The following is a 288,358-nucleotide window of genomic DNA, read 5'->3' as shown; positions in this document are numbered from 1 at the left end:
AAACAGCTTCACTTCCTTCATATTGTTCATTTTTATCAGAAAAGCAATGAAACCACTGATTACAACAAAATCTTCCTATAATTAACATTATCACACTGACTATGCATATAGCTTGTAATTTATTTATTCGTATGGAGTTTCCTCCCTTTTGCTCCCCTTCCCTATTGGGGCGAGTTGAGCCCCCTCATGGGGGTTAAGTATTTATGGCTGTAGATCTGCGTGTGTTCACTGGACCAGTTTGCCTACTTGCGGGATGAAAAACGCTAGATAAACTGGTGGAAAAAACCCTACTGCCAGTGCCCAAGACCGGCTAACTTGGCTATGGCTGAGGAAGATCATCAAATTCCTCACGTCTTCGATGGGAATCGAACCTGGGAAATTTTCTCCCAGTCATATGGTTGCGAAGTGCACAGCCAGTAGGCTAACCGAGCTTGTAATTGATTTTTGGTGATAAGCTATAATTATTAAAACTGAGCTCAGTGTAGTTTTCATAATGGAATTCATTGGTCTAATGAGTACCATGTTAGTACTAGTCAAACATCTGAAATCATTAAAAAACCCAGGTGCTTAATCTATCAGTCAATTCAGGTAGTAGATTAATCAATGCAGTATCACTTTTCATAACTGAAGCTTTGATTTGATAAAAAGTCAATCCAGAACTTTTTTTTTAAATCAGTTTTTATATTATGTGTATGAAAATTACATGTGTAACAACTGTATTGAACATTTTAGGAAACAGTTAACAACCAAAAGTAACTGATGACAATACATTTTTTAAATCAGAAACATTTAAAGATGATGCAATATTGAATTTTTGAACTTACTGAAGGACCAATCCTCATCAAAAATATTTCCAAATTCATTTAAAATAATTTTTTATTATTTTTCATTACAACTTGTAAATATGTAAAACTATACATAAAAACTGAAAATTTTCCAGATCTGCATCATTAATTTTTCTTTATCCAAGGGGGGAAAGAAAAAGAAAACCAATAACAGCTTCAAATTACAGCCAGAATTAATAATAATATTAATAAATAATTTAAACCATTAACAATCAAGGAAATTAGCGGCCATCAGCAGTTCGAGTGCAATTTCTGGGGCAATGGGAAATTCTGGAATTTCTGTGGAACTGTTGGTATATCGTACTTTGTATATGAAGTACTGACATACTTTCTGCAGCACGTGTGACCTGAAAATAAAAAAATGATAAGTTTGAAACATTTTAAACTGATGAAAAAAAGTTAGGAATAATCATGTTAATGCACCATACTAATAAGAGAAGTAGCACTCATACATTATCAAGATATGAACATAAAGCAGCTTTCATATACCTAATATTTAATTTACCATTAAAACTTTCCCCTTAACCCTCTAAGGAATGATTCTCACTGCCATTATAATAAATTCACTCATACACCTATTGGCACAATTTTAAAGAAAATTCATTATAGCAGCTATACACTATAAACTATTCTTGTGGTCTCTATAAGTTTGCAACAGCACTAGTTGACAGTATAAGCATGGAATTGGGAGGTTGTACTTGTTTAAATAACATCATATTTGTCTAATCATACTATAATAATCATAGCGCGCACACACACACACACACAGAGCTTGGAAAGAAGTCAGCAGACGCTCTCACATGCAAGGTACATTGTGCCATGTAACAAGTCATTTGTTTGTAGCTGGCATAAATTGGACGAATATGATGCTCCCAAGTCAGTGCAACTGCATCCGGGTGAAATGGCCACAAAAAAGGGAACTGATGGAGTTTGAAAGAGGCATTGTGATAGAATACCATGCTGCAGGCCTATAAGTTTAGCAAATTGTTGACAAATTGGGCTACCCCAGGTCAATAATCAGTGATACCATACTGCTATAGAAAAACAGGGAGTCAACTGCAAGTACTACTCGCAATGGACGAACCACCACCACTCACCAAACATGACCTAAGGGTACTACCAAGCATAATGTAAAATCTGCTATTCGTCAACCAATACATCTGTGGAATGTGTCACCACTGAACATCTGTGGGATGAACTGGAGCATCAGATGAGGTCAAGGTATGTCTCCCCCCCCACACACACAACAGTCCAGGACCTCATTACACGCCTACAGGAAGAATGGTCCAAAATTCCCCTTGATCCCTATTGTGCACCTGTGGAAAGTATGCTAAACAAAATTGCTGCAGTCATTGCAACGAAAGGAGATCCTACATCTTATTAAGGTAGGCACCATGACTGTATGTTTCTCACATTATAGTTTCCATTGAATCCCTTCCAACAGTGTATATATAATCAATTGCTTTGGTCTTGATCCATCAACTTTTAAAAACTGACAAAAGAATATAAATTTTCACATTGCAATACAGAGACTATTTGTAATTCTTTTATGTTTAGTTCTGTAGTGTTGGTACTAAATGGTCCACTAAATGCAATTAGCACCAGTTGAAACATAAGTATGAATTCCACACTGCAAAGATTAAAGGTCAAAATAAGCCTGGCTCAGAATGTTAGATGATGGGATAGTATTATGTTGCTCATTGTACCAATATATAATTATCATCATCTTCTTTATACCCTCTTTTACCTTGCGGTGTCGAGGGTCCATTGATCATCGGACCTCACTCCGTTTACAGGATAAGGTGGTCAGCCCTATGCCCCGGTGTATCCTATGGCCTGTAGTGTTAAGTTCTCAAGGCCAGTTTGCCTGCTTTTGCGGGATGAAAAACCCCAGAATAAACTGGGGAAAAAACCCTGCTGTTCACGCCCAAGACTGGCTAACTTGGCTATGGCTGAGGAAGATCCTTCAGCTCCTCACGTCACCGACGGGAATTGAACCTAGGACACTCCTTCCCCAGGCATATGGTTGCGAGGCGCATAGCCACTAGGCTAACCGCGCGGACATATATAATTATACTGTTAATATTCTTCTCTACCATAGGTAGTATAGTGTACTATAATGTACTAATATTCTCTACCATAGGTAGTGTACCCCCATAGGGTACACTCCCTACAAGGATGCTAATGGACCTCTGTGAAGAACAACGTACAAATCAGTGGAAGAGGATTTGTATCCCAACAGTGAAATGTGCGGAAGAATCTTCAGAGGAGCAGACCTCTATAAACAACCCGGGCGCAGCTGGCTCCGGCTGTCAGTACCCAGTTAGGGGCACCTACCTAGGGTTACAAGGAAAAATAAAGGATTCAATCCTCTGGCAAAGGGAAGCAGCTTTGTCAGTACTGACACAAGGTTGAAGTCTCATGATGACGGTAAAGCTTGTGATTAGAAAATTGCAGATGGCAATACAGTTTATTGTGTACATCTGTAATACTGCAGAGCAGAAAGCAAATGGAGAAACTACTGCTCTATTCTCTTTCCAGACTAACCACCATGGCGAGCAAATCTACACAAATGGCCCCGAGTTACCGGCGTCCTTTAAATGGGACAGGGGTGTGAAGAATCCCCGGGCTCAACATGGTGCGCTCAGTAAAACTAGGAACCTGGAGTATCAGAACCTTGTATGAAGCAGGTAAGCTAAGAAATGCTATCCAAGAAATGAAAAGACTTGAAATTGGAATTTTAGGAATGAGTGAAGTTAGGTGGCCAGGATCAGGCAAAACTCAAGTCAATGACATGACAATGTATCACTCTGGAAGTTGTGAAAACAACCATCAAAACAGAGTTGGAATAATAATAAAGAGATCGATAAGTCACTGTTGAGCTTCATCCCTTACCCAGATAGGATGATGTTATTAAAACTGAAAGGACAACCACTAGATGTTAATCTTATACAAGTCTATGCCCCTACTGTTGACAAGAGTGATACCGAGATTGAAGAATTTTATGATCAATTAAAAGAACTAATGAAAAATACAAAAAAGCATGATATTAACATAGTCATGGGTGATTTCAATGCTAAAGTTGGGAAAGGTAGAAGTGGAGATGTAGTTGCAAACACATGGTTTAAGCTACCACCTCGAAGATTGTATACTTGGCGATCACCACAGGATAATAATGGGAATATAGTCAGAAACCAAATTGATTACTTACTAATTAATCAACGATTTCGAAGTTCTATAAAAAGTACAAAAACCTATCCTAGTGCAGATATTGCTTCTGATCATAACCTACTGGTGGCAGAGTTACAACTTAGACTGAAAGCTATGCTTAAGAAACATCAACAAAAAAGGTTTGATTTGGGAAAATTAAAATACACAGAGATAAGAAGCAAATTGAGTCAAGATCTGAATCAAGAGCTAGCACTTATCAAGAATGATGACATCATGAGGGTTGATGAATCGTGGGACAAATTGAAATCTGTCTTCATAGAGAAATGTACCAATACCTTATGTCCTAATAGAGCAGTAAAAAAGAAAGATTGGATGACTGATGAAATTCTTTCTCTCATGGATCAACGCAGATCATATAAAAATCATAATCCAACAAAATATACAGAAGTTCAGAAAATTATTAAACACAAGATCAAAAAAGCAAAAGAAATCTGGATGAATGAAAAATGTAAAGAAATAGAAATTCTACAGGAAAAACATGACAATTTATCTACACAAAAAGATGAAAGAGACCTCAGGTATATATAAGAAAAAACAATTCTGTATCCTTCGAAACAAAAAGGGAGAAATTATATCCAAAAAGGATGACAAAATACAAGAATGGGTGAAATATATAGAAGAACTCTTTACTGATGACAGACAGAACCCAGAAAATAGTTATGAACATACGGAAGGTCCATGCATTCTAAAATCATAGGTAGAATGTGCATTGAACTCAGCTAAAAATGGTAAAGCCCTAGGACCAGATAGAATACCGGCAGAAATAGTAAAGTTATTAGAAGGTGACAACATTAACATATTAGTAAAACTATTTAATAAGATCTACAATACAGGCATAATCCTTCAAGACTGGTTACAGTCGACCTTCATCATGCTACCTAAAAAAGTAAATGCAAAAACTTGTAATGACTATAGAATGATCAGCCTAATGAGTCACGTTCTCAAAATGTTTCTGAAAATAATTAAAAAAAGAATATACAGAAAATGTGAAGACACCATCAGTGATACCCAATTCGGCTTTAGAAACGGCTTGGGAACAAGAGAGGCCCTTTTCTGTTCTCAGATCTTATTTCAAAAATGTATTGACCAAAACAAGGTAATATTCATTTGCTTCATCAACGATGAAAGCATTTGACAAAGTCCAACATGATAAAATGATTGTACTATTAAAAAGAATTGGATTAGATGGTAAAGACATCAGGATCATTGAAAACTTATGTTGGAACCAAAAGGCATCTGTTCAAGTTGGTGACATTATTACAGACTCCATTAACATCAAACGAGGAGTAAGGCAAGGATGTGTGCTGTCACCTCTTCTTTTTAACATCTACTCAGAAGCCATATTTCAAAAAATCTTGGAAGGAAGAAAGGAAGGGATTAGTGTAAATGGTGAAATCATCAGTAACATCCGATATGCCAATGATACAGCTCTTCTGGCTGACAATATTCAGGATCTTCAAAATCTTTTGGAGCTAATAAATGCAGAGAGTGAAAAAAGGAGATTAAAAATAAATATCACCAAAACTAAATTCATGGTCATAAGTAAGAAACCAATTCTTAATTTAGCACTTTCCTTAAATAGGAAACAAATAGAAAGAGTGGCAAAGTTTAAATATCTCGGATGCTGGTTAAATGAAGATTGCAATCCAGAAATGGAAATAAAAGTTAGAATTGAAATGGCAAGAAAAAATTTTCTCTTGATGAAATCAACACTGTGTAACTGCAGTTTAAACTTAGAGCACGCATGGTTAAATGCTATGTACGGTCTGTACTGCTGTATGGTGCAGAAACTTGGACCTTGAAGACAACATCAATAAAAAGACTTGAAGCCTTTAAGATGTGGTTATACAGACGAATGTTAAAAATCCCATGGACAGCAAAAACGTCCAATCAGAAAGTACTGAAACAAATGGGGAAAGCACGTGAACTTTTAGATACCATAAAAAGAAGGAAAACTGCATATCTTGGTCACCTACTTCGTAATGGAAAATATAAGATACTTCAATTGATTATAAAAGGGAAGATAAATGGAAGAGGACAAGGAAGACAAAGAAAATCTTGGCTGGCAGATATCAGACAGTGGACTGGTATGAACTCTGACGGACTGCTGAGAATCGCTCAAAATTTGTCAAGGTGGTCGCCGACCTCCGATAGGAGATGGCACTCAAAGAAAGAAAATATTCTCAACAGAGGGCACACTTGCTGGCAACTAAAGATACATTAATGTAGATTTCAAGGGCAATAAAAGTGTCAATTTGTTTGAGGACCATCCTTTTATTCAAAATATAACAGGCTATTCATAACATGTCAGACAAACTTATACTAAATTCAAAAAATTTTTCATGCTTTTAAAAATATACATATATGATATAAAATCTTTTATCTCTGACATTATTATTAAAAAACTTTGCTATTAAATAATTAAAGACACTCGCATTTCTTAGGTCTTGTTACACAAAAGTAAAATAGGAGTAAAATTATAACTACAGTATTCAAGAGATGAAGTAATCGTCATATATTTTGATATATTTTGATAATAGCCAATTTCCTTGGAGCAGAAAGAAACATTGACATTGGTGATAAGAATTTATTTTTAATGTGAATTCCATTCAAAGTAGGCAGAGGGCAGGATAATTAGGAACTGCTCTAAAAGTAACATTTTCAAACTACTTTTCATCTCCAAAAGAGCAGGATAGCCATCTCATACCAGGCAATGAAATTCATTTATCAACAATGATATCAAAGTGAATCAAAACCTATGCCATGGAAAGCAGAAATGCTCTCCTCTCAGCAGACCAGGCCAGCCTAGTTTTCAAGTGGATATAAGCCCATAATCAAACATTTTTCATATAAAAATATGGCTTGGATTCTTGAATTATTCTTACAATATCTTGACACAGCATTGCAATAAAATGTAAAATCTTACTTGAAGTCAGTAAAACAATTACTGACAAACAAAAGTTTGTATGTATACAGAACAGCCATCTATATTCAAGATATATACTGTATATACAGAAAATACTACTATAAAATAGTTAATAAAAATGCAATTTTTACTTAGTGGGGTTTACTAAAGGAAAATCATGTTTTAGCAACTTGCTCACATTCTATAATAATGTTACCACTGAGTTGGAAATGGATGCGCTATGATACCGAGGCTTTTGACAGAATACAGCATGGAAGACTGCTGCATAAATTGGAGAATATGGGACTGGATTATAAACTATTTGCATGGATAAGAAGATGGCTGACGGACAGATATCAAAAAGAGGTATATGGGGGATGCGAGTCTGCAAGATTCAAGGTAATCAGTGGTGTGCCTCAAGGATCAGTCCTTGGTCCATTGTTGTTCAATCTGAATTAATGACATTAGGAATGATTTGACATGGAACATACAGCTATTTGCTGATGATGCAAAGACAGATAGGTAGAGTAATCAGGAGTGCTGCTGATATGCAGAATGATTTGAATAGGCTGGAATTGTCGGCACGTGAAAATGGCTGTCATTTCAATATTAATAAATGTAAGAACTTTGGTATGATTAGATATCCAATGTCATTTTATATTGGTGGGATATTGGAGTTTTAGTAGACAGAAAGTTGAAGTTTAAGGGTCATATATGACAGCAAAAATAACTCAGAGAATAATGGCAATGCTGAAACAAACAGTGAAATGTAAATATAAACTATTTTGCCTCTTTGCAAGGCCTTAATGAGACCTCACCTGGATTATTGTGTGCAGCTCTGGTCTTCTGGTTTCCATTGTGATATATAAAATATAATAATAATAACATTTCTTTTATCACACCCGTAAACAGAAGAACAATGAGACACTGTGCCCTTCGATTGGAAGACATCAGTTCAATTCTCATCATGACGAGAGGAATCTTTGACTTTTTCAAATGAAGATGAGTAAAACAACTTCACAGAGCTAGCAGGGTTTTTCAACCCACATGCTGACAAATTTGCCAGGAAAGCGCACACAATTTACAGACAAAAACTATGTTGGTAATGGACACTAGATAGCATCCTATGTTGATGGCAATAGTGTTCCTTCACCACCTGGTACTGGACCAGTTAATCAGTGACCACCAATATGGAATCTACTATGCCTAATAACATCTCCTTACCAACAAGCATCACCCATCTATGGACAGAGGTTTTGGTGAAATCAGCATGGTTGTTCTAGGTATTTCCATAGCATTCGAATGAGTCTGGCTTAAAGGTCTACTTGCCAAATTACCATATTATAGTTTGCTGTTCATTCTGCAAATGGATTGTCCCAGGGAGTAGGGCAATAAATAATCCCAGATATCAAAAATGTTATTTAATACTAAAAGATTACATAAGTTTTTTTTCATCTGAGAAAATCAGGAGGGAAAAATAACCTCTGCCTTCTTTGGGCCCCTTTTGTGTGGTGTGAAGTGTGTGTGTACACAGACATATCTGCACCACACAAGCTACTGTTTATACTACTTAATCCTCTATCTACACACTCAATTACTATCCACTATTTACTGATAGTATTAGTGTTAACTGCATGTATTCTCTGGCCGGTTTGCCTGTATGTTGGGTGAAAATGAAAAACCCAAGATTACCAGAGGTGAGAACCCAACTATTTCCATATGAGATTGGCTAATTCACCTTCTATTGAAAAAGCCCATGTAAAAATTCCTCATCATGATAAGAATCCTATGCTATCCATCTGTCCCTTAGGACAGGTTGAGCCCCCCCCCCCCCCCCCCAATGAGGGGGCTTATGACTAATTTGTCACAGCATCCCCTAAGGGCAATATTCATGACTATATTTCGTGTGTGTTCATAGGGCCAGTTTATCTGATCTGGGGGACAAAAAAAAAACCCTACCTTTGTATGAGACTACCTAACTCACCTTTTGTTGAAAGAGACTAGTATGAAGGACCACGCTAGTCACTAGTGTGGAATCGAACCCAGATCTTTCCGACCAAAGGGCTTTGTCAATGACCAAGCTACAGAGACCAATGTTAACATATGTTTGCACAAATAAACCAGTCCAACCTGGTTTCAAAAACAATTAGTAATTTTCTGGTGTGCATGGAAATAACTTTCTTTCTCATTAATGTGTTAACTGGCAAATCTCCAATATGGTCAAGCTCCTACATTTCATATTCCTCTGAATACTTCTTTTAATATCTTCATTTTTAATGTGGTGTTAGTAACATAATAAGTATCACATTAATGACAGTGATGCCTAATGTGATAACTGATAGTAATATTTTAGTAATAAAAGATTTTTGTTGACCATCACCCCCACTCACTAGTGCTGTTTTCAAACTGCATTCATGACCTGAGGAGTACTATGTTTAGTCTCTTGAGCAAGGTTTCCAGATTATCTAAAACTTAGCCTAGCCACCACATTAATGATGTTACTTGTTCATTTCCTTTCTTGGGTGGGATTCACAAAAAAAAAACATTTCCTGTTTTGAAATCCCACACAGATGCATTCTTGATTATTCTGAAAATACAGGTATTAGGCGATTACTAAAATAATGATCAAACAAACTGAATATACATTAACCTGGAAAGAATAAGTCTTATTTACATTACTGGTGATATCTATAAGATATAAAGGATTATTAATTCAAATATATCATACTGAACTAGAAAAAAAAATTGCATTAAGTTCTTAACAGTTAAATAAAACATAATATTTAACTTTTATATTCTACAAAACTATATTTTAATTAAATATTACAGTATCCAATATTTTAATCTACATTAAAAACTGATTACTCACGGAATTTCTTTGAAATTAACTTCATTTGTTTCATTTTCAGAAAACTGACCTAAAAAAAATATATTCCTGAGCTTAACAAACAATAATTAAAATAATTTATAAGCAACTATGTTAGGCTACATTAAAACTGGTTATAAAAACATTCATCAGAGAAATTTCAAGTCATGCTAGATGTGAATATTATATGAGGGTGGTCTGAAAAGTTCTCAGCTTAAGTAAAAATGAATTTATAATTTCAAAATTATTTTCAAGTCCTATTTTTCAGCATAATCTCCCTTAAGACTAATACATTTATTCCAGCGATGCTCCAGTGCCATTATCCCATCCCTGTCCCTGTAGTGGTTCTCAGTAAGAGCAGCAAAATACCCCCCCTCTACAGCTGCAATCAGGTTCGAAGAAAAACGCTCACCAACGAGGAGTTTTAGTTTTGGGAAGAGATAGAATTCAGAGGGAACCAAATCTGGAGTAGGGTGGATGTTCCAACAATTCATAGTGCAGATTCCCTTAATTTTCCTATTGCCAAAACACCTTTGTGGACAAGTGCATTGTCCTGATGAAAGATGATTTTTTTTCTTCTGCAAACTGGGTCTTTTCTCACAAAAAATTTTTTTTCGTCTAATCTGTTAAAAAATAGGAATAATATTTCCTGGTTATTGTTTTACCCTTTTCAAGATAATTAATAAACAAAATGCCTTTAGCATCCCAAAACACCGATGCCATGACCTTTCCTGCTGATAGAAATGATTTTGTCTTCTTTGGCAATGAACAACCAGCTTCTGTATACTGTTTTGACATTAGACATCAACAAAACACTCCAAGCACTGTTCAGAGATTTTCATGCGAGTACATTTTTGATTTGCTGTGAGCAAGCGTGGCACCCATCATGCACAAAGCTTTCTCATTTGCAATTTTTCATACAAAATATATCCTGCACGTTCTTTTGAAATGCCTATAGTCTCAGCAATTTCCTGCACTTTGACTTGCCAGTCATCCAATACCATATCGTGCACTTGATCAATGATTTCTAGTGTTTATTACACTTTTTGGACGTCCTTCACATGGATCATCTTCAAGGCTGGTATGGCCACGTTTAAACTCGACAACCCATTTCTTAATTGGTGAAAATGAAGAAGTGTGCCCATAAACTATTAGAACTTCAAATGAATTTCTTTTGCCGTTAAACCTTCTTTTACAAAAAATTTTATAACTATATAATTTTATACTCAATTTTTTCCATTTCAAGGAACACAGACAGCTGTATAAAACAAACTACTTGATAGAATGACTTGCAATTTCACATGGATGCTTATGACAGATGTACCAACCACCATGCAAAATGCAATTTTTTCCATTTCAAGGAACACAGACAGCTGTATAAAACAAACTACTTGATAGAATGACTTGCAATTTCACATGGATGCTTATGACAGATGTACCAACCACCATGCAAAATGCAATTTTTTCCATTTCAAGGAACACAGACAGCTGTATAAAACAAACTACTTGATAGAATGACTTGCAATTTCACATGGATGCTTATGACAGATGTACCAACCACTATGCGAAATGCAAAATTTACAGTTACATAAAGTACATTCCACATTTTCATCTACACCTTTAATGAAAGGAAATTCTCTTCTAATATTATCATTAATACTGCACTTACGTTTTGGCATTATAGGGGTAGAAAACGATAAAAATTATAACATGCAAAGTATTGATCAAGTAAGATACTGTTATAACAGAAGCATGGGAAAAAAGAACAGCCATTAGTTAGCCTACATTCATCATCCTCACCTGAACAAAAATGACAGTCTTTCCAGTTTTAGGAAATTATTTTAAACACTATTTCTCATGAGTGTGTGTGTTAAGCAATTTACCAATCTCATGGGAAGTAGAGAGTAATAAGTGAGTCAATATATTCTTCTGTATTTTGTCTCTAACTGCTCATACTGAAAATGATCTGAAACAAGACTAAGAATTCTGTTTGTAATAAATATCTCTTTCCAATGTAAGTTTATTGCACAGAAGACGGATATCTGAACTTGGTTAATACCAGCAGTTGAAACAAGTGGAAGTGTGAATATTTTTTATACAATTACAACCTGTGACTTTTGTTTTCATTCTTTTGTAACATGAATTTCCTGTGGTTTTGGTCAAAAACAGCCTCTATGAATGAGATGGCAGTAACATTAAATACTTTGATAATTATTTCTCAAACCAGTTAAAAAAAAAAATGTTGCCAAAAGATAAGCTTACATAGGGGGAATATAATATTCATATGTGAGGAAAAAAATACAAATATTTTCTCCTCCTTTAAACCACACCATAGAAAATTCTAAGCTCTACTTATTGAATGCAGTTTGAAGCCACTTTCCTAACTAGACATAATAGGAGATATTAATGCATACTATCTTTGCAAAGGTAATCATTGATGAAACAGCTAATTAACAGGACTAATATCAAGAATTCCAATTGAGATATATAATAGTTTGCTGCTATCAGCACAAAATATTTACTGAAGAGTAAATAATATCTAGACATTTGAAAAACCCACAAAACTTGTAAACATATCACAGCAAAGTAACAAACATGCAAACATACAGATCTTTACTAATTAATCAGTATAGAAATATACTGATATTGCATGCTGTGTTTTAAATATAAGATGAGCTATTCTCAGCAAAAAAAAAGCTTGTATGCTTATTTATTGACTGTGTATCTTTTATAAAAGAATAAAGCTCAACATTTTCTAGCAACTGAAATGTGCACTATCAAACAGGAGTAATACCTAAGAAGAAAAGGAATCTGTCCAAGGATTAAAATCTCTGTGGATGAAGTAGTTTCATAATGCATTACTGTCTGGGAAAGAGAAGGTTAAAATCTGTGATGGAGTAACTTTATTAAGCCTTTTTCCAGAAAGAGAGAGAGAAGGAATCAGATTTGGCAGGAAAACAAAACAGATTTCTTTTGCAAAATATAACATTGCCTATATTGTATTTTTATAGCAACTAGTATGGCTATGGCCCTTAGTTATACACAGGGCTTTTTTTCAGCCAGAACAGTCCGGAAAAGTTTACCAGAATGCGTTCCAGCTGAAAAAAAGCCAATATATATATATATATATATATATATACATACATACACAGAGCCTTTTTTTCCAGCCAGAATGGTCTGGAAAAGTTTACTGGAACAAGTTCTGGACCGTTCCGGCTGAAAAAAAGCCCTGGTTACACACATTATATAGATATTTTTATTCACCATATAGATATTCTATTCATATAGATATTTTATTCACCATATTTATTCACCACATTATATAGATATTTTATTCACCCTGTCACATTATATATGTGACAGGGTGAATAAAAAGGGGGGAGGAGTGTTATTGATGGTAGCTGATGATCTTCAGCCAAGGAGTATAGAAGTTGAACTGCATGATGGGGAAAAAAGCACATTTGAGGCTTTTGGTGTGAGATACAATCCAGCAGAACAAAATATACAATTGGGTGCTGCTATAGACCAGGTGATGGAGTGGATGGTGGGGATAGTATGCATAAGCAAATAGAAGAAATGAGTGGAAGGAGGGTAATTATTATGGGTGATTTCAATTATGGTAACATTGACTGGAAAGAGGAGAGGGCACATGGGAGGATGGAATTGGATTTTATGCGGTTATTAAGGGACAACTATCTACGGCAACATGTATTGGAAAATACCAGGGGGCAGAGAGTGCTGGACCTAGTAATTGCAACCGAGAATGTGGCTGTAATGAACATGACCATGTTGCCACCAATTGGTGAGAGTGACCATAAAGTCATGACTTGGGAGGTGGCTAAAGGAGTCGAATTTAAAATTAAGACAGGGTACATGTGGAATTACCGGGCTGGTAAGTATGACAAGCTTAGGTGTGTGCTTGGCTCAATGCCATGGCATGTAAAACTGCAAGGGCTGGATGTTGATAGTGCATGGGAGGTGGTTAAGAACTGTTTGCAGGAGGCAATGGTTGACTGTATACCAAGAGTCCGAATAATAAATCAATTAGGGGTTAAATGGATGAATAACACTATTAAGCTTGAGCTGCAAAAAAAGAAACAATTGTGGAGGAATTTTAAGGAGAAGGGTGACCATCAGGCGCAGGAACAGTATAAAGCTCAGGCCAGGATGGTAACAAGGGTGGTAAGAAAAGCAAAAGCAGATTACGAAAGGAAATTGGCCACGCAGGCTAAAGAGAATCCCAAACAGTTTTTTCAATATGTTGCAAGTAAAAGGAAAAATGCTCATGGTAGAATGATCTTAAAAAATGCTGAGGGTAGGGAGGTAACCGAATCAGTCGATATTGTGGAATTACTGAGCGAGCACTTTGCAAGAGTATATCATCCAGGTGGTGACTTTGCAGGAATGGAAGAACCAACAGCTTATACTGGAATTGTGATGAATGAAGTAGAGGTAACTAGTCTATTACAGAACCTCAATGTCAATACATCTGTGGGATTGGATGGTATACCAGCTCGTGTCGTACGTGAAGTGGCCAAAGAATTGTCAGTGCCCTTGACCATTTTGTTTAATTTGAGCCTCAGGACTGGGTCAGTCCCAAGGGGGTGGAAAGAGGGGAAAATAGTTCCACTGCACAAAGGTGGTTCCAAGGCTGCTGTTGAAAATTACCGGCCAATCAGCATAACATAACAGGAATCATTATCAAGGTCTTAGAGAAAATAGTCAAGAGGAAAATACAAGATTGGATAGAAGAAAATGGGATACTGTATCGGGGACAGCATGGTTTTGTGAAGAGTAGGCCATGCCTCAGTAACTTGCTCACGTATTATAACACAGTGACGGCTGAACTGGATAAGGGTAATGGGTTTACGGTGATTCTACTGGACCTTGCCAAGGCCTTTGACAGGATACCACATGGAATTCTAATCAGTAAATTGGGGCATATGGGGATGGACATAGGGTTGGTGAGATGGATAGGAGGGTGGTTGACGGAGAGATATCAGAGAGTGGTTTACTCAGGAGTAGAATCCACAAGACGGCCTGTGACTAGTGGTGTGCCACAAGGATCTGTTCTTGGACCACTGCTGTTTAATTTGTTCATAAATGATATAGGGAAGGATCTGAGAGGAACAGTTCATTTGTTTGCGGATGATGCGAAGTTGGGTAGGGCAATAGTGAATGCAGATGACGTCAAAATTTTGCAGGATGATTTGGATAGATTGGAGGTCTGGGCTAAGGAGAATGGATGTCAGTTTAATGTGGCAAAATGTAAGGTTATGCATTTTGGGGTGAAAAGATTGCGGGCAGTTTACTGCATTGGTGGAACCGTGCTCCAGGAAGTTGATGAGGCACGAGATTTAGGAGTGTTGGTAGATAAGGAATTGAAATTTAGGGGACACATTGCAAAAGTGGCCAAATCAGCTCATCAAATCACTTGGTTGCTGAAGAATACATTGACAAGCAGGTTATTGTTCCTCTGTATCGAGCCTTGATAAGACCCCATCTAGACTACTGTGCTCAGATTTGGTCACCTAGGTTTCTTCTTGATGGGGAGGAGGTGGAGAGGATCCAGAGACGAGTGACCAAGATGATAGCAGGTCTGTGGAATGAACCATATGAGAACAGGTTGAGGATTTGTGGGTTGCAAAAATTGGTTGATAGGCAGAGGAGGGGAGATATGATTGAGACATTCAAATTACTGAAAGGTTTCTATAAAATTAATTCAGAAGATATTTTTGAGAACAGGGCTGGTTGTGGGAGGACTAGGGGACATCCATGGAAACTGGGCAAAAGTGTGGTTAGTAAAGGTGTTAGAGCTGGGTTCTTTAGTTTTAGAGTAGTGAATGAGTGGAATGTGCTCCCTGAGTCTGTGGTGGATGCTATGACAGTGAATGAGTTTAAGGCAAGGTATGATAGATATTGTATGAATGTCAAATAGTTGTGATGAATATGATTTGGGGCCTCCCTCGATGAGTCTAATGACTCCCTGGAGTTGCCCGTAATAATAGTAATAATAATAGTAATATAGTTCTTTCTAATCATTTCCACTTTCTGCTCTTTATTCCTGAGTCTTTTCTTTTACTACCAATCTCTATATTACTACTTGGAAAATAATTGTCCATGTGATATTACTCTTTTTATTAATCTGTTATTATCACTTGTAATGTTCTAAATATTTATTTTATTTTATTTATAAATAAAATAGGAAAAAAATGCAAGAATCCAAGCACATAATAAGTATACCACTAAGAATCCCACTTAGAAACCATAAATATAAGGTTGCTAGATAAGAGTCAACTAATGCAAGTGGAAAACAACCTAATGAGGATAAGATAGGACAGGACCTATATAATACAGCAATCTATTCAAGAATTACTTATAATTGACAAACTTACCTGGCCCGCTCAACATCGCTTTAATAGTACCAGATGTTAGGGCATGTTCCCTTTTTATTATGAATTCATGTCCATCTGATGATCGTAATTTAACATACATAGCCTCTGGCCCTTCACAGCCACCATATACTCTTTCTTCTTCCTTTTCATTATCATCAGACATGGCTGTTATTTTGGATACACCAATAATACCTTCAAAAACAAAAATGTATATCTTAAAACTTTGCAAATGTGTGTGTGTGTGTATATATATACACACACACACACAGACATACACATATTATAATAATTATAATAAGATTAAAAGTCTATTTAAATATGGGGAAATTTCACTACTATTGAACTCCACATAAATGATAAATTTTCCATCGATTTTCAAAACAAAATATCACAAAAGTATATATCTGAGTGTGGTTCTGTGCTATGTTTTATACTGTGCAATTAGGTACAAATGTAAATGTGAAGAATATGTAGAGTTTATGTTATTGCCAACCTAGATGGATTCTCTGGTGAAGGGCAATAACAATCACCTAATTCCTTACCAGTCCTAATAAGCAGGTAATAAAATTGCAGTATTCAGGTCAGTTTTTTTTTTTTTTTTTTTTTTTTTTTTTTTATATGCCAGTTTCACCCAGGAAGGATTTTAGAACCAATAATAAATTAGTTCTGTATGTGGAAAAAGGTTAAGAGAGAAGAAAGAAAGTCTTAATGTTTGTTATCAAAAGTTGCAGGCTGGTCACAGGAAAAACTTCACGAGAATGGATGCTTTAGGAAAAAGATGGAGTAAAAGAGGCAAGTTTGTCAGGTTAACAGTTGAACTATAAGTAGATGTTGGGCAGTTGTTGCTTCTGATAAATAGAGCAGAGATGCAGCAACAATGGCAGATATGATTTGAATGACACAGTGCCTCCAGGAGAATTTATAGAAAAGGCACACGTCAGGAACAGATAAGTTATGAGACAATGGTTTAAGTGAATCTGTCTCCTTAAAAATTCTTAATACTTTTATGGAGAATACCAAGAATTTTTAGAAGTTTTTGGAACACCATCCCAAACATGAAAGCAATATTCTCAAGGTTGGGAGGGGGAACAGATCTGGAATTGGCACAGATTCCAAGAGGGATGGGCAAAAATGTTTCGAGTAGTACAGTATAAAACTTTTTTTTTTGGCACCACAGATGTGATGTGTTTTTCAGGAAATGTTTTGGATGACAGAACTGTGTTTTGGAAATAGTGAAGGTGAATGAGGTTGTCATCACCCTCAATGAAGAACTGTATGGAGATCAGTGTATAGAGTATTCTACCTACTAAGGATATGAGGTCAGTAAGAGATTGTCCCTGAGACATCTCTGCATTAGTTAAAAATCTGAAGAAAAAACGCTTTGTACCATTATATGGTACAAAGAATTTATGTACAATTTGCTGAGCAAAGGTTGCTCAGCTGAACAATTTGAGGGCTGCTCAGCAATTTGTTGAGTAGCCCTCAAATGCCCTGCAATTTTTTATATAAATATTTATTCCCATAATGAGGCAGATGAACCTATAAGTCAGTGCTACATATAAGATGAAGGTGAGGAATAAGAAAGAAGAAATCTACTTGGAGTTTTCTTTAAAAGGTGGAAGTTATACCTGTTGGAAAATACTTTGAGGAAGGCTGTGTTCCAGAGGGCAGACAAAGATGAGGAGAAGCATATTCATTATGTTGGCAGTTGTAGTGGAAAGGGATGCTGGACAGCTGCCGCTCTTGTTTTACCAAGCCCTACAGAAGAGATGAAGCACTGTCACTACTTCAGTTCATTGAAGCAGTGACAATGGAAGTAACAGGAAAAAAGATAACAGTTAATATAGTGCATCAGTGAGATAGAAATTGAAGTAAATGTGTAAAAAGAGAGAGAGATCACTATGGGATGAACTGCACTCATCAGGATAACAATGAGAATTTTTAGGGATGTTTTACATGCACCATTCCAGATGTGAACAGCATTCTAAGAATAGGTGGATTTGGGATTTGTATCGTTAATAGTTGGGTGAGTAAAAAATAGCACCTTCAGTGGAAGAGGCATCCTTGAAGAGGCTAAGAAAGCTAATGATGATCTGTTTATGTCAGGAGAGGCCAGAGATCAATGTCAGTCTGAAGGGAGAGGTGGGGCGAGAAACCTTTTGCAAGCGAAAAGCTAGACTGCATATTGATGGCATTGAAGATGGCAAGGTTATCTCTGCTCCATCAAAGGATGGTATGAAAATCATTGTCCAGCACTATGCAGTTTGTTAAAAAAGGAGGGTGAATGGAGTATACCATCATCAAAGTGCTATGTGATAGTCTGCTCTCCAATGTTGATAGGATTCGTGGTGATTGAGATTAGGTTGTTTATGTATAGTTGAAAGAGAGTAGGCAACAAAGTAATCATGAGACACCCCCCCCCCCATGCACTGGTGCCAAAGCTTGAGAAGGAGCCACCCATAATGACAAACAATGAACACCCAGAGAGAAAGCTGGCAGGCAGACCAGAGGTGATAGGCCTTGATGTCCAACATGATCAAAAGATTGGAAATATGAAAAACAGTACATGTTACTTTGAACCTTCCAGGGAAAGTGTCCAGTGGTGGGAAGTGTTGGATCAAGACTGGCAGAATCCAGATGGGTTTTTGCTGATTAAATGGAAGATTCTAGATAGTGAAGTTGAATGTAGCTGTCTATTATTTGAAGAGGACTGAAGTGATGTTAACTGGAACCTTCATGGAAGGTTCACTCTCTAAACAACATATTTATCATATTGAATCTTAAATTCCGCAGCACCTCTCTGCATTCTGCTAATGTGTTCGTCATCCACAACTCTCCATGTAAAAAATCTCCTCCTGATACTCTTCTCCACCACACCCTTATACAACTTCTAGATGGCCTATTGTGCTTCCACTTGTACTCTTTATAATCCCCTCTCTGTATTAATGAAATAAAACCTAGTAATGTGGAAGGCACCAGGAAAGAAATGAATATGCAAACTGGTCTGGCTAATAAGAAAAGGGCAATTATAGGCAATTTCAATTATGGTAATATAGACTAGAATAAAGAGACATCCGGAACCAAGAGAATGAATTACTAGTTTTTAAGGGACAACTGCTTTAAACAGAAGCTACACGTGGATTGAGGATCCTGGATTTGATTATCTCATCAGAAGATACTAGATGATGGCCAGCCATATCACAACTTTTGTGAAAAAGAGTGGAACTATTAAGCCAGGTGATTATGACAAACTCAGGAAGCAGCTTGCAGAGATATCATGAAATGAGGAATTGGATAGGAAGGAAATCAATGCTGCTTGGTTTCTACTCAGGAAGTATCTGGCAGAGGCAATGACTTCTAAAGGTCAGCAGATTAAAGTAAGTATGAAATGGATGCCTGAAGAGGTGAGACATGCAATATGGAAGAAAAAGGCATTGTGGAGGTGGCACAAGATGAGTGGAGATAATCAGTTAGACGAGGAGTACAAAGAGCAAGCAAAGAAGGTAAGGTTAGTAAGGGTAGCAGAAGTGCACTCAGTGTCGGCTCTTGGGTTCCTGGCACCCTGATGCAATTTTAAGATGAGAGCCATTACTTTTTTTTTTTTTTTTTTAATGTACTTAAAATTTAAAGGTTAAAAAAATCAAAACACATATGTAAAATTTTGTACAAAAATACATATATTAAACCTCCCAAATGGCCAGGACATCTATGTCCAGCAAAATCTGGATATGACGTATGCTATTTGAAAGAACATGGATAAGAAGTGCAATTTGGCCATCATGTCCATTAGGTGCAATAATCCTTCAGGCTGAACTGAACACTTAACCATATTATCTTACAATCGTAACTGCATCTCAGTTGCCTATAACAAGAAATGCAGTTCCTTGTTCTATGCTGGGTAACTGGACTTTTAATTAAATTATTTTTATTTTTGTTTTCTCTTTTTATTGTACAATTTTTAATACCAGGACAAAATAAGAGATCCTTGCATACTTTCTTCACTTAAATATTGCATTACCTTGGAGAACAAATGTCATTTTTAATTTTTTATCTAATCGCTTAGTCGACAATACATTTTACTTGCTCTCGAAGAATTTAATTCAATTGTCTGAAATATTTTCAGGAAAAAAAAAAATGGATTATCAACTTATCAGATTATGTTAATTTCATTTTTGTTCAAAATCAAATTTCATAGAATACTTCACACATTGCCTAAAGGATGCACTTTGACGACTTTGCTTTATAGTTAATATGAAAACCTTTAATCATATCCAATGTGAAGCGTACATACTGTGAAAAGTATGAAATACAAAATTTGAAGAAGGTAGATATTCACAATCCAGTTAACTATGAGTGGTTGTGGTAGCGGGGTTACAATACTTCAAAACTTTCACAAATTAGTGAAACATGGCTGACGAAAGATGATATAGTTAGTGGGATAGAATGTGTAGATTATAGAGTGTTTAGGAGGGACAGGGAGAATAAAATCGGGGAGGAGTGTTATTGATGATAGCTGATGAACTGCAGCCAAGGAGAATTGAAGTTGTATTGCAGGATAGTGAAAAGAGCTCATTTGAGGCTATTTGGTGTGAGATTGAGACTGGCAGAACAAAATATACAGTTGGGTGCTGCTATAGACCAGGTGATGGAATAGATGGTGGAGATAGTATGCATAAACAAATTGATGAAATGAGTGGAAGGAGGGTAATTATTATGGGGGATTTCAACTATGGAAACACTGATTGGAAGGAGAAGAGGACACGTGAGGAAGGAAATGCATTTTATTCAATTATTAAGGGATAACTATCTGAGACAGCATGTAATTGAAAATACTAGAGGTTTGAGAGTGCTTGACCTGGTAATAGCATCTGAGAATTTGACTGTAATGAATGACCATGTTGCCACCTACTGGTGAGAGTGATCATAAGGTCTTGACCAGAGAGGTGGCTAAAGGTGTGGAATTTTCGATTAAGACAGGGTATATGTGGAATTACTGTGCTGGCAAGAATGACAAGCTTAGGAGATTGCTTGGATCAGTGCCATGGCATGTACAACTGCAAGGGCTGGGTGTCGATACAGCATGGGAAGTGGTCAAGGAGCATTTACAGAAAGTTATGGCTGATTGTATACCTAGGGTCCGAATAGTAAAACAAGTAGGGGTTAAATGGATGAATAACACTATTAAGCTTGAGCTGCAAAAAAAGAAACAACTGTGGAGGGAATTTAATGAAAGGTGACCTGCAGGCACGCAAATGGTATAAAGCACAGGCCAGAAGGATAACGAGTGTGGTAAAAAAGCAAAAGCGGATTATGAAGGGAAACTAGCTATGCAAGCTAAAGAGAATCCCAAACAGTTCTTTCAATATGATGCGAGCAAAAAAAAAACTGCATACAGCAGAATGATTTTAAGAAATGATGATGGTAAGGAGGTCACTGAATCAGTCGACATAGTGGAATTACTGAGCGAGCACTTTGCAAGAGTGACATTGGAAAAATGAAGGAATCATTAGTTTATATGGGAATTGTGATGAATGAAATGGAGGTGAATAGTCTATTACATAACCTATGTAAATACATCTGTGGGATTGGATGGTATACCAGCACGGGTCTTCCATGAAGCGGCTAAAGAATTATCAGTGCCCTTGATCATGTTCTTTAGTCTGAGTCTCTGGTTTAGTCCCGAAGGTGTGGAAAGAGGGGAAAATAGTTCCACTGCATAAAGGAGGATCCAAGATTACTGTTGCAAATTACCGACCGATCAGCATATCAGGAGTCATTGTCAAGGTCTTGGAGAAAGTAGTCAAGGGAAAAATACAGGAATGGATTGATGAAAATAAGATACTGTATGGGGAACAGCATGGCTTTGTGAAGGGTAGATCATGCTTCAGTAACTTGCTCAAGTTTTATAACACAGTGACGGCTGAACTGGATAAGGATAATGGGTTTACAGTGATACTGCTGGACCTGGCTAAGGCATTTGAAAGGATACCACATGGAATTCTAATCCATAAACTGCAACATATGGGAATGGATACAGGATTGGTGAGATGGATAGGTGGGTGGTTGATGGAGAGATATCAGAGAGTAATTTATTCAGGAGTAGAGTCCAAAAGACGGCCTGTGATTAGTGGTGAGACGCAGGGTTCTGTTCTTGGACCACTGCTGTTTAATTTGTTCATTAATGATATATGGAAGGATCTAAGAGGAACAGTTCATTTGTTCGCTGATGATGCAAAGTTGGGTAGGGCAATAGTGAATGCAGAAGATGTCAAAATCTTGCAGGATGACTTGGATAGATTGCAGTTCTGGGCTAAGGAAAATGGATGTCAATTGAATGTGACAAAATGTAAGGTTATGCATTTTGGAGTGAAGAGATTAGCAGCAGTATACCACAATGGTGGAACCGTACTCCAGGAGATTGATGAGGCCAGGGACTTGGGAGTGTTGGTGGATAGGGAGATGAAGTTTAGGGGGGACATTCCAAAAGTAGCTAAATCAGCTCATCAACTCACTTGGTTGTTGAAAAATACCTTGACGAGCAGAGACAAGCAAGTTATTGTACCTCTGTACCGAGCCTTGATAAGATCTGATCTCGACTACTGTGCCCAGATTTGGTCACCTTGGTTCCTTCTTGATGGGGAGGAGGTGGAGAGGATCCAGAGGCAAGTGACCAAGATGATAGCAGGTCTATGGAATGAACCTTATGAGAACAGGTTGAAGATTTGTGGGTTGCAGAAATTAGTTGATAGGCAGAAAAGGGGAGATGTGATTGAGACATTCAAATTGCTAAAGGGTTTCTATAGGATTAATTCAGAGGATATTTTTCAGATCAGGACTGATGGTGGGAGAACTAGGGAACACCTATGGAAGCTTGGGAAGAGTGTGGTTAGCAAGGGTGTTAGAGCTGGGTTCTTTACTTTTAGAGTGGTAAATGAGTGGAATAAGCTGCCAGAGTCTGCTTATTCCACTGCTATGACAGTGAGTGAGTTCAAGGCAAGGTATGATAGATACTGTGAGAATGTCGTATAGTTGTGTGGACATGATGTTATGGGCCTCCCTCGATGAGTCTAAGGACTCCCTGGAGTCGCCCGTAATAATAATAATAATAATAAATGAAAAAACACAATTTTAATCAATTCCGTATGGGACATGTTGCTTCCACTCATGAAAGGTTATTTTACAACAGTAAAGAAAAAATTATTATTATTGAAATGGGCACTCCATAAATAAAAATGTTTTTCAACTGCGAATTCATTTGAAATATAATTTTGCAATATTTTAAAATCATTCTTTAAATAAGAATGTAAAAGCAGATATACTTACCTGTAAGCATAACGTCAGTTGCATATTTACATACATCATAGTTGTGCAAGATTTATTGCAATAAATTTTGCTTGATGACGTTTTTTTTAGAATATTTTGAAACAAAAAATTGTTTAACACAAGTGCAGAAATTATTCTTATAAGGTGCCTCCATGGAGTCAAAAAAACTCATCGCATGAATGAATATATATATATATATATATATATATATATATATATACACACAGGTGTAAATATCTTGGAAACAACCAACATGTTTACTTGAAATTTACTAATGGAGGGGAGGAAACTCCAGGTAACACAGGTTCACTCTTCTAAGCCAAGAAGTCATAACTGTTACAAATCTGCTAGTTAGTCATTCTCATTATTTTTGATGTTCAGTTGACAAAAATAGCAAGAATATAATCAGGTGAACTTTTCAAGGAAAAAAAAAAAAAAAGTACATTATAAAGCACACTTCGTCCTGAAATCTTCATTCAATGAAAAAGAAAACATTACTTAATATCTTCTTATGATAATTAGCTATACTTTAACTACAATTTTACACTAAAATGTATGAGTATACTTCCCAAGTGATTTAAGTTTGTAACAATTGTCTTGTGAACGGTTTTAAAAATAAATAATTTCAAACATCAGCAGAATGAATATTCTGATGGTGGATCCTCTTTTCTCTCCCCCCCCCCACAAAAAAAGCTGAAGCCTTGTGCAATACATGCACCTATTTTTTAATTCAAATATTTCTTTCTTTCTAAAATAACTGCATCAAATAATATTGTATTTTCCCTTTTGGAATGTCTTTATTTTCCAATTAGAGAAATCTCATTAGTTATCCAAGATTTTTTTTATTCTTTTAGCTCTTACATATCCAATTTCTTCTTCTGCAATCTTCTTTATTTTCTCTTTAACTTGTTTCCATATATATAAATATATATAAAAAGAAAGTCAATCAAGGTTAGGAGTAGTAAGGCATAAGCAAGAAGAGTTGAGTCATTATGGTAAAAAAAAAGGGAAAAGCAGACAAAAGGAATATCAGCAGGTCAAAGAAAATCCCAAAGAGATCTTGTTACTGAGTGATCATTTTGTAAGAGGTTACCTTCCAAGGTGAAGATGCTGCTACACCTTTTGACACAGACTGATGAGAGAACAGAGACAGATGAATTAGAGGTGCTTAGTATCTTACAGGACATTAATGCAAACATAGCCATTGGATTAGATGGGATATCAGCCAGTGTATAATGAGAATGTGCATGGGAATTGACAGCTCCTCTGACCAAGCTATTGCATTAAAACTTCAGTTCTGGGAAGTTTAAATGAAATAGTCTGTAGAAGAAAGTATTTTGACAAACAATGTCAACAAACTGCTACAACTCCAAAGAAAATTTCAAACTTCTTTCCCTTATGGTAGATGGGTGAGTTGAGTATTCAATTTTTTGCTTGGAGGGCAGTGAATAGGTTGTTAGAGGTAATTGGTGAATGAGTTTGTGGGAAATGTATGATTGGTATTGTGCAAAATATGGATAAGAGGATAGCTGATGGATAGATATCAAATAGCATATGGGGAAACTGCATCCACAATACCAGGTGACTACTGTTACTTCAGAGCTCTATATACTTGGAATTTTGATATTTAATTTGTGCATAAATGATTTAAGAGGAAATATCCAATTCTTGGACAACAAAACTTGAAAGAACAGCAATCAATAAAGACAATACAGAAAGTGCACGGATGACTTAAATAGGCAGGCAGTATGGACAAAGGATAACTGCCACTAGTTTAATGTGTCAAAGTGTAAGGTAGTGCACTTTGGCAAGAAGAGATTAAACTTCTTAATACACTGATAGTTCTACAGAATGTTTCCTATTAGGGCAGATTGATTGTCTATGAGATACAAAGACAATCAATGTGCCTTGATCAAACGGTTCTTAAGAATTAGTATTCTTTACTATACTACACTAATATACTTTGCTAATACAGTCATCCCTCGACTTGTGTCCGTTCAAGTTACGTCCTTTCGAAGATAGGTCAGTGATCCGATAAGGGAATAAATAACATTTTCGGCTATATGTAGAGGACCTGAACCAAAAGCGCATACCCCTTAGCACTGTGACTATAACCGCTAAGGCACTAAGTCTCTTCAACATGTTGAAGGAGAAAGCAGAACCCGATTATGACTACGAATTCAACGCTTCTTCTGGTTGGTTAATGAAATTCAAGCAGAGTTTTGTGCTGCATAATGTGAAAATGTATGGGAATCTGCAAGTGCTGAGAAGGCTGCCAAGGAGTTTTTGGAAAAATTTGTTAAATTATTACGGAGGAAAATTATTTGCCACAGCAATTATTTAATATGGATGAGACGTCCTTGTTTCGGAAAAAAATGCCAGAGCGAACATTCATCCACAAAAAGCTGAAATCTATACCTAGTTTCAAAGCTCTTAATGCCCATATTATGATTCTGTTATGGGTAATGTAGCTGGATATAAATTGAAACCATTTATGATATGGCACAGTGAGAATCCAGGAATCTTCAAAAACATTAGGAAGCATACTCTCAGTTCATTATTGGAGCAATAAGAAGTCGTGGATGACTCAAAAATTGTTTGAAGATGCCTTAATCAATTGTTATGAAAGCTATTGTGGAAAAGAAAATGTAGAATTTAAAATTTTATTAATTCTAGATAATGCTCCAGGTTCTCTCTTATAGCGATGATCTTCAAGTTCAAGGGCATGTTTCTTACTCCAGACACTACTTCATTGATCCAAACAATAGATCAGGGAGTTCTTGTAGTATTTAAAACTTATTATTTGCAGAGTACTTTTTCACAAGCCATTTCTTCTACTGAAGGAAATGACCAGACTCTCATGCAATTCTGGAAAACATTCAATATTTATCATGCTATTAAAAATTTGGCTTGGGATGAAGTGATCTCAATGTATGAGTGGCATATGGAAAAAGATATTAAAAGGTTTGTGTATGATTTTGGAAGTTTGAAATAGTGGGCCTAGCAAACAATCTGAATCTTGAAATGAATGATGAAGACATAATTCAACTCATAGAAAGTTCCCCTGAAGAGTTGACTGGCGAGGAATTGATCGAACTGGAGGAACATGGCAGAAGAGGGAAAAGAGAAACAAGGAGAGATAGTTAAACAATTCACAGTGAAGGATCTTGCAGAAATGTTCTCTGCAGTTAGTGATGTTCTCAAAATGGTTGAAGACATGGACCATAATGTTGGCTACTTATTAGTAGAAACGAAAGAAAGTACATGATGCGTTTGCTTGCTATGAACAAATTTATGATGAAAAGAAGAAGAGGAATAAGCAAAGCACATTGGAATATGGCAGTAACATACAGCACAGTTTTATAATAAGGTTTAAAAATTAAAATGACAGTATACTTATTACAATGAAGTCCCTAGTAACCCCTATAACTCTGTTGATTTAATGTATTGACTTATGTCCTGCCGGATGGAACGGAACCCAGACGTGAGTCGAGGGATGACTGTACTTTCATTGACAGGAGGTTTGATGCCTCTCATGCATTCAATGTCAAAATTCACAATGCATGCACTCACTGATTTAATCTATGATTAACATATACTTAAGATAACTTTAAACTTTGCAAGAATAATTTTAATAATTGCTTTTATTGTTAAAATTCAGGAAAATAAGATAGAAAAATGGCATTAATGAATGCAATGTTTAACACTGACAAATACAAAAAAAGGTTTCAGACTTCTATGTGACATGAATAAAAGAAAAGTTTAAATTTTAAAAAAAGTAATCGTTAATTACTTATATTTTGCTTATGTCATTTTAGCTATCATCATCTGAACAAGATTGACATGTATAGAAATATATGAAAAATAAAGCATCCCCCCCCCCTTGGTTACAAATTAAATTCCCTCACCAAGAAATCATATTCTTGTTTTATCCTTTACCAAAGTGTAAGCAAATGAAGTTTGCACACGAAATCCATTCACCACAAGGCTACTTGTATATAGAGGCTAAATGACTTCACATTAATAGCCTTTGTATCCTATAATGCAAAGCACACATCCTTTTGGATGTGCATAATGCTATGCATTATGGGGAAGGGCCACTACCCATACTGGTTGCTGGCAAGTTTAATTTAATGTGCAACCAAATGAGGAAAAACACTTCTCACATCTATCTCTAATACAGAAAATCTTAATAACAAGATAATACACCTTTTACTTGTATATGAAAAATATATGGCCTTTGCATTAAATTCAACCTTGGCATCTCCTCTGGGCCTGGCGCTCCCATTTCTGTTAACTCAATAAACATCAAAACCAGTCTGTGTAATGGCCCTTCCCATAAGGTATAACATTATACACACCTGAAAGGGTGTGTGCATTATGAGATACAAAGGCAATTAATGTGAAGTCATTTAGCCTCTATATTTTAGTAATCTACTTACTTATTACAATAATATGACTGCTTCCTTGGACAGAAGAGAGGGATACACAGTAATATACTTCGATTTTGCAAAGGCTTTTGATACATTACCACATGAAAAGTTGGAAGTCAAACCAGAGCAGATAGGATTGGATATTAGATTAGTGCATTGGATTGGAGACTGCTATCAGATAGGTATCAGCAAGTTGTATATGGGGGGGGGGGGGGGAACAATATCTAGGAAAAGGAAAGTCACTAGTGGTGTGCCTCAGGGGGGGGGATCTGTTTTAGGGCCACTGCTGTTTATCTTATATATTAATGATATTGGCGAAGATTTGGATGGAGATATTCAATACTTTGCAGATGATGCAAAGTTGGGACGACCATGAAGGGTAGGGAAGATGTTGTGGCCTTACAAGAAGATGAATAAATTGAGTGATTGGGCACAGGAATGGGGATGTGAGTTCAATGTTGCAAAATGCAAAGTTTTAAAATTTGGGAAACAAAGATGGAATGCAGAATTTACGCTTGGTGAGGATATACAGTAATCCCTCGATTAGTGCATCATTTTTTTTCGATAACCAAATTCGATTAGTCTGCCTATATACATCTTAAAAATAAATGTTACAGATTTTAAAAATTTTCTATCCATACATTTTTATGACTAACTATTTTTTTAGAAAATCACTTACTAGAATGAAATAATTTAGTTACCTATTTAAAACATTTTACAAAGTTATTTTTAATGGCCTACTACACTACTTTTACTGCCAACATTTATGTCGTCTGCTATAGTACATCCACAGATTTGAAACCCTTCGACACTTCTGCGCATGTCACAAAAAGGAGAATCTATTTCGATAATAGGGTAATCGATCTGTCTTCTGGGAAGTTGTTTATTATTACGCATTGAAAAATTAACTTCCCTTTTATGATCACTGTAGTTTTTAAAGTGCTAACTATTTTGCTTGTATAACCGTTGGGAAATTTTATCTATAAAGCATGTGACTTCGCGTGTTGGCAACCGTTCGTACATCCTTCATTTCTTTCTCCCCTTCAGCATGAATCAACTATTCTTGACACCAAGACAAGAGAAGCTTACAAAAGCATGGGCGTACTATAATTACATAGCGCTTTGATGGTCATATCTCGTGCCTCCTTTGCAATGTTATACGAGTGTTTTTTCCTTACTTTTTTAATTTTAAAGTATTTTCCCAAGCTTTAATCATGAGTAAAAGAATTAGTGAGCAAAAAAGTGGATGTGTGAAAAAGATTCAATGATGAAGAGAGAAGCAGTAAAATTTGCAGAAGAGTAGAAGAGGCAATAGGGCCATACTGTTGGTTGTATAAAAAAAAGAAACAAAATGCCTGCCAAACTATGTTAGCTCAATTCTTTGTTAAGAAGTAGAATAATAAAATTTATATTCTGAATATGTTCTATTTCCTTAAATTTGAGGAATGAATTATACTGTTTCCCATAGGTTCAGAGGTGGAGAAAATAAAAGATCTTGGGATGATAGTGGATAAGGATCTGAAATTCAGGGGACGCATTGTCAAAATTGTGAAGACAATACAAAGACTTCTGGAAATGATGCAGAGGACACTGACTTGTAGAAGTAGGGAGATTCTTGTTCCATTGTATAATATTTTGATTAGGCAACACATGAACTACTGTGCCCAGATTTGGTCACCTGGTTTTCAAAAGGATGAAGAGATGTTGGATAGGATCCAGAGGCAACTGAATAAGGTAGTTTCTGACCTCTGGAATGTCGAATATGAGAAGATGCAGTTTACAGAGTCTAGTGAATAGGAGGAAGAAGAGAGAGAGATATGATAGACACCTAAAAATTAGTAAGGGGTTGCTATAGGATCAATGTTGGAGAGGTTTTACAGAAAACAGTGGGAGATCAGGGAAGAACCAGAGGTCATCCCTGGAAACTGTATAAAGAGAGCGTGAGCAGGTTTTCTGCATGCAGAGCTGTGAATGATTGGAATGCCTTGTCTGAGAGTGTGGTGTCTGCAGAGAATTTGAGTGTGTTTAAGGCATGGTATGATGAGTTGTGTGTATGATAAAAGGACCTCCTAGATGAGTCTGACTCCACGGGGTCTCGGATAGTAATAATAATAATAATAGTATATACAATTAACATGGTCATGAATGTATTTCATATGCAAACTTGGTTTGCTTACCCTTAGATCAACAATAAAACAAGAATATAATTTCTTAGCAAGTTTAATTTATTTGGGGTTAAGGAAATTCAACAAAGCTTAATACATTGATGGGAATGTGCTGGAGGAAATATGAGGCTAGGGATCTTGAAATGGCACTAACATTCACAGGGACCACCTTACAAAGGCAGTGAGAGCAAAAGGAATGATAATAGTGCACAGGACAGCGACATCATATCAGTACTCTGCAAAGACAGTGATATCATTCTTATTTTTGGAGAATGGCATGATTTGTACAAAATACTTGGAAGAATGTAGCATACAATACAATAAGCATACAGGTTGAAAAGAGAGAAATAAGAATAGAGTTAGTTAAAGAATTTTATAGGACTGGAGTGGATGAAATTTTTCCCTGTGGTAGAAGGAGAAAGAACTAGGGTTGTAAGAGCTTTTCCCCTCCCCTTTCTTTTTCATGGAGTGAAGCACCTTGTCTGGGAATGGATTTAAGGCAAGGTATAGGTGCATGAGTTGAATGACTTTCTCTAGAAGTTCACACATGGTAGTTGCAATTAAGTTTTAATTATACATATATATATATATAAAAACAATGCCATCAGAATCAAGTCATCATCAGCAGATATTAGGACTTGCAATGGTAGTTGCTGTCAACTAAACTATTCCAGTTCTTTTGGTCAATGCAAACAAATGCATATTCCCAAAACACAGAATAGGCATCCTCATATGAGTAAGGAGTCATCATCTGGCATTAAAATTTAAAGAATCTATACTCTATCACATCTTTTCCCCTCTCTCTACTAGCCAAATTTATATGGCAAACATGAGAAACAGTTACGACAAGTATAGAAATGTTAAAAAGTATATGATAAGGTAACACTGAAAAATTATGACTTCTGAGCATTTTATTTATTTACAGTATTACTGTGATATAGTGCTCTTATAGGGAATATAAATGAGGTGTCTTAAGCAAGTGGTGATGTACCATGAATTGTTTTCAGCTAGTTTAAAATAAATACAGAGTGGTGAGTCCTGCAGCTGTTTTAAATTTGGATAAATTTATAAAATGACTGATGTATTTAGTAAAAATTACATGAAAGTTCAAGTCTTAAAGTTTTTTATATAATAATTACATCCATGTAAACCTGATTTTAATATTTGTTGTATTTTTTTACTTGAAGATAATAAAGACCTCAATTGAAAAAAAAGTTACCTGTACATGCTTCAGCATGCACAGTTCAAATCAATAACAGGTGTGAGAACCCACAATAAGTGAGAAGACTGTGGCTGAAGTTGCAAAGCTTTTGGGGAGGAAAAATCCCCACAGTATGCAACTAATGAGCTAATTATTCCTAAAATAACATTGCTTAAAATTCTAAAAGCCAAACTTCATAAGCCTGCCTACAAAATCCAGATGGTTCAAAAGTTACAAGAGGAAGATGACTGTGCAAGATTAGATATCTGCCATAAGATGAAATCACCAATTGAGAATTTCTGTAAATTTCTTAACATGCATAATAAATAACAGCATAATAAATTATAATTTATTTTGTTTTTATATAGCATGGTGAATTAAAAATGTTTACATTTTTAATTCACCATTTTAATTCACATTTAAACACTTAAAAATGTTTACATTAGATATGTGAACATTTTGGCTTTATGCTCAAAAGGTGGAAACAGGCAAGATAATTTTATTTTTCATAAAAACTAGTTGTATGCACATGTATTAAAAACAAAGGCTAATCTACAAGCCTTTATAGAATTTTATGTCATCTGTATTTGACAGAATACTAAATGCAAAACTATTACCAAAGTTGAAGTAAATCGAAATGGATATGAAGCTGGTGGCATGGATTATGGTGGAATGGAATCAAAGCAAACAAGGGTGAGTGTTTCAGGGCTCTGTACTAGACCACTACTCTAATTTGTATATTAATGATATAGAGAATGATTTAAAGGAGTATGTTCAGTTACTGAATGATATATGCACATAAACACAAGAAAGATATTTAATTAACCAAATATTTCGGTCTGGAAATAGCGGACCATCTTCAGTGGTATTACAAGAACAGTTTTAAAAAATACAAGCTAGAATACTAACAATAGTTCATTAAAAATAGAACACGGCGCGTGATGTTATATCACTAAGTATTAAGTATAAAACAGAATATTTTGAAGTAGAGACATGATTGGAAAAAAAAAAAAAAATTAATGAGTAATCTTGATTAGACTTTCCCAGATTTTTGATATAGATATACAGTCATTACGATTCAGGTTGAGACGATGGAGCAAGGCCTCCAAGCTTTCCTTGAACAAACATTCGAACCTATAATGGGATCTATGTAAGAGGTGAGTCCTGGACCAAAAGATGCTGTGGTCAGTTTCAGCAAATTACAGAAGAAAACTTTCTCTTTTGCTTGGAGATCGCTCCACATATCAAGAAATTGATTATAATCCAACCAACAGACAACTAAAGAAATTAAATTCTCTTTTAGATGAAGTCATCAGTTTAGATAAAGACAAGATTGAAAGACTTAAAACTCATTTTGCAAGACCTCCTAGATTTTATGGCCTTCCAAAAATCCATAAGATTGACTATCCTCTTCGTCCAATAGTAGATTGTATTGATTCTCCTACTTACCGCATAGCCAAATTTCTAGCTAAATTATTGAAATCTTACATTGGAAACTCTAATTCTTTTTTAAAAAACTCCTCAGATTTCTTAGAAAAATTAAAGAATGTCTCATTACAACCTACAGATCTTATGGTTAGCTTTGATATAGAATCTTTATATACCAATGTACCTCTCAAGGAAACTTTAAAATTACTTACTGACATCTTTCCTCAAGACATTATAAAGCTATTCAATTTATTATTCTATTCCATTCTATTTTTAACGATCTATTGTTAGTATTCTAGCTTGTATTTTTTAAAACTGTTCTTATAATACCACTGAAGATGGTCTGCTATTTCCAGACCAAAATATTTGGTTAATTAAATATCTTTCTTGTGTTTACATGCATATATCATTCAGTCTTATGTCACAAGTATCCTTAAAACAGCATGTTCAGTTACTGATGAGTGATGTAGATATCCTGCAGGATGATTTAATAAATTGGCAGTACGGGCAAAGGACAATGACTTGTCAATTTAATGTTGCAAAAGTATGAAAAGATTACATAATTTGTATCATATTGATGGTACTGGATTGCAGAAATTACCCTTTATGAGGTTATAATTTGGCCATGTCTTAAATACTGTGCACAGATTTTGTCATATGGGTTTCTTGGAGATCAGGAGGTGATGGAGTGAATTCAGAGACAAGTGATCAAGCAGGTAACAGGTCTGCAGAATGTTTCATATAAAGATAGAGTGAAAGTGTGTGGATTAATTGGCAGGTGAAGGAGAGGGGACATTATAAATATGAGTTAATAAAGGGATTCTATAAGAATGACAAAAATTTTTCAATACACGATGAGTAGGAAGAAAAAACAAGGAGTCACTCCTGGAAGTTATGCAAGAGTGAGGTTAGTAAAGGTGTGCAGAAAAAATTTTTTGCTTGGTGAGTGGTGAATGAGTGGGATAGACTGCCAGTGGTGGTTGAGAGTGCCCTAACAGTGAATGAGTTTAAGGAGATGTATGATAATAGTATGTGAATAATGGTTAGTGATGCATCTTCTGACTCCATGGAAATAGCCATATAACAATAATCAATTAAACAAATTTTGAGCAAAATCAATTTAAACAAACAAAAAAAAAAAAAAAAAATATATATATATATATATATATATATATATAATGGATATCCATATGGACACATAGACAAACATTTTTGAAGGCAAGATTTTTTTTTATCCTCTGCATACTTTTTTTGCACATCTGGGTTGCTTACCCTTCGTTCATCTGTGTGGTGCATGCTACCTATCCTATCACACTACATGCTTTTCTAGCCTTTTTTTTTTAATATATTAAAACACTTCTATCATAATGACATTGTTGACATGCATATACTTATAAATAAATGCACTCCTTTCTGCCAATTTCTGTTAAAAAAAAAAATAATAATAATAATAATAATAATAATGACCTAAATAAGTTGCAGGCCAGTCTTGTGGGATGTCAATGCCTAGTTTACATAATAAATAAAAGCTCACGCCTTATTATTCCCTACTACTCTTATCAATTATCTACAAGAATGTGCAAGAAATGGAACAGTTTAAATGAAATCACAAGAAAAGCAACGTCTGTTCATCTGCAGCAGATGAACAGACTCTTGCTTGCTTCTTTACATAATGTGTTATTACCCATAATTTATGAAATGTAACAGTTCCCTTGGTACTAGGTGCAGATGTGATATCCACATTGTTGGTGTATTACCAACAATGTGGTAATACATCAACACTTATCAAGTCTTAACCCAGTACAGCCATTACCTGTAGGATGCCAAGAGGCTTCCACACATACACACATTAATGGGATGGTAATGCACAGATGATAAGGCATTATTATCAAACACTGAGGAAGGATCACAACATCTGTTGAACAGATTACTGGAATCCTGTATTGTATCAACTATGGAATGAAAATCAACATAAGCAAAACAAAAGTAATGAAAATAAGAAGGAGAGAGACAACTATGGATGTAAGAATAAATGGAGAAAAATTGAATCAAGTAAGGACATTTAAATATCTAGGAAGTGTGATTAGCAGCAAAGGAAGATGTACAAGTGACATAAAAGCAAGAATAGCAATGGGAAGACATGAGTTTAACAGAAAATGGAATTTATTCAAAAGTAAAATGGATAGAAATTTAAAGAAAACACTAATAAAAGAAAAATAGAAGGAAAAAGACCTAGAGGAAGGGTGGGGAAAACAATGCTAGATTATATGCTGAATGGAGACAGATACACAACCTTGAAAGAGAAGGCTCATAAAAGTTTTCGCTACTAAAAGAAGAGCCTGCTCATTTGCAAAATACTTAAGAAGAATACCACCAGATGATCTAGTCATCCCATATAAGAATATAACTTATATGGGATGCCTCCAAAGGGAGGAAAAACTATCTGACAAGGATAATCATCCAGATAATGAAAACTGGTATGACTGAAAAACATGTTACAATATTTTAAAAAAATAAATAAATAAAACATGCCTATGGGAAGCCTGTTTTTTTTATAATACATAACTCATAAATTCTATTAAATGGAACAGCTTCCGAAAGTTTTTACATCAAAACTGGTGTTAACAAAGTTGTGTCATGTCTGGAACACTTTTCATCATTGTCATAGATTGTATAATGCAGCATACCCTGAAAAACCTGAAAACTGAAATAAGATAGTACATTTGCCACCACATTAGAAAATTTGAACTATGCTGACAACATTGTACTACTATCATCTAGATTTGAAGACATGAAAATTAATACAGCAAAGTTAGAGGAAACTGATAAACAAATAGGCTTACACATCAATGAGAAGAAAACCAAAATATTAAAAATCAACAGTAAAAAGAATGACCCAATCTTTATAAATGGAAATCAAGTAGAAGTGACAAACACTTTTAATTACCTCGGAGCAACTGTCAACACAGAAGGTGGTACCAACGAAGGCATTGCAATATGAATAAAAAATCTTGCTACGCATTTAAAACTTCCTTCTTAAAACTTGACAGAAATTTTGGAACTCATCCAATATAAAAACAAACTTAAAGCTGCAAATTTTTAACTCAACTGTTAAATCTGTATTACTTTATGGAAGTGAATCATGGAAATTAACCAAGCAACAAGAAAATAAAATAGATGCCTTCCAAACAAAATGTCTTCACAGAGTTCTCAAAATTTACTGGTCAAATAAAATCTCAAATATTGAAATTTACACCAAAACCAAACCCATTACAATAGAGTTAAAGAAACACAGATGGACATGGATAGGCCATATATTGAGAATGGCAACATCAGAACACACAAGAATAGCATTGGCATGGATGCCTGATGGTAAAAGGAAGAGGGGAAGACCCAAATGACATGGCTCAGGATGGTAATCCAAGAATGAAACAAACTAGGATGGTCAAGCTGGGGGAAAGCAAGAGAAGCAGCTGGACAGAAGAGGATGGCACGCTAAACTCATGGCCTCATGCACCTCATAGATGCAAAGAGCAATAAGTAAAGGTATCTATTGATAGGCAATAGACATCAGGATAATTGATTGTGAATTCAACTGCTCTCCATCCACCCACACACACAGTCAGTTTGTGAAGATATTCGCATACAAACTTTTGTTAGCATACTTGGGATGCTTAAGGGTCAAAGCTGTAAAACTTGGGAGGAGACCTCCATGTGGCCTTTTAAGGAATACAGAGAACCAACACAGGCTTCTGAACTAATGTCCAATTCTCACCTTCCCATGGTGCACCCTGTTAGGTATATACTTGGATACTGAATGAACAAGGATGGGCTGGCAATTTGGGATTTATCAACCAAATTGTATTCTTATTGGCTTTTACCACAATGTAAAATGATGGTACAACATGATAGAATTGCATGCCAGCTGGGACTGCCCAGTTTAACAAAAATCTTCATCGTTTTTTTTATCAGGGAACGAACAAACAGCACAGAGTCAGCTATTCAAACAAATCCCAGAACACATCCAGATTTCAAGATTGGTACTATCAACACGAGAAGCATCAATGGAAAAGAAATCAAACTAGCAGAAGTCTGTAAACCCCATGAGGGTATATATCTGAAATTTGATGACTTATGCCAGCTGGGGCTGACAAGTTTAAGAAAATCTTCATTGTTTTTTATCAGGGAACCAGAACAAAACAGCACAGAGTCAGCTATTCAAACAAATCCTAGAACACATCCAGATTTCAAGATTGGTACTATCGACACGAGAAGCATCAATGGAAAAGAAATCGAACTAGCAGAAGTCTGTACACCCCATGAGGGTATATATCAGAAATTTGATGACTTATGTTGGTTCTGAAAACAAGAGTGCCTTATTCATTATTTGGAGCTGCCCAAGCGGGCAGCTCCGAATAATGAATAAGGAGCCATGGACCAAAGGCGCACTTCAGAACCATGGTCAGGAGAAGTGCTGTAGACCACTGTAAAGATGCCAGCAAGTAGAAGAAGAAAAAGGCCCTCAGTTCTGTGCGGCTCTTTGCAATTCCACCAAGGTGGTGGTGAGAAATCTGCAAGGGCAGGGGGGGGGGTTCTAAGAATCTCACAGAGGAAAAGGTAGACCACCATCTGGAAATTCGATCCTAATTGGTTCCTTCAACACTCGAACTGTCTTCTGACTCCCATATTGATTTCCTGCTTCAAGAACTGCAAAACGTAAAGTTTGATGTCCTCGCTATCTGTGAAACCCGGAGAATCTCTGATTTAACAGCAAAATGGAACAATGGCAACGAAATTTTCCTGGGAGCCTCAGATAACACTACAAGGGCTGGAGGAGTTGGCTTCATCATAAATGAAAAGCTAACTAAAAATATTATTTCTTGTACAATTCATTCTGAACGAGGAACACTAATATTAAAAATTGGAGAATCCATAGCAATAAAAATAATAGTAGCCTATGCACCCACCTCAACAGCTGACAAAGAAGAAAATTTCTATGAACACCTAAGAGAAACATTACTAAAAAAAAACAACATACACAATAGTGTGTGGAGATTTCAACGCAAAGATTGGTACAGGATTTATTGAAGAAAAATACATTGGACCGTGGGGGAAAGAAATGAACGAGGTGAACTCCTGGCAGAATTTGTAGAAGCAGAAAGGCTGTACATTACGAATAGTTTCTTTAAAAAGAGAACTGGAAAAAGATGGACTTGGCAATCTCCAAATGGAGAGACAAGAAATGAAATTGATTTTATCCTAACAGATTGCAAAAGAATAATAAAAAATGTCGAAGTCATTGGGGAAATTTACTGCGATATTCATTCAGACCACCGTCCAATAAGAGCCACTCTCAAAATACATAAAAAAAAAATGAAGAACGCATATGAGCACAGTCCAACCATAAAAAACGCTCAAAACAGATAAACCCAGAAGAATTTAGAAAAAAGGTGGAAGAAACCGACTGGAAATTAAAAAATGACATCGACGAAGATTTAACAAACTTGAACAATAAATTAATGAACTGCAAAGAAAGAACCTCGTATGAACTTCCTCCTAAGACCAGGGAACTCTTATCCACAAGAACAATAGAACTATTGAAGAAAAGAAGAATACTGAAAGATACAGGAAAAGATAGTCTAGAATATAAAATTATTTGTAAACAACTGAGGCAGAATATCAAAGACGACTATAACATATATAGAACAACAAAATTGGCAGAAGCAGCTAAGCTCCACAGTAGCCTAAAAAAAAGTAGAAAAAGAAATAAATCTAAAGCAACCACTACCGTCAGCCTTCATAGATAATCAAGGAAACAGACACAAACTGAGGTGAAATGGAAAAAATAGTAAAATCGTTTTATGAGAACTTTTACTCATCTAAACAAGTAATCACAGCTCCAGTACCAGACGAAAATTTGGAAAATCTGGAAATATCATCTGTCCTACCTGAAGAAATAAAAATGGCTATCCACCATATGAAAAATGACCAATCACCAGGAATTAACAGTATAAAATCTGATGAATTAAAAATGGATGGACAAACTCTTTAAAGCTCTAGCAGAAAGGTTTACCCAATATATACAATTAAGGAAAGTACCTACTGAACGGAAAACATCAAAACCATAATTCTGCATAAAAAAGGTAATAAAGAAGACATCAGTAACTACAGACCTATCTGTCTATACATATAAAATATTCGCCAGAATCATCCTAAACCTAAATCATCCTAAATACAAACCTCCATCAACGAAAATAGCTGCAAAGAACAGGCTGGTTTCAAAAAAAGGCTTTACAACAATAGATCACATTCAAACTATTACTCAGCTAACAGAAAGATGCAGAGAATACCAGATCCCACTTTGTCTTATTTTTATAGATTTTAAAAAGGCATTTGACACTGTTGAGCATAACGCAGTATTCTAAGCTTTAATAGAACAAGGTGTAGAAAAAGCATACATCCAACTCATAAAAGATATCTACAAAGAAAGCACAACAAATATCACCCTTTTCAATCACCCGATTAAAATTAACATAAGTAGAGGAGTACGTCACAGTGATGTCTTATCACCTAAACTCTTCACATTGATGGAGAAATATTAAATATCCTATTATTCACTGATGATGTGGTATTAATATCTCACTCACATAAACTCTTAGAATCAATGCTGAATAACATAAGCCAAAACTGCCAAAAAATTGGATTGGAAATACACCCTGACAAAACAAGATGGATGAAAAACAAATACTGTAAAGATCATACAATCACTCTAGAAGCTCACACCATCGAAAAAGTTGAAGAAAAATGAATAATGGTATATCAAATGAAATAGCAAGGAGAAAAAGAGCTGATTGGATAGCCTTCAACAAAATAAAATCAACAATTACCAACCAAAACATAGATATAGACATAAGAGCCCATCTTTGCATTAGTCACATCTTACCAGCATTAACACATGGCAGTGAAACATGGAACACAACTTTAAAAGAACAAAGCTTAATAACAACTCAACTTGCAATAGAAAGAAGAATATGCAATATAAACAAAACAGACCACATAAGACACACAGAAATCAGGAAGAAGTCTGGACTCACAGATATAATAAAAACAATCTACAACAGCAAAAGAAGATGGGCAGGACATCTTGCCAGAATGAGAGACAACAGATGGACAGTCAGAGTTACAAACCGGTGTCCGAGAGATACCAAATGGAAACCTGGAAGACCAGCTTTAAGGTGGGAAGACCCAATTATTAAGAAAGTTGGAAGAAAATGGAGAAGAAAGGCCCAAGACAGGAATAGCAGGACTCTTTACGACCTGCAGTCAAGGAGAAATCTGAACTGAAACCACAGTTCCATCAAGGTAATCAAAGGTAATATGGAAATAAGACTGCCATATAGAAAATTATAGGGTGCTTAAGGGTCAAAGCTATATAACTGAGAGGAGACCTCCACATAGCCTTCAAAGGAATGAGAAGAACCGACCAGGGCTTCTGAACTAATATCCAATCCTCACCTCCTCGTGGTGCACCCTGTTAGGTATCTACCTGGATACTGAACAGACGAGGATGGGCTCACAACTTGGGATTTAGCAGACCAAATTGTATTCTTATTGGGTTAAACAAAAATTTCAAATGATGGTACAACATGACAGAATTTCATGCCGGATAGGGCATTGCCTGATTAAACAAGGCCCCCATTGTTTTCACCAGGGAACCAGGGCGAACAGCGAAAAGTCAGCTACTGGAACAAACCCTAAAACACATGCCAACTCAATATCACCAGAGTTGAAGATCAGGATTATCAACATAAAAAGCCTGAAGGGCAAAGAAATGGAGCTAGCTGAGGAATTAGATAAGCACCAGATCGACATAATAGGGGTGACTGAAACAAAAAAGACAAAAACTGGTGAGATCTTTCTGAGCAATAAATACAAAATGTTATATTCAGGAAATGAATCAAGGAAAAGGAGTAGCCATAGTATTCAATACAAAATATGAATGGCAGGCAGTCTCAAGTAGAGTGACGTGGGCTAATATTAGAATGGGGAAATGGACAATGAGACTTATTTGTGCCTATGGTCCCACAGAAGGTTCTACTAATGTAGAAGTGGAGGAATTTTTTGATGCTTTAGAAAAAGCAACTGACACAATGAAAAAGGAAAAGTTGGTCGTTGTTGGGGATCTAAATAGCAGAGTAGGAAATGATTGTCAGACATACAAAAATATTTTGGGAAAATTAGGAGAAAAGAGCAAAGCTAATAATAATGGCAAATACCTGTTGGATTTCTAAAGATGTGCACAAATTATAATTTGTGCACAATTAAAATTACAAAAAATAAAAATGTGCACATTCACATGAAGAGAAGAGGCAAGGAATAAGAAAGTCTCATTGACTATGTTATTGTTGATAGTGATGACTTCTTCCTGGTGCAGGACACCAGAGTGTACAGAGGATTTGAAATTGGAAGTGATCACTATTTAGTCTTGAGCAGGATAAAATTGAATTCCATATTGAAAAGAATAACATGTAAGAAAGTTTTAAAGCGAATAAAAGTTGAGCAGCTCTCAGATGTCAACTGAGACTAAAATACACAAAGATGATTGAAGAAAAAATGAAATAGTTTGAGAACAGGAATCAAACCTTGGAGATTCAGCGGCAAGCCTTGAAGAAAACCCTGATTGATTCAGCCAGAGAGGCATGTGGTGAGGTTGTCTGCAAGGATAGAAAAATCAGAACTCAATGGTGGACACAGGAAGTTAAAGAGGTAGTGAAGGAAAAGAAGAAAGCATATCAAAAGTTCCTGGTGAATAAGTCTTCTCTCTTAGAGAATACAGAGACAAATGTAAGAAAGCTAAACACTATGTAAAACTAGCTAAACAAAAGTCATGGGAGGACTCTGGCAAGAACATAGAAAATAAATATGAAGAAGGTGGTAAGATATTCTGGAGGTTGTTGAAGAAGCTTAGAAATGGAGGAAAGTGCTGTAAAAGGAGTTAGAGATGATAAAGGTGACATGAAAACGGGAGTAGATGATATCCTTTAAGTATGGAGTAATTACTTCAAAAAATTGCTAAATGCAACAAGCAGTGATGACAGCACAGTGGTAAAAAACACTGACCAGGCATGCAGTCAGGGATACATATCCATACTTGAAGTAAAAAAAAAGCCATCAAAAGCCTGAAATGTGGAAAGGCAGCAGGAGTAGATGATATTCGACTAGAAATGCTCAAGTATGGACAGTCTTACAGTGGCTGCACTGCATAGTTGAGAAGGCTTGGAGAGAGAGAGATGAATTCCAGATAATTGGAGTAGAGCTCTCATAGTACCCATATATAAAAAGGGAAATAAAACTGAATGTGAGAATTACAGAGGTTCATGACTGAGTGTTCCTATAGGATGGTGGAAGAGAAGCTTGAAGAACAAGCTGGATTCAAGCCAAATAGAGGCTGCCAGGATCAGTTTTTCACTTTACAACAGATAGTTGAGAAATCATGGGAATACAACAAAGATCTGTATTTAAGTTTTGTAGATCTGGAAAAGGCATATGACAAGGTGCGAAGAGAGAAGCTATTCGAAATGCTACAGTTATATGGTGTTACTGGGGCATTATATCAAGCAATACTTCGTCTTATTTGAGTTGTACGTCAGCAGTAAGAATTGAAAAGGTACAGGAAGGTAGTTTAATGTTAAATCTGGTGTCAGACAAGGATGTACATTATCCCTCTGTTATTCATTATCTATATGGATCATATTATGAAGAAAAGTGGTATTAAACCTGATATCAAAACTGGAGGTGTTAATCTCAGATGATGTTATACTTCTAAATAAATCTGCTACAAGTCTGCAAGATTCCCTGACTAAACTGAATAACTGCTGTAATAGATACGGTATGAAGGTCAGCATTAAAAAGACAAAGAAAATAGGCAGACACATTGAAAATATCAACTGCATTGTGAATGGAGAACCTATAGAACAAGTAAAACATTTCAGCTACTTAGGCCCGATTTTTAGCAAAGATGGTAAATAAAATATGGAAATAGACAACAGAATCAACAAAGCTGGTATGGTAGGAAGTCAAATGAATAAATTTATATGGAATAGGAGAGAAATTAGTCGAAACACTAAATTAGCTGTATACAAGTTGATGGTCAAATTTTAACTTATGGATCTGAGAGCTGGGTTAGAAGTAAAAAACTTAACCAAAGACTAGAGACCGCAGATATGAGTCCTGAGAAAGGTTACAGGCATGAACAGATGACATCAATGACAATATCATTTTAAAAAGGAGAATATTATGAAAGAACTTTATATTGTCAGCAGCCAGGAATGTATGATCAACCCAATTCAAATTAGAGTATTTAATCTAAAATTGAAAATCTTGTGTTACTAGAGCCAATGGTCATATTTCTTTACTGATTAGCTAAAATAAATAAATAAAAAATCTGCTATAAAATTCCTTACATGCTTCTTTTAATATCACAGCAAAGATCAGAAAAATGTTTCTTGATGTGGGGATATTACATTATTTTCAAAACCTGCATTGTCTTGTGTGGCTCCTTCCACCAGATACCACTCTCCCTTTCTAGTAATATATGTCCTGTATCCTAATACAAATTCGTTACTATCACATCCAGTCTTTCCAACATAACTGTTAGGTTGCTTTTTCTATATGATGAAAAATCTAAGTTTCTTCGGAAAATACTGATCTTTTTCTGTTATCTTGCATTAGCCACTAATGTGATTTTTTTTTTTTTTTAGAATTTTCTGTTATTTAATTGCTGTTCTATTTTGTATTGAGGATGCCTGTGGAGCATAGGTGAAAATTTTACAAATAAATATGATTTCTCATGTGAGTTTTCTATTTTCATATTTTATCGTTAACATGGCATGTTACTCATAGCATTCCAATTATTCTGAAATTAAAAATTTAGCAACTAACCTTTGCCCTGTTCCACTTCCCATTTGATCATTTTTTTTTAATATAAATTCCATACATGAGATATTACAAAACTTATAACACCAGTGCTGCATGTAGACAAGTGATTATGACGAAATCAGTTAATGTATTTCTTGTATAGGTGGAGGTTGTCACCAGAGAAAAGTAGAGGAAGGATAGTTGCAAATCCCATGAAAATACCCAAAGAAATGTAGAAATAAATATATATTTCCAAATAAGCAATTGGAAGGAATTTCAAGTACAGATTCTGCCATTCCACAATCTTGCTTTATATCACCAAACTCTGGATAAGTGCAATAATATTAAATGAAGTTTTAGAGCTATAAGCTGAAATGAAGCAATAATCTAGAATGTTAAAGTAACAAGATAACATTTCATCTTATTCTGTGGTATTTCGGTATATATGAAAAGAACAATTGCTATCCCACATTACCACAGGATCATAAATCTTATAAAAATCTCCTGTGGAATTCGCAATCAAAAGACTTATTATGTATATTGTGTACAAGAAAAATAAAGTTGGAATATCTTTTAATCCCTGCTATGAATAATAGCAACTAGTATACTAAAAGCTTTGTCTGCGGCTGATTTGTTGGATCTAATGCTGACGTATTATGTTTTCATCTACAGCTGTAATTTTGTATCAAAATAAAATAGTTGTCCTCTTAAATCTACTACTAAAGTTATATTAGAATGATTCACATTTCATAATACAGAAATTAACAGGATATCTATAGTTTTGTATCAACGAAATGAAAACTGGAAAGTACGAAGACGCTTTACGTATGATTACAAACAAGTTAGAAAATTCAAAAACGAATCCGCCGATATAACAAACAAACAAAAAAAAAAATCACACATTATCGCTATATATATATATATATACACACATCAAACTTCTGCAAAGTATAATAAAAAAATCTTAACAGCTGACCGACAAAAAAATAAATAAAATAAAATAGAACGCAACAAGCATTACTACGAAGCCTAATCTTCAATATTAAAATAAAATTTTATCCTGTTTGTATATCATAATCAAAATAATTAATTTATTCCAAATAAACCATAAATTGCAGAAAAAAAGAAAAACAAAATTATTACCTGAAAATGTTTCTATTATATATAACGGAGGTCAAAATACAACACCAGTACCCCAAAAGCTATACCTGCCAATGACTTTGAATTATCAGGAACAAAAGTGACACCTATTTCCTAATCGAAGTACGTTAATAATAACGTTCCAAAATACAAATTAAGAAAGTAAATTAAAGCTCCTGCAGAATGACGTCATAGAGTGAAAATATGTTCGAATTATAATATAACTAAAGGCGCAAAAACTAAAGTGCAAAAAAGTGATTGTTATTTATTAATCAATATTCAGAAATCATATGATGCACGCTATGTTATTACAATTATTCAAGTGCGAAACTTGGAAATTAGGTGCCAGATATGCTGTTATCAAGAAAGTATGTAAATGAACGGATGCTCTTTTCAGGTTCTATTTTATTCCCTGATAGGAGATGGCGGCAATCTTAACGTCTTAACTTTTGGTCTAGTCAGTTGTTTGCGGTATTGAATGATAACACTGTCAAGAATAAAATATCATGGAGCAAACATAAATCCTTAGATAACTGGCAAAAGAAACACTGTAGGATGAAAATATCTCATAGTGTTTACAATGCCCGCCGATTCCATCAAGACCGCTAGTGGAAAGATTCCTCATTGAAAGCCTCATGCAAGTGAGAATTCCTGGCTGGTGGCTGATAACAGTGCATACATATTCAATACCTTCCTGAAGTTCATCAATATTCCCGACTGGGGTACATCATTAATTCAGAAGGCCACTCAGTCTCCAAAAGCGAGATAGGGCATAAAGGCCTCACCTACTTCCTATAAGAAAATAAAGGGCGTTAGCTGATTTATTATATATATATATATATATATATATATATATATATATATATATATATATGTATATATATATATAATTTATAAACCTATGGAAAAAGCTTCTCTAAAAGAAAGGATTAAAATCGATAGGATTTAGTTCACTTGACCGAGAAGTCAGTGTAATTAACCTGTCTCCACTGTCCATCGTTCAGAAAATCTTTGGTCAATATATCTTTGGACCTCATGATTAATTTGCGATGGATCTGAATTATGCATGTAGCCTACATGGAAGATATATATTTTTCTTCCAGGTTTTACAAGATGTCATGTGTATAAAGGTCCCATAACCCTGTTTGGCAAAACATACTGCCCTAATAATTATTCGCTAAAGATTCTCACCTATCCATACAATAGTAAATTGTTGCTGATATCTTGAATGTGAATTCAAGAACGGTTTCAACCTGTATTGAGATCTCATAGGGAGGAATCAAATCAAGAAAGAAATCAAGTTAAATTAATGCACAAGTCATCTATTTTATATATATGTAAGTAGCAAAATAGTGTATCAATATATTATTAATTCTGGATCAGAGGCAAATAATGTAAAATCCACAACCTCTATATACACGTAGATTATTATTGAATATACTTTATACTCATGATCTCCATACGATTGGGTAAAGGATTGAAACAAATATAATTTCTTCTGTATAATATATATTATAATCCAGCGGTAAGTTTTATACCTATAAGTATTGTGGTAACCGAAAATATCATTTCCAGTTCACATTAGCTCGTGTGAGAAAAGTTAGATGGCACATAAGACTTCGGTCTTGAATACATTCTACAACCACAGACAAAATACCAGTGGATGATTATGATCATTGTCTGGTAAAAGTATTTTAACTTACTAACAATTGTGCAATGAAAGAAGATAGTTCACGATCCACCGTTCAAATGCTTGAGAAAGGCCTTTTCACGTTGTAATTCTCCATGTGACAGTTTGTACATGACCTATCACGAGACGCAATAAATTTTCTTCAGTATCTGGTGTTTCACCCCTTCATCATTTCATACTGAATGCACGCACGCAAACACACACATTTTTTCCTTACCTCTCCTTACTAGTCTATTATAAAATGTATGAAAATAAATGATCTAACCCCATTTTATCCCCAAAACGAATAGCTCTAGTGTTTCAATTATTGGCACAGAGAGTCTCTACACACTACAGCGTTCGAGCGAGCTCAAGACAATTAATAAATTACTGTTTTCAAGAAAGAGATTTTAGGAAACAAGTGCAGACATATCCCTCGTCGTGGTCTTTAGAACCACAAATGATCGATTATGATATACATATTAATTCTGAAACAGTGAGTGTTCTATGGTCTATTTTAATATGCAGCTTAAGAGCCAAAATTTCTAGGAAGAAAAACCTTACCTATCAGTGCAAAAGATCGATTTACTCTGAGGCCTGCTGAAAAAGGGCACAAAAAGTTCCTCTACTCTGCAATTAGAATAAAAACCTATAAGGAGCTTTCTTTCGGTGATTTAGTGCTGGCGAAGCAAATACCATTTTCACAGACCTACACATCCATCTCTGATCTATGACATATAAATAATGCTTCTGTAGCTCTGTAGAAACGAAAATAGGTTCGAAAGCTCTTTCTTTGGAAAGATCTGTGATCAAAACCGATCTTTGATCCGAAACACTTTTATCGTGGATTTTGTGGCGCTTGCACCCCAGTATTAGGCCAGCCGACGAATAGAGGCACATTTTGCTTAGTTTTCTTTCGAAGGGTTCACAAGTTATTCGATCTTTAGGGGAGAGCGGATTTTTTCTTGAAAAACTCGTGATTTTTTGGTCCCATAGGGAGGAATCATGATCTCCTTACCACCTCCACTATTTCCATACCGTGATCTCGACACCATGATCTCCATGCCACTTCCATAGCACCTCCACTATTTCAGACAATAACTATAGCGTTGGGATTAGAAAGCACAACATGGTGGGAATTGTCAGCCGTTATAATTAGTGATAGATTTGGACCAGCTATCTCTAATTGGCAACTGGTGGAGAGTGAACTGCCCACCCAGATTCCAAAAGTTAGATGGGTTCAAAATGGCCTTGCCTACTCTCTATTAGGGAATAACAGGCGTTAGTATATAAAGGGAAATAGAAGGGTTCTTCTGAAAGGAAGGTAAAAGCATAACTTCCCCTAAATACATTTGAGGATGTTGAAAAATATTAGATGCCGAATATTGAGAGAAATAATAACTGTTTCATCAAGTGGGGAAATATATCAGTTCTCCACATGCAGGAGTTATAATTAAAATAAATTGCAGACCTGCTCGAAAGTTAGTCAACCAAGTCTTAGAGATATCATTCGTTTTATTCATGAAAAGAGCACAGATTCATATTTGTGGTGCACATTAAAAATATGGTGAATGTACAATCTACAGGAAAGCATTTTCTCTTTGATGATGTTCATTCCGTAGTTCATTGTTCTCAGCTAACGCCTTTTTATTCCCGTATACGGGAGTAGGCGAGGCCATTTAGCCCTATCTAACCTTAGAGACTCTAGTTTATTGTTTCATTAACATAATCTTTGAAATTCACCACAGTACAATGAAAGTAGTCCCTCCTTTTCACATTCAAATTGGACCCAAACCTCCGGAACTTTTCTGACAGGTAGAACAATTACAATTATGTCTACAGTCATATAATGCACACTCTTCTGAACAATAGTCATTAAAAATTATTTCCCTGTGCGGGCCAGCTACCGATGGAGATTGAACTGCCCACTCAGTCTCCAAAAGCTACAGGGTGTCCCAAAATTCACGCAAGATTTAAATTTAGCGCCATTTGTGCGGTAAAGGTGTTGCCAACGAGAAAAAAAAAGACAGCCTGACAGCTGCCAGTTCAGGATTATTAAAAATGGAGCGCTACACGAAAGAACAACGCATTTTGTTGAGCAATATCTTAAAAATAATGAAGGTTTGGCAGTTACAGTTCGCAATTTCCGTACAAAATATGGTCGGAATAGTGATTTAACTTCATCAACTGTGAAAAGATTAATTTAAAAATTCAAGGAAACTGGATCAATTAGTGATCTTATACACTCTGGCCGTCCTTCAACAAGTCGTTCAACAGAAAACATCGAAGCCGTTCGTGAGAGTGGTGCTGAGAGTCCAGGAACATCAATTCGGCACCGTGGTCTTGAATTGGGCATTTCGAGAAGCTCTCTACAGCGTATTCTCACGAAAGATTTGCATCTTTATGCTTACAAAGTTCAATTGACTCAAGAACTGAAGCCTACTGACCACACACAGCGAAGAGAGTTCGTTGAATGGATTATGGAACAACAACAAGTGGATGCTTATTTTTCAAACAAAATCATCTTCAGCGATGAGGCTCATTTTCATCTTGATGGCTTCGTTAATCGACAAAATTGTCGCATTTGGGGTTCAGAAAATCCACGAGTGGTTGTTGAGAAACAAATGCATCCACAACGTGTCACTGTTTGGTGCGGATTTTGGGCTGGAGGCATCATCGGTCCATTCTTTTTCGAAAATGCGGCTAGTAAGGCAATAACAGTTAATGGTGCTCGCTATCGCTACATGATAATCCAGTTTTTTGTGTCTAAATTGCAAGATATGGATGTGGACGACATGTGGTTTCAACAAGACGGTGCCACATGCCATACAGCCCAAGAAACAATTCAATTACTGCATGAGTCATTTCCTGGTCGTGTAATTTCCCGTTTTGGTGATCAGAATTGGCCGCCCAGATCATGTGACTTAACACCGTTGGACTTTTTTCTTTGGGGTTTTTTGAAGTCTAAGGTTTATGCCAACAAGCCCACGACCACCGACGCCTTGAAGGAGGAAATTGAGCGCTGTATCAACGAAATTCAGCCACATTTATGCAAAACGGTCATGGAAAATTTCGACAAAAGAGTGCGTATGTGCCAGCAAAGCCGTGGAGGCCATTTACCCGATATGCTATTCCATGCATAACCCTATAGTGTATACTTTATGAATCAATAAGAAATTACAATTTTTAATTAAAAACTTGTGTTTTCTATCAAAATTACTTTTTGCGTGAATTTTGGGACACTCTGTAGATAGGGTTTAAAGGCCTCGCCTTCTCCCTGTAAGGAAATAAAAGGCTTTTGGCTCATTCAAAGAAACAATGCGTATGTTTACAGTTGAGTACACAGAATTTGAGGAGCACACGGTTGTTATCAGGCTTTTATTTATTTATACTTTTTTAAGTGATGAAAAACCTACATTGTCTTGTTATATCCTTGGAATTCAACTTTTTTTCTCTTTTTTATTACTTGATAATAAACTCATTCATTGCAGTTAGTTTTGTTTCATTTATATACCTGTCACTTAAATATTCTCCATGAATTTCCAGATTTAGTATTCTCGTAAAAAGTGTGTGCATGATCACAGCATGCTGTGGGACTGTTTGTAAAAGCATGTTATCAACAATGCCTATCTATGTGTAACCAAACTAATTCGATTTCCTCCTCAGAGAATGGTCCTATATTCCTATTTAATAAAGAGCACGACCGCTTTGAGGACCGTGTCACATCACATCCATAGGAGAATTTTCTATAAGCAAGGTATACAACAGCCTATGAATGTCATAATTGTAAACGTGAAATTTCTTTTAAAATTGAAGAAAACCTAATACGTTTCAAGATTACAGATTGTGGAATTAGAAAGATAAAAATAATATTAATCAGACTCAGGCGACTTTCATGACACTAAGCCTGCAGAAGAATGTTATTTTCTGCAGTGCTAGTTACCAACTGTAGGAACTTTTTCTAGGCTTTTTTTATGCGATTCCAGAGTGAACCAATCACTATTATAAAGGGCTAGGTCTTTTCTAGAACAACTTTGAGTTTTTAATTGATCACTTCAGCAAAATCTACCATAAAATATGAATATCATACCAGCCACTGAATTGGAAACTTTTATGGAGATGCAACTTAACATCACTTACGCAGCGTATATGCAAAATACTTTGTCACGTGCTTCACCACGTGTTCTAGACAACTATTTAAGAATGCCGCTGATCAGTTCTTGTCAACAGTGTTGATCACAATGGGGAATACAAACGATCTTTCTGAGTTCGATAAAGCGCTTATTGTGGGTGCCCGATTGACTGGAGCCACGATTTTGAAAACAAGAAAACTGATTGTTTTCTCAATCCTAAGATAGTCTTTCAGGATTGAGATCGTCGTCGTCTGAGAAGGCTTGTACTTATATGCAGCAGTTGACCATAGCATTTAATGAAGACTGTTACCGACTCATATCTCACTGAACTATGCGCAGAGAATTGAAGACGATCGGTATTAGCAGTGGGTTGCCTGTACGGAAACTACTGATTTCTGAGAAGTTTCTAATTAAGTAGTCAGTATGTGTACATGCAAATAAATACTACTTAGGATTAGTATCACCGCTTTACAACTAGCATGTTTGTATAAATACACGGAACTGATGATGAAACATGGAGACTAATCTCAAAATATACTGGGCTAAAAAGTGTGCCAACCGCTCCCTTTGGGAAATTGAAGCACATTAGATAATTTAATTTCTATCACAAAATATCCGATTAAATCATCAGCTATAAATAATGGGGCAGTAAGATCCTGCCATGAAATGTGCGATATGTAAATTCAGCCTACTACTATGCGTGTTTTCCTACTTACATGCAAAACTCCTCGTACCAATTATTATTAGTTTTTTTTTTTTCACTTTTATGTCCAATACGTATTAATGCATTAATTCCATAGTAAAGTCATTATTGCTATCTGCAAGCGTTAGCTTTAAATATATATAGATAGATAGATCTAAGTGCTGATAATTACTGTACTCTACTCTGTTTCCAAGATTATTCTTTAAAGACATTTTTCCAATGATTTTTCTACCTGAAACTGGATGTTCAACCATGTAGTCAGAAATATCGACACAGAATTCACATCATATCAGACAGTAATATACGTGTTAGGGTTTAAGATATGTAGGCAACTGCTGCCATCTTGCGATGGCAGCAGTTGCCTATATTCTTCCCCTGATATCTCTTTAAGAGATAATTATCAGCTGTTTTGATGATGAGTAAGAGTAACAACTGGCTCTCCACTGATTTCCAAAAATTAGAGCTAAAATATTTAAAAAATAAATAAGCGTTAGAAGAAGAGTATGAGATTGTGAAGGCATTTCACTGGTGCTTGGTTATATCTACTTTTATCAAACGTGATGTTTTTCATCCCTCTTAATTGGTCACCATGATAAGGATCGTGAGAAGTTTCTCTAATGAAGAGAACTATTTTTATAGAGGAAAGAAGTTCTGTAATAGAATAGTGTCAATTCCAGCGGTCTATTTTCACTGGCAGCTGAGTTTATTATTATTATTATTCGCGACACCTCCAAGGAGTCCGAAGACTCATCGCGAGAGGACACCTACTATACAACTGTCTCCGCCACTACACTGAACCTCTACTAACAATCACCTCCATCAACGCCATCTACCGCCCACCACCACCACCACAACTAGTATTTTTTGTCTATAAATTGCGTGTGTTCTGAAGGGCCGATTTGTCTGTATGCGGGATGAAAAACCAGAGTTTCTGGGAGAAAAGACCCTGCTACCTCTGTATGAAATCAGCCAACTCACCTTCGATTGAAAAAAGTCCACATAAGGATTCCTCCGGTCACGACAAGAATCCAACTTAGGCCTGTTCCAATCGAAGGTAGCAATGTACCATCGTTCTTCCAATTGCGCTATGGAGGAGTTAATGACTAGCAATGATTTGTAGGCTAATGGTGATAGAACGCATCAGACAACTACTGATGTCTCGTATGCCTAAACTCTGATATTATTGTCTGGAATTCTGTGAATTATATAGTCGTTTTTATTGAGTTTAGGGAAGAAATCGAATTTGTAGAAGGCAAAACCCTACTTGCCTGTAACAATGATCGATTAACTCGGTAATCGTAAAAATTTCATATTTTTACTGCAAAAGAGCCTGTGTAGCTCAGTAAAAGTGGAGTTTGCACTCTATGACAAAACGGTTCCCGAGTTAATCGACCGGGTTTTTTCTCTCGGGTTTTTCGTCCCATAAACCCAAGAAAATCGGCCGTCGAAACCACACTATTTTCAGACATTAAAAATATTGTGTTAGGTCAGGGACCACGAGATAGCGGCACTTGCTAGCCGCCTTCTTCACTGCATACCAATTAATTAGTGATAGCCTTGGGCCAGCTATCTCCGATTGGCTAGTGGAGATTGAACTGTCCACTCAGTCTCCAAATATTAGATAGGGTTAAAATGGCCTCGTCTTTTTGTTCCCGTATAGGGAACAAAAAGACATTAGCTGATTTTTTTATTTGATTTTAACTGCAAAATATATAAATGAATTATTAATGATAATAATAATACTCTCACCTTGCAAGGCACAAAGTGTGTGAAACAGTGTGTAAAACAATGCATTATAAATTTGTAATCATGCATATTAATGGAGAAAAGAAATAAAATAACAATTTAATACTACACTAGCTTCCATAAATTAAGGAACAGAGGAAAAAAACTATGATAACTCAAAAAAAGTGTATCATGAAATTTTTATGCGGTATGGTACAAAAGCAGTATATGAAATATGAAAGAAATACAAATTACGAAAATTATAAATGAATATATTAATTCAGTAAAATATCAGTACATGAAAACAATGGTCGAAAACAAGAGGGGGAATTGAGATTGTCGAAGTGCCTCAATAAGTAATGTGGTCATCTCCCACAAATATGAAATACGAGTACAGCATCACAAATTTTTATACTGTTTATAATGTAATGATGTCTAAGTGCTCAGTTAGTAATAACAATTGCTCTTGCAAAGACTCAAAGTTTTGGGAGGGAGTGATCGAGAACAGCAACAAATCAGCCTAGAGAATCCTAGACATGCTCAATATTATTAAGATCATGATATCCAGCTGATCATTCCATACGTATGATATAGTGTCTTCTTGGAGATACTGATCCATGAGCTTCTCTAGATAATGACGAGCATCATCGTCTTGTAGGATAAATATCGCCCCTCTCGCACCTGTTATGGACTAATGCAGAGGTTCAATACTTCTCCATAAGTTGCGACATTCATGATTCCACTGGAAGCACATACAGGTTGATGTGTCCATATATCAAGATGCCTCCCCAGACCATCATACTACATTCACCATGTCCTTTCCATGGATATTATAGGGATGATAACGTGTCCCTTGTTCTTTCCACGTTAGAAGTCGCTTTATATTGCAAATTGGGAGTCGTCTGTGAACAATACCGACCTTCGTTGGTCTTGGGTTTAGTTGACATGTAACTTGGTCCATTTCAAATGTTCTCTCCTGTGGTGTGGGAACAGGAGCATGTAGACTACCGGTTGTTTAGCATGCAGATCACCTTCGTGAAGCTTTTTTGAGTATATAATATAAGGAGATACTAATGTTCCGGTAGCCAACGAGAAATCAGATGATAGCTGATTTGGAGGTTTCGGCAAGCAGATAATAAGAGATATGCATCACTAACTGTAGTTATAGCTCATAGATTTCTTTCATTCTATCTTCAAAATATTGTTTGTGAACCACAGAACGACTCATATACAACGATCTGGCTATCTCTTCTCTCTCTGACTGGCTGGCCTCTGTTCTCAAGATGGCTCGCTGCCTGAATTCATTGATTAAATGGGCTTGCAGCCATGTCCAAGAATTTTGCTGTCATGAAATGGAAAACCACTTCAAAATGCCTGGTTTTATTATGCCTTGGTGCATTTGCATATATCACTGAGAACGCCACTCATTTGTATACAACTAGACTTAGCGTCACTTTGTACATAATGTATCTTTCATTCCCCCCCCTTTTCCTGCCGGGGGTTATCGCGATTTTTCTCTTTGTTCTAATTTATGAAAACCAGTGTATTAAGACATTGCATTACTGAAGAAGTATCTTACTCCCTTCTGAGAATATAGATAATGGAAGATACTTATTGAAATTTTTTTTAACCAATTAGTCGTTTTTTTTTTTTGTTTGATATGTCTTGTCACAAAACATAGTTTAACAACTTTGTTTAATCTCGCTACGTAACAATTTAAGTAATGATTTATGAAACATATCTCACCCATATTAGACCATGGTGCCTGTGTAGCCTTATGGACATGGCGCTTGTATCCACACCACTAGGTCCTCTGATGAAAGATTGTTCAAGTTTTGTTCTAGTCGTTAACTAGAGCAAGTCTTTTTTTTTTTTTTTTTGTCTTTCTTTGGTCAGTTCTGAGTTAGTCATTTCTCTGGCATGGACAAGTAATTGTTTTTTTTTAATCTCCCGGAAACTAGAATTTTTAATCCCAATCTCAAGAAATCTAGTGTAGAACTCTCACTATTACACATAATAAGAATGTTAAGATTTAGGACCACAAGATGACAGCAGTTATCCACCATTCTCTCTCTCTCTCTCTCTTGAAAAGCTTTCATTTATTGATAGTTTACTATCATAAATGTTTGAAGGATAGAGACTGACTGCAAACTAGTCTTCAAAAAGTTAGGATTAAATAATCTCTTGTCAACTTCTTTTGGGGAATAAAAAGGCATTTTAGAATTTATTTTTCTTTATATATAAAAAATCAGCTAGGTTAGCCCTATATAACGTTTGGAAACTGAGTGGGCAGTTCAATCTCCACTGACAGCCGATCAGAGATAGCTGGCCCAAGGCTATCACTAATTCAGCAGCACGCAGTGAGGAGAGACGGCTGAGCAAGTGCCGCCATCTCGTGGTCTCTAACCCTAACACAATATATTTAATGTCTGAAATAATGGGGTTCAACGATCGATTTTCTTGTGTTTCCGGGAGAAAAAACCCACTTGCCCGTGCCAGAGATCGATTAACTCGAGAACCGTTCGAAAAAAGGCTTAGAAAAATTTCCTCTAGCCAATGACTAGATTCGAAACAAAGTCTTCCTTCGTGCGCCGTGGTATGCAAACGCAACATCCACTGAACTAAACAGGCTGTTTGTCAACCTAATGTTAATAATAACATTAGATTTATAAAATAAATTTAGAGAAATAAAATAATTTATAGAAGTTATTTCTGTAAATCATTTCTGCGGGCTCCATTAGTTTTCAAACTTCTGTACTACATAATTGTGTAGTACAACAAAAAGATTTGTATTGTGAGTTTGGATTCCAATTAAAGCTTTAATAAATGAAACTAAAGTTTTTCTATGTTTGAAAACGCATCTAAAAAAAAAGTCTTCCGAATGTTTTAGACATTCCAAGTGAGGTTTGTTTTCGGTTAGAGCTGCCAAGCAATATGAAAAAGAAAAGAAAAAATAGCTTTCAGAATAATGGAGAAAATTTCTTCATAAATGTTGGTGGTTTACAGTTTGCTTTATTTTAAAATAAACGCTACAGAGAAAATGTTAAAACCGTACATATAAAACCCTTAATATCTGCATTTATAGAATAATCAAGAAATGTACAAGAACAATCAAACGAAATAAAATGCCTTCCTACAAAGTTCGTATATTTTATTCGAAGTTATGAGGCATTGACAATACTTGTAATTAATTTACAATACAAAACTGCAGTAGTAAATTCACATAAATCCAGTAACTTGTTTATTTTCACAAAATACAGCTAAAATTTACAATGTAAAATATTTATCCAGAATAAATACAGCACTGAAGAAAAGAGAAAAAAAAACGGAGTTGTGCTCCTTAAATGATAAATTTGAAATATTACTTATAACATATTTGTTTATACAAACATTGTTACAGAAAGAACAAACATCAAATTTTAAATACAGTATCTTAAGTTATTCAAAGACAACTTTTGTCACACTGAATAAATCATTTTGATCAACAAAGAAATACTGTTCTTATCTGTACTAGTTGGGAAAATTGGAGGGAATTTTTTAGGACAATATATAACTACATTGGAATTAATTGCTTCTTTCTTTTTTTTCCTTTGAAGAATCGTTACCTCTATAAATGCCACTTACAATAACCAAAATTTTCTCGCTATTCCTTGATGTATATATGCATGACAATAAAACTGAACTTATTTCACAACATAATGTTAGATTTAATTGGTTTTAGATATAATGGTACAATATTGCCCTCTTGTATTCAAGAACACCATAAAGAAATACTTAGAAAATCCCTCCTCTTCTAGACAGTTCCAAGAACAAACAAAAAGAATATTTTCAATGGGGTGAATGTGAAACTGCTAATGACAAGGTTTAAATAAATATTTGTACAATAAAATGATAGCAGTATACAGTGTTCTTAAATCAAATTATTTGCACTAAATTAAAATAGGAACAGGAGTCTGTGTAACTCAGTGGAGGTGACACATGAATCCTCTGTACTAGACCGCCCGAAGATAGACTTAAGTTCAAGTCTAGTCACCGACTGGAGAAACGTTTTCTAAACCTTTCTTTGATCGATTCCAGAGTTAGTTGACCTCTGGTATGGATAAGCAGGTTTTTTCTCCCAGAAACCCGGGTTTTTCGAGTTTCCGGGAGAAACTCAAGAAAATTGACCGTAGAACCCACATTATTTCAGAGTCACATATCTGTTAGGGTTAGTTACCAAGATGGCAGCACTTGTTTGCCCGTCTCTTCATAGGTTGCTGCTTATGTGATAGACATGGGCCAGCTAACTCTGATTGTCTACCAGTGGAGATTGAACGGCCCATTCAGTCTCCAAAAGTTAGATGGGGTTAAAAGAGGCATCGCCTACTCCCTACAAGGGAATAAAAGGCGTTAGTTGATTTATTTTTATTTATTTTAAAATCGAAACATTCCGAGATGCCTCTGAATATTAAAAATATTGAATTCTCATATTCATTTCTGGAAAAAAAAAAGTTGAATTTTCTAGGAAACGGATTGGTTTCTTTCATGGGAAAGACTATTTATGGACAGCTTCCCATATCATGAATAAAAAAATAGGGTTCAAAATTGAACTAGGTTATGCGTGTGCAGTCTTCATGGAGAGCATATCTATTTCTGGGACTTTTGTAAAACCCCTTCCCTTCTTTCCGGATTTTGCCTTTCAAATTTCTAGATAATTTTTTGGCAAATATATCCATCATTTTCTTAGAAAAATTAAAAATGTTTCGGATTAGAGACATTTCATATTTATATTTTAAAAATATAAAAAGAAGTATAATTTTGAAGCCTTCTATCATTGGATACTAGTGAATAGCAATAGAACATAGTTATTTTTTTTTTTTACTTTAAAACAGAGTACTGTTTTGAAGTAAAAAAAAAAAAAAATTAATAACTATGTTCTATTGCTATTCACTAGTGTCCAAATGAGTAGAAGGCTTCAAAATTATACTTTTTATATTTTTAAAATATAAATATGAAATGTCTCTAATCCGAAACATTTTTAATTTTTCTAAGAAAATTCTTCCTTCTTTGAATCTCTTTGTATCATGCCAACTTTCCAGATATACACTCGGCACTCTGTTACAAACTCCCATTTCCTATATAAGACAGAAGAAGCATTAAAGGATTGAATGTTTCTCACAATTTTATACAATGTGTTATTAAAGCTAAGAAGTTTCTTCTGATATCAAAAATTTCGACATCACATAGAGCATAAACGTAGTACATAAAACTGTGTCCAACAGTTGGGTCTATGTTACGACCGAGCGCATGAAAAAAAAAAAGGATTCTCAACACAAACATTTCTTAAGAAACCGATGCTACATTGCTCTGATCAGTTGGATACAATGGCTTGCATCATTCATATTGAAAAGCAATATGTTATGATAATGCAAACAGAAAGCAGAGAGATGTCTCATTAATCGAAAAATCGAAAAATTCCAGCAAGAACCAAGTTAAGGAAAATAATATTGTCCGACTGTTGTTTTTGACTAGGGATATTCTTTTTTTAGCATCCCTTTCAGAATAAAAGTCATTGTATAGTACCACTGCTAGTTTCTTCAGCAGTATCTGCGACTTTAAAATACATCGCAAGGAGAAACAAAGTTGAAGTTGGCGAGTTTAGTTAGTAGGGTGAACCAACAGACGGCAGGTGCGAATCCTGTTGTAGATATAAATATTTGCGAACCTCTTTCAGTAGTAATTGAATTTCATCACCAGGTGTGAGATCACCATTTCACTTACAGATGGCCTGAAGTGCTTGAAAAGTTCCATGTTTGGTTCCTATAGCAAGGTTTCAGGATCACGAAAACCATAGCGCGCGCGCGCACACACACACACAGTGGGTGGATTTTATGGGGAAAAAAATTGTGGTTGGCACAGTTTGTTCCTATACTGGACTTTAGCAATATTTTCAAAAGGAATTTTTTGGCTCTTTAATGTTACTGGTGTCCTACACGTGCTTGCAGCTGTAGTAGCATCATAACCAAAGGCTTGCGCAGTGAGATCTGAAGAGCCTTGCAATAATTTTTGAAGAAAATTTCTGCTGAGTTAAAAAGCGCATCATCCTTCATGCAGGCAGCTTAAAAATTCCTTGTCACTGAAGAAATAATTATTTTTGATAACAGTCGCAAACCATCACAAAGAAAGCATTTAATATAAAATGTTAGATGCAGTGCCACTGCTTGTAGCTAAAATAATACAGACTATATACATGAGAGAAAGAGACAGACAGTCAATGCGGCCTTTTCCTTAATGCTAGAGTTAAAAGAAAGATCGAACTATAATGGTCCTAAAAACTAGCTCTAGTCAATGGCTATAGGACCGAATTAGTCGATCTATCGCGTAGGCGAGCAGGGTTACCTCTTCGCTGACAAGGGTTTTAATTCGGTAATTCAGAAATATCAACCGCAGAACTCACTATTTCAGATAACAGTACGAATCATGGTCGACAATCACGAGATGACAGCAGTTTTCTGAGGCACTCTTGTCCCACTTGTTTGAAAATCATCAGTTCCAGTGAGCTCAGCTATCCAATGACTTCCTAAATTACGTAAAGCATAAAGGAGCTCTGCTTAACCCCACGCATTGTTCGAAAATCCACGTATAACTTTTGACTCTCCAAAAACTTTACTAATAGTACTGTTGACCGGAAGCCTTACCGATAACATAAACAGTCGATTAATACATACTTTGTATGGTGTGTATGTATTATATATTATATTCTTACAATAAAGTAAGCTAGAGAAAAGAAAATGTTAATACAGAAAATCATGAGGAAGTGAAAATACATTTACAGTAATGTACTGTAAATGCATTTTCTGTAATGTACTGTATGGTCTTAAATGTACACTCAATTTATCGATACCGCAAGTTTACGTTGTAGGTTTACAAGATGAATCGTATGTACCTACATCTATATTGTCTTATATGATATAGAACACTGTAGATGTTATATGTATTACTAACGCTAGACGTCAAAAATGAAAAGATAATGTGAAAAATAAATTATTCATATTTATAGGTATAACGATTTATGCATTAATTAGGAAGAAGCAGCAATATGATTGCTTTATGGTAGCTTAGTGCACGATTGCTTTGCGGTAGCCTAGCCTATACACTAATGAATGAATTGTTATATATTTTTTTTATTTTACGCTAATTTAACTAATTAACAATCATTTTATGCAGGTATGATTTAAAAAATACTGCATCTTTACGTTTGTTAACATTTCTCTCGACTGCGAATGGCCATGTATGGTCTGTAAGTGTTTGTGTGCGTAAGTTTTGATAAATTTTAACTTTTTTATAATAGATTTGTGTATATTTTATGATAGTAAATGATAAAACAGACTAGTATCTACATGTTAGTTGTATAGATATAAACAAGAAAAGCTTTTTTATTTGTTTTTTATAATAGTTCATGATGTGTTATTTTATCTTACATTAGAACAAAAATCAATGATAAAATAGCAATAATATGCTTACTTATTGGTTCTTCATTTTCAATATTTTTTTTCTCTCTCCCAAATCTCATACTATATCAGTACAATCATGAAGTTCCGTATCAAATATTATGTCATTCCTACCTTCAAAAAATGCATACGCAATTGTGTCCAATTCTCTTTCTAATATAATACATTTTTACACGAATAATTCCTTAGTTTTAAATTAAATAATTTAATTATCAGTTGATCATTTAATTAGTTATTAAGTTAATTTTAAAATAATAAGTTAATTCCGCTGTATTCAAACCTACAGGTATGCATAAAGTGGAAACTCTATTACCATAAAAATCAGCAACTTCATAAATATTAATATGCGTGTATCATTTCATTGAAATTTACGATTGGGAAGAGGTGAGGGAGCATAAGTTTCTTAATTCGAGTTTGGTGTTTTCCATAATTTAAAATTTCAGGATATCTAGCTAGTTATAGGAATTGATAATTTTGTGTGAAGTGAAATGCGTCATATTTGATTATTATTATTATATATCTGACAACAACCTAGTATAAATAACTGCCTTCTTACCTAGCATAACTATGTTTAAACCAAATGATATTCATCGGTGCAATGTTATTAAAAAATGTTTTTTTTTTTTAAACTATCAGAGTTTTTTCAGATTTTCAATTTCAAAATAGGACACTGTAATTCCAATCTATAGGAATGAGATTAAACATACAAATGTAGTATTCTTATGTTATCGAGAAATCAGAAACAAATATTGTCCCCTAAGCTGCCTAAATTTAATTTTATCAATATTACTTAAATATTAATTAATAATTACAATCAACGCCAATGTGTTGATTTTAGTACTGTAAAAGCAAGTCACCAAATTTCGCTACAATTAAATTATCTTTATGCCTAAAAAGGAGCACGGAAATTTTACGAAGGAGTTAAAATTTTTGTGTTATTATTATTATTATAATATTCTAATTACTGCTATTTAAGAATATTCAAGTTGACGATGTTCTGGACGAAGTTCAAGGCATTTTGCACAGTCCTAAATTGGTCATAACCAGTTCTTCGCGTTCTTCCCGTTTTGGCTGAACTACGGCCAATTCTTCGGTAGCAGGTATTTTTTTCTCCGTAGGTGTTTGGGGTGGTTCCAGCTCACTGGCAATCTTAAAATTTTCTTGATTTACATCTTCTTCATTGAATCGATTAAAAATTGTAGAGAGTAAGAGCACGCAGGCGATTATAAGGCCTCCTACACAGAAGACAACCAGTCCAATGATCTTGCAAAGATCCAAGTTTCTATTAAAAGTCAGGGCCGTGCGGTCAATAATCTGAATTTCTTCTCGATGCCCTACAACGACCTGTCGCCTATTGACCAAATGACCAACCAGGAGCGCCACAAGACCAAAAATCAGAAGATTTATGCCAAACCATAAGAATCCTTTCCAGAAAATTGATGTTCTGCGTCTTTTCCTCGGTCCAATGAGATATCGGTAATCTCCTGTTTCGTAATCTTCAGAGGATTGTGAATTTCTTGTCGTAACAGCGTCGTAGAAGTTATGGAGATAAGATTTTATTCCGAAGAAATTTTCACACTTTCCTTTTAAATTTTTTTCTTCACTATTGTCGCCATTGAGTTCAACAACAGGTTTTTCATCGTCTGCTCTATCTTTAGGATTTTCCGTTTGGATTTCTTCTTCTTCATTCTCGTCATCTTTATCAGTTTCAGATACGCTTTCTAATAGCATCCCTCTAGACTGGCCTTGAGCTTTTTTCATCATGGCGATTCGGTGTCTTTTTTTTGACTCGATTGAATCGCGTATCTTAGGACGGGCTCCTCTGTATACATTGGAAAGCACCTATGAATATATATAAAAAAATAAAAAATAAATTATTGTACTGAGAGAATAAGACGTTCGGCATCATTAAAACACTACGTGAAGTACACTATATCGAAAAAGTACTGGGACAGCACTATATTTCTGAGAAATCTAAGTCGCATTCACATCTCCATAGAATGTGGGTCATCCTTTGAATCTGATGGCAATTATCACGAATATTATCCATCAGTTAGTGATGAATCAAGTATTTTGGACTATTCTTGTTTACATGTCGCTATTCGTAATACTGAAGGAAGACGGGGGTTCATAACTCGACCTTCCCATTCGTTTAAGATCGGAATTCTCTGCAACCACACAAGTTTCCACACACCATCTTCATCAATCGTCGGGGAAATTATGCATAGCATTACCATAAATCATGAAATGAATTATTACGTTTGCGAACTGCATGCATTATATTATCCATGCTGGTTTGAATGTCTTGCGGGAAGAAAAAATCTTTTCATACTCAGGGATGCCAGATATTTGTGCCACTTTCATACGAAATGTAATTATAAACGTTCTATAGTTGTTTGTATAATAATAAATTCTCTATATAAACTTTTTATTATTATTATTCATTTAGTTTCTTTTGCAACATTAAAAGTGTACAATTTGGGCATAAATGGAAAAGTTTACATATATTATTTATTTACATATTGACTATGCCTCCGTAGCGCAATTGGAAGAACGACGGTACATTGCGCCCTTCGATTGGAATAGGCCTAAGTTCGATTCTCGTCGCGACGGGAGGAATCTTTATCTGGTCGATTTCAATCGATGGTGAGTTAGCCGATCTCATACGGAGGTAGCAGGGTTTTTTTCTCCCGGAAAACTCGGGTTTTTCATCCCGCATACATGCAAATCGGCCCTTCAGAACACACGCAATTTACAGACAGAAATTACTAGTTGTGGTGGTGTTGGAGGTGGGTGGTAGATGGCGTTGATTCGTAGTAGAGGTAAGGTGTAGAGATAGTTGAAGATGTCCTCCCGCGATGAGTCTTCGGACTCCTTGGAGGTATCAGGAATAATAATAATAATAATAATTATTTGAAACTACCGGCAGATGGCGATGGTGCACTGCCTGCAACAGAGTCCCACATGTATATGGCATTTCTTTTACGCATCTAAGCTAGACAAAAACGAAATGGCAGTTAGCCGGATGAAATTTTTTTTTTTCTTTTTACTTGTTGCTTTGGGTTGGAGCGCAGCCCATCCATTCACAACTGGAATCATTAGTGTGCGATGCCAAACGACTGATTCAATTCTCTCTTCACTGCAACTTTTGAATAATTATTTAATAATAAAAATAAAAAAAAAATCAGCTAACGCGATTTTTTTTTTTTTTTGTATACTGCATTAATTTTAGTGCAAATAAGCTTTATTATTATTAAAAAAAAAAAAAGAAAGAAAAGAAATTCACTCAATATTTCCGATGTACATTAACAGGAGTGTTCCTAAAATAGGAAAAAAAAAGTTTATACTGTATATATGGATAAAAAGAGAATAAGATTTCAATTAATTAATATTATATTTAAAAAAGTCAAAAGGTGCCTTTATTAAAATAGTTAAACAAAAATACTATTCATCAAAATATGAATACATATGAAATGTGAAGAGATTCAATCCCTTTTCACTTATGTTCTCCCGGTTCCAACCTGTGCAGTATGCTGAGGCGCCAATTCGAACAAGATGGATCCATTACTGATGGTATTCTCTTGAGTGTTGAATTACACTAATGAGAAAAGTTAGAGTGGGGGAAAAAAGACGAGAGAGAGAGAGAGAAGTATTTTTTTAGTTTATTGCCACAGACGTCATTTGTCTTGCCGTCAGAAGTAAAAGAGAATTTCGATCTTATGAAGATGATAGTTTCAAAATGCAAACACGAAATTCACACTGAAGTTGTCAATACCATTGACCGACACTTTTAGAGAGAGGTTTCTGCTTTATTTCTTATCATATTATAAATTCCATACTCAAAATTAGGCTGAAAGATTTTCGAGTTTCCCAAAAGTGTTATTAATGGGAATGTTATATAATAGGAATGGCAATTATATTTTCTCTCTTTTTATCCATATATAAATATCTCTTTTTATCCATATATTTTTTTTTTTAATTTGAAGGACTTACTAGAAAAACATAATTCTAAATAGTAATTTAGTGGTTCCCGAGATAGTCGATCTTTGGCACGAGCTAGTTTTCTCTCTCTCTCTCTCTCTCTCGGAAACTTGGGTTTTGATCCTGTATTTCAAAAATCGACCTAGATTTCATGATGACAGACAATGTAAGTTTTAGGATCACAAGATGACCGCAGTTTGTTGCTTTACCCTCCCGAATGCCTTGGTTCACTGATAGCTTGGACTCATTATCAATGGACGCTGAAGAATGAAGACTGGCTGATCACTATCTTCAAAAAAGTTAAGCTAAAAATTTCCGCCTTCTCTTTTTGGGAATAAAAAGGCACTAGAGGATTTATGTTTTCACTTCTTATAGAAATACTTCTTTTACTTCTCTCAATGTTAGGCATTTGAGAAGGTAATAAGAATCTTTTTTTTCATGCACGTAAGTTTTCCAAGGGATTCTACTGCACAAGAATTCCTTTAACTTTAGAATGCGGGTCTGCAGAACAAAATTGCCATAATTTCGTGACTAATTTCTACCGCAGATGGAGTCTATGTGTTCACGTTCATCTCATTATTATTACTATTAAGAAAATATGATGAGGTAAAAAATACGAAAACACAGAATAAAACAGTATAGTTAACTAACCAGAATAAGAGACTAGCTTACCAAGTTTTCTTCGCTCTTACTGTTATCAGAAGTCAGTTGAGGACATTTATTTTCTCGAGGAAATGTTGCTTTTTCTTTATCAGATGTCATGGACCTCCTGTTTATATACCAGAATAGACTGCCTTCAAGATATTAGCGACATGAAAATCTTATGAAAAAAAATAAAGTTTATTAGGAGTACACATGATTTTTTGGCATTAACAGATAGACATGAAAATATGAGAAAAACCAGGAGAGATATTAACTATTTACTATGTTATAATAGCAACAATATTTGCATGTTAAATTTTACAAGTTTCGACAGTGATTGAAGGTGACTGTTTTCGAAAGTCCACTGGTTCAAAGAAGTATGTCACTAAGGCAGTAACCCATGTTTCGTCTCAACGACTATGTTCACCCTCAGCATTCATTTAATTTTTGCAAGGTTTCGTCTCACTACCTCTTATGTGTTAGACCCAACAGATTAATGGTATCTCACGGCCAAGTGACTTGGCTTTATAGAAACCTAATAAATACCGTTAGGGCGATTAATTCTATCTGCAAAATCTGTATTTGTGTGAACTGTATGCATTATCTGGTTCAGTTTGTCTATTTTGAGGGCAGAAAACCCGATTTTTCAAGAAAAGAAAGAAAATACTGCCATCTCTCTATATAAGACTAACTAACTCATCTTCAGGTAAAAAGCCCTTATAACGTGTTTTTTTTTTTATTATTTTTTTATTAGATGGAAGTCGAACTTAAGTCTTTCCAGCCAAAGGGGTACTCTCGTCAGCAGTGACTGCGGTATCGCAAGCTCTGCACAAATCATGTTGTCAGTGAAAGTTAAGTTTCCGAAAGGTACGACAATTAAGAAAAAGAAAGAAAGAAAGCATATGAACAATAAGAATATTCAACCAAAATAAAATTGGCCATACCAGTAAAATATAAAGATTAAAACATATCTTTTCCCTAAACGTATTACGTTCACTGGCTTGTATGGCTTATTTATATGAAGCGCTAAGTTACTCGGCTTTCATGATTGAACGATGATTTTTATCTACTCTCTGTGTGTGTGTATGTGTGTTTCGGTCGATTTGTAAGAAGAAAATTCTTCCTCCACTACCGTAATGATCTTTAGCTGAATAGCTCTCATAAAAAGGTTTCCGTTTCCTGGATGGATTCGAACCCAGATTTTTCCAGTCAAAGAACCTTACCATTACCGACCGCGCTGGTGCTTGATGCAGAAGCGTAAATTAGACTAGCTGACTGAATGGAATGAAACCTTGGCTAAGTCCGTTTAGTAGGACACTTCGCATGTTATCGACGGCAATAACATAATAACGTCGGTCCTAAATCAAGAGTTGGAAAGCCAGCTTCTCTATCAAATTTGCTTTGGACTAGAAACGACCACATTAACAGCTAATTGTTTTGAACTAAATTACACGAAACATAATATGAAGTTAGAGCATCCGCATAGGACGAAATATTATCCATAATTCCGAGGGGGGGGAGACATCTAGAAATTATCCGATTAAAGAGTTACAGAGGAGGAATGGTAACCCGATGCGCAGTAGTTACTGATGGCTACTGTTATGCTGTTCAAGCGTGCTCTTAATTCAATGTCGATGATTAGTTTCTCTGATACTGAGAAAGCGTATGTTGGGGCCTCATCAAAAGAGAAGCACTATCTGCACCCACCAAATTCGCCGATATGAAAATACAGTACCTTGAGCGCATGACATAGCATATCTTGAACACTCTTTTGTTTGGTATACTTTTTAGGATCCATACTGTCTATATTAAGATTATATAATTGTCGATTAAGAGTATATATCAGATAAGCAAACATTATGCTGGCATTATATAGCGCTATATTGTTGGAATACTTATTATTACATTAAATTGGATGTTGATATTATGCAGAGCAGCTCGAGCCAGTTTTGCAGCGAGTTCTACCACCAAAGTAACACCTGACAGAGACAACCGAAGCTCGTGAAAATACTCGTTTCCCTTTGCTTAGATGTGCCTCTGTTATGAAGTTGAGAAGGGCGATGGACATTTTGTTTTTTAATTGGAAAAAGCTTGGTTTGAATCCCTTCTAGTACGAGGACCCTCTCTAAGAGCTTTTCAACTGAAGGTGGGTTAGCTGATCTCATGAGAATTTGCCTTGTTTTCTTCTGTAAAACAGACAAACCTACCAAAGAACGCAGTTGCAATCATCGAATCGGCCTCTGCTCAAAATTAAAATATAGATATTAATCCATTTTTTCTGCATGTTATATACTACACACATATAAAATTTATTTCACAGCTGGCGCTACAGATAGCTTTGGACAAAGGTAGTTTAATTTTAGTAATTCAGAAGATTGATCCGGAGAAAAGAGAGGTATAGCGACAAAAATAATAAAATTGAAATGCAAATGACAGCAGGAATGCGCTGTTCAGCTCTGAATAAATTAACATGCTAACTAAATAAGGCTAAAAATATAATGATCGACAGGGGAATTACTCCGAAAAAAATACTTCTCTCATTGGGAGGAACTCGCTCCTTCCTGATTATGTAATGTCGGATGACAAATTCAGCATACAATGAAAAGCTTGCTGTTTTTAGTTTGTTTTTCAGTAAAAAATGTGAGACTCGGTTTCTCTTATATCTCCTTCTTATCATTTCTTCTTATTATTATTCTTCTTGCTAAGTTACAGACTTTATTTTAGTTCCAGTAATTAGAAGAGGGGGGGGAAATAAATTTTATATGCTAACGAGTAAAGAAATGCAATAACTACAGATCTTTTTTCTTTCCATCTCCGAATCTGGGGTTTAACATCCACCATAGCCACCACTCAGTATAATAATCTTGTAGCTCTGATGTAATAATCGAAACACACACAACCAAATCTCACGAATCACAATCCTTTTTAAATAATGAAGACTGAACTAGTTCCTCTCACTCTCATCACATAATTTAAAAATTAAATAAGGGACTGGCGGCCTCTACTATGTCTATGATAAATTACGATTCATTATATTGATATTTTCAGAGAAGGGAAATTCATTAAAAACATCCAGCTTTTTAGCACCAGAATGTACGTAGGTCCAAATTTACAAATAGGCAATTAGTTTGGACATGTTCAGCACTACCTTGATTACTGGGGAGAGAAGTGATTTCCTAAATAAGTAAGGTAAAGAATATTGTGCGTGTGTGTGACAGCAAATCGACATCCCTTCCCTTTTCACAAAATAACCTTATGATGTTTCTCTTTCTCATTATCCACAGATGTTTTTTTATTATCATTTATTATTATTTTATTGCGAGCTGTTTTTCCATCATTTATTCCACGTTTCTTTCTATTAGACGAACTAATCCAAAGATGAATCGTATTAAAAAAAAAAAAAAATCATAATTCAAGAAAAAAAAAAAACTATTGACATGATAAGAGTAAACACAGATAAGAAACACTCTTATTTACTTCTGATTGGGTAAATCAAATTTGCCATGTTCTTAAGTTGCATAAAGCCGACAGCTTACATCATCTTACAAGAAAAAACGTGTTTTTTCAAATGAGACAGGAAATGAGGGGAAGAAAAATGTGTCTTTGAGAAATAAGGTGTGTGTGTGTGTGTGTGTGTGTGTGTGTGTGTGTGTGTGTGTGTGTGTGTGTGTGTGTGTGTGTGTGTGTGTGTGTGTGTAGTACACACATCTACAGTTGCTATACCATGAAACATTGCAATGGAATTTCACTATCACTCCCATTTTCATACGTCAAAAACTTGATTACTGCATGCTGATTCATACACTTAGACAAACATTCCTAAGACTTGTCCCTTAACACAAGAAAACAACTTCGATCTTCACTTGTATATGAAATTGTTTCGGAAATGGAGACACATTTGAAAGCTACTCATATTCCAAGCTCTATGAGCACGCAAACATTTTTTTTCGGAACTCCCCTCTTAAAACAATCAAGTTGAATGATCTTGAGTGGATTACACGATGGAAAAACCGAAAATATTTACGAGTCTGCGCGAAAATTGGTGTAATTTTTATTTTATATTTAGATTTATATTATTATGCTATATCATTTTCATAGTTTTGCTCCTTTCTTTTTATTTACGAATTAAGAAATATATTACACATATATAAATGCTTTCCCACATCTATCCATCCATCTATTCCGGTTCTTGGAAATTTGAATTTACCAACCACCCCTTCACTGCGACCGCCTTATTATTATTTTCCTTTCATCACCAATTTTAAGTCCGTCCAGAGTTAGTTAAAGCATAAACTGACTCAAACTTATATCTTTATAGGATATGTAGCTGCTTCCAAATATGTTCTATGTTGGTTTTAATTTTTGCAAGGGAAACTGGTGCACAGGAAAGAAAATCAACCTTATGACCTTCCAACAAGTAACAAGTACAAATACACAAATGAATACAAAGAAAATAAATGTTGAGTTAGGATTAGGAACTGTGTCCAGCATGTTGCAGAAATTTACTTAACTGCGGCCATGTCGGAAGACTAAGACCGGCACCTGCCAATTTACAAACGTTAGGACTAAAAAAAAAAAAAAAGTACCTACTTCCTTTGGAAAAAAAAAAAAGGCATTAGAGATTTTTTTTTTCTTTTATGATTTTGTTATTAAATCCGAAATAAGTGAAATAGGCTGAAAAACAGCCTATTCTTTTAATCACGAACTCAATCACCAACTATCAAGTCTATATAAAAAAAGTATCCAAAAGTGCCTATAAGCACTTAAAACTAAATTCGGCCCCGCCTACAACTAAAAATAATACAACAATAAGTGCAAAGAAATAATATTTATATTAAAAAAACAGTAGGTGGTAGATGATGTTTGGTTTTCAATAACCTTTCGTGGGTGATGAGACAAATTTCAAGAGGCATTCATTCATCTTTCAGTTATAATTAAGACAAATGGGCGTCCATTTTATATTATGTATGTATGTGTGCGTGTCTATCCAAGTAGGTGGGAGTGAAGTGCTAGACTTTATCACTAGTCCATGGCACTTTCTGGAACAAAGCATTCGCGTATTTCATTAGTAAAACCTTAAGTCATTAAATCTATTTCTTTTTCAAAAACATTCGAACAACCTACCGAAAGAACATGGAAACCTAGTTGATTTCGTTAATAGCTGGTATAGTCCACAACATGACGTCATAAATTCTTCATATGGCATAAATAAATTCTTACTTTTCCATCTATTCATATCATATTTTCTTCGAATAGTTCGAAAAGAAAACAGTTGAATATATTCAGTAAATGAACAAGAGACAAACGTTACCGAAGAATGAGCATAAATATTTTCGGAATGACAACGTCCTTTGATTGCCTACAAGCACGCTTAAGATTCTGTCCAACGTCTTCAGCGACAAGGAAGTACAGTTTCTTATCGAAATTTCCTTTTCAGCGAAATATTTTCTCTCAGAAATCAGACACACCACATCCTCAGCTTAGCCTTTTCCTGAAATATGCGCGTCGTAACTACCAAAATTGCTAGCAAAACCTTTTTAGTCATTATATATTTTTGACAGGCTGAAATTTACATTCTCTCTTTCCCTCTCTCTATTTCTTTTATTATTATAATTTTTTAAAATTTTATCCCCTCTGTATACGTATATGTAGAGTATTTAATAATGGACACAAATGAATACAAATGAATAGTAGGGTATTAAAGGTTCGCTAATATTAAAACTTTTTTTTTTACGTTTCATTATATAATATGAAAGCAAAATTCAAGTTTCAGAGCTACTTAATATTTTTACGGGAAGGAACATAATATGTGAATTAAATATATATATATATATATATATATATATATATATAATACTCGACGTTTACATCAGTAAATTGATTAGCATAACAGAAAGCATTTCAACTTGGAGAAAACTAATCGAAAGAGGAGGAGTAAAGAAACAGTGAAGTTTAATTAATACAAATTCCATAAAGGTAATAAATATGCAAATATAGCTTTTGTGCTGACATCCATTGTTAGTTTTATAATATTTTGGATAAGAAGAAACATCTGAATAGGTACGTGAAGTGAAAATTACCATCTCGCATATTTATGAATAATTTTCAACCAAAAAAAAAGGCCTTTTTTTTTTTTTTTTTTTTGTTAGCCTTCTGCACCAATCAAAAGAAGTTACTTGTCCGTATTTCCTACATCGGAGAAACGGACATATTGCAATATGAGAATGCAAAAAAATCTTAATGAATTGATCTGTTGGTCATAAAAACGATCAAATTCCCCCCCCCTCAAAAAAAGATATTAAAAAAAAAAAAAAACGGGAAAAACAGTCGTAAAGCTGTTAAGCCATTTTTTTTAAGGTAGATAATTCTTCTCCCCCGTCCCCAAACGTATTGGAAAACATTCACGATGGTCATCATACCTGTAGAGTGGTCGTGTGATATAGTATAAAAGCATAAGGGAGTGGGGGGGGGGGAATTAAAGCGGATCAATTTATTTCCCTATAGCAACTTTTATTTTGTGGGAATATTAAAAATAATTTCAACACTGGGAAATGTTAGAAATCAACCTCCACTTACATTTAAACTTTTAGCAGGGCAAAAATAAATAAAAATTAATATATCTACCCTATAGATATAAAATGATAAGCCTTTTTATGAAACGTTTTTTATCAAGTTATTTGAAACGTTTTGAAACTCAGGGGCTACCCTGAGTGTCGAGTCTTCAAAATTCGAGTCATCGGAATTCAAGGAGAACCGGCCTACCAGTGAGGAACTCGGGGGTTGGGCGCCCTAGGCGCCAGGGGAGGGGGGTCCCCTAGTGTGTGTGTGTGTGTATATATATATATATATATATATATATATATATATTTTTTTTTTTTTTTTTTTTCAAAAATGCATCTATAGTAAAAATCGGAATACGGAAGTCTTCCTTTCGGTTAGGATTCGAATACTGTCGAGTACATTCCTGACATCATTCCTGAAGCTGGGTTTCAACTTAATTTGTGTTGATAGGATCGAAAAAAGTTTCTCCACGAAATGTGGGTTTTCGCGTCCCGTGAAAGGTACCAACTGGATTGAGAGTAAAATTAACAAGCATCATGTACCGATTTTTTTTTTTTTTAATATTTTTTGGCTTTAACTTCTGGGCATTCATTTTAAAACAACGCAGACACATTATTAAATGCAGTAGTTAGCGATAAAAGATTTAAAAAATAATATTTCGAAGAAAAAAAAAAAAAAAAAGTATGAACATCTCGACTTAAGTTACTATACTTAATATTTCTTCCTTGGGAAGAAATAAGAATATTTCTACCATGTTGATCATGTAAAGTACATTTTATAAATTTGTTCTTTAAATGCATTTGTATGAATATTTATGAAGGCAGTGGCGTAGCTAGAGCTTTTGCCGCCCCTCTCAATACACACCAAAAATACTACAAAAAGTCAAAACGACGTATAGGGAAATAAATTAAAACACTATGTTTATTTTTGAAGTGAAACTTTAATTTCAACATTCTAAAATGTTATTTTAGAATGTTGAAATTTTATTTAGAAAAAATTCAATCAATTTTATCTAGAAAAAATCCTCTCACAACTAGCAACAATTACAGCAATTGTGAAGAAAATTCGCAGTAGTATTACATTAGTTGGAAATGAGTTCTCGAGACTGTATTTTAGAATTAACTGCAAAAGTTCAAAGTACCACACGGGGCGGACCACCCCCCTCCGCCTCTGTATGAAGGAAATGTCCGTTTTCTTTGATGTAAAGATTAAGAATGACTTAGCGGTTGGGCAGCTCTTTTGCAAATGACCTTGGGTTGTATTCGGACAAGGAGATTTTTCCAGAAATTTGATTACAATCTGGAGAGATTGTGATCAAATTTACAATACCATTGTAAATACTGAAAAATGTACAATACTATTGGGTAGGAATGAACAAGAGTCTCTTAGATATTGACCAATGATATAACCGCTCATTTTCCATCAATGAAAGTGTAATTGTGGTCTTGAGAAGGATCTGTCAAAGATCAATGCTAGAATATCGTCTTGTTTGATCTGGTCGTGTTTAAGAATACTTAAAGACGACCAGATTTAACCAATTTTTTAGAATTCCTCTTCGGTTTGTTATTTCGTATACTTTTCTTTAATATATCGGATTTATTCACTGAAATGACGTTAAGTATTTATAATAATAGAAAGTCTGAGAAGTCTTCGTATACTGAATACCCTAGGTAATCTCTGAATTGCTGCTCTTTCCCTTAATCTGTGAGAGCGTGGAGAGTGAGAGATCGAGATCACATGTGCGTGAGTTTTGTCTTTCTTAATAAGACTTAAATCACACTCTTCGTTGAGTACCGTGAATATTCAACCTTCCAAACTAAATAATTTAAACGGCTGCTGACTTATGTAATTAACTTTGGAAAACATTTTTTTTTTTTTAGCATGGAAGACAAATCACAATTCCTCTTTCTCAAGATACCGCTGGCTTCTACGTATCATTTCGTTATGTAACGTGTGTGCGTGTGTGTTCTTGATGGCTGTTCATTAGTTGGATTACTTGCACAGTACCTCAACCGATGAAACTTCGTGACATACAAAGGATAGATAACGAAAGAAATTGGCTCTGAAAGAAGCAGTGCACAAGACTAAGAAACTATGCTATAAAACACCGGAAGTCGCTATCTCATTCGGCTGGACAACAAAATAGTGATAAACTAGCACTGAGTTCCCTTCTAACTTCCTCCTCCTCATCCGAAAGGCATTCAAAACCGTTTCTATTTAACCCTATCAATTGTCCATTGATGTGTTATTAGGTTAAAAGGAGAACACGATAATTGCCCTCGTGATTGTAAACATAAGAAAAGCAGAGAATACATAATACTTTGTTTATTTGGAATTTCGTGAGCTTAAAATACAGACCCAGAAATATGTTGATTGAATTGGATGTACATACAAAGATGATGAAAAAGACTAATCTCTAAGTTGCCAAAAGATGAAAACATGACATGTTTGTAATAATGACTTAAATTTTCGTAATTTCCTCTTTTTTAAACGGTTATAAAATTCAAACAATTTGGTTCTAGATAATTTTTCTCCCAGCTATGTTTTTTTTTTTTTTTGTATATAAAATAAAAAATAGCATATTGGTTAAAGTAATATTCGATTGACAACAATACTAATCAAGGGAATGATAAGAGTGATAGCCTGATGCAAGTGCACAAGGTAATTTTCCTTGTCTTTTTACTCAGATGGATTCAGACTTTGTATGTTTGGCGTTTTCCTCCCAATAGTAACCTTACCAGGAAGTAATTTATTTCCCACATGCTCCATTGCATACAATGCATATATTATATGTAGCTTCCAAGTACTGATTAACATTTTTATTTATATTTTTGCATCTATATTCATACTTACATTTATATTTCACATCTATATGTACGTATTCTTCACACAATATCAGTAATTTATGTTGCATAACAACGACTGGAAGTTGCTCTTATTGGCAAAATTAAATAATTCTGGGTAATACTTTTGGATAAGTCTCTGTTTTGACACTGGCCACTCGTCTCCAGAAGTGATGATGCGTTGCATTAAGGGCATCCGGATGGAGTCCAATAGCTGACAGTCATAAAGTAAGTGATCGACAGTCTGTTGAAGGTATGGACAACAAATACATGATGGCGATTCCAGGATATGGAATCTGTGTAGGTAGTGTCTTAATTTTCTATGTTCAATTAGTAGCGTCGTGGTTAAACCTGGATGGTGTGTATTTTCAGCCGGAGTCTGCTTCTGATACTTGGCAAGAATTCTTTTGTTGTTCATCCTTAGATGCTTTCTATAAGTTTAGGCTTATTTCTTCTGCAAGTGTTTTTATTGCAGATTTTGAGTGCTTTTGGTAACTTGTTTCTAACCGTTCGTTTATAGCTGCTTCTTTAGCCAGCTGATCCGCTCTCTCGTTTCCTGCTACCTCACTATGCGCCTTCGCCTAGCAGAACTTGATTTCCCATCCCGATAGAGTGAGATTCCAAACCAGATTTCTTGTCTGTTCTGTGAACGCTCTCAGATTGTTCTGGTTTTGTATGCCATCCATAGTGCTTCTATTATCACTGTAAATTGTTGCTGTCTTTTGATGAAAAGTGTTGAGTTCTAATTTCCGGAGATATATGCAAGTGAATGACCTAGAGCAAGTTGTTCTGCTTGGTAATTGGAACAGAGTGATGCAGTCGTCACTTTCAGAGCTGTCCTTCTCCTTGATATATGTTCTCCTTGCTGGGTGAGGCCACCTACTGTAGTGAAGAGAACGTTCGTAGCAATTTGGATCAATGTTGGCATTTCCGTTATATCTTCCGGAAGTGACTTCATGTATAAGAGAGAATTCTTGTATTTTCTTGTATTTATTAGTATGGCTATAAGGCGTTGAACTCTGTTCAGCTTTTGTCGGTTTTTCTTAGATTTTAGTGCATTTTTCCAAGCAGGTGCAGCATAAGATATCAGTGGTAGTATAGCTCCGGTATATATTGTTTTCAGCGCTCGTTGGCCTAATCCCCACTTAATCCTTGCCGACTTATCTAGAAGGTTTATTATTTGTAAGGTTTTTTTTTTTCTCTCTCTCTCTCTCCAGCAACATATGAGATGTGCTTGTCGAAGGAGTAAATTTTTCATCTATTGTTACTCCTAGGTATTTTAGCTGACTGGGTACCTCGAGAACTTCTCCGTTTAGGAAGACCGTTACAGGTTGTTTTGATTTTTTACGTGAGATGTGGGGCACACTTTAGGCTTGGTGCTATTGAAGGTAACTTTCTTCTCACGCGCCCACTCTGCAATTTGAAAGCCTTCGCTGGTTTCATTACTTCTAATTTTTAACTGTGCGTGTGTGTGTGTTTTGCTGTTGAAAAGGGAGAAGGAACGATTAACCAATAAGCAATTTAACGTTTCTTATTTTGGTATATTATATATTATTCTTTGTTTTTAACTCGTTATGGTACAACTGCATTATGCTTCTAGAGACACTAAGAGCAGCTGAAGTAATAAATATTTTAATTATGCCGAAGTTCCGTTGGTCATATTAGCATCATCTGGGTTGAGTAATATCACTGGATATCAAAAAACCTAGCATGTAAGTTACTTGAATCCCAAATTTTAAATCTTTGGGGGATACCGTAGATTACAATTGAGGTACTAAATCTTACTGTTGTTGTTGAGGATTTTGGGCTGAAATCACAAGAACTATTTGACATAAATGTATTATGGGTTTCTTTTTTGTCTACTTTTAACCAAGGACAAACTAAAAAAAAAAGTGGCTTATGTAAAAAATAAATAAAAATATGCTTAAGATTTTGGAAATTGTTGAAATTCAAAGGGGAAAATTTTCTAAAACAATCCTTCGGGGGAATTTACTTATATAAACGTCAGTGTTCAGTAATTATTCCAATAAATACATAATTATTATATGTAGAAATTATTCAGTAATAAATAATTCCTACAGACCACAAAGCTGTAATAGACAGCATAAAATATGTATGTTCCTAAATATATTCAATTAGCTAACGTAAATAATTACAAATAGTTATTTTGATTGCGTTAGCTAAGAAATTATCACCAGATGTGTACCGAATTTCTGAAAACCTCAGAATTCTATAACCCTTCTTACTATGAGGGGAATGCAACTATTAATTGCCCTACATATCAAGAAGGAAAAAAAAATCAGCATTTCAAGAGTAATAAAATATAAGTAAAATAAACATAGGCAATTATTAGGGAACTTACGTAGCTGTCGGTATAGACAAGCTCTTTAGTTGGAAAGACCTCGGTCTATCAGGACTTTCAATTCAAAAGTGAGTTAGCCAGTGTCATACGGTGGTGGCGGGTTTTCTCCTTCAAAAATAGGCAAACCGACCCTGTGAACACCCATATCTACAGTACTCACCTTTAGATGCAGCAGAGGAATGGCAAACTGGCTGCATTAAACTGTCTAAAACCCCTAATTGAGGAATCAATCTGTCTAAGAACGGATAAGAACTGGTTGGATGGAAAAATAATTAGTAAATAATCTAAGACTCTTCAAAGGACAAGACAATAACATTAGTAAATAATATTTTGCATTAAGAAGTGATCGCAAAGGTATAGGAAGTTTGTAGTGATCTGCCCGATTCACTTTAAGTTTATTTAAATAGGAAATGCAATAAATGATTGCGACGGATGCAGAGAAGGCACTAGTTGCTTGTAGATTATCATTTTATTTATTTTATTTATTTATTTATTTTTTGTTCCGTGGATGAGACTGGGATTAGATTCGATTATCTAGAAACTCTGTTCTAGAAACCAAACACAGAACTATTTTTCAAGTCACTTCAAGTTGGACGATGGTAAAAGAATTTCGTCGTCCAGTATTAGAAGCTTGAACGATGAAATTGCTGAAGGGCAGAAAATATTATATTAGTAACATGAAAAGAATATTGCTAGGAGATCTGACGAGACCATCAAGCAAAAAAAAAAAAATAAATAAAATATGGAATACGTGCAGCGATTGTTAGTTGGAGAGAGTGGTAATAAGTGCTCTTGGGAAAAGGAAATGAGAAAAGATCTCGGACAGAGAGAAAAACACACCTCTTCTCCAAAAAAATCTGCATTTATCATGTGACTGTCATTCTTACGTCTCATGAATAAGCCTTTCAAGCAAAAAACAAAGCAGGGATCTGTTCTCTCTCTTTCCCCGCTCATGAAAGGGATCGAGAAAGCCTAGAGCATTCAGTTTTTCTCCATCACTTTCATCTTTGTGTTCTTTGCGGATACGAAAGGAAGTGTACTAACTGTGTGCCTGGCTAACTCATAATAACTTCAGCAAACACATCTTTCTTTATCAACACCGATGGAATAGTAACGGTAAGACGCTAAGGATTATACAGCTGATAAACCCGGACTTCGAGGGATGTTTTTCATTGTCGTTTTAGAAATAAGAGAAAGAAACAGTTAAATCAGGTAAGGCTGCTGAAATGTAAAAAGATAAGTTGCTTATATTACAGGAAGCGAGAAAAGATGGATCAAGATTATCCGATATAAGTATGAAAACCGACACGGGATTTTTTATTTTTATTTTTTTATTTTTAATGTGCGTCATTGGAATGGTTAAACTTTTGTTTGATGTTTGCAGTTTATTATAAATTAACTATATATAGTGCAACGAAACTTCACCATGATCTTCAAGCATCAGTTATTTTAATATCGTACTACTCAGAAGACCCGATATCCGTGATATTCCATGTGTTTGCCTTTTATTAGTGCTTTTGATAGAATTTCACTGCACAGACGGTACCGTTTTGACTTTAAAGATTTTTAATGTACGACTCAAATTGCTAGTTTATGTCCCATATAAATTTTCAATTTAAGTTACTACAGGTATTTCAAACTTGGTTCTAAGAAGAATCAGAAAAAGTAAAATAATGCTATTTCTTCATGGGAGCCGGGCAGGGCTGTACTTATGCACAAGCGCACGAGGCTCTAGCTCGGGGGGAGGGCGAAAAATTAGGATCAATTTAAGGGCCCACCAAACAATAAGATGGTGTCCCGGCGCACTCTAGCGCCTGGGTCACCCCCCCCCCCCCGCCTCGGGAAAAGTGTAAGTACGGTTCTGGAACCCGGAAATAACGCGGTAAGAGAAAGCACTGGTAAAGAGAAACACTTCGGGGAAGTATGCTTTAAACCAGGGATGGGGAACCCCTCGCCCGCGAGTCTATTTCAATTCCCCCCTCTGCTGGTGTACTCGTATGTTCATGTAAATAAAATTTTATAATAGTTTAAATTTATTATAATTAAATTTATTTAAATTTAAATAATTAAATATACAAAATCAAAAATAACTATATTACATAAAATATGATCGTCATACGTCTGGCAACCATCAAATCGAGACCAGTTCTTTCGTAAAAAGAAATCAGGAGCATTTCTCGCGGGCAAAGTCGCACGCAGAAGTTTTTAAATTAGCAATTTTCGCCTTGATACTAAAAAGGTTCCCCACCCCTGCTTTAAACTGTTCAATACGAGGCAACTCGTAGTGAAAAACAAACAAAACAAACTGTTTGCATATTTGGAAAGAAATGAACAGCTAAGACATGCTAAAGGTTTTATTTCCAAAAAAAAAAAGTAATTAGAAGTCAGAATGTAGAGTTGATATTTAATGGGATTTCAAATCCCATAAGTAAGAACTCAGCATTGGTATCTGAAGGTGAGAGGTCAAACGCTATAAGCGAGAATTCGTTGAAAACATATCCAACATTCTACAAAAACAAATCGTTTTGGAAGGAATGTGATTAGGAAAAACTGATTTTAGATTTCAGCTTTAAAGATACAGAAGGAAAAAAAAAAAGAAATAAAAAATCTCTCTCTCTCTCTCTCCACAATTTACAAACAAAAATTACTGTTGGTGGTGTCGATGGGTGTTAGTAGTTGTGTGTAGTAGGAGAGACGGTTAGATATGTGTAGTGGAGTGGAGTGACCTTCCGCGATGGATTCCTTGGAAGTGTCACGTAATAATAATAAAATACAGAACCCGGACAAAATTCAAAGAAAAACTATAATCTTGCATGTCAGAAATAAAGAAGTATATTGTCTTGTTTTAAATATTAATAAACCGACGTTCTCATTTAAGGATTAACCATTTGAATTAAAAACAATACAATATTAATAATCTCAAGAAAAAAAACGTATCGTAACAATATAGAGAACTGAGGCCAGACTCACTTGATGTACACTGATGCAATGAAAAAGTACTTATGCAATGATGCCTCTGTTATGACAGATTTTCTTTTCGTGAATGACAACCGAGTCTAATATGTTGTCTGGTAACTTTATGGACAGACTGAAGTGAAAAGATGACAGAGTGATCTGTAGGAGGAATTCGAAAGATAAAGATGTTAGGAAGCTTCTATTTAAAAGCTAACTGCATATTGTCATGTGGCGGAGAAGGGGGTTCTGTTCTTTTTGTTTAGCTTTTACTCTTATATGTTAGTTTTCGTAACTTGTGTCATGGATTTTTTGGACTATAATTCCGACTTTAGAGACAATGCTAACTGTGAGGCGACTGTTTTTCTGCTTCACGTTTAAAAACGCAGACTCAGTACCAAAGTAAATATTGGGATAATTCTTTGTCCACATTCTGGTGCTCCAATTAGCCACTCTCTGCAGTTTGTCAGATGCCAAGATGACATCTATTCCGATAGGGTAAAATTATGTGGATGTTTATTATAAAATGTGACACACACTTCTTATCGTAAGATGAAGCATCAAAATGAGACCATAATTCTCCTCGATGCTGATAACATTACTTTTGTTTGCAATTTAAAAAAAAAAAAAAGTTCTTTTTATTCAAAAAGAATATGGATTATTCCTACATTAGATTAAAACAGAATGACTGTATTGTGTATTTTAAAACACAATACAGTTCTGTTAACCAATTAAAGAAAACTGTTTTAGTTGACGTGAACAGGAATAAAAGAATAGCGGAATTAAAAACTACCAGACAGAGGAGTGTTGGGAATTGTTAGGAAGAACCAGTGCCTTCGTAGTTCAACAGATGGTTAACCCAACTGTTGAACTACGAAAACTCTGGAAACTATGCCCTCACTATCTGACAATTTGATTCACAAAAGGTCTGGAGTTACGGGACTATGCTCAGTGTATAATGTATATTAATTGCGAGTATGAAAAACTCGTTTTTCCGAGAATAAAAAGTCTTTCCATCTCCACATGAGACTAACTAACTCACCATCAGCTGAAAAATTTTATAAAGGTTCGTTGCGTCCTAGACAGGATTCGAACCCGGGTATTTTTGACCAAAGGACATTCATCGTTTTTACCATCTGACTGTGGAAGGCTCAGCAGGATACAAGCCAATCGCACAATACTGCAGGTAAGCTAAGGGATAGATGATCAAAATTCTGCTCATGAGACCAAACATTAAAATTTTTCGAGCTATTTCAGAACTCGAATAAGCATTCTAATGGACAACTCACGGTGAAGTCATCTACTACCTACAGGATGCACATCGTTAACTGCAATACAATGTACATTGTCTTCTCATATTTATTCATTAATAAGATTTAAATGAACCAGATCTATAACTCAAATTTTCTGTTTGCCTAGAAGCAGGAATTTATAACCTTAATCCTCAAACAAATATAAATTAAACACAACAAACTGAGTTTTAAATATCAATTAGCACTATTCGGAGTTTTATAAATTTTAACCACTCCATCCGTATGAACGACATTCAAATCTACCCATCGAACTAATTTTCGAACGTTGTGTATAAGTTAAGATTATCGCACTGGAGATACTTTGCACTGAAAAAAGTTCCAAATTTAACATATATTTAAAAATAATATAAATGATAAATTGATTTAATCTTACAGTTAACAGATTATTTGAAATATAGGATGTGACAGTTTTTACGCATTAGTCTTTTGTATATTTTAAAACAACCTTAGATCCATGTATTAAATTTAATGAGTTTTTAGACAAATAAAATACTTAATTTGGTAAAAAAATAATAACGAAAGAAATGAGGACCAATCAAAAGGTGTCCAAGGAAGATGTTTGATATATATCAAATTTAAACACGAACTATTACAACCTGTGCCACAATTCGTGCGGTTGTGCAAGCGAAATTAAGCTGACGTGTATTGATAATATTCTTGAATAGCTAAAGATTGTAACCGCCGGTGGAATATTTCGTGAGGAAAACATTTCCAGATAATAGAGTGCAACCGAAGGAGAAGCAGGTTCGGTGGATTAGCAGTTGAAATGTAAAAATAATAATTCGCCACAGCTGCTCGTGTTATAACAGGCTTAGTGGAAAGTGACGGAATGATAATCCACTGGATCAGCATCCATGAAATTAGCCTAGAAAAGATCGAAAGCAAACAAACAAATCGTCTGTGAAAGAGGGACCATCCATTAGCCGAAATGCCCTCTTCGGAACAGCATATATATGTAGAAAGTTTTTTTTACCTTGGGTGTACTATACATTAAAGATACCAAGAAATTTTCTTAATAAATTTCTTATTATCGTATAGTACACTCAAGGTAAAAAAACTTTCTACATCTTTCTCTCATCGGGAGATTTTTATTTAACAAAGTCAAAGCACCTTGTGGCAACTCGTATAGGTAAATATAAGTTATGCATTACTTCAATCTTGATATCACCACCTCTGGGTCTGGCTCCCTCTGATGTGCTTTAGCGCAGAAGTGGTTGCTTTCAAAGACAGGTGCCGCCACTGAGATTATGGATCTGCTTGGTGGTGTGAGCCTGTCACTGAGTGGAGTCACCGCAGAGTTGGACAGTCTGGTCACTCGTAGGGAGTGGTCTGGGGAACCGCCTAATTTTTAGAGAGGTCTTTACTTAAACAGCACCTCAATAAAGGTCGAAACTGGTCTAGGTAGTAACCTTTCCCATAATACACAGCATTATACATGTCCGTAAGGATATGTGTGCTCTGTATTATGGGATACTTGGCAACTACTCAGAGTACGTGGTAAAGGTGGCAAGTGATCAGAGCTTATGCCACCTTTACCACGAGTTGCCTCAGACCTAAAAATACTTCAGGCGCAAACTTAGCTTACTTGGGAAAAAAGGATTAAACCCAAGTTTATAAAATTTTTTGGTATCTTTAACACACACACACACACACACACACACGAGAGAGAGAGAGAGAGAGAGAGAGAGAGAGAGAGAATTAATTAATAAAGTATTATTTAATTAATATTAATAAATAATTAATAACGTATATAAAATTTACGGAGATTTTTGGTGAAGCATCTCAAATGTGAGAACAGTATTCTAAGGTCGGACAGAATATAAGAAGAGATTTCTGAAGATTTAATAACCGAACAGGTGAAAACTAATACCGAGTCGAGGACACAGTTTTTTTTTTTTTTTTTTTTTTTTTTCCTACGACTGAGAAAGACATGAATGTGATTCGTTACACCAGAAAAAAGTACAAAGTAAAGGATAGCTCAAGAAAAAAGTCCTGATCTTGTCTGACGGTCTAGAAAGGTAAGGAAGATGAATTTTGTTTCTCTCTTTCTTCTACGAGAAAGTAAACAGGACTGTGTTTTAAGGGACGAGAACTAGTTTAAAAACCAAAACCTCAACAGTGAGTAGGATTAATTTTGAATGGAACAGCAAGAATAATTTCTGTAATTCGATCACATCAAGTATTTGAATCATGAGAGTTGAAAATAGTAATGTGACAATGCAAAGAAGTCCCAAAGGCCATCCACCTGGTGGCGTTGTAATGACAACGAACAAGGGCGTCGAAAGCTGATGAACGACAAATGTTCCATAGGAAAGGCGCATCTTTGTACGTACTGTAGATGGTTATTATGGGAGTGACCGAGAAGAGGTTACATCTATGATATATATATAATAGGGGAACTGTTTTTTTTTTTGTTTTTTTTTAAGGACAAATAAACGAAAAAGAAAAAGGTTTTAAAAAAAGGCATTTGACAGAGCGGAGATGACTGTGTAATATTCTAGTTAGCAGAGGGATGATTTGTATTACCTTGCTGTAAATACAGTGGCGTAGCTAGGGGGGGGGGGATGCGGAGGGGACGGTCCGCCCCGGGAGGCACTTTGAACCTTTGCAGTTAATTCTAAAATACATTCTCGAGAACTCAGTTCCAAATATTGTAATACCACTGCAAATTTTTCCTCACAATTGCTGTAAGTGTTGCTAGTTGTGAGAGGAGGTTTTCTAAATAAAACTGATTAAGAATTACCTACATTACTACGAAATAGACTTCTCCAATGTCATCGACGATTTTGCTAACAGAAAAGCAAGAAAAATAACATTTCAGAATATTGAAATTAAAATTTTAATTCAAAAATAAACGTAGTGTTTTAATTTATTTCCCTATACGTCGTTTTGAATTTTTGTAGTATTTTTGATGTGCATTGAGAGGGGGGGGGGTGAGAGTAGTTGTGGCGAAGCTACAGCTTTTGCCGCCCGGCAAAAGCTGTAGCTACGCCACTGTGTGAATACCTCAACATTTTTCAAACTTAAGTCAGCGGAACTGGAAAAAAGACTCCAAATGGAACTGTGTACGTATTAAAGTCAAAGAAGGCGACTTCACTGTTTGAATAGTTACACTCAATGCACAAAATCAAACATCAGAAATAAGGGTGATTTTCAGAATTTGAAAAACGATAGAGATAGTAGATAATTATTGCAACATGGGAAAAGAAGACTAAGCCCGACAAGGTCAGAAACAGAAGATATTAGATTTGACATTTTCTGGCACGGAATATCACATTATCCAAATACACAAATGCCCTTATAGTAGACGGTTTGAGGTTTGAATTTCAGCCAAACACAAGAGGTCAGGTCTGGGTGTCAGTAAGTGTGTATACATTTATATTTGCCTTCGAAAATGCACATAAAAGTTTTTTTTTTTTTTTTTCAGTCAGATAAAGAGTTAACAGGAGAGTAGGCAAACGAGTAGGAGGAAATAGGCTTATTGCAACATAAAAGATGCTTTTTTGTGTGCTGCAATGTGAAGAAACTCGAAGTCTGTGAGAAGGGTTTTTGTCATCCAGAGCGGCATGTCTATCGGCTGCCTTGAAAGCACTCAAAGCTTTTATGTATCCCCATCAAGTTAAGTGTTGTCACTACAAGGCTACTACACTGATCGTCTGTAGTGCTTGCTGTCAAGAGTTCATGGAAAAAAAAGTAATCTAAGTAGATGAAGAGTGATTTCATTTATATGGTACATCCTAGATTTGTCGAACAGGGCTAATAAAAAAATCCTGTACATTTACATTAGCACTATACTTGCTGAATGTTGGAATTTAATGTACATTTTTAATGTGGCGACGCGGTTCGACAAAGAATTTTTTCGTAAAACATAATTTCAACAAGACGATATGACTTTGAACATATTTTCTTGGTCTAGAAGGTTACCGTGTATTTGAAATATATTCCAGAAATACAATTTTATTAATACAGACCAGTTTACAATAAAACTTATATTAAAACCTACCAGTTTCGCCAGTGAAACTAGTAGGTTTCATAGGTTTCATTGGCAGCGATGAAAATATTTCATCGCTGCCAATGAAATATATTCCATTGGCAGCGATTTCAGGGCAGTATGGTCACCAAAAATCAGTTCAATTTGCAAGCTGATGTTAATCTTCGCCGTTGAATCCATTACATCTGAGACTAATTCTCATACCGTACTGCTAATATTTTATTTTATTTTTCGCTTTTTTTGTAATATTTTAAATAACATTTTATTTTATTTTTCTCTAGTAATTTTGAAGTTTTTCACTCCAGTTTGCTTTTGATTTGAGTTTCCCTTCCCCCCCCCCTCTCTCTCTCTCACACACACACACACACAGTACATTGGTTGTACTGAAGGAGTGGCAGAAATTTCAAGTGGCATTTGTTTGACGTCACTTCTGAGACTATCGATCTTGAAGTGATGCTTGCACGACTATTGACTACTCTGCGTGTTCAGCGAGTGTTTTTTCAGGTATCTTGGACATCTTGAGATATTTCTAATTCAGTTTTGTGTATCATGATTTCCGATTTATTTCAAGTCATAGACATGGGTTCAATCGGTTAGCATGCAACTATAGTGGCAGATTCGATTGCTGTTTTGTTTACATTTGGGGGCGCTTTCTTAGATATGGAATTATCTTAAAGATATTTTTTTATTGGTGCACAAGTGCAACCAGTCTTTCAGCGTAGAAAATACGATTGCTAAGAGCTCATCTCAGACCTTATGACAACGAATAACGATATCCAATATTTGTGTTGTCTTGAGTGGAATAATGTTCTACTGTTCTCGTGGATTTAGCTATGTAGGGAAACATTTAAATACAGTATATCAAACATCGAAACCACACATTTTGTCTTCGGTGCAATGTAAAGCAATCCAGATGATTCATATCTTAGAACGCAAGTTCTAATCCAAATCTGGAAGGTTTAACTATAAATAAAATAAATCTTCTTAACTTTTTCGTTGAGAAGTTGACCTTGAGAGCTCACAGTAGGTATACAAGAGGCTTACGCTTTTACAAGAACTTGCATCCTAGCGTTGCCATAATCTTCGCGACCCTGAACATAACAGCTGGCAGTAGGAAGTGACATTTCGCGCATGCGCTTACACACTGTGAATTTTTCGGAACTATTCCTATTAGCTAAATCCAATCGATGTAATCTGGTTGCCTTAGTAATTATCTGCTCGCGCTATTGCCTAAAGAGAAATGTACAAATATAGCCAACAAATGGGAATAATATATAAACTTATAGGAGGGAGGGAAGCATCTAGTGATTGATCGAGTGTAAGATTTTTGGAGATTAGATTGGTAGCGAGTGTCGGATCAAGAACGGACTACGCGATTAACATTGGATTACATCATATACAGTGAAAATATCATAGTGGTTCAAAAACGGACCTCCATGACCAAGGACTAAAGTGGAATGAAAGAACCTACCAAGGTAAGGTTTAGTAACTTTATTTATTTCAAGCGATATACAAATAGCAACAAAACCGCAACGGAAAAACCATACACGCACCAAAATGGAAAGCTTCGAAGATTTACTACAACACCTAAACAGAGATCAAGCACTAGAGTTATTTAAGTTAATCCTTAAAAAATTCGACACCGAGTGGCCAGGTTTTCTAAACTTGTACGCACACACAGATGAACCAGAAGACATCGAAGATGACGAGAGAGAAACAAACAACACGACCTCCAGCCCACCCGAGAACTTAAAACAGACAAACGTCACAGAAGAACACACAGGGAAAAGACGCAGAACCACGGACGACCACATGGAAGACGCCGCACCCTCACAAACAGCCCCGGAAAAGAAGGAAAAGGTCCCCCCTGTAATTCTCCGGGAAAAAGAAAAATGGACCACAGTAGCACAAAACCTTAGAGATCACAATATTGATTACTCCTGGGCCAGAAACACAGACGAAGGGGTTAAAATACAGCCAACAACAGTAACAGACTACAGAGGTATAACAAAAATAATGGACAACAACAAACTACAATATCACACTTTTGCACTAAGCAGCGAAAAAAATCTTAAAGTTGTACTCAGAGGAGTCACAGAAGGCATCACCTCTGAGGAGATTGCAGCAGACCTCACCCAACACGGACTAACACCTATCAAGGTCAGCAGAATGACCCGATCAGACAAGCGACCAATGCCACTAGTCCTAGTGGAAGTCCCCAACACACAGAAACACATCTATGAAATAACCGCCGTCTGCGGTCTAAGAATAACCCCAGAACCACTAAGAAATAGAGCATCAGCAGGGCAATGTCATCGCTGCCAAAAGTTTGGCCATGCACAAAAACTCTGCAAAGCTGAGTACAGATGCCTCAAATGTGGCGAAAAACACCCAACTATTACCTGTTCCAAACCAAGAACCACGCCAGCCACATGTGCCAACTGCGGTGGCCCCCATCCTGCCAACTATAAAGGATGCATTCATCATCCGAAAAACCGTGGGGCAACAAGACCCCCCCAATCACCTGCTCTGATTAGCACCCAAAGATCGCAGATTGAGACTGATCAAAGAAAACTAAACCAAACAAGTCAGGAAAGACCACAATTCCCCACCAAAACCTACGCAGAAGCAGCTCGCCCCAAGAATGCAGCACATACCACTCAGAAAACCTCCAACATAGCAGCAATTCTGACCTCCTCATTAGCCACTATGCTGCAAGAATTTAGCCAAACAAACCCATCGTCATCCTCAACGAAGAGATTCCTTCAAGGAACCCACTCCATACTAGCAGCTCTCAATGAACACAACTAAAATACAACCAAACTCACTCCTGATAACTGCCTGGAATGCCAATGGCCTCACCAACAAAACACTTGAGTTACAAGAGTTCGCACTCAGAAGAAACCCCGATATTATGCTGATTAGCGAGACTCACCTGAGACCTGCTAACAACCCCAAAATAAGGGGGTACACCATGTACAGAACAGACAGACTAGGTGCCAGAGGGGGAGGCACAGCCATCTACATCAAGCCCTACCTCAACCACAATACCATACCCAACCCACCAACCACCAACCTGGAGATTACCGGAGTAGAAGTACACACGAGAAATGCAGGAAGCATCAAGATATATGCAGCCTACAACCCACCAAGCAAACACCTATTAATATCAGATCTAGATTCCATCCTAGGCTCCACAGACCCCATTCTTATGGCAGGAGATTTGAATGCGAAGCACACTGCCTGGTACAGCTCCACAGTTAATACAAGTGGCCACACTCTACACAACTACACAGCAGCCAACTCAGCCACAGTTGTGGGACCTGTCGAGCCTACCCATCACAGCCCAATTGGCAGATCAGACGTGCTAGACATCATTATTTTAAAGAATATCAAATATCAGTACCAGCTGGAAACAGTAAATGAATTGTCATCAGATCATAATCCCCTAGTACTCAAACTAGGTACACTAGATCAATTCTCCCCACTACACTCATTCTTAGCATGGGACAAACTGTCCCATGTCCTACCAGAGCACATCGGCCCAGTACCTATCATACATAAAAAAGAAGAGATAGACACTGCAGTAAAAAGCTTAACAGACCAAATCAAGAAAGCAATTGCTTCAGTCACCAGAACTACACTCATCCATTCAACCAGCAGAATCCCAGAGGAGATTACCAACTTAATCAAGTCCAAAAATAAAGCCAGGAAGAGGTACCATAACACTAGAGCCCCACAAGACAAAACTATCCTAAATAACCTAAACAGAAAAGTAAGAGATGCACTACAAAATCATAGAAACCAGGAATGGGAAAAGAAGTTAACATCCCTAAACCAAGCTGATCATACTTTATGGAAATTTTTGAAGATCCTCCGTAGAAAAAATCAACCCTTACCCCCCATGCAGACCAAGCACGGAATAACACACATGGATAGAGACAAAGCTGATGCACTGGCTGACAGTCTGGAGGAGCAGTGCAGACCTGCATATGACAACCTGAATATTAGTCATATATATAATATTCATATGCAGGTCAGGCATACTTTAAAGCAAACAGAGAACTGCCCAGACCACATCACTCCTACCACCCCAACAGAAATATATAACATCATCAAGCATTTAAATTCAAAAAAAGCCCCAGGACCAGATGGAATCACCAATAAAATCATAAAAATTCTTCCCAGAAAGGCCATAATCCATATAGTCAACATAACAAATGCAATAATCAGACTACAACATTTTCCCATAGCCTGGAAAATTGCTGATATAACACCGATAAAAAAGCCTGGAAATGACCCACATCTTCCCCAAAGTTACAGGCCCATTAGTCTAATATCCAGCCTTGGCAAAATAGCAGAGAGAGTTATCCTTACCAGACTACAAGACGCCACAGAGAAACTTAAAATCATCCCTAATGAACAATTTGGTTTCCGGAAGGAGCACAGTACCACTCAACAAATACACCGCCTGGTAGAACACATCACAGTCGGCTTTAATTGGAACCAGCACACTGCAGCCGTTTTCTTGGATCTAGCAAAGGCATTTGACAAAGTATGGCACCAGGGCCTACTCTACAAGCTTATAAAAGCCAACATACCCATAAACATCATCAGACTGATCAAATCCTATCTCTCAGACAGATACATGCAAATAAAAATCAATGGAATTGTATCATCCAGAAGAAAAATTCTGGCAGGCGTACCCCAAGGCTCTCTTCTGGCCCCCCTACTCTTCTCAATCTATGTAGCCGATATCCCACAAAACCCAAGAACAACCATCACTGCCTTATATGCCGATGATACGGCAATATTGTCCAGATCTCTCAGTCCCAAGCTGGCAACCAAAAGACTACAGGATAGCATCTCCACTCTTGCAAAGTGGTTCTCAGATTGGAGGATTCAGGTCAATCCACACAAAAGCTCGGCGATGCTTTTCACCAGAAGAAAAGTACTCATCAGTGATGACATCCAACTCTATGGGAAAAAGATTCCATGGCAAGCAGAAACCACATATCTGGGAGTTAGATTGGACAAAAGACTTAGATTCAACAGTCACATTAAACACATCTGCAGCAAGACAGCCAGAGCCATAGCACAGCTATACCCCATGATCAACCGCCGAAGTAAACTTCACACACAAAATAAACTACTAATATACAAGATGGTATTACGCCCGGTAATCACGTATGCCTCCCCAGCGTGGAGCCACACCTCACAGTCTAATATCCTAAAACTCCAGAGAATACAAAATAAATGCCTTCGGATGATCTTGGACGCACCGTGGTACGTCAGAAACGCACAGATCCATCGGGAGACCAAAATACCATACATAGCCCCCCTACTACACGACCTAGCAGAGAAGTATTTCACCAGAGCAATCACTCATCCTAACCCACTGATCAGTCAAGCTTCAGAATACGATGAGACAGTCTACAATAAGCACAAAAGACCGAAAACAATTCTACTCCCAGCTGATATCAACTAACTACACTGCCCACAAAGGGAGAGCATAAAGCTCAAAACTACCCCATTCACCTGTACACCAACCCAGACAAAGGGGAATATAAAAGCATATTTGCTTCGCCCATCCAGTCAGTAGCGTTGAGCGTTTGAGCGAATATATAAACTTCAACTGATATGAAATGGTGGATAAAATTTTCAAACTTTCAACCCAAATTAAACGCTGCGATTATATTTCAGAAATGATCTCACACCAGAATTCAATTGTTTTTATTTAAAAAGAAGAAATTGCAGATACTTTTCCCCACCTTTCCTCACACGACAGAAACAGGATGTAGTCATAAGGCAGTGTAATTATCAGCTTTACCGCTAAAAAACTCCTATTTTAAAAAGGCCACTTTCAGAATAAGCAGTTTGAGATTTTTATTATGTATTTTTAATATTCTGTTGTAACTAAACTCGAAAAGCTCCATTATATAAAATAATTTTCTGGCAAACCACGAAAAAATCAAGTGAGTGAACAAATTCTATAGAAAAAGCATTTTAGTATAGGAAACACAGTTGCCGTGGAAACCGTGCACATGCACAAGAATTCTTTGATATTTCCTTTGACATTCCTTACTCCCGGAATGAAGCAAAGAAGGTGAAATTCGGTGAATTCACTTTACGAAAGAAGGCGTTATGTTGTAAGATGTTGGGAGTTTCAAAAAAATTTCGTATTATGTTATCCCTTTTGTCATTTTGATATCCCTTAGCGAAGAGTAAATTGACAGCAAAGAGATTAAAAGTGTCTTCAAATTTCTTGAAGTCTTCCGGTGAATTAAACTAAGACTGTTCATAATGGGTAGATTATGAACGGTCTTATTTATTAGAAGGGAAATTATGCAAATTTGATTTGGAAAAGAAATACACCATCATATAAATGAACATAGAGGAGGATACATAAAGTAAAATATAAACTCGTGAGCTTTTTTTTTTTTTTTTTTTAAGAGGAGGATACATAAAGAAGAATATAAACTCGTGAGCTTTTTTTTTTCTTTAATTAAAAGATGTTTGCGACACGATCAAGTAACGAGACTGATTCTATTAAGTCTCCGGACAACACCGGATCGAGTGGCGGTTGAGATAGATTTTTATAAACTGAATTCTGTCTAAAAGTAAAGATAGACATAAAAAACGGTACAGCTTTCACTCTGGTAGTGTTTCTAGTAGAAATACAATACAAAATGCCTTGTAAAGAAAGTTTTTTTTTTTTTCATGAGAAAAAAAAAAAGAAAACAGAATCCAAAATTACTCAAATCCTAAACCAAGTTTATGGAGTTAACGAAATGTGCAGAAATTTTGTTTTAGGATAAGTTAAGCGGTGCCGAAAGCAGAGATGATGGTTAATAGTAGCAATTGTCCGACAATGTCACATTGTAATGAAAATGTTGAAAAACATGTTCATAAGAAACAATGGGTTTAAGTGGGAGGAGGAGGAGCAGCTGAATAAAATTCATTCTCATCTCATTTTCCTTTTACCCTCTTTTTACCTTGTGGTGTCGATGGTTTATTAATCATCGGACCTCAAACCGTTCACAGAATAAGGTGGTCAGCCCTATGCCTCGATGTATTCTATGTCCTGCAATGTCGAGTTCTCAAGGCCGGTTTGCCTGCTTTGCGGGATGAAAAACCCCAGGATAAACCGGGGGAAGAACTCTACTGTCCACGCCCAAGATAGGCTAACTTGGCTATGGCTGAGGAAGATCCTTCAGTTCCTTACGTCACCGACGGGAATCGAACCTAGGACACTCCTTCCCCAGGCATATGGTTGCAAAGCGCACAGTCAACCGCGCGGACATAAGATTCATTTCTACTGGAAATTTTGGTGTGAAAGTGTGCGCAAAGATGGCTTCCAAAAATGTTTCTAAATCAGAGGAATTGCAGATAAAAATGAATAAATGCCGGCTTGGTTGGACTAGTGGGTAGTGTATGCACTCTCCAACCAGCAGGCAACTGGTTCAAATCCCGCCGTGGCCATGGATGTTTGTGATTGTCTTTAGGTGGGCGATGAACTTCATCACTGGGTGTGAGACCACACTACTTATTGGAAGCCTGAAGTGGTTTGAAAAAAAAAAAAAATTCCATGTTTAGCGCTGGCGGCCGGTGCAATTTTAAGTGGGGGGTGTTGCCTATACAAATTAAAAAAAAAATTTTTTTTTCCCTAATCAGTAACCAATTTATTAATAAATAAATCTGTAGATTTATTTACTGATTAGAAAAAAATATTATTTTTTTATTTTGTATGGGCAGCACCCCCACTTAAAATTTCACCGGCCGCCACTGATGTTCAGTCTCTGGAGCAAAGTTTTCGAATGATGTTAAATACAAAAGATATAGATTTAAAAAATAAATAAAAACAGGGGGGAAATCCTTAGTCCCCTCGCGGTACTAGCGTGCCAACATTTCGTAGGTGGGAGTCGCATAAAAAATAAAATAAAAAAGTCACTGTCCTACAATCTGCTATATTCACTAGATTCTGCATCTTTTTTTTTTTTTTTTAAGCGATAAGTCAATACTTATACAGTGTTAGACTTAATTAAAATTCCAGAAGCTGTTTATCCAGCTTACGGATGTTTTAATGAATTCAAGTTGGAAGTGTGCCTCAATAGCTTAGCTCAGTGGATTTCGAAGACTGCCCTTTGGATGGAAGAACTTTCATTTGAATCTCGTCTACGAGGAGAAAAACCCTTAAAGGTTTTTCGTCTAAAGGTGAACTAACCGGTTTCATATTCCGGAAGCGAAAGTTTTTTTTTCTTCCTTTAACATACAAATCTTAATTTAAGAAGAAAGAAAGAAAGAAAGAAAAAAAAAAGATTTCAGGTTCGATACTTATCGCGAGACCATCGTATTATGTCTATCAGTTGCTAGTGCTGTTCACCGCTGTTTTGACGCGGTTTCTCTCTCGCAAAACACACACGTCGACCTTACTTGTCTCGTCATAACTCAGTTTCTCAGACTTATCTGAACATTTTTAGCCGAATTTAAGCAAGCTCCAGTTGAAAAGCCCTTAAGTTCCTCTCTTTCAATCACTCATTTCCTCTCCTTGACGATATCGAACTTAGATCTTTTCAATCGAAGGGCATCTATCCCTTTGAATTAAAGTTGGTTTAAGTAAGCTTGCCCATTAAAAAGATTGAGAAACTAATATTAATTAAGTCACTCGAATGGAGCGTTCGCTTTTATCTTGTGTACGTGGTGAAATCACGATTTAACAAGAGCCATCATTCTACATGCAAATACCATGTTCGTGAGTCTTATCTTTGTTGTACGTGCAGGTGCATAATTTTAATTCACGCTAGGGGGATCAATCCAACTTATGAAAAGGCATGCATGCAAAGAAACAAAGGGGAACACGTGAATTCGAATAAGACCAACAGATCTAAATTATTGAGAGTTGAGTTTTTAAATTAGAGTGCATTAATCGGAATATTTTACATTTCATTCTTGGACAAATTAGATAAAGTTCCCTCTAAGCCAGGGAAGTAAATGCGCACGTTATGGTGTCTTCTGAGCAGCAATCGGACAGACTTGGATCAGGGCAGCGATTTTCGAAAAACGTGCATAATATACTTTACATTTATAAGCTCCCAAAATTATTTAACAAAATTATGACGTTACATATTTTCGATCATCTGAAAATGTACGTAAACATATCAATCTTTGTACTGTGCGCTTCGGCATCTTGGTGCGATGGCTGCCGCACGGCTGCGCATGCGTGCAGTTTATAGCGAACATTCCCCACCCTCCAATACTTTTGAATATTTTAAGATTAAGAAATGAAAATTACACTGCCATGATCTTAACGTTTCCCCCCGCTTTTAGAGCTACCCACAAAGCCTATCATAATAAAATCTTTCTATCAATGAGCGTGAGTTAGCCGATCTCATACGGAGGTAGCAGGGTTCTTCTTCCGGAAACCGGTAAAGGGAACACACGCAATTTACAAACAAAAAAATATTATGGGTGGCTGTAGTGGACGTTCTTGTAGTAGATGGCGTTCTTTGTAGGGGCTGTTGGAGATATTCAGTGTTGTGGATTAAGTAGTGGAGATGGTCAGTTGTGTATAGTGGAATTGGCTTCGCTTCTTATAAATTTTTATATTATCTAAAACTAATATTTTGCAAATCAGTAAACTGGAACTTTCAGATGCATATCATCCCTACATACTCGTAGGCACCTATTAATGCCTCTGCGCCTACCTTATAATAATAATAATAATAATAATAATAATAATAAGTAGTAGTAGTAGTATTAGTAGTACTTACAGGTCCTTAAAGTCAAAGACCAGTCAAGTATCTTTGGTTTTCGTACCCGCACTAGTCTTTTGCTAAATATATATGTTTGTGCGTGTGTCTGCGCAGCTTTGCCGACAAATTAGTGGACCCAAATCACGAAAGGTCTTCCTTGCTGAACGAATTGTATGAGTTTATGGTTAATAAGATCTGATAGTCAGGATCATAAGTAAAATATGTTGAGACACACACACACACACACACACACACACACACACACACACACACACACACACACACACACACACACACACACACACACACACACAAAAAGCGAAATTAAGAAATCAAAGTGTAACATTACCAAAACACAGCTTTGTAACAATCGCATGCTATTAACATGCTAATTATGACTGGACTAGAATTGCGTTAAAACCAAGACCATAAAGGGAGTATGCCTATTAATGCATGTGCTCTCCGGAGTTTGTTTGTAGCAGTTATATAAACCAGTCTCATATCTGTCGTGTGAGTTTTGTTTCCTAAAGAAAAAAAATCTTCCACCATTGTCCGACGTAGACCAACTGAAACAAACGAATTTAGTATTTAATGAGGATAAAATGGACTCTGTTTCGAATCAGCTCAATACTTGTTTTATAGGAAAAAGCTAGTGTACATAATACACTAGCTTTTTCCTATTTTTTCCTATTATTTTGTTTAATGGAGGCCTGAAGTTGTAAAGCTACTGTATGTTTAATATTATCTTCCGAACGGAGTTAGATTCATGTCGTTATTGAAGAGAAGCTTAAGATATAACAGGATATTGTTATCCTATTGTCAACATTTCTTCTGTGGTAAGTTTTGCGCAAAAAGAGTAGTTCTTGAAACTCGTACAGTTAAAATGTTCGTGTAGCACAATTGAAAACTGACATATTTTACATTGTATTTTATACACGGATATCCCCTCCCCTTTTTTAAAAAAAATTCATGTTCCAGCTATTGGATTTCGGTCTGAAAATGGTTCAACGACTAAGGCTATGAGGGCAATGTATTTATGTCTTCAGACATAATAAGTACGTTAAGTATTTGTGTCTGAGATATTCCTTCATGTCTTTGAGACATGAAAAACCCGAGTTTTCGGGAGCCATTCAACTGACAGTGAGCTAGCCGATACGGCTAACTCGCTCTCGGTTGAATGGCTATTATAAATGTTTTTCGCATTCTAGACGGAATTCGAACCCAAGTTTTTCCAGCTAAAGTTTCTAACTACATACATTGAAAAAATTGGAACATTTTTCATGGAAACTACAGTCATAAGAAATATTAAATTTCATAACTGATTCACTTCAAATGGCTTAAATGTATTTTCATGATTGAAGTATTTCCTTATCCATAAACCAATTTTAAAAAATAAACGAAACACCTGTTGAATGAAAATCCTCAGCATAAGCCTTAAAAATAAAAATAAAAAAAAATTTAAATATATATATATATATTAAAATATCGAACGATTTACCTTTGTTATTTTTTGAAAATAAAATGCAAGCTAAATTATTTATACATTTATAACTGCATGGTTTTGTTTGTTTCTTGCTAGAAAAATTGATTTTTTTTTCAATTTCCGTCATTTTTTGTTGATATATATATATATATATATATATATATATATATATATATATATATATATATATAAATAAAGGCAAAAGCAACCCATCCTCAATTCCGTGAATGCAATTTAGAAAGAATGACCTCGCAAAAATTTAAACGTGTAATTTATTAAGATCACCGATGCTTTGGAGTAATTCAATATATGAATTACTATATTGAATTAAATAATAAAGAGGATGCAAAACAGACAAAAATACTGTTGGTGGTGGAGGTGGGAGATAGATGACGTTGTGCGTTGATGGTAGTAGCGTCGTTGTGTAGTAGGAGGAATCAGAGCTGACAGTGAGTGTATAGTGGAGTGGTGTGCCCCCCCCCCCCCCCCACGATGAATCCTTAGACTCCTCGGAGGTGTCAGGTAATAATAATGTTCAAATCCTGAGTTCTTAGATTACGAAACGAAGAAGCCGTTATTCCAGGCTTCCTTGCTAAATTGCAGTTCTACCTCCTACCATTTTATGTGGGGTTCCTGATCAAAGAGAAGATCTATAAAATATACACGGTTGAGACCCCATTAAAAATGAATAAACTCATCTAAAACAAAACTGATATTCCACCTCGCATTTTGGCTTATCTTTCACCCAGCCGTTGAGAGGACTGCCCCTCCCATTCTCTTATGTTTACTTTCTGTGATTACTTTTTCAATAATGGCAGGTGATGATATTATAAAGGCTGATCCATTTTACCACCTTCAGCTTTCACACTTATCATTGTATTCGTATGTGACTTCAAACCCTTGAATTTAATTTTTATGACAGTCCCTTATTCGGATTTATGACAAGATTGTGGCAAGATGCATATGTAATTGAGCATTTGCTTTTTAATTCTTGTTTCAACTATTCAGGTAGCACCAAATGAAAATTCACAAACCTTCTAGATTGTATTTCTCTCTCTCTCTCCCTCTAAGGGTATATACCAGCTATTCTATGCTGTCCCCCCCCCTTTAGTAGCTTTTCTACGACTTGCTGCGTTCTGAACTCAGCAAGTATACTGCTTACGATTTCTTTTTTTGAATCATAAAAAATGTTGCAGGAATGCCATATGTAGGGAGTAAAGAGGATGCAAAACAATTCTCGAGAGTCTACATTATCCACTTTCTGCTAAGCCTATCTATAATAACACAAGCGAGAACTAGCCATCCATTCAACTGTAAACCTACCGAATCTATTTCTCCTAATATTACATTTTTCATCTATGCCACAAAACAGCCTTCCCAATAACTACGAGTAAAACCTCCAGCGGTTCAAGAAGAATAAAGTCTGTATATTAATCTCTGCACATCCCACTTATGGCATTCATGTGCTATAAGTTCTGCAGTCATCGTGTGATTGAACACACAATTTCAAGAGTTAGACACCTAACAGCAACTAACATCTTATTCGCATAAAGCAGTTCTTTGATAAAATCACGGACTAAAATTTTAGTTTTTTCTTAACTTTATTTGAAAGCAATTATCTGATTTCCTTCTTATAATTTCTTACTTCAAAATAGTTAGAGTTAATTTTAATTAAAAAAAAAGTGTAAATTTATTATTCCAGTTATATAGGCTCTCAATATCCTAAAAGGACATTCCAAAGCCATTTTAGAAGTGGATAAACAAATCAAGTCATAAATAGACGAAGGGGGAAGAGGAGAGTTCCTTCGTGTAATCTATGAAGGGATTCATAGGTAAATAAGCAGAATTATGCAGTAATCTGATTAATGAGAACGAAATCAATTCGTTACGTTAAGAAGCATTACACGTTGTTATTGTCAAAACTTTGTTTGCCCTGCTGTTTAGACAAGCAAATGATGTCTGTCTGACCAGTTTGGTATTCACAACTGGTCACAAGCTTCTATTTAACTGCATTACAAAATCCATATTAACACACAAACAAACAAAAGTACATCTAAAACACATTATAGAAAGCAGTCGTTATTCAGTAAATATTATGATGAAGTGATATGTCATAGAAATTCGTATTCTTTAACATATAAAAGGCATACTTCTGTGTGCAATTTTTCCACCAACAATTCTATACAAAAAAATAATAATAATAAATAAACTAAAATAAATTTAATTTAATTCTAGCTTGAAAATATTTTTTTATGAATTAATGAATGTTTAATCTATAAGATCACAGTCTAACCTTTGTGTGTGTGTGTGTGTGTGTCAATGCAATATATTCCTAAGATTGACATGCACTGTACTTCTTGTACAATTGTGAGAACACTAAAAACTGATCACGGCCATGTTGTCACCAACTTATATGCTCTCTACACTAAGTGATAACTTATTAAATTTAAAGCTTCTAAGAAATTATCTTAGGTTGTGCGATCTTGAGACCAACTTACTCGATACAGAAAGAGTGCGGTAAAACTCCGTGTAAGCACTTTCCTGAGATAGAGGATAGGGGACGAATCATGCAATCCAATCGACTGTTCAAGATTCAATCGACTTTTTAAATTAAAAAAAAATTTTTTTTTTTATCAAACTGTCAATAAAGACAACAGTGTATTTATTACCCAGCTGAATTCAACCGTGGCAATTTATTTATTCATTTATTCATATGGAGTTTCCTCCTTTTTCTCCCCCGTCCCTATTGGGGCGAGTTGAGGCCCCCTCAAGGGGGGGATTAGGTATTCATGGATGTAGATCCGTGTGTTCACAGGGCCGGTTTGCCTGCTTGCAGGATGAAAAACCCCAGATAAACTGGGGGGTAAAACCCTGCTGTCCAAGCCCAAGACCGGCTAACTTGGCTATGGCTGAGGAAGATCCTTAAACTCCTCACGTCGGCGACGGGAATCGAACCCAGGACACTCCTTCCCCAGGCATATGGTTACGAAGCGCAAAGCCACGGCGAAGACCGACTGGGTGATGAATTTAAAAGCATGACTAAATCAAGGAAACCGTATAAATAACAGAAGAAAAAATTTTTTTTTAATCTCGCAACTCAACAAAATGGATGGTAGAAGGCACCGAGTACACGCAAATGATACTAGTTATGATTAGGAAATAGCCTCTAATCTAGCATGCCGCGAAATGTACCGAACTTTGGCGAAGCTACTTACCGATTTCCAAAAACGTCAGGGCTAAGGGACTGTCACCTACTCCCTTTTAAATAAAAAGAGTTAGAAGATTTATTTAGAAAAAGACCACAGCCATCTTAAAAGTATAGTGGATGAAGGTTTTGTGCACGTTATTGAATCCAAACAATAACGTGCACAATCGGTAAACCTCCATGCATAATATCTCAAAACTAAATAAACCCGAACTACTGTATAATACTGTGTGTCTGACGTCCCATACCTTTCATTCTATCTATATAGACCTTGATTTTTTGAAGTTTAGTACAGCCTGTCCTACCAACAGGTCTCATTCAGTTTGATCGCAAATGAACATTTTTATATCACTTTCACACATGAACGGTCACAAGGCCTATAGCAGATAAATGCTGTGTGTGTATGTGTGTGTGAGATTGGGGGGAGGGGGGGGGTCAGGAGCAAAACGTCTGTTGGTGTTCTTCTTGAAAAACACCAACTGGAGGTTGTAGTCCTTGAGAAATAGTTCATGGGGAAAGCTGTTCCATAGAACTGAGATAGATGGAATAAAAGACGACAGGGAGTAACAGGTTCGGTGAGTCTGCAGTTCAACTTTAAAAGGACGTCGGGCAATTACTGCTCATGCTGTAGGTTTAGCAGAAATGTTGTCATATCCCAACGTGCCCCGAGGGCACAGAGGTCTGACATACGTCAGTTTACAGGCCGAAGTTAACCCTGTGAGAGTGGCCAGTCCTCAGCAGGGTGCCAACAGCATCGAACGATTGTTCCACTTCCAACCGACCAACCTTTGCTGGCAAGGGTTTAGCAGAAATGGTAGGGCATAATGGATGATAGTTCAGCTGAACAGTGACTATGGAAATATCTGTAGAAGAGACAGTGTGGAAACTGACCGTCAATGACATAGCGGCTGAAGAGCGTCTGCAAGAGAGGAGCCATCAATCAACCGAAATGTTCTCTTCTGGAGTGCATCAATAATTTTTAGAAATGGCTTAGGTGCACCATCTCAAATATAAAAGCAGTAATCGAAAGTTGGGTGGATGTGAGATTCGTACAGACAACAACTGTAAGAGCTTCCAAAGCTTAGTCGGTTTCGGTGATGTCCTTTGGTTGGAAAGACCTGGGTTCAGTTCAGTTTAAATAAGATACTACCAGCTCTCTTTACACCTTCTTGAATACCAATAATATAAAGATTTTTTTTTTCATTTTCAATATCTTCATTTTAGCATGATTCTATTTGAAGTTATCTGCTCATTCTCCTGAATTTTTCTATTATTGTGGTTTTCACTCTTGATCAAGTTATTTGTTTCTGACGCAACTTTTTGCTCCATATGGCAGGCGTTGCTTCGTACAAACACTGCCACAGAAAAGTAGACATTGAAAAATTACACAACAAGAATTATCGGCTGATGCGTTACAAGAACACTTAAACGGAGAATGCTTCTGGCTTATACTGACTGAGGATGATAGATAATTACGGCAACCGCAGCATATTGGGGATCAGTGAAATTCTTTGTCATTATTGCTTGATATCTTCAGCAATGGCAGGCTTTTCTGCATATTCTTTCACGAGCAAGAAGTAGTTCTGTCTTAAAAGAAAATATTTAGGAAGATATTCCATCTTTTGGAATATTTGACATCACTTATTATTATTTTAATTTTCTGCTGGCTCATGATTTAGAATTTAGCGTTTTCGGTACAATTTCTTTTTAACTGAAAAGGAGAAGTATAGTTGTGTTGAATATGCATGATTGGAGGAAATGAATCAACGAAGAATGGTGCTAACAGTAGCTGTTTGTTTTCAAAATATGTTGCATTATCAAGTAAGGACGACTGAGCAGGCTTTTGTTAAAAGTCTCCTCACTCATTATAATCATACCACATGAGTTTCAACAAATGTTCAGGAACCTGGCTAGTTTAATTTATATAAATACATTTTTTATGCTGCTCATATTATGAGCCTTATGAAAGCTTTATTCCTGGGTCTAGTGACCTTGAACTTTCTCTTTCTTCTCCAGGGATTAATAGAAACGATAGAAACCTGCTTTGCTTTGTTTTAGCGGTAACATAGTTCACAGAAGAAAAATTGCTTGTTAGGAAACTGCACTGTTTGAACAGCATGCAATAACTCATTAAAAATTTTTGTCACGGAAAGACCGCACGTATTTAGAATGGAAACATCATAGAATGAAGCATTCATTTACTTAAACTTTAAATAAAAACAGAGAAGAAAAAAAACGTGCTCAGCCACTGTAACCATATCGTGTGAACTTCAATGATTAGCTGCAGATGGTAGATGGTTCAACAAGACTAGTGGAATGATTAAGTATTGCATTTAAATCTGCGAGTCTAGCTACGATGTCAGTTATTCATTTTTATATCATCTAATTCACGATCAAATCTTCATATGTTTGCAGTTTATTAAAGTTTTTTTATTGTAACTATTTTCACCATTCATTGCACGAGACTCTCCCTAATAGTTTTTTAAATGATTACATAAAACTGAATTTAGTTAGAACTGCAAAATCCAAGAATGACATTGCCATTGATATGATCATATACGTGCAAAACTGCACTTAAAGAAAAGGATCTAGAAATTTAACATTAGTGATGACACATGCACTGAAATATCTCTATATAAAAACGACCTTATTTACAAACAAACAAACACATTTTTCTTGGCTCATTCACCCCGGTGCGCTTTCAACTAACTGTTGCTATATTTACAGAATAGGTACGCAACGAACAATCTCGAGTCATTGTAACAATATGTTGAGAAAGTCTTACCTCACATTGCTTGTGGAGGCTGGATAGTCTGCTGTCATTGCATCAATCCCTGGACTTTTTTTTTTCTATTTTTTTTTCTTTTTTTTTTTTTCCTTATCGCCGCTCGGCTGGAAAGAAGTGTGTATGTGTGTGCCCGTCTCCAATGCTTAATTTGCGGATGGTGGCAGCATGCACACAGTGGTAGTTTCTGATGCCAGTTCTGCGCATGGGTGTTGTGGAGATGTATGCGTCGTTTGTTTGCGTGATAGAACAAGGCAAATAAGGGGGTGGGGGATGTAAAACAAGGAATTGTTACACCACTACACTGAAACCCCTCTCTTCCCTACCATCCTGGAGATGATGAAGAGTGTGTAATTTATGAAATTGTCGAATTTATGGGGTTAATACTATCAATTTGTCAATTTTGCATCAGCCGGCCTATTTGAGCTCTCCTCTTCTCCACCGTTTCCTAGGTGACCACTATTGTGAATGCATATCGTACGGTGCCTTGTGGAACTGACGTAAATTGTATTTGCTATTTGGAATGGAAGCATTCAGCAAAGAAGCAAGATGCTTTCTTATATTACAGGAATTTGAAAGTGCTTTATAAATTTTCATGAAATGGATTTTTGATATTTTGCTTTTTTTTTTTTTTTCTTTTCCGTCTTTTTGACATAACAAGCCATTCATACTGCAGTTTAATGGACAATCGTAATATAAAAATTCAACTATTTGGATTTATTGCGTAGTATGTATAGTATAAATAATTATACGAATGGTATTGAAAATCATTTATAAATTACTTGACAATCTTGGGGGGGGGGAGGCAGGGTGTCACTTTATTATATCTCACAATAAGCGTGGAAGGTAAAAATATCAATAACTGATTTTTTTTCCCTAATTCAAATATTATTTCTCATATTTGATTTCTCCAATATACTCACGAACACGTCAATTTGGATATATGTTTTTTTTTTTTTAATTTGTTTAAAGTTAAAGAGTAGGTTAGGTAGGTAGTCTACCTACCTTAACCCTATTGATCGATTAAAGATTCACTGTTAAATTACAGCAAATGAGCTTCGTTACAAGGCCAGTGTATTTTATCAATTGCATGCGTTCTCCGGCTGGTTTTCAAGATATGTAGGGGGGGGGGGATCGAATTTTTTAAACATTTCTTTATTCTTTTTTTATCCCACGAGACCAAGTAACTCACCATTTTAAGACCAAAATATTAATATAAGTTAAGTTTATTATTATTATTATTAACTTTTGTCTATTACGTAATTTTTGAGGATGAGGAGACATCTAAAAAAAACCTGGATAGGCTTTTCATAATCGGTATGATTCCATTGCTCTGCTTAGGCCACATCTGGATGACTGTACTGAAATCTGGGCTTGGAGAGATTGAAGATACGTACTTTGGAAAGGGTACAGAGACAATTGACAAAAATGATTTCAGGATTATGGACTCTTTAGCTATGAGGACAGATTGAAGTCATGTAATCTGCAGAGTTTGGCCGATGGAAGGCAAAGGAATGAGATGATCGAGACGTTTAAGCTTTTGAGAGGTAATTACCGAATGGATACACAGAGATTTCTCAGATTGTGGAAAATAAAGAAGGGACAAGAACTAGAGGTTATCTCTGGAAAATGTGCAAGGGAGTGGTGATTTTTATTTTATTTATTTTTTTTTTTATTACGTGGAAAGTGGTGGAATGCATGATCTGAGTACGCTGTGAATGCTAAGAGTGTGGATTAGTTTAAGCTTCGTATGATAGATATGTTACAGGCAGGAAAGTTTTCCGTAAGTCTGTAAACTTTTATTATATTATATTACATTACAATGTAATATAATATAATAATATTATTATATTACAATATATTACATTATATTACGTTGTAATGTAATATAATGTATAGTTCTTATATAAAAACTGTGATTATTAATAGAATAAACCTCACTATCTCAGAAAAACAAGGGAACAACATCTCTCTTGGAAGACTTTACAGACGTAATTAATACCGCCTTAGGCAAAAACAAAATTGCCATGGTAGTCTTTATTGATCTAACTAAAGCATTCGATACACTCACACATCAAACCTTGTTAGAAAAGCTGAGGCATGTTGAAATAGACGGGCCTCTTCACAGGTGGTTTAAAAACTACCTTCAAAATAGAAAGTATATCACACGTATCGGGTCAAACCGAAGCAGAGCTACCAGTAACCTGTGGAGTACCACAGGGAGATATGAAAGGTCTCTGTGTATGCTGTGAGTTTCTTCAGTATGATCCGCTGATTAAATTTCTTTTTCCATGTTTGTATATGGGTGTGATTATGGCGGTCTTTAGCATACTTGGTATCTATCCTGTTTTAAATATTTTATTTATTAATTTTAGTAGGATAGGAATTAAACTAGTTGCATGTTGCTTTATATCTTTAGGTTTTATACCATCTATTCCTGGGCCTTTGTTTGGTTTGATTTGATGATATTGCAGAGAGAAGTTCTGCTTCTTTTATGGTTGGGAACCATAATGTCTGTTTTGATTGTGGTCCAAGTGGAGGGTCACGTTTTGTGATTGGGGGAATATTTCTGTGCAGTTCCTGGATGGAGTCTGCAAAGTATTGGTTAAAGTCATTTGCTAGTTGTTGGATAGGTTTTGCGTCTTTCATGGAGCTGTGTTTTATGGTTTCAGAGGCGGTGGCGTTGGGAACACAATCTAGCATCTCATTGATCAGATGCCAGGTTTGTTTGTGTTGTTTTGTGCAGAGGTTATTTTGTATAGTAGCTTCTTTTTGCATTTCTGATTTGTGTTGTAAGGCGATTCCTTGTTATCTTATATTCAGTTTTTAAAGCTGTGTTATTTGGATATCGCTTTAATTCTTTCCATAAAGCGTCCTTTCTGCGTATTTCTAGGATTAAGTCTTGTGTTATCCAAGGATTTTGTGTTGTTTTTGAACGAATTCTGACTTTCTTTGTAGCTTTCTTATATATTTCCTCCAGTGTGAGTTTAATGTTGTTGTATAAGATATCTGCTGAATCTGATGCCAGGTGTTCCCAGTCTGTTTTTCTTATTTTTTGGTTGATTATTTCTTCGTCTATTATTGTTTTCTATCGCTTTTCTTCTGTGGGACACTGCATGGATATTGTCTTGGTGTGCAAGTTTATAATAATAATACTTAATAATAATAATAATAATAATAATAATAATAATAATAATAATAATACGTTGCGCATGTATAAGTTGATAGTAAATAGTGAACGAGTGTGCCACATTTTGAAAGAACGGTGTGCATTTTAAATGAAGGCTTGGCGAGCAATATTTTCATATTTTTGTCCTATAATTCACAGGGTTGACTGAACATTATCCAACCTAAAATGTCTGATGCATATAAGTAAAAGCATGAATCTAATTATGACAAAAGAAAACACAAAGAGGAAACAGAAAAGGCTTTGATTTAAATTAAAAATTCATTGGTTAAATATAAATGTCTCAAGGCAATTCAGCAATATTTGTCATTAAGATTTCGGTGATGGCATTCGTAGGCCTAGCTCAAAAGATGAAGGAGCTTTAGATTTATTTTTTTTCTAAAATGACCATTTTGTCAATTATTTTGTGAATTGAAATAGTAAATTGAATATTGGCACGCAGCACACAGCCCATAAAAACTTGAAATTATCATTTCACAGGCACTCGCTAGTGGCGCAACATATATGGCTGCTTCGTTGATGTGCGTGTGTATATGTTGTTATGTCACCAGTGAAAAGATCGAAGAATGGGACAAAATGACGAGTCCTGCCAAAGTAGATGGGCTGAAATTTTTAAATATTTCACAGATAAACAGGTATCTTTTAAAAACCGTTGAATTTTGCTTCTGTCTTCCTGGATCTAATGCCCCCACTGAAAACATCCAATTAAAAATCGAAATATTGAAAGCATGCATTTATACCAAATGCTTTGACATGAATTGTATACAGTTTTAGGAATTTTTAAAACACAAACCTGATTTATTAAAAAAAGTTCATTCTTGTGAAAAGTATCAAAATTAAAAATTTTTGAGTAATAATATGATTGTTTAAAATGCTATATATATATGTATGCTTATATTTTATTATACATATATTATATTATACATCTATGTTATTTAGAGGCAGGCCGCAGGCTTAATGAGTTATGTAAACAGTTTCAAGCTGGGTTTGATTACTGGAGAAACACATATTTTCAATGGGCAACAGTGTTCACGATCTACTGAATGTCCCGTTTTCTCTCAGTGCTTTAACAGATTGTATGATTATAATCGAAGATTGGAACTTGTGTATAAATAAGTAAAACGAATTATTTCAGCCTTTCTTTGGTTCAAAAGGAAAATATAATATAATATAATATAATAATTTCCTACGTGATTACTTTTTCCGATTTCTGTGCGTATTATATGGCTGCATTTAAAATCGTATCAAAATTCAAATTATCCGTGTCTCACTCTAGTATTTGCCATCTAATGGGTGAGATAATCTAATCTCACCACGAAGCGTAAACCCTTTGTGCCTCTCACATAAACGGCGTAGGTGAAGCATAGCTATTCATACAGTCAAATTGACGTGAATTTTGTAGTGCAGGTTGCATAAGCCACACGACAGCCCACCCAACCGAAATGGACACACGAAGCCATTGATATAGTGGCGTAGCTAGGGGGAAGCGAAGGAGGCAGTCTGTCCCGGGCGGCACTTTGAACCTTTTTGAAGTTTTGCAGTTAATTCTAAAATACAGTCTCGAGAACTCAGTTCCAAATATTGTAATACTACTGCGAATTTTCTCACAATTGCTGTAAGTGTTGCTAGTTGTGAGAGGAGTTTTTCTAAATAAAATTGATTAAGAATTACCTACGTTACTATGAAATAGACTTCGCCAATGTCATCGACGATATTGCTAACAGAATAGCAAGAAAAATAACATTTTAGAATGTTGGAATTAAAGTTTTACTTCAAAACTAAACATAGTGTTTTAATTTATTTCCCTATATGTCGTTTTGACTTTTTGTAGTATTTTTGGTGTGTATTGAGAGGGGCGACAACAGCTCCAGCTACGCCACTGCATTGATATGTGTACAGATATACTGTATATGTGTGTGTGTGTGTATGTGTGTGTATCAGTCATCCCTCGAGTTACGTCCGCGCGAAGAAACGTCCGTGATCCCATAAAGGAAAAAATAACATTTTCGACTATACTTTCGAACAAGACGCAAGCGAACGTCAAGTAAAAAGATTTCTATTTAGCAATGCATCATGTGCAGTGGCAATAGCGCATTCAGTGGCAACCTCCCTCGGCAGTCGGCACGTGTCTTCAATATCTGTTGATTTTGTGTTTGAGAAATACGTTATTTGTGTATTTATCGTTAAATATTTGGTGATATTTTGTGTAACATGGTCCCTACACGCCCAATCAAAAACCCTGGTGAAGAATCACAGAAAAAGAGGCGAGCAATTGATCTTGAAACGAAGTTGCAAGTTATAAAGCAACACGAAGCTAGTAAGCCCGTCAGTGTGATCGCACATGACTTCGGATGGTGTCATCCTACAGTGACGACCATTTTAAAAAATAAGGATAAAATCGTAGAGGTTATGAAAGGATCTACTTTCATTAAATCGACGATAGTGACGAAGCGACAAGGTCCTATCGGTGATATGGAAAAAAAGCTATTTGTATCATGGATAGAGGATCTGAACCAAAAGCGCATCCTCCTTAGCACTGTGACCATAACCGCTAAGGAGGCACTAAGTCTCTTCAACATGTTGAAAGGAGAAAGCAGGACCCGATTACTACTACGAATTCAACGCTTCTTCCGGTTGGTTCATGAGATTCAAGCAGCGTTTTGTGCTGCATAATGTGAAAATGTATGGGAATCTGCAAGTGCCGATGAGAGGCTGCCAAGGAGTATGTGGAGAAATTGGATAAAATTATTAGGGAGGAAAATTATTTGCCACAGCAAATATTTAATATGGATGACCTCCTTGTTTTGGTGGGGGAGGGGAGGGGGAATTAAATCTATTTTTGGTTTCAAAGTTCTTAGAGACAGTATTACGATTCTGTTGGGGGGGGGGGTAATGTGGCTGGATATAAACTGAAATCATTTGTGATATGGCACAGTGAGCATCCATGAGCCTTCAAAAACATTAAGAAGCATACTCTTCCAGTTCATTATCGGAGCAATAAGAAGTCCTGGATGACTCAAAAATTGTTTGAGATGCCTTAATCAACTTTATGCAAGTGAAATGAAAAGCTATTGTGTGAAAGAAAATGTAGAATTTAAAACTTTATTCATTCTAGAGCCTGCCATGGGGTAGAGCCAACGCTCAGAGTTCTTCTCAGTGGCAGGGTGAGCCTGTTACTGAGGGAAACAACGCTGAGTTTTTTGATCCTGCGGGTCGCTCACTGTTGAGTGATCCGGGAGATCTCACGAGTTTTTGGAGAGGTAACCCCTATATATATATATACATAGGGGTAACCCCTATGTATATATATATATACATATATATATATATATATATATATATATATATATATATATATGCATATATATATATATATGCGTTGTATTTGCTGCTATTTGTAAGCAACTGCAGCGATGTAGGAAAGAATCGAGACATTATTCGAAATTGTTATCAAAGAAATGACGTGAACTAAAGATATATGAAGTGGACTAAACTTAAGAACGAATTTTTTAATATACTCGTACCATTATGTACTGAACTATTCGCAAAAAGAACAATATCTTCTATCACTAGTAGCTACTACGACACAATCTGGCCAAAACAGGTTCAAGTACATTTAATAATTTATTCTACCTGAAAAAAAAATTGGCAGTAATTTACTGAACTGTAAGTTCTACTTACAATTCCTCAGACTACTTCACGACTAATTTCATTGTTTTAACTATATTTTAAAAAAAATTGGCAGTAATTTACTGAACTGTAAGTTCTACTTACAATTCCTCACAGACTACTTCACGACTAATTTCATTGTTTTAACTATAAACAATGACGTTTTCTCGCTATAGTTTTCTTTGCTGCGTTAACCTAGGTGCGGTTGGTGCATTGTACTTACCCATTATCCACACAGCCTCTGATAGCACACATTCAGGAACAATCCCAAGTGCGATTGATCATAGAGCAAAAGAGATTTTCTAGATTTCACCCTTGTTATTGAAACTGCATAAGGCATTTAGTCAAATTTTACAGAGAATAAATAATAACATGAAAGTCTTGGTCCGCGCGGTTAGCCTAGTGGCTTTGCGCTTCGCAACCATATGCCTGGGAAAGAGTGTCCCAGGTTCGATTCCCGTCGAAGACGTCAGGAACTTGAGGATCTTCCTTAGGCTTAGCCACGTTAGCCGGTCTTGGGCGTGGGAAGTAGGGTTTTCTCCGGCAGTTTATCTGGCGTTTTTCATCCCGCAAGCAGGCAAACCGGCCCCGTGAATATACGCTTCTACAGTCAAAAATATATCCCCCCAAGCGGCAGACTAGGCAACAGGTCGGTTGGGAGTGGTACTAACAAGTAGTCGCATCTAAGTAACACGCGGACCCTGCATAGGAAGCGGGAATAACGCGTAGTGAAAGAAGAGTCAGTGAAAGTCTTGCTAAGAAACGCCTACCATGGAACCGATGGTGTCGGTTCTGAATGTTTTTGTGCAGATGTTCCAGTCGATGCTCGAAACTCTGCATTTAACGTGTCATATTATCTACATTTACCGCCAATATGGCATCCTATCACAACGCCGGTTTCGAACTCCGTCAGTTCCTTTCTCACAGCTATTTCACCCGGACACAGTTGCACTAACTTGGGAGCATTATATTCATCCAATTTTTACCAATTCAGCCACGTGACTCGTTACATGGCGCGATGCATCTTGCCCATGATGACCTCTTTGTTTTTCGCTGGCCTAGTTGGCCGAGCGGTTAGTGCATCCGCTCTCCAACCAAGAGACTGCAGGTTCGAATCCCGCCTAGGGCATGGTTGTTTGTGATTATGTGACTTCATAGGGTCATTCAATCAAATATGTATACACTCTCCCAAGATGGACCGGGTCGCCATGGGAAGAAGTAGACCCAACTCTCCCGCAATGGGAGAGGCCTTTCCCTTGTAGTGGGTGAAAATACAGGCTGATTATCATCTTCGTTTTCACCCGGATTACTAACATACAGGCAATGGACAACAACAAAAAAAAAAAAAAAAAAAGGGAAGCACTGAGGTATTGGTAGTTGCAATGCAGCGTCTACGATGCACCAAACACAGATGCAGTTGATATGCAAATGTTCTGCCGACATTCCTAGGGACGTGTGTATAAAGGTAAAACGGAAACCTGCCACTGTTTATTGCATGTTAGAATGGAATCCAGAGAGGATCTCAGTGACCTTGAAACGAGCGTGATTGTTGGAGTCCGGCCGGCAGGTGAATCTGTGACCAAAACAGCTGAAATTGCACATGCTAGTAACAGTCTCTAAGGTTATGTCAGCATGGCAGTGGACAAACATCATCAGCAAAATGCAATAGTGGACGAAAGCGCTCACTGCAAGAGAGGGACGTTCGAGCATTAGTGCGCTGTACCACGAAAAACAGGCAGGCTACTGCTGAGCAGTTGTATGAACAATTCGACAAGTCATGAGAAACCCATTTGAACAAAAACTCCGCACCAGGAACTACACAGAGCTGGATATCATGGTCAGGTTGCACAAGCCCTTGATCACTCTCTACAACGCACGTGGCCTCATTCGATGGTGAAAAGGTCACAGGCAGTGGACTACACAATAGTAGAGGGATGTGATACAGTCTGATGAATCCACGTCCACATCCTTTGCTGCAAACGGACGAATACGTGTGTGGCGCCACCCGCAGGAAACTTACCAGTCACAGTGCTTGTTTCCAACTGTGAAAAGTTTTGGTGGTTCTGCAAAATTTGGTGGTTACGTAAAATTCCGCCTGTTGAGTTCCAAGCACTGACAGTGTCTCCCTCGAAGAATACAGGCTGTACTAGACGCCCCTGGCGGACTAACGCCTTATTAATCTAAACGTGTTACTGTTTAAATTTTTTTTTTGGCCATTACCTGTATATCCTGCAGTTCTCATAAATTTCATTTCAACGGATGTACGTTGAAATTTCATTTCAACGGATTCATTCATCAGTGGCATAACAGGAACTTAAGTGCCCACGGCCTTCCAAGTATCCTTGGATTTCCTAACCGTAATACGAGGATAAGACGGTTACATCTATGCTTCTAAGTATTCTTGTCTGTAAATTGCGTGTTCTACTTTAAGGGACAAGAAAATCCGAATTTCCGGGAGAAAAAAAAAAAAACACGCTCTTTCTTCGTATGGGATCAAATAACTCATCATTTGTCGAAAGAGACCAGATAAATATTCCTCACGCCACCGACTGGAATCGAACTAACTTTTTCCGACTAAAGGGCTTCGTCTATACCGACTGAGCTACGGAGGCTCAACTGATACATTATGCTGTTGGAAGTTTTTCCAGTTGGTTATACTATAAATTAAAGATATCAAGAAATTATAGAGTAGATATATAGAGTACTTGGTTTAATCCTTTATCCAAATGTAAGCAAACAAAATACCTCCTGAAAATACTTCAGGTGCAAACTTTTGATTTCTGTTCCCATGGTCAAAGGCTATACTCTGTACCTGCTATATGTGCAGTTCATTGAATTTTTTTGTGCTTTTCCATTAATATTTTCAAAGAGTAACCATTTGCGCAGGATCTGCCCTTGCGGAATGCATTTTGTTCATCAATCATCTTATCTATAATGACTTTCTAGGCATTTTCTTTTTTAAAGAATATTTTGTAACGACTATTGAGAAGACTTATTATACTATGATTTTCAGTCTTTGCCGTTGCCTTTTTTTGTAAACTGGAATAATGCCTTCTGCATGGATTCTGGTGGTTGTTCTCCATCCCATAGTCTATTTATGAAACTTGTAGGTCCTGATCTGAGAGTCATTAGTATATTTGCACAGTTGCATATTATTACCATCTTTTTCAGTTAGTTATTTAATATATCATTGAATCCTATACAGAAATGAGATTATTTTTGGATTACGGTATTTGTAATTGCAGTATGACCACCAATCCTGTAGCCATACAGTTTTATCAATCACGATTCTTACATTCACCCATTTCTTGATTCAGATTATTTAAAATTTTATAAGTTATTGGAGAATTAACACCTTTCGCTAAATTAGGTATGAAATTATTCCATGATGTGATTTGGTCTCATATTATTATTATAATTTAAGGTAACCAGTGGTGTACCACAAGAATCAGTTCATGGTCCACTGTTGTTCAATCTATACATTAATGACATTGGGATTTGACAGGTGACATATAGCCATTTGCTGATGATACAAAGATAGATAGTGTAATCAGGAATGCGACTAATATGCTATACTTGCAGAATGATTTGAATAGGCTTGAATTGTGGGCATGGGAAAATGGATATCAGTAAATATAAAGTCATGAACTTTGGTGTTATTAGATATCCAATGTCGTATTATATTGGTGGGATTATGCTAGAAGAAACTGATCAGGCTAGGGATCTTGGAGTGTTAGTAGATATGAAGTCGAAGTTCAGGGGTCAAGTAGCAAGAATTGCAAATATAACTCAAAAGATAATTGCAATGCTGAAACGAACTTTAACATGTAACGATGTCATTTTGCCTTTTTACAAGGCAAAATGACATCGATAAGATCTCACTTGGATTAGTGTTCGCAGGTCTGGTCTCCTGGTTTCCGTTGTGATTTTGATCCTGTGGAGACCGGGAAAAGGAGTGTTAAAAATGATATCAGGATTGTGGAATACTGACTATGAAGACAGATTTGAGAATTTGTAGACTGCAGGCACTAACAAACAGGAGAAAGAGGGATGATATGGTTGAGATTTAAAAACCTCTGAAAGGGACATACAGGATTTCAGTTGATGGGATTTTTCATTTTATGGAAGATGGAGAAAAGACAAGAGGGTAGGTATTCTTGATGCTGAGAATGAATAACACTAAGAAGAGGTGAAGATTTTTCTTTCATTGAGTGGTGCGCGACTGGAATAGATTGCCATTGGATGTATGTGCAAGCAGTGTAAATGAATTCCAGAACAAGTATGATAGCTGGTGCGTATAGTACCTGACTCCGTGGAGGTCGCTCTTAATAATAATAATAATAATAATAATAATAATAATAATAATGTAGAAGTGAAACTTGGATTCTAAAACAAAGAAACAGACAAAGATTGGAAGAAGAACAGATGAAGTTTCTAAGACTCACTAGATTAGATAAAAAGAAAAACAGAAATAAGAGAACGATTAGATACAAATAACATCGCACAAGAAATAGAAGAATATCAGCAAAATTGGCTACAATTTTGTTGATATTCTGTCCGCAGACGTTCAAGACTAAGATGGAAATACCAACCTCATCTGCAGAGCAGGAACAGGACATGAAAAGCCTATACCTGAATTGCTCAGACGACTAAGATGAATAATAATAATGCAAACCAACAACTCCAGTAACATCAACTCATCACGAGGCAGCTATATCTAACTTTGGAATTCAACTCAGTAAGCATCAAACTGACGACATACCTCAGAATGTTTTGACAGAAGTATGTTGTATAATGAAGTCAGGGATATTGGAATATATGAACTCCATAAATGACTGTATGAGACTACCACCATTAAAAGCTTTACGTAAATCTAAGCTAAAACAGCTTCTCTTAGACACGAATTCTGTGATAAAAACCATTACAACCAAACAAATCAGCTGCTATACAGCACAGCCTATATCATTACAGTGAAGCTTGGTTGCAAACCGAAAGAGCAAAAGCCGAGAATGAAACAATCTGTACCATGGAAAATCCAGTTGGAACAAAAATCAATAAATTTCGACCTGATCAGAGCAACTTAAAGAAGTACGGCTGAAAAATAACAACATCAAAAACAAACTGATTAACAAATATAATTTAGCCAACAAAACAATTACCGAAGTTACCGAAGAGCTAAAACAAAGAATTATAGCGACTGCACAGAGAATTAAAAGATACGAACAGTAAACCAATATACAATTTCGACAGAACCAACGTCAATTCTTTCAGTCTCTCCAGAGACAAATGAAAACAATCATTCACCAGAAAAAAAGAAAAAAAAAGAAATACTCAAATTTTGGAAGTCAATCTGGGATAATCCTATTGAACATAATAAAGATGCCTCATGGATTAAGGAAATAGAATCAGAAATGAAACAAAATCAAATGCAAAATGTCATTATCACTAAAGAAATGGTCACTGCACAAGTCAGAAAATTAAAAACTGGCGTGCACCTGGCAAAGATGAACTACGTGGATTTTGGTTAAAGCATCTAACTAGTCTACATGATCGAATAGCAGAATAATTTAATTATTTGTTGCAGTCAGGTTCAGTGGAAGACGAGAGGATATCTGAGCGTACATTTCTCTTCATGAAAGATAAGGATAAGGATGCGGAGCCAAGTAACTATCGTCCAACAACATGCCTATCAACTATGCTGTTCACTGCAATCATAGTAAATTCCATATACCACTACTTATGAGATGATTTATCCGATTGAATAAAAAGGCAATTTAAATCTAGAGGCACAAAAGACCAGATCCTTATTAATAAAATGATTCTCAGAAATTCAAAAAGACGAAACACTAACTTAAACATGGCATGGATAGACTATAAGAAAGCATTCGATTCCCTCCCACACTCCTGGATCCTAACATCACTACAAATATTAGGATCCAGCAAAAACATACGTTCGTTTCTGGCTGCTGGTATGAAATCATGGAAAGCAACCTTAATAGTTATTAATGAACGATTCGAAGATATTAGCATTAAACGTAGAATTTTCCAAGGTGATTCCTTGTCACCAGTGCTCTTCAACATTTCTTTGATACCTTTGTCTATGACTTTGAAGAAAACAAATTTGGATATGAAATTCCTAAATATAATATTAGAATTTCCCATCTGTTGTATATGGATGACGTGAGGTTATATGGAAAATCGGCACAGCAAACAGACTCTTTACTGAACACAGCTCATATTTTCAGTCAGGACATCAAAATGGAATTTGGTTTAGATAAATGAGTAATTTTATCTATTAAATGAGGAAAAATTAATGACACTAACTATTTTAGTTTTGATCAAGAGAAATACATGAAAGCAATTTCAGCTAACGAACACTATAAATACCTAGTAATATTAGAAGCCAGTGATATTCACTCGAAAGTTAAACAACAGGCAGCAGCAGAATACACCAAAAGAGTTAAATATATTCCGAAAATAAAACTAAATGGATTAAACATAATTAGAGCAATGAATTCTTGGGCTATACCAGTGATCCGATACACAGCTGACATAATAGATTGGACAAAAGAAGACCTGGACAAATTGGACCGTAAAACTAGAAAATTAATGCCTACACATCATGCATTATATCCACAAAGTGATGTTGACCGGTTGTACCTACCAAGGAGAATAGGTGGACGGCGTCTGTTGCAAGTGAGACAGACTGTGGAAGAAGAAGAAATTAGTTTAAAAAGTTACATCGACAATAGCTCTGAGCAAATGCTTCAAGCAATTACACAAGAGGGCCTTCTAAAAGCAACAGGAAATAAATCCGATTACAAAAAGGAACAGCAAAATAATCGATGCGCTGAAAAAAATACACCCTTCCATGGCCAATTTCTTCCAGATACTGAAGAAAAAAATTGACGAAAAAAATTGACGTGAACAAGACGTGACAATAGCTACAATATATTAAAAAAGAAACAGAAGGATTTATTCTAGCAACTCAAGAACAGGCATTACAAACTAATGCAATCAAAGCAAAAATTTCGAACATCAGTAATAACAGCTAGTGCAGCGCCGTGGGTAGGAGGCGCCCTTGTGCTAAACTTTTTCAGCATCCCCATAAAACAAGTTTCCATGAAAAATTTTTCCGAAAAATTTTAATTTGTTAAAAGTACAAAACAGTTTTTACGCATACATAAAAATAAATTTTATTTAACAATAGTAAAACATTGTAATCACTAAAATTCATTAATAAGGAATTTTTAATAATAATAATTTTCAAAAATGTTTATTTCGTTAATATATAAATACAACAGAATATCTATTCTATAATATAAAATGATAAGCCTTTTTTTGTAACGTTTTTTGTCAAGTTATTTGAAACGTTTTTTGAAACTCAGGGCTACCCTGAGTGTCGAGTCTTCAAAATTCGAGTCATCAGAATACAAGGAGAACAGGCCTACCAGTCCGGAACTCAAGGGTTGGGCGCCGTATGCGCTAGGGGGGAGGGGAGCAGGCGCCGTAGGCGTCAGGGGGGGACCCCTAGTATATATATATAAAAGCAAAAATTACTTTTAATTTAATATAAAAAGAAATATTATTACATAACAAAGATAATTTTTAGATATACTTTTAACTAGATAACAATTAGGATAAATGTAGATTTATTTTACATATTTATCCGTCTTGCTTTAGCCGCCACAAAATTTTTAATATCTTTAATGTGTAATGAATCAATAATATTATTTTCATTTGATATAATTGATAAATCCGTTCCAGACACTGTTGACGCAAATAATTTTTTATTAGTTTCAGTTTTGAAAAACTTCTTTCCCCTGATGTTACGGATATTGGTAATGGTAAATAAATAAGCATTACAATCGCAATATTCGGAAGCGTGTCGGTTAATTTATTTTCGTATATATAATTTAAAACATTCTGAGGAGCCAACTCTTTTTTAATAAAACATTGCCAAGTTTTTATTCCTCAAATAAAGTCCTACCATTAATATCGCGATTGTCGGAATCTTGATTGTCGCTCAGTTTTAAGTGCAAATCTTTACAATGTTTCATTTCATTAAATCTTCATAGCTCCAATCTTTTAATTTGCTAATGTCTCTTATAACTTTATAAAGTCCTCGCTATGTTGTTTTAAGAGTATGAATCTTTCCGTGACTGAAGTTATTGTCGTTCTAAAATCTCGCAGAAAAAATTTATTTTAAAATTTTGTTTAGGATTGTCTCATCTGATGCTTAGTAACCAAATATTTTTGTTTTTGTTATTTTGCGAATGTCTTGAAAAATAGGATCAATATTACGATCGTTCTACTTATTTTGCAGTTCTAATAATATTTTCAAAATATTGGTCTGATCGGCGAGTACTTAATTCTTGTATAACATAATCAAAATTTTCTGTAATTTTTCCTATATCAAATGTCGGATTCTGCATTATTTTGCTTGCAACATTTAAGAGACTTAAGATTTCGTACCAAACATGAGGCAAATAAATTTAAACGAATAAATCTTTGAAATTAAGTTGTCTGCTTGAACTCTAGAATCGATATCTTTGGTTTTATCTTCTGTAATATCAAAAAGAGCCTTGAATAATTTCCTAAATAAGTAGCAACAAAAATAACAGTAATTTACAATTTTTTTTTTTTTTAAATGTTATGTTTTTCGTGCAAACTAGAGGTTCAATTAAAATCAAAATTTATTTTGGCTGGTAAATTTTACGCCCTTTTTATTTTAAAGTCTCCCCAAACGCTTACCGTCGAAAACAAAAATCAATTATGTTGTAGTTTCTTACCTACCAAATTTGCAGAACAATGTCACTGTTTCAGTCACAATCACACATCCACAAAGGGCAAAGCACAGCGTAAGAATGAATTCACGGTCTGTCTTAAACTAATAATTTCCACTAAACTGGTGTTGTATTAAGTTAAAAATATTGTTAGATTATTAAGAATTCATAATAATTTGATTGATTTTAAATTTCATTTTTATTGCACTAACTATAATTTGTAATTGTGTGATTTATATAGTACGATATATAATTTAAGAATAAGAAAATTTATATATTTTTTTTCTATTATTTGCCATGGTGAAATGGCACCCCTCATCTTCAAGCACCCTGGTGCGGGACACAATCTGAACAACCGTATGGCGCGGCCCTGATGCAATTTCTGCGATCAGAAAGATGTGACTAGAACATCTAATTAGTGAAGATAGCTCAAAGTGATTACAAATGTCGCCATGATCAAATGGCCAAAATAATTCATTGGCATGTATGCAAAAAATATAGCTTTTCTACTTCTGATAACTGGTGAGAGCATGAAATAGACAGTTACTGGAAAACGAAACAGCAAAATTCTCTGGGACTTTAGAATACAAAATAATTGGGACTTGGAACAGAATAGACCTGACTTCACAATTATCGAACATCAGCAGGTTTGGATTATTGACAACGCAGTACCCAACATTAACAACAACGAACTGGAAAAAATGCCTAAATATCGAGATCTGGCAATCGAAGTTGGCCGGCTGTGGCTTAAGCACACCAAAGTCATCCCGATAGTTATCGGTGAACTTGGTGCGATTTCAAAGAAGCTATTCAACTATTTACAGCAATTAGCATCAACGAAGTGACCCGATATGATCTACAAAAAACAACATTACTTGGAATAGTCAACATTTTACAACACTACCTGACAGACTATTCGTAGATTCTTGGGCCAAATCTGAATTGTTCTGCATCACCAGTTAAATTGTTGTTTAAATGATAATGATACTTGGTTTTGATTGTGTATCAATTATATGAATAAAGTAATAATAATAACGGTGTCTCGATAACGTCAGAAGACTCATCGCAGAAGACTAAAAATATCACATTCATTTGAAAGTTATAAAGCTAGATTTCGCCTTGACGGACTGCAATCGAGATATTTTCAAATTATTATTATGGGTAACTCCAAGGAGTCCTTAGACTCATCGAGGGAGGCCCTAACATCATGTCAAGAACAACTATTCAACATTCATACAGTCAGTGGTGCACTCAGGATTTAATCTTGGAGGGGGCCGAGCGCTCAGGATTTAACCTTTGGGGGGGACGAGTTGAGTAGACGTTTTACACACTACACATCGCATACGACCTATAACTGAGCATCTGCAGTGATCGCTAATTCATAAGTAGCACACAACATAAATAAAAAAAATGAATTTTAATTAGGAAAAGATTTTTGGAAATTTTTCTAGTGTTTTTTCCTTTTCTTTAGGGGTGCCCAGGCCACTTTCCCCCCCCCCTGGGTGTGCCACTGCATACAGTATCTATCATACTTCGCCTTGAACTCATTCGGTCATGGCACCCACAACAGACTCTGGCAGCTTATTCCACTCATTCACAACTCTCCAAGTATAAAACCTAGCTCTAACACCCTTGCTAAACTGGGCAAGAGTGTTAGAGCTTGCCCTGTTTCCATGGATGGCCCCTAGTCCTCCCACTACCAGTCCTGTTCTCAAAAATATCTTCTGAATTAATCTTATAGAAACCCTTCAGTAATTTGAATGTCTCAATCATATCACCCCTCTTCCACCTATCAACCAATTTCTGCAACCCACAAATTTCTGTTCTCATAAGGTTCATTCCATAGACCTGCTATCATCTTGGTCACTCGCCTCTGGATCCTCTCCACCTCCTCCCCATCAAGAAGAAACCCAGGTGACCAAATCTGGGTACAGTAGTCGGAATGAGTCTTATCAAGGCTCGGTACAGAGGTACAATAACTTGTCTCTGCTCGTCAAAGTATTCTTCAGTAACCAAGTGATTTGATGAGCTGATTTAGCCACTTTTGCAATGTGCCCCCTAAACTTCAACTCCCTGTCCACCAACACTCCCAAATCCCTGGCCTCGTCAATCTCCTGGAGTACAGTTCCACCAATGTGGTACTGCTACTAATCTTTTCACCCTAAAATGCATAACCTTACATTTTGCCACATTAAATTGACATCCATTCTCCTTAGCCCAGTCCTCCAAACTATCCAAATCATCCTGCAAAATTTTGACATGCTGTGCATTCACTATTGCTCCACCCAACTTTGCATCATCAGCAAACAAATGAACAGTTCCTCTCAGATCCTTTCCTATATCGTTAATGAACAAATTAAACAGTAGTGGTCCAAGAACAGACCCCTGCAGCACACCACTAGTCACAGGCCGTTTTTTGGACTCTACTCCTGAATAAACTACTCTCTGATATCTCTCCATCAACAACCCTCCTATCCATCTCACCAACTCTATATCCATCCCCATATGCTGAAGTTTACTGATTAGAATTCCATGTAGTATCCTGTCAAAGGCCTTTGCATCATCATTACCGATTTAGCTTATTATTATTAATTTAGCTACGGAGCTTCCTCTATTTCGATAAAACATAGTGCAGTAACAATTAGATTTACGATAAGATGGCGCTGTCGTCTTAATACATTTCCAGTGCTTTCTTAAAATGAAGCAATTCGTTATTATCCGTATAAGAAACATGCACAGTAGAATAGATAACGAAGCGATACAGTTTGCACATTTCCAATACTATTGTATTTAGATTTTCAGTGACACATTTTCTTTGCGTGTAGTTAGGATATGTAGAGCTACTTGCGAAGCTAGTTTCATTTTTTAAAAGTTGAATTACGTAATGTGGTTATGCTTAATCAGGTGATTTCTCTAGAAATGTATTCACTAGTTCTTAATAACAGCTAGAAGCTGTATCCACGAGATTTCCGTGCAGATAAATATACGTTATACATTACATTGCGTAACATAACGTGGATGCGATCCTACGAGGTTAATTCTAAAAAAACTACCAGCCGGTTAATGAGTACAAACTGAAAGATTTCATTGCACTGGTGTTATCTTGAAAGGTTTTGCATGTACAAAAGTGATACTGATAGGGTTACTTGAGGTTCTCCTCTCCTCTCCTCTTTTTTTTTTTTTTTTTGAAGTACATTAAAATTTAAATAAGTTTATAACATAAAATAAGAAAACAAGTTAATTTGAGATAGGAACTTTCTTAAGACATTACCTTCTTTACGCACGTATTTGCTAGTTTCTCGTTGCAGCTATGTTATAGATGTTAATCGATTCACGCGGAACAAGTTCTTAATACAGACATTGGTAGTTAATGAAGTTTACAAAAAATGTTGATTTTGTGAAAGCCAGCTGATGTTTTACATTCTATGCACAGATCCATGCTTCATGACACTGTAAGTAGAAAACTGGGTTGAATAAAATATAAGTATCAAACTATATTCATGCTATGTTTCATCACAACTAGTAGATGAAACATATTTAATTATCATTAATTTGAACCAGAAAGTAAAAGGCCAACACAGACCAAGTATTTGTTTCCAATATATATATATATATATACATATATATTACCTATTAAATAAAAACAGCAATGTTGGTATTAGAGATACCCTTCCCCTTTTTTTTTTGTCAAATGTATACATTTTTTTTTTATATAAATCTCATCTTGGATGAAATTCACACTATTGTACATAAAATACTGTGGGTTTTTTTAATCTAGCTCTTCTGCTCTTGAAACTAAACATGATCTTTTTCAAACCACTTAAGGCCTTTAACAAACAAAATGGTGAGCTCATGCCACCATGAAATATGGTGACATGAGACCTCCAAGCAATAAGCAAAAAATTACTGAAAAGGTTTAAAAGAATCACATATATATAAACAATGTAGGAAATTTGGAGAGAAAAAAGAGGAAGGGAGGTGACATAATACAAATGTATAGCATACTCGGTAGATTGAAAATAAATGCATGCCAGGTCATAAAATCAAATTATGCAGTAAAGGTTGCTACTGAGGTGCTCTCATAGAGAGAGAACAAAGACTGATAATTAGAATTAACTTCCAAAGAAAAATTTTTAACAAAAAAACTTGGACTTTCATGCATTTATTGGATGGATTTAAAATATGTTTAGGTTTAGAAGTTATGGACTTAACTTGTATAAATTAATTATTCATGAGTGTAAACTGTCTGAAACTCCTTAAAATCATTTACTGTTAGAACTTTCACCATTTCATCAGGCAGTGTACTATGTTCCTGTTACTCTCCTTGCAAAAATGCTACTTCCCACTCCTTTTAAGAACTTTCCATCTTGTTCTACCAAAATTTAGAAATATATTTATTTCTAAATTTTCCGATTTATTGAACCTAATCCACCGATTTGGTTCAATAAACAATCAATGAACAACTGAATGTCTGTTAGTCAAATGTCTGAAAATTATCCAAGCATGAAGCCCAAACAGTAGGTAGTGTGGTATTGATGTATGTGAATGTTTTTTTATGTGTAAATGAATTTCACTATCTGATGTGAGACCACCATGTTGCTTACTGAAGGTTTGAAAACGTTTCTTGTTTGGTCTGTAGAGCAAGGTTTTTTCCAACCTTTCATGGATGGGATATATTCACATAAAAAAAGCAAGTTTTTTTTTCCTTTCAAAATTAAAATTGACTACTTATTAAATTAATTAATTATAATTTCCATTTATTACACGTTACACGTCATTTCATATAATTTGGATAGCTTATTTTTGATCTGACCTCACCATATGCTCAAGACTGGCATATCTATAAATGAACAAAAGAAAAATTACAAATTTAGCCATTCAACTTATATACGTACACTATCTGATTAAAAATATCCACACATCTCCTTCGTAATAGTGGCTACATAGATCACAACCATGGCTCATGCAGGTATAAAAGGTAGTATATGGTCTTACAGTCTTCATAAACAAATATTAGTAAAATAGACCATGCCATGCTGAAGAGCCCAACGACAAAAAAACTTCTCTGCTGCTTCTTTCTTTTATAGTTTAATGTAGCTTCCATGATCAAGTGTAAGTGATATTATTGTGAAGTGGAATTGCCGAGGAGCAACAACAGCACAATCATGACCTGGTAGGCCACATAAAATCACAGGGCAGGACCACTGAGCGCTAAAGCACTCGGTGGTCCTGCAAAAAGAAAAAAAAAAACTCATGTCCTCAGTTGAAACACTTACTCAATACCAAGAAATGCTTATGCAAGCAATACCAGAACCACAACTGTTTGTCAGGAGCTGAAGAACACAGGTTTCCATGGCACAGCCATCGAAACCCATGGCATCCATTACTCCTCCAGCATTAGAGTTAGTAAACAAGAATTATTCTTTACACTTCATCACAAACAACTCTCTGAGGAACCAGCCATTTTCCTATAAGGTATGTATCCATTTTTTTTTAACTTAAATGATATGAGATACTAAAATCATCATCATCATCAACAAAGTTCTTGTAATCTTTTATTGTTTCACATTTTTTCTACCTAGTTCATCAAAATAAACTCATTCATTCATATTATAATCAGCCTCTGAGAGCTTTACATCTTGGAACTTGTTTAAAAAAAAAGAAGCACAGACCATGGAGTAGCAGTGCAGCTTTAAGAATGTCTAACTGTAGCAGTAGTGTAACTAGAGGGGGGGGGGGGGTCCACCCCGGGCGGCACTTTGAACTTTTTTGAACTTTTACAGTTAATTCTAAAATACAGTCTCGAGAAATCAGTTCCAAATATTGTAATACTGCTGCGAATTTCCCTCACGCTGTAAGTATTGCTAGTTGTGAGAGGAGTTGTTTTATATAAAATTGATTAAGAATTACCTACATTACTATGAAATAGACTTTGCCAATGTCATCAACCATTTTGCTAACAGAAAAGCAAGAAAAATAACATTTTAGAATGTTGAAATTAAATTTTTACTTCAAAAATAAACATACCATTTTAATTTATTTCCCTATACTACAAAATGTTTTGAATTTTTGTAGTATTTTTGGTGTGTATTGAGAGGGGCGGCAAAAGCTCTAGCTACACCAGTGAACTGTAAGCTATATATGTATATTGCATGTAGAAAAATTTAATTCTAATTAATTACTAACTTTCATAATTTTTTTAAATCACTGCATACCTTTCTTTATCCTTTACTTTTTTTATGATAAAATTTGTTGATGAAAATGTTTTTTGTTTTCCTGGAAAGTTGTCTTCCTGGAAACATCTCTGTTGTAAAATATAAGAGATTTTAATTATTATTATTATTAGGAGTCATGGAGTCAATAGACTTATTATGAGAGGTCTTGCTTTAACTAGTAACGTATTTATCATACTAAACCTTAAATTAATTTACTCTCTTAGCTTTCAGAAAATGCATTCCTAGCATCTACTTTCTCCATATAAAAAAATCTACTTTTCGCTCCTTTAACCATACTCTTATACAACTTCTAGAGATGGTCTTTTGTTCTTATTTTTGCTCTAGATATATTTCCTTCCATCTTAATCCTGTAAAATCCTATTTCTCCCCTCACCAGCTTATCTCATTATTCCAACTATCTGTTTTGCAATTTACATTTCCTCACACACTTTTCAATAACCAACATACCAGTCCTGATGTTGAACTGTTGTTAGTGGGATTAGACTTGTTTTCCTTTCCCCCATGAATTTCTCTTAACCCACTGATTAATCACATGTAAATTTTTCTTCCCACTCCCTTAAGGCTTGGCTTTCATCACTTTAAAAATGTGTTCAGAAAGCTGACAGAGTGAATGCCAAGATCACCTATCCAGGTGATCTTGGCAATCTTCTAAAAAATATCCTTAGTAATGATTCATGAAAGTAGAGTTTAACCATAGATTACCATGATTAAACTTCACTTTTGGAAATTTATACTGGTATGAATGTTTTATAAGACCATATCATATGTTTTAATATTTAAAACATCCAACAGAAGATAGCTGTATTGGTATCTGTGTGAAGAAAGGAATATTGCTTAAAGGGTCAACAAGGAGGAAGGTGAAAAGTGGCTTGTTTGCCAGAGTGATGAGCACTTTGCCCTAAGTAATTATTAAATGTAGTGTTTAGTATTATTTGTATGCATCCATGAAGTCATATCCCCTAATGCAAGAGGTCAATCCTGTCATATCCATGATCACTTTCAGCATTAATGCATTCCAATTTCACCACTCTCCATACAAAAAATCTGCTTTCAATATCTCACTTTTATTACATTATACAACATCCAGGGATGACTTCTCATTCTCCCATTACTCACTGTCTCTTTCTTTCTGCACTATTTTCCCTACGTCCATCTGATATCTTTTCACCTACTTATATGTCTCAATCATATCATTCCTCCTCCTTTTCCTATCTGCTGAGCTCTCTGCATGACACATTCCCTCCTCATACTCAACATTCTACAGTCCTGAGACAGTCTAAGTCGCGTACCTTTTAGACTAATGTTTTCTATCATTCAAATATCTAAATGTGCACAAAAATCCAGATGTCGCATGATCGATGCCTTATACAATAATACTGTATAAGTGTGAATGTGTAAAGGACCTGTTAGCACCTTTGCACCTTCACAGTGTCTTTATAGCATAAAGTTGCAAGAACAATGTGACATAAACCCTCTGGATGGAAAGGTGGATTGTTTGGACGAGTGTTATATATCTGTTAATTGCATGTGTTATCCTGGCCAATTTATCTGTTTTTTGCAGAATGAAACCCCCTTCAGCTGGAAAGACCAGAATTTGATTCTTATTATGATGCAAGGAATGTTTATATGAACTTTATATAACATTCCTTGACATATTCCATGGAGTCTCATGATTGAAGGTGAGTTAGCCTGTCTGACATTAAAGTAGCAGGATTTTGTTTTCTCCTGGAAAACTTTTTTCTCCCTCACAAAAACAAGCAAACTGGCCAGAGAACATAAGCAGTTAACAAACAGAAAATATGTATGTGAGGTGACTTGTGTGGCATAATGGCCTTCAATCATGAGACTCCATGGAATATGTCATGTAATTATAATCTGCAGTACTTATAGGGTGCCATGAGGTCCATATCCTGGGCAGATCGGCTTTCTTAACCATAATTTTTAGGATTTTAAGCCAATGCCTAGATATATATTTTTGTATGTAAAATGAATGTTACATGGGATGAAAAACACAGGTTTGCAGGAAGGAAAACTCTGTCAGCTCCACGTCAAACTGGTTAACTCACCTTCCATTGAAAAGTCTTGATAAAAGTTATTTGCATCCTAGGTGGGAGGTGTCATGTAATAATAATGGTCTCAAAACATGGTGATATTCCATTCAGTTCCACAGCTTTATTAACATGATACGTACTTAAATGCTCACTTTCTTCCTTCCTCATCACATTGCCATCCCCCCCCCCACAACATGAAATCAAGAAATACACTGACAAAATGCGTGTTAAATATTTCTACCAGAAGATCTTCAGATGATGTCCTAAGTCAGGCTTTCTCAGCATTTTTTGACTAGCCACATAACTGTATAATATACTCTAGGATTATGCGTTGCTAGTTTTTAATGGCATTCGTACATAGTAATGATTATTAGAAACACATATTCACAAGAATAAAGACACTAATAATTTTATTACTGCAAATATTTCAGCCTGAAATTAACAAGCCATCATAAATGCATCAGTATTGATCACAAGGAAGCCTGAACAAAGAAATTTTATTCCTTTTTACAGAGTTTATCCATGTTCTGGAATTCCACCATATGGATGGTTATAAAATAAGACAAGATTACAGTTAAAATTAATATAAATTGACATTAAAATACAATAAAATAAGGCACACAGTTGCTTGCCATTTATGAGGATGAGACTTTCCCAAATCTAGACAGCCATTCTGACCGGCCATCTCGAGGGTGCAGTGGGTGCAATGCACCCGGGCCCCATGATCGAGTGGACACAGTCGATACACATTTGCGGAAACGTATTATATTTCGAATGTTTTTTTTTGTTTTGTTTTGTTTTGTTTTCCTGTGCCAAAATCATTTGCAGGTAAGAGGTTTACAATATGTTTATTTCGAATCCTTTAATTTTTACCTTTGAAAAATATTTTAGGGCCCCAAAAGGTTTCTTGCACCTGGGCCCCTTTATAGAGAACAGGACCGAGCCCCTTAAGGCCGGTCCTGTTCATTACTCTCTTTAAACAACTGCTGAAACTTAAGCTGGCACAATGTAAAAGGCAGACCACAAACATTTCCCCTATTGAGGATATTGTGATTAGTGTTCACTGTGTGCTGGTCATGTCTAGTCATAGCATTCAGAATTATTTTATTTGTCTAATGTTATTTTATTGTATTTTAAAATTAATTAATTTTAATTTTAGTTTTAACTGTAATCTCATCTTATATTTTGTAACTATCCATCTAGTGGCATTCTGGCCAGTGGATAAACTCTGGAAAAGGAATAATATTCCTTTGTTATAGCACCACCCTTGTAATCATCATGCTGATGCACTATATACGGCTTGTTAATTTGAGGCCAAAATATTTACACTCGAAAATTATTCTTTATTCTTGTGAATTCATGTTTCTAATAATCATAATGCTTTGCCCTCTCTGGTAATCTCCATTCATATAGATATGGAAAAGTAAATCGGTGAACCTTCCCATAAAGCTGAGATTGCTGGAAGCATGTACATTCACAAGTACTACCTATGGCTATGAGTCATGGATAATGGTCAAAGACTCTGTAAGAAAGATATTGGCTTTTGAAAGAACATGTTATAGAAAGATTCTTCGAATTGGATGGATAGAAAAGGTAACAAATGAAGAACTGTCTCGCAAAGTAAACTGCAAACAAAATCTAATGCAGAAAATAATACAAAGGAAACTAAAGTTCTTTGGACATATCTGCAGAATGGATAATAGTAGAAAGATCAAAACTTTGAAGCCTGGTACAGTCGATGGTGTAAATAAAAGAGGACAGCTAAGGCAAGAGTGGGTAGATGATGCAAAAGAGTGGTACAGAAAGAGTTTGCAGGATTTGAATCATCTGGCGGTGGACAGAGAAGGAGGCAAAGGATGGTGAAACAGGCATCAGACACCAATGGGCATTGTGTCCATGGGCAGTGATGATGATGACCTTATATTTTATATGTGTGATAATTATAATAGAGATAATAAAGGATAACTGCAATGTTGAAATGAATATTGACCATGTAAGGATGTGGAAGTAATTTTGCCCTCTTTGCAGACCTTGATATGACTGCACCTGGACTACTGTGTGCAGATTTGGTCTCCTGGCTTCCAAAGGGATAAAGAAGCTGTGGAAAGGTTGCACTGCAAACAATTACAAAGATGATGATATTATTTGTATGCGAAGGTTTCTGTGGTTTAGCAGTTCAATAAACATGTGGTCCAATTACCGGAATCCTTCTTAAAGATTCCGGTAATTGGACCACATGTTTATTAAGCTAAATGAAAATAAAAAAACAAACCCGACAAACGACTTACGAAACTTGTCGGGTTTGTTTTTTATTTTCATTTAGCTTAATAATTACCGGAATTGGTCCAATTACCGGAATCTTTCTTATGATGATATTGTTTTCATGAGCTCCGTGGAGTCACAAGACTCATCGTGGAAGGTCACTACAAAGTCTGCTGTACTACTCCTTAAACTCATTCACTGTCTGCACTTTCACCATTCTCTCAGGCAATGCATTCCATGTTCCTATCACTCTCCATGCAAAATATTTACCTTTTACCCACTACTTCCTTTTGTAAATTTCAGGGATGGTCCCTTGTCCTTGTTTTACCATATGAAAAATCTCCTTGGTGTTATTATTATTATTGTACCAGCACCTCTGTGTAATCTGAAGACTCATTGCAGGAGACCTAAACCATCCACACAATCTATCATACCTCTTCTCGAATCCATTACCAAACAAAGCACTCACAACTGACTCTAGCAACCCATTCTCATTCACAACTCTCCAAGTGAAAAATCTATCCTCACATTCCTACTACAACACTTTTACTCAACTTCCAGGAATGACCTCTTGTAATCTCCCCCTCTAGCCAAGTACTGAAACATTTCCTCTACATCAGTCCTATAGAATCCTTTAATTGACTTAAATGTTTTTATCATATCACCTCTATTTCACCTATCAACACACTTATATAATAATCTGATAATAATCCAAAATAATTTAATATAACAATGCAATAATAACCCTTCAACTGCTTAAATGTCTTGATCATATCTCCCCTTTGATCTTCAGGTCTCTCTTTATAATTGTAATCTTGATATCATTTTTGTTATTCATCTCTGCACCCTTTCCAACATTATTTTATCTACTTCAAATCCTGGTGACCAGATTTGAGCACAGAAATCCAGATGTGCTCTGATCAAAGCTTTATACAATAGGACTACCACCCTTTTATCTCTAATGGTCAGTGTCCTCCTTGGTATTCAGTAATACTTTGAAAGTTTTCACAACCTTTGTAATATTTCCTCTGAACTTCAAGTTTCTATCAATAATCAACTCCAAGATCCTTACTTCCTCTATTTCTTCCAGTATAACTCTACTAAGCGAGTATGAAGCATCCCATCTATTCTAAAATTAAAACCTTACATTTAGTTGCATTAAACTGACATCTCCATTCATTTCCCCCACCTTTCCAGCTTATTCAAATATCCTCTTGAAGAGCCAAATCATCAGTCCTATTACTAACCTTCCCAAGCTTCACATCATCTGCAAATAACTGAATATTTCCTTGTAGTCCTGTGACAATATCATGGACATGAAGACAGAACAGTAATGGCCAGAATACTGAACCCTGTGGAATTCCACTTGTAGCGTTCCTGCTCCCTGATATTGCACCCTATATACAACTCTCTGATATCTATCAGAAAGCCAATTATCAATCTAATCCACTAACCTGATATCCAAACTCATATGTTGCAACGTAACCAATTTGTCATATGGCACCTGTCAAATGCCTTTGAAAAATCCAAAAAAAATGACAGTGTGTGCCTTACCCTTATCCACTGCTCTTGTTACTCCTATTGTTAAATGTAACCAGATTACTAAAACAAGAGTACCCTTTAACAAATCCATGCTGACCTGGATATAATAATTATATCTGCCCAATTCTGTATATGAGTTCTGTATACCAATTTCTCCAAACTCTTAAGGACAGAAGAAATACAAGCAGACTTATAGTTTGCTATCACCACCTTTATGCAATGGCATTATCTTATCCTCCTTCCACTGTCCAGGAACCTGTCCCATTGAGACTTTCATTAAGCAACCAAGTTAATGGCACAGTCAGTTCTATAACACATTCCCTTACAACACATGATGAAATTCCATCTAGTACCCCTGCCTCACTGATATTTAGCATACTCAGTATTGGAATACATCCTTTTCATTCACTTCTAACACTACTTCATCATTCCTTATCCTTCTAGGAATAAAGCCTGCTGAACCAGAATGGAACACACTAATAAAGTGATTACTAAATAGGTCAAATATGCCATCTGTATTTGTCACCTGAGTCCCATCTCCATCCGGAAATGTAATCTGACCACAATAATTTTTCTTCCTGCTCACCACACCACATTTATTATTATTATTATTATATGACACCTCCAGGGAGTCCAAAGATGCATTGAGGGGAGGGCACCTACTCTACAGCTCATTCTAACTGCAACTACACCAACGCCATCTACCGCCCACCACCACGTATTTCCACAGACAATCACAAACATCTATGCCCACAGGGGGGGGGATTTGAACCCACAGCCTTTCGGGCTGGAGAGCAGATATGCTAACCACTCGGCCAACCAAGCTAGCATTTTTCACCACATAGTGAAAAAAATCTTTGGGATTCTCCTTGAAGTGCAGCACTAGTCTCCTCTCAAATTCTAATTTTTCTCTCCATACAATACTGGTTACTTTCCTAGCCTGAGCCTTATATTCTTCATACATCTGTTCTCTAGTTCTCTCTTTATGTGTCTAGCATAATCTCTTTTTCATCTGCAATCCCTCTGTAATTTCTCTTGTCATCCACTTCACTCCTTTATCTTTTTCACTTGAGGTACACAATCCACTATTGCTGCCAACAATTTTTTTCTTAAGTATCTCCCATGCACTCATCTTTCAAATTCTTTCACCCATTGTACTCCTGCAAGCTAGTTTCTAAGTTTATAATAGTTACCTGCCTCATAATTCCACATAAATTCCTTCTGCCTTGATACCTCTACATGCCTATTCATCCTCCAAGTCTACATGACCACTCTTATCAACTTGGGACAAGTATGACATCTCAGTCACAATTAGATCCTTTGTTTCCATGACCAAATCCAAAACTCTTGATTCTTGCGTTCACTCCACTGTATGTTGCTTAAAACATTTGTCCCTCAAGATATCCAAAAATTCTGTTCCTTTTCCCTTAGTAGTGCCCACTGTATCCTCTGTCTAATTTATGTTGCTATGGTTGGTCCCCCATAATGATCACTTGTTTTGCACTTGCCAAACTAATTTGTCTAAACATTTCCTGCTCGTTGCCATCTATATTCCCTAGTCTATAGCAACATCCCACTAAATATCTTGTCTTATAAACATCCACCTCACACCATATACTCTCAGAACTGTTAGTATTATTTCCACTGAGATTCTCCACCCTGAGAAGGTACAATTCATTACTTATCATGAGTACCACTTCACCACTACTTTACCTTCCCTATCCTGCTGAAATATGCCATCCCCTTCAATTTCTATCCCTATTAGAATATCTTCCTCAGTTAACCAAGTTTCACTGATGCCAACAATCTTTGGAGAGACTGAGTCAATCAATGCCATAAACTCGTTCTCTTTATTCCTAATGCTCCTAGCATTTGTATACGGGGGGAGAAACAAACAAACAAAAAACTCAGTGCATTGCCACTGTTCTTATAGCCATTATTACTCCTCTCATACTCCAAAGGCTCTGCAATATAATGCACACCTTCTGTTTCTCAAGCCACTATCCATATATGAGGCCATCACTGCTATGTTCCACCCAGTTCCAGCTTAACACGGTAAGCAGGCGATGCATCACATCGTCAACTCATGATTTCTTTTCCCTCAACTGATCATGCCACAGTATATCATCACCTGCTTCAATGGGTGCTCAAGGGAGTAGAAAATGAAATATATAAAAACAAATTTTAATATTAGTGTTGATTAAATGTGGGCACTCAACTTAAAATTGCATCGGGATGCTGGAACCTCTGGAGCCGGCACTGGTTCCACCCTTGCAATTCTAGTTTCCCTGTCCTGACACACACACTCACCTGCCCAGAAAACAACAGTATGCAAGAGAATTCATCTCTTGCATACAACATTATCATACCAGAGAAACATGCTCACTATCTTTCCTAGGACAAATTTCTGTTGCACTGTATTGGAATTATGGAATGTAGATTACAAGGAGATTGAAAGTGTGTGGACTGCAAGCACTGGTAAACAGAGGAAAGAGAGGTGATATTCTACAGGTCTATAAACTTTTGAAAGAGCATTATAGGATATTGGTTGACAAAATTTTTCATTATATGGAAGGTGGGGGAGAAGACAAAAAGTATCCATGGAAGTTAAGTTTGTGTGTGGTTAAACAAGGAGTGAGAGATAGATTTTTCTCTAATAGAACCATGAGTGAGTGAGTGGAACAGAACAGTGAAACAGTTTGCCTACTGAAGTAGTGAGTGCATTTAGTGTGAATGAGTTTAAGAGAGGGTATGTAAATTGGTGTGAGTGATGTATGGCCTCCTTCAATGAGTTCTTGACTCCCTAAAGATATGCAGGCAGCAGTGTTTGATTAATAGGAGGAGAGGTGATATGACTGAGAATTTGAGAACTGTTGAGAGATAGTTACAGGGTTTGACACTGGGGAGTTCTTTTGTATGACAGGAAGGAGTAAGGACAAGGGACCATCTCTGGGAGTTATAAATTGAAGTGGTGAGTAAGAAGGTGAGGAGTGGAATTTTTGCATGGAGAGTGGTTGGACCTTGGAATGCATTGCCTGAAGGGTAGTGAGAGAACAAACAGTGATTGAGTTTAAGGAATGGTATGATAGACTTTGTGGTGTTTAAGATGGGCCTCCTGCGATGAGTATAATGATGCCATTGAGGTCTTGAATAATAATAATAATTTCATAATTCATGTATTTTTCCCTATCCTCTTTATCTGCTTAATATAGTCTGGCATTGCCATTAGCAGTTAAGTCTCAGAGACTCATGATTTCTTTCCCCTCAACTGATCATGCCACAGTATATCATCAGTATGTTTAATGAGTTCTCATAATTTTGCTTTGCAGATTGACATATCTCTTTTCTTCAGTGAAATCTACACCTGCATGGCCACCTCACATGTCTTAAAGCACATGATTATGCTCACCAAATGGTGGCATTATAGGTAATTTCTATCACTGTATAAGACGTTATCACTAAATCGAACATTCACATCCTTTTTGTTGCCTCCACAATGTGTTATACTAACAAGTAATCCTAAGGAACCAAAGAACCTCATTCTGCTGACTCACGTGTTTTTCCTGCATCCATAGTTATAGCTGCCAATGGCTCATCATTACAGAAAGCAGTTTAAGGTAGGCATGTGCAGGGTAATGCTAGCTTTCTCAATGAATCAGTAAAATCCATGGAGATCATAAAGCCTATATTAATAATCTTAAAAGCCTGAAAAAAAATCTAAACATAATATGTTAACAAAAATTTGAACTAGTTAAGTTTCTCAATCTCAGTTGCACTTTCTCTTTTTGGGATAGTAAGTTTTTAAAATTGTTGTTAGCCTTGTTCTGTTTCATTCTCTTTTCAAGGTACAGTACATCTAAAGGTAGAAGTAGGTTTATTCATAAATATATTATGTTACATTATCAAAATAAAGGAAGAACAGTGAAGGTGTGTCCTTCCTGTAGTTTACTAAAATAAGTGTGTTTCTCTGATTCCTTCTTTTGCTAAGAGAATTGTTTGAAAAAAAAAAAAATTAGTTCTAACATTTGTTGCAATATGAGTAGGTATTTATCTGCTTGGTACATAAGGAATTTGGAAGATTGTCGTAATTTACTTGTTTAATATATATAAAACTGAGTAAATTATGAGTTATACCACATAATATATAGTAATGGAAAAGTTGGTTAAAGGCAGAGTTCAGAAATCAGTGGATAAAAATATGCTGCAGTATGGGAAAGGAGGGGGGGGGAAGCATAGCTTTGTGAAGGAGATAACTTGCTTAGTAATTTACTCATTTTCTATAATAACATGACAGCTGAATTGGATAAGGAAAATGGTTGAGCCATGATATTGAAATGCTGGACTTGGTAAAAACGTTTTCCAGGATTCCACATAAAATTCCATTATATAAACTGGAGCAAATGGCAATAAATGATGTAAAGCTGGTGACTTGGATATGAGTGTGGCTAATGAGCAGTCATCACACAGAAATATACAGAAGTCAAGTCAAGAAGTTTGGTGAATAGTGGTATGTCACAGAGCTATGTACTTGGACCGCTGTTGTTTAATTTGCATGTTAATAATGCTGGAAATGATCTGATGGGAAATAGTCAGTTATTCTGTTTGCTGATGATGGTAAGTTGGCTAAAGTAATAGTTAATTAAGTGATATAGAGATCCTGCACAATGACTTAAGTGGGACGATAGTTTACGAAAAGGATATTAGTTGCCAGTTCAATTTGGCAAAATGCAATGCTATGCACTTTGGGATAAAAAGATTGCAAGTTGTGTATTAGAATCCCATAACTTGACTAAAGAAAACTGATGAGGCTAGAGATTTGGGGGCAATGATATATAAGAGAGTTGAAGTTCAGAGGATATGTTGCAAAAGTTGGCAAAATAGCTCAAAGGCTCACTTGGGCATTGAAGAACACATTGGGAAGCAGAGATAAATTATCCCTCTTTATTAGCCTCTAATACAACCCTATCTTGACTACTGTCCACAGATTTGGTCATCTGGGTTCCTTGGGGATGAGAAGGTGGTGGTGGAGAGGATCCAAAGGCAAGATGGCAAATGGTTTATGGGGTGCTCTGTAGGAGAATGGAGTGAAGGTTTATGGATTACAAAATTTGGTTGATAGATGATAAAGAGGGAATATGACAAGAAAATATGAGTTACTAAAGGGATTTATAGGATATATGCAAAAGAAAATTTTCAAAATACAGTATGTGATAAAGGATAGAATAAGAGATCACCTGAACAGAATGAGTTGCCAGAGGCGAATGTGAGCTTTGTCAGCAAATGACATAAGTGCGACAGGCATTGTATCAATGATAGCTGGCATGCCCCTCCTGTAATGAGTCTCTAGACTCCATAGAAATGCCCAAGTCATAATAATAATAATTTGAAGATTTTCAAATCACAGAACATTCTTTCTTTTCTGACAATAAGTTAGGAAAAAATATCAGTAACTTTTTTGGAAATAAATAGGCAGCAGATTGGATTCCCACATCTTCTGTTGAGGGTGCACTTCATAATAATTCTCATTATTAATATTAATAAATTAACTATTAATTTAATGACACTTAACAATATAATGAATTTTATGTACAGCAATACTGTATTATTCTTTATATCCACAATTAATTTTTTTTGCTGTTACTGTGAAGGTTGGTTCCAAAATATTGTTCCAACAGCAAATACTACAGTCAATTTGTAGTATTTGCTGTTGGACCATTAGAAAAATATACAATATAGAATATAAAAATGACTCGCTATTTGTATAGGAAAAGATGAAGTAAAAGTTCATTATATATATATATATATGTGTGTGTGTGTGTGTGTGTTTGTGTGCAATTCATTGTTTCTGCACAGCCAAGGACAATTTCTTCCATCGTTCGCTTAGAACTAGGATTGCCGCGCTTTTTAAAAAATTTTTTTATTATTATTTTTTAATGCGCAAGTGTAAATAAAACTTGTATTGGCATCAGGCGAGCACGAACAAGAAGAGTCCGATAAAATAAAACATGTACCCATCTCACTGTCAAACTTGTTTGAACAGGAAGAAAGTTGCACTTTATTTTGCCATCTACTTACGATGCGTCATACTTCTAATTTATAATTTCAGTTCTCCAATCAATCCACTTATGTTGAAATTGGCGGGTAATATACACTTCCTGTTTCGTAAAGATTAAGCATCGTATAACCGGTGTTGAACATGTGGGTTAGGGGATTATAAACTTAGGGGAGAAAGGTAGTTATATTATTATTCTATACTTTTTTAACAGTCCGTCCTTTTTCTCTCTTGAGAAGAATGTTTGTGTTTAACATTTTTTAAGTTCGTTCGTCCATCAGTCATGTTTTGTCTTAATCAAGTTTGTGGAACAGCAGAAAACAGGAAGTACATGTTTCTGCTGTTCCACAAACTTGATTAAGACAAAACATGACTATCTCTATAGGAAAAGATGAAGTAAAAGAAAACACATCGTCAAGTGTTTTCTTTATAAGAAAAAAAGGGATGTCTTCTTCTCCGATTTTAACTTGCTCCTTTTAGGATATAAGAAAACTATAGCAAAATTCCGTCGTATAATTAATATTCTCAAACGCTTAAAACGTAAAAGTTGGCTTACCATCATTAGAAAAGTTAGGATATCAGGTTTATGTTAATTGATATTATAGAGAAAATATTGATAAATAAATGATTCATTATTACTCAATGTGCGGAAACCACCATTCAAACATGTAACGACAAGCCAGTTTCATTTATTTACTGTATTTTGTTAATATCATTTCAGCGAATGAAAATTGTTTCTCCCCCCCCCCCCCCCTATATATTTTTTCTTTTTTGCTTACTTGACGTAGACGTCATACAGTTTAAATCTCATTGGTGGGGATAAAACGCGGGATTTTTATGGGTTTATATGAAAGGAGAAAGACGCGGGTTCCTTCAGTCGTGTTTTCGGTTTAATAAAAATTGTTACCGTGTTTTCAATATACTATACAGATATGAACAAAGTACTATTTTCTGATAATGCTCGCTCATCATCCGCAAACCTGAAGTGTAATTTATGGAATGGTCGATCTGAAGATAAAGAGAACAAGGTTACTATTTTGGTTAAGTTTTCTATTATATTGCAGTTCTGTATGATATGATTTCTCTTATAACAAAAGACTGCGAAAACTGCGGTTAAAGAATTTAATAATTGATTGTCACGGGCAATTGAATTAAGGTTAACTTTCACGTTTCTTTGGATTGCATTATTATCTACAAATTTAGAAATTATATTATTATTATACAAACACTTGGAGTCAAAGACATCGAGCGATTTTATATGAAGATTTTAATATAATTTTTAACCTAATTTCTAATCGCATTTAGTAGATGTGTGTGTATGTATGTATAAACATACACGCACGCAAATATAAGTTTTAGAGCAGAATAATTAAAATCAAGAGCATTCTTTGATTGTATGTTTCTAGCGTCCAGTTTAATTTTGAGAGGAGCGAGTCGGAAATATCCGAAAGTAACTTATGAATAGTTTTTTTTTTTTTTTTACTAAAGATATTTAATTTTGTAATAATTATAATAAAAAAGCATATATGGGTTTTATTTAACTAAAAATTCATCGCCCCCGTTGTTCCTCCAAACAAAGCGTATTGTTTTAACTCTTATGTTGAGTTTGTTGTTTTTTTGTATTTTTAAACTGTTCTTGTAATACCACTGACGATGGTCTGCTATTTCCAGACCGAAATATTTGGTTAAATAAATATCTTTCTTGTGATTACGTGATTATATCATTCAGTCTTATGTTGAGTGTTTCACTCAAATATTATTTCCAATAATAATACATTATAAATTGTAAGGGAGAGGAAGTATATTCTAGTGCATATGCAGAAAGAATTTCATTCCAGTAGTTTTCATTGAATCATATTTCTTTATTCTGTCTAGGAGGCTACTCCTTTGCGTAGAGGAGGAAAGGTGTTGCACGAAATTCAGCAAGTAAGTGTTTTCAGTAATGACAAAGAGGAAGTTGCAGAACTTTTAAAAGAATTGAATGCAATTATATTCTTTCCATGTAACTTATACCGAGTTGTTAAATTCTGTTTACTTTGTTTTATTTTCCTGCTGATCATATGTTACTGGAAGAATTACTGATCTGTTTGCTTGAAAATGTGATGTTTTGACCATTCATAACATTAATACATTTTTGTCACCCCCCCTTTTTTTTGACGGTATACAGTCAAATTTTAGTTTTGTTACAAAATAATATAAAAATTATTTTTTATGCAGGAAAAGAAAATATGCTCCTGCACATTTATCACTCTTTCAAGTATAAGGAAAACTAACTTTTACCTTCTATGCCAAATATATGTATACATCAGAGAGCTTCGGTGTCCTAAAATATTGCACGGTTTGTTCTTCTTTCAGGTTCTTTTAAATTATCCTGGGAGGAGTCTGTGTATCCTATTTCACTTACATTGCTTATGTTTATTACTGGTTTAAAAAATGTGACCCACATATTTATGGAAAATAAGTTGGACATTTCTTGTGAAATGTGGAAGCAGTGACAAGTTTCTTGCCACAAACCTATGAATAGTTTGCTCATTTCATTCCTGATGATAGAATGACATTGATCAGGAATGAAATAAGGAGTGGCAGATGCATTTACTACTCAGCAGTAAATGTAAGTAAGAGCTATTTTTGCTAGAATCTTGGAAACATTGTTGAATCTTTAATAGCGAACAAAATTCTGCACAGTAGGATTTTGTAGGCTAAGAATACATTCACAGTAGATAGTTTGTTTCAAAAAACCCAAAACACAAATATAAGTATATTATTGACCTCAAAAGATTTGCACTCTTATAGTGTGATTTCTGCTATTATATTAAACTGGAGATCTTGTAATAAAAACTGTTAAAGCACTGGACGAAAAATGGATGTACTTTTCAGTATGTAGCCAAACAGAAAGGATGGTATTTGTTAGACTGCTAATTAGGTATGTATTAAAGGATGAAAAACTGGAGGTCTGGAAATGGTTCAGAGATATTGTTGCAGTTTTTAGGACAACAATACAGCTCAATCATAAAGAACTAGTTGATTTATATATATATATATATATGTATATATTTTTTTTTTTTTTTTTGCAAGTGTCATCCATGGAAGGTTGTAAACCTGTTTTCATTAGAATACTATGATGCACTTCTCTTTCCTGCAAATCCTGCACAAAGTAGCAAGAATGGAAAATGGAATGCCATTGTAATGGGGGAAACTAATGTTAGTAATTATAAAGAGATACTTAATCAGTTAAATTACTAAAAATATACTTTTTTTTATTGCTAAGTGATTTCCTATCATTGAGCAAAGTAAAATAGACAAGAATTTATATTCTTGTTTTTACTCCTATGCCTAAGTAAACAGTTTGCAGATGACTTCATATCAATTGCCTTAACCTGTAATGCAAAACACATTTCCTTTTCGGATGCATATATTATTATGCATTATGAAAAGTGTGGCTACTCAGACCAGTTTAAACCTTTTATTGAGGTCTCCTCAGTGGGAGCTAGACCAAGGAAGAGATACTGAGTTTAAATTAATGTGGAAGTCATATTTTCATGAAGATATTTCACGCACACAGTTTGTCTGTTTATGCTTCAGTGTAGGATTAATGACATTTATATTATTAACTTATTAATAATACAGTGGTATTGTTGGATCCTACTTCTTCTCAATCTATACTTTGGATCCGATATTTAGTTATTACGATGTTCTTAACTAGTTGACAGGTTGCAAGTTGATTTCTAATTCAAATATAGAGAAAATTTATATTTAAAGACTGCGCCACTCTATATCTGAATTAGTTCAAGAACTGAAGAAAAACCAACTCACAACTATCTCTCCTTTTAGATGTTAATATTATATATACTGGCCGAGAATATTTATCTTACTTAATTTACCTGCTTTGGTTCGAATATTTTATGAATGGTGCAGTAAAAGAGATTCAGGCAAAATACAACTTTTGATTAACAAAAACAAACATTTAATTTTAAAATCACAAATTTTACACTTAACTTCAATTCAGTAATTAAGATATCATAAACATTTTAACTCCTCAGATAATTTCAATCATTCAACTCATATAATGGTAAATCTATTATCTCTAAAATACAGTCTTCACAGTTCCTTAAGTTCCAAATACAACAAAAATTGCAGTAATACCTCTTCACAAACAAACACTTTTAAATTTACACTTTAGCTAACTTCCTCAATAGTTACTGTTAGTATAAGGAAATTCTAGGATGAAACTCTCGCACTTCTCTGTATAGGAATATTGATGGTTGGAATAATCTTACCAATAATCTTTTTTCTTAATAAACTTACACACAAACATTTTTTATAACTGTAAACACTTAAACAGTATACGGCACTCATTAAAATAATTCTTCTAAGCAATAACTGAATTAATCATCGGTCACAATACACATAAACAAACGTTGTTGCATAAAGTACTACTGATCACTCATGAAATAAGGCAACACACAATAATTCCTTAACTTGAGGTTTTATATGCACAGTTGTTCACTCTTCCAACATTAAATTAATTCTCTAGACAATACAATTCTAAACACAGCTATCGGTAAACTTCAATTTTACAGCCTCTACTTTTCTCCAGTTACGCCGTGCTTTGCTTCAAGGTTCCGTATGTCCTTGAAAGGTTGGCGTTGAAATTAAATCTCAACTCAAGTATTGCTAGTTTATTTAGTAGTCACTCAGCTGTCTTCCGTAGCTATAATTGTTATTCTACAACTTATTAGCTAACCGCCTCTCGACTAGTAGACTTAAATTAGCTGCTTGAGTGACTTGCCGACTCGCTGTTATCGCACTGTGATTCCCGAATGCTCCGATTCCAACCTAATGCTAATCCTCTCCTTTCTCTCTCTCTCTCTTCATTCCTTAATAATTTCAGCGTTCATTGCTTATATATCCCTTCTTTGCACCTAAATTGTTCTCGTGATCTCCCTTTACTAAAACTCTTTTCAATAAACCTTCTCCTCATGTGGTGTTCCAAAACGTGCTTGCTCACTTACATACCTCTCCATGACAACCAAACAAAATATAATAAAATTGAGGTATTGCATAACACTAAATTTCTACAAATAGGAATAAATAAGGAATATTTACATTTCAATTAATGCTCAGTTAAATTATCAAATACAAGTTCTTATAATATTAACATAGTAATAAATAAAATAGCTTAATAATATATAATATAGTCGTTTCGTTATTAATACATATATCTTTGATTAATTAATTAAATATTAGATAAAATTAAAGGTAGTTATATGAATATTAAATTATAAACAAGTGAATTACATTAAATAATATTTACAAGTCTAGCCTATGTGATGGAAGATCATGTTGGATTCTGAAGCAAATAATAATTATTTAAATCTCTATATATTCAGAATCCAACAGTATCTCACTAATCCAAACTAATAACCGTGCTCGCTCGGAGTAGTGAAATTTCCCTCAAGAGACAACAATAACTAGCGTTTAAGACAAAAATAATCAGATTCTAATGGTCCATCAATTTAATCCTGTAAATAAATGAAGTAACTGATAGAAAAAAGCTACTGTACTGTAATGTAAAACTTAAAAAATAATACAGTACACAAGTTTATTTTTGTAAAAATAGTTTGTATGTACCTGTATTGTTGAGGATTCTGATTTAATAAAATTGCATAGTTCAGTACATAACTTAATTTGTGTAAAAAAAAAAAAAAAAAAAAAAAAAAAAAAAAATTTCTTGTACACAACACAAAAAAAAGTTTCACAAAATAACAAAAAGTTTTTTTTTATTTCTTTGTAAAAAAAAAGTCACTGATTTTCTTTTGCTTCTTGGAAGCTAAACTTTTTTCGAATGCTTCTTCTCGGAGTTGCATTAACAATAAAATTTTGTGGAATGGCGTATCATTCTGCTTAGCCCATTCTATACACATCGAAACTGTCAACTGTCTCTCCATGTTTTATTTTTTTTTCTTTGCGTTCTTTATCATCTTCTAATTCATTCTGTAACGTCATATTTATAATTTCAGCATCTGATTTGATTTCGAATTCACTTTTCGGTTCTACCTGTATTCCATTCCATAACATCTGTTTGTGAAATTTCAACATCTGGATTTATATTTTTAACCAAATTATGCACATTTTGAATTTTCTCTTTCTGTGTATCACTGTAGTTATCTTGGTAAATTCTAGAAGACCACAGGTTTTTTTTTTTTTCATGCCGCTCAAATTGCTTAGGTTCGACGGCTTTCCAAGCAGCATCAACTGAGAATGCTACATCCTTCAAATTTATATTTTTTATTGATGTGGTAACATCATTTTGGGAAATTACATTTAAAAACAGGTCTTTACGATATTTTAATTTAATGGATTGTATTATGTTATGATTCCATTAGTTGCAACAATGGAGTACAGTTTGTAGGCAAAAACATAGCCGTAAAATTTCCGTCCTCACTAATCAGTTCATCTGCCGGAGGATGTCCAGGACAGTTATCCAATAATAAAAGTAAGTGCTTTCTGTTCTAAATTCTGGGATTTTAAATAAGTTTTAACAGATGCCACGAAATCATTGTGAAACCAGTTTGAAAAAGTTCAACATCCATCTGTCTTTGACGTTGACTTCGGTACAAAACCGAAAGGCAGCAGTTCTTAAATGGTCTTGGGTTTTTTGATTTTCCAGTCATAAGTGACTTTAATTTATGTTTTCCTGAGGCATTTGCACAAGGCATGATCGTGACACGCTCTTTGGACATATTTTGACCGGGCGCTGAGGCTTCATTTCTGTGAACTACAGTTTTTCTCTGGTTACAACCTTGAACAAAGACCACTTTCGGCCGCATTATAAATTTGATCATTGGTTAAATTTAATTCAAGAATTTTTTTCTAAAAAAGCTTTTTGGAATGGTTTCAAGGCGGAAATGTCAGTAGACAGTTTTCCCCCCGATATTGAGAGATACCCAATACCGTGGCATTCAAATTTTTCTAGCCAACCATCACTTGCTTTGAATTTCTGATCCAGGTAAATTTGTGAATGGAAATGGTTAGCTTTCTGCTTTAAAATGGAGATGGGAGTATGACGACTTCTTTCTTGAAGAAACCACTTGTTTTCAGATTTGTCTCTTAAAGACCAAGCAAGGCTTGGTCCTTCCTTTGTGGTTGAAACATAAGTAGAAATCCTTTTTTTTTTTACTGATTATAGATTTGCTGACATTGTATTCGGTAGCAAGTTGTATGGCCGTTTCACCCTTCTTTTCCAGACACTGAATTGTTTTTTGTTTTACACTTATCCAACAATGATAACGTTGTGTTTTCTTTTGGTAGTGTAAAATTTTTAGATTTCTATCTTTTATTTATTATTTACTTATGGACTAATGTTACTGTGCCTTTTTTGTAATATTTCTATCTTAAATCTATCTATCTATTTCTTTAGACTTTCTTCTATATTCTCATTTGTTACCTTTATTATTCTTTATCCTTATCTGTTACCTTACTATATACTCAGTCAATCTTAATTCCTTTTTCTCTACTTTCAGCATATTATACTTGAGATTTCTAGAAATGTATTTGATTATTCCAGACTGCACCACTAAAATTTTCTAATTGGCATAAGAAATTGTTTATACCTCCAGTAAAACACCTCTATATAGTTAATTACATTCGTGGCTAACTCCTAACTTAAAATTCGTACCAAGGTTTAATTTCTTTCCCGCTTACAGGATCGGATTTTATTTGAGAACAGTGCAGTTGCTAAAAAGATCAGACGGCACTTCTTATAAATAAAACAAACATATTTATTCACACTAAGACAAAAATACAATGTATACACTTAAATGATGTTATTATCATTTCCTCTCAAAGTTAAGCATCGAAATTAAAACAATACATAGGACAACTCTTAGGCATGTTATAAGCATCAAATACATAAATCATCAAACAATTAATTCTGTATATATCAAATAACTATCAGCCCATTTACAATCTAGGAATTATCATGCTTTGACAAGTAAAAATCTCCAATTCTAACTTTCACAAAAAGAATGTAACACTCACTTAGCAATCAACCTTTCACACCATTACAATTCTATATTCTATAATTTTCTTATCAACTCTTTTTAACCATTTCAATGTAATACAATGCAAGCTTAAAATTTCATTAACATCTTTTTAATTACTCTAAAAGCAGATTTACTCCATACGAATTAGTTTTCAACCTATTACATCTCTCAATCCTACGAATTCAGTCTATCCAAAACAGTCTTTCACATCATAAATTAAGAGAAAGTTTTCAACAAAAACATTCAACTCACATTAATTCTTTCATAGACACAATTGCACTTTATTCGTATCTTCTCTTCGGGCTTATTCTGGATCCCCCCTCTATTGTTACGGCTTGCTCTATCGCTTCAGACGCATCATGGACACCGTGTTCTCCTCTGGAATTACTCACAGGGCTGGAGCGCGATCTTTCGATGTAGTAGGCACTCGGACGTAGGGTCATCTTGGTCCTGGGCCGCTGGTCGCTCTACAATGTTTTGCCTCCGATTCCCCTCCATGACTTCATCTGGGATTGTACGTAGGCCATGGATCGATTCCCCTCTTTTCTCCTGGCATCACATCTCTCCAAGTCGATTCACCTTAGATCAGCATAGCATAACAGCTTCTGATGTATACCCCCCCCCCTTCTGCTATCGACCTTGATGGCGGTGTCGGACTGCTTTGGTTACAGTGGGTTTCCATTCTACCCTATACAACTACCACCTTAAATACAGATATACTGAATATTTGTATTTAAGGTGGTAGTGGTTGGAGATTGTGATTTGTGCTTTGCTGGGTTTGTCAAATGAAAGGGAGGAATGCAACATGCTGTCATCAGCAAAACTATATATCAGGTTGGTAGTTTGCTGGAGTAAATCATTTATATATATAGGATTAGGATGGGTGAGATAACAGAGCCTTATGGAACCCTGCATTGGTTGTATACTTAGAAGATAAGTGACTGTCCACTATCACCCAAATTGAGCGACCAGTCAAAAAGCTGACGGTCCAAGTGCAGAAAGCAGGGGATAGACCAAATGATGGAAGTTTGCTTAACAGGCCTATGTGCCAGATCCAGTCAGAGGCCTTTGAGATTTCAAGAGCAACAACCACTGGACTCAAATGTTTCATGATATTTGTCCATATGTGGGTGACATAAGTGAGTACATCACCTGTTGACCGATAATGGCAAAACCCATATTGGTGGTCATTTTATTAGCTAAGTTTTTGAGATTTCAGTTGGGTGTCGATTGCTCTTTCCATTACTTTGGAAAGAACTGGAGTAAGAGAAATTAGACAGTTCGTGGGCATTGATTTGTCTCCCTTTTAAGGGATTGGTTGAACATGAGCTAATTTCTATACTGCAGGGTATACATCATTGGAATAAGAGTGTAAAAAGACAACACAGAATAGAAGTCAGCTCTTGAGCACAGACCTTTATGGCAATTGGAGGAATGCTATCAGGGCTAGGAGACTTCTTGGTATCCAATATGAGCAAAATTCTCTTGATCTCTTTTTGGTGAAAAGACACATGGACATTGATGGGAGGTTTGATTTTGAGAGCGCATGGGAGGGTTGGGGGAATTTACCAAAATCAGCATTATAGGAATTAGAGAAGTAGGAAGCCAAGAGATTGCTGTTTTCTGTGGGTAATATGTAACAGTGAGCACAGGTTGTGACCAAACCAATGGCTTTGGTTAAAGACAAGAATGCATGGCTGCCATATGGGTAGGATGTAGGTTTCCTGTTTTTAGCTCTTTCAAAGTCATTTTTTATGATGTGTGGATAGTTTTCTTGCAACTATTTTGGACTTTGGTATAGGTGGATGGACTTTTGGATGCAAGCCAGTAAAGTATACTCACTTCTTTTGTACAGCTTTGGCACACCTCTGGGAGAACCAAGGCTTAGATAGGGGACAGGAACTTAGGGTGAAATTGGGGCTAAATGTTTCCTTGTCAATAAGAATTATTTTGGTGATACATTCAGCACGTAGGTTTGGGCCAGGTGGCTGCAAGTAGTAATCAATCTAAGGAAATGTGGCATATTAGTTGTATAGATCATCCCACTTGGCTTTCTTACATTGCCATATGATACATGGATGTGAGTGATGTTTGTTATTTCATAGAAGAGATTGGCATGAGATTGTGGTCTGAGCTATCTAGGGGACAGACTATATTAACAGTATACTTAGTTGGGTCACTAGTGAGGAAGAGGTCCAAGTTCTTCGGATAGTGGTTGGGGTTGTCTGATATTCAGGTAGGCATATGTACTATTTGTGTAAGGGCATTGGTGATGGCAAATGACAGCCTCTCTACCTGCTTATTGATTTTGTCCTGTGTAATTGAAGTAGGAGAGCCAGATGGTATTGTGAACATTAAAATCTCCAAGGAAAATAACCTCACTGTTAGGAAAGCTAATTGAAGGATATAGACTTTTAAGAAAAGGAAATCAAAAAAGATCAGAATGGTTTGTAGCATTAGGGAAGTGGTAGAGAGCAAATGAATTTGATAAAATGGGGTACAGGATTTTCAGCCAGAGCAGGTCAAAATCGGGAGATTCCAGGTTGGGCACTCATGGTATGTCTGAGTGAAGCGAACATATACACAAACCCCATCTTTTGGGACTAAAGGAGTCAGAGTGTAACTGAGAAAGTTGTTGAGATGAGTAGTGGTTGGGGGAGTAGAAATTTGGGTTTCTGTCAGGAAAAGTAAGTGGAGTTTTGTAGACTGGAGGTGGACATCGAGGTTTGGTATCTAATATGTAAGTATAACATCAAATAATGTTGTGATAATATCAGAATATTTATTGAATAAATCTCTGTTCAAGAGAATTATTTGGATAGAATGGATGAAAAGCTTTTTTTTCCAGCGAATCAGTTTGCTTTTTGACAAATAAGAACATTTGGCCTTGTCTGTCAGTTCTTGACATAACCTTGTTATAGTTCACAATTGGTAGTGGTTTATTTACTTTTTCCTCTTTTGTTTTCTACTTCTTCAAATGCATTTCCAAATTCTGCTCAGCTGTAACTTACATATGTTTTATCCTTCTACTTGCCTATCACCACTCAGGCAGTGTATCTGGCAGTGGCAGTTCTTTCTATTTTTTAAGTTTTAATTTTTATCTTTTGGAGTATTTTTTTTCTATCTATTCTTAACGTTTTGGTATAGTGACTTTTTCCAAGATTATCTTAGCCAAATGAAGACTATTATAATAGTTAACAATGCAAATGTGGTGACCAGCATTTAGCTTTCTAATAAATGTAAAACTGCTTTTTGTGCATGTTCTCTGCCTCCAAAATCAGATTTTTGGATTAGTTCTTTGGGAGTTTTTAACATAAAGTTTAATTCTGTATTAAAGCTTTTATTTTTGATGTACTAATGAAATGTTAATTGACCTCGCCAGAGGACCATGGATTCATCTAAGAAAAGTTCTTGACCTGGATAGTATACTTCCAACAACTTTTTATTGAAATAATTGGCAACTGGCCTTATTTTATATAACCGATCTTCTGGTTTAGGCTTACCTGGATTGGGATTTTTTGAAAAATGAAGTGAGTGCAATATCAGAAGAAACAAATTGACTCGTACTGATTGCAACATCTTTATTATGAAACAAAGACTCTTTCTTCCACTAATCTTGTAGCTTGTTCATTTTTACATTGCTCACATGCAAAAACACACCCCAAAATACTGACAAATCTGACAGTTATATCTTTCCATAAACAAATTTGGGATTGACCTTTGGTTTCTTTAGACAAGACTATTGTAGTGTTGTAATTGGTTTGGCCCACAACTTCCTGCAGAAATTCATCTGTCATTAAAAGAAAATAGTCAATTGTCTGTTACCATTTGGTAGAAGTAGAGACTCATTTTTAATAATGGGTAAAACTTCATGACAGGTGGATCACTTTGCCACTCAGCTTTATTTTCCTTTTGTAGTCAGCATTTTAGTATCTTTTTCATCTTTGTCATTTACTTTTGACAGTTTTTCTACTAAAATTGTGTCATTTTGAAATTTATTCTCATTCACTATTTTCTCACCCATCAGCTTCATAATCTGGCATGAAGTCCAAATCATTGTCAGAGTTCTCTGATATCTTTAATACTTCATCAATAGTATTTTTTTCCTTGTGCCTTGTTTTGGCTCAAATGAACCAGGCACAAGTTTAGTGTCTGCCATTTTTGATCAGTAGATTAAAAAACAACAACCATGCATGATAAAATATCGAATATGACCTGAAATTGACAAAGATTGACCTGTGGTGTATTGAAATTGGAAATCCTGCTGCTGCATTGTAGAAACCACAAGGGTGAGGTTTAAACTGCACATGCAGGCATATGAAAATGCATGCCATATAACTCTCCAGAATTACTGGAAATAGACTTAACTGAAATTCTAGATACAAACAAAGCATGCTAGTTGCAGGTGACCTGAATATCAAGCAGCCAGCTTGGAACAGCAGAACTAATAAAAACAGATGTTCCTTGTTTCCACCAGGAACATCATAATCCTAGGACCTACAAAAACCCATTTACTACAACATGGTAGGACTTTCTGACGTCTTTGATATAGCTATACTTCAAGAATGTCATGCAACGATACCAAATAGCTGAGATGGACAATCTCAGCTCTGACCACAACCTGGTTTTGCTCCAACTGTGAACTGTACAAAACTAATGACTCCTTTGCATGCAACCATTGGTATATACGGTATATTGGTATATACGGTATATACTTGAGAGCACTGACCCCCAAAGGTGTTATACCATAAAATAAATCTCTATCAAATTCCTGATATGTTCCCTCAAGGTGGTGTACATGATATTACAATAGTACTACATCAAAAAGTTACACCATTACTAACTTTGGATCAACAATTTCCTCCAAATTAATCTTATCAGTCAGGACTCCAACATTATCTGATGTTCTGTGGTAAGTTTTTGGTATTGAAGCCACATTATTATTATGTAAATAAAGAGTTCAATAAAAATGAGCAACTTTTTAAAACCTGACAAGTTTTTTAAGTCGTAAGACTTACAGGGTGTTCGGGATAAATTTGACAGTTTCGTAAGGAAAAAGAAAATCTTCTTTGTATCTATTAAATTTAATGAATTGACAAAAAAACATTACAGGCAGAGTTAATTACAATACTATCAACAAGATTTACTCAAAATAACCACCATTAGCATCGATCACAGCTTCAATTCTGCTTCGGAACCTCGAACAAGCTGATGCTACAGTCTCCCTGGGAAGGGCCGCAAAAACTGTTTTAATTTTATCCATTAACTGGGCTTTTGTATTACTGGAAGTGCGATTTGTGTCTTTTTCAACTGCGCCCCATACAAAATAATCCATGGGGTTAAGGTCTGGGGAGTTTGGAGGCCAAACATTTGGACTGGTGAAGTCGTAGAAATTTTCAGACAACCATTTTTGACTTTTCCCAGAGGTGTGGCAAGGGGCCGAATCCTGCTGCCATACATACGGCCTACCATTGGCTACCCTTGTTATCCAGGGCTTGACTACAGTTAGCAACTCCACGAACAAAGCCCGAATTCCAATGCCAGGGTTCTTCAACACCTGTTCCTGCAGATTTGCGAGGAATTCTGCTGTACGAACGCAATCAGATCGTCTGCTAGGGATCTTTCTTCTTGCTACATCCTCGTAGTCACCATTGCAAGTCTCTAGTTCATGCCTGATTGTTTTTACTGTATTCAGGGAGCATTGGGCAGCAGTCGTAATATCCTTATTTTGATGGCGGGCACGAATCATCATGATACAAGTTATTCTCTTCCATGATTCAGGTGGGTTCCAGCTATCCATCCTTTCTGACATCTTGTATATGAATGAAGAAGGGTCCAAACTTTTAAATGAAGAGAAGTGTGTGTTAATACATGTAACTTACGGAAAAATATAATTAATTATAAATATGTCAAATTTATCCCGAACACCCTATACATCATCAGGGGGTAGTTGTACATAAAAGTTTTACACAACAAAAGCTATTAAAAATTAATTAATAAAATTAACACAGATGTTTTTGATAACTTCACAACTGTTAAATATAATTGATAAACAAGAATACAAATGATAAGTTCATTACTGTATGCATGTTGGAACATTGCTAGTTGTTGCTATCGCATTCTGTGGTATCACACATGTTATATCCTAGGTCCATGGCAATTAAATTTTTTTATGAAAGCAGACCATTCTTGATGTAAAATTAAGCCTTGATTTTTATTGCATTGTATAGGGATCCCAAGCATTTACAAGGCTTCTTTAAATTTTTTTGTAAAACAGTTACGATTAATATGACATTTTTGTTTGTTGCCAAAATACTTGATGGGCAGTAGTGTTTGTATGGAATGCCAGGCCTGATTTATGCTTTTTTTTTTTTTTTGACATATCTGAACTCTATACCTTCTTGTCACATGACAAATGCCACAAGAGCAATGAATTTCATCGAAGCCCGTTTTTTTTTCGTGGGGTGATGGAGGTTTTGCTGGATGTAGGAACCTTTATTTTTTGCAGAGATAAAAACATTATTTTTACATTGTACTTGCAGAGCAATGCAGCCACCTTGTCTGTGACATTCTTCATATAAGGCAATGCGATTACATTCTTAATCTTGTGTAAGTAAGAGAGTTGCAGGAGATGTATTAAGAATTTTTCTGATCATCTTAGGTTCAAAGCCATTAAGTATGAGGGTCTATTTGAGGTTCATTCTTTTTAATTGATGTGCTTAATATATTGTAAGCCCTTTCTTGTAAAGTTTTAATTATTCCCATCTTTTGCAATGGATGGTGGTGTTGAAGCAGTATTTAAAAATCTTCTTGTTGTGGTAGGTTTCTACCACATATATATACAGGGTGTTCGGGATAAATTTGACATATTTATAATTAATTATATTTTTCCGTAAGTTACATGTATTAACACACACTTCTCTTCATTTAAAAGTTTGGACTCTTCTTCATTCATATACAAGATGTCAGAAAGGATGGATAGCTGGAACCCACCTGAATCATGGAAGAGAATAACTTGTATCATGATGATTCGTGCCCGCGATCAAAATAAGGATATTACGACTGCTGCCCAATGCTCCCTGAATACAGTAAAAACAATCAGGCATGAACTAGAGACTTGCAATGGTGACTACGAGGATGTAGCAAGAAGAAAGATCCCTAGCAGACGATCTGATTGCGTTCGTACAGCAGAATTCCTCGCAAATCTGCAGGAACAGGTGTTGAAGAACCCTGGCATTGGAATTCGGGCTTTGTTCGTGGAGTTGCTAACTGTAGTCAAGCCCTGGATAACAAGGGTAGCTAATGGTAGGCCGTATGTATGGCAGCAGGATTCGGCCCCTTGCCACACCTCTGGGAAAAGTCAAAAATGGTTGTCTGAAAATTTCTACGACTTCACCAGTCCAAATGTTTGGCCTCCAAACTCCCCAGACCTTAACCCCATGGATTATTTTGTATGGGGCGCAGTTGAAAAAGACACCAATCGCACTTCCAGTAATACAAAAGCCCAGTTAATGGATAAAATTAAAACAGTTTTTGCGACCCTTCCCAGGGAGACTGTAGCATCAGCTTGTTCGAGGTTCCGAAGCAGAATTGAAGCTGTGATCGATGCTAATGGTGGTTATTTTGAGTAAATCTTGTTGATAGTATTGTAATTAACTCTGCCTGTAATGTTTTTTTGTCAATTCATTAAATTTAATAGATACAAAGAAGATTTTCTTTTTCCTTACGAAACTGTCAAATTTATCCCGAACACCCTGTGTATATATATATAAAAAGTGTTCGATTTTTTTAAATTTCTAATCCAGCTCTTAGATCCATAAATTCGAAGACTGTCTCGTATACAGCTAATTTAGTGTTTTCATTAATTTCTTTCTTATTTGATTATAAATTTATTCAGCTTTACTAATTCTGTTTAATTCCATATTTAATTTGCCATCTTCGCTAAAAAGTGTGCCTAAATATAGATATTGCAACATTTAGACAATATTGCAGATTCCCTTAGACATACAAAGAAATACCCATATTATGACAAAGCTGAAATATTTTAGTTGTTTATGGGGGTTCACCATTCAGGATACAGTTGATGTTTTCAATGTTTCTGCCTATTTCCATCATCTTTCTGATTTTCATACCAAATTTATTAAACAATTATTCAATTTAGTTGGGGATTCTTGCAGACTTGTACTGGATTTATTCAGAAATATAACATCATCTGCATAAAGTAAAAAGCTAAGATTAACATCCCCAACTTTATCAGATTTAATACCACTTTCCTTCATAATGTGATCCATATAGATAATAATAGGTGAAGATAATGTGCATCCTTGTCACGCACCTGATTTAACATCAAGCCATCTTTCTATAACTCCTTCAATTCTAACTGCAGACTTACAAATATAGACCAAGTATTGATTGATATAATGTTCTATTTACACCATATAACTGTAGCATTTTTGAAGAGCTTTCCTCTTGGCACCTTCTCCGGCCTTTTCCAGATCTACAAAACTTAAAACAAATCCTTTATTTCCCAAGATTTCTCAATTACTTGTCTCAAAGTGAAATGACAAGGAGCAGAATCATGCTGATTGATACAACCTCTGTTTGGCGTGAATTGAGTTGTTTTTCAAGCTTCCTTTTCACAATTTTTCCTATTTCACAGTTATCTGACAAGATAGGATAACTGATTTTTCTATCTTTATGCAAGTACAAGTACACTTGTACTTGCATAAATCTTACCAGGCACTCATTAGAGAAATACCTCTGTAATTCTCATATTTGTTTTATTTCTCTTTTTCGAGATGGGTACTATGAGTGCTTTACTCTAATCTGAAATTTGACCCTCTTCTAATTATGCATTGCAGTCACTATGAAACTTTTATACCTTTCTTTTAATATTTGAACATTTCTGGTCAGCTGCTTTTCTACATTTTAGGTTTATAGCTTTTTTCTACTTCAGAGTACGGATATGTATTCCTGACCATATTCTTGTTGGGAGTTTTCTGCCACTGTGCTGACATTGTTGGTTTCATTTAGCAATTTTTGCAAAGTAATTACTGCAGACATTAGAATATCTTGGGCTTCAATTTTCATGTTACCTTTATCATCTCTGATTCCTTTTACAGTACTCTTTCCTCCATTTCTAAGCTTTTTCAATATCCTCCAGAATATTTTTCATTTGTGATATTTATTTTTTGTTCTTAGCAAAGTCTTCCCATGATTTGTCACGCGTTTAGCTTATAGACAGTACTTTGCTTTCCTACATTTTTCTCTGTATTCTCTAAGAGCACAATCTGACTTATTCGCCAGGAACTTTTGATATGCTTTCTTCACTGTCTCTTCCTGAGTCCAGTATAGGGTTCTGATTTTCCTATCTTTATAGATAACCTCACAACATGGCTCTCTCTCGCTGAATTAATTGATGTTTTCTTCAGGGTTTATTAAGATTATTATTTGATTGTTTGCTCCAATTTTTAAATGTTTTTTACTTCTTCTGGCCCATTGGACTTATCTTTGGTACCACTGAATCTCCAAGGTTTGGTTTTCAAACTCTTTAATTTTTTCTTGAATAATGCCTGTGTATTTGAGTCTATAGTTCATTTCTGAAAGCTTCTCGGCATTGGTTCATTTTAAAACTTTTTTTACACATCAGTATGAAATCCAATTTTTATCCTGCTCAGAACAAAATAGCAATCACTTCTTATTTCAAATTCATAAAATAAATATTAAATGGAAATGTACATTCATGTATTTTTTCATGTCCGCCAAATTTCAAGCACTTTTCTTGAATGTAAATTGTTTTGGTTGGAATTTTCTATATCTGAAATTGTCTTTCAATATATTATTACATTTTATGTATTTCTTTTTTGCAAAAACGAGATAAAAATGATTTCACGTGTGAAAGAAAATAAAATGTAAAGGAAACATTTTTACATATTCTTTATTAGAATATGTACATCTTTTATAATAAAGAATACAATTCCTTATTATAATTTCTTGGACAGAACTGGTCCCATTGTTTGGCAATCATGGTAATGAGACACCCACTGCATATCCTTGTGTGAACATGTTTTAAGATAACTAACTTTTATTTTCTCTGCAACAAATCAAAATAACCAGAATCAATTTTATACTTTTCAGATATCACTTAAGGAGAACTCGCATATATCAACAAAACCAAATCATGTGGCAGAAAAATCTTTGGAAGAGGAACCTCTGTTGCGCGAAAATCCTCGAAGATTTGTAATTTTTCCTATCCAATATCCTGACATATGGCAAATGTATAAAAAGGCTGAGGCTTCATTTTGGACTGTTGAAGAAGTTGATCTTTCTAAGGATATGATAGACTGGGATAAACTGAAGTCAGATGAGAGGCATTTCATTTCTCATGTACTTGCTTTCTTTGCTGCCAGCGATGGAATAGTAAATGAAAATCTTGTAAGTATTAAGATTATTACTTGATTATTTGCTCCAAATGTTTTTTACTTCTTCTGGCCCATTGGACTTATCTTTGATACTAAGTATTCATATTAATACACATTACCTTATGTAATATCCTGATTTCTTGTTTGAATTTGGACACTCAGAAAAATTATGGTTAATGGTTTAAAAAGTTTCGTCATTTGTGTAAATCTGATCACTTGAAAAAGTACTCCAGAATTGGTTCGTTTTTTTTTTTTTTTTTTTCCCTGAACCTAATCTTTCTTTGGTTTCCTTAATATAATTGTGATAGTATAATCAAATATGTTTGTTTTGCAATATTATTACAGAAGTTATCGAAAGAAATGTATAGAAATTATGATATATTAAAGTTTTGGGAAAATTAGCAACTAAAGGTGGTTTTCCCATTTTGTATCATTAAGATGTGAATCTTTGAAAAAAAAAAGTTCAAAAGGTTGGTAAGTTACATCGCAATTTGGAGAACTACCAGATTGGCATAATAGGCTGATATCAGGTCCTGTTTGTGAAGATGGATGGATGGACTTTCATTCAGACGTTCTGGAAGCTGTGGAGTAGGACATCAATAACAAGTGTAATTTCTGAACTCTGAAGAGTTGTTGCTTTAGATCTAGGACAAGAAATTTATTGTAATATTTGCAGAGATTAGTCTTGACTTAGAAGACTTGACAGTTAATTTCTTTACATGTGAAACAAATGTGAACTTAGTTGAAAAGTGACAGGAGACCTTGACCTATGAGGGAGCACTTACAAAAAAGTTGGAAATTAAGAAGGCTAAGAATTAAGAACCCTGTTTAATTTAGGTAAAAGAAAATCGTTAGTTGATTTTTATCAAATCATTTCTAGGAATTACTACATTCAGCCTGCAGTCATTAAATGTCAGTGCCTTAATACAATGCAGACATACTCCCAGTAGTAGTATGTCTTCATCTTTTGTTCTTTGGTTGCTACACATGGAAAAAAAAAAAAAAAAATTCATCATAATGCAAAATTTTAAAAATTGAAGAGCTCTTCATAGTTCTGAGATTTCACATGATATGTGATGATTATTTTTTAAAGGCTTGCAGAATGAAAACGTTCCTTTTTACTATAGATCATTATCTTTGTTCTACAAATAGGTATAATGCAGATTTATTGCTCTCAGGAGCTGGAAACCAGCAGCTACTCAGAGCCTGCTGAAACATAGCTTGATATTATGAACAACAAAAGTAAAATACTAAAGCCTATGTAAAACATCAAATGTGCTCTTGCTACCTTTTTGATATGGTGTTATGGGAGATGTTCAGATTCTGTATAAAATGCTGCAAGGATTATAAGGGTAAAATCATTGTTCTTTAGTACAATGAAGACCATTGTACTAAAGAACAATGGTCTTCATTCCCCCCCCCCACACACACACAGATTTCTTGCATTTAGAAAATATTCCTCATTAACAAAAAAAAAAACATAAAGGGATTTGTTTTTATTATGTTGAAGTTGAGGAAAAAAGAATTAATTTTAAAAGTAGTAAAAATTATATGCCATATGGCTGTTTAATAGAGATTCAATTCAACACACTCCAGGTTAAAGACCTGGAGTGTGTTGAATTGAAGGTCTGTACTCCAGGTTGAAGACCTTTGCCTGCATACTAAGTGCAGACATAAGGATATTAATGCATTGCCTGTTTTTTTTTTTTTTTTTAGGTTGAAAGATTCAGTCAAGAAGTTCAAATTCCAGAAGCCAGGTGTTTCTATGGATTTCAAATTGCAATCGAAAATATTCATTCAGAAATGTATAGTCTCCTAATTGATACATATATCAAGGATCCAGTTGAAAGGTTTGTATAGTGCTATTTTAATGATAAAATTCCTTTACACAGAAATCCATCATGAAAATGATTTTAAAATTTTGCTTAATACAAATTTGCATCTACACAAATACATTTACCTGTATTTGTGCATATAATGAGAATTGATGCAGTTTCATTTCAGAGATCGAAATTTATTGACAATTTTTTAGTTAATTATGATTGAGAGAAGTGATTCTGTCTGTGGTATATCAAAATGATTTATTAAATTGTCAGTTAATAACACTGCCTTGGATGATATTATTATAAAAATAAGTTAACTTGAAATTTAGAGATTGCTGAGACACAGCTAATTCAAAATTAATATCTTTATTTACAAACAAATAGTATTAGTGTAGATTTGCAAGCACTATACACCACCTCTGATGTATAGGGGTCTATATGATCACCACCTCTGGGTCATGCTCCCACTGATGAGACCTTTAGATCGAAACCGTTCAGATGCCTGGGTGGTGGATAGCAATGCTGTAGCCAATGAAGCTAACTGAGGCATGGCTGTTGCTGCTACCAACATGGGGGGTAATGAATGGCAATGCTGTAGCCTGTGAAGCTAACTGAGGCACGGCTGTTGCTGTTACCCCTCAGATAAAATATGAGCGGCTCTACTCGGTGGTGGGGTAGAGCCAACGCTGAGAGTTCTTCTTGTTGACAGGGTGAGCATGTTACTGAGAGGAACAATGTTGAGTTTTTGATCCTGGGTCACTCATTATTGGGTGATCCAGGGGATTTCACAAGTTTTTGGAGAGGTAACCCGCACTTATAATGGGAGACCGGTCTGGGTTGTGACCCTTCCCATAATACATAATATATACACATCCATAAGGATATGTGCTTTGTATTATGGGATACTTAGGCAAGTGATCAGAGCTTATGCCACCTTTACCACAAGTTGCTTCAGATCTGAAAATACTTCAGGTGCTAACTTAACTTACTTGAGAAAAAAGGATGAAAACTAAGTTTATAAAATTTCTTGGTATCTTTTAACATATATATATATATTTTTATTTTTGTCCATGCTGTTAGCCTAGTGGCTGTGTACTTCACAACCATATGCCTGCGGAAGGAGTGTCCTAGGTTCAATTCTCAGCAGTGACATGTCGAGCTGAAGGATCTTCCTCAGCCATAGCTAAGTTAGCTGCTCTTGGGCGTGGACAGTAGGGCTTTTTTTCCCAATTTATCCTGGTGTTTTTCATCCCACAAAGCAGGCAAACCTGCCTTGAGAACTCAACACTACAGATATAGGATACACCAGGGCGTAGGGCTGACCACCTTATTCTGTGAACGGTTTGAGGTCTGATGATTAATAAAACCCTCGACACCGCAAGGTAAAAGAGGGTAAAAGGAAGACGAGGTGAGATACAGAAATATACTAAAACTTATCCTCTCCTTATTTAAATTAAGGGGATATTAAATCCCACATTGTTTTAAAACCGAATAAGAAACTCAAAGATTGGAATTGGAGTTTCTTGCCGAATATAGTAAACTATAAAGTATCGGCGACCACTAGCGTGAGCTAATGCAAGTGACCCTAGTACGTAGTACAATACCGGACAACTCGTAGCAATGGTGGTGAAGTTCCTTGGGTCACTTGCATTAGCTCACACTTGTGGTCGCCGATATAATGTTTATATTGCCGAAATGAAGCTTATTAGCTCTTTATATTTAAGTTATCCTCTCCTTTTTTATTTATTCAAACTTTGCTGTCACTAAACTTTAAAAAAAAAAAAAAAAATGTAATCTGATATCACTAAATAGATATCCTACAGTTGCACAAACATAGCCCTTCTGAAACTGCACTATTTTTTTTACAAAATTCCATCTTCACTCATAATGTACTGAAAGTTTTGTATTCTCTATATACATGTCAATTCCGAAAACAATTACTGAATGGTTCTCAATGTTCCCTTTTGTAATTTATGAAGACTTTGAACTTGTCAGATTACTATATATGCTATACTTAAATTTTATTGTTCTCAGAAGAACTTAATTGCAAATAACATTTGTGAAAGGGTTTTCTGATGTCAGACTGATATTCATATTTAAAATTATCAAATATATGTACCCTTGGGGGAGGGAGAAAAGGCTACAGGATATTATGATAGTACTGCATGAAGAGTTTATATCTTTAGTAATTGCCTTTCAAATTTTCCTCCAATCAATCTGTTATCTTTCAGGACTGCAGTATTGTCACATCTTATATTTTGGTCTTCTAAGGCACTTTTTACTGCATCAATCCACCTACATCTTGGTCTTTTACTTGCCATCCTGCCAACAAATGTCTGTTTACTAACCTTTCCTCTCCTATTCTATTCAAGTGACCATACCATCTGAGATTAGTTCTGCTCACACATTCCCAAATACTAAAAATGTCAAGTTCTTTCCTAATATCTCCATTTTTAATGATTCTGTCATATTGATACTCTAATCTTTCTCTGTACTCTAATATATGTAGTCTACAGTCTTTGATCAAGTGTTTTTATTTTTAACCCAGCTCTCAGATTCCTAAGTTAAAGGTTTTAACACAGTCTTCTATATAGCTAGTTTAGTGTTTTGACTCATTTCACTTATTTCATGTAAACTTGTTCAGTTGACTTCCTACCATACTGACTTAGCTAATTCTATGTTGATTTCCATATTTAATTTGCTATCTTCATTAAAAATTGTGCCTAAATAATTGAAATATTTGTTCTGTAGATTCTGATTCTCTATCAGGATGCAGTTGATGTGCTCAGCATTCCTACCTATTTTTGTAATTTTGTAATCTGTCTTTTTATTGATAATTTATATAGCAAATTTATTACAGCAGTAAGTCACCCAATTTAGTTGGGGAATCCTGTTGACTTGTACTGAATTTTCCTTCATAATGTGATGCATATAAATGATGAATAACAGCAATGCATCCTTTCATCTCCATTTCTAACTAATGATTCAAAACCTGTATACAGACTATATATTGCTGAATATTATTATTAAGAGACCCCTCCAGGAAGTCAGGAACTCAAGGAAGCCATAATATTCACACCAGCTGTCCATATCTGTTCTTGAATACATCCATTCTAATCTCTCAGAAGTTTTAACTCTCTGTCTGTCTTCATAATCAGTATTCCACAATCCTGATATCATTTTTGACACTCTCCTTTGCACTGTATCAGAATCATAAAAGAGACCAGACCTGCATTCAATAATCAAGTGAAGTCTTATCAAGGGCGTGTAAAGAAGCAAAATAACTTCCTTATCTTTACATGTCAGGGTTCATTTCAGCATTGCAGTTATTCTGAGGTGTATTGACAATTTTTGCTATATAACCCTTGAACTTTAACTTCCTGTCTACTAAAACTCCAAGATCCCTATCCTGACCTTCCCATGGTAAACTCATACTTATGGTTGCAAAGTAGATTCTCTGTCAATCCATTTATGACTGCGAGCCCACCAACTTTTCCAAAAATCTTCACTCCTGAGATACTAATTGGTTGATAGTTGGGTATATCGTTCTTTGCACCCTTGTACAATGGGATTATCATACATTCTTTCCACTCATGTGGAATCTTCCCTGTTCTGAGACTTAAATTATATAGCCTGGTCAAAGGAATAGCCAGTTCAGCTGAATATTCTTTTTAGTATCTGTGCTGATATCCATCACTCATCACTACGGGAATTGTAAGTACTTATGTATGTGATTAATTCTAAACAAGATTGTGCACGAAGAGTGTATGTTTATGGGTACAATAAGATAATAATATAAATTGATGTTGAGATAAGCTTACTCATGGTATGCTTTATTGTCAGTTTGTGTATATTTGGCTAGTGGGATATTCTTGATTTTAATTTAACTTTAAAGGAAGAAAAATAGAACTAAGTTTGAATTAGGAAGAATTGAAAATAACAGAATTGTAATATTTACAGTTTGATTAATGTGAATCAAACTGTAAATATTCCTCTTTGATTTAATTAAATGGTTTGTGAACAACACATTGGACTGATTCTGTCAATGCACAATCCTGAAAACTTCGAACCTGCATAAGATAGCTGAAGTGTTCAATAAGTAAGCCACAACTGATTAAAGGTAAAGATTAACATAAGCAGGAAATAAAAGCAATATCTGCTTGGTCTTTGTTTAAAATCTTATAATCTCACACTCAATACGTAGTCGAACTGGCACAGTCGTAAAAACAAATAAACTTGTTAGATTATAGAGTGTGAGAAAATAAGATACAACAGAAATAAATAAATGCCTGCAGTCAACCATATACACGAAGTTTTAAATAAAGGACAAAGCAGGGTTGAGAAATAAGAAATACAGAACAATTTATAACACAGGGTCTGTTTTTCTATATCATGTATTTATGTGCCTGAATGCATTCCTCTTGAATGATTTTCCACTGTCCCATCACTTCTTGTTTCATTTCAATCTTTTAAAGTAATTACTGGACATCTGGGGTATCTTTTACATTATTCTTTCCTGTATTTCTAAGCTCATTTAAAAGCCTCTGGAACATTTTGCTACCCTAGTGATATATCATATATATTCTTACAAAAGCTTTCTGTGATGACTTGTTTAGCTACTTTAGCACTTTTTTTGCTTTGTTATATTTTCCTCTATATTCTCTCTGACCACATGCTGGGTGACTCACTGAAAACATCTGTCTTATATACTTGCATACAATCCTCACCACATGCCTCCCTAATCGGATTAGTCTTTTTGAATAATATTTGTACATTTGAGGTTAATTCACCTATGAAAGCTAATCAACTTTGATTCATTTTACAACTTTTGTTCCTAGTATAGAATATAAAATTCATGTTTATTGTGCTCAAAACTAAATGGGGATTGTGTACTATTTTTATATCCTGAACCAGTTTAAACATATTAATTCATAAGATTTATTATTACATGACACTTCCAGGGAGTCCAACTCATCAAGGGAGGGCACTTTCTCTGCAACTCTGTCTCGATCTACACCAGCACCATCTATCGTCTATCACCACACTAGTATTTTCACAGACAATTGCAAACATCCATGCCCACGGTGGGATTTGAACCTGCAGTCTTTTTGACTGGAGAGCGGATATGCTAACCACTTGTTAGCATATCCGCTCTCCAGTCAAAAAGAATAACCACCCAGCCAGGCCGGGTGGTTATTCAACATTTTCTGTTCTGAACAGAAATCTGCCAGGCACTTGCCATTAAAATTAGCTTTGCTCTTTTTTTCTCCAATTCTATATGTTTAGTATTGACTTCAACTTGGCTGTTTAGATCTCAAACACAGACCAGTTTTTTTTTTTTTTTTTTTTCCCAGATTCTTCCTCTAATGAAATGAAAAATTCTTCTCCTTCCTTAGACCTGTCTGTAGGGTAGGACCTTAGGCGCAAATAAGCCTCATTATCCAATTTCTTTCTTGATGTTTCTCCCATCACCTCCACTTGAAACCGCCTATCATTCAAGAATATGTTTAGCGTTGAATAGTCGAGTTACACCTTTATTTCTTGATCATTAATGTCAATTTTGTCAACTTTTAACTTCTCTATTACTTTTTCCAGTTGTACATTTCGTCTGCTGATACTTATGTTGATTATATTGTCATTGTATGTTGTACTGGCTGAAATCAAAAGACTGTTTTATGCTAAATCTTAAATCGACAACCCATCCTTGTTCATTCATTATACTTGCTAATGAGGTACATTAGGAGAAGGTGAGGATTGAACATTAGGTCAGAGAATCCTAGTCAGATTCTCTGGAGCCCTTAGTCCATGTGAAAGTCTCCTTCCTGTTATTATAGCTTTACTCCTTAAGCAATCCCCTTTGAAGTCTTTAGTTTATTAGTGACTTGATTTGGATCAGCATCAAACTGGAGATTTATTGAGAATATTAGTTTCTAATTCACATTGACAGCATTATTAGCATTAATGATAAGATCCAGGTGTTCTTAATGTGGCAGAAAATTTTTTTATGCTATTAAAATTCTGTAATTGAACTTGAATTCAAGTAAATATATGAATTGATTTTTCCTTTCTTTTATAGAGATAGATTGTTTAATGCTATTGAAACTCTCCCCTGTGTCAAAAAGAAGGCAGACTGGGCTCTGAATTGGATTAGTCATAAGTCAGCAACATTTGGAGAAAGAATAGTAGCATTTGCTGCAGTTGAAGGCATCTTTTTCTCTGGATCATTTGCTGCTATTTTCTGGTTGAAGAAAAGAGGTTTAATGCCTGGTTTAACATTTAGCAATGAACTTATTAGTAGAGATGAGGTGAGTAAAATACAGTTTATTTAGAATAATTTGAAAGCATTATTTATTATTTTTATATCAGAAATTAATTGATATTTATGTACCTAACTCACATAAATGTGAATTTGTCCTACATTAGAATATTGTTCTCGCATTTGGGATAGTATGCCAAAATCCTCCTTTGAAGCAGTTTAGAAGGGGCCATCTGGTTAAATGAAGATCCATCTCTCACAGACATTCTGTTTCTACCTTTATACCTCTTTTATAGGTATTTTCATTTTCCTTGTATTGTTAACATGCATGCTTTTGAAGAGTTTCCCCTAAGAACTATTATCTGTAGTTATTCAAAAAACATAGGTTCCTCTTCTTAATTACTTTCCCACACATTACTAGTGAATATAGGTTTCATTCTCTTGTGTGGGATTGATATTTAAAATATGTATAATATAATCTGTCCACGCAGTTAGCCGAGTGGCTATGCTCCTGGCAACCATATGCCTGGGAAAGGAGTGTCCTGGGTTCGATTCCTGTTGTTGACGTGAGGAGCTTAGGATCTTTCTCAGACATAGCCAAATTAGCCAGTCTTCGCTGTGGACTGCAGGGTTTTTCATCCCACAAGCAGACAAACAGGCCTTGACAATTCAATGCTTCTATAGATATAGGATACACTGGGAGGCATAGGGTTAACCAACTTATCCTTGAGTATGGTTGCGGTTAATGCCGAATGACTAATAAGAAGCAAAAATGGAGTGCAAAATGGACAGGAAAGGTAGGAAGGTAGAAATAGCACAGCTGTGAAGACATGCATATGATTGGTGCTGTATTAACATAAGATCGCAAGACTCAACAACAAAGGCAAGCCGATGATTATCGAGTTTATGCTGATTCTCTTCAACCAGATTCTAAAATATCTGAAACTGCCATAACATTCACTATCTATTTCTTAAAATTTTAAACTGTTTTTCATGTGCAAGGTATATGCAACACCTTTTTTAATTTCTTTTTTCACAAAGTAAAATCTTGGGTGCAAGAGAAGCTATATTCAAGTAAATACATTGAACTTTGATCAGAAAGTATGGATAGGCATTTTCTCAAAGAAGGAATGCATATTTTTCTTTATCAGAAGGTATGTTAAGAGATGATTCCATCATCCGAAATGTAATAAATGTTCTTCCTTTAGTCTTCTAAGGCTTTTACCAGATAATTTTAGAGTGTCAGGACACGGCATCCCTTGTATTTAGAGCTTTCTCACATTTTGAATATTTTTCATGATTTCTCTTGTTACTTCACCTTCCCTTTAACAAATTAAGATCAATTTTTTGTTATAGCCAAGAAATAGCTTCATATAATTTTCATGATTGTCAATAGGGTGATTAATCTTATCATCTTAGTCTTAAAACAGCCAGAGCACTTGTCTGTTTTGCAGGATGAAAAGTTTTTAGCAAAATGTTTTCTAAAAATTTTGCTAAAAAGTAAAAATCCTGACATTTCTATATGAGACTGTTTAACCCATTTTCAGCTGAAACAACTATAAATCTGATTTCAAATTCTAGATAGGATTTGAACCCCCAATTTTTGAGCCAGAAAGTATTGTCAGTGCCTTGTCACACCCTCAACAGGTTATTCCCTTTTAAATTCTCGAATTATTCATGACTAATGTTGAATGCCAGAAAAACAAGAACAGATGAAAACACTGCCGATTCATTGAATTGTTATGCAGTGGGACATAAAAGCAGATAGAACACTACATCAGGATTTCAGTGTTCTGTCTGCTTTTATGTGTGGTAGATTTATATAATAAAGACAAGCTTGAGCGATGCAGATAAATATTTAGTTTGGAGTGACTTCATAGTTTTTAGTTAACAATTAAAAAGCAGACATACCTGGGGGGGGGGGGGGATTTTGCTTTAATGTAGTTGGGGGGGAACTGAACCCAAAAGTGGAGGTACTGTCTTTTCTTTAGGTCAATCTGTTGAAGAGAAACTTGGAGAAAAACAAGCTGAGGTCAGAGTAAATTGTCAAAATTATGTTTTCACTTTAAATAGATATTTGAATAATCAGGAGAATATAACATTTACTTGTATGTCAGTTTAACTTTTGTAGATGCCTATTTTAAAAGGCATATAAGGTGGCAGCAGAACAATTTGACTTAATGTAAAGTCAGGTGCATACTATTTGCACTCTTGTTCATACGGATCAAATTATCAAGGAAAGTGGCATTAAACTTTATCAAAATTGGAGATCGCAATCTCTGGATTTAAGAATGTGATTATTAAAAATTATGGAAACAACAACCATGTTATAGTAAAACTTCAGTTAAATATAAACCAAAATAATCACTTGATGTTTCAACCTTCATATCAAGGTCATCATCTGGAGTATACACATGTACAAAGAAACAAGCTACGTTACAATCTTTATGGTATGCTGAAGTCACAGTAATTTGGTCAACTGTTAAAACTATGACATTGCCATTCTTTGCCCACATACTATGTTCTGGTTACTTTGTGTGGCAAAATAATTTTTACCTACAAAAAGAAGATATAGCAATAGGCTCACCACTATCCCCCAGTTTGCTAACTTATATTACTTATATTTGTGATAACTCTTATCACAAAAACTTGGAGTTATTAACACCCTCCAAAACAGAGCTATAACAGTTTGCTCTGAACAGGCTCTTAAACAAGAATTACAAATTATTAGCAATACATTTATAAATAATGGCTATAGCAAAAATACCATCAAAAAAGTTCTTCTTAAAACTGCATCAAAAAATGCATATAATATAGATTACAATAATACCATAGCTATCCTATGGTACTACTTTAGTACATTAAAAGGGTTATCAGATAAAATAAATAGAATTCTACACCATTACAATCTTAATGCTACTTTTAAACCACCTATAAAACTAAAAAAAAAAAAAAAAAAAAACGTATTCAACTCCTAAGGATCTTCTTTGCCCATTAGCCTACCCTGGGATATACCATATCTATTACACCCAATAACTTACCTGATATTGCATATCCTGATATACCATATTCTTTCCCCATTAGCCTACCCTGGGATATACCATATCCATTACACCCAATAACTTACCTGATATTGGTGAAACTGGACTCAATGGGGTGCTTATGGGTCAAAGCTGTATAACTGAGAGGAGACTGCCACATAGCCTTTAAAGGAATGCTGAGAACCGACCAGGGCTTCTGACCTAATGTCAAATCCTCACCTTCTCGTGGTGCACCCTGTTGGGTATCTACTTTGATACTGAACGAACGAGGATGGGCTGGCAATTTGGGATTTAGCAGACCAAATTATATTCTTATTGGTTAAACCAAAATAAAAAATGATGGTACGACATGACAACATTTCATGCCGGCTGGGGTGTCGCCCAGTTAAACAAGGCCCCCGTTGTTTTTGCCAGGGAACCAGGGCGAACAGCGAAAAGTCAGCTACTGGAACAAATCTGAAAACAAACCCCAACTCAACATCACCAGAGTTAAAGATCGGTGCTATTTAGCAAAAGATCGGTACTGAATAGCAAAGAAATAGAGCTAGCTGAGGAATTAGATAAGTACCAGATCGACATAATAGGGGTGACTGAAACAAAAAAGACAAAAACTGGTGAGATCTTTATGAGCAATAAATACAAAATGTTATATTCAGGCAATGACAATCAAGGAAAAGGAGTAGCCATAGTATTCAACACAAAATACGAGGCTAATCTTCTTGAATGGCAGTCAGTCTCAAGTAGAGTAATGTGGGTAAATATGAGAAGAGAACTGGACAATGAGACTTATTTGTGTCTATGGTCCAACAGAAGGTTCTATTAAGGTAGAAGTGGAGGAATTTTTTGATGCTTTAGAAAAAAGCAACTGACACAATGAAAAAGGAAAAATTGGTCCTTGTAGGGGATCTAAATAGCAGAGTAGGAAATGATTGCGAGACATACAAAAATATTTTGGGAAAATTTGAAGAGAAGAGCAAAGCTAATAATAATGGCAAATATCTGTTGGATTTCTGCTCAGGACATAGACTGGTTATTACTAACACCATGTTCCAACATAAAAATGTGCACAAATTCACATGGAGAGAAGAGGCAAGGAATAAGAAAAGTCTCATTGACTGTGTTTTTGTTGATAGCGATGTTTTCTCTCTGGTGCAGGGCACCATAGTGTACAGAGGATTTGAAATTGGAAGTGATCATATTTAGTCTTGAGCAGGATAAAATTGAATTTCATATCAAAAAGAATAACATGTGAGAAAGTTTTAAAGCGAATAAAAGTTGAGCAGCTCTCAGATGTGAGCTGTAGACTAAAATACAGAAAGATTATTGAAGAAAAAATGAAAGAGTTTGAGAACAGGAATCAAACCTTGGAGATTCAGTGGCAAACTCTGAAGAAAACATTGATTGATTCTGCCAGAGAGGCATGTGGCGAGGTTGTCTGCAAGGATAAAAAAAATCAGAACTCCCTGGTGGACACAGGAAGTTAAAGAGGCAGTGAAGGAAAAGAAGAAAGCATATCAAAAGTTCCTGTCAAATAAGTCAGCTTGTGCTCTTAGAGAATATAGAGACAAATGCAAGAATGCTAAACAAAAGTCATGGGAGGACTTTGGCAAGAATATAGAAAATAAATATCAAGAAAGTGGTAAGATATTCTGGAGGTTGTTGAAGAAGCTTAGGAATGGAGGAAAGAGTGCTGTAAAAGGAATTAGAGATGATAAAGGTGACATGAAAACGGGAGTAAAAGATATCCTTGAAGTATGGAGTAATTACTTCAAAAAATTGCTAAATGAAACAAACAGTGATAGCACAGTGGTAAAAAAACACTCAACAGGCATACAGTGAGGAATACATATCCTTACGTGAAGTAGAAAAAGCCATCAAAGGCTTGAAATGTGGAAAGGCAGCAGGAGTAGATGATATTCGACCAGAAATGCTGAAGTGTGGTGGTATAAGAGTCTTACAGAGGCTGCACTGCATAGTTCAGAAAGCCTGGACAGAGGGACAAATTCCTGATGATTGGAGTAGAGCTGTCATAGTACCCATATATAAAAACGGAAATAAAACTGAATGCGAGAATTATAGAGGTATTTCCCTACTGAGTGTTCCTGGCAGATCTATGCAAGTATACTTTAGAAACGGTTGAGAAGAATTGTGAAAGAAAAGCTTGGTGAAGAACAAGCTGGATTCAGGCCAAATAGAGGCTGTCAGGATCAGAGCTTCACTTTATGACAAATAGTTGAGAAAGCATGGGAATATAACAAAGATCTGTATTTAAGTTTTGTAGATCTGGAAAAGGCATATGACAAGGTGCCAAGAGAGAAGCTATTCAATACGCTACAGTTATATGGTGTCAATGGGGCATTATATCAAGCAATACATAGTCTTTATTTGAGTTGTAAGTCAGCAGTTAGAATTGAAGGAAGTACAGGAAGATGGTTTAATGTTAAATCTTGTGTGAGACAAGGATGTACATTATCTCCTCTGTTATTCATTATCTATATGGATCACATTATGAAGGAAAGTGGTATTAAACATGATATCAGAATTGGAGATGTTAAAGTCAGTTCTTTGCTTTATGCAGACGATGTTATACTTCTAAATAAATCCGCTACAAGTTTGCAAGATTTCCTGACTAAATTGAATAACTGTTGTAATAAATATGGTATGAAGGCCAGCATTAAAAAGACAGACAATGAAAATAGGTAGAATTGTTGAACTGTGTTGTGAATGGGGAACCTGTGGAAGAAGTAAAAACGTTTCAGCTACTTAGGCACGATTTTTAGTGAAGATGGTAAATTAAATAAGGAAATAGACAACAGAATCAACAAAGCTGGTATGGTAGGAAGTCAATTGAATAAATTCATGTGGAATAAGAGAGAAATTAGTCGGAACAACAAATTAGCTGTATACAAGACAGTGTTCAAACCAGTTTTAATTTATGGATCTGAGAGCTAAGTCAGAAGTAAAACACTTGACCAAAAACTAGAGACTGCAGATATGAGAGTCCTGAGAAAGATTAGAGGCATGAACAGATGGCATCAATGGCAGTATCATATTAAAAACGAGGATATTAGAAAAGAACTTGACATTGTCAGCATCCAGGAATGCGTTAGCAGCGCTAATATCAGGTGGTATGGTCTCTTAAACAGAATGGGCAAGGAAAGATTAACAAAATAAGTCTTTTCTTCCAGGTTGGCAGGAAAACGACCCATAGGAAGATCAAGATATAGGCAGATTGAAATGGTACAAAGTGCCTTGGACGATAGAAATATAAGATCTGATAATGTTGGAGTCTTGGCAAGTAACAGACTGATTTGGAGGAAAATCGTAGATAGGAAGTTAGTAAATGTAAATTTTTCATGTAGTACTATCATATCCTGTACACCCCTTGAGGGTACATGTCAGGAATTTGATGATGATGGACTCACAATTCCTATCCATAAAAAAGAACACAAACGACATGCCAAAATTTAACAACTTTGGTAAAGCAGGCTTCTCAGATCACGTTCTTAACACTCTACTCCAAATTGATTGGAAAAGTACCTGTTCCTTACGTCATACAAGAAGCTGATATCAATGCAAATTTAAGGAAGCCTGTGAAATTTTGATCAACCTTCTTAATCTAAACAATAATGGTGCAATGAAAATCCTAAAAATTTTCAGCCCACAAGTTCAACTTTTCTAGCACACCGTTTAGGAATCTAAGCAATAATTTCAGCTCTTATTGGCCACCATCTGTGCTGTTTTATTGTAATGTGAGAACATGTTGCTCTCTAGCTTTTAATATATCTTTTAATGATTTGTAACCTGGCCAATAGTTTTAACAGTTGACCAAATTAATGCGACTTTAGCATACCATGTAGATTGTAATCTAGCTTGTTTCTTTGTATATATGTGTATACTCCAGATAATGATGGAGTATACACATATGCTGAAGTCAAAATATCGTGATTAGTCTGTTTATATTAAACTGAAGTTTTACTACAACACGGTAGTTGTTTCCATAATTTTTAATAAGGAAAGGATTAAGAATATGATGTTACTCTTAAATAAGAGTATAAGTCTGCAGATTTCTTTCACTAAATTGAATTACTGCCGTAACAAATTTGGCATGAAAGTCAGCAATAAAAAGAACTGAAAATAGATAAGAACGTGAGAAAATCAACTGCTGCATTTTGAACGGAATAACTACAAAACAAGTAAAATGTTTCAGCTATTTAGGTACAATTTTCAGTGATGATAGCAGATTGAATATGGAAATAGACAACAAATTAAGAAAAATTGGTATAGTTGGAGAGCCAGTTTGAATAATTTAATGGAAGAAGAGAAATTAGCCAAAACACTAACTAGTTGTACACAAAACAGTGTTCACACCAATTTTCAAAGACTACAAACCACAGATATGAGAATTCTGAGAAAGATTAGAAGATTGAATAGATTTCAGTGTTCTGTTTGCTTTTATATACGAAGAAGCATATAAAGACAATTTTGAACAATATAGATAAATCTTTATCTTAAGAGTGATTTGGTAGCTAGTTAGTTAGTAGGAAAGATACATTAATGATTGTATGAGTAGTGCAATAATTAAAAATGAATTTATTAGGATGGAATTCTCAATATCCAGGAATGGGTAAGCAGAGTTAGGTGGTCACCTTACAGAATTATAGCAGAAAGGTTAGCAAAGCAAGTCCTTAATGGCAGGAAAAAAAGGACGGGAGGATCAAGATCCAGGTAGATTGATGTAGTGAGATATGTGAGAAGAATATAAGATATTGTATCTTATGTTTACTCTTGGACTTAGCAGAAAAGACTGAGTAAAATTGTAAATAGGAAGTTAGTAATGTAAATATTCATGTAAAACTATGAGAGTATCCTGTAAAACTTATGCATGTTTATCTTTCTGGTAAAGCTGATCATAAGACAGCAAAACATATGGTTTAATATTTTTACAATAAGTTTATGAGTAATTCCTGATTTATTGTAGTTTTTGATGTACTTTTAGCACATTTCAACTTATGCTCTGTTCCACTTTAAAATTGCATCCCGCTCACCACTAGGAAGGTGGATATTCCTCTGTGCTCGAAGAAATATGCACCTTCCGATTGGAGATCATCCTATAAAGCACCGTTCTTGATATTTGTGGCAGATCAAAATCTTCAATCAGCTTGTTCAGCGTGGGTTGCTCATTCTTGAAGAAAAATGTATTAATCTTTTGGCGAATGGCACACTGAAATAAGTCAACAAATCTTGGCATTAAGTGCTTCACACAGGATATCATATATCACTCGCATAAAAATATCTGAACAGTGTTTGGAGCGTTTTTAACAAGAATAAAACTGATTTTGTGCTTCGATTTATTACTATGAATGAGACTTGGATTCACTATTACACACCAGAATCCAAACAGCAGTCAAAACAGTGGACAGAAGCTAGTTGTTCAACACTAAAGAGGACAAAGTCAGTTCCATCAGCAGGTTAGGTCATGGCATTGGTGTTTTGGGATGCTAAAGGCATTTTGTTTATTATCTTGAAAAGGGTAAAACACTAACCGGGGAATATTATTCTAATCTTTTAACCAGACGAGACAAAAACATTTGTGAGAAAAGACCCGATTTGCAGAAGAAAAAGTCATCTTTCATCAGGAGACAATGTACCTGCCCACAAAGGCGTTTTGGCAATGGGAAAATTAAGGGATCTGCACTACGAATTGTTGGAACATCCACCCTATTCCCAAGATTTGGATCCCTCTGACTTCTATCTCTTCCCAAAACTAATACACTTCCTCGCTGGTTAGCAATTTTTTCAAATCAAGAGGTGATTGCAGCTGTAGAGGGGTATTTTGCAGATCTTACTGAGATCCACTACAGGGACAGGATAATGGTGCTGGAGAATCGCTGGAATAAATGTATCAGCCTTAAGGGAGAGTATGTTGAAAAATAAAAATAATTTTGAAATTATAAATTTGTTTTTTCATTGTTTAGGCAAAGAACTTTTCAGACCACCCTCTTACACTGAATTGTAAATAATACCTCAGTCTTATCTTATTCAGTTTAATTCCAGACAGTTTAAGAACTTTAAAGGATAAATATAATTTTTCTTCCATTCTTTTCTCCTTTTAGCAACTGGAAGTTGCTATTATAATTAAGCTGTTTTTCTGTTGCATATTTCATGATTTACTGTCTTTTTTTGCCTTCTGAGATAACTTATCTTTAGTACCTAATATAAATGGACGAGCTAAACATTTCTGGTTGATTTTTTTTATTAAGTGTAATGTCTTTAAGTGGCAATTTGTATTGAAAAATTCAATTTTCTCTAAAATAATTCTTATTACTTTTTAAGAAGTAATGATATTTATATGTAAATACTGAGATTCAAATGTGACTAATTTTGTATTCAAGGGACTCCATTGTGACTTTGCATGTTTGATGTTCAGCCATTTGGTAAACAAACCATCTGCCAAAAACGTTACTGATATTATCAAAGATGCTGTGACAATTGAACAAGAATTTTTAACAGATGCACTTCCTGTAGCCTTGATTGGAATGAACTGTGATCTAATGAGAAAGTATATTGAATTTGTTGCAGATAGACTTTTGGTGGAGCTGGGATGTAGTAAGGTAAAAACTTCATTGATATTTTGTTATTAAGTTAGATAAGTAATATAGTCATTTTCCTTATCAGATTAATGCTTTCATATTTATTTAAATATTGTTTATGTGAACACCCCCCCCCCCACAAAAAAAGTATATTGTACAGAGTATGATAAGTTTGTAATACGATGCCACTTAACGAGTTCTGCAAACTGCTATGTTACGGTGGCATTTTAAACCACTGCCACACTATCTACTTGGTCATCAATCAACTGACATAGATTAAAAAGGTGGAACGAATTTACTAGAGCATATTGATAAGTAATAGCATTCTTATTTTGAATGTCTGTTTATACTTAAACTACTTTGGAAATTTGGCCAACCAGCTGGCACTATTGATTTTAAAGCAGCTTAAATTAATATATACAACATTAATTTGTTATTCTGACCTATAAAGATATTAAATGTGAATTAGTACACCAAAGTTTAGATGTGTGAATAAGCTTAGGTGTTAGGTAGTCATTCATTCAAGGTTTTGTTTATATAATTTATAAAGGAACAAAATAAGATTGCTTATTAAAAAGCTAAGATAATAAGACTTATGAAATAAAGAATACTATTAATATTTTGGATGTGGAGGTTCTCTCCCAGCCATTTTATATATAGAAAAACCAAACACTTAACACAGATACTCATGTTAGTGGTTTGGCTACACAGATTGTAGATGTGTTGCTATTGCTATTTGATCATGAAGTCAACCAGAACATGGAACCAACATCTTGAAATAACCTTTACAATAGAAAATGAATCTAATAACTGTCTTCTTACCCTAGATACTTCATGAACCATTTTAAGTCATGTGACTAATGTTTCTATTTATATAAAGCCAACAGTGGAAGATATATATTGACAAGCAATTGCACCATCATCCAGTCCGACGATACAAAAAAAAAAAACACTAACATGCAGAGCTAGGCTATCTGTTTCAGTGATACTGTGAATTTCTCTGTTTGAGCCAGTAGCAACTAATTTGCATAGATAAAATCTTAAATGCTCCCCCCCCCCCCGCGTGTATAAGACTGCAGGAAATTGTCACTATCTCATATATATTTATCTAGAATGATAATTCTAGAATTACTATCTGGAATGATAGTGCTTAATAAACATAAGCTCCATACCACATCAGATTTCCAACCCTCATCTACTTATTCTACTAGGTTATGGAGGGAGTCAGTATAATGGAGCAGCATAGGGGAAACTGTTGAGGCCACTCATTAGACTGGAAACTGGGTACTCTTTGTGGGAGGCATGCCCTACTACATTCCTCCCTCCTCCACACAAACATGTTTAACTGATTTTTAACAATAACCATGAATGCCAGCATGAGGAAAGTTCATAGTACTGCTAATCAAAAAAAAAAAATAATAATTCTCACAACTACAACTTAAAATCAACAAATGCGTCTAAAAAAAAATATTCATATTGACTTAACCAACAGTCATGATTTCATCATAATTTAATGAATAATCACCACTTGCAGGCATTCATACCTGAACTACTATACTTAAAACCTCAACTAGTAGCTTTAGTCTCTACCATCCATCTCAACTCTCCTAAATATTCTGTATGATTCCTTCTATCACAAGAGTGGAACCTGTACATTTTGGAGGGCTGACATCCTGTACCAGAGAATCCCAAATCTTGAATCTTCTGACACTTTATCAGTCTGGTTGACTGAGTGGTTATCATATCTGCTCTCCAGCCAAAAGGCTGTGGGTTCGAATCCTGCCAGGGTATGGATATTTGTGATTGTCTGTGGAAATACTAGTGGTGTGCAGTAGATGGCATTGGTGTAATTGGTGGAGACAAGAGAATTGTAGAGTAGATGCCCTCCCTCGATTAGTCTTTGGACTCTCTGGAGGCATCATGTAATAATAATAATACCCTGTGGTTCAAAATTTCCTTGCCTCATTTAGCTGTATTCATTTGCTGTCTGTTACTTCTCAAATTCTGGTAAACCCTTTCACGCTTTTCTTATATAAGCTGGCCGAGCATATCTGCTCTACAGCCTCCTGGATGCAGCTTTAAAATCTGCGAAAGGCATTGATGTTAGTAATTGTCCTAATAACAGTTTACCATATTTACTGCTGTAACCTGTGTCCTGGTGTAGTATGACCTTTGATGTCTTTGTGCCATAAAAATAAAAATCCATTATGTAAACTTGATCAACTTCTATCCAAATACACTTCCTTAGATATTTCAGTTTTCACAAGTCAGAATGGCTTGCATTCTGCAATTCCAATGATCAAGCTGGCAGACTAAAATTTTTCCTATCAGTATCAGTCTTTCACAAATTATGTGCCTGTTTACCAACAAAACTCCCTTCTCCAGCCACTCATCAGTCTCATGTCCTTCTCCTTTAACAGTGCCAAAGTGGATGACCTGTGTAATTTTTACTCCTTTCTTAGAGCAGACTGCTGTTTTCACTCTTCAGATCCAGACACCTGCTCCATAAATAATCAGAATAATGCTTATTGGAACAGAAGCCTTGACCCTGCAGGCAATCCAAAAGTTAAAATTACTATGTAAACGTTTGTTTCCTAAAAAGTGCCAAATCAGTTCCAGAAAAGAATTCTTTGTATTAAAAGCAGACTCTGCTTAAAACCAGACTTGCATCCCACCCAGTTACAAGGAGCATACAGCAGCTGCAAAAAGACCATTAGCTAATCCAAATCTGACTTTGAAAGGGCCAAATGCAACAAACTAGCCTTCTGCCTGAATGTCAGTTGAGCCTTCTAGTTCATTGTAAAGGTAATTGGATGCATCTTGTGCCCATCTGTTTTTACTTCTGACATCTAGTTGGTACCAGCTGTAACATCATCCAAAAGCAAGACTTATCTCCTTTCTTCATTATTCTTCAACTCCTATATTGATGATCAAACCAAGGTCTCCTCAGCGTTACCAAAAACTGCACATTGCTGCCTCTTCTCTAACCTTTTGTTAAAAATACATCTGGAGGATCCTGAATAAATATCAAAACAAATCTTCTGGTCATGATAGTATTCCCCCTTTTGTTCTTAAAACTTGTGGTCTGAACTAACAGCAGTTCTGTATTGTCTTTACCATCTCTCATACTCGTCTAGCATCTGTCCATTTTCTTGGCTTGTGTGTGTGTCATCAAACTCTTGCTATTTAGTGCATCTAAGGACTGTTTATCCCACTCATAAATGACATCAATAACCCAAAATCCTATCTATAGTTCTGATGATAGTTTACTTAATGTTTTTTGTTTAACCAACCTTGTAATATCCATAGATCTTCTATAATAATTTACCTAAACACTGGTCTCTTTGCAGTATTTCAGTGGGATTAGGACACCTTTATCAACTTCAATGTCATCAGAACAGTTTTGCTTCATTTCTCACAAAGACCACATCCTTTCCTCTTACATCTTGATGTTTATATCTCCCCTCAAGATTTTCTTGGAATGACCTGCACGTCTGGGCATAAGCAAATCACATCCATAGCCTTTGCATAAAACAGGTTTCCTTTTCTACTGAAGACATTTCTCACCTGTGCAGCTCCTAATACTATACAAATCCACCCTACCTTTTAGAATATTGTCACATATGGGTTGGTGCACCAGAAATCTCTAAAAATACTTCATGCTCCAGAAGAGGGTGATTCAGTTTGCATGATCCCAGCTCTTACAAATGCATTTCAGCCACTATCTCATAACTATTCTCACTCTAACATAAACACACATGAGCAGCTTTTGTTCAGTATTCATTGACTTTCCACTTCCAAACATACTGAATCAACTTCTTATCCTCTTTCATATATTCTACATCTGTATTCTAGACCATCTTCCCTACACAATTTTCTTAAGGATTACAATGTTCACTTTTTTTGTCTATGCATAGCACTGTACTGTAGGTCTTGCAACCTTTCATGTGGGAGTTGATATTGAAAACCCATAGTGGAGAGTGGAATATACTGCTCATCCAACCAGGCTGACAAGTGACAATGAAGTAGCTATTTTGTACAAATTAGATAGTTGTATTGTAATTTTTGGAATATAAATGCTCCTATGCAAAAACAATTATAAAACTTCTAAATACCAAATTTCATAACAATGAATTTAGAATGGAATTGTATATTATCCTAACAGATGGACAAAATGAACTTTAAAGATGCTTATTCTTATGCATAGTCAACAATGAACAAAATGGAACATTTGTTAGCTAAATGACCAAATTGAACCCACATTAGATCTGTCCATTATTCCATGTTTAGAATCCTTTTCCCACAAGAAAAAAAAAACAACCCCACCCAGCAAATTAGTAATTAAGCAGAGCTCTGAAAAAAAGAAAAATTAATGACATTTTTATTAATCTTCATTTTTAATAGGCTTTCTGTATGAATGTTTATATTTTGAGTTATATTTTAATATTTATGCTTGTGTCTTGTCCCATGCTATACACTGGCATTCAAAACCTAAGGACAAACATTGTTTCTGAAGATGAATCAGCTTGTGGCAATTTTTATAACCGATGATTTACAGTAGAAAGGGGGGTATATGTTCAATTTTCGAATCACATGCACTGTTGAGTGCTACCATCATGTGGTAGCACTCAACAGGATAAAAGGCTGTGTTAAGTGAATTGTGTTTCAATGACACTCTTTTTGCAAAGGAATAAAGTTGCAAACTTGGATGTCATGTAATGTCTCAAGCACATCATCTAGATGATTTCACAGTGCTAAGAATTATGCAGCATTTCAAACCAATGGAATGTGTTCCAGATCTTTACTAAGAGGTCACCCTCACTCTGCCGCAGAGCACAGAGACTGATTTTCGGTTATAACAGCAAAACAGAACAGACACACCAATGCATGTCTGTTTTAAAGTTGCGCTCGATAGAAGCACAGTTAGGTGGATATTTTGACAAAATGTGGCAAGCCATCTGCAACAAGTGGGCCTATGTGCCCGAAGTCTGCATCCTTTTATCCACAGTGCATTATAGAACACTTTTTTTTTTTTTTTTTTTTTTTTTTTTTTTTTTTTTTTTTTTTCAGTGGTGTTGTATCCATAAAAATTGGGATCATGGTGTGGAGAGGCATTATGCTTAGTGGACGCACCAAGCTACAAGTCCTGGAAATAGGGATGATGACTGGTGATGATATTGCAATGAAGTTCTTCAGCATCATTTGATTGTTCCATGGTGCTGTAGGCGAAGAATTCATTTTTATGGATGACAATGCCACACCATAATGTACATGAGCAGTGGAGATACTTCTGGAGATTGAGGATATTAATTGAATCGAGTGGCTAGCGCTCCCCAGATCTCTACCCCATAGAACAGGGATGAAATAGGGAGATGCATTGCTGCTTGAAATTTCCCTCCAGAAAACAAAGGCTTATCCTTACTATGAAGGAGGAGTAGGCTAGTTTGTCAAGAACTTTTGAATCACTTGGTGCTAAGCATGGTATGACATTGTGAGAGCTGCATTACAATTTGGGGTGGACTGGACATATTCCATACTGAACTGTCTCTCTGCATCCTTAGGAAATCTGTAACTTTTGCCAAACGTATTGCGGTTTAATTTGCACGAAATTTATAACACATTTTTTTTGGTAACATAAGATTACAGAAAAATTTCATATACAGGTAAAAATATAGTTCATCCTTAACCTTTGAACACCAGTGTACTTCTCATAAACCCAGATTTGCTAAGAACACAAGATTTCTGTTAAGGTTGTAATAGCATGAGTATCACTAGCTGTTTTTTTTTTAGTATGTTAATATTAATTCTTATAACATTTTACCTTTTTTTTTTTTTATATGCAAAATCCTGTGCATTTAGAAATGTATTGTTATCTACAGGTGTACAATGCAGAAAATCCCTTTGATTTTATGGAGCATATTTCTCTTGAAGGCAAAACTAATTTCTTTGAGAAGAAAGTTGGTGAATACCAGAAGTGTGGAGTGATGGCAAAATCTGATGAGCACCGTTTCATTTTGGATGCAGACTTTTAAAAGGACTACTCAAACAGCCGGTGTGTTGTGAATTTGTATTGCTCTTTTAGACTATTGGCAATTCACTTGGCTTCAGGTGAATTTCCATAATGTATAGATCTATGTACAGAATTGATTTTAATAAATATTTAAGAATATGTCTTTAAATGCATCATTTTTTTTTTTCAAAAAAACTGAAATGTGATTTATGTGGAGTAAATTTTAAAATTAGAAGATGGAAAATGAAGCAAGTACAAACAATGTTTTTTGGTATAAAGAGCATTATACAGCAATGTTTATACATTAGCAATGTAATGCTTTTGCATATTAATTATTCAAATGAGCCTCCATGGCTCATTCGGTATTGACAGTGACATTTTTGGTTTGGGAAGACTTGAGTTTGAATCCCATCTAGAACAGTGCTTCCCAAACTTCTATATGTGAGGGGGCCCCTTCAGAAAAATTAAAATATTTCATGGCCTCCTCAAAAAAATCATAATATAGACATATATTATTATAATATTTATTGTATTTATATTCAATGCAAATATTACATTTTTAGCATCTTATATACCCATTTGACAAGGCACATTATCTCATATTTTAATATAGATAGATATATTGTTATTGTACGTTTTCAGTACAAGCACATAAAACATAAAATGATTAATAATAAAGAAAGAATTAAAAACATAAAAGAAGTTTAATAACAATTTAATGTGATGGATGTGTTTCAATACTGCTACACCAATATCAGGTGAAATATTTGAAACTGCAATTCTTAGATTTCTGCTTTGAAATGTATGAACACGCATATATTAATAATATTCATTAAGCGCCGAAATACACAGGAAGCAAAACTTGTGAACCAATGTGTGAATTTTTCCATTAAAATATAAAAAATAACATAAAAGAAATAATACATAATAAAAATTAAACACGTTTCTTTTAAAATAAAAATAGTCTACTTAAGTCTTAAAACATTTTAAATTTGTTTTCATTATTTCACCCCCCCCCCACTTCAACAAAACCTACGGCCCACAGTTTAAGAAGCGCTGATCTAGAACATGAACCTTTATGAGGGCTTTTCAAGTGAAGGTAAGTAAAATAGTTTCATATGGAGATGGTAGTGTTTTTTTTTTATCCTGAAAAAACAGGCAACTGGCCAGAAGAATGCACAATTTGCAGACATAGAAGACAATGCAGATAGGATTAACTCTCTATCATAGCAGTAAGCAGATTTCTAGGAAGCTTAAGTTATAAACATAAAAAAAATATACTTAAAGATTGGAAGGCATCAAATTTTTCTCTGCCAGATAAAATAGCCAGAGTGTATGGTGAAAGTGAATATGATATATCAGAAGAATAGAACATGAATGAGTTCTGAGCTTTATTTTGCAGGCACATTAGTGAATAGGGAGGCTAGATCACAACTGACCATATCATCAATATATTTGAGGTTCATATATTTAAGCAAGATGTGAAGTACAGGTTTTAACTGCAGAGCACCTTTTACAATCTATATTTATCTGCTTACTATTTTGCACATATTTAATATATTTCATTGTGCCCATGATTTACTTTGGTGGACAAGGAAAATATTGGTTTAGTAATCTAATTAGCTAAATAAAGTTAAGGATGTGATTTAGTTCAGTAGCTAGGGTTTGGTCATTTGAACAGATTAGTTTTGCCTGTTGAATAGTGTCTTAATAACTCCATATTGTTGTGAGGGGTGGTGGTGGGATTGTTGGTGAATGTATCTGCCTGTATGGGTGGGTTTTCTATAAACTGAGAAAACCAAGGTTCCATCAGGTTGGCAGGTAACTAGTATGTCTAGAAAGGGGAAGCTATTGTTTTTCTCTATTTAGCCAAAGTGCTCTCACACTATACTGGCAACACACGATCACACAAAAAACTCTGCCCACTTCAAAGCCAGTATAGAAAACCTTACACTCCAACATAATGGTCAGTTTTGATGTCTCCTCCTTATTCACAAATGTCCACCTCGAAGAAACCTTAGAGCTAATCCAAGCTAAATTTCCTCCCGATATCTCAGCCCTATTTCAGTTCACAATGAACTCAGGCTATTTTGTTTGGCAGGAAAAATTCTACAAACAGATAGAGAGGACAGCCATGGGTTCACCACTTCTCCCACCCTTGGCCAACTTCTTTATGGAGACTTTTGAAGAGAAGCCTTAAACTCTGCCCCACAAAAACCTACCATATGGCTTCGCCACATTGATGATGTGTTCGCTATTTGGCCACATGGCCCGGATACGCTTCTTAACACACTTAAACAACCAACACCCTAGAATCAAGTTCACCCTGGAAAAAGAGAAAAACAATAGCCTCCCCTTCCTAGACACATTGCTATCTTTCCTAGAGATTTGCTATCCTGTCTGTTTGGCCAAAGTAGGACAATTTACAGCTGCAAGGGACCTGGTATACACCAGGTAGGTCTAGAGGAAGTGGTTGGTCTTTAGTGGAGTGGATAAGGGATGCCAATTTTCTATATGGTCTGTAACAGGAGGCCAAGTCATGTTTTTTTTAGGATTTTGTTGATTTTTTCCCGAGGTGCCTCGGATGTAGGAATGGTGATGGATTTAGAGTAATCTTTTTTTGTGAAGGGTGGGTTGTGGATAACTTTTTTTTTGGGGGGGGGGGTTGCCATTGGCTGAGAGTGTTGAGGATGCGATTTGGTTCAGTAGTTAGGATCATATTCAAGTTGCACAACAGATTATCGAATGGTGTAACAAATATCAGTTACCATTATGTCTTGGTTTTATTGATTATGAGAAAGCCTTTGATTCAGTAAAAACTTGTGCAATGCTTAAAGCATTACAAAACCAACAAGTGGAGGAGCCATATGTCAGGACCATCAAATCAGTAAACACCAATGTCACAGCAGCAATTCATTTCAATTGAAACATCTCTGCTGTGGAAATACAAAGAGATATAAGACAGGGTGACACAATATTTCCAAAATTATTCATGGCATGCCTAGAAGAAATATTCAAACTTCTTGATTGGGAAAGGAAAGGTCTGGAACATAAATGGAAACTATTTAAGCCATTTGTACTTTGCAGATGACATAGTTATCTTTACGTCAACTGCACTGCACATTAATTACAGACATTTCTCGTGGAAAGGCTTAGACGATGGTTATGCATTTTTACTAAATAGCTTAAGGAAATTACAACGTATACTAGGATATACATTAAAATAAATATTAAAATTTAATTTAATGTATATCCTAGTATACGTTGTCATTTCCTTAAACTATTTAGTAAAAAAGAATTATAGACATATCTATGAACTCCAAATTGCTAGCAAAATAGCTGGCCTAAAGATAAACCCAGAGAAGGCCCAAGTTATGTTCAATAGCTATGTCAAACCAATAAAAATCAATAAAAATCAATGATGAAATTAAACAAGTAGATCATTACATATACTTGGGACAACAGATATAAATGGAACAAAATATCATGGACAAAATTAAAAGATGCATGATATACAGTTGGAAAGCATTTGGAAAATTATGTTCAGTATTTAAAAGCCAGCTACCATTATGCCTGAAGAGTTAAGAACAACACAATTTAGTATGGAAAGAAGTATGCTTGGTATCACAAATGGAATACATGGATAAGAAATCGAACTCAAGTCTCTGCCATCATAGGAAGAGTGAAATATCTGTAGTGGCAATGGGCTGGGCATAGCTCGAAGACGATCAATGATGGACAAAAGCAATACTGGATTGGATTCCACGAGAGGAAAAATGACCATGAGGGCAAACTTTAAATACAGTAGATTGATATCAAATTTACAGGCGTGGCATGGGAAAGGAGAGCCATGGACAGATAGTTTTGGAGTAATCTGGAAAGGCCTTCATCCAGCAGTGGGTTGACAGTGGCTGATGATGAATGATGCTTTTGAGCTGTTCAGTATTATGCAATGGCTGTACACCTTTTTTTTTTTGAGGTCCACATATAAATGAAAGAAATCAAAATATTTCTCAGTTCATATTAAATCTGAGTAAAAAGCAATGGTAAAATCAGATGAAGGCAGTTGCACCATTATAGTATCAACTAGGTGAGTTTTATGATGCAAAGTGATAGTTAATATCTGAACAAAGTAAACACAACTTAAATACTAAAACTGTTGCTCAAATGCTTCTTTCACTAAAGCCTAGTTGCTTTTAGCCTTCCTCTGCTTCTCTTTCCCTATAGTATCCAGTTCTATAATTTTTGTCCACCTGTTATCCAATATTCTTACTATGTGATTTTGGATTCAATCATTTAGGCTGTATTTCACAATTTTCTGTGATTTGTGTGTTCCCAATTTTATTCAATATTGTCACACCTTCAATTTTTCTTAATGTGTTCATCTCCATAGTTTCATTAATAGCTCTAATTTTTATAACTGCCGCTGCATATATTAGTACTGGTCTGACCTTTGTAGTCTAATTTTTTTTTATTTTAATGTTCTTATTCTTCCAGATAAGGCACTTTCAAATTTCATATCAATTACTGTATGGTTCACAGTCAACTTTTAGTGTGATGCTACAAAATCCTAAATTAAATTAGTGTGTACAAAAGTTTTGATAAAATATTCTGAAATGGTCTGAATATTGTGGAAAAGTATTTCTGAAGTTTTGTTATTTTCAAGTAAGTTGGATTTGAAATAATTTCCTAAATTAGCAACTTTGAGAAAATATAAAAAACATGCACCTAAATGAACAATTACAACCAAAATTAAAATATAAAATGAATTTTTATTTACATTTTTAGATACAGCATTTAAATTCAATACAAAGACTTAATGTTAACAAATATAGATATCTTAGTAAATTTTTCTGATATAAATGGTGACCTTAAAATATGCTATAGTCATTTACATATAAAACTGAAAGATACTTTTACATATGAATGTCACATAAACAATAAAACCTTTTGAGGAACTGAAATTATGAAAAGTATTAAATAATATCAAATTCAAGAGTTTATAAAAATGATACAAAGCAGGTAGCAGTAATGTAATAAACATAGCTTCAGATATTGCAATACTACAGGTTTTTTTTCGTTTTGTTTTTCAACAGGAAAATAATCTTTTTAAAAAAAATTAATCATTCAAGATTTATAATGCTTTGAGACAGTGACCTTGCAAACAGGAAAAAAAAAAAGGATATTTTAAAGAGCATGAAATTTAAATGTGTAAACTGAAGAGTGTCCAGAAAGCTTCAATCCCTGGCATCATAAAACAGCTGCTGAAATGAAAGGATGCTAAAAATGCACTATTATTTCACAGGCAAATAATTGAAACTGACTAGAGTTTTATGACCTTTTGCATCAGAATTGCCTTGATATTGCACTACAAGACAACAAAATAGGAACCTGTACACAGGTTCTTGTGCAGAGCTTGTCTTTTAACTAGTGTAATGCTAAAGCAACTCGGATGCTTAAACTTTCTGATAATTTTCAAGTTGCATATTTTTAAACTTAAAAAATTGAAATTTTAAAATAACTTTTATATTCAAGTTTTCGAAATTGTTTCTTAGTCACATAATTATTTGATTATGAAATAATGGATTTTAATTTATTTTCATTTCAATACACATGTAAACCTTCAAATTTGTGAATTTAATTAACACGTTTTTGTAGAATATTGTTCTTTGGTTTTCTATATGAATTTTTCATGACACATATGTATAAATTATCGAAACTGAACTAAAATAAATGTCATTTATTATTTACCACTTTAAGGGTACATTTTCTACATGCAGATCTACATTCTTTTAGGAATGGCTTTAATCATATCACAAACATTTTCTCTTTCTCCTCAAGTTTCCAGACATCTATGAATTTATGGAGGTTTTCCTATTCGTTATATTATTTGTGATCATAGGCGCCTGTGTAGCTCTGTGAAAAATGCATTCGCTTTTATGTGCTAGAATCACCTTTTCGTGGGACTTTCTTCAGCCTGTTCTTGAAGTTAGTTTAATATTTGGCACAGACAAGTAGGGTCCCCCCCCCCCCAAAAAAAAAACAACTAATTTTTGACCTGCAAAGTCAACTAACTGTATAACTACTATTTTGACTCTCTTTAAGAATAAAAAATACTCTAATAACTTTGAGTACTTTGTTTACCTTTTCACTTATTATTTGGTCTATACTGCAACAGGTTCCCATTCTGTATTTCAAACTTCTCTCTCTCTCTATGCCCAACTGTATTCATAAATCCCATGCCAAACAGACTTGTAAGTAGTCATTCATGCCAATTAACACAACCAATTCTTGAGCTTCATCCTAGACACAAATGTAAATTAAGTATCCTTACTTTTCCTAAGATTTTATGAAATTGCAAGTGACTTCACATTTATGCTCTGTATAATCATTACATTAAGCCTAATTAATGTAATTAATAAAATAACCACAAGATAGGTCATTTATGAAAAAGTGCATAGCACTGTAAGAAATTTTCCATGATATACTTGTCTATTAAGTTTTTAAGTGAACATCACATCATACTTTTTATTATATATATAGAAATTGATTTTTAATTATACAGTGGCATCTCGCTAGTCCGAACTGTGATGTGAAAGAAAAAAGTGTTATTTATTACCTATTATTATTTTTATTTAATAATTATTATTTTAACTTATTTATTTTATTATTAGTACAGTATTTTTTTCGTACTGTCGATTGTACGGTTATACTGCAGGCCTATTTTGATGTAGTGTGTGTGTTCATGTTTGCTTTTTTATACAGTATGTACTGTTTGTCGGCATGAATCACAAATATACACAAAAAGAGGAAATTCAAAACGTGCATAATTTGGTTAAAAATATAAATCCAGATGATGAAATTTTACGGAATGGATGACAGGTACAACCGAAAGTGAAATCAGTTCTACCTGTAATCTACTGTTACAGTACAGTAGCTTTTTTTCTATCATTGATATACCATTAGAATGATTATTTTTGTCTTAAACGTTAGTTATTGTTGTCTCTTGGGGGGGGGGGGGATTTGCTAATCTGAACGAGCACGGTTTTTATTAGTTCGAATTAGCGAGATACCACTGTACTTATTAATATAATATCTGATTCAGGAATTTACCTTTATGTATATGGACATCAGGAAAATGTATATCAATGTAGTGGCAGACGTTCAGAATTCTGCATATTTCTCATGCAGAATTCTGTACAAGTTTATACAGCAGGAGTATTGATTCACAGACTTAATTCTGATTCTATAGAAGATGAACGTGTATGCTGGTTCTAAGAGCTACAATTACAGTTATATATATATATATACTTCTCTGCATTCTAGTACTGTTAATTATAATCAGTCACCCCCATGCAAATATACATCTTGCACCATCGATATAGCCAGCCCTGTTTATAATTATGCTTGATAGTAGATATCTAAGATCATGTATTTTTGTACTGGAATTAACACTGTGTCTAGTAAACACACTGCTTCTACTATTGTAAGACTACTACCCATGAATAAGGACTATCAATTGCCAATTACATTTCTTAACTGGTTGTGAAAATACTGTGCTAAACAGAATCCTTTCTCTCTCTGTAGAAAGTAACATTATCCTTTCTTTATGTATTTTAGTGGATATTTTACTTCTCTTAACTGAAGAAAGAAGAGTTAATAAACCGTATTAACTGAATATTTCCTTAAGAGTATCAAAAAACTTAAATTCAAGTTAATTGTTGAAAGTTTATTTTTCACTTGGTTAGATTATAATAAATTTAGTTTAATCCTTAATCCAAGTGTAAAGGTGGCACACCGTTTGGCAACTCCTATAGGTAGAGATGACCTTGCTAATGCTTCTGCCTGTTATCTCCACTTGGGCCTGGCTCCCACTGAAGAGACCTCAATAAAGGTCGAAACTAGTCTGGGTAGTGGCTCTTCCCTTAATGCATAACATTAGACATATCTGCAAGGAGATGTTTTGCATTATAGGAGATACTGAGAACTGAGATAGGAGTGTTGGTACCTTGCTCCACCTTTGCAACGAGTTTCCCGGTGTTGTACCACCTTACCCCAGTCCTGAAGATTCTTTCAGGTGCAAACTTTGTTTGCTCACACTTGGATAAAGGATTAAACCAAATTTATTATAGTCTGACCAAGTGAAAAATAAACTTTCAACATCTTTCTCTAAATCCAGAGTAGTTTAATAAAATGGTGGCACACCGTTTGGCAACTCCTATAGGTAGAGATGACCTTGCTAATGCTTCTGGCTGGTATCTCCACTCGGGCCTGGCTCCCACTGGAGAGACCTCAATAAAGGTCTAAACTAGTCTGTGTAGTGGCCTTTCCCTTAATGCATAACATTATACATATCTGCAAGGAGATGTGTTTTGCATTATGGGAGATACTGAAATAGGAGTGATGTTGGCTTGCTCCACCCAGTATTGTACCACCTTACCCCAGTCCTGAAGATACTTTCAGGTGCAAACTTTGTTTGCTCAAGTGAACTGATTAAGTTGTGTGCAGTAATAATAAGACTGCTGAATCATTTTAAATGTGCATGTTTTGTGTTCAAACTATGACACTGAAATATTATTTTTAGTAGTTTGAAATAAAGTTTTCAAATTTTCAGAATAAAGTTTTTTTACTGCAATTATGATTAAGGTGGTGTAATAAGGGCTTCAATATAAAGTTTTCAAATTTTCAGAATAAAGTTTTTTTACTGCAATTATGATTAAGGTGGTGTAATAAGGGCTTCAATAAATATTCATATTTAAAGATGCTTTGAATTTAGTGCATTCTCAAAGAATCCTATGGTTTGGCGTCAACTGCATGCTGAGCTTTTCCAGACTGAAAAAAATTATAAATAAAAATTAAATCTGCAATGCTTTTATTCCACAAAAAAAAAAAAAAAAAAAAAAAAAACGCAATTTAGCCCTACCTAATTTTTGAAGACTAGTGGGCAGCTAGCCTCAATCCTAGCCAATCACATTAACTGGCCTAAGACTATCACTAATATTAACTGGCATCTGGAAAGGAGAATGCAGCAGACAGCTGCTGTCATCTTGTGATCCCAAACAAACACTTTATATTATTGTCTGAAATAGTAAAGTATATGCAGTGGAATAGCTACATTGGTGTCTGAAACCTAAGGATGAACACTTTCTGAAGATTACAACCACAAATTCAGACGAATCAGCTTGTGGCAATTTGTATAACTGATAATTTCGAGTAGAAAGTGAGTACACGTAAAATTTTCAAAGCATGTGCAAAGGAGTCGTGGTAGTGCTCAACAGGATAAAAGTCAAAAGACTACTAAGCAAATTGTGTCTGAAGGAGGATCTTTTTGTGAAGGAATACAGTTGCAAACTTAGATGTCTTGTAATGTCTCATGATATCATCTAGATGATTTCATGCAGGGAAGAATTATGGGAAAGCTTGAAGGCTGCAGAATTACTGATATTTCCAGAGGGTTTGGAATCTCACAGTGAAGGTAAAGAATTCATTTTTATGGATGACAAATCCACACCACATCATACACAAGCAGCAGACGTTTAGATTGAGGATATTAAATGAATCAAGTGACCAGGCAGTGTTTCAAACCAATGGAATGTGTTCCAGACATTTCTTTGCTAAGAGGTTGCCTTCGCTCTTCCACAGAGCAGCACGAAGATATTTTTGGTTATAACAGCAAAACATAATCGACGCACTGTGGCAGGTTAGCTTGCAAGTTGGCTCCATTCAAGCACAGCTATGTGGACATCTCAACAAACTGTGGCAAGTAGGCCTACATGCCTGACAGCCTGTAATCTGCATCCCTTTATCCACAGCTCATTGTAGAGCATGTTTATAATGGTGTTGTATCCATAAAAATTGGACAAGACACTATTTGGCTAATGTACTCTGTATAGATGAGTTTTTTTAATCTTTCCTCCACTTCTAGACTACACTTAATCTGGTGTGAAAGTAGTAATGCTTACCGCTGTGAGAATGTGAGAAAGGAATAGATGTGGTGGTGTGAGGAGACATTATGCTTAATGGATGCACCGAGCAATAAGTGCTATAATTGGTGGATAATATTGCAACAAAGTTCTTCAGCATCATATCATGTTTGATTTCCCCATGATGTGTAGGTGAAGAATTTATTTTTATGAATGACAATTCCACACCACATCTTATACAAGCAGTGGGTATACTTCTGAAGATTGAGGATATTAAATGAATCGAGGGGGCAGCACGCTGCCTGGATCCCAACTCCATCGAACATGTTTGGGACGCAATATCCTTGCTCTGAAGGAGGAGTGGGCCAGTTTGCCTCAAGAACTCCTGAATCACTTAGTGCTAAGCATGGCACAACGTTGTGAGAGCTGCATCACAGTTTGGGGTGGACAAATGTCTCGCTACATCATTTTCTGTAAGCACTGTATATTAATTCCTTAACTATGTCCTTACGAAATTTGTAACTTCTGCCAAAAACATATTGCAACTTAATTTGTATGAAATTTATAACACATTTTTTGTGTATTATAATCAATTTCAATAACTGGTACAACATCCTGTCACTGGCACCCTTGGTAACTGTCCCAATACCATAGCATTCCTACACCTCTAGTTCTATGGTCAGTTTATGGGAGAAAAACCACTAGCCTGTGTCAGAGATTTACTACTTGGGAACAGGTTGGAAAAAGGCTTAGAAAAAGTTCCTCTAGTCAGCAACTAGAATTGAACAGAATGGCTTTTCTTTGAGTGGCCAGTGCTATATATGCAAATACTATTTCCACAGGTCTCCACTTATAAAGTTCTAACTGAATCAATGATGTTCAGAAATTAGTTTTCAAATGAACGGAGTAATAGACTGAAGTGAGACTTGTGACAAATGGGACAAGCTTCTCTTTAAGAAAGGACAATAGCAAGCAGGGTTTGTTGATGTAACAGTGGGCGAAAACTTCTAGAGAACCTTCACAATACATTCATTCAGATGCACTTTTCTCATACAAAATAGGGGATCCTGCAAATGAAATTTGCAGGATTCCCTATTCTGTATGAGATTTCCTAAATTTTAGTATCAGCACAGAGTTTTGCATTCATATTTAAAGATGCTTTGATGATGCAGTTTAGTATGAATGTTTATCAAGGCCTTGTTACACCGCCTGAATCATGTGAAGAGAGAAACAGTCAATTTTTAGTTCACTTCTGTGTGGTCATTTAAAGACGTCTGCTTAATAATTGAGACTTCTGTTAGCATAATGCTTCAGTAGAGCATGTTTATGTTGTGAGCTCTTAATAGAGATTTGATTACTCTGCATTTCTGGACAAAATGGGCTTGCAGTAAACTGATGTGGGAGTGAAAAGGGCCATTAGTTGCATGTTGAAGATGCTTATCAACAATGGACGATACTTACATATCAAAATACCACAGAAGGCTTGATCTTTTTGATATCATCAAGATGTCACCTCCTGCCTTTATCAATATACTTCTGGCTGACTGGAATATAATATCACAGAAGAAGGAATCATTATGGGAAGTCCATTCTTTTCTCCCCACAGCAGTTAATTTGGACCATACATGTTGTCAATTAGTATCTAGTACTATGAGTATTTTTGCCAGTTGGAAATAGAGATCAAGATTTGCTAGTATTATTTCTAGAAATCAATCTTCATCCTAGGATTAAATTTACCTTTAAAAATAATAAGAGTTTATCCTTTGTGGCTGTTGGTGTGCAGAGAACTAAATGTACATAGCATCCAGAGAAAGAGAAGAGAATCATCAGTTTCATATTAGAGACCAATATGAAACTGATGATTCTCTTTCTACATGGTTTACCACATCGCATTTTCTCTGGATGCTATGTACATTTAGTTCTCTGCACATTATCCATCCAAAAAAATATGGAGTAACAAGTTCTTTGTTAACAATAGTTTATGGCATATGCTCCTCTAAAGCACTTCAACAGACAATCATAACGCTTAAAAAAAATGTCTTTAAACGGCTACAGTTCAAAAGCAACTCAATGAAGTCTGAATGTGTTGCAAGGGTCTACTGCCCTTGTTACTGGTTATACTTCAGCTATACAGACTATTCAGCTGAAAAGCAAATCTCTGAACATCAATTCTGATTTTGGCTGATAAAAACCCTCATAAGGCTGGATTGCCCAACATACAAGCTAACACCGGCCATAAGATTCTTTGGGATAATACCGAATTGATCAAAATATCTTTAAATATGAACATTTGTTCAAAGCAAGTTCTAAAGCTTTATTACATCATCCAAATCTTAATCATGATGATGGACTTTCTATTCAGAAGTCTGGGAAATTGTAAAATATCCCCCCCCCCCCACACACACACATTAAGTTCCTAACAGCATTATGATTAGAGCCTAGCATACATATTACATATGGTTGCCTTTAAAAAAAGATCATCAATATAGTCTAAAGTTTTAAAAGCTGAATTTGAATTTTCCATTATTCTCTAGTTTAATGCACTGAATGTTTTGTGATAATCAAAATGAAATTATCTCAACTAGTTTAAATATTCAACCTTTTCACTGTCATATGTTCTTCAGTTAAAAGATGCTCATTCACAAGTTTCCCATACACTGCTCTATAGAACTTCTGTATAAAAAAAAAAACTCTTCTGTTCATTATATGTAATAACTACAACTTATGAATGCAAGGTAGCATTTAAGTTTCAAATTAAAAACAAGCACAGAAGCAGACTAAATGTGGAAGATGATCTTTGATATCCACTTTCCTCAAAGTTTCCAGGATCAAACAACTAGATGCTGAAAAACAAGTGCAGCTGTAGATAAGTAGAAAGCAATAATGATATTTTTACATGAAAACAGAAATAAATTTAGTTTACTTTGTAAATAATAATAATAAAATAGGTTTTGCATATTCTCTGACTTCACAGTAATATACTGAATTTCAAGTAGAAGATTACTAAATTTGAATTTGGAGGATGATCAAACTTTGTCACTCTGTGTTTATTATACGAAATCTTTATGCACTCATGCTGTATAAATTTAATTTAAATTAAACATGAATGTTTCATTTACATTATGAATTTCATTTTATTATGATTATCCTGGGTCATAAGGTATACTACAAGAGAAAACTGGGTCATGATAGTACAAAGGATGAGAACCACTGCTCTACAGCAAGAAAATACTTCTTTTTAATTCTTCTCTATCTTTATCAACATTACTTGTACCTAGCTCTTTTTTTTTAATGCACAAATTCCTATGTGCATGCAAATTGTATTCTTTTAGCTCATATAAATGGTTAGGCTGTTACACAAAAAATAGTTAGTGATTGAACATGCATTGCAATTGGATATGTTTTGCTTATGATCGTAGCCAGTATTCTTGCAACAACCCATTCTTTGAAGCAATTTTCATACTTGCATAATAAAATAAAAACAAAGTCAAATGTTATAATTTGAAATGTAACAGCTGCTAAAATATAAAATGTAGTCTTTTGTAATGAATGCACAGATGTCAAAATTTAATATTAACTTTTGCTTCCATAAAGTAAATGTTAAAAATATATCAGACTAGGCAAACAGCTGTTTATTACAAAAATATTACTCCTTCACTCACAAAAACTTAACTGCACAGAAAAATAAATGCTTGCATCAGTGTGGTGCGTAAGCATGTTAGTCACACTCTAAAGATAGAACAAACTCTAAAAGAATAGGTGATTACACAAAACTTTCAACAGTGACTTTATTATTGCTAGGAACAAGTTAGCATAAATAATTTGTAACAATAAAGAATGTGTTCAAAGGCATTGTACGAAATATATTTCACTAAATTAATAGTTTCAAGAAGCACCCCCCCCCCCCCAACTCTGCCATCCTTTAGCCTTAAATTACACAGGAGTATAATAGCTGCGTAAACTGTGGAAGGCATTTTTATCAAATAGTGTAAATGAATCAGTGGCGGTTCTAAGCTAGTTCTTGCTTCATTCTGAATTGTACATGTTTGTACATCCATGTTATCGCTCATGTATGCTTATCGTTCTGGTCCTTATGTTTACTGGAGGGAAAAGAAAGTTTCTTTAATACACTGATTCAGTCTGAAGCAGTAAATATGAGCAGTCAGATGTGTGTGATCTGGTGGACAGAATACTCACTTCACTGGTCAAATGCTGAAAACATGAAACCAGTTAACTCTCATATGTACATAAACCTTATGTTCAAATGGAAGAAAAGACATTATTGTTCTCATTCCACTTGAAATTAGAAAACAGTTCCACAAGCTTTATTACAACTCTCATCTCTTTTCAGTAGCTGGACTAGACAGATTCTCTCCCTTGCTAATCTCTCCCCACCCCTCAATAATTTAGGATATTTCTTCAGAGAGGTGTTGGTTCTTCATAAAAGAATTTACACTGTTTGCATCTACAGCATAATAAACAAGGGGCTGCCAGCAGCAAAAGAGGTGATGCAACCAAGAGAAGAAATCCAAATCCAGCAAATATCCCAACAACCTATTAAAAAGAAAGAAATGACTATTATCTCCTCAGAATGTATCTGAAACATTACCTGTAAGTGAACAGAAAAAAAAAGATTAAGAAAATAAATCAAAAGTAAAATACAGTAAATTATATTCCACCAAAAAACCTAATTATCTGGCTCAGCAGTGTGATATTCACTGTTAATTCATTCATCATTTTGTGGCTGTTTATAATAACTGATAATAGCTATTTGCATTTCAACATGTTTATTTATTTTTTGTAAAAAAAGCAGCATTAAAATACTATTCTTTGTATTCAAAAAAGTGCTAATTTAGTTAAAGTGTGTTAAAACTTAAATTATAAAAACACTTGCAAAAATTAATTATAGCTTCAATATATATTACAATATCATAATGTTTTTAGTTCTTAGACGAAATGTTGAGTAACATTTGATTGTCTAAATTAAAAACATACCAAGTTTTTGTTACATTCTAAGTCTCCAATATCACAAAATGACGTGATATTATCAAATTCCTGTACATTTACTGAAATATTTTTATATGATTTTAATATTGCACATTCGAGACCACTCAATATAAAAGAAGGAAACTAAAAATTTTGCCCCCCCCCCCCCAACAAAAAACTTTTAGTCATAAAAATTGATTGTTAAATAATAATAGGAAAACTGTAACCAATTACGCAGATATAAAATAATTCATTTTCTTTTTAAATCAGGTAACTTTTTTCAACTTTCTATTTTAGAAAACAATATTTCCTTCACAATTAGTTTTAATATTTAATTAAATAACTAATTTATTTATTTATTACAGGCTATATTTGAACAGTAAATAGCAATAAATATAGAACAAAATATTATAGGTGAAAATTTGCATGTCAAATGCACTTCAGTATGGAAGAGTGGCATTGTATAGAATGGGAGAGAAAGAACCTGTGCATAAGTTGAAATTAGAAAACAGCAATTAGCAATCCTATTGTTGCTATGTTTGTGCATCATTTTAATCGACTGCTTTTAGGTATGATGCATGATATTTTTATTTTCTGAGATGTGCTATGTGTTTGTTATAAATAAATATATACATTTTTTGAATTATCTCTGGCACAGTCACTAAAGGATAGGAAGAGATTAAAATAGTTCCATTACATAAAAGAAGTTCTAAGACAAGTAGCATACTGTAGATCATCAGTCTCAGAAGTGATGTTAAAAGTATCAAAAAAGTTGGTTATGGGTGGAATTAAGGAATGGGGAGGTACAGCTTGGCTTTCTTTCTTTCCTTCCTTAATAAATCTACTTGCCTTTTTAAAATAAAGTGTGCCGAGTTGAAAGAAATGGCAGCACTACAATACTGCAGAAAAGTATAGCAGTTTCATTGTAGCACTATGATACTCCCTGGACTTTTCTGAGGTATTTAGGATACCACATGGAATTCTATTAAGTAAATTGCAGCAAACAGGAATGGGTGGATATAAAGAGTAGTATATGACAGGTAAAATCTGCATAGCAAGTAACAAGTAGTGTGAAAGAGTTCTGCACATGGATCATTATTTAATTTGTATGTTAATGATACATCCCGATGAGGAGGTTATATTTCCTCTATTTATGAACTGAGAAATCCACATTATCAAATGAGCAGGTAGAATCAGTTGCTGAAAATGTTGATCATTTAGAAAGTACATCTGAGTTATCTCCATATACTCAAGTAAGAGATAGACAAATCTTTAGTATATACTATTTAAGATCAAATGTTAGAGGCTAATCTTCTTGAATGGCAGTCAGTCTCAAGTACAGTAATGTGGTCAAATATGAGAATGGGGAACTGGACAATGAGACTTATTTGTGCCAATGGTCCCAAAGAAGGTTCTACTAAGGTAGAAGTGGAGGAATTTTTTGAGGCTTCAGAAAAAGCAGCTGACACAATGAAAAGGAAAAGTTGGTCCTTGTTGGGGATCTAAATAACAGAGTAGGAAATGATAGTGAGACATACAAAAATATTTTGGGAAAATTTGGAAAAAAGAGCAAAGCTAATAATAATGGCAAATATCTGTTGGATTTCTGCTCAGGACATGGACTGGTTATTACTAACACCATGTCCAACATAAAAATGTGCACAAATTCACATGGAGAGAAGAGGCTAGGAATAAGAAAAGTCTCATTGACTATGTTATTGTTGATAGTGATGTTTTCTTCCTGGTGCAGGACACCAGAGTGTACAGAGGATTTGAAATTGGAAGTGATCACTATTTAGTCTTGAGCAGGATAAAATTGAATTTCATATTGAAAAGAATAACATGTAAGGAAGTTTTAAAGCAAATAAAAGTTGAGCAGCTCTCAGATGTTAACTGTAGACTAAAATACAGAAAGATTATTGAAAAGAAAATGAAAGAGTTTAAGAACAGGAATCAAACCTTGGGGATTCAGTGGCAAACTCTGAAGAAAACATTGATTGATTCTGCCAGAGAGGCATGTGGTGAGGTTGTGTGCAAGGATAAAAAAAATCAGAACTCCCTGGTGGACACAGGAAGTTAAAGAGGCAGTGAAGGAAAAGAAGAAAGCATATCAAAAGTTCCTGGCGAATAAGTCAGCTCTTACAGAATACAGAGACAAATGTAAGAAAGCTAAACAGTGTGTAAAACTAGCTAAACAAAAGTCATGGGAGGACTTTGGCAAGAATATAGAATATAAATATCAAGAAGGTGGCAAAATATTCTGGAGGTTGTTGAAGAAGCTTAGGAATGGAGGAAAGAGTGCTGTAAAAGGAGTTAAAGATGATAAAGGTGACATGAAAACAGGAGAAAAAGATATCCTTGAAGTATGGAGTAATTACTTTGAAAAACTGCTAAATGAAACAAGCAGTGATGACAGCACAGTGGTAAAAAACACTGACCATGGCATGCAGTCAGGAATACATATCCATACTTGAAGTAGAAAAAGCCATCAAAGGCTTGAAATGTGGAAAGGCAGCAGCAGTAGATGATATTCGACCAGAAATGCTGAAATATGGTGGTATAAAAGTCTTACAGTGGCTGCACTGCATAGTTAAGAAAGCCTGGCCAGAGGGACGAATTCCCGATGATTGGAGTAGCGCTCTTATAGTAAGTACCCATATATAAAAAGGGAAATAAAACTGAATGTGAGAATTACAGAGGTATTTCCCTACTGAGTGTTCCTGGCAAGATCTATGCAAGCATACTTGAGAAACGGTTGAGAAGAATTGTAGAAGAAAAGCTCGGTGAAAAACAAGCTGGAGTCAGCAGGATCAGAGCTTCACTTTACAACAAATAGTCGAGAAAGCATGGGAATATAACAAAGATTTGTATTTAAATTTTGTCGATTTGGAAAAGGCATATGACAAGGTGCCAAGAGAGAAGCTATTCAATACGCTGCAGTTATATGGTGTCAATGGGGCATTATATCAAGCGATACTTAGTCTTTATTTGAGTTGTGAGTCAGCAGTTAGAATTGAAGGAAGCACAGGAAGATGGTTTAATGTTAAATCTGGTGTGAGACAAGGATGTACATTATCCCCTCTGTTATTCATTATCTATATGGATCACATTATGAAGGAAAGTGGTATTAAACCTGATATCAAAATTGGAGATGTTAATGTCAGCTCTTTGCTTTATGCGGATGATGTTATACTTCTAAATAAATCTGCTACAAGTCTGCAAGATTCTCTGACTAAATTGAATAGCTGTTGTAATAGATATGGTATGAAGGTCAGCAATAAAAAGACAAAGACAGTGAAAATAAGCAGAATCATTGAAAATGTCAACTGTGTTGTGAATGGAGAACCTGTAGAACAAGTAAAACATTTCAGCTACTTAGGCACAATTTTTACTGAAGATGGTAAATTAAATATAGAAATAGACAACAGAATCAGCAAAGCTGGTATGGTGGGAAGTCAATTGAATAAATTCATATGGAATAAGAGAGAAATTAGTCAGAACACTAAATTAGCTGTATACAAGACAGTGTTGAAACCAGTTTTAACTTATGGATCTGAGAGCTGGGTCAGAAATAAAACACTTGACCAAAGACTAGAGACTGCAGATATGAGAGTACTGAGAAAGATTAGAGGCGTGAACAGATGGCATCAATGGCAATATCATATTAAAAATGAGGATATAAGAAAGAACTTGACATTGTCAGCATCCAGGAATGCATTAGCAGAGCTTATCTCAGGTGGTATGGTCACTTAAATAGAATGGGAGAGGAAAGATTAACAAAACAAGTGTTCTTTGCCAGGTTGGCAGGAAAACGACCCAGAGGAAGACCAAGATATAGGTGGATTGATACGGTACAAAGTGCCTTAGACGATAGAAATATAAGATCTGATAATGTTGGAGTCTTGACAAGTAACAGACTGATTTGGAGGAAAATTGTAGATAGGAAGTTAGTAATGATGTAAATTTTTCATGTAGTACTGTCATATCCTGTACACCCCTCGAGGGTACATGGCAGGAATTTAATGATGATGATGATGAAGTTGAAAGGTTCCACGTTTGGTCTTTAGAATAAGGTTTCCAAGATTAAAATAAGATAATACCTATCATACATTAATACTCTATTCAGAGTACTAATGTATGATAGGTTTTAAGCCTTTTGTAAATTGAATTCACAAAGAGACTGAACCTCCAACTAACTTTTGGAGACTGGAGTTTACAGGATGAAAAAACTCGTTTGCCCATGTCAGAGATCGACTTACTCGGGAACCAGTCGAAAAAAGCCTCGGTATAAGTTCCTCTAGTCAGTGACTAGAATAGAACTTACAGTGCTCTTTCTTCAGGCAGTCTTAGCGCTGTGGACAGTACACGTCACTTCCACTGAGCTACACAGGAACTATCATTGATATAATCCATTTATTTTTGAATTATAACTTCTGTCATGATAAGGAGTAAAAGAAGTTTCAAAGTTCAGAAAAAAGTGTGACACCTAAGGTGAAAAGTTAAGAAGGCATGGGCTGAAACAAATATACAATAAAACAAAAAACTTTTCTAGTGAAATTTCTTATAACTTACTTGAGTTCTGTGCCACACTACCGATGCTCTGGAGTGACCTAGTTTATTTTTGCATGGTCCCTTATCATAATGTCGAAGCAGGAAATCATCCTAGAATAAATCAGCATAACTTATAAAAACAAACTTACCATTCAAAAAATCACTATTGTTAATTTCTTGTAAAATATTCATAGTCTTTTTTTTTCATAATGGCAAGGATTTTTTTTTGACAATTTTTGACCATCTCTACACATGTTTCTATGAACAATGCACACATAGTGCTCATTGGAATCTATAATTTTGCTCAAAACCTGTTACATACAGGATTACAGCAACATAATACTGGTATTTTAAATGCAAATATTTTTCAAACTAAACCACTGTTATCTAAAGATAGATGATTTTCTGTCTGCATGTAGCACTACAATATCTAATCAGGTGATAGATCAACAAAAAAAATTCGTTTTTTTTTTTTTTTTTTTTTTAATGGTAAACAAAACTTGAGTGGGTTATCTATGTGTGCAATAAAAATTTAGTTGTCTATCTGCTTAAATGACAAATGCATCAAGTGGTGATATATAATGATTTAAAGAAACTTGAAGTTTAAAATTTCAAGAAAGGATAATAAAAATGAGTAATTATGTAACACAATTAACTATGACAATTTCCCAGAATTTGGATATTAAATGTCGATTTCAATTGTGATTTGGTTTGTGTAATAATGCTCATCAAATTCCTGATATACCCTTCGTCAAGGGGTGTACTAGATAATATGATAGTAATAATGTAAGTTTTTAATATAGTACCAACTTCCTATGGATGATTTTCCTCCAATTTAGTCTTATCTGCAAAATCTTAATTTTAGTCATTTAAGGAACTTCAAACAGAATCACTCCACCCAGTTTTTGGTCTTCCTCTGGGTCTTTACCTGCCATTCTGGTATCAAACACCTGTTTTTAGCAACCTTTCTTTTCTCATTATGTTTAAGCAACCATACCATCTCAAATAGGCTCTGCTCACACATTCCTGAATAATAACGATGTCAAGTTCTTCCTAATATCCTTATTTTTAATATCTAAAATCTTTAAAAAAATGCAACCTTACAGCCACTTACAGAACATATAAAATATTGGCAACCCTTATTCACTCCACTAAAGACCAATTACAGTCTCTAGACCTGCTATGTCCTTACACCTGTAAACTATCTTATGGCCAAACTGGCAAGACAGTTAACATCTGAATCAACTCATAAGGACTATATCTGTTTTTTCACCACCACAGCCACTCAAAAAATACCTAAACCTAAGCAAATTTTATTTCATTAAACTACTCCAAATTTGGAAGGCTGTCATTCTCTGTACTTCAGCTCAACAGCCAAAGACATCCACTTTCGCACACTAAGAAACACTATTTAGGACTTTAGGCTGTCTTTGTTACCATGCTTCAGCTACATTACTCAGTGTAGTACAATATGATATGTGCATGTAGACACTATGTTTCCCTGTGTATGGTAATTTGACTTTGCCAACATATTGGAAATATTAATTAAATTTACTGTAGTTAATATTAGTCTATACTAAATGCCAATTTTTGGTGTCCACGTCTCCAGACAAAGTAAACTGTGCCTGTCCATAACATAAAAGTGGTGCCATCCTTCTCAATGATGAAACCTGGCCAGAGAGTGTGAGTCAAGATGTCTAATGCCTACTTTCTTCACGAATTTTCATTCCTATGCTGTTTGACTGGAATACAGACCATGATAGATTATATACATTATTATTATTATCATATATAGCAGTCTTTTTATTATCATCTTGTATATATGGTCAACTCTCATTATAGCAAGCTTGCCAATTTTTGGTGTCCATGTCTCCAAACAAAGTAAACTGTTGTTGTGCCCCTTTTCTTATAATTTCTTATATCTCTATATCATGCTGTTAAAAGTGATGTCTCTTCTGCGTGGGTCATGTGGTATTTCTATCACACAAAGAAACAGCCTCAGGGTAGAGCTAAAATTCAATGTGACTAGAGTCCTCAAACGTTACCTCTCTTAAAATCCCAAGAAATTTGTATTTTTAGACTGCGCCACTTGGAATTATTAGAATAAAGATAATAACTCAATCGAGAAGTAAATTAGAAGATATACTCATGTGACCTAGGGTTGCAATCGTAGCCTTAACCTTACACAATTAAATTCCCACTCAGATCTGTAATAAGTTTCACAAGCAGCACATCGAATTCTATACACAGACTCATATTTAGTTAATTTCAAGCAAGGTTTATTAGCTTCTAAAATTACAGTTTACATACATGAACAATCATCACTCTAAAAACAGACACATTCTAATCTAAATCAATTAAATAGCTAAACTTCATCGGGTATGATCTCTGAACATAATTTTCCTCAAGTAATTCACACACAAGTTAATAATTCTTTAACATCTAGATCACTACTAAATTCTATTAATTTCTATACTAACAACTGGTAACTTTAAGCATTCTTCAACATACAAATATTCAGATTCACTTAATTACTATTCACTCATGACTTCCCCATAAAACACAATTTTTTTCAGATAATTCACACACAAGTTAATAATTCTTTAACATCTAAATTGCTACTAAATTCCATTAATTAATTTCCACACTAACAACTGGTAACTTTAAGCATTCTTTAACATACAAATATTCAGATTCACTTAATTACTATTCACTCATGACTTCCCATAAATCATACGTGCTATAGTCCTGACCTATAATTGTATCTAAATCCTTCACTAACAAAGGACCCATATCATCACACACTCAGATTACATTCATATAAATAACAAACTTTACTTGTCTCCACTCGGTGGTATCTCTAATTTTCTGCATCTGTTTCATTAGGACAATTCTTTGTTTCCCTCAATCTACCCCAGATTAACTTCTTCATAGTAATTACCAGCCTAGATATCGGGCGCATGCTTCTGCTGACTTTTTAACGGCATGGTCTGCCATTACTTTCCAGGAATCTAGGACAGGGTTACCCATGGTAACATCGTCCTAGTCTAGAGGTATCGTTCGGCCATCCCTGAACCAGCACAAGGCTAAACCTTCACTACTTGAGGAAATCCGAGAACTCCACACGACGAAAAAAAACCAACAGAGCATCGGGGGGGGGGGGGTTCACCCTATCGGGAAAAAAAACAAAACTTCGCTGTTCACCCAGCACCTCAATTTCTTGTCACATGACCTCATGACGTCCATTCTCTCCTGCTTGTTTATCCCACATGCCAAGCACGCGACCGCTTGGGGCAACAGACTGCTTTCTCCCCGAACTTCAAGCTCATTTTTATTTTTCTTTTACAAGTTATTCTTACATTGAATTTAATATCAACACAAAACCATAACTCTCTTAATTTACACTTTATCTCTGGCAACTTTGCTTTATACATATTTATCTAAATTCCCTTTTTTTTTTTTTAAATCCTCCTTGAGCTGATTAATTATCTCTTTCTTCTTAAATTAATGTATTCAATATTTTCTAAATTTCACAACGATACCTACTTAGAAACAAGCATGTTTACTTAATTATTTTCTAGGGTTTTTTTACTTCTTTGCTCGTTATACCATGATAAGTGGAAATTTAACATTCTTAACTTATAACTTATATAAGGGTATAACACTGTGCCTGTCCATAACACAAAAGTGGTGCCATCCTTCTCAATGATGAAACCTGGCCAGAGAGTGCGAGTCAAGATGTCTAATGCTACTTTCTTCATGAATTTTCATTCCTATGCTGTTTGACTGGAATACAGACCATGATAGATTATATACATTATTATTATTATTATCATATATAGCAGTCTTTTTATTATCATCTTGTACATATGGTCAACTCTTATTATAGCAAACTTGTAGGAACCAAAGGAATAACTTGTTATAGTGAATTGTTTTACTATTATGAATTTATTTTAGCATAGCTTCCAAACCTATGGGACATTGGTTGAGACTTTTCCAGTAGTTTGTTACTTTAAACAACTTTAAAATAGTAATGCTTGTTATAGTTAGAGCTAACTGTAATTTCGCTGTGGTTCATAAACAGGCATCAAACCTCTCAACCACTTAATGATTGAGAGATAAGACACAATTTTTGTAAATTTGCTTGGACAATCCTAAGCACATGCCCCCAATGATATTATTCTAAAGTGTCTCCAGGTGTCAAAATCAATGTCGACGCTGAGATGGTATCTAAACTTCATAAGGTATTTTTATAAACACTCCATACATAAGAAAAACATACAGGTTTCACGAACTATACAAATGTATCATCATATAAAATTCCAAAAACACTTACATCAAGTGAAGCAAGACAATACCAGCAAAATACATGTCTACAACGTTTGCACATCATCTGTGCACAACCTTCATCCCTCTCAATAGGGATTCTGCAGTTTGGACATCTTTTGATACAAACTTCATCCTCATCGCTAAGAGGAAATCTAAATTGAAATGATTACCTATCTTTAAAAACAAACTTTTAACACCACACATGTAATGCTTAAGTCTTATATTTAAAAAAAAAATAATATATATATATATATATATCAAACCTGTTTGGCAATACTTTAAAATGTATATATAAGTAAATACACTAACAAAAACTGTAAAAACATTATCACTAAATTTACTGTATACTGAGGCCATGCATTAGAAGACAAGGGAGACATAAGATGATGAAAATGGTTCAACTACTTACTGGTTTACTCAAATGATAAACTAGTCATGGATAACTATCACCTTAATATTTTAAAATAAATAGAAAATGCTAAATTGAATGCAACACAATTTAATGTGAACAATAAAAATATAACAAATTTAAAAATGAAAAAAAAAAAAAAAAAGCACAACTATTTATAAATATAAATATGAAGCAATATTAAAAATAACTGAAATCCATGGCATCATTTCTGTGTATGATTTGGCATGACAATGAATGGAGAACCAATGGAACAAGTAAAGTATTTCAGCTACTTAGGCACAGCAGAATAAATATGGAAATAGATAACAGAAAAAATGCAAGTTCAATATGACAGGAAGCAAGTATAATCAATTTACATGGAATGAGAAAGAGAAATTACTATCCGACCACAGATGCAAGAACCCTGGCTGGCACAGTGCCAAGAAAAGTCAATTCATGTTGAAGGGAAGAAAGGAATAAGCCAATATACAAATTTCATCACAAACATGTGAAATAACATATTTTATATGCAAAATTTTCCAACTGTTGTACAAGCAAAATAGTTACCACTTTAAAAACTAGAATTTTCATAAAAGAAAAGCTAATTTGTCAACGTATAATAATAAACACTTATCATTGATTACCCTATTATCAGAATGGAGATTCACCTTCTGCCATGTGCAGAAGTGTAGATAGGTCTTGCACTTAAAAGTAGTAGGATACAAGACAATGTTTAAAATTATTTTACTTATGATTCTAGCAGTTCAAACAGAACACAAATGATCGAAGACCAGATTTTAGAGTTGTGAGGACAATTATTGGAATGAACAGAGGGGAATCATGGTAGAATCATTAAAATGATAATGAAAATGGATTATCAGCACATACAAGAAGGTGTGAGCACAGTTAATATAAGTAGTATGATCAATTAAACCTCAGGTATCTGATGTTGGACAAGACTTCACATAACGTATTTCTGTTATATTATCTGTAGACTGGTTTCTCCTTTTCTTTCTGTCTCCTTTCTTTTTATCTTACTCCTTCCCCCCAATGCTATTAGAATATTTGAGGGCTAGGGGTGTATCTTTCCTGTCTCACTGAACTTTCTTCTTCACTGCAGTGGGAGTCTGACTTCTCTCCCGGGTATATGCTTTACCCGAGTAGGCAAATGGAGCCAAGGAATCACAGGCTGGTTACATTAAATTCAACTGCCTCAAATCCATATGGATTATATTGCTAAAAGAAGTGTTCATAATGCTACTGTGTACAGGGAAGCCGACATGTCAAATCTTATGCTACAGAGATACAGTGAGAAACTAGTTATGTGGTCAGTGAAATTCATTCATTACATACTTATTGTAAATATTCGAACATTGTACAAACCTGGAAGGATGTATTTGATGGAGAAAGTGCTGGAGAGATTTAAATGGAGTGTTGTGGGTCTTTTGAAAACACACTGGCCTTTTCTAGTCCAGTGTGTTTTCGAATAGTATATGATTGAAAAATTCAATCATATACTATTCATATACTACTGATTTGGCACACAGAGAAGTAGCTGTCACAGTCCATAGATCACTTTTTCATGGCGTTGTAAAAGTTAAACCCATCTCATCCAGAATCGCAGTCATTACACTACAAGCAAAAGAAAGAAAAACTTTTATTAAAATAATACATGCATATGAGCCTGATTTTTCATATCCAGAGGAAGATCATATTGATTTCTATCAACAACTACAGGAGGAGAGTGATGGAACCTACAAAAAAGATCTGCTAATAATCATGGGTGATTTTAATGCCAAAGTTGGACAATATTAGATGGCATGCATAATGTAATGGGTAACTTTGAAATTGACACAAGAAATGAGAGAGGAGAGTCTGATTGATTTCTGTAGAGCTAATAATCTCATGGTTGCAAACACTATGTTTTACCTATGGTACCTATAGACCTGCTCACAAATACACCTGGACTTCACCAGAACTCAAATACTAAAAACTGCATAGATTACTTCCTAATTTGCAAAACTGTAAAATCCTCTGTTTTAAATGTCAGAACCCTTCATAGTGCTGAACTAGATATAGATCATAAACTTTTATCTGCCAAGATCTGATTAAAATTTTGTAAAAATAGAAAGAAAGTAAAGCACTTCAAACCATATCTGGAAAAACTTCACTTGGATACTCTTAAAATAGCATATCAAAATGTGAACAATCAATGTATAAAGGAAAGACAAAAAAAAAAAAAACAAGGAAGGCATTAACATTGAAAATGAATGGAACTTTCTGAAAAATATTATAACCAGCTCAGCTGAAAAATTTTTAGAGAAAACAATAAAAACCAAATAATCTCTGGATAACACCTGAGATAATGAAATTATGAGAGCAGAAAGGGCAAGATAAAGAATATCTGAATAAACTATATAATGACAAAAACAGAATACATTATAGAAGCCTACAAAACCAGCTAGACAGGATGTGCTGAAATGCAAAAATAGATTGGCTGAATGATAAAATAGACAGATGTACAGAAGCCTATTTATTTCACGAGTCCAAATTTCTTTACTCCAGTTAAAGAGATTACCAAAGATACATTCCTTCACCTCTCACTATGAAAGATTCACAAGACAATGTAGCTGGATATATTAGAGAAATGGAACACATCTAGTACAATTACTTCTCTAATATCTTTAAAGATAAAAGCTTTCACCAACATATACCAACCAGTAAGAAAGATACAGCACCCATAATCCTAGAGGAATAATAGCAAATAACTATAACAATGGTGAACTTGATCTAATTAAACAACTAACCAAACTTTTCAATAATATGATTTTCACTGGAATTATCCCATATGAATTGAAAATAGGCAAAATCTTGTCTATACATAAAAAAAGGTGATCTTAAAAAATGTAACAATTATAGGCTAATTACTCTTCTTTGTCACTCTTAAAATCTTGTAAAAATATTACAGAATCAGCTAATAGAAGAAGAACAAGCTTTAGAAAAAAAAGAGGTCAACAACTGACCACATCTTTACTTTTCATAGTCTGGCTTCTGGCTGAAATCACATGGGACAAGGGGAGAGACCTTTATTGCTGTTTTGTGGATTTTAAACAAGTATTTGATTCTGTCATTAGAGGAAAACGTATTCAAATATTCACAAAGAAAAACATACACAGGTAGTTCCTGCCTTTATGAATTAATTGGTTTCTGGCGACTGTTCGTAAATTGGGAATTCGTAAAGCAGGAGTTTATTTGCCTTAAAAACAATGCTATAAGAGAGAGTTATGTTCATAAGAAGGAATACATAAAATATAAAATGAATATTAAATGATAAGAAAAGACTTTACTGGCCAAAGATTTACATATTTAAAAAATAACATCAGAAAAATTTTAAATTAAAAATCAGCCGCCATCGATATAGTAGGAGATATATTAGGAAGCTTTGGTGCATCTTTTTTTACAAAAACCTTGAGTGTCATCTGCTTCGTTATATATATATATATATCACTTCTTTCATTTAAAATAGCTCGATAGCAAGCAAAAGCATTATTCATTTCACGGGAAAATTTATTATACTAAATCGTTCAAAGTCTGAATCTTGTGATTCAAAGATCGCTTGAGCTTTTTCGAGAAGTTTAAATGCTTCTTCTAGGCCTTTTAAAGTGAAAAACTGAGTTGGAGCTTCATATTCGTTATCTTCTTTGTCCTTTTCTTCTTTGTTTATTTCTTGTTCCTCTAATTCAAGGAGATCATTGGGTGAGAGTTCCATAGTGTGAAGCAGCTCATTAACATCACCTTCCGAAACTTCCATTTGCAAATGGTTAGCCATATCTAAGATAGCTTGAGTTTCAGAATTCACAATATTTGTTGGGTCTTCAAAGCCTTTGAAATTATCATTAAACTGAGGACAAAGTTTATGCCATATTGCTTTCATAGTTTTTTTCGGAAACTTTATGCCAGGCGCTCTGCGTCTGGCATAAAGAGCTTTAACAGTGCTATTCGTTTGATGGCTGGTAATAATTTTGTATAATTTTCTCTAACATAATTGCTTTTCTTTGTTTCTTTTGCTCATTTTCTGGTTTTGCACTGTTGCTTCTTTTTGACATTTCTGGAAAAGTGAAAGGGTTATAGTTAAGAAAACAAAATAAAAAAAATCAAGTGTAATTGAAGAAAACTACGAATAACAAACTTGCATCGCCAAGGCTTGTGAGTGACTGAGGCTTGTTCTAACTGATCATTATGTCATTACATACTGCTAATTCCCCATATATGCCCCTAATCGCCTTCGCCATGCACAATTTAAAATAAAAATTCCGATTCAAATTTCTAATTCGTAAAGTGAAAACTACCTGTACTTTGAAATGCAAAGATTTGTTTCAAACTACTATCAGAATACAAGTACAAGTAAGGCAAACCGTAGGCGTAAGGGGCAGAGCCCCCTAGTGAAAATATAATATTTCCAACAGCTCTTTATGGGGACAGAAACTTAGACCTTAAAAAAAAGAAGCACAGAGGAAACTGTTGGCTTTTGAAATGCTTCAGGAAAATCGACAGAACTCACATTGTGCAAATGGAACTGGACAGACTTCCTTGCCTGGTATTTAAGGGCACTATGGAGGATACAAGACCCAGTGTTACATCCTGAATGAAGAACCTTTAAAAGGAAACAATTCAATCAGGATTTAACAAGTCAGAAAAATAAGCTGAGAGAAAAAACTTGCACTCGAGCAGAAGAAATAAAGTACTAACTGTAAATAGAAATAGAATTACCTCCTTTTAGTAGAATTGTAATACCATGTAAAGAACTTTGTGAATAAATTAGTATTATATGAATGCATCATGTATACAGTGAATGAATGGATAAATTAGATGTAAACAATAGTCCAAAGGTCAGCGATGCACATTCGTTTCCCGGAAGATGCTGCTAGAGATCTCGCGATGTGCCGAAATCCCCGCGGACGAAGAAAGTAGCGGGCAGGAAAAGATTGCAGAAACTAAGAGGGTGCTATCACAGCTAATCACAGGGTGCTAAAAAGGGGGGAAGTGAAGGGAGAATAAAAAGGGTTTGCACCCCTTCCTCAAGTCTTTTTTTTGCCTATTTTGCTGGAGGATGATTCGGCTTCTCCTGTGGATCGGAAGTTCCTGATGGTTGGTGTTTCTTCGTGACAGTACAATATTGCACGGTGCACCTTTCCCTTCGATGTCTGAATTTCTGCCGGTACTAAAGTGTGAGATGTCAGCATATGCTATCTTCACTTCTTCGCTGAAAGTTCCGACGGAATAATATCGTGGACGTATCCTGTAGAAACGAGGATGGCCCGAAACAGATCGAGAATAGACGAGGAAAAAAACGCCAGGTGCAGAGCATAGCTTAATCTGATGACCACAGTGACCCGCCACGTGGACGCAGGCTTATGGAAGTATAGAGAAGTAATTCAGACAAAGAAGGACAGTTCAGACGGACATGGAGATCCTGCCCCAAGAAATGGTAAAGTACAGATTTTGTTGTATAATTATCCAGTCAGTAAAAGGGAAAGATCATTGTAGTGTAATAATCGAGTATGGACAATATTTAAGAACTTTAAGTGATTATTTAGCAGTGGCTAATGTCCATAAGACAAATTGTCTGGAATAATAATAGATGATTGTGACTAGTTTAATATGCAAGACTAACATAGTAGGTAGAATATTGATTAGAAGAGTATAATGTGTATATTATGTGTGTTTAATCTCTAACTTAAAAGAAGGAATTATTGTTCATGCATTAGAGTATTAATGACTTTGATACAGTTTGATCTAGCATGTCATTGAACTAATTGAAAGTGAGATTGGTCTAAGTGTATGTCTTTAGATTCCAATAAATATGTCTTTTCTTCTATACCTGAGTTTTGCCTGTGATATGAATCAAAACTACCACACATTAATCTTTCAATCCCCCCTGCTGTGGGGGGGGGATTGAAAGAAAGGTATAACATGTTGTTATAGGGGTTACGACTTAAAGCATTTAATTTATGAGTTTAAGCACTAAATTTATTCACCTATGTGCACCAAAAGTCTGGAAAAGTCTCCCTGAATAAGAGTCCCCTCTATTCTAAGATATTGGCTGGATCAGCTTAAAAAAAAAAAAATTTGTCAATATCTGAAGAGGAGAAATTAGAGGATTCATTTCTTTTAGTAAGGAATAACCTTTAACAGTCAGGGTAAGCACGTGAGTAAAATTAGGAATCAGCTAGAGATATAGAATTTGCTTTCCTTATAGAATGACCACGTAAGAAATGATACAGATATTAGAGTCAGGGAAATTTTGTAAGTCTTGTAGAGAGGTAAATTCATAAAGGAAGTAAATTATTTTAAGAAAAGTAGTAACAACATAACAATGGTGCAGAAGAGTAAATATTTAACACCAGGGAAGGACCAAGACTAACATGGTATAAAGTAAGAGCTTGATTTGGACAGAGAATAGTGGAAGGCTCTTATCCATATGGGACTCAACCAACCTTGAGAATGAAAGAGAAGAGGAAATGATCAATAAAACAGAATGTGAGAATTAAAGGTTAATAAAAAAAACACCCCCAAGATCAAGACAGACTGATGCAGTTAATAATGAGGACCAGCAAGCAAGTTTTGATAATACTGGAAACCTGAGAAATCAGATTAATGCAAAAGAAAACTGTTGATTGATAGAAAACTATTAATAATGTAAACCTAATTATGTACTGTGATCATAAAATCATTTATACAAGAGTGTGCTGAAAAGTTGTGATAATTTCAAATTTCTTCAAAACCTCTGACATATCTTCTTATATATCCTAAAAGAAAAAGAACAAATTATTACAATTTGATGAAACATAAGGGTTAAAGGAGTTTTAAGATATATTTCTTCTTGTGGTTATATCAGTTGATTTAATATAATTTTTGTTCTAGATGTTTATCAGAACTTTTCAGCCCTCTCTCTCGTACAGCCCTTAAGGGAAATGATAAAATCTGGTACCACACAGAGACTAAGATCTGCTGATTTTGACCCTAATGACCTAAAGCTTAAATGAGTTTTCCCATTCTCCTATACCAGTTTCTTGTGTTGAAAATACAAAACAGGAAATGATAGCAAAGAGCACAATAACCAAGCAGCTGTAGAACAGAAGTAAATACTCATCCACATGCATAATTTGATATCAATCAAGTGTCAACTTAAGAAACTTAATTGCAAATGATTACTTATCCTTTGGAAGCATCAGTTTCTCTTTTCCTCAAATTAACTCCTGATATATGCTTTGACCAGCCAACTATATGAATATGCATGGGTGGATTCGTAGACTATATCTCCAGTATGATATATAGTAATTATCAAAATCTTCAGACTTAAGACAGTGTTCATACCAGCTTTAACTTATGGATCTAAGAGCCGAGTTAGAAATAAAACACTTGATCAAAAACTAGAGACCTCTGATATGAGAGTTCTGAGAAAGATTAGTGGAGTGAACAGATGGCAACAATGGCAGTATCACATCAAAAATGAGGATATTAGGAAAGACTCACCACTATTAGCGTTCTAGCAGAGCTAATTTCAGGCGGTATGGTCACTTAAATAGAATGGGAGAGGAAAGTTTAGCAAAACAAGTGTTCTTTGTCAGGTTGGCAGAAAAATACCCAGAGGAAGACCAAGATGTAGATTGATACAGTAAAGAGTGCCTTAAAAGATAGAAATGTAAGATCTGATAATGTTGCAGTCATGACAGATAACAGACTAAATTAGAGGAAAATTATTGATTGGAAGTTAGTAATGGTGTAACTTTTTTTGTTTAGTACTATCATAATTATCCTGTACATCCCCTGAGGGTATGTATCAGGAATTTGATGATGATCTTCAGACTTCAGTCAACACTCATCATAAAAAGTCCTCACCATCACTCACAATGCTTCTTCAACTTATTGTTTCTGCACACATACATAAACACAAAGTCAATGCATTCTATTCACTTACTTACATTCCTTATACAATGTTCAATGATGGTCTCTTATTCTTTCCAGAAGCCTTGTATAGAGAAATTAGTCTCTTTATTTCTACTTGTCAGTATCCTCCTCATCAATACCATAATTCTGATCCTTGTCATTACAGCCATATGAATACACAGCATTCCACCTTGTACCAACCTTGCAGTTTGAAACAATCAATGTAATCCATTCATCTGTTCAGATAGCCTATTCAAATCCTCATGGAGAGCAATAATATGAATTTTGCTTCTCAAAGCTTTTCCCAACTTTGCACTATCTGCATGTATGCAGATGGTGAAACTGTGCATTCTAATTTAAACTTCCATACTTGTTCATTAACAAGTTAAACCACAATGGCCTTAAAACAGCTACTCTCTATGTATAACTTGCACCTATCCAATTTGCAATGTTGCCAGTTGGTATTTAAATTAATGCATATAGACAGCTTTGTAAATTGGTGAATTGTCAAAGCCTTTGCAAAATCTAGATATACTATTATATACTATTATATGGGTACCTCCCCCCCCCCCCTCCTCCATCCAGTCTCGTTACCTCCCTTTTATGTTGGGTTCCTACACACAAGAGGTTAGACGATCAACCTATAGTACATTAGTACTGTGTATGGAAAGAGATTTGGGAAAGGAGGAACTTGTTCATATTAGATTTGAAGGCCAATGCATTGTATTCCTTGGGAAACACGTGAGGCAAGGCTGTTCCAGAGTACATCAGCAGCAGAAAATGAAGGAGAAAGAAGAGGAAACTTTTACTATGAGTATGAGGTTGGACTGTGAAGGGTGCAACTGTATGTTTCAATGGATTTGGTAGAGAAAGTGGAATTATTAATCCTAGTTCTAATGAATGTTTACCATGGAAATATTTATAAAAGAAGCATGCAGTAGATATTAAATGCCCATGAGAGAGTGGTTGGAGTGAATTGGGAAGAGATAAGTCATTTATCAGTCTGACTGCACTCTTCTGTGTTTGTTTTGAGTATTTTTAGAGAACTATTGGGGACACTGCCCCAGATGTGTAAGCTGAATGGGTGAATTAGTGATTTGTACAGGGTTCAGAGATAAAGTAATGCCTTGAGTAAAAGAGGAACCCTAATTTTTTTGGATGCTGAAGAGGCAATGGTTGTAATGTGTTTATGGTAGGAGAGTCAAGGTAATCACAAGGAGAGAAATCTCATCTGGCCTAGAGATTTGCGAGTTGTCAAAGGTAAGGCTGAAAGAATATGGATCATTTTTGTAGTAAATAAGGCAGAACAAGATTATCTAAGCCCCATCAAAGAATGGTTTGGAGATTAGAATTTAAGTTTGCTATGTTATTGCTCTGTTAGTTGTGGTGGTTTGTTTAGTGCACGGTTTGTCCAGTGAGAAGGAGTAATGTAGCATACTGTTGCTGGCAAACCTGTATTGGATTGCTGGTTCACTGGAGCAGGTCATTGATATATATATATATATATATATATATAGAAGAAATAAGAAATAGGGTGGGTGAGAGGACAGAACCTTGTGGGACCCTGGCATTAGTTACACAAAAGATAGTGAACTGTCTACCATCACACACAATGTGCATGCATCCAGTGAGAAAACTGGCAACCCAGTTGCAGAAGTCACAGGACACAATGAATGATGGGAGTTTACTTAAAGAGGCAACATTGGAGTCAACTCTGGAGCACACAAATCTTCAGGACAACTGGAGGAGGAATGCTGTCAGAGTGAGGGGATATTTTGGTATCTAATTTAGACAGGATATTTCTGATCAGTTTCTGGTGAAAGGTGGGGAGAAATGAGTATTTGGTGTTTGGAGTGGTTGGGGAACATTTACTAAAATCATCTATGTAGACATTTGAGGAAAAGTATGATACCAGAGGATTGGTACTTTTTTCTGTGCAGGACGATGCAATAGTAGCATAGAAAACAGTTGGGCAAAAGTTGTGGCCAACTGCTTTGACAAGAGACCAAACTGCGTGGCTGCCATTTGAGCATGATTCAAGTTTCCTGCTTTTGGCTCTTTGGAAATCAGTTTTTGATGCAAATGATTTTCTTGCAACTGTTTTGGACTTTGGTGTATGCAGTGTGAGAAGGCAGAGTTTTTGATGATAGCCTGTTGCAATATGCTTGGTTCTTATTTGTATAGCCTTAGCACATCTTTTGGAAAACCAAGGCTTATTTAGGGGATGGGAATTTAGCGTGGAATGGGGAATGTATGATTCCATTCCAGAGAGGATTACTTCGGTGATGTGTTCAGTGCATGTGTTCCAGTGAGAAGACCAAAAGCAATACTTGCTGTTACAAATAATATAAACTACTAAAATATGATCTCACCTTAACAAACCCATGCTGATCCTTGTAGAGAATCTTGCTTTGTGCTTCTGCACATCCTCAACTAATTCAACCCAATTCTGTATCCTAGACAATACCAAATTTCCATGCATAGCTTTCATAATCCTTCTCATCTTTTGCTACTCCTGATTTCTCATTTACCTCTTTTCCTGTTCATTTATCACCACCACCACCACTCATTAAGTCTCACTTCTCTTGTTCTTCTGCTCTTTCATATCTCCTTACACATTCCCAGGTATAAACTGTATAAACTGTGTTTATACCTGGGAAGGTGTAAGGAGATACCTGAACAACATTAACTACTTTCCTCCACTCTAGACCTTCCTCCGCAATCCTCAGTAACTTTATGGTATCCACAATGGTGTGACCAGGGGACAACAAAATAGCTTCTCAAAATGTTTATTATTATTCAAAGAAGGAAAATTTTGGAAATTTTATTTTTTATTTTGCCCATTTGAGATTTTGCAATATTTTTCATGTTTGTTGTCCTCAGTTGAGAAGGCAGCAAAAATGTTGAAATATCATTTAAATACATTTTTATGCAGTGACTCAATCCTAAATAACTGAGATATTTAATGTCATTTCTCCAGTAAAACATGTACTTGTGAATAATAACAATTTGCAGGAGGGAGGGGGGGAATGAACTGGAGAACAACAGTAGGTTACTTGCTCCCAGACATTTTATATTCTCCTGTTTTGTCTATTTAAATGATTCATTTCTATAACAGTTATAAACTCTCCTGCTTATTTACACCTTTTGAAACCTCAATTAACATCGGCTCAGCCTTCCCCTTCTGAAACCAAATCTTATGCATGCTCTCAATTCACCTACAGTCTAATAATGATATTTTTACAGTGCAGCAAGTGAATCGTTCATTATCTTTTTTTAGCCATCCTTCACCATTTGTTTGTGCCCCATTTCTGTCACTAATCATATGCATATGTTTCAATATTTCCATCTTCAACTCTTGAATACCAGTACTTTTTATTTTTATTATGCGATTCCCACTCATGAGAGATTGTAAACCTATAGTATATCAGTAGTGTGGGTAGGCTAAAGATTCCCTTCTATGTTTAATTAATTTTTGAATAATCCAGAAACCCTGCTCTAGAGACCAAACCTCTAGTTTCAATAAGTGAGATGGTGGTCTTCCACCAGGCAATGAAATTAATCTTTAGCAATTACAGGATATGAACAGCCTGCTGACTGGAGAGTGAACACACTAACCACTCAGCCAACCAGGCTGGCTATATGAATGCTCTTGTTTATTGTCATTTGACAACAGACATTACAAACATTCAGGAATGAAAAATTTCTTCACAATTTTTGCTATACTCTGCTGATAAGCAGTAAAACTAAAATATTATGCATACACAACTAAAGATGCAACTTCCAAATCAAGAAAATGCAGATAATAAACCTGATATGAATTTACCCAGTTCTGCAAAACAGTTATGCATAATACAAATGATGCCTTTCATACAGTGAGAAGCAAGGAAATTGCCAAAACAACTCCCGTCTCTTGCTGTATGAAAGATATCAAATTTCCACTGGAACACCCAGTCTCTATAAAACCAGTGCATGTACAAACACAGCAAGTTATTAAAATTCACAGAAAGAAGAGTATCTGTATGACTAATGTTGTTATATATTCAAGTTATGTGCATATCTTGAAATATTCTATCCAGTATTAATTTTTGAACAGACAGGTTTCTTACAGTACAGGTACTTTTTTTTTGCCATATCACAAATATTATGAACATTATTTCCCGATATGTATCCTCAAGGGAATATATAAGGGATATTACTATGATGGCCCAACTATTAAGTTTTTGTAATTATTAGAATCCTATAGAAAGCAACTTTCAGTTTCTCTATTTCTAATTTTTCTTTTATTCTACATCAATATATTTAACTGGATCCCCACAATATTAAACTTGCTTATTCTGTTATCTCTTTACATATTTAATTTGTCGTATTCACTGAAACTTATGCCTCAATATCTGAAATATTTTATTTATTCTACAGGATCATCACTGAGAAAGCAGATGGCATTTTTCATATTCTTACAGATAAGAACATGAAGGATGTTTTCAAGTTCTTAGCTTTTCTGCCTTTTTATTACCAAGATGTATGCCAAATTTAAAATCTACATAAAGTAAAGAATCCAGTTTGGAATTAGGTTTAATGCTATTCTTCTTTATAATGTGATCAATATAGAGGATGAATAGCAGTTGGAAACAGCATGTAATCTTGCATTATACTTGATTTGACATGAACCATCTATCTGTACATTCTTTAATTATAGCTACTAATGATATATGGGTTATACATTGTTCTGTATATCCCATTTACATTATGTAATTATAAAGTTTTGAACAACTTTTTCCTTGAGACCTTACATGCGACTTTTTCACAGCTATATATCTTAAATACAGATCCTTGTAGCATCATCACAAGAGTCAGACTAAATGTATAATGCCCTTATGATTAAATATAGTCTGATTAGGGATTTATACAACTGTGTCACTACATTCTTATCTCTGTTAGCCAATTTTCTTCTCACTACTGCATCAATATGCTGGGTAGTCTTCGCCTCCTTTATAAAATGTACCCTATCCATACACTTGTAACATTAAACTGGCATACCTACTCGTCCACCTTCCCAGACTAAAAATCTTTCTGATGAGCGAGCCATGCCTGCTCCATATCACCTGCAGAGAACAATATATTCAACTTGAAAGTCATTCAGGTATCATTAAATAAGGATAAACAGTGGCTCAACATAATCCAGAAAACTCCACATGCTACCTTCGCTTATTTGATGTTGTCCCTCCTTCCCTTTTCATACACAATAGCTTTGTTATTTTCTAAGACAGGCGATTGCCAATCTTGTCCACTAGCAGATTATCTAACCCCATTCACTGTGACTTAAACTATCTGCTTCTCATGTTGTAACCTATCAAATGCCTCTGCAAAATCTAGAAATATCAATGTATCCCCCCCCCCTCTCCCAAACAACTACTCTTGTTACCTTTATTTATAAAATATAATCATACTGCAACAAGGCCATCCTCATGCAACTGCTTTACCTCTCTTATATCTCTTCTACAACCTCTTCTCGATTAGCAATTTCTCTATGATCCCTCCTAGTCATCCATTTCATTCCAAACTTATTCTTCTTACTCTAGGAATACAATTGGCCACTGTTATCAAATATTTCTTGACCAACTCCTATCAAATATTAACATCAAATCTTAAGAAAAAGAAACCATAAATAAAACTTACTCTTCCTCATCTTTGAGTGCTTTACGCAATTCTTCACATGTTCTAGTAGCATGCCAACGTTGCTTACATAAGGAGCAGAAAGTTAAACTACACTGAAAAGTAAATAAAAATTAAATGCACAAATTATCACGTTATAAAATATATATAATATGCCAACCTACTTCCCCCCCCCCATGAATAATATTCAATGTTACAATTATGAAATCATCTATAAAAACTATTCTATTTTGAAGGGTTAGAGATGAGTAATTGAAATGGTTAGTTTGAAATATAATGATTCTTTATGCTGAACATGAACTATTCCACACATGAAATGTTCTTAGTTCATTTTGAACTAATGTGAATCCGACAAATAAATCTATTCCCTACAGTATTAATAGTACAATATCATCATTGCACTACCCATAACTCAGTCATTTATACAGGGTAGCCATAATTAAATCTCCCCTATTCAGAGCCTTATGTAACTCGAACTAACAATAACTCGAATGTCAATGTTATAATTATGAAATCATCTATAAAAACTATTCTATTTTAAAGGGTTAGAGATGAGTAATTGAAATGGTAGGGAGACTAATCAAGACATGGGAAGGATTCCATGAAAAAAAAAATCTTAGTTCAAAAAGTTCCTGACAGGAAATATGGTCTTGTTGTTTCCCAGGAAACAGAAAATTTGCATAAAATGAATTGAACATCTTTTTTGCTGATCATTACAGCTATAAAGTAATGGGGAAACTTCACAAACGCATTTCTATTGATAGTCATGTTTAGCATGTGCCTCATTTTACCTTAACGAGTGCAATGTACCAGTTAGATTGATGATTTGGAAGTTTGGAGAAAAAGGATCTTTGGAAGTTCATCCTGGCAGAGAACAGAAACCAGTAGCACCACAAGTTTCCACCACGATTTTTGAAAAATCACATGAAAATGTTGCTAGTAGTAGCGGTGTCAATGTAGTTGTAGTGCGACAATTGAATATGCCTAATTCCATGGTATGGAAAGTCTTACAAAATTATTACATTTTATCCAGATCAGTCGTGCACAGCAGCTGCTACACAATCATGATAGTGACTGACATTTCTGGTCAGAATGGAAGTTGACTATGTTGGCCTTCTGTGGAGGAGATGAGGCACATTTTTACCTGAATGGGATTGTAAACACCCATAATTATTGAATTTGGGCTTCCGAATCACCCCATGTGTTCCAGGAGCTCCCATTACATTCACTGAAAATTATCTGTGGCTTCACAGATTTTATAATAGGGCACCACTTTTTGAGGACACCACTCCAACAGACCAGTGACATGTTCTATTAACGTACAGAAATATCACATTATGTTAAAGAGTTTCGTCATTCTGCAACTTCAGCAATGATGATGTCTGGACAAGACCATTTTTCTGCAAGATGGAGCAGCTCCCACATTACACAACCAATACAGAAGCAGCTTCTGAGTTGAAGAAAGAGTGATTAGTTGCTTCTTTCCAGTTGCATGGCCACATCACTTCCTTGATATTACTCAATATGATTTTTGGTTGTGGGGGTTACTTGAAAACCAATATCTATCATGATAGTATCTCGAACCTGGCAGCCTTAAAGGAAAATGTGTTATAGACTGTGACAAACATGCCTTCAGACATGTTACGTTCTGCTGTTGAGAATGCTGTGCACAGGATACAATTTCTGGTCTATGAGAATGGTGATCACATTGAAACAGGTTCTCTTTCACAATGGTGAACTCAAAGTGCTCGAGTTGTGCAATAGGTTTGTGACAACACTTATGCTAGAGCAGTGTTTTCCAAACTTTTCCGACGACGGAACACTTCACAAATCCTGAAATTTCCAGGGAACACCTTGGTTATTTACTAATGTATTAATTAATAATTAATTAAACATGAGTTAAACATAATCATCATTAAATAATTGTGTTGATTTTCATTAACATATCCCATTCTGATCACCAAAAATTTATATTATTATTATAAGTATTTACGAGTGAATGCAGACTTTTTCTCCTGTGTGCTGGTAGTTTTCCCCTCCTTTTGTACATCCTGGAGATCGCTTTGTAGGCTGGTGGTGGATGACTCACTATCTTATTGAAGGTGTTTGCATCACAAACACCTTCAATAAGAGATTTCTTAATACCAAAATTAAACAAAGTCCCTTGTCTCTTATTCATATTAAAATTTAAATCTGCAGACCTATTACTTTTAAAAAATCACGGCACTATGGTTTCAAAACTTTTACCCTACAATATGAACTTGCAAAGAAAGTATTCAGTATTACTGGATTTGAGAACCGGATACAGACTACCTTGATCTTCAATTTTAGTGGAAAAATTTTCTTTATACTTCCCTGCTGATTGGTCACTAACATTTGCAACACAGATGTTATTTTTTTCAGTTTTGAAAACAGAGGATATGCCGCCCATTGTTGTAATCGGCTTGCAGGCAATTTTTATGATCGGTCATAAACAGGTGGTATTCTCTTTCCCGATTGTTGAAAGATTTCAATGTGTGAAAATTAATGATAATTCATGAATACTTCCACGTTTAAAAATACATGGCTTAGTCACTAACATTTGCTCACAAACTAGGTGTTCTGGGGCTGAGCTTTTTGACATATTCATGAATATTATTCTCCTCAGAATATTTCCACTATAAAATATTTATTCATGAAAAATGCTTAGAAAACTAAAATGACAAATTCCAGGAGAACTTCTCGTGGAACATTGGTGTTCCGTGGAACATAGTTTGTGAAACCCTGTGCTAGAGTAATTTTAATTACTATGCTAAATTAAATTGATATTAAATGTTTTATTGCTGTGTTGTCGTAAGTTCAATACATAAAGGTAATCTTTCATTTCAGATCAGTTTTTGATATTAATTTGTCTACCTATTTTAATGCTTTTTTTAAAATTGTACAGTGCGGTGTTTCCCATATAGACGAATTTTCAAACTAAATTTTTTTGTGGAATCCGTCTTCCCATGTCTTCATTAGTCTCCTTACCAAATTTGGTGACGTTGTGGTTGATAGATTGAGCTACACAAGGCTCTGAATAGGGAAAGTTCAATTATGGCCACCCTGCATGTCAATCCTTGCAACTACAACCAAAAGGAACAGTTTGTTATAGCAGAGGATTTACTACAGTGAATTTTCTTCAGAAATAGCATCAATACTAGAATCTTTTGATTTTTTTTTTTTTTTTTTTGAAATTAGTTTCAATTGAGTTCACTGTATCAGTATTTGTTATGGTTATTAAATTATTTTAGGAAATTACAATGTATGCTATTTATTAATTAAAAGACAACTTTAATCAATGCTTTTTATATTTCAGCAATGTTACATTGCCATCTATGCCACTATGTTATTGTTGATAGTGATGTTTTCTCCCTGGTGCAGGACACCAGAGTGTACAGAGGATTTGAAATTGGAAGTGATCACTATTTAGTCTTGAGCAGGATAAAACTGAATTTCATATTGAAAAGAATAACATGTACGAAAGTTTTAAAGCGAATAAAAGTTGAGCAGCTCTCAGATGTGACTGCAGACTAAAATACAGAAAGATTATTGAAAAGAAAATGAAAGAGTTTGAGAACAGGAATCAAACCTTGGAGATTCAGTGGCAAACTCTGAAGAAAACATTGATTGATTCTGCCAGAGAGGCATGTGATGAGGTTGTGTGCAAGGATAAAAAAATCAGAACTCCCTGGTGGACACAGGAAGTTAAAGAGGCAGTGAAGGAAAAGAAGAAAGCATATCAAAAGTTCCTGGCAAATAAGTCAGCTTTTACTCTTACAGAATACAGAGACAAATGTAAGAAAGCTAAACAGTGTGTAAAACTAGCTAAACAAAAGTCATGGGAGGACTTTGGCAATAATATAGAAAATAAATATCAAGAAGGTGGCAAAATATTCTGGAGGTTGTTGAAGAAGCTTAGAAATGGAGGAAAGTGCTGTAAAAGGAGTTAGAGATGATAAAGGTGACATGAAAATAGGAGAAAAAGATATCCTTGAAGTATGGAGTAATTACTTTGAAAAACTGCTAAATGAAACAAGCAGTGATGACAGCACAGTGATAAAAAACACTGACCAGGCATGCAGTCAGGAATACATATCCATACTTGAAGTAGAAAAAGCCATCAAAGGCTTGAAATGTGGAAAGGCAGCAGGAGTAGATGATATTCGACCAGAAATGCTGAAGTATGGTGGTATAAAAGTCTTACAGTGGCTGCACTGCATAGTTCAGAAAACCTGGACTGAGGGACGAATTCCCGATGGTTGGAGTAGAGCTCTCATAGTACCCATATATAAAAAGGGAAATAAAACTGAATGTGAGAATTACAGAGGTATTTCCCTACTGAGTGTTCCTGGCAAGATCTATGCAAGTATACTTGAGAAACGGTTGAGAAGAATTGTGGAAGAAAAGCTTGGTGAAGAAAAAGCTGTATTCAGGCCAAATAGAGGCTGTCAGGATCAGATCTTCACTTTACAACAAATAGTCGAGAAAGCATGGGAATATAACAAAGATCTGTATTTAAGTTTTGTCGATTTGGAAAAGGCATATGCCAAGAGAGAAGCTATTCAATACGCTGCAGTTATATGGTGTCAATGGGGCATTATATCAAGCAATACTTAGTCTTTATTTGAGTTGTAAGTCAGCAGTTAGAAATGAAGGAAGTACAGGAAGATGGTTTAATGTTAAATCTGGTGTGAGACAAGGATGTACATTATCCCCTCTGTTATTCATTATCTATATGGATCACATTATGAAGGAAAGTGGTATTAAACCTGATATCAAAATTGGAGATGTTAATGTCAGCTCTTTGCTTTATGCGGATGATGTTATACTTCTAAATAAATCCGCTAAAAGTCTGCAAGATTCTCTGACTAAATTGAATAGCTGTTGTAATAGATATGGTATGAAGGTCAGCAATAAAAAGACAAAGACAATGAAAATAGGCAGAATCATTGAAAATGTCAACTGTGTTGTGAATGGAGAACCTGTGGAACAAGTAAAACATTTCAGTTACTTAGGCACGATTTTTACTGAAGATGGTAAATTAAATATAGAAATAGACAACAGAATCAGCAAAGCTGGTATGGTGGGAAGTCAATTGAATAAATTCATATGGAATAAGAGAGAAATTAGTCGGAACACTAAATTAGCTGTATACAAGACAGTGTTCAAACCAGTTTTAACTTATGGATCTGAGAGCTGGGTCAGAAGTAAAACATTTGACCAAAGACTAGAGACCGCAGATATGAGAGTCCTGAGAAAGATTAGAGGCGTGAACAGATGGCATCAATGGCAATATCATATTAAAAATGAGGATATTAGGAAAGAACTTGACATTGTCAGCATCCAGGAATGCATTAGCAGAGCTAATCTCAAGTGGTATGGTCACTTAAATAGAATGGGAGAGGAAAGATTAGCAAAACAAGTGTTCTCTGCCAGGTTGGCAGGAAAACGACCCAGAGGAAGACCAAGATATAGGTGGATTGATACGGTACAAAGTGCGTTAGACGATAGAAATATAAGATCTGATAATGTTGGAGTCTTGACAAGTAACAGACTGATTTGGAGGAAAATTGTAGATAGGAAGTTAGTAATGATGTAAATTTTTCATGTAGTACTGTCATATCCTGTACACCCCTTGAGGGTACATGGCAGGAATTTGATGATTATGATACATTGCCATCTTCATGGGAACATAAAACTATGATAAGTGCATGCAGGCACTAACAACAAGCAAATGAGGCCAAAGAGAGTAACTATCGTTGTTCCTAAAGTCCTAAAGGTGCCTCCTAGCAGGCTAAATTGGGTTGCCTTGGCTGTTGGGCTGATGTTCTCAAGATGCAAGCTTCCCAAATTCGGGGGAGTCTCATGTACCCAAATTTGTTGAGGTTTGGGAAGGTTTTTTAGAGCTGAGGCTGATTCCATGAACAATCTTTCGTATTTATATTTGCTGCAGTAGTAAAGTGGCTTTCTTCCATCGCATTCGGTGGCGGGTATCCAGAGCATGATCTGCAAGCCCAGAATGGCTATATTGGTGAAATTGTTATGGTGTAATTCAGTTCTATACATAGATAAATATCCCCAACAAGATGACTTAATTTCTGTGTGTATTCTGAATATTTACTGCAAATGATCTAGTAAACTGTCTTTTAATTAGTGGCAATAAAAATACTTAAAAAATAGTGATCTAGTCTTAAAAAAAAAAAAAAAACTATCATAGAGTACAGTCCAAAATAGTAAATTCAAATGTGATTATCACAAAATATAATCTCCATGCTACTTCAACTCCATGCATCTTCAAACCAACTAGCTACCTTCATCCATTCTGCTAAAGATCAACTTCATCCTCGTGCACATCCTGGTAGATCTGTTAATTAAGTAAGACTTAATAGCAGATATTGTCCACCTATTTGACTTTGTCATTCACTCTGGCTACTTCACATGCCAGAATAAACTTTACCAACAAATTCGGTGTACATCAATCCCCTATCTACCACACTAGCTAACTACTTCATGGAACAATTTGAACAAATACTGAACAGGATCTTTCCCAAACCGTCCTTATAGCACAAATATGTAGATGATATTTTTGCAGTTTGCCATGGTTCCCTTATAGATCCACAATAGTTAATCAATAAGACCAACAATTTTTACCATCGTATCCAGTTCACTCTTGAGGTAGAAGTGAACAATCGGATAGACTTTTTTAGATCTCATCTTACCTCATCAATCAGATGGTAGCCTTCATTTCTCAGTTCTTTGAAATGAAAACACATACTTGACTTTACATTCATGCTCTTTCATACCATCATAATTGTCAAAAATCTAGCACCATTAAGACTCTGATGCATCTTTCAGGAAATAAACAGCACCAAGTCCACTTTCCTTCCTTGCTTATGGCTTTATCAAATCTTATGTTAATAAGATGACTAATAGTTATATCCTTGTCATCTGCCTCTCATCATGATGGTGACACAGAAGTGGTCAATCATGTTAGTGCATTTATATTGTATAAAAAAACAAAAAATTGATTTGTTGTTTATATATAGTAGTTTTAAATAGTTTGTATATTGTGTTTACATAGCACTAATTTTTAACGAAGTGAATGCAGTAGATTCACTTGTTAGCCTGACCTAAAATTAGTGTTACAGTCAGTTTAATATTTGTGTATGTTTAAAATATATAAGTTGAAAGGACTTGCTTAGTTGACTGAAATTGTGTTTACTGCTTTCAAGCAAATTGCCATGAAGATAATCTGTAATGGCAGCAGTTTTCCCTTACTCCACTGAAGTGGAACTAGAAGTATAGTGCACACTGAAGCATGCAGGAGTGAAAAAAACAAGGTAACTAGTAAACAGCTAGACAGAGCTGTGTAAAAGATATATACAGATATGCTGTGATATGGAACAGTTTTTTTGGAACTAGTGAGTAAAACATACAGATATGCTGTGATATGGAACAGTTTTTGGAACTAGTGAGTAAAAGTTCCATGAGTAGTGATCTTTCAGAAAGAAGGATGCTTTAAAAGTTTAGCTGTTATGTTACAAAAGTAACTGGAATAACAGTTGTAGAAGAAAGTTATAGGAAATTTGGAACTTGATAAATAAAGTTTCTCATATAGGAAGAGAAATGTTTATCGGATATTAAAGGTTCCATTAGTGCAGTAATGTTTTGACAGCCGTTTCGGAGGATACAGCGAGTTGATTTTTAAATGTTCAATCATTTTCCCTTGAGAATCTTTCATACAGGAAGAGGAAAAAGATTGTAAATCTTAAGAATAAAGTGGAAAGAAGTAACATTTTTGTGTGATTTTTCTAGAAGCCACTAAAGGAGGACCAGTATATAGTGTTCGAATTTGAAGATTTTATTGTCAAGTCTGAACTTTTTTTTTGTATCTCTGACAAGGAATAGGAAATCTACACTTATTTCAAGATAAAGTAGTTTTCAAAAGAAGAACTGTTTCCACCAAAGAATTAAAGAAACTGTTTCTTTCAAGAGGGGTCCAGATGCAGTTAAGTGACAATATTCTTTTTATCTTCTTTTTAGCTGGTACATCTTTGGGCTCAAAAACTAGATGAGATGTGATTTGTCTTTTTAGATTTTATGACATGTTCTGCTGTTGAAGTAAAGTTCAGAATCTTGTGTATATATTTTTAAAATGTATCTTAATATTATTAAACTATTTTTCATTTTTGTATAGTGAAGTGAAAAGACTCAATTTACTTAACTGTTGAAGTTAAGATTGAATTTTTGATAGTAGATTGTGAATTATCATTGCAAATTACATATATCCAGGATCTTACTTGTGTGCTTAGATTTCAGTACAGAAATCTGATAAAACTTGCAAACTATTTTTACAATAGGTGCAGTAGACAAGATTTAATAGTTTAAAACTTATTCACAATGGTGCGATCCATGAGAGGATTTCATAAACAAATTAAACTTTTTACAAATAATAAAAAGTAGTTTTAAAACCTTCTTCAGCATCCTTCCACCCAATCAACAAGATTTCCATTTCTGTGAGAAGTTTTTGTTATTGAGACCACATTATGGAGGCTGTGGAGAGGGTTCAGAGAAGAGTGACTAAGTTGGTAAGTGATGAAAAAAATGCTCCCTACATTGATAGATTGAGAGCTTGTGGATTGCAGAGGTTGGTTGATAGGCGGAGAAAAGGGGATATGATAGAAACATTTAAATTACTGAAAGGTTTTTATAGGATTGATGCAGGGGAAATGTTTCAGCTGTGTGATAGTGATGAAAGAACAAGAGGTCATCCCTGGAAATTAAAGAAGAATGTGGTTAACAAGGGTGTCAGAACAAGGTTTTTTGCCTGGAGGGTGGTGAATGAGTGAAATTCATTGCCTGACTTAGTTGTGAGTTCTTTGTCTGTAAAAGAATTCAAGAAGAGATATGAGAGATATTGTTTTGCTAGTTTGGGTCTCCTGCAATGAGTCTACTGACTTCATGGAGATACCCATAATAATAATAATAATATAAAAATAAGGAGTTTAATAAAAATAAGCAATTAAAACCCAACAAGTTTTGTACATTGTAAGACTTGCATCATCAGTAGGTAGTGGTACATAAGTTTTACACAACAAAAGCCTATCATTATCATCATCATCATCTTCCTTATACCCTCTTTTACCTTGCGGTGTCGAGGGTCCATTGATCATCGGACCTCACTCCGTTTTTACAGGATAAGGTGGTCAGCCTTATGCCCCGGTGTATCCTATGGCCTGTAGTGTTGAGTTCTCAAGGCCAGTTTGCCTGCTTTGCGGGATGAAAAACCCCAGAATAAACTGGGGAAAAAACCCTGCTGTCCACGCCCAAAACTGCCTAACTTGGCTATGGCTGAGGAAGATCCTTCAGCTCCTCACGTCACCGACGGGAATCAAACCTAGGACACTCCTTCCCCAGGCATATGGTTGCGAAGCGCATAGCCACTAGGCTAACCACGCGAATAACAAAAGCCTATTAACAATTAATTACACATATCAGATGTTTTTGTTAACTTCACAACTATTAAATATAATTGATAAACCAGAATACAAATGGTAAATTCATTACTGTATGCATGTTGCAACATTGCTAGTTGTTACTATCGCATTTTGTGATATCACACATTATATCCTAGGTCCATGGCAGTTAAATTTTTGATGAAAGCAGACCAGATTTGATATAAAATTAAGCACGGATTTTTATTGCATTGTGTAGAGATCCTAAGCATTTGCAAGGTTTCTTTAAATTTTCTTGTAAAACAGTTATGATCAACATATGACATTTTTGTTTGCTGCCAGAGTACTTGATGGCCAGTAGTGGTTATGTGGAATGCCAGGCCTGATTTATGCTCTTCTTTTTTCAACGTCTTTTATGTCGAAAGTGTGGATCTCTCCTGACCTTTCTGTCTGGCATAACAAATGCCAGAAGAGCAATGACTCTCATAGATGCCTGGTTTTTTCATGGGGTGATGTGGAGGTTTTGGTGGATGTAAGAATCTTGATATGTTTTGAAAAGGTAAAAAAAGTCACTTTTATGTTATACTTGCAGAGCAATGCAACCACTTTGTCTGTGACATTGCTCATTTTTTATTAAACTCCTTATTTATATTATAATGTGGTCTCAATACTGAAAACTTCCCACAGAATTGCTAAACCACAGAAACTTACATTTAGATTAGGATTTCCACTTTCCTAGGCTCTGCAAAAGATAAACTTCTGCCTTTAGTCCAACATGTAATATATCAAATTCCTTGCCAGTTTGGGCTACTGCTTGCCAAATAGGAAGATCAGTGGCCATGCAGTGTGACAAACATTTACACTACATTAAATTCGATGGGCCAGAACAATCAGACTTGTGGAACAAGATCTCTACAAGACATTGAATCCAACAGAAGAAAATTAAGGTTCTCCATAAAAGTAATTATCTCAGAGAATGCTTATATAAAGAAAGTTGTGAAAGCTTGCATGCTCTCATAAACCAAATAAGGCTTAATTCCAAAAATATTATCACCTGAATTACCATAGTAAGTGATACTTCTAATTCATTTATTTGGAAAAGGAATTATGATTTTTTAAAAATGCAAACAACAATTTTATAATATACCAGTTGCATGAAACAGTTTTATGCTTGGTCTCTAAAGCATGGTCTTCAGATAATGCAAAAAAAAAAAAAAAATTAATAACATATAAAAATACGAAAAAGAAAAAAAAAAGCTTATCCTACAAAGATCCTAATATGGTATAGATTTACAACCTTTCTTGAGTGAGAATCACATAAAATTTATATGAGAAAATTTTGGTTCACTAAATGATAAAATACTTACAGTGACACAATGCACAGGGACTCCACGATTTGGATCCTTAGATGGACTCACATAACAAATGGTCTCACAGCCAGCTGCAGGACACCAAGTTCTAGTTGGATCCAATTCTACTTCTGTAAAGAAGATAATTTAAATATAAATAAGTGAAAAGAAATTATTTCTGTGGCTTAGGAAATTGGCTATGTTGACTATTACTACCACTACAAATACCATTATACCAAACAAGCACACTCACTATAGCATGTAATCTGCAGTATGGTGGATAGAAGACAAATAGGTGATATAATTGAGACATTTAAGTTGTTGAGATGTATTTATTAGGTGGATAATGGGAAGATTTTCCATATGGTAGAAAAAAGGGGAAGGAGCAATTCAACTCAGTGAAACTATTTTTGGGATGGCAGTCGGAATAAGTTTTTGACAACTGATCTTTTTCAGCATAACATCTTTCACAGGTAATTCCATGGATGCTGTCTCTGCAGCTTGCATGCTCTCAAGACCATACTCATAAACAACATTATCCAGTCCTGATGTCATTTTTGTTATACAGCTCTGTACCCTCTCCAATGCTACTTAATCCTCTTCAAATTTTAGTAGCTAGATCCCATCATCATAATCCAGATGTGGTCTGTTCACGGCTTTATACAATGGAACTACTAACTTTTTATCTCTGCTAGTCAATCTTCTCAGTACAGCAGTAATCCTCTAAGTTGCCTTCACCACCTCACTACCACTTCAATATCTGTAAACTTCAAATTTCTATCACTCTCCATCCCAAAAGTCTTATATTCTCTGTTATAGTTCCACCAATAGAGCATGTAGTCACTCATCAGTGGATCCCAAATTTCGAAACTTTGCATTTAGTGGCATTAAACTGATATCCCCCTTTCCAGTTTGTTCAAATGCTTCTGAAATGTTACCATTACTAATAACCTCCCAAGCTTCACATTATCTACTAACAACTGAATATCTCCCTGCAGTACAATGACAATTCACTGACAAAGTATAAAGAATAAAGGTTCCAGTACTGAGTACCCTAGAATACCAGTTGAGACTTTCCTTCTTCCTAATACTGCTCCCCTATGCACAGTACTTTGATATCCAAGCTAATTTACAATCCAATTCACTAACTTTTCATATTTTTATTTGATATCTTATCTAAACTCATATGTTCCATCATAAATATCAACTTATAGCATCCTTCCTTGATATCTCATAATGCAACACACATATCCTTATGGACATGTATAATACTATGATTATGAGAAGGGCCATTACCCAGACCTGTTTTCGACTTTTATTGAGGTTGAAAGTAGTGGGAACCAGACCTAGTAGTGATACCAAGGTTGAAGTAATGCAGAAGTCATATTTCCATATACAAGGGTCTCGGTCCTACTGATGAGACCTCAATAAAGTTCGAAAGCAGTCTGGGTAACGGCCCTTCCCATAATCTTAGGGATATTATACATGTCCCTAAGGATATGTGTGTTGCATTATGGGATATCAAGGCAATTGATGTGAAGTCATTAGCCTCCATATACAAGTAGTTAGTCATAAAGTGACTTCACGCACAAACTTAGTCAAGCAGTATCACTGTAAACCCATTACCTTTATCCAACTCAGCTGTCACTGTATTATAAAACGTGAGCATTTTACTGAGGCATGACCTACCCTTCACAAAACCATGATGCACCCCTCATACAGCATCTCATTTCCATCTATCCATTCCTGCATTTTGCTCTTGACCACTTCTCCGATACTTTGACAACAACTCCTGATACGCTGATCGGTTGGTAATTTGCTACATCAGTTTTGGAGCCTCCTTTATGCAATGGAACAAGATGCCAAGAAATTATATTCTTGGTATCAACTTTGGTATCACTTCTAGGTCTGGCTCCCACTGATGAGACTTCGATAAAGATCGAAACTGGCTAGGTAGTGGCTCTTCCCATAATGCCTAACATTATACATGTCCGTAAGGATATGTGTGTTGCATTATGGGATACCAAGGCAATTAATGCAAAGTCATTAGCCTCTATATACAAGTAGTCCAGCTGTGATGTTACTTCACATGCAAAATTTTTATCTGCTTACACTTGGATAAAGGATTAAACCAAGAATATAATTTCTTGGAATCTTTAATTTATAGTATAACCAAGTGAAAAAACTTTCAAATTTTCAAAATCATTTTTTAATAAAGCTAATCTCTTTACTAAATATGTGGTCACTATGCTGGCATCTTAGACAGTTAAATCACAGAAATAGCAGAATGTAATTCTATTTTATGTTTGTATGGTGTGCAATTAAAAGAAATAAGTGTTATAATAAGTGTTACATACAAAAATATTGGGGTGCTTAAGGGTCAAAGCTGTATAACTGAGAGGAGACCTCCACATAGCCTTTAAAGGAATGCGGAGAACCGACCAGGGCTTCTGACCTAATGTCCAATCCTCACCTTCTCGTGGTGCACCCTGTTGGGTATCTACTTTGATACTGAACGAACGAGGATGGGCTGGCAATTTGGGATTTAGCCGACCAAATTGTATTCTTATTGGTTAAACCAAAATAAAAAATGATGGTACAACATGACAAAATTTCATGCCGGCTGGGGCATCGCCCGGTTAAACAAGGCCCCCGTTGTTTTCACCAGGGAACCTGGGCGAACAGCGAAAAGTCAGCTACTAGAACAAATCTGAAAACAAACCCCAACTCAACATCACCAGAGTTAAAGATCGGTACTATCAACGTAAGAAGCCTGAATGGCAAAGAAATGGAGCTAGCTAACGAATTAGATAAGTACCAGATCGACATAATAGGGGTGACTGAAACAAAAAAGACCAAAACTGGTGAGATCTTTCTGAGCAATAAATACAAAATGTTATATTCAGGCAATGACAATCAAGGAAAAGAAGGAGTAGCCATAGTATTCAACACAAAATACGAGGCTAATCTTCTTGAATGGCAGTCAGTCTCAAGTAGAGTAATGTGGGCAAATATGAGAATGGGGAACTGGACAATGAGACTTATTTGTGCCTATGGTCCCACAGAAGGTTCTACTAAGGTAGAAGTGGAGGAATTTTTTGAGGCTTTAGAAAAAGCAACTGACACAATGAAAAAGGAAAAGTTGGTCCTTGTTGGGGATCTAAATAGCAGAGTAGGAAATGATTGTGAGACATACAAAAATATTTTGGGAAAATTTGGAGAAAAGAGCAAAGCTAATAATAATGGCAATTATCTGTTGGATTTCTGCTCAGGACATGGACTGGTTATTACTAACACCATGTTCCAACATAAAAATGTGCACAAATTCACATAGAGAGAAGAGGCTAGGAATAAGAAAAGTCTCATTGACTATGTTATTGTTGATAGTGATGTTTTCTACTTGGTGCTGGACACCAGAGTGTACAGAGGATTTGAAATTGGAAGTGATCACTATTTAGTCTTGAGCAGGATAAAATTGAATTTCATATTGAAAAGAATAACATGTAAGAAAGTTTTAAAGCGAATAAAAGTTGAGCAGCTCTCAGATGTGAACTGTAGACTAAAATACAGAAATATTATTGAAAAGAAAATGAAAGAGTTTGAGAACAGGAATCAAACCTTGGAGATTCAGTGGCAAACTCTGAAGAAAACATTGATTGATTCTGCCAGAGAGGCATGTGGTGAGGTTGTGTGCAAGGATAAAAAAATCAGAACTCCCTGGTGGACACAGGAAGTTAAAGAGGCAGTGAAGGAAAAGAAGAAAGCATATCAAAAGTTCCTGGCAAATGAGTCAGCTTTTACTCTTACAGAATACAGAGACAAATGTAAGAAAGCTAAACAGTGTGTAAAACTTGCTAAACAAAAGTCATGGGAGGACTTTGGCAAGAATATAGAAAATAAATATCAAGAAGGTGGCAAAATATTCTGGAGGTTGTTGAAGAAGCTTAGGAATGGAGGAAAGAGTGCTGTAAAAGGAATTAGAGATGATAAAGGTGAAATGAAAACAGGAGAAAAAGATATCCTTGAAGTATGGAGTAATTACTTTGAAAAACTGCTAAATGAAACAAGCAGTGAAGACAGCACAGTGATAAAAAACACTGACCAGGCATGCAGTCAGGAATACATATCCATACTTGAAGTAGAAAAAGCCATCAAAGGCTTGAAATGTGGAAAGGCAGCAGGAGTAGATGATATTCGACCAGAAATGCTGAAGTATGGTGGTATAAGAGTCTTACAGTGGCTGCACTGCATAGTTCAGAGAGCCTGGACAGAGGGACGAATTTCCGATGATTGGAGTAGAGCTCTCATAGTACCCATATATAAAAAGGGAAATAAAACTGAATGTGAGAATTACAGAGGTATTTCCCTACTGAGTGTTCCTGGCAAGATCTATGCAAGTATACTTGAGAAACGGTTGAGAAGAATTGTGGAAGAAAAGCTTGCTGAAGAACAAGCTGGATTCAGGCCAAATAGAGGCTGTCAGGATCAGATCTTCACTTTACGACAAATAGTCGAGAAAGCATGGGAATATAACAAAGATCTGTATTTAAGTTTTGTCGATTTGGAAAAGGCATATGACAAGGTGCCAAGAGAGAAGCTATTCAATACGCTGCAGTTATATGGTGTCAATGGGGCATTATATCAAGCGATACTTAGTCTTTATTTGAGTTGTGAGTCAGCAGTTAGAATTGAAGGAAGTACAGGAAGATGGTTTAATGTTAAATCTGGTGGGAGACAAGGATGTACATTATCCCCTCTGTTATTCATTATCTATATGGATCACATTATGAAGGAATGTGGTATTAAACCTGATATCAAAATTGGAGATGTTAATGTCAGCTCTTTGCTTTATGCGGATGATGTTATACTTCTAAATAAATCCGCTACAAGTCTGCAAGATTCTCTGACTAAATTGAATAGCTGTTGTAATAGATATGGTATGAAGGTCAGCAATAAAAAGACAAAGACAATGAAAATAGGCAGAATCATTGAAAATGTCAACTGTGTTGTGAATGGAGAACCTGTGGAACAAGTAAAACATTTCAGGCTACTTAGGTACAATTTTTACTGAAGATGGTAAACTAAATATAGAAATAGACAACAGAATCAGCAAAGCTGGAATGGTGGGAAGTCAATTGAATAAATTCATATGGAATAAGAAAGAAATTAGTCGGAACACTAAATTAGCTGTATACAAGACAGTGTTCAAACCAATTTTAACTTATGGATCTGAGAGCTGGGTCAGAAATAAAACACTTGACCAAAGACTAGAGACCGCAGATATGAGAGTCCTGAGAAAGATTAGAGGCGTGAACAGATGGCATCAATGGCAATATCATATTAAAAATGAGGATATTAGGAAAGAACTTGACATTGTCAGCATCCAGGAATGCGTTAGCAGAGCTAATCTCAGATGGTATGGTCACTTAAATAGAATGGGAGAGGAAAGATTAGCAAAACAAGTGTTCTCTGCCAGGTTGTCAGGAAAACGACCCAGAGGAAGACCAAGATATAGGTGGATTGATACGGTACAAAGTGCCTTAGACGATAGAAATATAAGATCTGATAATGTTGGAGTCTTGACAAGTAACAGACTGATTTGGAGGAAAATTGTAGATAGGAAGTTAGTAATGATGTAATTTTTTCATGTAGTACTGTCATATCCTGTACACCCCTTGAGGGTACATGGCAGGAATTTGATGATGATGATGAAGTGTTATATTAAAAATAAATGACCATGGAATAATAAGGACAGAGAATCTTAAATAATAAAATACATTATTTTCATCATAAATATATGATAATTATGATATGCAATGTAATATCACACATTCAAAAAAATATATACATATATAATAAAAATAAAATATTATGCTTCTATTATGGTACCCAAACAAAAACATCCTTCTTGTTTCTTTAATTTAACCATAATTTAAAGTTTTGGTATTATATCTTTCTGCCTAATAAAACAATTTCATTTGTTTGTTTGACTTAAACAGAGCATTAGTTGTGTTTCTATAGCAACAACAGTTTCTATTTACATCTAACGTGTAGGATAGCTTACATCATCAAGAATGAAGTAGGTGATTGTCCTAAGCTCAGTAATAAAAGACTAACTACCATGTCATAATGTATTTGAGATTCTGGATTATCCCAAACTTGTGACACAAATATAAACCATACTTTTAAATCATGTTTTAGTATGCTATGAATGTGATGAAACACTTATTAAAAAAATAATTGTGAAAATAATGAAGTATACTATTAATTATACTACAATTGCTGCCTTTTGTAAATAGAACAGGAGTGCATGTTTAATTCTATCTTGTATACTTTTTATTTTACAAGACATCTGAGGAGACCAAATGTCATGTAAGTTATAGTAAACATTTTATAAAATGGGATCAACTCTTTACAAAGGAATAAGTAACATAATTTTACAAAAATTTAAAAACTAAGAAATGAAATATTACCTCTGTTTAATTTAAATCTCTGAAACATTCTATATACATCTTCATCTACCAATTCTTCAATCTGCAAGGAAAGTGTTTAAAAAGATCACATATAAATCCCATCTAAAGCATTTTAGTACTGGACCATAAGTTACTCTCAAACTTAATATCCACCAAATTTAGCTTTACTATTCAAGATACTCAATAAGAAGTTGTATTAATGAAGAAAACAATGAGATAACTTAACAGACAGAAGGTCATTCATCCATTGAATCGATTCAAATTGTTAGAAGGCAAAGTTTGTAAATCACAAAAAGAGTAGTACAACTACTGCATTATAGGTAACTGAATTTCTTCATCACCTTTTTAATGTATGCCCTGAATATATAGTAGTAATCTGGTAGGCTGAGAGTTCTTTAGTGCTATGGATAAAACAAGTTTACCACCTTTTGTAAGTAGGATCATTATAAAAATAAATAAAGGAATGCAGTGGCAGTCACTTTCTTGCAGAGATAGCTACATTGAGATATTATGACGATAGTCCAGCACTAATATTTCATAACTTTCAACAACTTTCTTCTAAAGTGATGAATCATACAGTATATCAGGTTCCTGATTTAGTCAGTTTTTATTTTGACCTTTTAAAGTACACCTAGCTGCACCAAAACTGTCTATATCTTGATCTTCTTGTATTTTTTCCTTTCATTTTTGCTTCAAACACTTATTTTGCTAATCTTTCACATTCCAATCTTTTCGATCATACACATTCGTAAATATTAACTATGTGCAGTTCCTTTCTAGGTGTCAAAGAAGCCTGACTCAGGCTTCTGACCTAATGACCAATTCTCACTTTTTAGTGATGCACCCCCAATAGGAAGTAACTACCTGAATACTGAACAAATGAGGATAGGCCAGGAATTTGGGATTTAGATGACTAAACTGTATTCCATATTGGCTTAAACCAAAAAAAAAAAACAGTAATGATACAATATGAAATACCACGCTGCTTGGATGTTGTCTGGTTAAACAAGTCATGATGTTTTCATCACAGAACCAGGGTGAACAGTGAAAAGTCAGTTAATGGAAAAAAAAACTCAATCTCACCACCATCAGCAGAATATGTAAGTGGAAATGACAGAAGAAACGGAGCAGTACCACATCAAAATAACTGATGTTACTAAAACAAAGACAAAAACAGATAGATTCTTATAAATAACAAATACAAGATATTATATTCAGGAAATAATGATCAGAGAAAGGAAAGGGTAGCTATAGCATTTAACACTAAACATGAGAATAATCTTGAATGGCAGGCTTATTATAATCAGGAATTTTTTGAGTCATCAGAGAAGCCAGCTGACAAAGAAAAGTTGGTTAGAGATCTAAACAGCAGAGTTGGAAATACCATGCACATAGAAATGTTTTGGGAAATTTGGAGAAAAAAAAGAGCAAAGCTAAAAATGGTGGAGTACCCACAAGATTTTAACATAGATAAAGGTCTGAGCAAATTCATATATGGAGAGAAAACCAGTACCACAAAAGTGGTACTTGTGTGACCTGATATTCCTTGCCAAATGATACCTAATTTTCAATCTCAACTTTTTAATCTTATGTGTCTTAGGTTTTCCTTGTCATACTATGCATATCACTCATCTACTGACTATCTTTTCCCTCAGTTCTGACTTCTCATCCTTGAACTTGATTTTCTGCAGTCCAAATTCTCTAACAGTGAAGTCATCATCCTTGGTGACCTTAAACGTCAACAATTCTAAGTGGCTCCGTTTACAATTTCACTAACCAAGTTGGAAGAGAAGCAAAACTTATTTACTCTAAGCAATGGTCTAAAGCAAATAATTCATCTCTCAACCAGAATTCCTGGCAATTCTCTCAACACTCTGGATCTTTTCTTAACCAGTTTTCAGGTACTCTGCCGAGGTGACTGCTCCTCATTTAATTCAGATCATGATCTCGTCCAAGTTTCATGTCTAATGAAATGCCATCCACAACATTCATAACCTCATATATTTTGATACTAAAACATATCAAGTGGGAAAGTCTCCAAGACTTTTATTTCTCTTTTTTTCATGGTAAAAACTATTGTTTCCTTTCTTCAAATCAAGATATGTTGTGATCTTCTTACAGAAATCCATGTTGAAATGAAGGCCTTTATTCTTCACCCTGTTCAAAATTCCCACCCTATATATCCAAGCCATGGTTTCACAAAAAAAAAAAGTGCCAGGCAGTCCAAAAAAGTGGTTTGAGACAAAAACTCCAGCTTCATTTACAGGATACAGCACTCAAATCCATTATTAACAGTGCTAAGTGCTGCAATGAAAAGGCTAAATAAAAATACTCACTATCTTTGTCAATGGTAGTTGTACCTGTCCTCTTGCAAAAGCTGTTGGGTGCAACCTTTATCCATCTGTGTTTCCACCTCTTTCTCACCCAAATGGCAATACTACCATTTGGGTAAGAAAGAGGTGGAATCTAACTCCTGCATAGATGACCAAGACATATCATCTCCTTTAGCTGAAACATGGCAGTACATGCATGCCTCTTGAGCCTTCTGCCAGAAATAATCTTTAACAACCACAATACCAAAGTGACTTCTGATCCAGATGGAATCCCAACAGTTCTGTTCTAAAGATGTTCTCCTAAACTAACACTTCTTAATCATCTATACACTATATTATACTCAGCTTACTTCCTTGCTGTAGAGTCGATGTCCACACACAGTCAATTCCTAAAAAAGTGATAAGTATCTACCATTAAACTATGACTCTCACCTCACTGTTGTCTAAAGTAATGGATATAAAAGCAGAGGTAGATGGGCTAGAGGTATTAAAAATATTACAAGGGCTTGATGTAAAACAATAACAGAATCAGACAAAATATTGGTGATAAAAAGTGGAGAATTCAGAATTGGATGAACCAAGATCAATACTGTGGAACATTGATTATAAATAGTTTGAGCATAAATGTGGGCTTCAACGTTGGGTAACTAGGCAAAGGATAGAAAGCATAATAGACATACAGATTGATAAGGGAGCTTTTATAGTACAGATGCAGTGGACTGGAGTTATATATATATATATAAATCACTGGTGGAGAGAGAGATTAAGGGATCACCTGGAGAAGTCAAGTAAAAAAACTGTAGTCATGGGTGCATAGGTATAGGTTTTTTCCTAGATTGCAGTGAATGAGCATGGTGGTTGCCAATGGAAATGGTTATTCACTTCTTCAGTGAATAAGAGGTGAGCTGTGGGAATTGAGGAACTTTCCATAACAGGTCCACAGAAGTGTCAAATGAATAATATCATAACGATCACAGTTAAAGTGTAATATCACATAAACATGTTTTCCTTTCCTCATGCAACAAAAATACAAAAAAAGTTATGTCAATAAATAGTGTATTTCCAGAGTTTGTTATAAAACACAATTCATGATTTTGTCATCAATATACTTTTTTTGAAGAAGTATGGTTCAGTCTATATCGACAATACTCTTCAGCTGGAAAGAACCAAGTTCAAATCCCATCTACCTTTATTAAAGGTTCTTTGTATCCTTTAAATGAATGCGAGTTAGCCAGTCTCATACAGAAGTGGAAGGATTTTTCCTTCCAGCAATATTAGTTTTTCATTCCACAAAATAGAAAAACCAGCCAGTAGTCAATGCAGACAGTTCATATGCAGTATGGTTCAGTCCATATCGACAATACTCTTCAGCTGGAAAGAACCAAGTTCAAATCCCATCTAGGATACAAAGAACCTTTATTAAAGCCTTTAAATGAATGCGAGTTAGCCAGTCTCATACAGAAGTGGAAGGATTTTTCCTTCCAGGTATATTAGTTTTTCATTCCACAAAATAGAAAAACCAGCCAGTAGTCAATGCAGACAGGATTAACTGCTTGATCATAAGGAGTAAGTAGGTTTCTAAGAAGCTATGTTACTTGGCTGTGAGAAGCCATATACTTTTTTTAAAGCAATAATATTAGAATACACAGTGGATGGAAATTTCTAAACTTATGCTGTGACTAAAATAAACATAGTGCATTATATAAAGAAGTTAATCTTATATTAAAGAAATTACAATAGAGAATGGTTTTATGTTCTCAATGAACTGATAAATAGGATCACTGTTGAAGATGAACAAATAATTCTTAACAACATCCAAAAATGATCAATGATAAACTTGAAAAAATATAAATCATGTACTATATTATTAACATATACTTGCTACTTTGTCTAAATAGTTTTCAATCAGTTTATAAAATCTATGTTTGAATTATCTGAATTATTTATTTATTTATTTTTTTATTTTTTAAAGAAGTTAAAGGAATCTTGCCTCAGACACTTGTACTTTGCCTTGTATTCCACACTGGGCATCAGGACATGCTATCATAACATTTCCTTCTCTAATATTAATGATCACATACTGTCTCATACACTGAAAGAGACAAATTAATTATTATCACCATTTTTTTAGAAAAAAAATAATGCGCTTTTTACACTAAAAGTGCCACTGATCACAGAAACATAACATATATACATGATTCTCTGTTCTCACCCATTAAAAAAATATGAATAATTCATATTTGAAACAAACGAAAAACTCAACAGGAACTAATAATATACAGCTTAAAAATATCGAACCCAAAATTAGAACAAAAAACATAAACTACAAACATGGTGAGGTAGGACTTTCTCTCTTGACACATTCATGCCAGTCAAAGACAATGCTTCATTCTGTTAATGTCAGCAGGTTGTGAGGCAGTAACATAACTCACATATTCACTTAAGCTAACATATGTGATTCACTTTTAATATATCACTCCCTCCCTCCACACACACAAAAAAGTCTCAAGACCTATTACATAACGTGTCATGTCGTGTAGGCAAGTGACTAGAGGAAGAAAAGAATCTTAATGTGTTTCTTGAAAAGTTGGGGATTGTAGTCATTAGGAAAACAGTATAAAACTGTTCCAAGGCCAGAGGTAAATGGAATAAAGGAAGAGGATGAGAAGTTGGGTTATTGAGTTTGGAACTGAACTATGTATGGATGTTGATGTCAGGTGTTTGTGTCTGTTAACTTCAGAGTGGCATGTATTATTCTATGGTGTCTTGCATTTTGAGAAGCAGGATGAAAAAAAAAAAAACTAAGATTATGCAAGGTTAGTAAATTCAACAATTAATTGTTTTTACTACTGGTGTTTTTGGAAGTTTTTCACTTGGTTATGCTATAAATTAAAGATACCAAGAAATTATATACTTGGTTTAATCCTTTATCCAAGTGTAAGCAAACAAAGTTTGTGTCTGAAGTATTTTCAGGACTGGGGCAACTCGTATAAGGAAGCTAAGACTTCACATCACTTGCCTTATTATCCCATAATGCAAAGCACATCTCCTTGCAGACGTGTATAATGCCATGCATTATGGGAAGGGTCACTACTCAGACTAGTTTTGACCTTTATTGAGGTCTCTTCAGTGGGAGCCAGACCCAGAGGTGATAGTAAGGTTGAAGTAATGCAGAAGTCATATTTTCATCAACTAGTTGCAAAAGGATAAAGATTCTAATAAGGATTCTTGGTATCTTTAATTTATAGTAAAAGTTATAGTGCGTGGAAAGAGGGGAAAGTTAAATTTATAGTGCGTGGAAAGAGGAGAAAATAGTTCCACTGCATAAAGGAGGATCCAAGACTATGGTTGCAAATTACCGACCGATCAGCATATCAGGAGTCGTTGTCAAGGTCTTGGAGAAAGTAGTCAAGGGAAAAATACAGGGATGGATTGATGAAAATGAGATACTGTACAGAGGACAGCATGGCTTTGTGAAGGGTAGATCATGCCTCAGTAACTTGCTCAAGTTTTATAACAAGGTGACGGCTGAACTGGATAAGGGAAATGGGTTTACAGTGATACTGCTGGACCTGGCAAAGGCGTTTGACAGGATACCACATGGAATTCTAATCCGTAAACTACAACATATGGGAATGGATATAGGGTTGGTGAGATGGATAGCTGGGTGGTTGATAGAGAGATATCAAAGAGTAGTTTATTCAGGAGTAGAGTCCAAAAAACGGCCTGTGACTAGTGGTGTGCCACAGGGTTCTGTTCTTGGACCACTGCTGTTTAATCTGTTCATTAACGATATAGGGAATGGTCTAAGTGGGACAGTTCATTTGTTCGCTGATGATGCAAAGTTGGGTAGAGCGATAGTGAATGCAGAAGATGTCAAAGTCTTGCAAGATGACTTAGATAGATTGGAGTTCTGGACTAAGGAGAATGGATGTCAATTTAATGTGACAAAATGTAAGGTTATGCATTTCGGAGTGAAAAGATTAGCAGCAGTATACCACATTGGTGGAACTGTACTCCAAGAGATTGATGAGGCCAGGGACTTGGGAGTGTTGGTGGATAGGGAGATGAAGTTTAGGGGGCACATTGCGAAAGTAGCTAAATCAGCTCATCAACTCACTTGGTTGTTGAAAAATACCTTGACGAGCAGAGAAAAACAAGTTATTGTACCTCTGTACCGAGCCCTGATAAGACCTCATCTCGACTACTGTGCCCAGATTTGGTCACCTCGGTTCCTTCTTGATGGGGAGGAGGTTGAGAGGATCCAGAGGCGAGTGACTAAGATGATAGCAGGTCTATGGAATGCACCATATGAGAACAGGTTGAAGATTTGTGGGTTGCAGAAACTAGTTGATAGGCGAAAAAGGGGAGATATGATTGAGACATTCAAATTGCTAAAAGGATTCTATAGGATTAATTCAGATGATATTTTTGAGATCAGGACTGGTGGTGGGAGAACTAGGGGACACCCATGGAAGCTGGGCAAGAGTGTGGTTAGCAGGGGTGTTAGAGCTGGGTTCTTTACTTTTAGAGTGGTAAATGAGTGGAATAAGCTGCCAGAGTCTGTTGTGGGTGCTATGACAGTGAGCGAGTTCAAGGCAAGGTATGATAGATACTGTGAGAATGTTGAACAGCTGTGTGAACATGATGTTTAGGGCCTCCCTCGATGAGTCTAAGGACTCCTGGAGTAGCCCGTGGTAATAATAATAATAATAGTATACCGAGTGAAAAAACTTCCAACAACTTTCTCTAATCCAGAGTAATTTAATAATAAGGTGTGACACTTTTTTGGCAACTTGTATATGAAAATATGACTTCTGCATTAGTTCAACCTTAGTATCACCTCTGGGTCTGGCTCCCACTGAAGAGACCTCAATAAAGGTCGAAACTGGTCTGGGTAGTGACCTTCCCATAATGCATATCATTATAGATGTCCACAAGAAGATGTGCTTTGCATAATGGGATACTAAGGCAAGTGATGTGAAGTCTTGGCTTCCTTATATGAGTTGCACCAGTCCTGAAAATACTTCAGGCAGAAACTTTGTTTGCTTACACTGGGATAAAGGATTAAACCAAGTATATAGCTTCTGGTGTTTATACCATGAAGCACTGTTTTATTCTTCTATGCTGAAAATGATCTATAACACGCAAACTGAAATATCTATAATTTAATAGTATGAACTGAGTAAAATATTTCTACTCTGGTTATGAGCAAAATTATTTTTACTCTGGTTATGAAAAACCCAATATTAGAGGAAGAAAAACTTTGCCATCTTCATATGAAACTAGTTGACTCACTTTCAAATGAAAAAGCTCTTATAAAGGTTCTTTATGTCCTAGATGGTATTTGAACCCAGGTCTTTCTAACAAAAGACTCATTACTGAATGAATTATAGAGGCATCATGCACTTTTGGGAACAGTGACACTAAAAATGCTGGTAAAAAAATTGACCAACTGCATAAAGCAAATAACCAGTAATGTAGATCTCCGTTCGTTAATAGTACAATAAATGATGAAATACATAGCTAACTGTACCTGATCCTATAATCTGTATGGAACAACACAAATCATGTGCAAATATGACATGCTAATGGTAGCAATTCAACCAAAATATATCATTAGGAAAGGGAACAAAAAAAATCACCTTCATACACACATTTAAAAATATGTATGTAAAGGTGATTAATCAAAAAATTTTCCAATTTCTTTGATAAATATATAATTTGCTTTTTGTTATGAATACATGGATTATAAGTCTTAGGTTTTGAAATGCGGAAGGCAAGCATGGAATTCACAGTACATATCTGAATATTGAAAGAGATAAGGAATCTAGAGGTATTTATGGACAAGAACCTAATATTTAAGTCCCACTACTACAACTATGATTATGATGACGATAATGTGCAAAAGGGATTATTGTTCTACTATACAATATGGATTACTGTGTGCAGGTTTGGTTACATGTTAAAGATGGCATCAGATGGAATATTATGTATGAGAGAAGAATGAGGGAATGTCATTTCAGAACCTGATGAATAAGTGACATGGCATGCATAAGGTAAGGAGGTTTTTTTTTTAATCAAATTAATGTAGATGAAATCTTTTGATGAATGAAGAGAGATCATAGTGGTTGGGGGGGGGGGGGGGACAAGGAAGGTGTAAGCATGGGATAGATTTCTTGCATGGAGGAAAGAATGCATTACTCAAGAGAGTGGTGAGTGCAGAAACAGTAAATGAATTCAGGAGAGCTTGATAAACTTTGCGAGTGACAGCTAGGACCTTCCAGTGATGAGTCTATGCCTCCGTGGAGGTCTAATAATGATAAGCGTAACAAGAGCAAAGAAGGTGATCATTATCAAACATTTCAATTATGATAATATGGATTATAAAGAGGAAACAATGTAATAATAACAATATTTTGGGATTTCTTCAAAAGATAATTATCTTACCTTAGGTAGCACATGGTGGAGGAACACTGTACACAAGAGTTTTGGATCTGGTCATAGTGTCAAAAGATGTGTCAGTGAGATGTTCTTCTTACACTTATTAGTGAGAGCAAGCATATGGTAGTGACTTCAGGGATGGACAAGCAATTTTGATAACTCAAAAGCCAGTCTGGATATAAGAGAACTTGAAGGAATGAAAATCAGTAGTATATGGAAGCTGGTTAAGAAATATTTGCTAACAGCACAACAATGTTCCATCAACACTGTCTGTAACTCTCTATATCTTTTCCATAAATAGAGAGGGGGAGACCATTTGCATGAAAAATATAAAGTGTTCAAGCTGGAAAGTGACCAGTATAATATGAAAATGGAAATATGAAACAAGACCTGTACCATAACCCAAGGGCATTCCTAAAGATTTTTTTTTGTTATGTGACCAGTAAGAGGATAAATTATTGTGGAAAGATAATTCCAAGATGATGATGATCAAGGCAGTGATACAGATGGTACAGCAGAACTGTTTAATGATTGCTTTATCAGGATATTTTAATCTGGAAAGGTTTTATTCTCAGAGAGCTAAGGGAATGGAAGTACATATTTGGGAATGAATACATACTTCCATTTAAGAGGATATGCTAGAGAAATGACAATCCCACTGAGATTTACTGAGTCCCCAAGAACGACAAAGTAGAACTACTGAACTACTACTGTCAAAACTGAAGTATTGAACTATAGACCAATTTGCATTTCTTCAGTAATAATTACATTTTTAAAACTGGTAGGTTGATTTAACTTCCTGTATGGAGCCCATGTTTGCTAATGAGATTAAAAAAATAAATAAATAAATAAAAAAATAATAAATAAAAAAATTCACATTTTACGTCCGTAGACGCTGTATAGTCACTCCTATACCTCATCAGGTTTGGGAGTGATGCCTTCTGCTAGAAGTGGCATGATCGCAGATGCCCTTTCCATACATAAGACAATCACAAACATCAAGGTCCATGGTGGGATTCAAACCTGAAGCCTCTTAGCTGGAGAGTAGATATGCTAACCACTAAGCCAAGAGAAGTTTTGGAAGCTGTTGGACTTTCAAATCAGATTTTCATGAATTTAAAGTCCAGTACATATAAACAGTGACAAAAAAACTGTTGGATTAAATATATGCAAGAATATGAACAAAACTATTTGTTGCTGTAGCATAAAACATGTCATATCTCAGTTCTGTGGTTGTTAGATTTTAGATAAATGCAGACCATACTTTCCCACATCATGGTCACTTTTAACATAGATCTTTGGGCTTATTAAGCAAATTTCCCCTCTGACATTTATGATTATTCAGAATCACCATTTATTTATGTTATTTTTCAGGGTTTCAAAGGAAAGAAAAATATTCAAATTAGATGGCACTGCAGTGAGTTTCTCCTCTTTCACCCCTGCTAACCAATTTCTGTATGGAACGTCTATAAAACCATGCACTCAACACAGCTACATATGTAGCTGTGTTGCGTGCATGGTAGATATACAACAGTATAGTCATGCTATGCAAATGATGCAAGTGCTATTTAGTCTCATGATCCAGGCATATTAGATACATTTGCAATACACTTTAACAGTCGACATCCAAAAATGCACTTATATAGAAAAAAGAAACTATTTCCTACACACACACACACACACACACACACACACACACACACACACACACACACACACACACACACACACACACACACACACACATTTGAACAAAGACCTAGAGCTATTTGTTCAAATGATACAACCATTGCTACTGAACTTAGGTACTGGTTACAAGCCCTAGAAAATAGACCAAATACTGCATGCCCCCCCATCCATCCCTCCTGTAACCAAAACACAAGATCACAGCAAAATTATTCCCATCCCTTATATTCAAGATAATACTTCAGAAAAGACAGCTAAACTTCTCCATAACACTCTCAAAACAGAAACTCTATGCCAGTTTCAAACCGCACATCCAACCAGCAACCTTCGTTCATTTTCCCGGGTATCAGCTTCATCCTCTTGCACATCCTGGAGTGTATAAAGATGCTTGTGCCTGCAGCTTAGTCTACTTAAGATATAATGGTAGACATACAAACATATCTGCCTTAAGAATACATGCAATTTATAGACAAAAAATACTAGTGGTGGTGGGCAGTAGATGGCATTGGTGTAGGTGATGATGGTGGTGGTGAAGACAGAGAGTTGAAGAGTACTGTACGCCCACAGATGCGAGACCCTTCGACACTTCTGCGCATGTCCAAAGAAGGAGAATCCATTCCGATAATAGGGTAATCAATCCGTCTTGTGAAATTAGTTGTTTTTTATTATTACACATTGGAAAATTAACTTTCCTTTTATGACCATTGTAGATTTTAAAGTGGTAACTATTTTGCTTGTATAACAGTTAGAAAATTTTACGTATAAAGCACGTGGTTTTGAAAGTTGGTGACCAATTCGTACATCCTTTATTTCTTTTTCCCCTTCAGCATGAATTGACTCTTCTTGGCAGGTTGCCAGAGTAGGCTCTCTCGGATCTGTGGCCGGACAGTAGGTGCTCTCCCTCGATGAGACTGGACTTCTTGGAAGTGCCACTTAATAATAATAATGTTAACACATCAATCTATTAACATACACCTTAAAGAACACAAAAACTATATCTGCAGTCATCTTGGAGGACCAGATTATGTTCCATATATTCCTTCACACAAAATTAAATGGAAGACAACTGTGCTGCATAGAAGCTATTATAGATTATAGGTCTGTGAGGCTATTTTTAGAATCAACATCAACTATGAGACACATCCCCTAACCTCAACAAGTATAACCACATTATTTGCTAAAGAGACAGTCATTCTGTAAACACACTTAACTTAATTGTTATCCAGGTCTAGAGGATATCTTGTTAGAAATTAAGTTCCCTTCCTTTTAGTCAGTATTTGAATTGTTTCTACAACAGATAATACCGGCCTAGTTGGCCGAGTGGTTAGTGTATCCACTCTCCAGCCAAAAGGCTGCAGTTCAAATCCTGCTGTGGGCATGGAGATGTTTGTGATTGTCTGTGAAAATACTAGTGGTTGTGATAGGCACTAGATGGCGTTGGTGGATTGAGTCGGTGGAGACAGAGAGTTGTAAAGTAGGTACCCTCCCTCAATGAGTCTTTGGACTCCCTGGAGGTGTCACATAATAAAATTAATTATAATAATCAGAAGGCTTCCAAATTAGTATGTAATCATGCTGCAAAATCATGCCTGAGAGGAGTCTGAGTAATGTATGTGACTGATACAAAGTCACAATATGGTAAGCAGAATGGGTTATCTCTGTATGGGAAGCATGTCCAAGAATATTTCTCCCAACTGCTTAGACTTGTGATAGTAATTTATTAATTAACATTAGGATCAATTAAGTTCAGTCCCATGTATTATGTGAAGGCAACTTCAGATCTCCAGAAAGCAAAAGTGGTGGTGTTATTTTTTTACTGGATGATGATCATCAGCTATGCAGTTGATTGAAGAACCAGATAGAGCAAGAGAAGCTGGAATGGAGTTATACGTGTGGATTGTGCATATTGGTCAATATTTCCTCAAACTCTCCAAAAATAATCCTGTCTTGGATAACTGTAAGATTTAAAGGAAATTAGAAATGATGGGATTTCTTAAAGGAGTTAGAGATAACTGGGAGGAGACCTCCCATAACATTGAAGGAATGCAAATTTACACAGGTTCATATTTGATGTTCTGTTAGAAATAGGTCAGATCTGGATGTCAGTAAATAGTGATGCAAACTGTTTACATTACTGCTTAAGCCATGAATATTGATGTGGAGGTTTTTTTTTTGTGTGTGTGTGTGTGTGTGTGTGTGTGTGTGTATGGATTTTTGTTATGGTTTTGTGATGATGGTGGTGACAGTTTGCTGTAGTTAGTGAATTAAGTGGTGGAAACAGAGAGTTGTAGAGTAGGTGCTCTCCCTTGATGAGACTTTGGACTCCTTGGAGGTGACACGTAATAATAATGTTAACACATCCATCTATTAACATATTGTATGATTCCTTCTATCACAAAGGTGGCAACTGTGCCTTTGTTTGATCTGACATCCCATGCCAGAGAATGCCAAAACTGAAGACCTCTGTTTTGACTTTTTTTGCCTGATTGTTACATTCATCTACAGTCTCATGCTCTCCAAATTATAAAATCACTTGGATATCTTCAACTTTCTATCACTAGCTTCCCTTTTCACTGATCAAGTTAGAAGAGAAGCAGAAATATTTATTGTAAACAACCACCTAATTTAAATCATCTATCTATCCAACCAAAATACCAGATAATGTTCTCCACTCTCCCAACATCTTTGATATCACTCTTCTTAACCAGTTCTCCTTCCAAATATACTATAAAGGTCACCTGCTTTCTTTCAGTAATTCAGACCATAATCTTATAAAAGCTTTATCTTCCACAATACACCTTGCACTTGGCTGTTCTCAATCTCATGTTCTTGAGCACCACAACAGCTTAATGGGATGATAGCTGGGACTTTTCCTTTCCAGGGTCAAACTACTGCTTTCACTCTAATGCAATAAACATTTGCTCTAAGCAAATTAATGAAATTAACTTGCTTATAGCAAGTGTTCATTGTATTAACTTGGATTTCCCATTATCCAACAGGTATGCAGAGGTAGTCAAAGAACTCTGGCTTCATTTTCAGTAACTGACAAATCCAAATCTGACTTTGAAAGGCCAAATGCAGAAAACTTGCTTCTTCAAAATTCTAGTTGCTTGCAAAGGCATCAAACATAACTTATTATCTGTACTTCCTACTCTTTCTTGTCAGAGAACTGTTGCAATTATATCTAAAGATAAAGCTCACCTTCTGGCATTAATTTTCTCTCCAACTTTTGCAAAAATTAACAAGACAGATCACCTACTACCATACCAGGAGTAGTATACTTGTGCCTGCCATGGCTTTTCACTAAAAAGACATTAGAAAAATCTTGAATGCCTTAGATTGAGTGTTCCTGGCAAGATTTATGTAAGTATACTTGAGAAACGGTTGAGAAGAATTGTGGAAGAAAAGCTTAGTGAAGAACAAGCTGGATTCAGGCCAAATAGAGACTGTCAGGATCAGATCTTCACTTTACGACAAATAGTCGAGAAAGCATGGGAATATAACAAAGATCTGTATTTAAGTTTTGTGGATTTGGAAAAGGCATATGACAAGGTGCCAAGAGAGAAGCTATTCAATACGCTGCAGTTATATGGTGTCAATGGGGCATTATATCAAGCAATACTTAGTCTTTATTTGAGTTGTAAGTCAGCAGTTAGAATTGAAGGAAGTACAGGAAGATGGTTTAATGTTAAATCTGGTGGGAGACAAGGATGTACATTATCCCCTCTGTTATTCATTATCTATATGGATCACATTATGAAGGAAAGTGGTATTAAACCTGATATCAAAATTGGAGATGTTAATGTCAGCTCTTTGCTTTATGTGGATGATGTTATACCTCTAAATAAATCCGCTACAAGTCTGCAAGATTCTCTGACTAAATTGAATAGCTGTTGTAATAGATATGGTATGAAGGTCAGCAATAAAAAGACAAAGACAATGAAAATAGGCAGAATCATTGAAAATGTCAGCTGTGTTGTGAATGGAGAACCTGTGGAACAAGTAAAACATTTCAGCTACTTAGGCACAATTTTTACTGAAGATAGTAAATTAAATATAGAAATAGACAACAGAATCAGCAAAGCTGGTATGGTGGGAAGTCAATTGAATAAATTCATATGGAATAAGAGAGAAATTAGTCAGAACACTAAATTAGCTGTATACAAGACAGTGTTGAAACCAGTTTTAACTTATGGATCTGAGAGCTGGGTCAGAAGTAAAACACTTGACCAAAGACTAGAGACCGCAGATATGAGAGTCCTGAGAAAGATTATAGGCGTGAACAGATGGCATCAATGGCAATATCATATTAAAAACGAGGATATTAGGAAAGAACTTGACATTGTCAGCATCCAGGAATGCATTAGTAGAGCTAATCTCAGGTGGTATGGTCACTTAAATAGAATGTTAGAGGAAAGATTAGCAAAACAAGTGTTCTCTGCCATGTTGGCAGGAAAACGACCCAGAGGAAGACCAAGATATAGGTGGATTGATATGGTACAAAGTGCCTTAGACGATAGAAATATAAGATCTGATAATGTTGGAGTCTTGACAAGTAACAGACTGATTTGGAGGAAAATTGTAGATAGGAAGTTAGTAATGATGTAATTTTTTCATGTAATACTGTCATATCCTGTACACACCTTGAGGGTACATGGCAGGAATTTGATGATGATGATACAAATAAAAAACAAGTCCTCTGATTTTGTCTTGTATCATTTCTGTGCTTTTATACTCAGCTGAAGCTTATCTCAATACATGAAAGCAAGATTATATTCAGTACCATTCCAAAAAAAAGTCTGCAATCTAAATCAAAATTTCCAAGAAATTATATTCTTGTTTAATCCTTTATTAAAGTGTAAGAAAAAAGAAACTTTGTATGTGAAATATCTTCATGACTAGGCTACTTTTATATAGTGGTTGATGACTTCTCATCAACTACCTTAGTATCTCATAAAGCAAAGTACACTTCCTTTTGGATGAGCATAATGCTATGTATTTTGGGAAGGGCTACTACCCAGACTGGTTTTGACCTTTACTGAGGTCTCATCATCACCGTGAACCAGGATATTCTGAGCCTGGCTTCCACTGATGAGACTTCAATAAAGGTCATAGTTATCCCTCCCATAATTATTATTATGGGTTACTTCATGGAGTCGTTAGACTGATCAAGAGAGGCACTAAACATCATGCCAAGCAATATTCAACATTCATGCAATTATCTCATATTTTGCTTTGAACTCATTCACAGTCATGGCACCCATAACAGACTCCAGCAAACCCATTCTACTCATTCTCCACTCTCCAAGAAAAATCTAGACACCCTTGCTCAGTTTCTAAGGATGGTCCCTAGTTCTCACACTGCCAGACCTGTTCTGAAAAACTTCTTCTGTATGAATCTTGTGAAAACCCTTCAATAATTTGTCTGTCTCAAACATATGTAAGCCACAAATCTTCAACCTTTCCTCATAAGGTTCATTCCACAGACCTGATAACATCTTGATCCCTCGCCTCTGGATCCTCTCCACCTCCTCATTCCCAAGAAACCCAGGTGACCAGATTTGCATGCAGTAGTCAAGATGGGCTTACTAAGGCTCCATAAAGAGGTATAATAATCTGCTTGTCTCTGCTCATCAGGATATTCTTCATTATGCTGTATTAGCCACTTCTGCAATATGCTCTCTAAACTTTAACTCCCTACTCACTAACACTGACAAACTCCTGGCTCCATCAATTTTCTAGAGTACAGTTCCATCAATGTGGTACACAGCAGTAATATTTTCACCTCAAAATGCATAACCTCACTTTGCTACATTAAACTGAATTCATTCTACTTTGCCCAGACTGCAATCTATCCAAATCACCCTGCAAAATTTTAACAGCCTCTGTATTAACTATTGCTCTACCCAATCCTGCATCATTGGAAAACAACTGAATAGTTCCTCTCAGATCCTTTCCTATGTCGTGAATAAATTAAATAGCAGTAGCTCAAGAACAGAGCCCTGTGGCATGCTGGTAGTCACAGGCCTTCTACTGGACTCAACTCCTGAATAAACTACTCTTTGATATCTCTCCATCAAACACCCTTTTCTCCACTTCATCAATTCTATATCCATCCCCATGTGCTGCAATTTACTGTTAGAATTTCATGTGGTATCCTGTCCAAAGTTTTTGCAAAATCCAGCAGTAACACTGCAAATTCATTACCTTTATCCAACTTAGCTCCACTGTATTATGAAATGTGAGCAAGTTACTGAGGCATGACCTACCCTTTACAAAATCATGCTGATCCCCATAGAGGATCCCATTTCAGACTATCCATTCCTGTATTCTGCTCTTGACTAATTTCTTCAGTATCTTGACTACAACTCTTGATATGCTGATCGTTCAGTAATTTGTTACATCAGTCTTGAAGCCTCTTTTATCATCCCCCCCCCCTAGACTAACCCAGAGCTGAGATTTAGATTAAACAACAGTCAAAGGCTCTGCGAATTCCCTAGCAATTTCTCATAAAACTCGAGCTGATATACCATCTAATCCCATAACTGTATTCACATCAAGGTTCTGTAATGTGCTTTGCACTTCCATTTCATTCATTTCAGTTTCCATATAAGCCTTTCTCTCTTGTTACTGCAATGTCTCCACCTGGATGATATACTCTTGCAAAGTGTTCACTTAGTAATTCTACTGTTGCGTCTGATTCAGTTACCTCCCTACTGCCAGCATTCATTAAAATCATTCTGCCATAAACATTTTTCCTTTTACTTGCAACATACAAAAAGAACTCTCTGGGGTTATCTGGCCTGCACTGCTAATTTTCTTTCATATTCTTTATCTTTCTTACCACTCTGGTGTACCCCTCTAGCCTGTGCTCTGTACTACTCATGTGCCTGCTAGTCACCTTTCTCCTTGTATTAAATGATTCATCCATTTAACTCACACTTGATTTATTCTCCTGACTTTAGGTATGCATTCTGTTATTACTTCCCTCAAACACTCCTTTACCACTTCCCATGTACTATCAACATTCAGCCTTTGCAGTTTCACATGTCATGGCACTGATCCAAACAATCTTCTAAGCTGGTAAGCTGGTCATATTTACCAGCCTTGTAAATCCATATATATTTCCTTCTTAACTGAAAATTCCACACATTTAGCTACTTCCCACATCCAGACCATACCTTTAAAAAAAGATTTTCATGCTATTCTCCAATGGGGGGAGGATAATACTTTATCCCTGTTATTATTATTACATGACACATTTGTGGAATCCAAAGACTGATCGCTAGAGACCACTTCTCTACCATCAAACACTTTCCACCATAATATAACTAATACAGAACCAAAATTTTGATATTATAATAGCTATATTACTAAACTGATAAAAGGCTTAGAAGATGTTAATCTTATCTTCAGCACAAACTGACTTCAGTACACACTACTATAATTAAAAGAAGCAACTCTGAAAGAGAATCTGCATGTTACATTTCAGTATAATATAGTATATTTTAAGGTCTCACTAACTATTGTTTTGGGTCCCATTTCCATTTGAACCCTTTTCTGAAGCCCAATGTCAGCAAAAACTCAACTGTATCTTACAACTTCTTATTCTGAAAGTATATACTAGCTGAATGTATATATATTAGCTGAGTGGTTAGCATATCTCCTCTCCAACCAAAAGGCTGTGGGTTCGAATCCCATTGTGGGGTATGGATGTTTGTAATTACCTGTGAAAATACCGGTGGTGGTGGACAGTAAATGGCATTGGTTGAGATGACGTGGTTCACTATAGTTGGTGAATTTAAGTGATGGAGCCAGAGAGTTGTAGAGTAGGTGCCCTCCCTCGATGAGTCTTTGGACTGCTTGGAGGTGTCATGTAATAATAATAATAAATGGCATTAAAAACTTGGATATCTCAGTCTAACAAACTTACTCTAAATTAGAAATCACAGAATTGTATTTTCTAATACAGTATGTTTCACTATACGTTTCAATAAAGGAACACCGTGAGCAGACATATAGATACAAAATTAATAACAGAAAACTCATATACAAAGTTATTTAATAGTATAATTTTCGCCTGTGTGTCACAGGCATCTTCAGTACATTTTAAGCTCAAATTAAACAAGAACTGACAATTCCAAAAAGCACCACCTAAGTAGCTGATGGAAGATAACTAAAAAGGTCAATAAATTTCCTAACAATAAAAAAAAAAAAAAAATATATATATATATATATATATATACAATAAAAAGTTAGGAAAGATTAGCTGATTTATAAAGTACTATCTCCCATAAAGGGGATAGATGTAAACCATCGGATCTGTTTACGTTAGGAAAATGAAGTAAAGTTTCACATGTTTCTTTATAAAGCCGTTCCATGAGGAACCGGCTTTTATGAAGGACTCTTGTCTTTTTTCAATGAACTCTATGTCTAGTGAATATGGCATGTTCTGCTAGTCCAGACTGTTCAGGTTTAAAGTATTCAATATAAGATTGGTGTTCTTCTAGCCGAATAGAGGCAGATCTTCCTATTTGTCCGAAATAAGATAATCCACAATTGCATGGAATCTGGTAGACACCTGGATAATTAAGATGTGGAAGCTTGTCCTTAGGAGAAGTGAGAAAGGTGGAGATTTTTCTAAACGGTCAAAAGACAACAAAAATATTCAGTGGTTTTAAAACTTTATACATTCACTAATGCCTTGTACATAAGGGATAGGAATGCGTGTTATTTCTTCTGTATTTGAAGAGGAAGACATATTAAAATTACTCAAAGCTCTTTTGATGAAGGAATTCTTATATCCATTAGATAGAAAGGAAGAAGTAATATATTGCAGTTTTTTCGGTAAAAGATCATCTGAAGAACAAAAGGAGTGGGCCTGATGAACCAGTGTTTTAATAGTTCCTACCTTTTGACTGGGATGGTGATGAGATTCAGCATGGATATAATGGCCTGCATGAATCTTCTTTCTATAGACTGAGAAATGTAGGTTACCATCTGGTTGATGAAGAATTAAAAGATCCAAAAAGGTTAACTGCTTATTTGAATCTACTTCTAGGGTAAACTGGATCCTTGGATGAAGTGCATTTAACTTAGTGAGAAACTGTTGAAGTTCATCAGAAGAGCCATTCTATATAGCAAAAATGTCATCGACATATCTGAACCAATGAGTAGGTGTGGGAGAAATGTTGTCAAAGATACGTTGTTCAATATGTTTCATAAAGAAATTGGAGATAGCAGGAGGAAGAGGATTGCCCATTGCTGTTCCTTCAATTTGTTGATACAACTTATTTTTAAAGGAAAAATAACCAGAATGTATTACAAAATCAAATAATTTTACAATGTCAGAAGGAAATTCCTGTTGCAGTAATTCAATGCTTTCAGAAAGAGGCACATTTGTAAATAAAGAAATAACATCTAAACTGATCATGATATCTGAAACAAGAGGAGAGTAAATTTGAACTTTCGGAAGACCATACAATCTAGGTGGATGACTGAAGAAGGTTTTAAGTTTTTTCTTTTGATCTTCATTCCATGTAGATACATTATCTATAAGAGAGTTAAGTCTCTTCAATTATTATTATTATTATTCTGGGCAACTCCAAGGAGTCTACAGACTCATCGAGGGAGGCCCTAACATAATGTACAGAACAACTATTCGACATTCACACAGTATCTATCATACCTCACCTTGAACTCATTCACGGTCATAGCACCCACAACAGACTCTGGCAGCTTATTCCAATCATTCACCACTCTCCAAGTAAAAAACCTAGCTCTAACACCCCTGCTAACCATATTCTTGCCCAGTTCCATGTATGGCTCCTGATCCTCCCACCACCAGTCCTATTCTCAAAAATATCTTCTGGATTAATCTTATAGAAACCCTTCAGTAATTTGAATGTCTCAATCATATCACCCCTTTTCCACCTATTAACCAATTTTTGCAACCCACAAATCTTCAACCTGTTCTCATAAGGTTCATTCCACAGACCTGGTATCATCTTGGTCACTTGTCTCTGGATATCCTCTCCACCTCCTCCCCATCAAGAAGAAACCCTGGCACCCATATCTAGGCACAGTAGTCTAGATGGGGTCTTATCAAGGCTCGATACAAAGAAACAATAACTTGTTTGTCTCTGCTTGTTAAAAGTATTTTTCAGAAACCAAGTGATTTGATGAGCTGATTTAGCCACTTTTGCAATGTGCCTCCTAAAAAAAAATTGACTCCCAGCAGGGTCCAATGTAAGAGGCCTATAAGTGGAATAGTCGCGAAGTAATAGAGACATTTTCTCTCATATTCCTTTCTATCTTGAATAACTACAGCCTTCCCTTTGTCAGCTTTCGTAATAATTAAATTATTGTTGTTCTTCAGTGATTTCAATGCTTTAAACTCAGAGTAAGAAAGATTATGACGAAAAATCTTGGCATTAAAAAGAATTTTTGCACATTCAAAACGTAACCTATTGGCTATTTTTTGGGATAAGGATCGAATACCTCTGACTATGTTATGAAAAAAATCTATCAGGGGAACCTTATTCGGTGCAACGCCGAAATCATATCCCTTTGATAAAACAAAACGTTCATAGTCTGTTAGTGGAATACTTTAAACCTGAACAGTCTGGACTTGCAGAACATGCCATATTCACTAGACAGAGTTCATTGGAAAAAGACAAGGGTCCTTCACAAAAGTCGGTTCCGTGAAACTTTACTTCATTCTCCAAACTTAAATAGATCCGATGGTTTATGTTTATCCCCTTTATGGGAGATAGTACTTTATAAATCAGCTAATCTTTCCTAACTTTTTATTGTATATATATTTTCTTTTCTTTTTTTTTTTTTTTTTGGTTAGGAAATTTATTGACCTTTTTTAGTTATCTTACACCAGCTACTTAGGTGGCACTTTTTGGAATTGTCAGGTATTGTTTAATTTGAGCTTAAAATGTACTGAAGATGCCTGTGACACAGGCAAAAATTATACTATTAAATAACTTTGTACGTGAGTTTTCCGTTATTAATTTTATATCTATGTTTCACTATATCTATAGTTGACCAAAACCACACAATAGAGCTATGCCATACTTTTCAGCCATGTAGTATATTTTAATAACATTCTGCAAGAACTAATCTTTAGTTTGACCATTAAAAATGTCAGTTGATAAAATACCAACATGTATTTAATAATATTTTTAACCTTTAGTTTTTATTAAAACTGCATAGATTTTTTTAGTTTACTAGTTTCCTTAATTTGTGAGAATATTTAATCATTTATGAAGTTTTATCTACAAATGTTTTCCTCAAAATTACTTACTGACACACAAAATGCACAGCCACAGTCTTCTAGTTCATACATTTCAGAAGCAGGAAGCATAATAAGACAAAGTTTACATAACACTAGATGGCATACGTTCGGTACAAGTCCACTCACTCTATTTTCATTATAATCTTCTGGTGATGACATACCTAATATTTCTTGTTCAAATGATCCTTTCACACTGCTTGTGCTTGGGCTAGTTCTTAGTGATGGCATAGTTTCTAATGGAACATTGTATGTGTTCTTAAGAGCTGGCATGGAGTTAGTGGTTTGAGGCATAAGTCTATAAACATCTCCACTACTAAAGGAGGTTTTGAACATACCAGAAAAGTTATTTATTTGATCACAGTTAGTAGGTGTTGCTTTACTCCTAGATGGAAGTAATCGCCACAGAAAAAAATTAGAGGTACACTTCTCATTGTCTTTGCACCTGGTCATGCTATTATCACAGGATTTGGATGATGGAATGGTATTTTTTAGGACGGTTTTGTCCACTTGAGCCATTTCTTTTGCACTTTTACTGCTTTTGCTCTTCTTCAATAACCATCGTAAGGAAAATCTGCTACTCTTAGAATCAGCTGTCTCTCCGCTGCAACATTTTTCATCTTTGGAAGGCTTTCCTGTTACTAATGCCATGATGTGCCCATATAAATGGATGCAATACTTTTCACACAAGTTCTCAATTTTTAGCCTGATCCTGTTTCTGAAATAGAAATACAAATTAATCAAGACTAAATGAAACAGACATATTATACATAACTTAGAAATCATCAGTTCATTCTTTTAATTAAGGGATATCACGACTTTTCACACAAAGAAGTAATATCATACACTGTTGAAGAATTCAGCAATAACGGACATGAGTTAATAAAATCAGAGTCCTAGCAATCTGAAATCCTGGAAATTATTTTACCTCCTTCTCAGTCTTCCAAGCTTGGTGTCAAATGGTATTAAATGTTATTCACTTATGTTGACCTGAATCTAAGAGTTTTTTAGTTGTCAAAACAACTGAATGGAAAGAGAGAAAATGTAAAGGTGAATGAAGAAAACTGGAATATTAGGATGGATATATGAGGTTTCTAAGGAGAGTGAAAGAACAACGGTAGGTAGTGATCAGTGTGACCCAAATATGACGGACAACAACAAGATGAGATGGCTAGTTATGGTAATAACAGACAGTGCAATGGCAGAACTATGCAACAAATGAAAAGCTTGTTAATCTGTTAAGATAGATTTATCTGAATGAATAGGAGTGATGGACTACATTTGAATGTGACTGATGCAAGGCATTTGGAGAGGCTTTATGGGGAGAGGGATTAAAACTGAAGTGAATGAGATATGCAGTATACGTGATGATGATACTCCTACTAAAGTGAGAATAGTTATATTATGATCATTAAATATGTAATATATAAAATTTTAGCCATCTTTTTTGTCTATCTATAGTATAAATAAAATATTTTAAAAACTAAATATTTCATATTTATTAGGGAAAGGATATAATTTCCCATTTTGCCACGATGCACAAATGTCTCACAATGGCATACGATTTTTCAGTCCTTACTCTTTCCTTCAACCTTCTTACTTTTCATCCCTTACTTGGGATCATGCAGTATGGCAGTAATATTACTGGCTTGTATTATATGCCAAAATCAACAAATTCAGAATGTTCAAATAGCATGACATGACTCAAAAGAAAATAAAAGTCATTAAGAATGCAAAAGTTTGTATACTCATGGATACTTATTACAATTTTTAAGTAGTATAATGATCCCAATTTATAAAAAATGTTATTCAAATGTTTATAATAAGTGCATCTTCAAAGGTAATCTAGAATTATAATGAATTGATCACTATCAGTGCAAAGGAAGTCCATTTTTCTTATCAATCAAAACTGGCATAAAATGTTTTTTGAACCTAGAATATTTTAAAGTAAAACCTCAAACAAATCAAATGCTGATATTGATATTCAAATATGATTCTAATAAGTATCAGAAGTATTATTACTTAAGAAAACTTAAACCTTTTTCTTTATATGCATAGCTTCTCTTTCTTAACACTTTTTTTGCAGTATGCAAGCTAATTTGTACATGAGATCATACATATACAAAAAATCAGTAGAGATTTATGAGCAGTACATTATATTCTTATGTGAACTAATCTCTCTCTACAGTTCTGTTATTATGGATTCACACCTGTGAGAAATATTTTTGTTTTAAATAACTATAAAGAAATTTAGATGAAATAATTTAAATTTCTAAATTTTTAACATTGTACAATTATTATGTATAATTACTATCCACATCAGATTATAAACCTGTGATTCAAATAAAAATTCTACCCTAAAAAAATAAATAAACAAAAAAAAATTAACTATGCTAAGTACTTACTAGGTAGCTTTCAAATATCAATCATATAACCAAATTACCACACACAATATATGATTTTATTAATTTTAAATTATTATTCGAAATATTAACTTCCAAATTAAAATTAAAATGACAAAACAATTTTTCATCCAGCTATTGTTATGGAGTTAAGCACTGAATTTTCAAAAACCATATTTGCATCTACAAAACACTACTGAAGTTTAAATAATTGAATACAGGAGAACAAATATATATGTAATTTCAATGCTGTCTACTTGGTAGGAGTTAAACAAAAATAAACTGCTATAAATTAACTCACCACACAGGAAACCACATGGGGAGCAGACATAAATAAAATGTCAGTGGATTGGTTCTATATGTATCCACATTTCTCCACCGAGCTTTCGCCTGTATACTCAGGAGAAAATGGCACAAAAAAGTAATCATGCTTTCATATATGTCTACCATATTTTTCCAATTCTCCAGTTTACCGAGATCCCTGAAAAACCGAACAGCAGCTCTTACTGGGACATTGGGAATACGCAAATTGCATGCCATGCCAAATGATAAAAGGTGTCAATTATCAGTTTCCTTTAAAACTCAATTTTTAATAAAACGTGCAATCGATGTAGTTATTGTAAACAATAATAACTGGAAACAGTGCAGTTATTATTATTATTACGTGAAACCTCCAAAGAATCAACATAACATATCGTAGGAGGACACTACTACATGCATATGCCCTCCTACTTAGTTCTACAACACACAACCACTATCAACGCCATCTATTGGCAATCACAACTACCAACGGTATTTTTTATCTGTAAATTGCGTGTGTTCTGACGGTCGATTGACTGTACGCGGAATCAAAAACTCGAATTTCCAGCAGAAAAAACCGTGCTACCCACCGTATGAGATCGGCTAACTCACCTTTAAATGAAAAACTTACATAAAGATCTCGCTCGTAAAACGAGAATCGAACTTGGACCTTTACCAATCGAAGGGGGCAATATACTGTCGTTCTTCCAAAGGCACTTTTTTTTTTTTTCAAAGGCACTTATGTTTAGAATCATATTAAGTTATTATAAATACATAATATACGTTTACGAATCGGCATAATATTTACGAATATTATGCGACTACTTGTTAGTACCACTCCCAACCGACCTGTCGCCTAGTCTGCCGCTGGGGGAAGGATCGACCATCTCGGGGGTGCAATGCGCCCGGACCCCCACGATTGAGTGGGCATAGTCGGTACACATTTGCGGAAACGTATTATATTTCGAATGTGTTTTTTTTTTGTTTGTTTTCCTGTGCCAAAATCATTTGCAGGTAAGAGGTTTTACAATATGTTTATTTCGAATCCTTTAATTTTTACCTTTGAAATATATTTTAGGGCCACAAATGGTTTCTTTCACGCGGGCCCCTTTATAGAGAAGGCCGGTCCTGGATGGGGGATATATTTTTGGTTGTAGAGGCGTATGTTCACGGGGCCGGTTGGCCTGCTTGCAGGATGAAAAACGCCAGATAAACTGGCGGAACAAACCATACTGCCCACGCCCAGCTAACTTGGCTATGCCTGAGGAAGATTTCAAGTTCCTCACGTCTTCGACGGGAATCAAACCTGGGACACTCCTTGCCCAGGCATATGGTTGCAAAGCGCAAAGCCACTAGGCTAACTGCGCGGAACGTTCTATCTTATTTAAAAATTTATTGATAAGTAATAAATCTTAAAACAAATATTTATATAAAATTATTGGTTTCAAATAAGAAAAAGACGAAGTCCAAAAGCGTATCCCAGGAAGACGAAATTTTAAACTTTATTATTACATAATTCTCTAAAAGTCCAAAAACTTTTGCAGTAGAGCATCCAGTGCAATTTGCCAATCATCCCCACTACTTAATTTTTTATCTACACACTACGCACCATCTTCTTCTTGAGTATTCTGCAATTGAGCAGGTTCTTCTTTTAGTAGCAAAAGCTTTCCTACCACTCTTTTCTGTTCTGAGCCTTCTCTTGTCTCCATTCAGCATGTCATCAAGCATTGTTTTCCTTACTCTTCCTCTAGGTCTTTTTCCATCTAGTTTTCCTTCGATGACATCTCTGAATATTCCATTCCCTCTCAGAATATGTCCGATCCAGTGTTCCTTTCTTCTTTTTATCCTCTTTAACAGACTTCCTTCTTCTTCTTGTACTCTTTTTAAGACCTCTTCTTTAGTTATTTTATCTGTCCATTTGATTTTTTTCATTCTTCTCCAAATCCACATCTCAAAGCTTTCCAAAATCTGAATTTCTTCTTTCTTCAGTGTCCAAGTTTCAGCTGCATGGAGGGCAACACTCCACACATAACATTTTATTAATCTTTTCTTTGGTTTTCTGTCCATTTTACTTCTGAATAAATTCCATTTTCTATTAAAGGCATCTCTTCCCATCGCTATTCATACTTTTATGTCACTTTTACATCTTCCACCACTGCTAATCACATTTCCTAGATATTTAAATGTCTTTACTTGATTCAGTTTTTCCCCATTTATTCTGATATCTATATTTGCCTATTTCCTTGCTGCTATCATTACCTTTGTTTTTCTTATGTTAATTTTCATTCCATAATAGATACAGGACTACAGTAATCTGTTCAACAGATGTTGTAGTCCTGTTTTAGTATTTGATAGTAATGCCTTATCATCTGCATATCGTATTGCAAATATCTGTCTACCTCCGATCTTTATCCCTTCTTCTGAATTCTCCAGTGCTTCTTTTAACATTGCTTTGGAATACATGTTAAACAAAATTGGTGAGAGAGAGAGACAGAGAGAGAGAGAGAGAGAGAGAGAGAGAGAGAACAGCCTTGTCTTACTCCCCATCCAATGATACCTGGTTCTGTTGTACCATATATGTCTCTCACCATGGTAGTTTGTTCAATGTACAGTGAAATAATTAGCCTTCTGTCTTTCCAATCTATATCAATCTTTTCCATTACTCCCACCATCTTATCCCATTTAACAAAGTCAAAAGCTTTTTCAAAATCTATATAAGAGATATTAACTTCTTTATTCACTTCTAGACTTCTTTCACTTACTATTCTTAACAGTCCAATCGCATCTCTTGTTCCCCTACCCTTCCTGAAACCAAACTGATCTTGTCCAAGAAATTTTCCCACCTTAGATGCAATTCTCAGTGTTAGAATTCTCATAAGTATTTTTGATGTATGGGAAATGAGGCTTATTGTTCTAAAATCTTTGCAGTTCACTGCATTACTTTTCTTTGGTATAGGTATACATATTAAGGTCATAAAATCTTTTGGTGATTCTCCTTTGTTAAAAATTAAATTTATTATTTTGGTTATTTCTTCAGTTACTTTCTTCTGAAGTTGTTTCAGGAATTCGCCATCTCACGTCCACTAAAGTACTTTTACTTTGATAATTGTATGTGTGTGTTCGCCTGCTAACAAATGAAAAAGCACATATTCGATTACTGTCAGTCAAGATTCTTAGTCACGTGACTCATTTTCTCATAAGGAAGTAGCATGTTTTTTTTTTTTTTTTCCTGTTTAAAGTTTTAGTTCCCACAAACAAGCAAACCCGGAAACACAATTGAAAAACAAAAATATGTTTATATTCTCTCATGATGAGTCCTGGTTCTTCATGAAGGTGTCATGTGATAATAATAAAACAGACACTTTTTTTGTTTTCTAGAGCTCTATGCTGGTATTTAGTAAATATCGCAGCCATCAAATTAACAAATGATTACGTGAATGTATTTTTATACGAGTTGCTTCTACGAAAGATAATAAATGTATCGTAGCTTAGTAAGGTGGGTAGACTAACAGTTAGATAAGCCAATGTATATACTCCAAACATTACACAGTAAACTTTATTTAAATCACTTCAAGCTTCCAGTAACTACAGCACCGATCTCACATCTTTCTTTCCTCCCTTTCTGATTAACGGTTACGCGTAGACCTACACTACGTGCAGGTATTCGAAACCAAATCTGACGGAATAGGTTGGCTAATTCCTATTCCCGAAGTGTTCTCTGTCTGTATATTGCGTGTGTTCTTCCGGCAGGTTGGCTCGTCTTTTGAAGGACGAAAAACTCCAGTTTCCAGAAAAGAAAACACCCTCCACCACCTTATGAGACCAGTTAACTCACCATTTGCTTGAAAACGACTGATAAAGGTCCCTCACGTCGTAGACAGGATTTGAAGATATTTCAAGCCAAAAGGCTCGTCTAAACAAATGAGCTACGAAAGCTCATTTGTTTACGATTTTACATCACGTAATTCAATTCTGCCACCTGAAGACATTAACAGACATCGATGTTCACTGTGATATTCGAACCCATGGCTAGTTGAGTTAGGAAATGGATATTCTACCACTTTGCCAATAAGCTCTCTCTCTCTCTCTCTCTCTCTCTCTCCCAGCATTATCGTTTTATCCTTTGCATCGGACTATCATGCCTGTATCAGTATATGCAATTATTCATAAATACATTATTATATATACATTTGTAAATACATTATTATTCTATTTAGATGGCTCATTAAAAATATTGTCTACCCAGAAGCCACACATGGCATGGTAACATGCCATGTGTGGCTTCCTGTTCATCCTGTATGAGCAGAAGATAAGGCAAGTTTATGAAGGGAAAACTGCACATACTCAAGCCTCTCGTCTTCCATGGCGTTGCCAACTCAAAGTTAAGTGCCGCGATTCCTTAAGGCAAAGAACGTTAGGCTTTGAGGAAAAAAGTGAGAACCATTTGAGAAACACAAGCTAGGATTAGGAACATCAAACTGCAGTAATTTACACACTTTTGTATCACTTTCATCTATGTATGCGTAGGAAATTCGCACCAAACTTCCCGAATGACAAAGGGTTGCCAAACAATATTCGAAAATGTAGTGCTAAGAAATACCACCTATTCCTTTTAAGATATAAAAAAAGGCGTGAAGAATTTATTATATGTTTAACTTTTCAGTAGTAGTTACTTTCCAGTTAACTTTCCAGATGAGTAGTTACTATCAGAGTTCTTCATACCCACTTTTTTGTATTCAAGAAATTGATTTATTGTATGTGATTGGAGAAATTTTTAAAAACTTGCACTCTAGGAAAACCAAAAAACGACATTTTTAGATCTCATCTTGCCCCTCTTAAAAGAAAATGTACCATATACCCATTACGAGAGAGAGAGAGAGAGAGGGGGGGGGGCAAGATATACTACGTTTAAAATAGCATACGGTGCATTTTATCTTGGCCTCTATTAGGGTGAAAATGGACATAACATACATCACATGCACTCGTTGCCTCTCGATATCAGTAAATACAATTAATTGGAAGTAATTAGTTTAAACTTTCTTAATTTTCTGTTGTGAAAAGTAATATTTAATGAAACTTTATTTAAATGTAAATAAATATTTTACCTCTCTTTATTTACTCCTTTCTACTTGCTAACACATTTAACTGCATATTGGGTTTGAGTTTCACTTCACTCGATCTTGGAGTGTAAAGTTCAAGTTTTCTGAATTTAATTTTTGTTGTAATTAATTAGCTGAAATGAATATTTTTTTTTTTTTGCTAGGTTTTACAAGCTTCATGGTCATGACTGACCTCAATGTTGATGTGATATAATTTAATATACATATTAGCAGCTAGTATCATGAGGACGAGAAACTTGGATGCAACATCATCTTCCTAAATATTCTGCAACAGAAGACAGAACCATGCTTTTTTTTTTTTTTTACTTTTTTAAAATAAAGTTAAAGGATGTCGCGCACAGAGTGGTTGAATATGGAATCTTGTGATAATGTTTTTGCTTTCATAAATTCTCCTGCCAGAAGAATTATCATTATAAGTTCCATACTACTCGATAGAGGAACGTTTACTAAGCGTTTATTAACCAGTTTCCGAGTTACTTGTACTCTGTGTCAGACAATAACTCCAGTTCAGAATAGTAGTTGTCTTTAGTATTGAAATTGTTAGCAGTGACCAAGAGTGAAGACCTGCCTACCGATTTCCAGAAGTTGGGCAAGGCTAAAGGGATTCCTTTTGGGAAACAGAAAGGCAAATTCACATTTTTATTTTTAACAAATAACTGACAAATGAATATGCGAACTAGTAGCTGAAATTTCACAGCATATCCCAAATTCCACTATTTGCTAAAATAATGAAATCTTTTTCTCGACAAATCGGATTAATCCAGAGGAGACAATAAAGGGTAGAAGGAGAAAGGGGAGGAACCAGATTTTATTACCGATATGTCCCATTAAACGAAATCGACTTTATATATAATTACATTTGTGCTTATATTTGATAATTTCCTATATCCCACGGCATTCTCAAAGTACCTTCTTTTTGGTATCTCAAACCAGGTGTTGATGGTTATCAAATAAATTGGTGGCAGAATTCTAGAAGTCTATCCGTCATTTTTCACATCCCAGTACATATTTCCCCACCTCTCTACCATCTTTCCCTTCTCCGATGACTGCATTCCAATCGCCAATGACAATGAGATTGTCTTCACTTTTGGTTAGTTTTATCAAGTACTCAATATCTGCATATATATTTTTTAACTCCGTCATCACTGGTAAGCATATATGTTGTATATTATTGTTTGTTGGCTTTGCTTCGAGTTTTACCATTATCAATCTGCTGCTATATTTTACTGAGTTATTTACTGTGTTTCCACATTCCTTATTGAGGTCTGCGGCTCCATTCTTTGCTGTCACATCACCTGAATAAATGTTAATATATAGTCACCACTCCAAAAGTCTCCAGTTCCATTCCATCTCATATCAGTATAGTATAGCTATTTTTAATCTATCCATTTCTCTCTTGATGTTTTCTAACTTTCCAATTTGGAGGAGGGCTCTCAGATTCCATGTCCCAGCAAATGTACAAGGATTTCTCTAATTTACGACCTGGAAAGGCCTTGTTCCTTTCCCTGCCATGCACAATTATTGAGTTATTGTGTACTTTACTATCTCTTAGAACTTCTCTCCATACCTTACTAGGGAAAGATAGAACAAGGTGGTTTCCCGCTGTCTTCCTTGTCCAGTAATAGCCTTCTAAAGGGGTTTGGTGTGGCAGCTTTTTCTCATTTTCATGATTATCAGCCTACCACAATATCCTTCACACCGTTGTCACTTATTGGGAATCTTCTGCTGATCTGGAGGAATGCTGTTCCTGTCCTAACATCCAGCCGACTGTAACTTATTTAGTGTCGTTTACATCTCTCCATGTAAACGACACTAAATAATGTGTGGCTTTTTTATAGAGATAGCTATGTCACTGGATATCTCACCACTTCCTGTTGGTAGATGCCGCCCCATTATCTACGACTGTTGATTAACAGGTTTCTCTGTTTATTCGCAGCTAACCTCTATATTCAGAGGCCATTTCCCTATCCGCAACCTAGGGACGCGTTTCGAAGCATGGGACCCATGCTCCCAAGTTCCGATACAGTTCCGATATTACTACAAGAAGATTTTTCTGTCGACTGTATTTGATAATTTTAAGAAATGTACCAATACATGGAACCACATCCTTTGTCCAGAATTACAAACTGCAACATTGCATCCTTAGAGTCTTTTTGTTCTGTTTGGTTTAACCTTTGGCACAAATATCCACAACTTTTTTTTTTAATTCATCGGTACTCTCGGATGCATCGGTAGAGACATTCGAAATCTCTTTAATGACATAGTTCTTTCAAATCAATGCTAATACTTTCCTGTTTTGTTTTGTTTTTTTAATGAATATTCTCTGTTGAGGAAACTTGCATCTTTTTACTTAATGAATTCTAACAAAAATAATACATAAATAAACATTATGGCCAGTCCATTCTCCCCCTTCCCCTATTCTAATAGGTAGCGATTTCAAACTTTATGTAGTGGCAACTTTTGCTAGAAACATTTTCATTGCACCGCCTTTATTTCGGTAAGCTTTATTATTATTATTATTATTATTATTATTATTATTATTATTATTATTATTATTATTATTATTATTATTATTTTACAACTAATCAGATTAAAAGTACATGGCATATTTCGAGTTATTATTAATAATAATTTATAATAATTAATAATAAAAATCCCTTATGTTTTTTATTATTCCGCAAGGAGGAGGCACCAATCCCTAGAACTAACTTTATTTTAATTATAAAGTGAATTGGATATATAATTCGTAATATTGGGAACAGCATTCTCTTTATATCATTTTAAAATACTAATATTTAGTGGGCACGCTTGTTTTTCAGTTTATAGCTCTTCCAGTGTTTCGGCTTGTAGATCTTCACATTGTGTTTAGTCACTGAGCAAGTTAAGTAGATATTACTTTGCGTTTGGAAACCATCAGTATACGAGAAAGGTAGGTATACATAGCTAAGTAAAAGCAGCATAAAATTGTTGAGTAATCTGTGTATAATAGACTACCGAAGTAATATGTTTATAATAACATCTTTACCAAAATTAATGACTCAAAATCTTTTGTAATATACGGTGCTTTAAATATTAACCCTTAAAATGCGTATTCCAAATTTACGCTAGTAAGCGCATATTAGTATTACAAGCTCTCGCATCCAACGAGAATAGCCAGTACTGCGGCAGGAGAAAAATCTATTCGCGCAGTGATCGATAACTGAGAGTATTGATCTCATCTAAAGGAAGGTTTATTTATATAAAATGATTCTTATTCATAGAATTTTTGTTCATCGTGTCATGAGTACATTCAGTATAATTTCTGACAGAACCATAATAATAATAGTTGGTATTATTTAAAAGAGAAGAGCACGTCAACATAAATGACTTAAGGATTAAGACTTAAGGATTAGTATTGATTAAAACGTCATCATTTCAGTTAAACAGAAATAAGACTGAAATATCGACAACATGAAACTGTACATTCTGTCTCTAATCTGATTTTTTAATTCTAACTTGCCGAACTGAAGTTCTGAATAAGTCTAAATGCTCTGTTCAGCAAATCTTTGCTAAATGATATTGATGTCATTAACGAAAATTTCTTCCAAGACTGGATAATGAAACAATGATATGAAAGAACATGAACTTCCATATTATTTTTCTATTTCTTTATCGTTAGAAAATAAATAATAATTTTACAGGCAGTAGTGTTTTTTGAAAATGTTGAAGTTTGTCCAGTACGTTATTTGTATAATATTCATGATATTGAAAATTCGCTGGAATTACGACCAGAGCAATTTGTTCTGTTTTTTATTTATTTATTTATTTTACACCCTCCCCACAAGGTATATTAGCAACGTGGGTGAACTGAGTTAGATTATCCAAGCCTGTAGAGACCAAATATGGCACTTTTTTCAAACACTGCATGCAATAGTAGTCTCATGCCGGAATATGAATTCATTTACCATCTAAAGAAAATCACATAGTTCATAGCCGCTGTGAGATTCGAATCTACGTCTTGTTGGTTAGAGAGAGAGAGAGAGAGAGGAAGCACCTTTAACTCGGCCAATCAGGCTTCCACTTCCATGTGTTTTGCGAGTTTCCATATGTGAGATGAAACCCCGAGTTTCGGTGGAAAAACTATGCTGCGTCAACATAGACCGGCCAGTTCCCTCAGTTGCAAAGTTCTTAACAATACTCCCTGCGTCTTAGACAGAATTCAAACCTAAAGTATTTAACTTAATTTTAATGCATACATTTATTTTATTTTATTTTATTTTATTTTATTGATTTAAATCAGAAGATTCCATTTTAAGCTAGAAAATAGTCGCTTTTATAATCTGGGAGTTTATTAATAACAGAATTTTACCGCATTATCACCGCTTTGTTGGGTTCACAGCGTACAGCACTTTACTACATTCTGTGCGCTTTCCTTATGCTGTCATAATCATTTAGCATACGTAATTTTTCACTTTCAGAAACTCGGATTTGTTAGCTCAAAGTTAGTTTGCGTTCTTAGTGAAGGCTAACCACAAAAGGAAACCGTTAAATTTTTAACGACTGTTGAGTTTTAAACATTTTTTTCCAAGAAGCGAACGCTTCAGTGAATAAAATTTTCCTAACAAAACCCGTTTAATGATATCGTGCTAGTAAACTATACGTCTTTTGGCGTTTGATTTCCGAAAAACACCAAACACTATTTACCACGGAATGAATGCGATTTGAAAATTTATAAATACTGTAATTTAAAGTGGCAAACGAGCTCATGAGTGTGTGTGTGTGTGAGAGAGAGAGAGAGAGAGAGAGAGAGAGAGAGAGAGAGAGAGAGAGAGAGAGCGCTCGCGCGCGCACGTGCTGTAAACAGAATAAATTTTGAAAGCAAGCAAAGGAAAATACATGTATTTGATGAGAAATTTGAATTGCATTTACTAGAAAGTTATCTTTATACAAAAGCCCCCCAACACCATGAATAGGCATTTTAATCTATTGGCCATTTTAAGTGGGAGATGAATTTTATCTTGTGGTGTAAGACCACTATCCTGTTTAAAAGCCTTTTAAGGGGCTAGGAAAAGTTCCTTGTTTATTCTCTAAAGCATGGTTTCCGGATTACGTAAAAACAACTAGAAATGCTAAAATAAAAAAATTATTCCATGGGTTGGAGTTACATAAAAAAGTAATCTATTAGTCACTTAGCAGTATGTGTAGTTGACATCTCTAGAGATGTCAAGATATAATGGAAGAAACACGGAAACTGAAGAAAGGAAGACATGCGGAAGGAAATGGCATAGATAAAAAAAACTTAGTTCGCATTTTCATCACCAGGAAAAACATGGCGCAGTAATTGGCCTCCTACTACTTCGAATGATCAGAACAACTTTACAGTGACACTCACATTACCAGAGCGCGCATAATAATAATAAAATTTTATTACTGGAATAGTAGTAATGCAGCAGCTGTTCTTCATATCAACGCTATAAGAACCTACGACGAGGACATTCGAGACTACGTGCTGTTCGAAACCTGATAGTAAAGTCAAAAGAGATAGGCAGTATTTTATTAACATCCGGAAAGAAAAGAAGCACTGTACATCACGGGATCCCTCAACTGCAGTAAAGGAATTGTTAAACGACAGTCCAAATGCACTAGGATACTACAGTGTATGTAAATTCTAAAATTGAATTTTGAATTAAAATATGTTAGGTCACCTATAATCATCTTAATCAGACAGAGTAAAAGAAGTTGTGGTATTGTTATTTTAATTGTTTAACTAGCTGCCCAGAATATTTCACTTCCTAAAACCCAATGAAGTATGGGAGTCACCATACGACATCAGAATAACGTCATACGTGAATAACTAGCTGCCTAGTTAGACTGAAAGAGAGAATCTCGGTCTTTCAGACCACTAATGAAATTAGTATTTTCAGTGTGTGGTAAAATATTTTTCAGCTCAATATTTTGACTCAATGTACTTTCTTCTAAGTAATGGTCAGTCTTATTTTTTAATTATCATAATGGTTATCCTAATAATAGTGATTATAAATAATAAACGGGCCTCATATTTCACATGAAGTATATTTATACTCAGCGTCCAGAATATTAGCGGCATCCCTACAGGAATCCGCTAGTCACACTTAGCTAGCAGTACGTGGAAAGCATTATCTTGATTCCGGAACTGCTTGCATTCAAGTGTGTTATAGTGGGTAAAGGTCGTGCTGTGATTTTTGTCGTGACCTCAGTGAATTTGAACAGAAGATGATAGGGGATCGATAAGAGTATCTTGGAGGGATTAGGATGGGCACGTATAAAAATATCTCAGGTTTACCGAGAATGAAATGATAAACAGAATACGAAGTCAGCGTGGAGCGTGTTGGCGGAAGGTACTAATTAATGCAAGAGCAGATGAAATACAGGTAACGTCATATAGTTCAGTCAAATGACTGTGAGCAAGCCCTGGAAGAAGGGTATCTGAACATGTCACGTTGGACACTGTCCAAATGGGGAGGAGAATATAATCGTAGAAGACTGTTAAGGATATTCTGATAAGCAAGGTTAACGAATGAACATCAACATTATACACCAGAAGGTCGATTGAGCGTCGAAAGATCGCATGCAGTGACGAAATCAGTGCCTGTAATTTCATGGGTAGATGGACAAGTGTATGGCAACAACACGAAACTGTGGATTCATCAGGCTTAGTCTCCCAATAATGCAAAGTGGTGGAGGTGAAGCGATGGTCTGGTGACATCTGAAAGAAGTAAAGCGGTGCCTAAGGATTGCAATTTTTTATAGTTCGGCAACATTGTTTCCGGTTATCCATTTTACACGTGTTAATCCTTCAATTAGTATAATGCTAATGGGCACACATCCTCCAGGAATAGTTACAGGAACATGATAGTGACCTTACCTTAATGGGATCCATCGCTAATAAATCTAATATTGTGCAAGAATTCATCATGTTCATATGGGAATATATATATATATATATAACTTCCGAGCATACTGAGACTTATGGTGGTACTTCAGCACGTAATTAGATACTTCTAACAGTTTGGCTACCTCGTGTATTTTTTACTCTTAGAAAATTATTACAGTTATATTGATGCAATATTTTGAGCAGAACAGGGAGCTTTATGCAAAACAATAAGATTTTCATTGCTACTTTTTGTTTATTCTGTATATCTATCGGCTTAAAAATAAATTGCAATTTGTAATACACTTTTGCTTTTAATATACGCATATCAGTAACAAAAATAGCATTTCATGTGTTGTGGTAACTGTTTCCTTTGTGAATATCATGTCTTACTAAGTTGAGATGGAAAGCGCATCCGGGAAACAACTTCTGATAAGAATCTTCTCAAACAGCAAAAAAGAAACATCCTTTTAGTACGGATGATGATTTAATTTTTTAATGGCGCAAGGACAGCAAAGGTCATACTTCGCCACATGGAAGGTTATAGCAGTACACAAGGAACCACAATCACAAGCATCCATGCCCCCAGCGGGATTCGAATCCGACCCTTCATAGTTGGAGAGCAGATACGCTAACCACTTGGCCAACCAGGCCTGCTTTTGTGCTGACCTGTGCTAAGAGGATGTTTCATTTAAGTTGGACTGGTTGTTTAGAATTGGTAGAGAGATATAACCAAGACCACGAAGCGTACTTTATGTCTGTCAATTATATCATTAGCAAACCACGCCGGTTTGTTTCTAAAGGTAAAAAAAAATTCTGATATTAAACCGTCTGAGATAGGCTGACTCATCTTCCTTGAAAAAGATATAAAAATTGCCACAAATCTTTACTGGATTTGAACCTTGGCCCTCCCATTTGTCTTAAGTAAAGTTTGTAATGATTAATTTAAGTGAAAAGAGAATGAAATCAGTCGAGTAATTGTGACCTCACTCACCTGTTACACTTTTCTCATTTCTGCCCTTTTTCAGCAATACCTTTCATGATTGCACGCATACACTGAGGCGTATTATGAACACGGTAATATCAAATCTTCATTAAACATTTGATGTTTCATAATGGGCTTGAGAAGTAAAAATAATGCTTGACACATTGAGCGCACATAAATAAATTGGCATATAATTCTTATGATTATAATTACGCTTTAATTATTATAGCTAAGCAACATTATAATAACTTCTTTTTCGCCTTTCATCTTAGATATCCTACAATTGCAATAGTGTTCACTGCAATGCATCTTTCCATAGTTTCCGTAGACTCCAGTTGGTGTTTTAGTGATGTTTCTATTTTCTATTCTACTTATTCTGTTCTTGTGCATTTTTTCGATGTGTCTTGCCATATCTCTCTCTCTCTCTCTCACACACACACACAAATTTGTCACTTCATTTATTGGTTGTAAGGCACATTTATTGTATTGCGCTTCGTTTCTAATCTTATCAACTTTTGTTTTTCGCACTTTTCCTAAGTTTCAGTAGCAGTATTTAATTATTTGATATCAACTGTTTTAGCTTTTGTTTCAGATATATAACTTAAGATGATCTTATTATGCGTTTATACTTATCTCAGTTACAATATTTAAGAACTTACAATACAGAAGAATGATGAGGAGCAGATCAATGCAATGTTGATCTCCTCACCATTCTTCTGTGTGATGAAAATAATGTAGTGGATTTCAATACTATCAGAACACAACCTTTTTGTCTTTGAAGAAACTTATTTTTTTAACCGTCCCATTGTTCGGTTTAAACAGTCGGAAATATCATTTGCTTTAAGTTATTATTCTTGTATTTCATCTTTTATTATTTGTTCAGAGTTATGTGCCTGATTATTGGCTTTATTTCTCACCTATATCTGATTGGTTCTCATAAGTGATTTTTTTTCAGTTGATATTATACTTTATTATATATTATATCATATTATACTTGTGACAGTTCTACTAAAAATAAAATACTTCTCGTTATAAATTATCTTTTGCGTATGACGAAATCCGTATCTGTCTGCATTCAGATTTACTATACTGTATTATAAATTTCATTCCTATTGACTAATATTTTAATCCTGCCATTATATCATTCAGTAGAATACTGAAACAACTGTGGACTTCACGAATCATCCTATAATTTCTTTCTTTCATTTCAGTTTCTTTTTGTTTCATTATCTGCAAAAAATATTTTTGACAAAAAATAGTATGTTTACTATTTTTATTTTCAGTATTATATTCAGAATATCTCGTAATTTTAAATTATCAAATACTTGATGTACATTTGTAAATCACATTCTAATTAAATTCTCTTGATTTTTCTTTTAGCTGTTTTCTTTTGAATATTGCATCTGTCACGATCGTCCAAATATAAAACTTCATATCTGGAAGATCACCGTGTTTATCACTTGTATTTCTCTATTAAGTTTTAGCCTCGATTTTTCTAATATATTTAAATTTAAACTGCAAACAAAAATTTGTTACGAAATTTTCAGTGCAGAGACAAACGCCGCATTGTAATTAAGATTTTTTTTATTGTTGTTGTTGTTTATTTTTGTCGTGAAATGCAAGTAACAAGAATACTAAGGTCGTTTTAAAAGGAAGCTTTCACCCCTGGGAGTCTCACCTTCCTTGGTTCAGTTCTTGTTATGGCTGATTGGATAGCGGAAAGGGATATGACATGTACTCAGGCCACATGTAGCAGAGCTAAACGTGCAGCAGAGTGACCTTAAATATTTATGTAGGTGACGGCCACCTTTTGTTACGCATCGAAACTTTTCTTTCGCAGGCGTTAAATTTGTTAGTGGCCTTCCGCATATCCATAGACTAACGGGTGTTCCCTTCCCCCTATTATACATATACTTCCTGCAATGACGTATACTGACTTACAGAGGTTGTTTAGATTTACGCCAAAGCATCTAAGGCTATGAGGCACATGTTGCTGCTGTTTGGAATTACTGCCAAAGCAACTAAGTCTGTCAGACCAGTGTACTATTCCTCTTAACTTGTGAACACACGTTATCAGAAATAATACACTGGCCACGTTCTTCTGGCCAGTTTGCCTGTTTTGCATGATGAAATACCTGCATTTCTGAAAAAAAAAAAAAAAAAAAAAAAAAACATCCGTATGAGACCAGCTAATGGAGCGAGTGTGTTATGTCTGTAAATTGTGTGTAATCTCTGTCGGGTTTGCATAGAATGCGGGATGAAATACATCCTCCATGATCGGCTAGCTCACCTTTAGATGAAAGGCCTTTATAAATGTTCTTTCGTACCAGCAGTAACTGGCTCTTCCCAACCAACATTGCTACAGATTGCACTACGGAGCCACTTACACACTGTCGTTGATGTAGTGTATGCGATACTAGAGATATCTTATCTTTAAGCGCCTGTTTATAAATTTCATTAATGTCATACAAATTGTGTGATTTGTATGAATGTTGAATGCGATGTTGAATCTTTTACACACGTTTTTTTTTTTTTTTCATTTCTCTCTCTCTCTCTCTCTCTCTCTCTCTCTCTCTACCCCACGACATATTGATTTACTTGGTGGAATTTTTTTATATGATTTTTCTGACATGTTTGGTGGCAGAAAAACCTCTGTAGAGCTTTGGGAAAAAACAGGCATTCTCTTTATTTGAAGTGACCGAAGTTCGAATCCTGTTTAGAGCGTGAAAAACGTGTAGGAGGGCTTTTTGTCTAAAGATGAGTTAGCCGGTCCCCTACAGGGGGCCGAGTTTTTCGTTTCGGAAATACGGGTTCCTCTCGAGTAAACGATACATCCATCATTTGTTAAATATTATCACTGAAGCTATTTAATGTTTATTATTATTATTATTATTATTATTATTATTATTATTATTACAGCCCTATAGATTCATTTAGTACTTCACTCGCATTTTTGTTTTGTTGCTCATCTATGGAAAATTGGTTGTTATTACCACTCAAATTATTCATAATACTTATTTTATTTATTTATTTATCGCCCTCCGTTAGTGGTATTGATCGTAATTCATCTAATACGTGTAACGGAGAAATAATATCTCAGTCTTTCCCGACTTTCAAACATTTTATCATGCGTCATTAAGCTTATTTTAACCACCAATTTGCTCGGATCACTGCTATTTTCTTGTATGAAACAATAACTCGTGCAATATCGCATATAAGTCTAGTTTAAGTTTTAAAATTGATTGTTTATAGTAGCTTCTGTTTATTGTGATACAGCCCGAGTAGATAGCCTCGGTAATCTGAAATTAATGGTAATTTGCGTGATTTTATAAGATTCATGCAAATAAAAAGCAAGTATTGAAATGGCTTGTGGAGAATGTAAAAAGATAGCACAATGACATAGCGGCTGGATTTAAAAACAAAAATAATTCTGTTAAAATCATTGCAAAAAGAATGTTAAACTCATTGTTATCCAAACAGTGAGTTTAACAGAATTCTTTTATTTTTCTATCTGCGTGCTTTTTTCATTTTCGCGAATCTCAGAATCATGCAAATCGCGATTAGTTCAGTATTACTGAAACTTACCTGGACTGTACAGGAGCTACTAATAGGGACGTTTATTTTTAAAACTTAAACTAGATTTACCTGCGACATTGCACGAGTTATTGTTTAATAAAAGAAATAATAATGATTCGAACAAACTGGCAGTAAAACAAGCTTGATGACGCATGATTTGTAGCGTTATTATGCCACAGTAGTATTAGTGTCGAATGTTTTTTTCTCTCTCGCTCTCTGTCTTCCCCAAGAACAGTACGCTCTTTGAACTATATTAATTGGCTAGATCAAAAAAAAAAAAAAGTCAAAATGGGTGCACAGGAGTCAATTAGATTAGAAAATTGTTTCAACAGCACTAAGAACGACGCAATATTAATCATTGTCGAATAACCTTACTTATTTTAAAACAATATTAGTGGTATGTTACAGATGCCAACTAAACATCTTTGGGGTAGTCAGAATTATACACAGGATATAAACTGGGAAATATATGCAAATAGCGAGAGAAACTCATGAAAAAGGAATGTTGATGCATTTTGCAACACTAGATTTTCCGAAATCCATTACTTGTAAGCTTTATGGCAGTGCTAATTAAATGCTGACCATAAATAAATAAAACCTCCTCCCATACATTGCATTAATTACATTTTGCAGAAACTAGTCGCATTTATGTTCATTATATATATATATATATATATATATATTTGAAATTTCAGTAAAATAAAAAGAATAATGCTGCAATGGTCTTCAAAAAAGCTTCTAATTAAATAAATTAAAAATGTATAATTCTTTTCATCATTGCTAATTTATTAAGTGTCATTTAATCTGTACTGATTACCAAAATACTTTCACTTCAATTTTTTTTCTATAATACTCAAATATCTTAACATGACGATTTCTCTTCTTAAAATAACTCTACCCTCTAACTTTTGTAGCTGAATAAGCCTGTCTCATACGGAGGTGAGTAGTTTATCCTCCCCAAAAATCGTTTTTTTTTTTTTCCATCCCCGCTAAATAGTCAAACTGGCTAAAAAACACTCACTTAACAAACATAATATACAGACCTCATAGCCTTAGCTTGCTTCGACCATAATCCAAAACAATACAACCCACCTCAACCCTTCATATGACAATACCATATCACAAGTATTCTCTTCAACATCCAGGGAACTAGGTTTATTTGCTACTGATATTACTTTGCCATTGAACATTTTTAATCTGTGCAAACCACAAATTCAACCAACCGTAGAATATTCTGACATCAGGAGTGGTGACCCTAAGAAATCCGTTAACAATATATACTTATTTTCGTCATGTTCACAAGTTTCGCTTTATGGAACTTATTAACAGTAAGATTAAAGAGGTTGAAGAATGTTTTCAACTTTGTGTCCATTCACGGTACTAATGCATTTGTAGGTTGAACAACCTCTTGAATTTGGGAGATCGCCACAAAAAATCATGAGTTCTAATGATTTTTTTGTGGCGATCTGTTAAATAATTTTATTTAACAGTCGTGAGGATACCTTTAATGTCTCTGAAGGACCCTAACTGGAGCACAGAGAGCGCTTGCTTCTGGCAGAGTCAACCCAGCAGTGCAACAATTGATATAAAAAATGAAAGTTTTTTGTTATTTTAAGTATTAAAGTTCATTAATGTACTTTTTGAAGACATTTCCCCTAAAGATAAGTTAAAAACAGAGATATTCTCATTTGTCCCGCATACCCAAAAATATCTAACTATATATATTTTTAATCCAATCCAAAATCTCTAAAATCTATATCTTGAGTAGGCTAATGGTTTAGAAGGATAGATTAACTACATATTAATCAACTCGCCCCAATAGGGACGTGGGAGAAAAAGGGAGGAAACTCCATACGAATAAACAAATGCACTGTTGATACTTTAAGCTGTATTAATATTTGCAAATTTTACAAGGGCTTTTAAGCATTTTATATCTGTTTTGGTTGGAGCGGTGCTGAAGAATCAATTTCGATGATCGAGTTGATTTTTTTTTTTTTTTTTGCAGTCGATGCTTATCCAAATACTCGTAATGCGTACCATTTTTTATTCTGTTTATCACTAACGGCAAGCAGTATGTGTCTTACCTTGTCCTTCAGTTACCTCTCTCCGTGGAATAATGACCTCTATATGCACAAGGATGCACTTTCTCGCGTGTATACAAACACACACAAACAGGTTTTACATCTTTGCATTTTTAGCAGAGTGCCAGTGATGAAATAAACGTGATCAAAACATGAAGTTGGAAGTCAAATTGACTTCAGTACATAAAACAAAAATCGAATAAATATGTTTTTAATTCAAATTTGATGTTGAAATATGAAAGAGGGAGGGAAAATATTCATTCTAAGATCCCCTCTCTGTTAATAATCATGGAACCATTTCAGCTTGAGAGGTCACGCTAGTTAATTATTTTAAGCATTTACTCCTCCTTTTTTATTCTGATTAATTAAACAGAACGCCTGAGACTGAAGAGGCAACACTTAAGCGAGGCTTAAATTCTGGAGAATCTTACTCCGAAAGTAATTTCATAAACGAAAAAGAAATAAAATAAATAAAAAATCGCGTTTACCAATTTATAAGGAAGGCAAATGTAATATCTCCTTTGTCAAAAACTGCAGGTAGCTTGAACATGCATTCCATCATAATCTATAATATCTCCATTTGCTATAGAACAAATGGAGATATTATAGATTACAGTACAGTTATAAATAAGAAGCCAGCAGTGCAGTCCAAATATCGTTAAACGGCCATCGGTAATAAGGCTCGTCTTTATTGATTCCCTAAGTATCAAAACGATTAGCGAGAGTCATATTATTATTATTATTATTATTATTCCTGATACCTCCAATATAAAGGCAGTTTTTTTTTTTTTGCTTTATTAAGAGAAGAAAAAAAAACAACAAAACTGAAATCCATTACAAAATCAATGAATCAGTAATAATACGAATCCTGTTATCTTAAACGGCAATAAATGAAATAAGCTAAAAGTATTCTACACTGTTTACTGGAATACAATATGAAATAGAAGTTAATTCGTTATCTGAAATGAATTAATGCCCTCTTGTAACAAAAATCTCGTATAATTCTCTGATAACTTTACTTTATTATTCTATTAAATTATAACTGTATAATTATTACAACTTTCTGTTTCATATCCATCTTTCTGAAACAGCAGCCATAGCTTTTTTTCTTCTTCTAGCAATTCGGCATTTTCTTTCTATATCATATCAGACAAGCTGGCGTTGGAATACGCACGCTGGCTAGGCTTCTGTTATATCTGGCACATCATCCTGCAACATGTTATATATTCAATACATTAATTAAAGTACTAGAATCGAAATCCTTTGACAGTCTTTTTGACACGCACTGTTCGTATTAATTTCTCGTGGTATGGAATATTAATAATGAAATATTAATATCCCATACCATGTGATTTCGTTTTTTTAGTTTTCGTTGCAGCTTCGCTGACAGAGTGCGCAGAAGTCTCATGACATATTACTGCGCTTAGCGTATTTATAACACAATATGATTGCTACGCATGCTGCTGTACTATTTATGCAGCAGCATGAAGCGCAGTATATATATATATATATATATATATATATATATATATATATATATATATATATATATATATATATATATATATATATATATATATATATATATATATATATGTGTGTGTGTGTGTGTGTGTGTGTGTGTGTGTATATACACACACACGAGATGGGCTGCAAAGTTCCGATAAAGAGGTCAAGGTCTACGAGAGAGAGAGTCCGGGATTGCAATCATTGGTATAAAGGTGAGGTTAATTGTGTGTACTTTCACTACCGAACATTTTTTTTTTACCCCGCCAGCCTGGCCTTCCCGAGTAGTCGAGGATAGCATCCCTATTTTGTGGTCTGTGGAAGTGCCTCAATAGTTCAGTCGCAACATTTCCCTTCTAATGAGAAAACCTAGGTTCTAATCAAATCTAGGACGCGAGGGAAATTTATAAAGAATTTTTAAGTGTAAATGAGTTAGCCGGTCTCATACAGGAGTGAAGGATTGCCTCCGGAAACTGGCGTGTTTCTTTCCGTCAAACAGGCTGACTATCCAGAGAACAAAAGCAATGAATAGACCTAATAACAGTTAACTGAATGAATGTCTGTTAATGTCTTCACGGAGAATTTTTGCTAGTTTCATTCGCGGTAGTATAGACCTGGAGAAATACAGTTCCTGGAGGAAAAAAAAAAAAATAAATAAAATAAAAAAAGTTGGCCTGATGACGCACACACGCAATTGACAAGAAACCCCAGTTTTCATCAAAATGCAACCAATGAACACGGTCTATTTGCATAGACAAAGAGATAAAGTAAAACTAACATGTATCCCTAAGTATTATTAAGTATTAGCAAGTCAGTCATCTCAAATGTAAAAGCAACTAAATTACTGCATTTATCATATTCATTTTCTTTCAACTTTTAAATATAAGAAATGAGTCAGGAGTGTAGTCACACTGACTACATCATTGTTTCCGTGGCCCAAGGCAAAACGAATTGTTCATAGATAATGGATACTCTCTGTATGATGATTTAATTACACAGAAAATTAGGACTTCGTTATCGTAATTATACAAACCAGTAGAGAAATCCCACAGTTTCATCTCTCTGCCTTCATATACAGCACTCGAGTAGAGTGCCTTTATGTACAGCAGATTCCAGTTCACGTGTAGTATGATATATGACACGGTAACAATAAAAGCAAAATGAAACACACGCTTGATTTATATTGTTCAGTATACTTTCATTTTATTTTGCAAGGAAAATAAAGGGAAAATATCATAAGATTCTCAAACTACCAATGATTATCGACTGTATGATATCTCCCGTTTCCAAAACGCGCAGAAAACATATTTGAATTAATTTCGAACAAATTATTAATCAGTTAAAAGAGAAATCTTAAAAAAAAAGTTAAAAAAAAAAAAGCTCACTCTTTTACGTTTAAATACCAGTCTACTGTACTATGTCTTCGTATTTGTGAAGATGATAATAATTTCAAAGCCTGTCTTGTCTGTTTGATGTCCAGTTTAGCAAGTGTAATATCTCTTGAAGTCATGTTAAAGAAGTCACCAGAAAATATAGCATTTTTTTTACTTAATTAAAAAAAAAACTAATAAATTAAATACAATAATCCCTCGATTAATGCACCCCCGATTAGTGCGTCATTTTTTTTTTTTCAATACCCAAATTCGATTAGTACGCCTCTAAAATTCGACTAGTGCGCCTATATACATCTTAAAAATAAATGTTACAGATTTCTTTTTTACAGATTTTAAAAATTTTCTATCTATACATTTTTATGGCTAAATAGTTTAAAAATCACTCACCAGAATGAAATAATTTAGTTACCGATTTAAAACATTTTACAAAGTTATTTTTAATGGCATACTACACTATTTCCATGTATGCTATGTTCCAAATTTTTACCGCCAAAATTTATGTCGTCTACTATAGTACGCCCACAGATTTGAGACCCTTCGACACTTATGCGCATGTCACAAAAAGGAGAATCCATTCCGATAATAGTGTAATCAATGCGTCTTCTGGGATGAGTTGTTTATTATTACACGTTGGAAAATTAACTTCTCTTTTATGATCATTGTAGTTTTTAAAGTGGTAACTATTTTGTTTGTATTGTATAACAGTTGGGAAATTTTATCTGTAAAGCACGTGATTTCAAATGTTGGCGACTAATTCGTACGTCCTTCATTTCTTTCTCCCCTTCAATGATAACGTCCAAGAGTTAATTAAATGTCATTCGAAGAATTGAGTGATTCCGACCTGCTAAATTTAGATGCACAGCGGGAAGATTCCGAAGAATATAAAAAAAAAATCTAACCACTGATAGTCAGCCAAAAGAAACTTCACAAAAACAATTTGAAAATATTTTTTGTACAATCAAAGTTTTTAAGCAGCAATGCTTAGAGGCTGACCCTGATGAAGAGAGAGAAGCAGTAAAATTTGCAGAAGAGTAGAAGAGGCAATAGGGCCATACCGTCAGTTGTATGCAAGAAACAGAATGCCAAACTATGTTAGCTCAATTCTTTGTTGTTTAGAAGCAGAATAATAAAATTTGTATTCTGAATATGTTTTATTGTCTATCAGCTTCATGGTTTTCCTTTAACTAGACCCTTAGACATACCCTAATTCTTTTATAAAAAAAAATTAAGGGTCAAAAAAGAAATCTGAGGAACGAATTATACATTTTCCCATAGGTTATTATATTCGATTAGTGCGTTTTCGATTAATGTGCCTGTTTTAAAGAACGCATAAGGCGCACTAATCGAGGGATTGCTGTCAGTAAAACAGTGATCCTTAAACACATGAGCATTTTATACAGTAGCGCACACACACTACAAGATAAAGTGTTATTCGTCCTCTCAAGTAGGAATGCTATTTGGCTCTCCCCCCCCCCTTCCTCGAAGTAGATGATTTCAAAATCATCCTCATTCATACCCAATCACTCATTCAAAAAACTATGCCAAGTGTACTCAATGCACTTCGAAATTATTCTAATGCTAAACTGGACATCAAACAGACAAGGCAGGCTTTATTATTATTGTTAGCATCATCTTCAGAAATACGAAAACGCAGCACAGTAGACAAATGTAAAAGAGTGAGCTTTTTTTCTCTCTCAAGACTTCCTAACTAGTTTTGCCATTTGATGTCTCTTCATATTGTAGAGAGGGATAATGTCAGAGATCGATCTGATCTCTGTCTGGTATTATTACTAATGTCAAAGCTGACATACTTAATAGCCCACAAAGATATTTCAAAACGCAAGGTGACTGTAAGAGTTTCACAGCTGTTTGGTAGATATCTCCAGCTGTCTTCAGATTGAACTGAAATTTTGAAAGAAATTCTGCATTATGCTCTGTTTCTTAGTTCAAACACTAGTGTAGTTCCAGTTTTTGCCGCAAGGTAAACGAGTGTGATATGTGATGGAGGCGGTTCGATATTTGTCTCTTAGAGAAGTATGGCACTATGGATTGGGGAGGCATACTGCACTCCGATAGCAATTACGAGAATGCATAATGTGATCGTCTGTTATCCCTTTATAAGAAATTGACCATTTATAATAACGGCACGCACTCACTTGCTTTCATATCTGTGATTACTTGTATGAATTGTTTCGATGCCAGATATCCGTGCGCGCATAAGGATCAAATAATACAAGGCCTTCAACTTTCCTGCTCAATCATGGCACCAGAAATAAAAACTCGATTGTATGCATCCCGTAAGAAGATCCCAGCCGTGCAATATTAACTGACTGCGGTACACATGTCCAAAGGAATGATTAGTAAAATATTGGCATTTTTGAGAAGGCGGTAATTGCAGGACTGCCAAAGTTATTTTACAATCGCAGTATTTACTTCTGGGAAAATAAATAGTTTGCCTAAAAACAATGTTTAAATATTTTCTCTTTAAACCAAATAATATAATAATCTCTATTTAGGATGATGGTAAAATTGTATGGTTATCTGGTAAAGTTGTTTACCAGATAATGATACAATTTTCTCAAAATCTCAGCTGAAAGGGTAGTTCTGTTGGACTGAGATCCTAAGGTTTTTTGGCGTGTATTCAGTATACATGATGAAGCATGAAATTTGAGCACATAAAGTTATATAAAACTCGAAAATTAGAAAGTAGATTGTTCTATCAGTCAGATTTTATTTTGTGTATAATTTCATTTATACATCGTAGTTACATTCGGTATTGTAAACGAAGAAATATACAATAAAATTAAATTTGTTAAATTGCATTTTTTTAACAGTTCTGTTTCTTCTTCCTTCTCATTCGACGCCTTCTAGTGTAAGTAAAATTAAATTCAGGTCACCTTGTTGAACTTATTATGCCCATTTTAATTGCAAGCCGGTTTGATTTAGATCATTATTCTCACATAACACTAATCATATCGTTTGAAATGCCCTAAAATTCAAAATGACAAATGATATTCTCATTCGTCCATTCCTCCCTTTCCTATTCGAGTGGACGATCCGCAACCTTACCATCTCTAAGCAAATAAACGCTGAGCTAGTCAACATGAATGCCTCTCTTCTCTCTTTCACACACACACACACACACACACACACACACACACACACACACACACACACACACACACACACACACACACACACACACACACACACACACACACACACACAATTTAATTTTTTAATTTTCTGGTAAAACGGTACCGTATATTGCTATTTGAATACTTTATGCGCATGTTTTTTATCGTTTCTTATTAAAAATTAGAAAGGTTGGTAGTAAAAATTTGTACTTACGTGAAGTAATAGAGTCCAGTTATCTTCAGTCAGTAAAAATAGCTGGTGTATCTATTTTCCATGACAGTTAAGGAGACTAAACATAACAAAAATATCACAAAGGTAAAGGATGCCAGCCAACTTACAATTTAGACTCTGGTGTCACCTTTCCTAGAAGATGTGGAGTCAATACCCCAGCTGTGTGATCCCTGTAAAGGCAGTTTCTCCATCAAACCTAGTAATTCAGGTCCATCTAACAATGACACAATGCCAGACATAAAAAAACTCTTCGCCGTATTGAGCGAGCGTCACTCTCTCACCAGCAATCCGCAAACAGAACTTCCCAGTCGTACACCCGCAAACCTACACGACGGGCACGTTCTGAGCACGTGAACAGCGCGCGATACAGTAACGCCAGTGTTTCATTGGTTTTTCAGTTACCCCAACTCAACAGCACGCCAACGCCTTAGCAACGCGCATGCGGACTGAGTAAATGTCATTTTATACTTCGCGTGCTGAAAGTTGGTGTAGTCTAAAGCCTTTGGCGTTCAGGATTCCGTTGTGATGACAATAACCTGTCGAGTGACAGCAGAGTACACGTGGGAAGGTTGGTAGGAAAGAAGAAACAGGTGGATATTATTTGAAAGTGCTACACAGAGAACCGAAGTGCTTAGGAAAATAAGCAAATAAAAATTTATTTGCTTAGTTTGAGATTATTAGCATTCGGTTATCATTTCACTCATTGGTCCTCTGGCAAACGAAAAAGCAAAGAAAAAAAAGTGAGGGAGAGTATTCACTTTATCAAATGCAAATATTGCATTTTTAGTATCTTACATACACATTTCACATGGCACATTATCTCATATTTTTATATAAACAGATATATTCTTATTGTACATTTGCAGTACAAGCACATGAAACGTAAATCGATTAGTAATAAAGAAAGAATTAAAAACATAAAAGAAGTTTAATAACAGTTTATTAATATGTTAATAACAATTTACAAATATGTGATGGATGTATTGCAATACTGCTACCCAAAAAGTCAATATATTCAGGTGAAATATTTGAAACTGCAATTCTTAGATTTCTGCTTTGAAATGAAACTTATACGAATAAGCATGTATTTACTAATATTCATTAAGCGCCGAAATACGCAGGAAGCAAATTTTGTGAACCCGCACCAATGTGTGATTTTGTTCCATTAAAATATAAAAAATAACAAAAAATAATAATAAAAATTAAATACGTTTCTTTTAAAATAAAAAAAAATCTACTTAGTCTTGAAACATTTTAAATTTATTTTCGTTATTTCACCCCTCCCCCCCTGAACAAAACCTACAGCTCCTAAGAGGGCCACGGCTCACAGTTTGGGAAGCGCTGGTGTATAATATACAGTGGTATGATCTCACTACAATATGAACGTCCAGAGTATCTCAAGGATCACATCTGAATATCTTCCTGTTTTTAACTGTATATTAATATCATGGTGGTTAGAGTGTTGGTTATTATGCAACTGTTTGCAAATGTAAATATTATAAGAGTTACGTGATACTTGAATCTGATTCGAATATCTCAGATTTGTGAGTTAAGAATTGAGTTACAAAATGTATAAACGTATACCGTTATGCATTTTGTAACTCAATTCTTAATTTTCGTTATACAGCAATCAGTATACCGAACATACGAAAATACAATGTACACAAAAATATCGATGTTCAAGAGCAAGATATAGAGAATAAAATATGTATACTAAAAATAAGACCATACACATCACTAATTGACTATTTTGATATTGGTTAATAGTTCTCAGACATAAACAAATGATCAATATTCTTATAGAAATTCCGCAGAAGTAAGAATCTTGTTTGATGCTGACGTTGGGGAATGGGATATTTTTGTCTGGAGAAAAGTGGACTCACGGGGCAGGTTTGCCTATTCTGAGAGGCGAAAAACCCTCCTTCTCCCGATGAGACCGGCTAACTCACCTTTAGTCGAAAGAGGCAAGATAAAGGTTTTTCACGTCACTAAATGGAATCGAACCCAGGTCTTTTCGATCCAAAGGCTTCGTCTATACCGACTAAGCTACGGAGGCTCTGAAATGGAAAAAAAAAATTGATTTTACTAATGTTTTTTCTTAGTTTAAAAATTATAATTTTGTTTCTTCAGCAGTAGGAGTAAGTTTGTTATTGTGAAACCAGTTTGTCACTATTTTAAGATCTGTGTTTACTATATTTCATTTACAGAATTTGTAGCGATGATCAATTTTATGTGATTTTTAATTTGACTTTTAGTGTTTGAGGTGGTGCCCGTATATCCCCTGTGCAAATGGCGCCTACCAACTAACGTTAAATCGCTACACGAAACATCGTTATTATGGGTTCTATTCTAGCTGCTAACTTGAATTTTTTCTAAGCCTTTTTTCACCTGATTTTTGTCAAAGATCGACAATCTCTGTCAAGTTAGTCTGGGTTGCGAGTTTCAGAGAGAAATTCGCAACCTAGAAAATCGACCGTAGCGCTCACTGTTTCAGACCATCGGAGAGAGAGAGAGAGAGAGAGAGAGAGAGTGCGTGCGTGCGTGTGTGTGTGTGTGTTTAAGATAACGAAATGGTGCATTTGCTTGTATATGAAATTACCGATAACCTTGGGCTCGCTTATCAGCGACGAAGAAGCGTTAGAAGATTTTTTTAATTCTTTATAAAGTTATGACCTATCGATGTATAACTCTGAAGCTAGTCATCAGCATTGCCTTTAATACATATTCCCTGAAGCTAAATAAAATATTTGCTGAATTACAAAAAATGTTGTCTGTTGGCAGATCCAGCTTTAGACGTGCTGATATCGTATCCCTTTCTGGAACTTACTTATGATCAGTCTTCCTCTTAAAATAGGTGTTATTCAACGTGATCTCCCTTGACTGTTGAAAAAATATCCATGTTTGAAAATAACACTGCAACTCCAGAATATTCAGTACCAGCGGCTCTTTGTAATTTACTCATTGAAATGATGTCATTTCAACTTAATTTTCATATTTGGAATCAAATTCCTTTCAGAAGTTCCATCTGGGGCGAATAGGGAGGGCAGGTAAGCTTTATTCCAATTTTTTGTTAGAAAGGGGTGCACGAACAAAACAGAAAGAATGGGCGCAATTTCACGGTGGAAAGACCAGTTGTGTTATTTCACTTCAGCAGCTGCTTTCGTCACACGTCCTCTCGCAACCGTATTGAAATGTCTTCATAAGATGCGTGCTTCACAGTTTGGCCTTGTAAATATACTTTGTGAACTATTACTTTCACATCGGGAGGAAAAAAGTATCTTATCTATTTTCTCTGTGGAAATGTGGTTTAATTTCTATTCCCCGTTTAAAAAAAAAAAAAACGGGGGGGGGGAATGTTACGTTGTTTATCTTACTTAAAAGGACTAGTTTGCTTTTCAGACTTTCTTTTTTTTTTCTTATTTTCAAAAAAAAAATTTTTTTTTACATGTCTATAGCGTGTACTTATGCGTTGACGTCTCATTTCTTTTGTATTTAATACTTGATGCTCAATGCCCTCGTCTTTTACCCACTCACTGACGTCCGGGGGTTTGTATCTGTTCGCCTGCTTTCTTTTCAGCAGCCATTCAAGCAATAAAAAATCTCAAGAATATTTACAACTAATTTCTTGAATGTTGATCTTCATATTGTTAGCCAAGGGGAGAATGGTAATCTAATCGATTTCAGTCTTTCCCTCCCAGCTTGTCCTGTTCCATTACTCCTGAAAAAGAGCCCAGATCATCTGATCTTACAAATAATCAGATCTTATAATAACACTTAGGTCTTTCATCAAGAAAAGATTTCTCGTTTTAAAATAATAATAACAATCTGGACAATGTTTTGATTATTTTAGCATAAACACATCACATCTGAAGCTACAGTATCCAAAAAAGGACCCCTCCCCCATCCTTAACACACCAATATTTACCTGCATAACTTCTTATTCTCTACAAATCTCAGATTCTCCATCCATTGGGGGCTGCTTCTCCTAGCATGCAGTCTGGAACTCTTTCAAATTCCAAACTTCGTTTTTAAGAGAATGATGGTATCTGATACCTCCACCTCCATCGCTCCTATGTGCCCATTTCATTTTGTAGTTCATTTTCTGTTTTATGCCTTTTCTGCAGATTCTTCAAAGGGTGTGTTCATCGGAGTTTGCATCCACAAGTCACTGTTTAAGTGAAAAAAAATTTGTCAATCCGTTTTATATTGTTTCAAAGCGAAATGCTGTTGGCGTGACTCTGTTTAGTTTGAGTGCTGGTCTTTTTTTAAGCCTAGTACTCAGACTACTTCGTAATCAAACAGGAAAACCCTCTGACTCACGTCCACCTGCTGGTTCCACACGTTGATTTCCATTGCATGAAACAAAACGGTAAAACAGCATGACAAGCCTATGACACACAATCAATAAGGTAAGGATGGCGTGTTATACTCTGCAGGCGAATTTCTTACTTTAAATTATATACATAAGTTGAAACGGAAAGAGAACTGACTTTAAAATGTTTTCATGCTTTTAATCTGTAGCAGCTGTTTTCAAGTGCTACTGCTGATTTACCTACAATGCATCAAAGATTTTTTTACTTTTTTAAACGTGTTTTTTCATGCATAATGTGCATGTATATGCGCTCACTTCGTATATTTTTCCCATGTCATGATTTTTCATTTTATAGCAAAATATTAAGGAATAAAATATAATCTGCTGCTTTCTTCTGTTGAACATTAATTTTCTTCCACGGAGTTTTTGTGAATTTGCTACAAATCCATGCGCATACTTTGCTTCTTTACTTTCTCCAGTTAATACGTGAACGAAAAGTATACTCAAAAATTAAAGTAAGGCATACATTTAATTTAATTTCAAATTTGTTATATTAGCTTTATTTTCTTAGCACATACATTTAAGAAAGAGGAGCATTTGATTATAAAGTTCTTTTGACTGTCGTTAGCGAGTAGAGCATTAACTTCCTCTCCTTAAATGGAGTTTTCACGACTTGAGGGTCCATGTTAGATATTACAGTTTGTTAGATGGTTGCCATGATGTCATTAGTGATTTGGCTAGGGATGCATGTGACCCTTAATTAGGGGAGGATGCAAGAGTGACGATTTAATCAGGCAAGTTTGTCATAAAGTTCAATTGTGGAATGTCCAAACGTGATCTGAAAGAGAAGGAATTGTGCATAACAACTTACAATGTCATGACAAACATATCTGAAATAGAGCACAGTGAACACTGTGGAAGTGGGAAGAGAAGCACAAAAATACTTGCCCCTGTTCAGATTCTAAACTTATCTAATTGTCTTCACAGACTTGTCTTTGTCAGACACTGTGTTTCTTTTTATTTTTTTATTATTATTATTTGGAGAAAGCTTGAGGTGTGGATCCGTAATAGTATATAATAAAATGATATATATATATATTATTTTATTTTTCTATGATCACTTGTAATGATATTATAAGCAG

The 288,358-nt window shown here is 35.2% G+C and overlaps 4 protein-coding genes across 14 annotated transcripts; 1 reads left to right on the top strand and 3 right to left on the bottom strand.

Annotated features, from left to right (window-relative positions):
* Positions 1–858: 858 nt before the first annotated feature.
* Positions 859–44,977, bottom strand: LOC150101036 (elongin-C). Its single transcript, XM_090401455.1, has 4 exons — positions 44,853–44,977; positions 16,243–16,434; positions 9,851–9,899; positions 859–1,192 (listed from the first exon to the last, which is right to left on the bottom strand). The coding sequence occupies exons 2-4, from the start codon at positions 16,403–16,405 to the stop codon at positions 1,051–1,053; spliced, it is 354 nt and encodes a 117-aa protein (XP_090257581.1). The 5' UTR covers positions 16,406–16,434; positions 44,853–44,977; the 3' UTR covers positions 859–1,050.
* Positions 44,978–58,011: 13,034 nt separating this feature from the next.
* LOC150101035 (uncharacterized) lies at positions 58,012–121,479 on the bottom strand. Of its 3 annotated transcripts, none has more exons than XM_090401318.1 (3): positions 121,353–121,479; positions 65,223–65,370; positions 58,012–62,411 (listed from the first exon to the last, which is right to left on the bottom strand). In XM_090401318.1, exons 2-3 carry the CDS (start codon positions 65,310–65,312, stop codon positions 61,578–61,580), a joined length of 924 nt encoding a protein of 307 aa, XP_090257444.1. In that variant the 5' UTR covers positions 65,313–65,370; positions 121,353–121,479; the 3' UTR covers positions 58,012–61,577. The 3 variants fall into 3 exon arrangements, with proteins under 3 accessions (XP_090257444.1, XP_090257443.1, XP_090257445.1); XM_090401317.1 differs by lacking the exon at positions 121,353–121,479 and adding an exon at positions 102,440–102,575; XM_090401319.1 differs by lacking the exon at positions 121,353–121,479 and adding an exon at positions 70,317–70,502.
* On the top strand, positions 85,633–183,640 carry RnrS (ribonucleoside-diphosphate reductase subunit M2). 6 transcript variants are annotated; one of them, XM_090401312.1, is made up of 8 exons: positions 123,417–123,556; positions 138,100–138,150; positions 154,407–154,703; positions 156,407–156,540; positions 162,590–162,818; positions 172,206–172,424; positions 178,283–178,455; positions 183,510–183,640. In XM_090401312.1, the coding sequence occupies exons 1-7, from the start codon at positions 123,434–123,436 to the stop codon at positions 178,433–178,435; spliced, it is 1,206 nt and encodes a 401-aa protein (XP_090257438.1). In that variant the 5' UTR covers positions 123,417–123,433; the 3' UTR covers positions 178,436–178,455; positions 183,510–183,640. The 6 variants fall into 6 exon arrangements, with proteins under 6 accessions (XP_090257440.1, XP_090257442.1, XP_090257441.1 ...); XM_090401314.1 differs by lacking the exons at positions 123,417–123,556; positions 183,510–183,640 and adding an exon at positions 85,633–85,718 and having other exon boundaries at positions 178,283–178,576; XM_090401316.1 differs by lacking the exons at positions 123,417–123,556; positions 183,510–183,640 and adding an exon at positions 86,501–86,689 and having other exon boundaries at positions 178,283–178,576.
* On the bottom strand, positions 183,166–283,177 carry LOC150101033 (putative E3 ubiquitin-protein ligase RNF144A-A). 4 transcript variants are annotated; one of them, XM_090401310.1, is made up of 9 exons: positions 282,887–283,177; positions 255,295–256,000; positions 237,841–237,942; positions 233,518–233,578; positions 227,063–227,175; positions 216,223–216,314; positions 202,210–202,354; positions 197,895–197,984; positions 183,166–184,716 (listed from the first exon to the last, which is right to left on the bottom strand). In XM_090401310.1, exons 2-9 carry the CDS (start codon positions 255,931–255,933, stop codon positions 184,642–184,644), a joined length of 1,317 nt encoding a protein of 438 aa, XP_090257436.1. In that variant the 5' UTR covers positions 255,934–256,000; positions 282,887–283,177; the 3' UTR covers positions 183,166–184,641. The 4 variants fall into 4 exon arrangements, with proteins under 4 accessions (XP_090257436.1, XP_090257433.1, XP_090257434.1 ...); XM_090401307.1 differs by lacking the exon at positions 183,166–184,716 and adding an exon at positions 191,954–192,890; XM_090401308.1 differs by lacking the exon at positions 183,166–184,716 and adding an exon at positions 191,954–192,890 and having other exon boundaries at positions 255,295–255,994.
* Between the last annotated feature and the right edge of the window lie 5,181 nt (positions 283,178–288,358).

This window comes from Typopeltis vanoorti, chromosome 12 (genome assembly GCF_054136105.1).
Source record: "Typopeltis vanoorti isolate ZY-2024b chromosome 12, IOZ_Tvanoo_1.0, whole genome shotgun sequence".
NCBI classification, from domain to species: Eukaryota; Metazoa; Arthropoda; class Arachnida; order Uropygi; family Thelyphonidae; genus Typopeltis; species Typopeltis vanoorti.
The sequence above is the reverse complement of the archived record's forward strand: the minus strand, read 5'-3'. Positions and strand labels throughout refer to the sequence as shown.

Bases quoted from the DNA above. Each gene is read 5' to 3' on its own strand.
- LOC150101036 (XM_090401455.1), bottom strand. From the start codon at position 16,405: ATGTCTGATGATAATGAAAAGGAAGAAGAAAGAGTATATGGTGGCTGT. The intron at 9,900-16,242 runs GTAAGTTTGTCA...TATTTTTTTTAG, and splicing joins AGCGATGTTGAGCGGGCCAG to GTCAGTTTTCTGAAAATGAA. The intron at 1,193-9,850 runs GTGAGTAATCAG...TTTTATTTTCAG, and splicing joins GTTAATTTCAAAGAAATTCC to GTCACACGTGCTGCAGAAAG.
- LOC150101035 (XM_090401318.1), bottom strand. From the start codon at position 65,312: ATGACATCTGATAAAGAAAAAGCAACATTTCCTCGAGAAAATAAATGT. The intron at 62,412-65,222 runs GTAAGCTAGTCT...ATATATTCATAG, and splicing joins GTAAGAGCGAAGAAAACTTG to GTGCTTTCCAATGTATACAG.
- RnrS (XM_090401312.1), top strand. From the start codon at position 123,434: ATGGCACAGCCATCGAAACCCATGGCATCCATTACTCCTCCAGCATTA. The intron at 156,541-162,589 runs GTTTGTATAGTG...TTTCTTTTATAG, and splicing joins ATCAAGGATCCAGTTGAAAG to AGATAGATTGTTTAATGCTA. The intron at 162,819-172,205 runs GTGAGTAAAATA...TTTGTATTCAAG, and splicing joins AACTTATTAGTAGAGATGAG to GGACTCCATTGTGACTTTGC.
- LOC150101033 (XM_090401307.1), bottom strand. From the start codon at position 255,933: ATGGCATTAGTAACAGGAAAGCCTTCCAAAGATGAAAAATGTTGCAGC. The intron at 233,579-237,840 runs GCAAGATTCCTT...CTTTCCTTGCAG, and splicing joins GCAAAGTACAAGTGTCTGAG to ATTGAAGAATTGGTAGATGA. The intron at 216,315-227,062 runs GTAAGTATTTTA...TTTACTTTTCAG, and splicing joins TCCCTGTGCATTGTGTCACT to TGTAGTTTAACTTTCTGCTC.